Source organism: Stenella coeruleoalba (genome assembly GCF_951394435.1).
Source record: "Stenella coeruleoalba genome assembly, chromosome: 4".
Taxonomy (NCBI): Eukaryota; Metazoa; Chordata; class Mammalia; order Artiodactyla; family Delphinidae; genus Stenella; species Stenella coeruleoalba.
In genome coordinates, this window is record NC_137149.1 from 126,115,395 (window position 1) to 126,403,752 (window position 288,358).

The 288,358-nt window shown below is 38.9% G+C and overlaps 1 protein-coding gene and 1 long non-coding RNA gene across 3 annotated transcripts; one reads left to right on the forward strand and one right to left on the reverse strand.

Moving 5' to 3' along the window:
- Positions 1 to 29,056: 29,056 nt before the first annotated feature.
- Positions 29,057 to 117,536, reverse strand: HHIP (hedgehog interacting protein). Of its 2 annotated transcripts, XM_079920339.1 has the most exons (13): positions 117,244 to 117,536; positions 111,312 to 111,504; positions 105,165 to 105,321; positions 104,258 to 104,459; positions 60,037 to 60,188; positions 59,483 to 59,656; positions 58,716 to 58,859; positions 54,822 to 54,943; positions 52,419 to 52,542; positions 51,334 to 51,464; positions 47,357 to 47,438; positions 33,240 to 33,388; positions 29,057 to 29,665 (listed from the first exon to the last, which is right to left on the reverse strand). In XM_079920339.1, the coding sequence occupies exons 1-13, from the start codon at positions 117,520 to 117,522 to the stop codon at positions 29,472 to 29,474; spliced, it is 2,103 nt and encodes a 700-aa protein (XP_079776465.1). In that variant the 5' UTR covers positions 117,523 to 117,536; the 3' UTR covers positions 29,057 to 29,471. The 2 variants fall into 2 exon arrangements, with proteins under 2 accessions (XP_079776465.1, XP_079776466.1); XM_079920340.1 differs by lacking the exons at positions 29,057 to 29,665; positions 33,240 to 33,388 and adding an exon at positions 43,803 to 43,849.
- A 681-nt stretch (positions 117,537 to 118,217) lies between these two features.
- On the forward strand, positions 118,218 to 151,397 carry LOC307185904. Its single transcript, XR_013828203.1, has 5 exons — positions 118,218 to 118,458; positions 120,488 to 120,630; positions 121,492 to 121,667; positions 145,591 to 145,731; positions 150,582 to 151,397. It is a non-coding gene; the product is annotated as an uncharacterized lncRNA (long non-coding RNA).
- The last annotated feature ends 136,961 nt before the right edge of the window (positions 151,398 to 288,358 follow it).

Sequence of the window (288,358 nt, forward strand, 5' to 3'; positions counted from 1 at the left end):
GCCCCTGCTCGCCGCAACTGGAGAAAGCCCGCATGCAGCAACGAAGACTCAACGCAGCAAAAAAAGCCCAAAAAACAACAACAACCAAAATAAAACCCCCAAAACTGAACAAATAATGGAAAACTTGGATAAAGGCACAGAACATAATTCTTGAATATTGAGTGGTAGGATTATCTTTCATAACTCCTTTCAAAGTGTTTTATACATATTAATTTAAACCTCACAAGTGTTCACTGGTAGATCATTTACCTACAAGTGTTGGCCAGTAGATTATTTATCCCAGAGATAGGAGATGGAATCGAAGATACAACTAATGAAGTCTGGAGTCATAATTTTCTTACCAGAAGCAAATGTTGCTTCCCTCCAAATAGCCCTGGACGTTTAGAAAGAACTAGTAGGCATTTTCCTGATAGCATTTCCATTTAATCACAGACAAAGTAGAATCTAGAGTAGGCCTTGGCACGTGGAAAGTGCGTTTAGTGGCCTTACATCATAGAAACACATCTATCTGTAGTGTGCTGTAATCACACACTATTTCTGATCCTGTCCATCACAGCTCTCATGTTTCCTCGGCCAGGTAGGGAGAGGGCAAGTCTACCCCTTCAAGTCACTGAGGAATTGATTGCTGTCATACCACATCCTTTGCTATCGCTGGGGCCAAGCATGCATTGTAGATCTTACTTGAGAATAGTACTTTGCTCCAAGCCTTTCTGGAGTGTTCCTTCTTAGCATGACTCATCAGGAAGTTTTCTCAGAAACTTAGGGGCTATCTGGGAGGTCTGGCCACTAATGATCTACCTGCCTATTCAGACAGGATATTTTCCCTTAGCCAACTAAAGAAATCCCTTTTATAAAGAGTCCTCCTGCTGAGCTTTTGCAGGATTAAGTGCCTAGTTGAGTGCCCTCTACCAGGGAAAAGTGGAATGGATTTGGTTTATTTCTTAGTTCTGTGGAATCCATTTTGAAAACTGTCAACCAAAGCAGATTAACAGAGCGATTACCACAAGCTATTTTGTGGATTTCACCCATAGTTCTGAGGGCTTGAACTCAAGTCTTTCTTAGCTTGAATGTCATGCATTTGAACAGTGAGGAGTAAAATGACCCATTTTGGTGCATCTTGACACTTTATTAAAATCAGGTCTAATGCTAACATGGTATTTTTTTTTTTTTTAAGGGAAGACTTATTGATAGAGGAGTTATTTTTTTCCCAAGGTCTCTCCATGTAGCAGGTTACCTGAGGTCTGTTTTTTTTGTTGTTTTTTTTTTCCTGAGGTCTGTTTTATTTAATTCTTCCACTAAGTAGTGGTAGGACTTTTTTAAAAAATAAATAATTAACTAATTTTTGGCTGCGTTGGGTCTTCGCTGCTGCGTGTGGGCTTCCTCTAGTTGTGGCGAGCGGGGGCTGCTCTTTGTTGCGCTGCATGGGCTTCTGATTGTGGTGGCTTCTCTTGTTGCAGAGCATGGGCTCTAGGGGCACGAGCTTCAGTGGTTGCAGCATGCAGGCTTCAGTAGTTGTGGCGCATGGGCTTTGTTGCTCTGTGGCATGTGGGATCTTCCTGGACCAGGGCTCTAACCTGTGTCCCCTGCATTGGCAGGTGGATTCTCAACCACTGCACCACTAGGGAAGCCCTAAGTGGCAGGACTTTTAAGCACTGTTGCAAATGTGTCCCAGAAAGTTCTCTTGGAACAGAGAAATTAGAATTGTCAACATCCAATGCAGGTCAAGGGACCTAACTGGATTATGCCTCTGGGTTTCTATGATTACCTTGCTCTACATTTCTCCCTGTTATGCAGTTTATTTTTCCAGGCAAACAATGCGTTAAGAATGTGTTTTTCTTTTGGCATCATGTCTCAATTGCGGAATGATTTAGTCACAGATCATCGACTGAACCATCTGTGGTTTCCTGTTTTGGGGAAGAAAGAGGAATGCACTTTGGACTTTGAAATGACAAAGGATAGAATCTTTCATTGCCATCTAAAATGGCAAGGGTGGAGGACGCAGTGCTGGGACTGGTGGAAGAAAGTTGGAGTGTTGGAGCCTGAATAGAATGAAAATGCATGAAAAGAAATGAAAGGAATGATACTAGGATGTAGCAAACACTACAACTGTAAGAGAAAGTCCATTGCTTATATGAATTAGAACCTTGTGGAATATTGGGTTCAAATTATGTTTTGCTTTAATTTCATCACTGAACAAGGGCCTTTTGGGCCCATGATTCATTGTAAGTGGCATTTGGGGTGATCCTGGCTAATTAAGCTAGTCAACATGCTTTAGAGATCATGTCATCAAATAGAAGTGGAAAATATTTTCCCAGCTATCTGAAAAATAAACCAGTGAAAAATGAAAAGGTCAAATTGCTATAATTTGACCTTTGGCTTTTGTTATGGGCAGTTGCGAATAGCATCACTTACTCTCAGATAACTGGAGCTTGAGTTACATGCAATAAGCCTTTGGAATTAAGTTGATGGGTGGTCTTTAGTGTGTTACTCTAGCACTTGGGTACCAATACTTAATATTCATGATTACGTCCAAGGAGAAAAATTCTTGAAATTGCAACCTCCTTTGGTGTTTGGCGAAGAATCTAGTTTCAGCCAAACTTTTCATTTAACCAGCATGTTTTAACCTTCCTTAACAGAGAAGGGGTAGAGTTCCAAGTACTATGAAATGTTTACCTTTGGTTCACTTGCTGGAGAATGTGACAGGTTTGCAGATGTATTTCTAATACTAAGATAAGGAACCTGTTTCTCTCTTTCTCCTGTAACACAAAACCTCACAAAAGCCTCTGTAGTGCAGATCCAGCTGTTGGGAAAGTTCAGGCACAGAAACTCCCCAAACATGTAATCTATTGTCTCCTTGCTCTGCCTATGAATGTCTGGCTTTCACAGACAGGTGCCCTTATTTATAAACTCCTCCTGTGAAGACAGCCAAAGGTATGAGATGTGCCTGTCAGGGTGAGTGATGGGTGCAGTACTGAGGAGAAAATGGGTGGGACAGTCCTGAGTTGAAACCTGAGCTCTTCTAATCCCTCGGGGCAGGACACCTGGAAGCTCCTCCTGCCAGGTCCCCCTAATAGCCTTGGGTTTTGTCAGATATGGGAGGTGGTGAGAAGTAAACAAATAGAGGGGGGGATGGGATGAAGGATGTTTGGGGAGTTTAATCCCACCCAGTGAACTTCAAAATGCCTCTCACGGCTGAAAACAAAGCTCTCAGGGGTGGTTCTTTGATTTTCACTGGGGTGGCCCCTCCATGCTACAAGGCATGCCTTTGACCTACTACCCTGCCCGCCATGCTGCTCCTTCCTGCTTCTTTTGCCCCTTGAAACTCTCCGGGTTGAATGCAGGGTGAGGTAGGGAAATACTTGAAAGAACGGCCAGTGTGAAGTCTTCTCAGTCTGCTGGGTAATCCCTTGGGTGGCTTTTGAAACATCTGTTGGATCTTTCACAAGGGCGATCCATCACCCATTGGTTTTTGTGCTTGTAAAATACAAAATACTCTTTTTTGTTTTGAATTTATGTTAGTACTCCTCGAATCCAAGAAGTGGTGCTCGATGGTTTAAGCAAAGCATTATAATGACATGACTCTGTGTGCAGTTTGTCTTAAGAAAGGAAACTTAACTTAGGTACCGTTAATAAGCTAATCTTTTTAAAAATTTTTTCTTTAAAAATTTTTTTAAATTTTTAATTTTCAAATTAAAAAAATTGAAGTATAGTTGATATACAATGTTTCAGGTTTACAGCAAAACGATTCAGTTTTATATATATGTGCATATATATTCTTTTTCAGGTTCTTTTTTTTTCAGGTTCTTTTCTATTATAGATTATTATAAGATATTGAATATAGTTTCCTGTGCTGTACAGTAGGTCCTTGTAAGCTAATCTTTTCTAAGTGGCAAAGCACTGTGTAAACAAGCTCATATGTTGCAGAGGAAAGGTTTGATAATTAGACACAATTGGTTTAAATTTCTGTTCCAGCTTCTATTACATATAAATGACTTGGACAAGTTGTTATACTTTGTGCCTTAGTTTCCTACCTCTATAAGATGGGTTATACCCTACTGTCTCTCTTTAAGTGCTGTGATAGATGAGTCCATGAACACTACCCACGGAGCAGTCATTCTGACGCAGAGGGTGCCTTGGTGCGTGCTAGCTCCCTCCTCTAACAATTCATGATAGAACCTGTTTTAAAACAAGGATTAACTGTGAAGCAATGACTCCAAAAGGTTATCTCCTCGGTTGATTTTTTAATCACTGTAGAAAAAAACTTCCCTGGATGCACCTGAGTTTTCTGCTGTTTTCACTCTCTCCTGGAAGAAATGCTGAGTACAGAAAGCAACAGTTAAAGACAATGTTTGGTGAACGGGAAATGGATAGAAACAGGAGAAGTGTCCTAATCAGGAAGACTTTTTTTCCCTGTTCTCAGAACTTTGGTTTTCCTCATTAAACCCATCTCTAGAGATATAATCATGGCTTTTCTCCACCCATGTGTCAGCCATTTGTGAAGATATTTTTGCCTGTGTGATAGAAATCTAATTTCAGGGATAATAAAATAAGATTAGAGCTGGAAGAAATTATCCCTGTTATTAAAACAGAATGTCGATGGACCCGGAAGGGATTTGAGAACCTAGAGATGCCACACGGTGAGTTCGTGGTAGAGAAAGGATTAAAATCCAGATTATTGGATTTTTAATGCAAAGCCCTATATTTCCGGGCTTCATCATAACTGTTTTTTCTCTCAGTCGCTGCTCTTGGTTAACTGGAAAGAAGCAAGCCGATATTAAGAAGGTGGGCTTTTTTACTCACCTACAAATGATCTTCTAAGTGATTTGAGAGAGAAAAGGCAGGTGGATTCAAGTTGGAAAAAAGGAAAGAATCAAGAATGGCCTCTCCAGGTTGGAATCCCCACAGCAGTTTCTGTTTGGGGCAAATATTGGAATGTTGAACCTTGAGTTTATCATTGATTCTACTCATTAATGATCAGCACACTGATTTGAAGAGCAATGAATTTATATGATTTGTGGGAAATCAGAGGAGTGTTTCTTAAAGCTGTGGAAGGAACCCTCTTATACGGATTTGTGTTGATTGTTGTATGAAACTAAATCATAGTGAGATTTCTCAGGCTTTACAACCATGAATTAAAAATTAACAACCAGTCTCTCTGGCCAAAATCTTCTCCCTAACCTGTGTCCCGCATCTTGTTCCAAGCGCGGCACGCCCCCGCCAAGCATACCGGACGCAGCATCGGCAGCAAGGATTGGAAAGGAGCGTTTTGCCCTGAGTTTGAAGGTGTTATTTTTCCCATGGTTTGATTTGCCTGGCATTCTTTGCCTGCGTTTTTTTTTTTTTTTTTTTTTTTTTCCTTTCCTTAGTTGCTGACGAAGTTGAGAGGGCGCTGAGGCTGGCTGGGTTTATTACTTTTGGCAGATGAATGGTGTGATGTGGCTTTACTTCCTCTTTGCAGAGCCTTTCTAGAAACCTGGGCTCTGTTCTCCGGTGAGTCCTCCTCGTGGGCTTATAGATATTAAAAAAAGAGAATGAAAATGCGAAAGGAGGAAAGGAATTTTGAAAAGCAGATTCTTAAAGAGAATGGGACCCCGTGGGAAAGCAGGGGCAACAGAAGGGTTGGAGCAGAAGCCGATCGTCAGTATGTAGAAACTGCCTTTCTTTCCAGCACCTAATCTGTAGAATTTGCATGTGTCCAGTCTGTCTCGTAGCCCGTTGTAGCTAATAATGACAATAACAAAAGCATCAATTACAAAGGACACATGTGTGGTACGCCCCAGCTTACAGATGACTTTTTGCACACATTATTTCATTTAAACAAAGAAAGTCTGGAACACAAAGCAAAATTTTTGAAGATCCGTAGTAAAACCCCGAGAGCTTGGGCCCCAGGATGATGGGCCAGCGCGGCACAGGGGAGGAAACGGTGGACCTGGCACCCGGTGTATGGTTTTTGCTCAGCTGAGACGTTAAAGCCTTGGATAAGGCATGAGTCCCCAGGCCTGTTTTTCTCATCTTTAATACGATAAAATTATAGTAGATGATGTCTAGGAATCCTCCCAGCACTAATATTCTAATTCTACGAGCCATTTCTCTGGGTGGGGAGAAAATTTCATCTTAAACAAGGCACCGTTTGAATGTTCCAAGGCTCACTCTTCTCTTTGAGGAAGTCCCTTACTGCAGCCAGAAGTCTGTCCAAAGGTTTACACATGGTTTACAAAACCATGATCTTTTTAAGCATGCAGCTAGCTTAAAAAAAAATTAGAGCTTTCATCACCACCATTTCTATTCTGAAATGAAAAATTCTCCCTGAAAAAAATGTAAATGGGAGTGTGTCTGGTACATATTGTGTAATGACCTCACAGTGCCGCAAGTCTAACGAAAGCAAGAATCCCTTATTGGATGCCATAAGCCAGCTCTTTTTTAAAAGTATCTTAATACAGTTCTTTTTCTGTTTAATATTTTTACTGAAGTATAGTTGATTTACAATATTGTGTTAGTTTCAGGTGTATAGCACAGTGATTCAGTCATACATATATATTTATTCTTTCTCAGATTATTTTCCCCTATAAGTAGTTACAAAATATTGAGTAGAGTTCCCTGTGCTACACAGTAGGTCCTTGTTGGTTATCTATTTTATATATAGTAGTGTGTATATGTTAATCCGAAACTCCTAATTTACCCTCCCCCCCGTCTTTGCCCTTTAAGCCAACTCTTCCTGAATGTAATTCTAAGTCAGAAAGATCTTCAGTCTGCACATATGAATCCTTGTTGTGTTACTTAAAAAGAAGTTTCTATACAGCCAGGCAAATACAGGAAAATGAAGAGCGAGCATGCAGACAAGGAAAGGAAAGGACAAGTTAGCTGTTTTTCAGCAATGATCTGGAGTGTGTGTGTGTGTGTGTGTGTGTGTGTGTGTGTGAATTAGGGAAGGTGGTAATGATTGAAAGAATGAGTGTTATAAATTCAGAGGGTTTAAACTTAAAACGATAGGAAACTTGCCTCCTTAACTTGGGGCATATGATTCTTCTGCACACTTGTCCTTTTCACATACGCCTTCAAAGGAGATCTTAAAACCATTGAGAGCACACTCACTGTAGCATGAGAGAAAGAAGGGAAAATCCAATGAGAATATTGTCTTTAGTAGAATACCACTTTCTGAGTTGGGCGTTTCTAGATCTATTTCTCCTTAGTTTCAAGAAAAATTTGTAGCTTGTCATTGGGAGCTATATCTTTTTTTCCCACACCTACTATGTTTTTTTTTCAAAAATAGCTTTTTATTGTTCATTTTAAGGATTCTGTTTCATAAGCAAACATTTTTCAAGTAAACTTTTTATTTTGGAGTAGTTTTAGAATTATAGAAAAGATTTCTAAATATTTAGAAAACACAAAGATTTCCTAAACATCCCTCACCCTGTTTCCCTAGTGTTAATGTCTACATTGCCATAGTACATTAGACAAAACTAAGAAATAAATATTAGGTTATTAATATTAACTAAATTCTAGACTCTATAGATTTCACCTGTTTTTCCACTCATGTCCTATTTCTGTTTCAGAATCCAATCCAGAATCCCACAAGGAATTTAGCCCGCCATGTTTTATAGAGACAAACAGAAGGGTCTGGGGAAGACCCACAATGCGTTTAAGAGGTATTGCCTTTTATCCGGATTTTCCCCATTGTTCTGGAGGTGCTGTTGCACAGTGATTAGCTAGACTGTGCTTTTTTTTTTTAAATTTATTTTATTGAAGTAGAGTTGATTTACAATGTTGTGTTAATTTCTGCTGTACAGCAAAGTGATTCAGTTATACATACATATATACATTCTTTTTCATATTCTTTTCCATTATGGTTTATCACAGGCTATTGAATATAGTTCCCTGTGCTATACAATAGGACCCTGTTGTTTATCCATTCCGTATATAATGGTTTGCACCTGCTAATCTCAGACTCCCACTCCATCTTTCCCTCACCCCTCTCCCCCTTGGCAACCACAAGCCTGTCCTCTATGTCTCTGTAGATTCTGCTTTTCTGACCAAGCACTGATTGATCCCAAGGTGGCTTTGGTTGTTCTTCCTTGATAGTGCCATTTGCAAACCTCTATCGGAGCACTCATCAGGCTGGACTGCAATCTCACTGGCAGAGACTGGGAGTTATTTAGCATTAAAACTACACCTGAGGCTGAGAAGAAATGCTGCCTGTTCAGATAATGTAGTTTGTTTCACATGGCTTTGGTGGCATTGAGTAAAGGAGTCTTGAGACCTTTGCTTATGGCTAGAGCCTCAAACTATAAGCCCCATGAAGTAAGGGATTGTTTCTGTTTCGGTTACTACAGGCTTTCCAGGTCCATCTTGTGCCTGACCCAAAGTAAGCTCTTAATAAATACTTGTTGAATGAACAAATGCATGAGAAGGTAAGAAGCTGCAGAGCTGAAAGAACACCAGCAGAGACAGGGAACACCACAGTTGGCAAAGGAAGGGCATTTGGCCCTCTCGGTCCCCACCCAGGCGGCCTTGGCAGAGAGGAGGAAGGAATCCTCCCCTGTGGGGGGCAGCTCCGAGTTCTTCAGCGGTTCTGAGTTGGAAGGCTCACTTCACTACATCACACCTGGCTATATTTCAAAGATTAATGAACAGCGTCTTGTCAGGTTTAATATATTGCACTTGGGCAGTTTACTTTGACGACGTAATCATAAATTCCCTGAGCTGCGAATTACACCTTAAGGACTTAAATGAAGTTCTAGTGAGAACCAAAGAAACAGGAATCACCGTAAAATGTAAAAAGTGCCAGTTTTGAGAGAAGACTGTAAATTTTCTAGGACATTAGGTTTCAAAAGAAGGATTACACACAGACTAAACAAAGTAGAAGTCATAAAAATTTAAAGACACCACAAAACATAACAAAAATAAGATCCTTTTTAGTTATGACAGAATTCTAAAAGGAAACTTACACCAAATTATGCCACCCAAGCAGAGCCATTAATTAACCTAATGAGAAAATATCTTCCATTTCCATGGCCAAAGCATGTCAGGAAGACTTTGACATTTTAAAATAGGAAAAAAGAAAGAAAGAGAGAGAGAGAGACAGAGAGAGAGAGAAAGAAAAAGAAAGAAAGAAGGAAAGGAAGGAAGAAAGGAAGGAAGGAAGAAAGAAAAAAGGCAGTTGCACCATTCTAAAAAAGTTTTAAATATTCACTTAACGGTTCAGGAAATCTGAGATACTTTGATAATATTCTCAATGATCCCTTTGGGAAATTTTTGCAATTGTTGCATGAATACAATGTGGATTACAAAAACAGTATTGGGAAAAAGAAGTTGGAGTCAAGGGAACCATCAGGAAACTAAGGATCAGCATCTTAAGTGGAAGCTTAGCCACTGACCTTTGGGCAGAACCTCAGAAGATGAACTTGAGTAATGTGGAGAGAGATAGAGCAATGACCTCCCTTCAGCCCTGTCCCTCCCAAACCTACATTGACCCGAGGAAAGACTCAAGCAAAGCATGGAGATAGAAAAATATGTATTGTGAAACAAAACAATGACAAAATAAAATTCCCCAAGCCACCCCCCTTTCTGTTTCCTAGTACTTTTATTGATTCTGTGATTCATGTTGCTTACATTACAACCAAAGTTGTTTTCTCTCCGGATTGCCATATTCCACCCCCTTTCTTCCCGGACCCCTCAATGCCCCGAATCTCTCTACCGGCTCTCAGTCTTGAGCCCAGTTATGAGCTCAGAGTGAGACCTGGGGAATTCACTGATGCCCTCTTTTTTCCGCCTGAGAAATGGAGACAATAACATTTCCCATATATTTCTCAGACGTTATTTTAAGGATTAGCGAGGTCATATGGGTAGTGCTTTGAGGTCTTCAGATGAAAAGGGCTATAGGAGGCCAATATATTAGTAGTCAGCTTTCTTCAATTGCTGTACATTCTCGTACTAGCATAGTTACAGTCGAGAAGGTATTAGTCGGGGCTTTATGTATTTCTCCCCAAGATCACTCTTAAAACTGAAATTGCAAAGTGGTCCCAGTTGTGAAAGTTGAAACCAGAGCAGGTAACGAAGGCTCTAGGCCTGATTCACAGGCATCCGGGGCAGTGCTTTGTGGCCTGGACAGGCTCCAGGTTCTACCTTCTCTGGTGACCTGAGGGGCAGCCTGCCTGCCCTTTTGCCCTTTCAGAGGTGATAGACAGTTAACAGAGTCCTGGCAGCCCTGGAAATTTTGCCTCAAGGTCTGAGGTCATAGATGTTTTTCCAGCCTATTCTGGGAAGGTAGGCTAATTCTTACCAGCCTACTGATGCTGCCAATCATTTCAGGAGGTCCTCCGTTTGGCTGACTGCATTCAAATAGAAGAAATGAGTCTTGAGTCCACCCTTTTTCAGTCTGACATATTACCGAGTCATCCATCCTCCTCCCTTTAGGGATAACCCCAAGGCCACTGGAAATGTTCAAAGACGTGCCTAGGGCTTCCCTGGTGGCGCAGTGGTTGAGAGTCCACCTGCCGATGCAGGGGACACGGGTTCGTGCCCCGGTCTGGGAAGATCCCACATGCCGCGGAGCGGCTGGGCCCGTGAGTCATGGCCGCCGAGCCTGCGCGTCCGGAGCCTGCAACAACAACAACAACAAAAAACGTGCCTAGACTTCAGGAACTCCGGTGCTCCTGGGCCTGGTGTCCATACCAGGGTATTAAGAGCTTGACTTTCAGGGTTTTGAACTTGGCCAAGAATCATATCATTGAACCGGAAGATCTTTAAACGAAGGTTGAAAGGATTAATCTTTTTAAATGTGAAAAAAGGCTGAGGATTTTTATATGGCAGTTGCAACTTGATGATGAGCGTGAAACATTTTTGAAATGAATTTAAGTGCTAAAGTCTAGATTTGTGTTAAATACATCAAACGTATTGATTCTAGACTTGTTGATTGTTAGATCTAAGTTTGGAGACAGTGGCTGAAATTCTTTCGTTCACCTAAGTGAATCTTGAGAGTGCCTTCCTTCTCAGGCTTCAGGATGCGGCTGAATTTCCTGGAGGAAATTAAGACGTTCAGTGCTGAGCATCACTGCAGAAATTTCTGATCTAGTAGGTCTGGGGTGAGAGCTGAGAATTTGCATTTTTCACAAGTTCCCAGGTGATGCTGGGTGCCGCTGGTCTGGGGACCATGCTTTGGGCACGGGCTATAGAATCTGGAGTCTAAACTAGACTCTTACTACACTATGTATGGTCTTGGACCAGGGTGTCAACATCACATAGAAGCTTGTTAGAAATGCAGAGTCTCAGGCCCCACTCCAGACCTATTGTATCTGAATCTGCATTTTATAAGATGTCCAGGTAATTAGTATGGACATGAGAGTTTGAGAAGCGCCACTCTCAAGCTCCGCATATGTATTTGTTACTATCCAGTAACCTGTGAATTGTTCTGCATTCTCGGGACAGAAATCTCTCCGGGCCACGTAGCTTTCCATTTGAATACAGCTGTGCTTGAGCATGACCAAGGACTTTAGGAGAATCAGCTTAGCACAATAGAAAGAAAACTCATCTCACACTCATGTTACATCAAAGAATGGATTGGAACCTATAAAAATGGCCAATGAACAAATTCAAATGACTTCAGGACACAGACAACTTGCTTTTACTGCAGGTACCGAAGCCCAAGGAGAGATGTTGTACTTCTGAAATCATCAATGGGGTGACTCCTTTTGAGCCAGACTCCCCCGAACCAGACGGGAGCTCATGGGTGTTCACCTTTTAGCTCTGTCGCACAATTCTGTAGAGCAGAAATGTCAATGCCTCTCTTGGCAGGGCTAGCCGCAGCTCTCCCTGTGTGAAGACAGGTGTTCCACATCAAATAACACTGCCCCGGACCTGAGCAACCCAGAGAGAAATGTAAATGAAACTAAACAGTTATGATAAGAGCCAGTCGACCACCCGGTCCACCCTGCCCCCAACTCATCCCCTCCACCCCCCACCTCCCTTCTTTGCTCACAGAGCTGAAATGACAGGAGTGTCTTCATAATTTCAAATGCTGTTTGAAAAAACAAGTTTCACAAACCTCAGAAATCAGGGCAGATGAATTGAAAGTCCTGGGCACAAAGGACTTCAGGCAGAAGAACCCATCAGCCTATGCAGTGAAGGACACAGGTGGCAGATTACAGTTGACTAAATGGGCAGATTGGGCTACTCAGTCAGACATTTGGTGCATATGTCATGGGTTTGTTCTAGCAAGTCATTCATTCAAGAAGTATATACTCAGTGGTAGGGCCTATGGGGAAATACGAAAATGCAGCTCCTTATAGGGGAAATAGATGTGAAGATAAAAAAGTAGAATGCAAGGTTGAGAGGGTTCAGGAAACCCAGCAGAGAATCTCACGGGGTGGGAGAGAATCATAGGGTACAAATCTCTGAGATAAAGGAGACGTGGGTCATGGCAGTATGAGCAGAAACTGGTGACTTTGGTTGTGGATGTACTGTCTCTTGAGGTCACTCCATTTTGATTTCCAATGGAAACCAAATTTCCAGCCACCATGGAAGCAGTTGGACCACCCTGGTGCCAATATGCTGTGAAAAAGCTAAACCTAGCCTCTGTGGAGAGACCACGAGGAATACAGGAAGAAGAGTGATGTTTAGCCAGGCCTGCCGGGGAAGCTCTAGTCACCTCCTGACTGCAACTGCACAAGAGCCTCTGAGCAGAAACCACACAGCCAAGCCTTTCCTCAATTCCTGTCCTAAAGGAACTTAGAGATATAATAAAATGATTGCTTTTGCTTTATACCACTAAGCTTTGGAGTGATTTGTTGCCTAGTCATTGGTAAACAGAAGTTAAGAAGGAAATGAACAGGTTGATGGCCTAGAGAGTAACCGGGAACCAGAGCTACTTTAAACAGGGTGGGGAGGGGCACAGAAATTCCACCTCAGGAGGAAGATGTGAAGAGTTTGGAAGAGGGCATCACAGACAGAAGAAAACACCAAGACCTGAATGGGGGAAAGGTCTGGTCATGGTCACGGAGGCCAGATGGGCTGGAGTATTGGAAGCAAGGCGAGGAATGAGGTTGGAAATGTAGGCAGGAGACAGTTATGCAAGGTCTTGGAGGCACTGATAAGAAATTTGGGTTTTATGTTAAGTGCATTGGAAAGTCCTGGGGTGACTTAAGGCCACTAGCTAACCCCAATCCATACCCATTACTCCAGCTGCCTTGGTTCCAAGGCTCTCTCTCCACAGGCCACAACTCCCTTCATGCATGACCGTTAATCCAAATAATAAGCTTCCGCGTCCATTGGAAACCGAAATTAAGTGACATCTAGAGACCATACATCCACAACCCCCATCATGAGTTTCTGCTCATACTGCCACAGCCCACGCACCCTCTTCTCTACGGGGTTTGGTTATTCTTGCACCACTAGCCCAAAGTGGGTGTGCATTCATTGTTTAGCTGAAAGTTGAATGAATGCCCAAATGTCAGGATAAATGGATGCTTCAACTCAACTCTTTCATGAAACTAAAACACGTCCTTTGTGAAATGGTCTTTCCCCTTTGACCCACCCACTTTCTAAAGGATGTAGTAGTAACTACACAGCAGCAGTAAGAAGTCTCCCCTACCCCTTCTTCCTTTTAAGCTGACATTTCTCCCGTGCTATTCTGTGAAAGACACAGACATTCTGAGCTCTTCCTGTGCTCCCAACAGGGCCTGGACTAGTCTTCAGTAATTACTTATCAATGGATTGGAGGATTGTTGTGTTCTCAACGCTGTCCTTGACAAATCAGTGTCTCCTGGTCCTAATGTCAGGTTTTATTGTGTAAATGAAAAGAGAGAATATGTATGAAGGAAACCTCTCGATTTGCCCCTCCTCTCTCCCTTCCTCCCTCCCTCCATCTTCATTCTTTGATTTTTCTCTCATTATAGAAATGTAGGGCTAAGTTTATTTTGTTTTTGTTTTTTCTCAGACTCTGGTGATCAGACTTCCCTATCTCCCTTTCCACTTGCAGTCAGTATAGTACATTGATACGAATCTTTTTTTGAAATCTAATATTGTAGGGGAATCAATCAGGGGAACCACATCTCTATGAGCTCCTAAGTCAAAACAAGCAGAGGTGAACTACTACTTTAAAACAAACTTCTAAGAAACAAATCAAGTCATTTCTCACAGTAAGACAACGGACTATAGAGGCCAGTCTTCACATATATCCGTGCTGGGACAGAAAGCGGTAAAAAAAAAATGATACCACAATGCTTTTTATGAGGTAAAGGCATAGACCCTCCACACCTGCTGTGTTGAATATTCAGCACGCCTTTGAAAAACCCTGTGGACTTTCTTTTTACCAAAGTTGGTAACGTAGTGAGTCAAGCTAGATAATGAGCAAACTTACCAACAAAGCACGATTGCACTGTAGTGTATTAAACTCATCATCAGAAATAAATGTTTGAAAACAAGATGAAAATAAATATTATTATTAACTTGGTAGTCACATTGTGGGAGGCAACCCAAATACCTAGAAGTGTGGAGTGATTAGGTCACAGGAATCTTAGTTTTTTTTCCAAAAAAAGCGGATAGACAAATGGCAATTATCTCCATGTCCTCCTTCCCCTTTTCTCTTTACTAGAAACCACCGATGTGGTCCTGTTATTCCAAAGAGATACCAGGCCAGTGTGGTCTATCAGCTTGCTAATAAATTGTATTTACATCCAAGAAGCACCATTTTCAAAGCACTTTCGCTCTGTTATCTCTGACGTTTGCAAAAATGTGGCAGTTATCCCTATGTTCATTTTGTCAGATATGAAATATGTATAGATGATGATTTCTTCCAAATGTTAGCCTTCCGGTGTCTGTTGAATGTGACATCGGAAAGACCACTGATCAGTGACTGCTGGGTTTCGGACTCAGTTTTCACTGCTGGTCCTGCAACCCAACCAACATGCTATTATCCAGCCCAAATTATCTTGGGCCTCAAACTGTGAACACAGATTAATTTACATAGTCATTGTTAATTCATAGATGTCTAGTTAGAATAGCACACGACCTTGAGTTACATTATGAGGTCAAAGGGATATAAGAATGGCTGTGTTGGCCCATCTTTCCCATATTCTCTGGTTGAGGCTCTTCCTGGAAGAACGCTGCTGCTCTCTTTGAGGCCATCCTTCAAACTCAGGTATGTTTCAACCTCAGTATCCACTTAGGGCTTTTCCTCTTGCTCATGTCCACCGGAAAAAGAAGACAACATTTAGCTTATCCTGTAATTTCTTATTCTACCAATTTGGAGGTTACTTTGGGAGGAGTTGGAATGATAATAGAATTTCCTAAAATTTTGCTACTCAAAGAGGGGTCTGTGGGGGCAGTAACTTTGGAGTGACCTGGGAGCTGATTAGAAGTGCAGACTCTCAGGCTACACTTCATATTCAGTGAATCATAAACTGATTTTGCCAAGATTCCCCAGATACCTGGTAAGAAAAGACATTAAAGGTTTGAGAAGCACTGCCCTGAAAGACAGGGTACTACTTAACAGTGCTGGGGATTGGCGATCCGGGTCAGACACAGCATCTGAGGTAGAAGAAGTACGCACATCCTCCTTTCAGATGTTCGGTGTTCTGGTGGTTTCGGTTGGTGATGCCTGATGTTCAAGGTTTTGGGCACTAGAGGGTGACATTGGGCTGCATGGCTAAGTGAGCAGGGCCTCTCTCCAGGAAGTATCTTGAGATGGGTATCTTGAAATGATGTATAATTAAATTTTTTTTTGGTCTCTCGTATTAAATTTAGTCCAGTTACCAAATAATGATTGACATTTATTTAGCATGAACTATGTGCTAAGCACTGTGCCAGGGCGTTTACATGAATGGCCTCATTGAATCCTCAGAGGTACTATTGTTGACCTACTTTAAAGATGAAGAAATTAGGGTTTCAGGAGGTCACGTTCATGGTCACACAGCTGAGAAGTGAAAGGAAGTGATGGGGCATGGATCAGGCTGGGTCTGTCTGTCTGACCGTGAGCCTGAGGTCTGATCCTTCACCCTGCACTGCCTTCTCTTTACTCCTCTCAACAGCCCTCCACGGCAGGCATCACAGTAACCAATGGTGATGCCTTTAAACAACTGAAATAGAAGAACAAGGAATTAAATACAAATGCTGTACATTTTTAATGAACTTTCGCTGTGAGGCAGGAGAGCACAAAGGTTACTCCACAGGCTCTAAAGTTATTCAGTCTGTTATAAAAGCCACTGGCTAGGGATGGTTACTGAGCACTTGAAATGTGGCTGCTGTGATGGAAGAAACGAATATTTAATTTGCTTAATTTTCATTAGCTTACCTTTAAAATCCGATGCTTGATTTTACTGGAAAGCTTCTAAGTATGTTTGGAACAGCTTGGGTGTGTGAATCTACTTTTTCAACTGTCAAGTTTTTTCGTTAAAAATTTTGTACCTCAGATAAATTAGGAGGTTGATTAACACATACACACTACTATACATAAAACAGATAAGCAACCACTGTATAAGGACCTACTGTATAGCACAGGGAACTATATTCAGTATCTTGTAATAACCTTAATGGAAAAGAATCTGAAAAAGAATATACATATATAAAAAACGTATAACTGTACATTGCTGTACACCGGAAACTAACACAATGTTGTAAATTAACTATACTTCAATAAAAAGAGAAAAAAGATTAAAACAAATTTGTGTCCAAATGAAGATGTGCTGTAAGTGTGTCATACACACTGGTTTTCAAAGACAGTATACAAAAGGAATGTATTTATGAATATTTCATTAATAATTCATATACTGATTACACATTGAAATGATCATATTCTGGGTATGTGCAGTTATATAAAATATATTATTAAAGTTAGTTTCACCTGTTGCTTTTTACTTTTTTAACGTGGCTACTAGAACGTTTGAAACGATGCATGTGGCTCACGTAATCTTTCTGTTGGACACTGCTGCTCCAGAGCCAGATTATTGGGTTCAAACCCTTACTCTACTGCTTAACAGCTGTGGGAACTCTGTGGCTTCCCATTTCATTTGTAAAATGGTGTAAAAGTACCTACCTCACATGGTCGTTGAGATGGTTATGACTCAGTGTGTAAAGTGCTCCCTGGGTGACAATTCTCCATGGGCCTTTTGTGTTTCTGCACCCCTGGTAAGCAGAAGCCCTGAAGGCCTTTGTTCTAAACTATCTTATCAAGGATGCTTGCATAGCAAACGGCCTTGGAAAATAGATGGTAGCTCCTCCCTCTAACGCAAAGATCAGGTGCGTTTGCCTGCTGTCTATGATAAAAGATTTGGTCATCCTAAGCGCAAAGTTCCTCTTCTGAAACTCAACCCACTGCACGAGCAGGTACCATCTGGGTCTTTCTGCATCACCCTGTGGGAACTGGAGCTCAGAGAACCAGTTACCGATCGTGGCTATTGCTGTGAATGATAAACTGCCCATTGTCTCTGAACCAGGAGTCTCCAGTCTTCTGCTGGCATCCATGAAATTGTGGCAGTCTGACTTGTCTACATCACCAAGTAGAGTGAAATTGACACCTGAAACTAACATAACATTGTTAGTCACCTATACTCCACTAAGTAGAGTGAAACTAACACAACATTGTTAATCGACTATACTCCAATATGAAATAAAAATTAAAAAAGACAACCGAAACTCAGACCCTTCACAGTTTTGGACAGTACTTGGAATAGGTGCCGGGCACACAGCACCGTGTAAGTGTTAGATTTTATTACTATTTTACTATTACTATTTTATTACCCCCTCTTACTTCCATTTAGTTTAGTTGAATCACTACCATCTTCTGCCTTTTGTGTCTGCTTCCACTTAGGGAGAGAGATTTCCGCACTCTCTCTTTGGACCTCTGGCATTCCCATTGGCTGTACCTTATCACTTACCCCTCATGGTGATGTCACGTTGCATGTGGTCAAATTGTTAGAGCTGAATCTTATAGATCAGCCTAATGGATTTGATTTTCCCTCTCCAAATATTGTTTCTTATTGCTCCAAAATTCTTCTCTTCCAGGAGAACTTTCTAGAAATAAGTATTAAGACACAGAGTGGCAACTTATGCCTTCTGTTCCTCTGACTGTACTTCTTCTAATACAGAGGACAGTTTGGCACTTGACAAGTGTCAGCCACCACCACTTCTCTCTACCAACAATTCCATGTGTCTAGTGCTACTTCTTCACTTGTTTACACTCAGAGACGTGCAGACACACGATCACAGTGTGTAGTTTCCACATAGGCATAATAGATTTTGACTGTACTATAAAAATATACCTAGAGTTAACAATTTTATTGGTTTCCGTCAAAGGCCAATGTAAAAAATTTCAGAGCAGAGTATGTACGTTATGCTATTTGGAATAAGCTACAGGATCAAAACAGAACAAAGTTAAAGGGAATGTGAAACATTTCATTGTGAATTATGTATAAGGGATTATCACACAAACGCATTGCTAAAACGTTTTAACTGAACTCTCTGAATTGCCTTTAGCTCTGGTTTTTAAAGTAGATACCTACTTTGTATAATATAAAAAGACACCTTATTTTTATATTGGCAACAGAAATTTAAATTTAACTAAAATTAACTAAAATTAAACATTCAGTTCCTCAGCTTGATAGCTGTATGTGGCTCATGGCTACCATATTGGACAGCGCAGATCTAGTACATTTCTATCACAGAAAGTACCATTGAGGATTCCTGCTCTCAAATTACATGAATGTTGGAATCAGATGGTAAGTATTGTTCTTTAGCAAACAGCATTAAAAGTTGCGTCCAAGATATTTTGGACATAATTCTAGATATGTTTACAACTCTAAGTAATGTGATTATATCTTGGTTTTAAGATAAAGGCATGAAACTTTAGCTATGAAAAAATTCAACACAACACAGAATTCATTTGCTATTGTGTCGAGGGTTATATCTTCATGTAAATCTATTTGCTCATAGTGATATTTTCCTTTTTAAATGTTTTCTCTTGCCTGAAATCTTCCACAGTTTTGTTATGGCTACATACCATCTTGGCACAATTTACACAGCTTAAAACTAGCATGTATTTTATTTATGGTGCATACTGCTTTAGCAATCCAATTTAAGTTTACTCTGAACAGATACATGAACTGCAATGTACCTAAAAATATTGTGCTTGTTTGTGTGATTACGACGCTACTGCTGAAAATCACAGCAGCTGAGTAACAACAGAGAGCAGCCCCAGCATCACAAGAATAACTGACTGTCAGGAACAAGTATTTACCCTGTGTTGTGTACATTCTACTCAACTAAGCACAAGCCTGATATGAAGATATGGGACGTATCAGTTTTTCCTTTTTGGTGACAGAAAGCCATTATTTCCATCAAGTTTTTCCAATATTACTGATCTGTCCTTAAAGTGAGAACAGCCTAGAAACCATCCTTTAGATCTTTGCTCTTCAAAATGTGGCCCAGGAACCAGCATTAGCATCACTTGGGCGTTTGTTAGAGATATGGAATCTCAGGCACCCCCAGACCTACTGAATCAGATCCTGGGTTTTAGCAAATTACCCAGGTGATGGGAGGTACACTGAAGTTTGAGAAGCACTGCTTTAGACACCAAAAATGAGACCTCAGTACATTTGATGCCATTTCTGAGGCACAGTGTTATGGATTGAATTTTGTCTCCCCTCAAAATGCCTGTGTTGGAGCCCTAACCCCCTGTACCTCAGAATGTGTTCTTATTTGGAGACAAGGTCTTTATAGAGGTAATGGAGTTAAAATTAGGTCGTTAGGGCGAGTTCTAATCCAATATGACTGGTGTCCTTATATGAAGTAATTGAGTTAAAATGAGGTCATTAGGGTGAGTCCTAATCCAATATGACTGGTGTCCTTATATAAAAGGGGGAACTCGGGCACAGAAACATGTATGAAAAGAAGACTATGTGAAGACACAGGGAGAAGACGGCCGTCTACAAGCCAAGGAGAGAGGCCTTGGAAGGGGTCCTTCCCTTCCAGCCCTCGGAAGGAGCCAGCTCTGCCAACACCTTGATTTCAGACTTCTAGCCTCCAGGATTATGAGACAATAAATTTCTGTTGTTTAAGCCACCCAGTTTGTGGTAATTTCTGAGGGCAACCCTAGTGGACACATGGTTACTCCTTCTTTTGTATCATGAATTGTCTGCCTTTTAGATGACGTCTACCAGGCATTTGCCCTCTTGTATCTGCCCAGAATGTGATATCTATCAGTCAGGTAGGGTGCCTACAACAGTCCTCTTGGGAAAACAGATCATGGAAGAGACAATTATGTTTCTAACAGTTGCAAAACTAGATATTAAGGGCCCTGGAAGGAATGGCAGCCTCCCTTTAACCCTTTAACAGTGCGCTTCTTCAGCATGAAGAAAATAATGGCCATAGATCAGAGAGTGCTTTAGATATTTAGAGCAAGAGCTGCAGGAGACATGAAAGGATTATTCAAGAATGAACCATACTGGGATGGGAGGAACAGAAAAAGGTGATTTGGAGAATACATCAGAGAAAGCAACAAAGAACCACAGAGGGCAGGAGGAGAGGAGGCTGGGAGACTGGAAAAAAATGAGAGTGTCTTTTCTAATCATTTAGACACCTCAAATTCATGCAATGGAGTAGTTAATGGAGTCCTGTCTCAGATTTGCAATTTCCAGTCTGCAACTCACATGGATCCTGGGTTATGAATATCTAATAACAATACCTGTTACAGCTGGAAAGAACCTGTCTCTCATTTTACACATAAGGAAACTGAGTCCAGCTAATTAGCTGGAGAAACAAGCCCAGGATCCTCATCTCACAGCCGTAGCCCAGGGCTCCTGCCAGCACACCTGGTGTACGTGACTTTTGGTGGCTGTAGATCATAGAACAGGGCATCTATGATAATCTAAATTGCTTTACATGAAGCACATGGATTTTGCATCAAGTAGTTTTAATTATAAGGCTATGTCAAAGGGATCTGATGACATCTTATTAAATTACAAGAGTGAGCTCAAGTAGTTTCTGATGTGGGCATAGTCCCAAGAAGAATGAGTTTTATAGTCAAGGGCTACCCAGGCTTCTTTCCGCCTCTCCTGGCCCCCTCCTTTCCCCTTTTAAATTCTGTTTGTTTTAATCATAGAAAATGTTATAGAGAAATCAAGCATAAATCAAATTATGAAAATACATAAGAAGTATTGCATCCAAATTGTTTTTCTTTCTTTGATCCTTTCATTCCTTTGAATGATGGCAGAATTTAATCTCCGGAGAGAACTTTTCAGACCTCCATATAGAAAAAAATGTATTTTTTTCTGATGAGATACTCAATGTGGCTGCCATTTTAAGTTGTTCTTCCATTGGAAATAATACATTAGTCTACACAATTCTAAAAAAAGAAAAAAATGAGTGTAAAGAAGCAAGTTCATAGAATTCCCTCTCATATTAGCCGTCAGACTCCTGGACAAACTGGAAGCTGATAGGTTTAATAGTACAAATGTGCATTATGAAGATTCTTAGTGACAACTGTGGGAATAATGGCCTTTTCCATTGGTAGCTGCCTAAGTAACTGAAGGGTTATATATCAGGTTTGGCAATAGGATCCCTCTGACTACAACTTGCTGTAATCACGTTGGGATTCTAGGCAGTGGTTCCTTAAGGTGTTCTCCTAAAGGAGATCTCATCAAGTCCCTTTGTAATGCCACCCTGTTATCTCTCTTCTCATCTAAGTCACTCATTAACATATGTATCAATCAGAATCTAAAAAAAGAAAACAGAAACCACTTTCGTGTTTACAACAAAGGGAATTTAATGCAGGGGACTGATTGTACTGGTGATGGCAGAGCTGAGAAGCCAATCAAGGGACAGTGAAGAAACCCAGAGAGATTATTAGCATCAGGAAAAAAAACCATTTCCATCTCTAGGCTGTTATATACATATTATTATTTTCCTTATGGCAAGTAGGCAGGAGCTGCTCTAGACCTGTCAGGGATTCTAAGCAGAAGGTATGTCCTCAGGAGATTTATAATCTGGTCGGAGAGACTAGGCACGCACAGAAAACAGATTGTGATTAAACGCTAAACCACAGGGACAGAGTCTCAGAACTGGAAAGGCAGTCGCTGAGGGAGAGAGACCTTTGGTGCTTCCTGGGCCATTGAGGAATGTGCTAAGGGACACTTTTCATGGTGTCACTTTGCCTAACTTAACACTCCAGAGAGTAACCTGAGTTTAGGGACTCTGTGAATAAGCATCTGTAACACGTTTTATTGTCTTAGAACAATTATCTCTTCTAGGGAAACAGCTTTTCCTCTCAATGAGTCAAAGAGACGTATTTGTTCAGGAAGGGAGGCGATCTAGATGAAAGCATTTTGCTCTTCTAAAGAATGTTGGCAGATTTAAAATTCATGTTCAAAACAGCATAGTTGACCTTGTACAAATACTCTTGATACAGTTAACTGGAAGCAAAATGGCAAGGTCAACCAGGTTGTATGGTATCTGCAATCACTTTTTTCATGTCTCTCCCCTTCTACGTGCTTCTTTCCTTCAATGTGGGCACTTAGGACTCTCAACCGCTCTTTTGCATTCTTATTAATTCTTACTTACTTGAAAGGATCAGATTTAAGTCATTTACAACTTAGAATAAATTTAAGCCAATATTTGTACACAGTGAAACTGACCCTTAACATTGGCCTGTATTTTGGGGAGTAAATTTAAAAATTAGAACATGAAAAATGACAAAAGGCAAGAATATTTTGAACAAGTAGTTTGGGTACGGAATATTTAAAAATTAGTGTTTATATAGTCAGTATGGATACTTAGGGAAAACTTTAAAAAATTCCAAAATAAAAAAGAATCTTAAAATAGCACATGTACATCAGGTCATAAGATAAAGTTTAATACATTTGATCATGTTAAAGGACACAAAACACAGCCAATCTAACCAAATTTCAGGCATGCATTTACATAAATATATTAAATTAAGAAAAGAAATTATACACTTAAACATCCTTTTCACCTAAAAATCATTAAATCCACAGATCAACAATAAAAACCAATTCTCTGCATTTATCACTTCAAGATACAATTGTTCTATTTTAAAGATAACACAAATACACTTGTTAGAATTTATATGCATTATACATATATTATATATTACATAGATAGTGTGTATACATATGTAGTGTTTGTACAGATAGATAAATATATATACACGGGTGTGTGCACACATACAGATACACACAGATGTACTTTAGGCCATCTGTACTATTATTGCTGGATTTTGATGTTAAACTGAATCGGAGCTGGATGGGTGTGATTATTATCTTTTGCTTCAAATGTGTTCATCATACCCATGGGGCTCACAATCCCCCATTATAAACATCCTTGCCTTTTCCATAGTACATAACCGTGCTGGGCACTTCAATAAATCTTTGTTGAATTATTGAATGGATGGATGGCTGAATAATAGATCAAGCAAAGAGTACTGAATATTATAATAACTTGGTTAAGTAAGTCAGATTAATTCAAATTTAGAAGGATTATCTGAGCCAATGACTTTGCATGTTACTTTTCAGAAGAACATTTATAGAAATTCCAACTAGTACATATATTAACTCTGCTCCCTTAAACGTGTACCTGCTTTAATTACTTGTGCTTCTTATTAATAGAAATCCAAGCAAGGTATCCTCTGTGAATAAGGTTATGGACAAATTGCCCAAACTGTCAACAATCTAAAGGAAAATGAACAACTAGGAAAAGCAAAACGTGTTAGAAGAATGAAAAAGTTAACCATACTTTAAAACTGGATAAAATTAATCACAGATAAAGCCAGGAAAGACACAGGGGTTTCTGTGCTGATTTGTTTTCTGCTTCTTAATTATAATGAGTTGATAATTTTTTCATTTTAATTAGATGGGTTTCTTTTAAATAGTCTTCTTTAGCATGTCCTAGCGAATTAAGCTCCAAAAATTCCTTAGTACCTCAGTATCATTTATCTTGTTACCACATGGTTCTTGGTGAGATGCACGTCCAAAAATGTCCTATGAATATAATGAGATGTGGGAAATACCTGATATCTTATACGGTTGTCAATTCGATTTCTCAATAGTAGTATTATGAACAGAATGTATTAATGTGTTAATAGTATTGGGTTCTACAGTACATGAACTCCTAATTTATTCTATGAAAATCATGCTTCTGATCTTAAGAACATGAAGTAAAGAAATAGCCAACGTACATTTGGGGCACAGACTACCAAATCTGATCACATGGTGTTCACGTGAATGGAAACTTTTGGCTAGTTAATTTTTAGTGCAAAGGGAAACGTACAACAATTAGTTTCTAACTGTGAAGACGAAGCGTATTTTCTATTTAGCCATTATGAATTTCCCATCACTGTTAATGTTCCATTTTTTCTATCCTATGTGCTAAAAATGTTTTTTTTAACTTAAAAGCTTATAGTCAATTGAGATAACTCACCAAACATGTTTGTTAATTTGCTTACATATGTATACATGTATTTTAAGTAATACAGAATCTACATATGCAAAAACAAAATCCTGACTGAAATGTGAGGTCTGTGTTTGTGATATACATGAGATGTAACTTTAGAATTCATGTTGAGTTGGTACCTTTTTTTTTTTTTCCGGTATGTCTCTCTGTATTCTGGTTTAAAAAAGCAGTGATAAGATTTAGGCCTAAGGCTTTATGTTAATACAAGGGATCATTATTTATTTTTTATTTTTTTTTCAACCAACTTATAGATGACCTAAACAAAAGAAAGCAAGGTGAATGATGGGTGTATCTTGGGCTCTCACTTAATGAAGAATTGAAGAAAAGAGCTAACCTGATAAGTGAGTAAATCTCTTCATAGCCTCTAGGGAAACAACAACTATGATTGAGAAGAAAACAACACAGCACCTTCTTACACTCTCATGAGTACATCATACTCCCTGAAATATTTTAAGACAATTTTCAAAACTTATATATGAGTAGCTATTTAAGGGAAAGAAGTGTTGAAGTTGGCTAGGACTAGTGTTTGGCAGGTTTTACGGTTTTGTTTTTAATATCAAAATGCTTCTATTCTTAGGTTTCCCACTTTCTTTGTCATCATATTAATTATTAGGGGTATGACTGATTTGTGTTGGTGTGATGACGAGAAAGAAAGTAAGAGAGCAAACATCTATTTCTTTAGGATATTCTAATGGAGAACTTTCTAAACGTATTGCCAGCAGTCACAGTAACAGGCCCACTAACTTCCTGTGGGTAATAAAGAAATAGGTACGTTTTCTGGGCATGGAACTTTGGTCTGAGTTCTCTGCAAGTTCAAGGCTCAAGGGTGGGGAAAGAAGATTCTGAAGTTTCCATTGAGGAACTACTTATTTTTTCCTCATCAGTTTCGGATAATCTTATTTAAAATAGACTCCACTGAGATGGTGGTTGCTTGAATAGGAAATAGCTACTGACTTTCCCTACTGTTAACTTGCACTCTTGACTGGGGATACTCTTTTCAGCATCCAAGATGGAACCCCAGCTGAGCTGGGACATCCAGGCTGGGAGTCATTTACGCTTTTTGTTACTTCTTTCAACGATATGAATAGGTCAGTCTAGTATGTTCATATTTGTCTACTGTTCTTTATGATATAGCATCTGAGCAAATGTGGTACTAGGAGAAGGTGTTTTCAGAAAAATAAAGAAAAGATCATAGCCAGCAAAATCAATAGCAACCTGCCCCAGGGTATCTTTATTATGGGTGTACGGAAGACATGTCTGTTTAGTCAGAACCAATAGAAATAGAGAAGAGAGCTGTTAAGAGGAAGAGGGGTACATGGGGGTGGGGAGGCAAAAAGACAGAGAAACAGAGAAAAAGAAAGATATCTCAGATAACGTTCTATAGAGACATCCAGAAACTCTAACTTATTGATCAGGCAACTACAAATGCCTATGATGCACCTTAGTTTCCTCTTAAAAATGTAGGTTTGGTTTCTCTTTTATGTTTCCAAGCTAAAAAAGTTAGACTAATAAAAGTTTAAATTAATGTGTTCTTTAAAAGTCCCTAGATGTAGCATCTAATCTTAAATCCTAAACCTAGTCAGCTTCTTGTATAGTTTATGATTTGGAGATAAAAACAACATCACAAAAATGTTAAAAATTATTAGTACATTATCATGTAATTATTTGCAAAGAAATAAATAGAGAAGAAGTGACTGCTCTGAAGTATGTAAATGAAAAAGAGAATGATTTTCTATTTAGGTTGTATGTATATGTTGCATGTGTAGGTAGGTTTCTTTGCTCTTTCTTTACGAGATAGTCTGTTAACCTGAGAAAACTTCTGAGTGTTCTTTGTGATAAAATAAAAGATATATTTTACAATAGCCACATTGAAAGAAAATTCCAAGAAGAAAGGTATGAATGGAAGCACTTTTTATCATCACTCAAGTTTCTTAAATCTTCCCTTCTTTCCACTTTAATGATGTGCCTATTCAGTTATCTTCTCATTACCTTAAATAACTAGCAAGAAAACGAAGTTCTATTAATCAGAACAAGAGTTTGGCAGAAGCAGTGGCAGAAAGTTTTTTCCCAACTCTTTATAACTACCGTAACAGCCTTTCACATTAAATTGATACCCAAAGCTTAAGCTCTAGAATGGAAAAAGGGATAATAATCTACATTTTTCTGTTTCTTTATTTTATCTTTATCTCACACATTTGTATCCATACCAAGGACATTTTCTTCCATTTTGATTATGTGCTTTTTGAACCGAGTAGATGTTACCATTCGTGTGATGAAACAATCATTTTTCCCTAGCTCATACTTTTTAACCAGTTCTTACTTGCCTCTCATCATGAATTATTTAAGATCGTTCTCCAGTCACATATTTAAAAAATCTACTTGAAAGGAAAGGTCAAAAGATGTTTTGAAATGGCCACTGAGTTTTTAAAAGGTAGCTATTAATTAGCCATTGCTATTTACTTCTCTCCTAAGAACAGAGAGAAATGACTCCAATGACTGTCTTTGCTGGGGTCTAATATCCCTGGATCTTGTGATTTTCTTTTTCAAAGATTTTGATCTGTTATTCTAATGACTCACAATAGAAAAGGCAATGATACCTGGGGTACATATGTTTTTCTAAGTCATTTGAAACTCTTTCACTTGTGAAAGGGCTGTATAAAAAAAGCTGGGTCTGATCAATTTAATCAAGATATTTTTAAATAGAAGAACAAATGACAATAGAACACCATTTCTTTTGGAAAGACTCTTTTGGAAAAGATGGAAAGATTAAAGATGTAAGAAGAAATGCTGGGCGTTTTCAAATTTGGCTGAATATATAGCAGTATCCTTATTGTTTTCAGTGAAACTATGTACAGGAGAATGTGTAATAAAACTGCACAATTTGACAGATTTAGACAGCTGGCTCCCTCACAAGAAGTTCACATTTTGTGAATGTCACCCACGTTGAATAAGAGACGATGAGATGGTTAAGGTCCATTTACAAAAATGGTTGTCAGGACTTTTTTTTTTTTAATTGTAAAACTTTCTGTGATGGAATTCAGTAAAAGGGCTACGAAGAGAAAGCAAAGAGGACAAAAGACTGCTATTAACCTACAGATGTGGGCTAGTACAGGGTTCACTGCAAGATTTGTCACACTGTTGGGCCAATGAAGTGTTCGTGTGACTAGAAGGGACCACCCCTTTTCTGGGGTAAGAGGGCAATTTGGTCTCCATGCTCACTTAATCCTGAGACTTCTTTGAATAGACTGTTAATTGAAATCTAAATTGTGCAAAATTATGCATATGCACTTTTTAATGCAGGCTATTGTTCACTAAGCACTGCACCAAGATTTGTCAACCCATTTCCATTGGGCATGAGGTCACTTGAAACTTAAGTAATCATATATGGAAGACAAGAGCAGAGTACTTAACCAACCTTTCTGTGTTGTGGTTTCTCACTGTGCTTTATTTGCAGATCTCCACTTTAAAACAATAGACAAATATTAGTTACAAGATTTTGTTCCTTTTTGAAGTTGAGGCTCCGTTTCGTAGAGGTAAGGAGCGGGTTTGGGAAGTCAGTCTGTGCCGTATAATCTGTCCTACTCTACAATTTAGATTCTGGAGGAGCAGATGTTTAGAGAAGGGCAACCTATAGTAGGTGCCCACATGTCATGAGTCGATGTTTTCTCAGTGGGGCAAAGAGGCCTGATCATTTTGTTATAATCCAAACGTGGCAGGATTGTCTCAAAAACCATGAAGAAAAACGTGTACCAGACTTTTTGCAGTTTAAGTTAGAACGTGGCATTTCTTGAAAAACCCGAACAGAACATTTACAGGAAATTTATTCATAAATGAACCAGAGAGGATTTTCACTGAGTTCCGAAGGAACGTATACATTAAAAGTCATATTTGGCAAGAATGATCATATTAAAAATTTGTACAAGTGACAGCTTACACAGGCAAGATTTGTTAAAAATGAGTGAACTCTTTTCCAGTGAGGCGATTCAGTGTGAAACCTGCAACATTCTCATCACATATACTCTGACAGTCTTGCTATGGTGAAAAGCACTTTACAAATGTTTAATGCTGGAATTTTATAAGGAGTGGCTGTTTTCTTGCTTTTTCATCCGTCGGTAATGATTACATGTTGGCACAAGGATACATTGCTAGATTAGATCCTCAGCACATTAAAGACTGTTTGCTTTCTCACTCCCCTTCTTTCCAATTAAGTTGGTGAAAAATGTAACTTTAGTATTTTACAGGACAGGGTAAAGGTGTTTCATCTAGGTGATGTCTATATTATAAAAATAAAATAAAAAATATAAATATGTAACACAAACCCAGTGCCTATTGTTAAATAAACTATACAATAAAAGCAGACCTTTTAGGAAGATTGGTTTTAGACTTTGCCATTATGATTTAATTTGAAAACAATCTTGAAATTAAGCTAGAGTAACCAGATTTCTCTGCCAATAAAGAGGTAAGTGCGTTAACTTTCTGCAATTGGATACATTGATAAAACCGAAGATTACAATTTTATATCAAGTTGCCCTCTTATAAATTCATCAGGGAGCTCTGAAACATTCTCTCATATTATAGTCCTTTAATATAAAAATATGGCCTTTTAAAATTCAATCCATCAGATTGCACAGTAATGTTTTAAAACTCCATTGAAGTTGACTTTAGTGATTACAGACAGAAAATTCCTGGGAAGGCAAATAATCTCTTCTGGTGACATAAAAATTCTGTTATCAATTTACAATGGAATTTCTGGGGAAATTACTCCGCACAAGGAAATATATATTTAAAAAACCCATCTGTTACGCAACCACACTCACGGGGGTTGTGAGTGTGTGTGCATATGTGAACAAACGTGCCTATATACACACACAGGGTCTGCACAGTTCTGGAAATGACTTTTAAATTAATCAAAGAAAATGAAATCACAGGAGTGTGTAGCAGGATAACAGTCGTTCTTTTTAATGACAGGATAAAAAATAAATGCCCATTGGAAAGGAATAGTCAAACAGTCCCAGAAACTATACAATGTAACTTGTTAGATCCAGCAAATAAGATGTCATGTCAATGATCTGATCAAGAATACCTGCCCTGGTCTCTCTGCGGAGGTTTCTGTCCACTTGTTCACACTGAGGACCAAGATATCCTTTTTTACAGAGGCACTTGTTGGGTCTAACACAGACACCGCCGTGGCGACACACTGGCTCACATTTCGCTGGGAGAAGAAAAAAGAGCAATGAAATCACACTCCATTCTGGAAGTCGGAAACAGTACCGAGTGTGAGGCCAATAGATATCTGACGAGTAAGGGAACGGAGGGAAAGGAGGGGGAAGCCAGTCCCAAAATGATCCCAAAGTTAGTAAGTACAAAGGAAGAAGGCTTTCAGACTTCTAGTTATTTGGGGGCCAGAACGCAACAGACAGTGGGAGACATTTCGAGAGAAGCGGATCGTCCAGATCATGGGAAACAATTTCAACCCCTTGCAGAACTGACTTTATGTAAAACGAGGATTTCAGTTCTTTAAAACCTCTGCTTCCCTAGGGCATCTGCAACACAGGGCCTGCCAAGTACCGCTCTGTTTCCGTCCCTCTGGGGTAGGACCTCACAGTGGGAAGGGCGAGGCCAGAGAGAAAGGCCCAGTGGCTAGAGCATCACCAATGTAACATCAAGAAATGAGCAGTTTTTTGGACTTCCCTTGTGGTGCAGTGGTTAAGAATCCGCCTGCCAATGCAGGGGGCATGGGTTCGAGCCCTGGTCCGGGAGGATCCCACATGCTGCGGAGCAGCTGGGCCCGTGCGCCACGGCTGCTGAGCCTGCACTCTGGAGCCTGTGAGCCACAGCTGCTAAGCCCACGTGCCACAACTGCTGAGGCCTGCGTGCCTGGGGCCTGTGCTCCGCAACGGGAGAGGCCACCGAGATGGGAGGCCTGTGCACCGCGGCAGGGAGTGACCCCCACTTGCCGCAACTGGAGAGGGCCCGCCTGCAGCAGCGAAGATCCAATGCAGCCAAAAATAAATATGTAAATTAATTAATTAAAAAAAAAAAACGCTAGAGTTTAAAAAAAAAGAAAAGAAATGGTCAGTTTTTGATTTTGGTTGGAGGGAGGATCCGCCACGTGAATTCCCTTGGATTCCTCCCTTTCCTTGTTCCCAGGGGGTGTAGTGCATATGCCCCTTTCTGATTACACCCTGAAGCCCCTTCTTGGGGTCAGTGCAGTTGCCCAGAGAAAGACGTTCTGAGCAATCCTTTACAGGGCTGCTCTACAGAGCAGGATTGCTTCAGAAAAGAATGTTTACCACTATAATATAGGTAGGGAACGTAAAGATTTATTGCTAAAATGAGATGGAGCATAAAATCGGGTATATAACTTAATTGTCTCTTACTGATAGGATGAATCTGAGGTGTGCAGCCACTGTAGACAGAACCAAATTCCTTGAATACATGTCCTTATACTTTTAGGGGACAGAGTTATTTTAACCTTTTCCAGGGCGTTAATCAAAATCCAGGGGTCTGTGGCTGATACATGGGAAAGAAAGAACAGGGAGAAAATAGACCAAAATAGTCTTTTAAATTTGTGGGAGATGAGCAAACTCTGTGAGTATATGAATAAAGTTCTTACTTGGGTCAAAAGTTCTTACTTGGGTCAAAAATACCACAAATATATTACTTTAATAAAACGGTTCTGGTTTCTCTTATATATTCAAAGTATTTACTTGATTTAGTGGAAAGATTAAAGTACTTTATGACAGCCGTCCCAACCTTTTTGGCACCAGGGACCAGTTTCGTGGAAGGCAATTTCTCCACAGACCGGGGGTGGGGTGGGTGGGGGATGTTTTCGGGATGATTCAACTGCCTTACATTTATTGTGCACTTTATTTCTATTATTATTACATTGTAATATATAATGAAATAATTATACAACTCACCATCATGCAGAATCAGTGGGAGCCCTGAGCTTGTTGTCACTTGCCACTCACTGATAGGGTTTTGATATGAGTCTGCAAGCAATTGATTTATTATGGTCTCTGTGCAGTCGAACCTCTCTGCTGATGATAATCTGTATTTGCAGCCACTCACCAGCGCTAGCATCACCCCCTCAGCCCCACCTCAGATCATCAGGCATTAGATTCTCATAAGGAGCGTGCAACCTCAATCTCTCGCATGCACAGTTCACAGTAGGGTTCACGCTCCTATGAGAACCTAATGCTGCCGCTGACCTGACAGGAGGTGGAGCTCAGGCGGTAATACGAGCGATGGGGAGCGGCTGTAAATACAGATGAAGCGTCACTTGCTCACCCGCTGCTCACCTCCTACTGTGTGGCCTGGTTCCTAACAGGCCACAGACCGGTACCGGTACCAGTCTGTGGCCCGGAGGTTGGGGACCCCTGCTTATAAACTTTCATTTATATCATATATCATTATTAATATCTATTATGGTATGTATTAAGCTGCCTAGATTCAAAATTATGTTTACCCTCAGTTTAACATACTTTACTAGCAGGCACTCAATAAATATTTGTTATCTGATGACTTGAGGTGACTTAAAAGGTTAGGCAAAATATAAGTAAGGAATAGGACAGAATGGACACCCCGTAGAAGCAGAGAGAGTAGATATTGTCAAGCATAGAAGGAAGCAGAAGGAAGATCTATCATCAGGAATTAGAATATTATTGCATTTAAACACTGATTCTCATTTTTTGGCCAACTAATGAAAAACGAGACAGAATGGGTCAATAGAATGTAAGCATTTTTTAAAAATAATGTAATTACTTAATTTCTGTTGAGTTTCAGTTATGATAGCTTTTTCCTAGATATGTAACCATGATATCAATCAATCATGTAATATTATTAGTGATGAAGCAATTTAAGCTTAAAATGGATACTGTCTCTGTGACTTTAAATGTCTACTTTATTTGAGGTAAACGAGGTATGGTTATAATTTTTTGAAACAAATACATGTTTAGAATAAAGAAAGAAGGCATTTATGAGTTAAGGATACTGTTAAATATTAATATGGGACTTGAATTTTCTTTGGCAAGAGATACTTTAATATTTGAAATAGCAGAGATCAAAATCTTTTGCAAGTAATATGTATATGCCGGTTGTTGAAAACATACTTTCAGTATACACATCTTAAACTCTAGGTACCTAAATTAATCTAATTGTCTTACTTCACACCAAGTAGAATTTAAACGCGATTACACGTATCTGCGGAAGTCACAAGTTAAAGGATAGAATAACCTTGGAATGAATCTCATTTGCTCTCTGAGCAGCTGCACACCCACCTGATGGTCCACAAGGCAGTGGCAAAAAGAATGGAAAAATCTCATTATATGCCTCTAGATAACTGCATTTTCCCCTTTTCTATAAAAACACCCACTGAAAACCCCTGTTTTTAGCACGCTGCAGCAAGAAAGCAAGCAGCAAATTTAGGGAGGGTCTTTATGGAGTGTCTGGAAAATGCTGGCACTCAGAAAGGGGCTTTGCAAGCACCAGGTCACTGGCTGGTGTGAAAGCTCAAACCCAGGACTGAGAGTCCACAGGGATGATCTAGTTGGGCTGTTTTCATGTGTGACTTTGTGAAAGAACTCGATTATGTTTATGATGAACTCATATACGTGAACTGTTTCCATTAGGAAAATGGCAACGATTTCAGGTGCAAGTTCAGAAACAGACTGAGCATTACTATTGTAAACGGCTACAGTTTTGAACACTAGGTCATTCTAGAGGAAGTAACTAACGTTAAGTTCTTGCAGGCCCAATCTCCCCGGAACAGAAGGAAAACTAACCGACTCTACACCAGTCTCCTTCCCATCCTGGACTGCAGCAGCACTTTCCTGTGGGCGCGCAGTAGCCGTTCCGACAGAGCCGGCAGCACTCAGAGGTCAGGGTCTGGGCAGGCTGGACCGTGGCCCTGCATTCCTCAGGCATCAGAGGTCTGCATCAAAAGACAACCGTCAAAAGTGCATTTCGGTTGCAAATCAATATTGGAATGAAATCTAGTGATTTCGTAGCTTGCAGAGCACGTCTCTTGCTTTCCAAAGAGACCTTTCTTTTACGCCACTCAGACAGAAAGGTCGACAACTTTCTAAGAGGAGAAAATACACACCCATGAGGAAACAAACTAACCAGTTTTGAACCAAAGGGAACAAATCAAACATGGTAAGAAACTTTATCATGATCAAAATTCATTGATTAAAAATGTAATTACGTTACATCAGTATTTTGGTAGCTAAGAATTCCTAGCAATTACAATTTAAAAAATAAAGATGAATAGATATTTTGAAGCTTTTTTTCTTTTCCCCTCAAAACGCCAAAAGTTTTTAGGAATAGCACCTGAGACAGGTTTCACTTGTTATTGGCATATTTGGCAACATCACGAGGCTGAAGGCATTCATCAGAATGAACAGTTGTAGCCTAAAAAGCTTGGGAATCATTTTTTATTTCATTTTTACATTTCTTTTGAAATACTTTTTCCAGAATGACTGTTCTTAAAAGGACATCATAACACGTGTGTGTTTACTACTGACTCAAAGTTTAAACTCTTTATGCAAAGAATGATCTACATAGAGAGATTTTATATACATACATATATATTTTTATAATTAGATTTTGTCCCGCTGTGAAGAAAAAGAATGCTAATAGGAGCAAACAAAAACATCTTATCTGTCATGTTAAAAGTCATAGACTTTGTTTTAATTGCTCTACAGTTGCCATCATTTAGAGAGGGACCAAGATGCCTTCAGAAGATGGTTGTTACAGCTCTTAATGTTTTTGAATAAGAGGGTGTCTTTCAAGTTGTTTCACGCTGGAATCACGATCACACCTGCTCATTACCTAATCTTTGGGAAAAAATGTGCAGTGGTACTTTGCTATCAGTCACTGCAACCTGTGCCTCAGTGTGGTGAGAAAGCTCTTTTCAGTGAAGGAATGTAAGTAAACACTTCATCACCAGTCAGATCACCACCAGGAGGATGGGCAAATCAGTTGGGAGTCCTTAAGTACCATAACAAAGAAGGTGATAATTATAGGTCAGAACCACCACAGAGGTGAATGATATAGCTTTCCGAGAGAAGCAAATAATTAGGCCCTGCAGACTCAGTTTTCTTGTTATGCCCCTGTAGCAATATGAACAGTGATAATAATTTGGAGCTTGGCCTCAGGCTGTTTCTACAATGACTCAAAACCATATTTAAAATATCTAATGACTTCTTTAGTTCCTCTCTCCAATAAGATCCGATTCTCTGTTGAAAGCATTGTTTGGGATTGACATGTACACACTATGATATTTGACATAGATAACCAACAAGGACCTACTGTATAGCACAGGGAACTCTGCTCAATATTCTGTGATAACCTAAATGGGAAAAGAATTTGAAAAAAAATAGATACACGTATATGCATAACTGAATCACTTTGCTGTACACCTGAAACTAACGTAACATTGTTGATCAACCATACTCCAATATAAAATAAAAACTGAAAGAAATAAAAGTATTGTTCTGCAACTAACGTGACAATTCAGAAAACTCCCTTAAATCTATTCAACCTCTTATTTAAATCTAGAAATGGTCAGCTTATGTGAAAGGTACTTAAGGCATTCCATATTTTCACTCAGAACACACCATCAGGTATTTCCTATGTGCCCCCAAGGGAGTCTTTCTGAGAGTAATGGCAGAGTGTGATAAGGTGAAGATGTTAAACAGATACGCCAAGGAAAGTGAGGGCATTACCTTGGCCTTCTTATTGTTGAATAGCCCAAGTCTGCCTATTTCTTCCTCATATAAAATTCTTATTTTGTTTGTGAGACGATGGTGGCATTTGTGACCATCAGGAGAGCAGTTTCTCAGTAGCCATGATGCTCTTCTGAGTCACAGGCCACCACCATTTACTGAGTGATAATCGGTAAACAGGTATTGTTTCCATTTTACAGGTAACTGAGATTCTGTTTACCCAATTCTATTTGTTACTCATTCGTTCACGCTCTTTCTGATTCATTCAAGAAAAGAGGCCCAGAAGCAGAGTGTGTCAAGAATATGTTACGTGTTATATGCAATGCAAAAAAGGTAGGCACATAGCTCACATGCTACTTGATGATATGGTTCATGCCTGAGCAGATGAATATAAAGAGGAGAAGACACCATGTGGATTAAGAACGTAGGTGACTTCGATCAAACAACTACCACCGGAAGATGTTGCCTGTTTGAGGCAAAGTGTAGGGACATTGACTCATGTGCACTGGGAACAGATAAGGTGGGTGTGACGACACTGGGAACAGATAAGGGGGTATGACGAATAGAGATTCTCTGTGGAAGTTCAGTTCTTCAGGGCAGGGTATCTGATCCCTTTTTGCTGGATGATCCTCCAATTAGACACTTTGTCTGATTTTCACCAAACATTCAAATGTGTGGAAACTCAGGTTATGGAGGGAATTATAAGTTGTCGCCTTTTTTGCCTAGGCTTGAGCAAATGCTTATCTATCGGTGGATGTCACTGCTTCATGCTTGGGCTTGTTTAGCTTATATAAAACTGTGTGGCTGTCATATATAAACATTATGATGCCCTTAAATTTTTATTTAATTACCTAGGAAAATATTTATTTTTTCTTTTATGAAGTTGACAACCAACATTCCTCACTTAGCATGTTAAATAAATCCTCTCTCTGTCTCTGTTATTCTATTGGGGAGCCTTGAACATGAAAATGTACATAAAACATAGCCCATCACCTATAGGACTTCACTTCTCTTAAGGAGTGAGTAATCTCATTTCCCCTTTCCCTTCCCCATTGAAATAAAAGCTTTCTGAGGGCAAAAACTATAGATTCAATCCTCTTCAAGTCTAGTCATTGACTCTGCCAGGTACTGTGCTCTTCATGGGGATAAGACAGAAACAAAACGGGGTCCTAATCTTCTTGGAGACCACTGTGGAGAAGACAGACAAGCAAACACAAAAGTATAAGGCAGTATGATCTTTGCTATGATACAGGTGCATATGAAGTATCACAGGAATACAGATGAAGATGCAATTAACTTAGGATTGAGGGATGTTATAGAAAGATGATACTTAAGCTACCAAAGTATTTTATCTCCTCAACTACTTATAGTCATAGGAGGTAGGAAAATACCATAGGCATTCAATAAATGTTTATTGAATTGAATGCATATAGTAGAAACTTTTTTCAAATCTGGAATATAAATTCCATGAAGACAAATATTCCCCTCTCTTCTCTTGTGTCTTTCCAAGACCCAGAAGAGTGTACAGCACATGGAAGATCCTTCTTAAAAATCTGTTGAATGAATGAAACGAGTGGAATTTTAAAAGGGTGTTTGTTTCTTTAAAATGCTACTGAGTGACAATATTAGGAATATATGGACTATTTAGGGGAGGGATATCATTAAAATCGAATCACTATACTTTTATATCATAAGCATAAAACTAAAAACACTCACTGTATTTCTCTCTATTGGCTAAATTAACTTGTATTAATTACAAGTATTTGTAATTACAAATTTGTAATATTGTATTACAAAATTCTTCCAAGGCATAGTTAAATTCATTTTAAATAAAGCATTTTTACACTAATTATAATCATAATAAATAAACAACAGGCTAAGAAGTAAGCATGACATAAAGAGATGGGATTACTTTCTCCTCCAGCTGGGAATTAAGTCAACATATCAACATTCATTTTTCTAGTAATACATTTGTTAAAGTTTGACAAAGATTTTTGGTGATCCCAACCATCTCTTTCCTCTCCACTCATTCTTTGTTCTAGGGACATTTCTTCTTTCCATTGAAAAGAGTAAGGTTCCTTTACATGGAATGAGGAGAAAGAAAAGGGAATAAAACAAGTAAACTTGAACTTTATTATTATTGTCACCTTGAAATAAACCATCTTGTATGTTCCTAATTACTACATATACACACCTAGATGGGATCTAAACAAAAATCTAGGGTATATACTTGTGATAGATGAACTCATTTTTCATTCTTATTTTTATTACACTGGGAAATTGAGCATCTTAATGTAGGCCTAATAAAAATTACTTAAATGGTCTTGCTCTCCTTTTAAACAATTACTTTTTAAACTTTTGGACTCTTAGGTCTACTGAATGAAGTCTGAGATAGCTTTCAAAATAGAAAACTTACGCAAGAGGATATTCAGATTTTTAATAAAGAATATATGGTGCCCATTTGTTGACAGTTATCCCCATAGTTCTCAAACTTAATTTAAATTAGAAAAACACATTTTCTAACCCCTTTATATATGACAAATAATGAAGCACTAAAGGGATAGTGTAGAAAACTGCCCAACATTTTTTAACGTATAAGCATTGTTTTCAGAAACATAAGACATTCTCTTAGAAACCTACGTTGGCTGGTTCTGTGTAGTAGCATAAAGCTTTAGATACTTTCTTGAAATAAAGGAGGAAGTTGAGAAGCCTGAGTAATTTATAACACACATTATACTGTGATGACTTTTTGTGAATAGCTAAGGCCAACAGCGAATGTCTCTGGGTAGTGGGATTAAAGAATGGTTTTAATTTTATGATACTTCATAAGTGAATGAATCAGTCAATAAATGAGAAGTCTTCTGTGCATCTGCGTGGAAGCACAGGGATAAATTCTGTCTTAGCAGGCCTGATCTTTGGAGTGAGTGTTACAGAACTCGATCTATTGTGTCCTTTACGAAAAGTAAAGGGGTTCATTCTGAAATTTTTGTTAGGGGTTCAGACTTTAAATTCATGTTATTGTAAAACAAGGTACATCGATCATGAGTAATGCTCCTTTTTCTTTTTTTTTTTTTTTTTAGTAATACTCTTTTATAAAAATCCTGACTCATTGGAAATTTCAGAAGATGTGCTAATTCTATAGCTTCTCATAGACAACAGTCTGCTTGAGGTGATTAAGGACGTGATGTAAGAACTGTCTTATTCTTTTTTTTTTTTTTTTGTCTTGTGGGATCTTAGTTCCCTGACCAGGGATTGAACCCAGGCCCTCAGCAGTGAGAGCTTGGAGTCCTAACCACTGCACCACCAGGGAATTCCCTTATCCATAGTCACATTGGGACACATGGAAAAGTGTTCCCTTGCAACTGTAACCTTTGCAAAACGATTTTTCTTCCATGCTTTTTCCTATTGTCATGAGGTAAGAAAAACTGATAAATCTGAATCCTCATCACTCAGTGTGGTCCCAGAGCAGCAGCCCCAGCAGGAGGTCATCTGAAATGCAGACTCTCAGGCCCTCCCCAGACGTACAGAATCAGAATCTGCACTTCGGTCAGTTTGTCAAGTGACTCCCGTGCATGTTCAAGTCTGAGAGGCCCCTTTCTTAATTAGGGCCATGCCCAGCCAAAAGTGGTTAATGGGGCCATGAATAAGTGTGGTCAGGAGCTTCCAAGTACAGAATATTCTGGGATCTTGTGACTGGATGGAGTACGGCCTCTACACGAGGGGGCAGCCTTCCTGTGCCACCACCGATTCTGTGGTTTCATGGATTTCCTCACTCGGTAAGCATTCGATATACAAGCCATAACCCATAACCACTCATTGTTCCTAAAACCATTACTCAGCACTTTTGCCTCAAAAAAAGTAAGAAAATGGGAAATTTCTCCCATTTGTATAGCTTGAGGCATAGGAATGAGCACTCGTGTAGTAGTGCTACGTCATCTTTTAAATTATTCATTTTAGTGCCTTTCTCCAAGGTCAACATACAAACTACTTTTTCTTTCTTTTTTTTTTTTTTAGTCTGGATAATTTTCTTCAGTCTGGGTGTTCACTAAATGCTTCTTACTCATGTTGACAGTTCTCTTTTCAGGGTCAGTTTACCCATGAGGAGTAGAATTTTGGATTCCGACTACATATAACCATTTTGTAGTACCTGGTAAAACGATAATACATCATACAAATTCAATTTTGCTCTGAGGAATCTTATACATTCATAATACAATCCTATTCCAGGTTGGAGAACAGAGAAAATGGAATCTGCTTCTGTGTAACCACGCAATATCGGTCTCACAGGACTTCGTGGCTGTAGAGATCGCAACACACATTTCCTAAGAATATTTTTCAAGTACCATTTGAGATATACCAAAAAATTAATCGTTTTAAGAGCTACTTGCTTTCATTTCATTCTTAAGGAATGCCTTCTTTGACATTATATCATATGTAAGCTGCTTCGAAAAATCTTTTTACATATGTCCTCAGTAACATATATAAAGTGAAGGAAAAGAAAACAAGTTCAAGACTACCTCTGAACTTGTATACATTATGGGTCATATTAAGCATTTTAAATTTGTACTGTATATTTCTAGAATTCAAATTTAGAATGGGAAAGGCAGTGCTCTATCTTATTTCTCAAACCGCTGCATTTCTCTGTTCTGAAATGCACTGAACAGTGCGGCTGGGCCTCAGCTCTTTTCTCTGTGACCAAGGTTGCCTTCATTTTGAGGTCTGTGATTTAAATGCTGAGCACATGCTCACTCAGAAATAGTGTCGACTGGCTTTAATATGGCAGTTTGGGATTGAGTAGGTGCTAAACTCAAAGAGGACAAAGGTAGTGGCAACTTGGCGGAGCTGTGAGTTGGACCGCCTAGTGTTAATGAAATTATTAGAACTTTCACAAATACCTGCTCAATTTTGTTCTATGGTTAAAGATGCAACCAGAATGAAAGCAGATAATGAAGCCACTTACACTTTCCAGTAATTTCATATTAAACTTTATCCTCACGAGATGGGGCCAACCTTGCTATTCCCAAATTTAGAAGATCAGAGAACATGGATGAAGATATGAAATAGCTTTCATAGAGCTAATTCCAGATAATCTGGATGGAACTCTTTTCTAGCACAGCTTTCTACTCAACTGGTCCTTTTTTGGAAAAAGGGAGCTAGGCACCTGTGTTTCAGGCCTTATTAATCTCCCTATCCAAACATCACTACCACTGTACACAAGTATCTAAAAGGGTGTGTGGATCGCCTTCATTCAACTTTATCAGCTTACCTCAGTTTATATATTTCCAGGCGAAGATTAGGAAATGAAAAGTTATGTATTTCCTTAAAAGGAAAGCCTAGGAGAAATGACTAATGAAACTGGATGATGAGGTTGTCTGCTTTTAGGGAAAAAAGGACAAAATCCAATTTTATTAAATTGCCTTAGGTGTTTCTTGTATTATGTTTGCAATGTCCTTAATTCAGAAACTGGTCCACTACAATTATTAGAAAAATAGGCATTTGCACTTTAATTCAGTGGACTTGTTCCCGAAGAATCTTGTATTCTACAAAATCGCATACTAAAAATAAGGCTTATGGGAAAAATAGAGTTGGGGCAGACCCCTCGAGATCCATGCAACTTCGTAACTAAAGCACTAGCAAAAATAAAGCTTGGTACCTTGGGAGAGGGCAGCCCAGGGAGCAGGTCGGCAGTAGCTGGAGGAGAGATTTGCTCAGGGGAGATTGAAGCACACAAAACCAAAATGGTGATGGACGTGACGCTTTGAACTCAGGAGGGAGTGAAACCTGCAGAGAGCCACGCAAAGCTGGAGGAATGTCTCCTGGGGGAGGGAAACTCATTGCGGGCACTTATTTCTCATTTTAACAGTCAACTGAGAAGGCGCCTTCTGCCTGTACAGCAGCCGGGCTGAGGCCTTGTTCCCCCTGGTAGAACAGACTGGACCAAGAAGCCAACTCATGGTGAGTTTTACCCATCACCTTCTGGACCGTTATCTGGCAACTTGTAATGTACAATGTTCTGGCATAATTTTGTTGTCCCAAAGTGGCAATACTTATCTCAGATAATATTGTTCATGTTTTAGGTAATGTGTGCAATCTCCTGATTTAAGATAAAAATAAGCTCCTTAGAGGAAAGGACTAAATTCTCACGTATATTCTCCCTCCATAGCACATAATACAATATCTTGAACACAGGAGACAAGCCAAAGATACCTGCAGACTGATTCAATCTCATGTCTTAATCTTGTATAACTGTACTTTGATATGATAGAAAAATAAAAACTGAAAAATTAGGGTACAATAAAAAGCCAATGCCATTGCTTCCTAATATAAAGAAGGAACCACATTCTGTTCAGAATTTTACGTCTAAAACCAATTTTTTTTTAACTTAAAAACTTGATTCATAAGCCATAATTGATGAAAATGTTAGACACTTAATAAGAAATGTCTGCGACTGGGAAAATAGACATTTTAAGTAACACTTTGATTACAACATAATTCAAAAGTCTTAAAGCCTATATAGTATTTTTCTTTTAGAAGCCATCTAAAAAATAAATCTTTTTCCCACTTAAAAAACTGTAGACTACTAGTGTTTTAATTTTGTATTCTATGAAGGCAGAAATTTTAAATATCACTAAATGTTTTAAATGGGAAGTAAAATTTGAAATGATTTTCTGTCCCTTAAAATAGCACAAAAATGTCAGTTTAAATTCTCTTTGAAGACTATTAGGATGACACGTTCACAAATTTTGATGTTACACCTTTTGATTCACTTGTCAATGTTGACAAAAACGAGTCATTTAAGCAACAGATTTTTTTTTAGCTCAACTAAAATGAATTAGTAAAAAAATGATGCTAAGGTAGTTTTTTTTCTTTAAAAAGTATATCTTCCTCTAGAAACCATCTCTTTGCAAATTTGTGTGGCTGTTTTATGCAAGATTAAATCTGCCTTTATCTCGAGAGCTGTAACATCTGATGATCCACTGTCACAATAAAAGTAGAAGATATTCAGAAGGTCTAATAATATCAGATTTCCACCACTGTCCCAGGTGGGGGAGAAACATGGGTATTGAAAAGAAATGCTTTTAAGAGGCTCTTAACAAATGAGGCTCTTTTTGAAGAATATATTTTTAATTATTCATATTCTCCATTTTATGCCTTTTTAACAAATGCCATTTGTAAGTGGCAGATCAATCAAGTTTTCATAGCAATCTGTACAATTACTCTAGGAACTGATATTTCAACATTTAAAATTGATAATTTAAGAAGGACTATAATTAGTATAAAGCAGAAAAGTCCCTTGAATGCTGTGGTCATATGTCACATCTTCAGAAAATAGGATATAAACATAAGAAGCTTTATAGTACAGACTTTGAAAATAGCATGGGCGTTTAGAGAAAATTTTTTCATAAATTATGGTATAATATTTTGTGTATATTTTGAGATAGGCGATGGCTCTACATAGCCTTGTATGGAATACCTGAGTATGTTTAAGTGTGTTTGTGTGCGTATATACAGAAGCACACAAATCTTGGTAAAATATGAATAAAATTCCAGTTACACTTAGGCCATTACCATATATTATGTACGCACGCTCATCCGCTCATTAGAAGTTTTGACTTTGATCTTATCTCATTCTTCTGCAATATATCTTTAAAATTTCAGATGGTATCTGACAGCATAGGAAGGATCTGTTCACTAAAAATGTTGTGCACTACCACGTAAACTATAGCATATTAAGAATAAAATATAAGCTGGCACCTGAGTGTATACTCTTTTTAGTTATTGGAAATGTGGAAAAATTATAGCAAAAATGTGGACCATGCTTCCTTGTCTTTTAGACTTCACATCCACCATGCTGAATGAATTTTTATAGGGCATATACTTGTTCATGACCTCTAGTGTTAAGAAATTCTGTCATGTTTGAAAACTAGTCCCTCGTCGAGCCTGTGTCCCTGTTAATAGCTGAAAGGTCAATGGAGCTGCTAAACAGTTTGTATTACTGTCAGGGTGGCCATGAAAACACCGCCTGCAGCAAGAGGACTTGGCAGCTGGGTCAACAGGCACTGTGGGGATTTATCAACCTAGGGAGGCCACTTGCATAAAACTTTGACTGATGAATTGGGACTAGACTGGCTTATTGGGCTAAACCTTCTCCATTATGCATGGCTTTCTTTAGGATGGCAGAGCTGCCTGCCGGCTCCCTGAGACATATGTGAAGGATAAACAGAACCAATTTCCTCTCATGAAGTGATTTTTGAGAAGAAAAAAAAAAAAGCACACGTCAGCATCCAGTAGACTAAGGAGTAGGATGAAGATATTAAATAAACAAATAAATAAACAAAGAGCAGTAAGTGGGGTCATCACAGGAGGGGCAGGGAGGAGACAGGAGGGCAGTTTTTGATGTTGGTCACACAAGAGTCTGGGGACAGGACGTTTCTGCAAAATGACCTCTGAAGCCGGGAATTTGCACTGTTAATTTATAGACCTCTTAAGGGACTGGGTTGTGTGACTTAGGGGGTTAACAGATAAGCAACGTGTTAAAATAGTGTAAGACTGGGTACACAGGAATTCAATCGACATGTTTAAGAATGATTTTATTTTACGAACTCCTGGAGAAATAACCCTGGAAACATTTCCAGGTCAGAAAAGATCATTTAGTTTAAGTCCATCTGAAACAAAAATTAAAGAATCTTTTTCAATAGTGTGAAAATATTTGTGTTCTATAAAATAAAACTAAAGCTTGGAAAGTTCAAAACTCTGTTAGAATTCTTTCATCTCCATCCCTCAGGAGCGTTTGTGTGATTCTGAAAAGATTTAACAAAGACCAAGCCTCTAAGACATGACTTGGATATTCGAAAACTAGGTACTCAGGGCTCTTTAAAACTCCGTGGACACCTTGACCTCAATTTTGAAACTAACACTATCTCAAAAGTTGAGAGATCACCCGCAAATAATTCTTGAATGCATGGAATGAACACCAATGGTACTAAAGAATTGCATATGCTTTAAATACAATATTTAATTATCTTCACAGCGCTCTACAGAAAGGTAGCAGAGGCAGAATGATGACCTGTACTTTACTGACAGGCGAAGGAGCACAGTATCGTGCCACAATGCAGCGTCCACACTAAGGAAGATTCAGAGACAAGACCGTTTGACTGCCTATCCTGCCAGGATAGACTTCCTCATGTTGACAGGCTTCAGATGGCTCTACTAAGTGAGACTGAAATGAGTGTCCAGCTCTTGTCCTCAATGCCTTGACATCTGCTGGCTGAAGCAGCATCCCAGACCAGGGCATGCAGAACCCAGTACTTGAGGCTTTGGGGGACCCAGCAAAGTGGCCCAGCAAGCTGAATGATTGACTGTACTGATTCGCCTCTAACTCCACTCTGCCATGAAATGAGACTCTTCCACTTCTGAAGGTATCCCTGTTCTAACAGGGAGGCAAAATTCCTCCCTTTTCTGCTTTTCCTTTAAAAACTCCTGAGTTCTAGTGAAGCCATAGAGAAAGCTGGTTGTATTCTCATAGAATTTTTGTTTTTTTGATTGCAAACAATGGAATTTGTTTTTTTATAACAGGTTATCTTGCCATCCTTTTCTGAGAAGGATGCCCACCGTAAGTGATTTTAAACTTATGTAAATGATTATGTAACATATAGCCTGAGACCAGATTGCCCTTACAGACTGAGCTGGTAATGCCGGGACCTCGTCTACCTTTGTCAAAATGACCAAAGAATATTACATATCGTTTCAAAACTCCCTCATTTTTCTTATATGTGAGTGTGTGTGTGTAGGAAAAAAGAGAAAAAACATAAATCTTATGGTGTATAGGAATGTAACTTCCATGATACACAATACAGAATATAAAAATTTTATGATTTGTAGTTATTGTCTTTTAGAGTCATGAGTCAACTGCATGTTTGAAATTCATTCTGAAAACATTATTCTGACAAGTCTGGGGCTCTTCCACAAGAATACAGTTAATCTAAGATTTTAATTCGAGTTAGGTTTTTTAATGTAACAAGAAATGTCTGTGTATAATTTTTTTCCGTTGATGAGGCTCTTTCTTCAATTTCTCCCTCAAATATTTTAGGAAGACAGTTGTGCTCTGAAGCAGACATCCTGAACACAGCTAGGTTAGTAATTAGCTCGTGTTTCCAAAATAATCCCGTTCACATATACTAAAAAGTGTCTGCTTATATAGAACTTCCACTCATCTGGGGAGAACTACTATAATAACAAACGTTGGCTTCCAAATCGAAACAGCATGAGGCTCCCAACAAATGTTTATGAAAACATTTGTTTTCTTATAGTCAGTTTAATTTTGAAATGTATGCCTGGGCCTGTGTACAAGGACTGTGTCTCTGGGACTCTGTTAATCCCCCCACCTTCTGAAAACCAAACACACATCTTAACCCTGGCCGCACGCATGACACGACTCACCAGAAACAGACACCATAATGAGAAGTCAGGCCTTTCAGGTATGTCACTCTGAGACCACCCTACGAGAGGAGGCCCCATGATCACAAAGCCAAGGTCCCTCATGGCAGCCCTGGTAATTAGACACTAATAATGGACTGAAGGTGTAAAATTCACCTCAACTCACCACCAACAGACTAAACAATCCAGAGGAAGAGAGAAACATTTCTGTGAGAAGCAGTGAGAATTAATAACACTACCAGAAAGCTTGCAAAAGCACATCAACTTTGACAAATATAATGGAATAACAATGGCTATTTTGAAACTAATGGCAATAGATCTGAGTGAAATTGTAGACCTCATTCTGAATCGTTAGAATGCTATTTTATGAATTAACACTGGTTTGATTTTTGTTCTTAATATTGCCACCTTCAACAAGCACCGGAGTGTCTATTTTATTTTTCATTCATTACTTTGCTTCTCACAGAAGGACACTGGTTTCACACTCAAGGAAGAAAAGAACCCTTACAGTGTGTAGATGGGTACTTCTCTTACTGTGAAAGAAAATGTGTACTGTTAAATAGGGAAGGAAAGCTGTCATTATCACTGTGTGATAGATGGGTGTATGTGATGCCTTCTATCACAGAGAGATCGTTTTTGGTCTCTTTTTGTTCTGCAGCACCAATGTCAACCTATATTTTTCTCAGGAAAGATAGTGTTTTAGGGTATGGAAAAAGGACAAGAATCTCCATTTGTTAGTCAGTGAATTTTTCAGAAAAACATACACAATTTATAACCTACAAATATTTTAAAAGTGGAATTAAATGAATGCTCTTAGTAAACTTTGCAGATTTTTGGAATTTTTTCTCCTAAAAGGGACTTGAAATTTAAATTTCCAAATGGGCTCATGAAGCTAAGTTAGCATAGAAAGAATTGGAAATTCACAGCACGGCAAAGCTAGGGTCTGACCACTACTGGCGTTCCACAGTAGTCGTATTTGTGAAGATACCGAAGTCCTATAATAATTGTTTCTAAAATTATGGCTAATATCTATTTGACAGTATATAACTTTAGCAGCTTCTGAGAGTTCTGATTTTATCCATGAAATTAACAACTGACGACTCAAGATAATTTGAAAGTTGTGTGTGTGTTGAAGTTGGGTGGGTGGGTAGAGAAGAGCTGGAGACGGATAATTATATTCTCTAAAGGATTAAAACGTTCACATCTTCCTTTTGCTGAAATAAATAACAAAATATTTCTTCAGTTTTCATTTGTTTAGTCACAGAAGCTGTGAGCATCCAGTTATAAAATGAGGCTCCAATGTTGAGCTACCGAAATAACTTATCCCGATTACCTAACAAAAGTCATACTAAGGTCTGCCAGAATGCTCCTGGTTTTCTCGAAAGGAAAGGAGGGTTTATTGCTTCCAACAAGAGAGCGGAAGCCGCTGCCTCATACATCGGGGTCCTCCTCGGACATTTAAGTGAGGATCCTGATTCCACAGATATAATGCTGCTTTCAGAGGACAGCAAAGATGCCATGAACGTGATCGAAATAAAGTTTAAAGTTCAGGGTGTTCAAGTCTAGGCCTCAGAGACTGGAACTGAGGGTCTCTCAGGAGAGCACTTAGCAGATGGGCAGGGCGGAAATGTTCATCTTTGTTGAGGGCTAATTGCGATTCCATCACTAATTTGAATGCACTGGAATAACTGAGAGAATATTACTTGACTTAACGGAATATTAAAAAAAAACCTCACCTTTTGGGATCTACAATTTTGTAGAGTTTTCCATTGTGAGTCTGGGTCATACTTTTACTACTTGATAGAATGTAAACTTCACCTATGAAGAGAGAAATACAATGTTAATTCACAGTATTACAAAGCCTTACCTTCTTTTGCCTAGCAGATTATTATATATATATATAATACGTATGTATATATGTATGCGTATGTAGGTATGTGTACGTATATACATATATTATATATTCATACATCCTCAGAAGATCACTTGCCTGAGTGCATCTAAATTCCGGTCACTTCTCCCCACATCTCACTATTACTCCAGTGCGAGCAGATATTCGTCTCTCACCTGGAAGATGGCAACAGCCTCCTAACTGATCTCCCTGTTCCTACTCTTATTCTTCTATGTTTATTCTCAACATACCAGTCGCAGGGATTCCTTAAAAGGCAAGTTAGATCATATAAATTGGATCACACTCCTCTGTTTCAATACCCTCCAATGGCATCTAATCTCTCTCTCAGCAAAGGTAAGTCCTGACAGTGGCCTACAGTGTCCCCCCCTTACTGCTCTGACCCCATCTGCAATGTTTCTAGCCTCACCTCCTGACTTTGGACATGCAAGGCAGGTTCCTGTCCCAGCCTCCTGTCTCAGGCCCCTGGTGTCCCAGGCTCCTCCCACCTCAGCATCTGTCCCAGGTCCTATCTCAGGCTCCTGTCAGTAGACCACCACTAGATGCATTGTTCCCCTTTCATGTCTGTGCTTAGATATCATCTTTCTTGACTGTTCTATTTAAAAGTACATTTGTCCCAACTCCTAGCCATCTCTATCCCTCTTTACAACTAGATTTTCCTCCTAAGCACTTATTACCAACTAGTGTACAATATATTTTTTAAGAATTATTTTTATTGTCCTCCTTTAGGATGTAAATTTCATGAAAACAGTTTAGATTGTTATCTCTTTATCTGCTCCTGTATCCCCAACTCCTAGAACAGAGCTTTGCACAGAATAGGTGCTCAATAAATAGTTGTAGAATGAGTGTAGAATGGCAAGTTTTATCTTTATTTATTCCACCCAAGATTCAAAGGTTTGGTTACCAAGTTGTTACTGTTAATTGATAATTTGAGACCAGATGGCTTTGGGTACTCCTTTTTAATTTTTAGCTTTTTAAACAAAATACATTTAAATAAATAGCTGGGGAGAGAGAGAGAGAGACCCTTCTGCTCAATCCCAGCTCCATGTCTCTGATTCCTGACACCAGGCTGTGTTCCTGAAAATGAACTACAACAGATGGAGTACCCTCTTAGGAGAGAACCGCTCTCGTTTATTACCACTCCTTCCATATAATTCAATATATAGAACTGATCACATGAATAGGGAATTAGAAGCTATATTTATGATTATATGTTTACAAGGCTTTAAAATTTATATTTGGTTCTCATTCATGAAATAGGTCTTGATTTAGTCTATATATCTCTTTTCTACTTTATTATTGTGTATTAAGCACACCCTACTACTTTCTCACTTCTGGAAAGGATGTTATGGGATTTACATTAAAAACACAGACACAACAGAAAAAATTAAAATGACGTTAAAAGGCAAAGGAATGTAAGTAAAAAAAATCATATTTATTTCAAGTACTTTATGTAGTTTACTGCATTTACTCCTTACAACAAACCCATCCTAATTTTATAGTTAAAACCACACACACACATAGAAAAAAAGACTCTCAACACTTTTTGTTTCAAAAAATGAAAGCTCTCAGGGCTTCCCTGGTGGCGCAGTGGTTGAGAGTCCGCCTGCCGATGCAGGGGACACGGGTTCGTGCCCTGGTCTGGGAGGATCCCACATGCCGCAGAGCGGCTGGGCCCGTGAGCCATGGCCGCTGAGCCTGCGCGTCCGGAGCCTGTGCTCCGCAACGGGAGAGGCTACAACAGTGAGAGGCCCGTGTACCGCAAAAAAAAAAAAAAAAAAAAAAAAAGCTCGAACTCACTTTCATATATGGCTCTTAATTAAAAACCAAAGAGTTTTGCATTAAAGAGTGAAAGTATATTTATTTTTAATTATGAAATATACACTATGTTGTTGCTTTTGGACAGTAAGAACTGTATGTGCTTCATTTCTTGGTTCTCCTCCCAACACTGTATTAAGTGTGGACAGATATTTGGATATTTTAATGGGGGTGATGCTAATAGGATGAATGATGGTGAGTCACTGGCAGTAAGGTCTGGGGAAATCAAAATGATTCATCAAAATGATTCTAAATACTCATCTCTAACTCTGCCACAAACAATGTGATCCTAATTTATATTTTAAAATCAGAGTTTGCCAATAACATTTAAATTACAATTACAGAAGATTTAAGCGAGAAAAGGTATCTTTCTGGTTCATTTGAATGGGGTAGGAGAATTTCAAGGGAAAATTAAATGCAAGATGCTTTCAATGCTAGAACAAGAGAAAGATAGATTGGACTTCTTTTCTTTGAATCCTTATATTCCTGTGGCTTTGAAATCTGTGTGTTGTGTTTCAGGAAACTTGTCTGAGTCCCTTGGTAACCTAAGTGAATGGCATGGATGTATTTCTGATGAATCCTCTGTTTGATGTAGGAAAACCAAATCTGCATGTTTAGAGTAAATAATTCTGATTTAGGGACTTCCCTGGTGGTGCAGTGGTTAAGAATCTGCCTGCCAGTGCAGGGGACACGAGTTCGAGCCCTGGTCCAGGAAGATCCCACATGCCACGGAGCTACTAAACCTGTGCACCACAACTACTGAGCCTGCGCTCTAGAGCCCGCAAGCCACAACTACTGAGCCTGCGAGCCTAGAGCCCACGCTCCGCAACAAAAGAAGCCACTGCAATGAGAAGCCCGCACACTGCAACGAAGAGTAGCCCCTGCTCGCCACAACTAGAGAAAGCCCGCATGCAGTAACAAAGACCCAACACAGCCAAAAATATAAATAAATAAATAAATAAATTTATAAAAAAATATTTAAAAATTATTAATAATTCTGATTTAGATAGAAACACAACTTTTCTTTCTTAACACCTAGAAATTTATCTCCAAGGCTAAAGGAGCATGGTAGCCATAGTTTGTTTGGATATTATTCTTTAAAGGGAATCATTATGAAAACTACATTTATCTCTGAAATTTAAAATTGGTAGCATTTCACCCTTTGATTGGTAACATTCCAATATCAACTTCTTTTTGATTGTTAAGCTGCATACATTTTGATAACATACCAACAAATAAATTGTATGTTATCCTGGAGATTATCAATGAGAAGATAATTTCCATTCTGTTGGAAAGCAGATCTACAAAGCCAGATTATCTTGCACAAATTTCATGCCTCGATGGGCAAAAAAATAAGGGATAAAGTGAGATTCAGGGGCTTCCCTGGTGGCGCAGTGGTTGAAGAGTCCGCCTGCCGATGCAGGGGACGCGGGTTCGTGCCCCGGTCCGGGAAGATTCCACATGCCCCGGAGCGGCTGGGCCCGTGAGCCATGGCCGCTGAGCCTGCGCGTCCGGAGCCTGTGCTCTGCAACGGGAGAGGCCACAGCAGTGAGAGGCCCGCGTACCGCAAAAAAAAAAAAAAAAAAAAAATTGAGATTCAGATTACAACAAATTTTAATTTATTCCAAGAGACATGGATAAGTGCAAAGGTTCAGATAAAGAATATAAACAGATGACTTAGCTGCATCAAAAATATCAGTAGACATTTAAAATTTTCTGTCTTCAAGACTCAAAAATTCTCTTTTGTTCCCGAATCCCAGTTTTCTGCTTTATTACTTTCATATTTCTGGTGGCGTGGGTGGGAATAAGGTTTAAAGACCCCCAGAGAAAGTTTATTGGAAGAGAATACTGAGTTGGTCCTCTTTGCTGTAGGTTACATTTCCAACAAATGGAGGATGAGATTGTTATACTTATTTTTCAGAGCAGAACAGTGTCTCTTGGGCAAAGATTGAGAATGGAACTTAACAGAAATAGTTTGTACAGTACCTAATTCGTCTTCTCCAAATCCCAAAATGTGACCTGAAAAGTAACCTCTACAGGAACCGCCGTTGCCAAGACAGAGTGGTTTTTCTTGCCATTGCTTGGTCACAGGACTTTGCTGGAGGGTTAAGAAATTCCTACAACAAAACATACCAGAAACCTATGATGAAAATGTGCTTTTGCCTGAAAAACACAATAAAATGTTTAAAATAAAACTCATAATAAATAATTGTTGTGCCACAGACCTGGCTTCTAAAGGGAAAAATAATATAGCCCATAATGTGTGTGAATACGCCGAAATTCCCATGTGAAGAGAAAGTACTTAAGATAATATTTTGTTTGGAGGTGGGGTACTAAAAGTACCTGAGTCTGAGAAAAGCCCTCCCCTTCATCCAGAGAATGATACTTCCTCTCCAGGACTAGACTCCATGCTGTGCTATTAATCAGAGAGAGGGATGGGGGAAGATCATGGGGTCAGTACTCTTTTTTAGTTCCTTTCAGCGACCAAGCATATCAGCTCTGCCATATGGCCTGAATGCCAGTGACTTGGGGAACAAGATTCTTATTTTGGGTTTCATCACAGAGTTTCTTATAATTACCAACAATGTGACCTCTAAACTTTAGGCTAAAATTTAATTTTGTAGCATTCCTATGAATAGAGACAAATTAAGGTCTGTTGCCAAAAGTCCCAAAAGTTTGGCAAAAGCAAAAATTCTTAGCCTTCCAGATAATTTTTAAAATATTTATACAACTCATGTAAAACCACAGTTTTCAATTTACTCGTGATCATGGTAAATTTATGTTAAGGATGAAGGGAAGACTCTAAATAATATGAAATGTCTATCTGAAGACCTCTCTGCTCTTAAAAATTATTTTATGAATTTGATCAAGTCTGTTTAAAAAGCATCTTTTAGGAAGTCCTTGAATTATCCCACCAAACATGGTGGAACTAAAAGTAAATAATAATATTTATGTGTGTCCCACACCTGACTTCCAAAAGGAGGCAATCATTTAAATATTTTATGATGGTTTGCCCAATAATCAATGGATATGTCATTTGATCTATCAAACTGTGGTATCAGGAAACCTACCCATTACGATCTCCAAACACGTAGCTTCCATAGAGTCTTTCCGACTGGCAGCCTCGGTAAACAAATCCACCAACCAAAGGACCATTACTGAATGGCTTGAATTCTAAAAGTGATGGCTCACTTTCTGGAAATAAATAAACATAACATTAGATCAAATGAAACGTATTTTCATACAGGAAAAGTAATGTAGGCCACACCACAATTATTACAGTAATTTAACTCTGAAATGTGTTCCATGATGCGTAAGATGGGTCCTTGTTGTAGATATTTAGTGAAAATAATTAGCCCGTTTTCTTAAATATAATGTAATTAAATATAATGTAAAGGGCTTCCACGCATAGCGGAATGAAATAAAAATGCTCTGCAAATGCTTGTTGTTATTATAACTGCCAAGAGGTATAAAATTTTCAATGACATTAGAATCTGGTATTTTGCAAAATCATGGACTTTAGAACTAAAATACTTTAAAAAATACTTAATTTTTTGAATATTGAATTTTTTGTAGAAATGCTTTTGCATATGCCTACTAAACTGAGCCAGGCCTCTCAAATTTTATAAAATGTTTAAAAGTTCAAGCTTGGAAGAAAATAAAGGTATGGTACATAAAAGGTCTTCAAAACCACATTTGTTGCATATTTTAAAACACTGTCACTTAGTCAAGTAATATCTTCATTTAAAATGTCTTAAGAGTTCTGTTTATAGAGTTATGTGGTTAGCAAAGTCTATTTCAGTCATTCCTTCAGAATTACATGTGGATAGACATGTATCTCAGTCTTTCCAGGCATGTCGTTATGTACTTGAATACAGGGATGCCACTTGCAATGGAAAAGATACAAAGTCAGCTGCAAATTAATCTGAAAATTACTTATTACGTACTTAAATAAGTCACTATCAACAGGAAGTATTTTAGGCAAACGCTTCTGTGGAAAGACAGTCATTCTAAAGTCCTTCCCCCACCCCATGTGATTATGGTGAATACGATATTATAAAAAGTAGAACAGATATGTTTTAAATAACCAGGATACTGAGAGGCAGCATAACTGAAAGACTAAGGTCATGAACTCTGGAGTCAGGTTCAAATCCAGATCCTGTCACTTTACGTGGTATGACAGTCAACCTTTCTGTGTCTCAGTTCCCTCATTTGTACAATGTGGCCAATAAGAGTGCCTACCACATAGGGTTTCTCTGTAAATGAAATGAGTGAAGTTTGCAAAGTGCTTACTGTGGGAGCTGGCAGGTAGCAAGCGTTGTGGATGTGGCTATTTGCTTTTTTTTTTTCCTGATTTATCGAGGTATAATTAACAAATAAAATTATACATGTATGTGCATATATGTGTGTGTGTGTATATGTATCTATATATATACACATTGTTCAAGGATTCTGTGTCTGTGTGTTTAATACATAAATGTAAGGCCATCAATATTATAACCAGTTTCAGCTGACTCCCAATTAATGTGATTGCAGAATTTAATCTACAAATATAACCAAAATTCCCACAAGCTAGTGACTCATTAGATGTTTTTTCTAACCACATTATTCTTTGGTTTGGCTGTTATAAGATGCACACACACATACATGAATACCTGAAAAAAAAAAAGTAAAATAACTGAATACCACATGAACCAACACAGCTGCTTCATTCCTGGTACTAAGTAAATATCCGTATTGAATGAATAAATAGAAGAAGCCAACAATTTAATAATCTTCATCTACTATATTCCCTGAATCATAATCATATTTGATATATTGTTTCCTCTAAAAGGAGCATATACAAAAACACTGAAAAATATTAACCTTATATTTTAATATGTATCTCTAAATACTCTAGTAATCATGTTATTAAAAATAAGATCTAAACATTCCATCTTCATGACTTGGGTAAATAAGCCATGTTTTTATAAGTTTATTACTTTGTTTTCTCTAAAATAAACACCTTTAAAAAATACATTCTTATTTGAAACACTTATAATTTTCCTAATTGCTGAGACTAGTACGTTGGGTATTGAGAAATTTCTTACCTTCAACACTTGTTTTTTTCCCTCTGTATATAAGATGTTAAGACAAGTTCTCCCTTATATATTAAATAAATAGAAGGTATTCATCTCGATTCTCAGATGAGCAAAATATAAACTGCTAACTTTTGAAGGTCCATTAAATTTTTTGGACCTACAGAGCACCATTCAATCCATGGGAAAGGTAATTACCCACATGGAACCCCTAGAGCTTGTAAGAGTCACTGGACCTTTAAAAAGTGAGCAATTGACGCCCTCACCATGGTTAGGCCAGTATTTTGATGCTTTCCCAAATGCTCATTTTGCAGAAATCCTTTTCTCTTCAATTAATATATTAAAATAAAACAAAGCCCAAATGAAAGCCAAATCAACAAATTATGCTCTACTTACCATAATCTTTTCCCTTAATTATCTGTAGGATTCTGGCGGATGATCTGTTCTTTCCATTGGAGTCTGAGCAAAGTATTGTTAAATTGATGTTTATGTCAGTGGGGTGTCGATCCACAGCACATCTGCGACAAAATGGGGGTGATACCCATGAATTCCAACCGGGGTATCTTCTAAGCTCAGACCAGAGATTCCTGACATAGGAATCCTTTGTGGGCTGGCAAGGATCCTACGGGCGATTTAGTTTGGAACCTCTAAAAACCACCGAAGGAAACATCCTGTTTGCTTACTCTGCTGAAGTTTAATGATCTCTGGAGTGTATTTCTTAATTTCTCTTGGTATCTACCTCCATTATGAATGTGCACACTGACTCAGAACACTTGTTAGTCTGTTGTTAAGGAATAGCACATGTATAACACACTGGTAAAGTGTAAGGGTAAGAATGGCAGCACCATCAATTCACATCTGCAACACGTGCGACACCAAGAACACTTGGTCCCCAACTTAATGATGATTCAGCTTATGATGCTGTGAAAGTGGTACACATGCAGTAGACACTATACTTCCAATTGTGAATTTTCATCTTTTCCCGGGCTAATGACATGTGGTACAATACTCTCTCGTGATGCTGGGCAGCGGCAGCTGCAGCTCCCGGTCAGCCACTGCATCACGAGGGGAAACAACGATACACTGACACTGATTCCGCACCCCTGCAACCATTCTGCTTTCCGCTTTCAGTACAGTACTCAATAAATGACATGAGATATTCAACATCAGATAGGCTCTGTGTTAGAAGATTGTGCCCAACTGTAGGCCGGTATGAGTGTTCTGAGCACGTTTAAGGTGGGCTAGACTAAGCTATGATGTTCGGTAGGTGAGGACCATTAAGTGCATTTTCGACTTAACGGTATTTTCAACTGATGATGGCTTCATCGGGACTTAACCCCATCATAAGTCACGGATAACCTGTAATAGTTATCGTATTAGTTTTGTGTTTCTTACATAGAATCACTACGTTCTAAAGTGTGGGCTGCTCTGATGAAGGAAAGCATGCCCTCCAGTTCAAGGAATAAGATAAAGCTGATCCCCACAACCATTGAGTCTTTCACGTGGACTCTGACTTTGTATTCACCCCCCAATCTGGGGCCAGAATATTTCTGTGACTTAAGCCACTGACTGTAAAGTCCATGGGGACAGGAACCACTTCCGACCTCTTTATCACTGTATTTCTACTCCTTAGTTCAAACCCAGGAATATAAGAGGGGCTCAATATTTGTTGAATGTTGAAGTCAATGAGTGACTAGGTATGGGGAGTTTGGGTTGGGGGAAGAATGAAGTTGAATAACATTTTTGAAGTTCTCACAAATCTGGAAAACAGTCTTGCACTGTATTTAGGTTTCTCAAGCTTGGCATTATTGACCTTTGGGGCCAGATAGTTCTCTCTTTTGGGGGGGAAGAGGGGGTTGTTCTGAGCACTATAGGATATTTAGCGGCATCTCTGATCTCCATACACTCGATGTCAGTAGCATGATCTCCTCCTTCCAATTTGTGAAACCCAAAAATGCTTCTAGATGTTGCCAAATGTCCTCTGGGGGCAAAGTCATCCCATTGAGAATCACTGTTTTAGGCCAATAAAATACACTAATGACAAAAACAAATTCATTGGGGCTATTAAATAAATTACAAAATTAAAAAGAAAATCTGAGAGTAGATCCTGGGGCTTAAGAGACGTAAGAGTCACATGCAGCAATTATTTAAGCAACAACAACAGTGAAACAAAACCCGTTGACTCCAAATGATCCTATTCACATTAGCCTGACCTGCCGAAGATGGGTTAGTGGTTCTGTGGCCGCAGTCACTCTCTTGTCCTCATTAATTCAATGATTCGCAGAATACAACGTCTGGCAGGGATCCTGACACAGGCCTGCTGTGACTTAAGGTGGAACCAAGTCCATGCAGGGCGAGACATTTTTCCTGTACCGCTTTTCTTTTGAAAATGGAGAAACTCTGACCAAAAAAGCTTTGTGTTTCTAACAAAGAAAGAGCAAAGAGACCTTTGGCCAGGTCTCCCAAAGGTGGAGTTGCTGGAGACCATGAGGTCTAGCTCTGACTGAATATCAAATCCACCAAGAACCACTTGGCCTTTTTAACCTTTAGTCTCATATAAAAAAGAGCGCAGACAGTGAAACTTCTCAGTATGATACTGTAAGGGTGGATCCATGTCATTATACCTGTGTCCAAACCTATAGGATGTACAACCCTAGGAGGGAACCCTACGTAAACTATGGTCTTTGGGTGGTAATGAGGTGTCAGTGTAGGGTCATCAATTGTAACAAATGTACCACTTGGGTGGGGGAGGTTATGTAGGTGAGGAGGCAGGAAAATCTCTGTGCTTTCTGCTCCATTTTGCTGGGAACTGAAAACTGATCTAAAGATTAAAGTCTTTAAAAAAAGGCAGGGGGAGGTGCCTGATGCCAGCTACCTCAGAGTGGCGGCTGACAGTTACCGATCAGATGGTGGGCACATGACACGTGGTTTGCTACTCTGCACCAAGGTGCTTAATAAGAGCCAGCTTTACTTTTAGCCAATAATGATTTTAGCTCCCTTTCTGCTTTATTAAATCCTCCTTTGCTTGAAATACTCTTGGAGGGAGGCAGACTGTTCAGCCCTCTATCACGGGAAGAGGTGAGACTCCACAGCACAGGCGTCCTGCCACACGTAAGGTCTGTAAGGCACCTCGCCTTGTGTTTTCACACTGAGGGTCGGGACCCCCCCGGGAAGGTTGCATGAAGGCTCCAGTGGGATTGTGGTGACTCAGGCTGCTCGACTTCAAAGTGCTGCTTTGTGGTGGTCTCTGCCGGGTTCTGAGCTCTAGGAATGGAATGTGACAGTTTCATCCACTTCCTGAACCCACCTTAAGTAGTCCCTGTCGCCCAGATTTTAAGATCTGCTGAGATGCCAAAAAGGAAATGAACTGTAGACTTGGACTTTGATGGAAGGGAGATGAAGGGCAGGAGGGATTATAAAAAGAAGAAGTTCGAGAAATACTCACCTTGCATGTAGTGAACACTCAATAAATATTAAATAGCAATAATAACTAGTAAATGAATAAATGTGGCCAGATACCCCTTAGTATGAGTAACAGACCACAGATTAGATAAAGCTTTCATCATAGAATTGCTATATTACACTTCCTAGCATTTTTCAAGTATACCCCAAATGTCTCATTCTACATTCTTCTTAGTGGTCCTTTCTTTATGGTTCATTGTAGTAAACAGTCAGTCTGAATTCCTTCAGTATTTGTAATTTCTTGCAAGTAAAAAAATGTTAACATTTAGCTCAATTCCTTCCAAATGACACTGTGTCATCATCTGTTAAGTGAAGCTATGATAATAAGAACCATAATTTATTTAAAATCCATCACGTGTGTCAGATACTCTATTTGATTCTTCACTTATAGATCTGTATTTAATCATTACAGCATCCTTGCAAGGTGGCTATTACCATCCTCATTTAATGTATTTATAAGGAAATTAACATTTAGAGCAGTTTAAGGAGACCAAGTTTATTATCTGTCTGAACTGTTCAGATTAAAGTCTTCATCATGACACCTGTCCACCAGTGTTTATCCAATAATAACTCTCCAAAATGTTAAGGAGATATTTCTCTGTGAACTTGTCCTCTGCCTTGTCTAATCTGCCTTCTCCGTCTGCTTCACACATTAATAGAAGAAAGAGAGCAAAATACTGGGTAAGATAATGAACCAGTGTAATTTTAGAGGCATAACCTTGGATACCACTCTTAGCTGCTCCGCGCCCGGAAACCCTCCTTCTTTCCCCACTTTGCGAATCCCGGCCCTGCTGTAAGGCAGGAGAGAGGACGGGCTTGTGTTCTCACCTGCCTGGATCGTGGAGGCCGTGGGCAAACACTTCCGGGGGCTGGTTGGTGCTGTTGAAGTGCGGGTTGCTCCTGGGTATGGAATAAGGCACGTGGCACATGGCAGTATCCACGTCCAGACGGAGCACGGAACCTGTGAAGTCGCTGAGGAATCGGAGGACAACGTAAGTGCTTTCCGTTTTTGTTACGTATTGCGCCTACACTCAATTCAGGGAAGTTGCCCTATGGCTAAAAAACCACACCCCGTCCCCCGTTTGAGACAAAATTATTAAAGTTCCAAATTCCATATCGTGGGAAATGAAACCAGGGGCAGTTTGGCTTCAGACACGTGACAGCACTGAGACACAGCTCGACGGTGGCTGAAGGCTGCAGCCTTGGTGGTGCGCTGCTTTTGGTATCCGTCCTCTAAAATGTTTTTTTTTTTTTTTTTTTTTTTTTGCCAAACCACATATTTAACGTCCCCCAGGAAGCTCCGCTGGACAATGCTGGTCCATTAGGTAGAGTGTCGAAGGCAGCAGGGATGTGCAGGGCAGCTACTGCACAAACCCCACAGCAGGAACTCGTTTCAGGACATCTCAGTAGAGCGACTTTCAAAAATACTATAACAGCATATGTATTGGAATTCCTCTTCATGTTATAAAGGCAGATGCTGATAATAAAAGTTGAATATTTAACTGAGTGATATCATTCAAAGACATAAGTGATAGAACTCACTTAAAACATTTTACCATCAAGGGGCATCTGTTGTTTTGTTGGATTATTTTTACCTTAACCCATCCATTTCTTCCATGTCATCCAGCGTGATCATCCCATCACCGAGGATGATGTACAGAAAGCTGTCAGGACCGAAGAGCAGCTGTCCTCCCAGATGCTTTCTGTGGAGTTCTGCGACCTCAAGAAATACTCTGGCCGTTCTCAGATCAACTTGGTGGGGATTTTTTCTAGGTGGTGGGGAGGAAACAAACCATGATTGTGAAAGACGTAAGGTGAACCCACGGAAAGTAAATAGGGCACAAAGGGGGAAGCAAACACGTGGCACGTAAATAAGCAAACATACTGGAAAATGTAGCCAATAAAAATTACTGAAAAATTGTGTTAGTCTCCAGGTTTCCAAAGTGTAGCCTTTAAGTTGAAAGAGAATTGTGGAGAAGTGCAAAGCTACCATTTTTCGCAATTTTCCTTAAAGACACACACAGGATTTTAAGCCAGATGGAGATTGGGGTTTAATTATTGCCACCTGATGGTTAATTATTTGTAACTTTTAAACAAAAAATTATAAAGAGATAATGAGAAAATAAGATGAAATGTCTTTTAGTGGTACCTGGATACCGTGTATTCCACAACTCTGAGAATATGGTCATGAGGCCCCATAGCCCACCGTTCTTGGTTGGTGGTATAAGACACATAGAGCTTTCCATTTTTCTTGTAATTGGGATGGAATGCAAGGCTTAGCAGTCCTCTTTCATCTCCTCCCTGCAGTCAAATGAAAAACACAAAGAATTGTGAAGTTAATTATGTTCTTTATTGTGTTTCAACTGGAACCCCCAAAAGAGTCTCTTTCTTTCTCCTGGATAATCTTTGCCCAAACTCTTTTCTTTTCTTCCTTGCCTACTGCACAAAAAGGATTATAAAACATTTCACTTTGCGGAACTCTTTAAGGGTTAGAACAAGACAATTGTCTTGTGTGGTTATCTATACGCAAGACCCTTACACCACTTTTGTCAAGTGATTTGTGTATGTAATCTGGGGAAGCTAGGAAGACAAGTTTAAGTGCTGTGAAGAATTCTTTGCTGGGTTACTAGGTTGCTTGTAGTTCACAGAAGACAAATAAAAAGGTTTGTAATCAGCAGTGACTTCTAATCCAAGTCTCCAAAACCTAAAACACAGTGTGGGCTGCCAACTCCCACTGTCTTGGCAATCTGTTTAGAAAACAGTTAAATTGCTTGTGTAATATGTAAACCTTTGTTTTACCCTGGAGGCATCTACATCAGTTGTCACAACCGTGGTGGTCTGTTCATCATAGCTAGGTAATAAGCAGCCTTGGTCTCTCTACATCGAAATGAGGTATTTTTACATATATCCCTTTGCTGCCTAGAGTTTTTTTTCCTTATAGAAAAATGGAGAAATGAAAGGAGAGCTAAAAGCCAGGGCTGGGATGGGGGTGGGAGAAATCCTAGAGAGGAAAGGAGACACTAGGAAATAAAAGAAAAATCCCAAACAACCTTCTTTTGTTATTGTATGAATGTCAAGAATTGTATACATTAGGCATGCCAAATGCTGTAACAATTAAAACATCATCGTGTGCTTAAATAGAAAGGCATTTTATCTTTATTTTCTGCTAATTCAGCTCGATGAAACTCAATATGGTCTTAGCATTTGTTTTATCCCACAAGTAGTCTAGGAATTTCTATAATGAAATCAAAGTATCTAAAATTATCTAGATCAGAGACTTCAAGTTCAAATTCTGGTAAGCCAGGGAGCACTTCCTCTGTGCTCTGCTGAGTTATGCACAACGGCGAAAAACGTGGCAGAAACTGAACGTTGCGACTGCCGCTAGGACATCACCTTATACACGCTGTTTCATTCAACAGCACAACATTCTTATGGCAAAAAGCTGTAAGTTACTCCTTAGAAGTGTTAGAGGAAAAAAAGTCTCTAATGCCGCCATTTCTTCACAAGGCTGTGCTCAATCACGGAAGCGCTCTCCTGCCTCTGTCCCCCAGGATAGCATGTGTTACTAACAAAGCCCAGAACTGTTTGTAGTTTGTGTGCTACAAGGATTTGTGAATTTAAAGCTTTAGGCATAAAAGTTCACTTTTAATAAGCACCGTTTGTTTTATTTCCCAGATTAGAGAAAAACTGCTTTCAGAGCTATGCCATCCAAAGCGGAAAACATCCAAACTTTAAGAGTGTGTAAATAATAAAGTGGATGCAAATATCCCAGACCTACCACATTATTATTCAAATGTCAAAAAAGGGCAGCCTCTTCATTTGCATATCACAATATGATTAATTTTAAGAACAAGCTCGCAGAAGGGTAAGTCTCTATGACTAGGATTTATGAATGTGCCTTGTGTTTTTGGGTTATCTTGTTATGATGATTTTAATATTGACTCAACATTGCTGTTTTTCTTCTTATATCTTCAGTAAATAAACATGTCTTGCCTTTCGTATGAGATATTGAAAACAGGGATGTGTAACTAAGATTCGATTGTAGAAAAGCCACTGCACATGTAAACCTCCTTGATAGATGTATAAGGAGGCCTAGGGGTGGGATTTAGTTTGTGATTAATTCCTCTCCGCATATATTTCCCTCTAAAGCTGTGAATGCAGGGTAAGTACTGCAAACCCACTTCACAAATGTTTGCGTTCCACTATAAGAAGCTTTTGTTGAAAGTAGTTCTTTTGTAGTTTTTAATCAAATCATCTGAAAGACAACTTGAGCTGGCTAGCAACATAGTTTAAAACCGTGCTGGTTGCTTTTTGGGAATTAGGAACATAGAATTCATGCATTGTAGAGAGACAGATGGGAAAAGAGATTGAAATAAATCCACAATGACAGAAGACAGTCGTTTACGTTAAAGATTCACCTATTACACAAATGAATGTAGAGGGGCATCGCTGACTTTTATTAAAGGGCCAAATATGGAAACAGAATGAGACATCTGAATGACAAGAATATAAATCAAAAAAGTCATTTTAAAATGTCCTGAATTTTTCAGGTTATAGGATTTATATTTGTGTAATCATTACATGTGATTTCATTTTTTTAAAGTCAACTTCCAGGTGCGAAGTAGTGTTCTGGGTGGTTTAGAAACATGACTAATGACTCAAGTTATTTCAGAGAAATGCTCACTTTCATAACTATGTTGATGAAAAAATTTAACATTCTATGTAAATATCCTAGAGTGTCTCTCGAAACTAGCTTTTAAAATTATGTCGTATAGCACAACTCTTAAATGCTCAGAGATTGGGAAGGAAGGATATATGACTGCTGTCAGGAGGTTTAGCTTCAATTAGCCTGCAGAGTTATGTTGTCCATTTAAAGTATGTTACTGACAAATCATAAAGATGGAGAAGTATGTCCAAAATGTTGTCCTTAGTCATGTGAGAAGCAGCAATGTGTCCAAACATTCACATTATACTTTGTACTTTGTTACTAATACCAATAGCTTTGTGTACACATCACGCTTCTGGGAGTATACATCACTGCCTGAAACAAACAGGCAACAAGTAATTTACAAGCAATACTTTAGGGTTTCCTCTGTTTGGGTAATGCTTTTTTTTTTTTTTTTTTCCAAAGAAGGTTTAACTTTGGACCAGGGTCAGAGGCCATAATGCCAGAACCACCACTAGACATTTGAGGCTTCCAGACCCTCTGTGGTTGCTTCAACCATAGTCTTCACCGGCACATTGCCGCCTGACAGCCTGAGTGCTGCCCCTGCAGTCAGGATTGGACCAGCAGCCCAGCTCTCCCAGGCTCAGCAAAAAGCCCTTGTGTCAATGTTAGACTGTCTTCTTATTCCTTCCCATCCTTTCCCCTCGTTATGTGTAGCTTTATGGATTTGAAACCATGCCCTCCTTCCAGAAATGTCAAATGACTCAATTGTTTCTGCTGAGCATTTGGAGAGAATGAACCTCTAGTGAATTTAATTAGATCAGCCAAGCTGTCTTAAAAGGGAGACAGACACATTTGTAGAATGGCAAATGGAAGATCTGCGGGGTGGGGAGCCACACCTTTCAGAAAGACACTGACTTCTGACATCATACTTTTGAAAACTATTAACCCAATGTCCAAAATGTTGTCCTTAGTCATGTGAGAAGCAGCAATGCGACCAAATATTCACATTACAGTTTGTACTTCGTTACTAATACCGATAGCTTTGTGTGCACATCGTGCTTCTGGGAGCGCATATCGCTGCCTGAACTAAACGGGCAACAAGTAATTTACAAGCAATACTTTAGGGTTTCCTCTGTTTGCCTAATGCTTTTTTTCTTTTTTTTTTCAAGCTCACTGACTGAAGCCTCAACCAAGCATCATCGTAGGCTACCATGAGCCCCTGTCCTCCCCGTGCTCAGTCCTCTCAATACATGAACTTCTGGACAGCCCCTCACCAAGCACCAATGACTCCTCAAAATCAGGTAGCTGAATGATTTGAAAATAATGTCCCTATACACTTTGGAACCTTGAGATTAACCCATGTTTCAGAGTAAATCATAAAACCCTCCTTAGAGACTTTTAATAAGTAGTTAACTGCCATTCTAATTCTCATTCAGCTCTCAGGAACAATTTCACAGGGTCAGCAGAAAAGAGACAAAAACCCCAAACAAAGAGTATTGATGACTTTCACGTAAGTACAAGATCAGATCTAGTCCTATAGTTTTGAGATAAACTCTTCCCTGGTGAACATATGGAAGTTCTAACCAATTGACTATGAATATTCCTCTTTGAAGAAAATGAAGCATCTATTGAAAAACACAGAGAATCACAAGGTGATTCTAACAAGAAGTATGTTTTTCTTTTTTAAGAGCAATTGTGGGGCATGGCCTTTCATTATGATATTTTAAAGAAAACACTCCAGTGTGTTCATACTTTCAATGTGGTTAATTTTTTTCTGACTTCCAACTTCTTTAAAATTTGCCTTAATATATATACGTTTTTTCATTCCTGTGCCTTCATATTTCATATTTGGCAATCGACTTGTGTATTTTAGGAAACAGGACTGGGCAGCACTGAGCTGGGAGCATCATTTCTCATTTTTCCATAGTTTGCTTAGTGACCCTTTGGCAAGTGACTGGCTTCAAGTTCAGTGATCTATACAACAGCCTTATGGTATAGAGAAAGCAAGGAAACATAGATTAAAGTAAATAATGCACTGCTAAATTCAAGATATTCCTTGTTACCCCCTTGTCAAAACAATTGTGTATTTAACATTCATTCAACAAATATTTATTGAATACCGACTACGTGTTAGGCATTGTACTTGACACCAGGGATAAGACAATCAGTGAGAACCAATTCCTGCCCTCCGGGAACTTACCCATGGAAGCAGATAACAAAGTAAGTTTCAGTTGTTTCATTCCTCCCATAACTTCTTTATGATGCTGATTGGGGGTGAGGGTATTTAAACAGTGCTACACTCTTAGAAATATGTATGGCCCAAACACAAGTATTAAGGAGAGTAAATACCTACTCTGGGTAACTTCTGACACAGTATCACTGAGGTTTCTCCACTTTAAAACTTGGTAAGAAAAAGAAAAAACATCTTGGTTTTATAACAGATAAATTATTAATTGTCATTTGCACGTCTATGTTTCGCGGGCACAGTCTCAGGAAAGGAACAAGGGGACTTGGAGACCAATATGGGCCCCTCCTCGTGCAAACCTGTACTTCTTAGACTGGAACCTTTTGCTGTTTAGAAATGACAAATAGGTTTATCTGAGAATTATTAGCTCAGATACAATAGCAGCTGTATTGATTTTCTCTTGCTGCTATAAAAAATCACCATGAACTTAGTGGCTCGAAACGATCCAAATATATTATTTTAAAATTTGTAAGTCAGAATCAAACATGGGTCTTACTGGGCTAAAATAAATGTGTCTGCAGGGCTGTGTTTCTTTCTGGAGGCTCTAGGGGAGAATCCATTTCCTGTCCCTTCCAGCTTCTAGAAGCCATCAGGCATTCCTTGGTTGATGTCCTCCTCCCTCCATCTTCAAAGCCAATAACAGCAGGATGAATCCTTCTCATATCTCATCCCTTTGACCTCTGCTCCCCCTTCCACTTTTAAGGATTTGTGATGACATTGAACCCACCCAGATAATTCAGTATAATCTTAATTCCAGTGCCACCTCAATTCCCCTTTGCCATGTAAAGTAACATATGCACAGGTTCTGGAGGTTAGGATGAGGACATCTTTGGGGGAGGGGCATTTCCTGCCTACCACATGGCTATTTTAATCTATTTTTTGAAAGGATCCAAAGCATTGATGACTTGAGCCATCTTGGCCGTGCCCTGCTGTGAGCACCCTGAAACAGGAGGCTGGTGAAATTCACCTATACGTTCACAGAGAGATACCTAAGGAGAGCGCGTTCACAGCAAGCACTCTCCCTCAGCTGTGAGTACTGCAAGAACAACCAACACCCTTCAGCGTGAAGTGAAAGCACTTTTCAGAATGGAGGAGGAGAAGGCAGAGACCATCTGTTAACATGTGGGCATAGATGAATTCAGTCAAGAGCAAACTCCTGTGTTAATCACAGGATGCAAAGAAGGTAAAATTCAATGTGGGCAAACCATTTCCATGCAATGGAGGATTTTAAACTCACTAAAACTGTGTTATTTTGCTTTGTTCGTAAGTTTTGAAACACACTGTAGGGTATTCATTTCTCCAACAACTCCTGGAAAAGATGAGAAGCATTGCTTTTCAATAGCTCCAAAAGTCTAATTTGGTCTCAGAAAGGAGTCAATCCCCTGAGGCCCCGGACTTAGTTTATGGGAGGAACTGCAAGATGTGGTCTGTGCTATACCAAAAAATGTACTTGGTCTTTGGCCCTGGATCTTGGCACAGAGCTCCTAAAACCATTGGAATTTCCTGAGTGAAAGGAGTGTCTTTTGTACTTCATAATGAGCCCTGTCAACCTTACCTGAGTTTATGCTAATGAAGGGACTCTTGGTGGGCCCCCAGATAGCTTCAGAATGGGGGCTGGTAGCCAGAGGAACCAAAAAATGTGATTGAAGGATTGGAGCTTTCAGTTCTACCCACCAACCTCCAGGGAGGGGAGACGGACGGGAGGTTGAATTCAATCATCAATGAATGGCCATGATTTCATCAATCATAGCTGCCTAAGAAGCCGCCATAAAACCTTAAACAATGGAGTCCGGAGAGCTCCCAGGTTGGTCAACACATTGAGGTGCTGGAGGGCGTGGGAGTGCTGGAAGTGCCCAGAGAGGGCACAGAAGCTCCATGTCCCCCTAACTCCCCTACCTTGCCCTGTGCATCTCTTCCATCCAACTGCTCCAGAGTTATAGCTTTTATAACAAACCTGTAATAGTAAGTAAAGCAGTTTGCTGAGTTCTGTGAGTCTTTCTATGAGTTATGGAGGCTGACGGGGAGCTTGTGGGAAGCAGAAATGTGGGTAGCGTGGGCACCCCGTTTGTAGCTGGTACCTGTAAGGGAGACAGTCTTGTAGGACTGAGTCCATAATCTGTGGAGTCTGGGCTAACTCCAGATAGTGTCAGAACTGAACTGAGTTGTTGGACACCCAGTTGGTACTGCAGAATTGGTTGATGTGAGAAAAACAAAACAAAACAAAACACCTCTGTCATTTGGTGTCAGAAAACACTCCAGAAAAAAATCCAAGAGGTTCTTTAGCCCATCCTCCTTTCTAGGGAGAAGGAGGTCATGGTCAACTCTATCGAAGAAGTTGAAGTTAGACTTGGAATAATTTGGTAGTCTTCCTGCCGTACAAATTTTACTTTGGAAATGAACATTTTTATAAAATATCTTGTGCCATTTTATTACTCACTCTTTTGGCTTTTCTTACCTTCACTATTCTCTGAGCATGAAACCAGCCACAAAATACTGAGGACCTATCACTCATAGTACTAATTCTCCCCTTTTCTTTAATATTTCCTATATTTTTCCACATTTGGCTTTTCTTTTAAATAAGTCTGTAACTTATTCTAATTACTCTTTTGGTTTCCTGATAACTGAATGCTCTTCACAGCATTGTCTTGTCTCTTTTTTTTTTTGTTTTTTGCGGTACGCGGGCCTCTCACTGTTGTGGCCTCTCCCGTTGCGGAGCACAGGCTCCAGATGCACAGGCCCAGCAGCCATGGCTCACGGGCCTAGCTGCTCTGCGGTATGTGGGATCTTCCCAGACCAGAGCACGAACCCGTGTCCCCTGCATCGGCAGGCGGACACTCAACCACTGCGCCACCAGGGAAGCCCTGTCTTGTCTCTTTAAGGCCTATTCTCTGCCTAATTGTATTTATCCAATACAATTCTAGTTCTTTAGGAAAGTATTTATAATTTTCAAATACTGGCAGGACCCATGCTTACCTCGACCATACCCACCTGACAAAGAGGTCTGTCCTGCTTCAAATGAATTTGGAGAGCTGCTAGGAGATACCCAGCAATTCAGAGCTTTTAGGAAGTGTTTTATGGGGTGTATAACTTCTGGTATGCAGCAATTGGTCCATGTCAAATCTACATTTAGGATTGTACAATTTATCTTCTGCATGTAGCAAATGCAAAAACAGACTAGAAAAGTACAAATGAGAGGATAAAAGACATCCTAGATGGAGACCAGCTATCCCAAAGTCACAGTACCCTCTTCAACAATTCTCTACCCCACTCTTTTCAAGCATAAACAAAATAAATCAGTCACATAGGGTTTAAGTTATGACCTACACAGAGGGAAGATACTAGAAGCGGTTATTTTCTAGAATTTACAGCTTCCCAGCTGCTTCTTATTCCAGGTACTAATATTCTTTTGACATCTCATGCCTATGGGGAAAAAAGTATATACACATTCAGTTACATATGTAAAAACTGTTATGGTCACAATAATTTATGTATGGGTGTACATGATTTATTTTATACAAACTTTATATTTGTCAAATTGAATCAACTTTCGTGTTTCTATTTTTCCCTAGGCTTTTTACCATTTGAACTGTGATGTTTGATACAGGATGGCACATTAGAGAGTGGACTGTCCCTTTTACATTGTTCCAGGCAGCAATTAGCTGCTGTAGAACCTTTAATATATGCTGTCCAATGAATCCAATATAGTATCAGGGAATGGCTTGAGCACGAAGGACTATTTGGCTCACTATATGTCAAGTGTTAATAATATCTGTCATGTTCCAAAGTTCAGTTCTCCAAACCATCTTCTCTAAAAGAAAACAATGCTTCAATAAAACTAAATGTGTGGAACATCTATGTGAAATGATTACAAAATACTAAAGCTACAAAAAGTATAATAAACTCTTCCTGAAAACAAAATCCTAAACCAGTTTGCAAGGCAGAAATAGAGACACAGATGTAGAGAACAAACGTATGGACACCAAGGGGGGAAAGCGGGGTTGGGGGGTGGGGGTGGTGGGATGAATTGGGATTGACATAGATACACTAATATGCATAAAATGGATAACTAATAAGAACCTACTGTATAAAACAATAAATAAAATTCAAAGCAAAAACAAAACCAAAATCCTAGCACTAAACACTTTTCTGAAGAAGGAAATGTATAGAGACGTTGGCAACACGTAAAGAAAGCAAAGCTCTTATGCTGTATGTTTAGGTACCTGAAAACAAATGAGCAGAAGTTTGACAGAAACTACAAGAATCTTCATGGAATTAAAAATGAATAAAAATGATAATTAAAGAAGACTGTAGCTACCTTAAACTCTTCTATTGCAACCTACAGGTTTAATACTTGCTGGACCTTAGATTTTTAAAAGTACACATTTCCTGTATAAAACAGGGTATTCAAATATCTTGTAATAAACTAAAATGGAAAATATTCTGAAAAATATTATATATAGAGATATAAAAATTATATGTATATAACTGAATCACCTTGCTGTATACCTTAAGCTAACACTATATGTAAATCAACTACACTTCAAATAAATAAATATTTTTAAAACACACATTTTTAGACTGAATTATAAATGAGTAAAATATTGGGCAGCTACATTATTAGTCACAGCAAAATGTCAGATAGGTAAATTAGGAGCTAGACCAATTCTCCACTAGACTGTAAGCTTCTTAAAGGCAGGGACTTCCTCTTGGTATTTCTAGTGTCTTACAAAGTAAGACAAAGTGTCTTACAGTGGAAGCCTTGTCATAAAAGGTAACATGTATCGAGCTCTTACTATGTGCCAGAAACCACGCTAAGTAATTTGCAAGCATTATCTTGTTTAAACTTTATAACAATTCTAGAGTTTAATACTATTTTATTATTATCTTTATTTTCTGGATAGGGACACAGAGGCATGAGGATTTGAGTAACTTGCTCCAAATGTGCAACTAGAAGAGGCAAAGCAGAGATTATCTGATTGGAGAAGAAATAATGTAAACTGTTATGTTCTACCACTTCACCAAATATTTCCTAAATGAAAACATGAACAAATACAAAATAGATAGTATTCCCTCATCAGCACCCATTGTTCACAGACTGAGGCAGTGCTGAAACAGTCTTACTTAAGTTTACAAAGCTGTGCAGGAGAATAAAATGAAACGTATATCAGTTATGTTAACACAAAGGTTAATTTAGGCTTAAGGCAATGTGCTGATAAGCCAACTATCTGGGAAAAAAATCCTGACTTATGTACATTTCCATGGTGTAAATACTCTTGCCATGGCCAATTTCAAACTGGCAACTTGATGTCTGACTGTGGTGTGTGAAGAGGTGAGCACAATTAGCTCTGGTAAACCCTGGACCACCACTGTAGGACACTTCTATTCTCCTTCAAGCCTCTTTTATTCTTTTCCCCATTAGTATTGTGCTCTTATCTTTTATCTCCTGCTTTACAATTTTATCAAACCTATTCCTTTCAATGCGAAGCACTCAAATCTTTTTGTGAATTGAAACGGGGTTCAAAATATTAAATAAATCATTAATTTAAGATGAGGGGAGGAGGTACTTTTTTTTTTTACTGGATTTTAGATGAAACTGTACGTAAAAACTAGCATACCATCAAAAAATAGAGTAGAACGCTCAACAATCCTTTCAAGGAGTTTACTTGGTTGTTTCAGGGGCAAGAAAGGCAAAGGAAAACTCCTTGGTAAAAATCTCTCCTCCCTCTCATAAAGTTGCTCAGATAATCAAAGAAGACAATAAATGCAAAATCATTTTGTAAATTCCAATGTGCAATTTGAATGGAAGATACAGCTATTTACAATGGACAGAGAGGTAAGAGCCATCCTCAAACTCAATTGATCCATAAAACAATCAGATATTGGAAGGGAATGTGATTTTGAAGTAGAGAATGTGTAGCCCTACATTTGAATCAGATGAGGAATGCATTTAAATTATGTAGAGGGGTATTATCTTGCCAGCTACCATGTGAAGAACTTTTGGACTTCAGAAAATTGCAGGCATGGAAAGGCACAGTTATACTTATATTTAGCACCAGGCTTACCACATAGTTTTGATAAAGATCTGTCTATATCTCTTTAGAAGATTTAGATGGTATGTGTTACCAGTGGCTTATTAATGAATGATTTGCAAGACTCGGGGTAATCTGAATTTTTATCCTAGCATTGAAACATACACACTTGGCTACTGTAGGAATCCTACTTTTTTTTTTTTTTCAGTTAAAAATATATATAGTGTTTGTATATTCTGAAGTTAATTAGTAAACAAGCAAAAGGAATGGGAGAAACAAATTAACCCCAATATTTGTTCTCTAATAATACAGATGGCAAGTCACAATATTTTCTCCCCTCTAAAAACAAACTCTATGTAAAAATGCACTTTCAAGATTTATGATAGAAAAATATGCATTCTTGATATTGGCAAACAGCTGGGAAAATTACCTCAGAGCAATATTACAGATTAAAGACACTAAATTTAGACGCAAGTTTGAATATCCAGTTATGACCTAAGAATCTAAAATTATTCAAACAGTATGTGAGAGTATGTACATCCATTAAAAAAATACATATAAAAATATTAAAAATATACATATCCCCAAAGATTTGATTATGCTTCAAATAAAGGAAGTATTTGTTTATGTTTGGGGAGTTTCAATTTTTACTTATCTCACTCCCTCAAGGATTTCCTTCTTAACATTATTCTTAAAGAGTAAATATTTTTAAAAAATTATTAAGTTGACAAATATTGGGCAAGCCTTGTTAGAAAAGCAACTAATTCCTCTGGAACAAGGAAAATGATTTAGAAAATACCTTAACTCCTTCAAACCCCAAAGCTGTAACTTACTTAATGGGTAAGAAGAAGTGTCATTCTATCGTCTCACAGCTGGGAAATATCTTTCTTAGAATGACTTGGTCTGTCACAAAGAAAAATAATTTTTCATAGTTTATTTTTAAAATTTTTTTATTTTTTTTTGCGGTATGTGGGCCTCTCACGGTTGTGGCCTCTCCCGTTGTGGAGCACAGGCTCCGGATGCGCAGGCTCAGCGGCCATGGCTCACGGGCCCAGCCACTCCACGGCATGTGGGATCCTCCCGGACCAGGGCACGAACCCGTGTCCCCTGCATTGGCAGGCGGACTCTCAACCACTGCGCCACCAGGGAAGCCCTTTCATAGTTTATTAATAAAGGTCTAACTGAAGTAAGGATTATTAACTTTTATCAGAAAAAGAGTAAAAATTTTAATGAAATTATTAGAAATATTAAATTTTCATACTGAAAAGCTAAAGAAATAAAATGGATTCATATGATTTCATTTACCATCTTTAAAGCTAAAATCTTTGTGGCATAACGTCTGACCATTTTATTTTAAATATTAAACCCAAGACTATAAAGCATGTTTCCTTAATATTTTCATCTGATTTATACCTTCGTAGTCTGAAAAATCTTTTGTCTCCTGTCAGAAAATGGAAGATTCAGGGTCCTTTCAATGAAAGAAAAAAAAAAAATCACAATATTAAGGATAAATGCCTCACTCTAGGTAAGGGTACAAAATTGTTTTAAATTAATTTGACCCCTTGCTTTTATAAAGTTTGTTTTTTATGACGTGTGGCTAATATGATGGTCATGCAGCTAAAAGCATTATCTTCACATCATTATATAGAAATACAACACTAGGATACTTGAGTTTCCTAGTCATGTTTCACTGCTCTTTGCCATTATGTATTTCCTATTGTTACTCGAAAGAACTCAAATTGACTTATATGAGAACAAACATTAAACAATTAAGTAAGATTATTGCTTTGAAAAGAAACCTTGAAAAAACCCCCAAGAGTTTAGACCACCAAGGAGCACTAATAAATTTAAGAAAATATGAGGTTTCCTCTATGTGACTTCTCTTGAAAAGTTATGCAATAGATTGCTTCAACTTCAAGGTCATATAAAAATTATGGTACTTTTGAAATTACTTTCTGAGTAGAGTTTGCATTTACATGATTTAGATGTCAATTAAACTTGGAATTTACCAAAATAATAAAATGAAATTCTTTGAATCTGATATTTTCATTAATCACTATTTTACAAAATGATCAAATTCTAGCAACAGAGCAACATTAAAAGACGATCACTCCAAACTTTCATTTTTACATTAAAAAATCATTCTTACTCCAAAATATCATTAGTTACAAACCAACATTTAGTAAACAAACATTTGCTACGCCTCAGATATCCAAATTAAGCAACTCTTTTTGAAATTTGATATATTACATATTTATAGTAATTCTGAATAAAAGTAATTAATATATATTTCTGGAAAAATGCATCTTGAATATTAAATTAGGTAACAATTTAAAACATAAATTTTTGCTGTTCCATAATCAGGAAAGTATGATACTATATGGCATTAAGTGTGGGAACTGTATATTGCAGATATCTGAAAAATCTGAAGTCCAGATTAAAGATATGAAAGTAATTATAAAATCAGAATAGGATTTATGAAGAAAGACTAAAGGGAGGGCTGGTATTTCTTAAGTTCACAAAAGAAAAAAATCTGAGTGCACATAACTTGCTTCAAATACATGAAGATTTATTTTAAGGAGGACAGTGTGTAGCTGTTCACCTTTTCCAGGGAAGTTTCACCAGTAGGACAGTTTTCAGTGCAAAAGAAGCTCTGTTCCCTATAATTCTTAATATAATGGAAAAGTTGCTTTACATATTTAGGGATAATATAATTTTGGACCAAAAGGCAAAATTTGAGGAAACTTCTGTTATTTAAATTGCCTGAATTAGTGTTCTTAGTGAACTGAGGGAAAAGCCAAACAGGAAAAAGAGCAGAGTTTTCTAATATGTTTATAATTCAACATTTGTAGCAATGTGGACAAAACGGATGACACACTAATTGCCCCGTTTTCATTCACAGAATCACCATGCAGAGACTAGTTCCTGGTTCTCAAACATGGGGCAAATGAAGTGTTTGTTTATAAAGGTTCCACTTTCCCAACCGCCAGCGCCCCCCTTCCACCATCATCCATAGCGTGGTCACCATTTATCCTCACTCACTGCACAGCTTTGCTCTCAGATTCCAGCACTCCACTCAATCATCGGGGGGCAAATATGGTGAGCCAGTTGCTCCCAGGTCATTAGGCATCAAATTCCTATTCGTTGGTGTCGAGGATGGGCCCAGGGGTTTAGACAGCCTATGTTTGCAACTTGGCTCTTCCACTTGTTAGCTTTTTACGTGAGAAAGTTACTCAGTTGACTCACCTTCAAAACAGGGACATTTGCTATCTCAAAAGTTGTTGGGGGGCGGTAGTCAATTGAAAGAGTGTAGAGTGGGCCCTGACACAAGATGATGTTCATCAAAAGTCATCCAATGTTACTATATGCCACGGCCAGCTATTGTATGCTAGTTGGGGGAAGAGTCTTCAGACAAGTAAGCCTACAAACAAATGCATAATTAAATGTTGGAGAGGACTAAAAAGAAAAGAATAGGGTGTTATTGGAATGCATATCAGGGGGAATCCAATTTAGGCTAGGGGGGGTCAGGGAAGGCCTCTCTGAAGACATGTATTCAAGTTGAGACTTCAGGAGCCAGACAATGAAAGGGAAGAAAATTCCAAGGAAAGAAAGAATAGCATCTCCCAGAGAGACACTTCATTAATATTGGGTATAATTCTTTGGGAAAAGAGAAATGTAAGGAAAGAGTACAAAAGTACACACACTCTTCCATTCCTGCTCTCTGACCGTGAAGAGTTTTAGGGATCTGAGGTCACGGATGAATAGAGTGAAATAAAGGTGGGTCTTTAATATGAGAGCTGGGTTTGAATCCCTGCTTTGTGACTTACAAGCTGTTTGACTTTGGGGAAGTAATTTAACACACTTGAACTTCAGGTTTATTTTTGTGTGTTTTTTTTCTATTGTAAATGAATTATAACTTCTACTTCATCAGGTTTCCTTTTTTAATGAAAAATACAATAAAAATTTTAAGTTACTAACACTCAACTGGTCCATATTAGCTGCTCACTAATTAGCTCTTTTCTTCCTCATCGTGAGGGATGGAGCAATGGGCTTGTAGTTCATGTACATGACAGTAGGCAACAGAGTGTTATCCTTAAATGTAAGGAAGGATTGAGAGTTTAGGATTATATCCAGGGATGAATAATCATTTATTCATTCATCAATTATTCTAACAGAGCTATAACCTCAAACCAAAATGTACACTATAAGATCAGCTGTAAAAGAAATGATAATTCGATTATTCTTCCTAAGCACTCATAGTTTTTTTCATCTTGATAGGGAAAATACCTTTTCTGTCTTGATGGTTTCAAGTGGAAAACTACGGTTGGGTAAAATACTTGATTTGTTTCTCATTTGATGGCTTGTGTGACAAAGTGACTTTCAGGGTGAGGACCTTGGAAAGGGCATTGTTGATGGCCTTTGGTTTTCTCATGTGTGGCATCTGCAGTAAAGCTACTTGTTTTACTGTATATTTGTAATTATGTGAAATCAAATTAAGGAACCAATTTTAAAAGGCCATCTTTATATAGGAAATCTAAATCTACATACTTATTTAATTACATAAATAAAGATACTTAATGTTTGTATTTATACATAACGTGTGAATATAAAAAAAAGAAAATATAAACACAAACACATTAGCAAAAACTACATAGATATTTTAAGGATCATCATATGGTTAAAAAAGCAAATTTCCAGAAGCAGCAGTTCATCAGCCGAATTATGGACACAAATGTCAGCAATATCCACAAACTGCCTTGTTCTGCTCATTCTTAAATATTTCCAGACACAAAATATCTTGCCTTTCACGTTACACCTATGAGCCTGGAGAGTGGGAATCAGGAAATGTGAAATTACCAATCAAAATTAATATGCATAATATAAAACCTTTTAAGGATTTTTTTTCTTACACTTATAGCCAAAATGTAAGGCCATGTTGATGTATTAGAAATCCAAGTATCCAGAAACCCACATTTTATCACTGTAAAGATGATACAGGAAGTCATTTCTTTTATTGGAAAATGGGTAATCTTTTCATTGTGTGGTAAACAGAAGACTCTCACAGATACATGTGAGATTGTCCGGAGAACTCTCAAATATACAAGGAACATTCTTTGGTATAATACCACACATGATCCTAGAGTAGTCTAGAAGCAGGAAATGGCCCAAGACAGAACTGCCCTTACTGATGCTGGAGTGCCTTTGGCATCCATCCTTTGCTGTTGAGCTGCTGAAAACACAGATCAAGCTAAGTTTTCTTTGAATCAAGTAATTTCCTGATATAAATCTAAACGGAGGTAAGAAAACCATGGACAGGATAAAGGACAGCTCATTTTTCTTCTTTGGCTGTGAGAGGTTTTTGTTTCTGTTGGCTGTGTCTGATGATAAGAAGAGCCTTACCCCACTTCCTACACACAGGTTTGTAAAAAGCTCATCTGATCATTTAACTTTGCTTCCTTAAAACAATAAGAAAACAAAACTTTCTGACTCTCATTACCTAAAAAATAAGTTCAAGGGATTAGACAGGGAACACAAGACCCTTTTCAAGACAGCCCTAGCCTCTTTTTCCAGCCTCAGCTCTGCCATACTATCTCAATGCTACCTAGGTTTTCACATCCTGATGCCTTTGCACGTGGTTATTTCCTCTGCTTGGAAGACCATCCCCATCTAGTTGTTGGGGAAGAACTTATAGATCTTTTAGGACCCAGCTCCAGCTCTTCTGCAGTCTACTCTGATCCCAGAGCATGCCTCTCTCTTTTTCTTCCTAGCACTTTCTACATATTGCTAGGACACCATATCAATAGCCTATTATGTTGTGTTGATTGTACTTACCAGTCTCCCTACTCCATAAAGAAGAAATCTTGAATGGAAATCAAATCTGATTATTCTTTGACTGTATCCCAGCACTCAACCCAATGGCTGACACCTAATAGGCACTCAAATAGTTGGCTGTATGAATAAAAGACTATAAGACCTATAGCTCCATCTCATGTATTATATATATCTTTGCCCCATGTTCTTCTAAGGCTCAATTTTATCAAATAAATCATTTAAGAGGATTTATCTAGAAAAGGCATTAGAGTAAAGCCTCAGTAAAAATAGAAAGTTAACTTCCGCTTGGTATTAGTAGAACAAAGGAGCATGTTGCTAAAATTTACATTGGATGGTTATGAAAAGCCTTTCTCTAACTGCAACTAGTAATGGTCTATAAAATATTACTCCAAAATTGTTCTTCGAGTTGTAGACTTATCCAAGCAGTAGTTCAGCCAAAAGTACAAGGTAATTATTTCCCATTTTGAGTTTAAGAAACTGTGTGCTTTACTATCATGCTGGTTTTCATGATAAATGTGTAAAAGAGAACTGATGATAATATAGTGGTCCTAGAATTACTTCCTAGAATTAATGCCACTAGAAAACATCAGGTAAAGTATTAAGGGATAATGCCAGACAATTTGTTTTTCTTTATAACTACTGGTCTAGAGCTTTAGAGCTTCAGAGCAAAAACACTAATAAAAGTCAGTCATCATTATGATGTCATTCTCATAATTTCCTTAGAAATAAACCAGCAAGTACAAAAAATATTTATAATGTACGACATCATCTATGTGCCTTTCCACTGCTTAAACTTTGGGTTATATTTAGTGAGGTTTCCTGTTTGTTATAAAGAACATCTTCTAGATGCAACAAAATACATTACTAAAAGCCCTCTGAAGTCAACTATCTTTGTGAATTGCACATGTGCAGGAGTGGCTTAAACGCTATGGACTAAGCTTAAACTGTATGCCCTAATCCAACAATTTATAAAAATATTTTTTTCATTTTTGTGATCCTAACTCTCTGGAAGATATTTATCTGTCATTGAAATGGTTTAAGTATCTAAAAGAAGCTCCTAAATTATATCTGCCTACTGGTATGGCATGGGCTCTAGATGACATTTATAACATACCAAACTTGTTGGAGAAATAAGTGCGCCAATGACATTTATAGTTATAGTTTTTGGTGCTCTTACTTTAAACCCATAAAGTGTCTATGGCCTTTAACCACATCCAATTTACGAGTAAGGACAACTTATACAGAATAGGAGACACAGGAGAATTGAGAAGTTTCGTGTATATGAGAAAGAATTCCCAACTCTTCCACTTCTGCATACAGCTTCGTAGATGATGCATTTCCTCATTTCTCCCATTCTGCAACTGTTTCATCTGGCAGAGTTAATTAATGTCTACCCACTTGACACAGTCTCTTTGACATTTAACACGGGGACATGACATGTGTCTTTTGGTGTGCGAAACTGACTTGGAGAAACAACAGAACAAAAGAGCCTCAGGTTTCTTCAAATACATCAGGTGGGCATAACCCTTCTCCATAAGTTCTAATGTTTAGACTCCCAATTTGTTTTGGCAGAAGAATCAAACTTCCCATTCATCTAAGATAGGGAAAGCCTTATCTCACCACAGGTGAGCCTTTTCCCCAAGATTTGCATGAATAATGCATTTTCACCTGTTGGCTGCTTGGGACTTCAAAAAAAGAATCTCCAATTAATTCTACAGAAGGACATTCTGTCAGCCAACATCAAACGGACTCTTCTAGCAAGCCACACTTAACTTCCTTTACAATCATATTGCTCCAGGCCAAATCAAGCTTAGCTTCTTTTTCTGCTTCAACAAGATGTTCCAGGGTTGACCCATACTTGGGAACAGAGGCTGATGGGAGCAGGAATATGATCTGGGTTTTAGCTTTGTGTTAGTTTATTATGGAATGCTCAGTGGACGAGCAGAGCTGCAAATCAGTGCTGATTCTGGAGCAAAATTTCTTCAAATGTTCACAGGTTGGTTTTTGGATGGTTATTGCACAATTACTAGAGCCAGACAGACAGGAATTTGAATCTTAGTTCTGCCAGTTTCTAGATATATATCATTGAGAAGATTATTAACTTTTCTGAACATGAGTTTCTTACCTATAAAATAGGAATCGAAATACCCAGATTATAGGACTATTAATAACACCCAGAATTAAAGAAGGTGTACCTTAAAAAGTCTCCGAAATAGAGTGAAACTTCAAAACGGTACATCCCTTTGCCTATCAAGTTGAAAGGTGCATGTAAATAGAGTATAAGGTATCATATTCAACTTTGATAATGCTGAAGTGGCCTATAGACCAATAGCAAAAAGATTTCAAAAAGTTACTAGGCACCTGGAACACCAAAAGCACTCAGCAGATCAAATGACTTTTATAGCTTTATGGTCGGGAGATGATTCCCGATTGTGTGAAGAAGGAAGACATCAAAGCATCAGTTTAATCTAGGGCTACTCCACATCTAGAGCCAAAGAACTGGAAGATGCTCACTGATTCTTGAGCATATCTAATACACTTTCTTGATTCCTACTTGTAGGCGACTGAACTATCCTCCTTGAGGTTGGCAGAAATTAAGCATTAAGTTTGTACTTGTTTACAGTCAACGCACTAATGTTTACTCTAAACTCTTCTACTTCTAGGTAGAAGACTGGTTGTATAAGAGATGGATTTGCTCCACATTCAGGCCCTTGATTTGTCTGACCAGTACCATGTGTGGGATTGGACTTTATAGTGAGCAGCAGCCCTTCTCCTCCACCCCAAAGCACGCTACTTCTATGAAAGCAATGCTTATTACAAGGTAGCTTTCCTGGGCAGGACACATGAAGAGAATATTATTAGGCTATCCAAGGAGTTATTGCATGGATGGCTGATGCCTAGACAGACAGACACAAGCAGGATTACCCGCTACATTATTCAGTCAAAACCAATGAATGATAAAAGGACTGACTGAATATAACAATCTATAGAGTGACAAAGCTGTGGTATATTACCAAAGAATAAATCACCCTTGCCCTGAAGACTTGATCGCTTATCTTAAGCCAATCTGTCATGGAGCCTAAAAGATAAAGAGTGATGCCTTGAACAGGAATGATTTGGAAAGAAATCCAGGCTAAGTATCTTTCTTTTCAGTGTTTATGCTTTCATACGTATTCTGAGAAACTTTTTGTCCCTGTGACTGCTGAGGCCCGACTAAGGTCTTCTAGGGAAGCTCTGACAACTACATGAGCTGCTTTGCTGAGTGTTGTGGCCTTAGGGCGAGGCAGCAAATAGCCAAATAGCTCTACATTCTCATTTCTTTGTCCTCTTCTTTCCACTCAGAGTCACTCACATCTGTAATAAATTTTTAGTAGTCTATATTAAGTCTACACCTTAATAGTCTAAGTTGTTATTAAAAACTTTATTTCTAAATACAATTTATCATGGATAAGCAGAGAGCAAAAGTCTTCCCGATAATTCCTTCTAGAAACATTTCATATTTTCCCTTTGTTTTCAATATTTCAAACACATCTTTAATCCTCCATTTCTTCCCCATCCTAACTCCAATAGCATGTTTAATCCCCAAAACACTACTCTTTTGAAAGATAATGACTTAATATACTCAGGCTCACAAGACAACAAAATATTGTATTTTAACCAGCCCTTTTCCTTGAGTAACTTTTATGCTGTTTCTACTGATTTCTTTCAGTTTTTTTTTTGACTTTGCAACATTTCCCCAAGGACTGCTTCTCACTAATTTCCTGGCTCTGAAAAAATTCCTTTTCTTTAAGCTCGGTGTCATAATAATACTGCTCCGAGCCTCCAGGGAGGATACGGAACTTAATTATATTATGGCCACTGTACTTTGGTGGCTCAGCCACACTTATTTCTTAACCAATTCATATGCTACCGAAGGCAAAACCAAGAGTAACCTCTCTTTATGCTTCAGCAACAGGCTGTTCCAAGAAAGCCGTTGTTTATAGTATTGAGAAACTGTTCCTCCAAGCCACATCCCAGTGTAATGTTCAGTTGGCAAAAAAGAAGGTTGTATGTTGTTCAACAGGGAAATCTGCCTCATTCGACCACCCAAGAGGGCAGCAAAAATAAGTCACCTAGCAAAGGTGGTCTTTTATACAAAGGTCAAACAGAACTTTACTGGAAACTTTGGGTGGACTGGAAAGTCCTGGCTTAATATAGTGAACTGCATAATTTACCATGGGCTCAAATGTTACTGTTTAAGTAAAGCTTATTGTAAGATCAATGCATGCTCCGTTATGCTTTTTCTTTGAAAAAAAAAAGTGATTAAAAAGGAATAAAAATGAAACAAGATGGCTTGTGCAAGATATTGCTTCCAAATCCTGGACACAACCCTTGATCAGCCCCCTTCTTACTCCTGTTTTCATTTTTTTCTTCTTCTTCTTTTATTGGCCTTTGTCTATAGTGACAAAGTGACAATAAAAGAAGAGGACTGAATGGAGGAGAAGATACTATGGAAGTAGAAGAGAAAAAGAAGGAGGCTTGGTCATCATGTTGCTTATAACAGGCACAAAATATCAAGTTCAAGTTAACTGATATCCCTCAATTTTTAAAACATTGTGTTTTTAGTTATTTTGTTGCCATCATCAAGGTCATTTTTATGATAATGAGTGAGTTAATGATCAGCCATGGTATAATTAAGGAAATTTGGTAATTTTAAAATTTATAAAGCTTAGGGTGACTATATGTCCTAGTTTGCCTGGACACAGTTCTGTTCTGTGTTCTAATAAAACTCTCCTTTCACTCGCAGAGGTATCCCAGTTTGGATGATAAATTAAATGGTCACGCTTAATTTAATACGTACTTCAATTATTGAGCATGTGCAGACGAGGAAAATTTGGAAAGTATACTTTTAGATGAAAACATCAGCTCTTTGTCCTGCAAATGGTGTCCTGCAAATGGTAGGCGGGAAGATGTTATCAGTAGAGTCCCTGTCCCTCAGGAGAGACAATGTCAGTGAAAGGTAGCTAGTGCTACAGTAAAGGGCGTAACTTACGAAGAGTGCTCTTGGGCTATTCTGCATAGGGCAGAAGGCTGCAGTTATATACAGGCAGACCTCAGAGATACTGCAGGCTCGGTTCCAGACCACCACAATAAAGCAAAAATCACAATAAAGCCAGTTACACAACTTTTTTGGTTTCCTTGTGTGTATAAAAGTTATGTGCACACTATACTAGAATCTATTAAGTGTGCAATAGCATTCTGTCTTAAACAACAATGTACATACCTTAATTTTAAAATATTTTATTGCTAAAGAGTGCTAACCATCATCTTAGCCTTCAGTCAGTCATAGAAATAACATCAAAGATCACTAATCACAGATCACTATAACAAATATAATCAAAAAGAGAAAGTTGGAAGTATTATAAGCATTACCAAAATGTGACAGAGAGACACGAAGTGAGCAAATGCTATTGGAAAGATGCGGCCGAGAGAACTGCTCCACGCAGGGCTGCCACAAACCTTCAATTTGATAAAAACGCTGTTATTTGTTAAACGCAATAAAGCGAAGTGAAATAAAATGAGTTGTGCCTGTATAGGCAAGGTTGCACCGTTAATGGTAGGAAGCAGCAGGATACCCAGGGAGTCAAGATAATGGGTTGGGATTTGAGGTATATATACAAGCCCCAGGTGTGCCAATGACTAATGGGAATCCTGCCTAAGTCATTTAGAGTAGAAAGCTACAGAACGCAATCAAAAACACCTATACCATTTTCTTTTCACTAGTTCCAAATACAGAACTCTCAAAAATAGTTCTTTGTAATGACGTCCTAAAAAATCAAAGCCTGGAAATATAAACCACACAAAAAATTTAGGATTTGAGATAAGACTAAAATGTGCATTTAGAGAAACGTGGTTTTTCAAGATATCCCTAATTTTGTTAAAACATAATTGTGTAAATGAATGTAGTGTCTTCAAAGATTGAAAGCAGCTTAACTTATAAGAGAAGAGTGTATTGAGAATAACGAATTGACCACCTAAATCTGGGGTCAGCCAACTTTTTCTTAATGGGTCAGATAGTAAATATTTAAGCCTTTGAGAGCCGTCTAGTCTCTCTGTGGCAATTACTCAAGTCTGAAGTTGTAGCACAAAGGTAGCCATGGGCACTACATAAAGAAATGGTGTGGCTATTCCCATAAAACTTTATTTATAAAAGCAGGCAGCAGGCCAGATTTGGTCTGTAGTTTGCCGACCCCTAATCTAAGTCATTACCACACAGCATGTCTTAAGTACACTTTACTCTGGCCCGCCAGTGGTGTAATATCCACATATGTAGAGGAAGTTGGTATAATTTATTAATGCTTTAAATTCAATTTTTTAACTATAATCTTAATTTCCAAATGCCAACCATTACAACCACAGTGATCTTCTGTTAATTCTTTAACATTACTAAAACAAAAAGAAAATGATGTAATTAGCGCCTGTTCCTTTTAACCACGGATCAACTTTTATACTTAAACTCCTCATAAATATAATCACACTTATTCTTTATTTCTTCTACAAAAATTAAGACTAAAGTAAATGGCACTTGCTCTGGTCATTCTGATCCGAGGTTCTTGATTTTAAAAAGAAAGTGAGAAACATTGGATTGCCTATCAATCGTCTAAGCAAATTAAGAAGCTTTCGAAATTCTTGGACAGGAACATAAAATCCTATGATCTGACAATGGAGCTTGATTCTGGAAGTTACTACTTTAATGTGGGACAGATTACAAAATCAGAAATTTGTTTTCAGTGTCTAAACTCTCTCAGGTTCTCCCTTTCTTTTTCTCTCTTTAAAACTATTTTTTCTTCTCTGAACCCAAAGATTCCCAAGCTTTGTCATCACCAAAACCCGCATTTGAGAAAAGAGCTGAAATTTGTTCCCACTAAACCAAAAAGACTGGTAAGGATAACAGTCAGCTTTCTCAGGGACATCTGAATTCTAACAAAAATCAAGCTAGTAAAAATCTGACTGATAATCTTTAAAAAATATATTTCACACATCCTTGCTTTTGTAAATACAGTTTTAACATTTTCTTAACGTCTTAATGTTCTCTTTTTAAAAAATGATCTCCTCTGCATTCTGTTTTCACACATTGAGATTGTTTTCCTGAAGATAACTCTAATTATCAACAATGCTAATGCTGTCGTTCCACGTCTCTCTTTCCTTAGGAAACTCCATTTAATTGAAATATCATCGAGAAGACAATGCAATTCTCTTTTTACACTTTGATATTGGGGGATGTTTCGAAAGAGATAAATCTAACCCAAGGTGAATAGTTCGGCAACAAGAACTGCCATGTAGAACTTCACTTTGCATTCATGGAGAAACACCGCATTTCCTTTAAGAGCACCTGAACAAGAGACAGGTATCACCACCCTGACATGAATCTGCTGGTCGCGCTGTCTAGCCTTCAGGGAATGTAGAAAGTTTTTTTCTGCCCTGCAAATGTGCTGCTTTCCTATCCTGCTCTCAGTCTCCACTTCTCAGTAAATCAGCCTCTAGGGTGCCCTGTGTGTCCTTCGTATTTCTAATCCACTGTCCACTGTCACTCAGAAACTTGAACATTCTGGGAAAACTAACAGCAAAACACCAGCCTTTTTAACTAATGAAGATTAATTTTATATTATAATTCAATGTCAACATGGCTCCATGTAGCTAACCAAACTCAAACAAATGATTTTGTTTTTCCAGGCTCTCGTTTCCTCAACTGTGAAATGAAAGAGCTAGGTTGAATGATTCCAAAGGTTCCTTCGACTTCGAAAGTTTTATGATTTTATGACTAAAGCACATGACACTCAGTGACAGCTATTTTCTTGGAAGCTCAGAAGCCATTTTTGCTTAATTATGCTTTCCCAGCTCTGTCCCTAAAAGTCGATGTTGAACTCACCGCCAGACAAATGAGATGCTAAATCACAGTGCTGTGATCTAAGGGGTCCAGGATTTCTCCTAGGCAGTTCTGAAATCCAAAAAGCTTTGATAAACAAAAGCTCTTTTATAAGTTTTGTGTAAAATTTATTTGTCCGCAAAACTAGATCTGAACTGTTGGGAAGAAGTTTAGAGTCTTTCTTTAGTCCACTCAGTTTGAATATTCAGATTTTTCTGCATATATTAATATATTTTTTACATGGTGCTATTCCAGACCCCATCAGGGTTGTTAGATAAAATAGATCAAATGTAATATGTAAACCATATTGACTAAGTATAAATCTGGAAATCCCTGAATTCTGAAACTTATCTAGTTTCAAGGGTTTCATGTAAAGGGTTATGAGAGATGATGAGCCTGATGTACTTCTAATGATGACCTGAAATCCACAATATTTCAAATTTTGCATCTAAGAATAAATGGTCCTTGGCATTATTTACATGTTTTTTGTGATACGTTCATGTACATTCTTTGAAAACTGATCATTTTCACCATGTATCTTTTAAATTATTAGTCAAAATATTCAGGTAAGAAACTAATACAACATTGTAAATCAATGATACTTCAATAAAATAAAGTTAAAAGTATTCAGTTAATAAGAAGTCCTCATTCCCTGTTATAAATAGAAATTTTATGTATTTTAGTATTTTTCAGGTCAATATTCGGAATATCTCATAAGAAATAAGTGAACAAGTAAATGGGGAGATGTTTGAACTTGCTTCGAAAGTAACCCCGGAATGCAAATCCAAAGGCCCTCATTTCCTCCATCTTTCTCTCCTTCTAATTCTATAAATCTCTATCTTCATATTTACAATCAATTCATTGTATTCCATCAACATATAAAGACAGAATTTCTGGACCTTCCCCAGTTCCCCTGGCTCAAATAGAAGAAATCCAATAAACATTAACTCGATGAATGAATCGGTCAATGAATGGATGACACACCTACAGCCATCTCCCCCATGTGGAGCAGAGCCATGTTATTTTTGCAGATCCATAAAACACAGGGAAAACATTCAGTAAGTTCCTACACAGAGAACTTCGAAAAACAGATTATTCCTTTGAGCTGAATTCCACAACTCTGTCGCCCTTTGGATCAAACAGTAGGTAGCTTTATTACCATCTCTGGGTAACAGTCCTCTAGCTGGATTCCACCTGAACCTTCCATGGGTGAAAAGCCAGTTTCAAAGAAAAATACCTTCCCAATCATTTGACATAATCAAATGGCAGAATGAAAAGTCTGACAAGGGGTCAGGGTGATGAAATAAAGCAGAAGGGTCAAGTCATTGCCACTTTCTACATAAGCAAATTAAACACTGGTTTTAGAAAGAATGGATATGACAGACAATGGTATAATATATGCTAAGGAAAACAAGTTAATTTTTTTAGTGAGGGATAATGAGTGCATAGGCATGTTTTTAGGCAGAGAAAAGTCTGTCATATACTTATGTGATACTATTCCTATTTAAAATTCAGATATATAAGACATAAACTAGTTTTTTTCCATTAAAAAGAAATTAACTTTTAATTTTTGAATGCTTATTGCATGTAGTTAGCATTAATTTGAAGAACATGTTTAAATGTGACAAAGGCTTTCAATAAGAAAACAAATAACTAATTTAAAGATTTTCCTAATGTTAGAGATAAAATTATGCACGTTCTTGGGTAGTCAGGATTTGTGTTTTTCAAACTTTCTCTTGCTTTCATTTAAGTGAGTAAACAAGAACAGATTTTAATGTGCTTATTAAATACCTAGCAAAGGCATACTAACAGACTCATGAGAATATTCAGAGTATAAAAAAAGGAATGACAATATTACTCTTTAAGTAGTCTACAGCACATTAATCACACCATTATGACTAAAGACAAATTAAAACATGTCATACTTGTTTACCAAAATTAATTAAATTGCACAAAATGAGCTCAACATCATTGGAAAGAAAACGTGAACTTTAGAGCCATAGGGTGCAAAATATTCCAAAATTACATGTTGCCAAAATACAAAACATTATCATCAAATGTTTCATATTCTCTATTTAAGCATTTTGAAGGCAGTTCCCTACACGCTTCTGGAATTCTTGCAGGCTTGGATGCAAACTCTACAGTGACTCACTAATAAATATGATTAATGGATGAAACTGAAATAGAAATTTCACAAAAGCCTTTCAAACTAAGGACAGGACCGTGGGTTGTATAGATGTGTTTCTTATGGGGCCTCAGCTACCCTGTTTTGCAGATGGGTCATTTTCTGTGATTTAAAAGCTATTAAGTCAGTCTTTTTGGCCTCATTGTTTCTGCTGATTTAGCAATGCTTCCTGATGCATATTTTATTGGTATATCGAACCAAGGTATCTTGATCTACGTGTCTTAAAAATAATCATAGACATAAGCAAGAAACTAGTATTATGTGAACAAAAAGAAAATACCACCTACTTAGGTATCTTGTACCAACAGAACGCTTTAGTTGGGCTGCTTTACAACCCTTGAATGTCCTTGAAATATGACCCAGAGGAAAGCCCAGTAATCAGAAGCATGGGGAGGAAGGAAGGCAGGATTGAATATTAGAAGCCTGGACTCTGATTCACAGTAGCCTTCTCTGCCCAACGAGTAGTGGATGTCTGTTGTGTAGACAGCCCAGAATCCACTCCCTCCTCCTCTGGTAACAATACTCCGATTTTCCTTTGGGGTATTACCCCTTCCACACTTGGGGCGTAGTGCTTTGGACTGTCCTGATCTCTGCCCCTGGCTCCAGAGACGGGCACATGACCCCAGGCCAGGCCAACCATGGTAGCACATGACTCGCCCCAGGGTGGGTGTAGGTCCTAAGACTGGAGCATCATTTAGGGAACTTCTGATGGAACTCTTATGGGAAAGCAGCTCTTTTTCCCCTGGATTTGCTAAACTGGAAGCACATGAGCCTGGAACTACCACAATCTGTGCCACAGGAAGAAAGCCTGGCAAAGAATGAAGCTAACACAGGGGAAAGCAAAGCCAGGAGTTGTTTTGTTTTGCTTTGTGTTTTGATTAAGCCCATTTGAATTGAGTTTGTTTTCCCTAGAATCTTCTCCCTTTGCATTCATTTTTAAGTTCTTTCTAGATTCAGTTCTTGAGCTGCCTTGCCCTCCAGGAAAAGGAGAAGCTCCCAGATCCCCTACAAGGGGAAGTAGGGCAGTCACAGCAGCCTAAGGAAGGCAGCCGGTTACACGAGAGCCGAATACATCACTGGGGGCTGGCCAGAACTGTCCTTGCTGTCTACTCTAGGAAGAAACTCAGAATCCCTGAGTATACGAGACCCTTTAAGGGGGCTGGCCAGAACTGTCCTTGCTGTCTACTCTAGGAAGAAACTCAGAATCCCTGAGTATACGAGACCCTTTATGGGGGCTGTCTCTTGCCTCAGTTTACATGTCTAGCCCCATCTCAATCCTTTCACGATGTTTCCTGCATGAAAGCCTCAGCCCTCTTTCCTGCCCATACCCTTAAAGAGTCATTCCTTCCGTGAGGGGCCACCATCCTCAGATGGAGGGAGGATCTCCCATACTCAGCTCAGACTTTCGTTATAGCACGTACCAGGTAATTTTTTCTGTTTCCTCTCCCCTGTTAACTTGAGTTTCTCAGATCTCTATTGCTTTTCCCACCCACCATCCAGTCCTTTTGGTCAGAGCACTCTGATTTTCCTTGGCGGAATTACCTTCCACACACCAGGTCCTGTGTTTTTTGCTCGGGTTCCAGAGATGGGCCCTGTTCAGTACCTAACACATGAATGTGTCTTCTGGTCCATGTTCAATGGTAATCGAACAGCAAGTCTCCAGGCAATAATAAAGCAGACCAGGCTGTAACGGTCAAAACCGTCAAGATACTTCCGTGCAGAATTTTTGACAAAACAAAACAAAAACAAGCACACACACAAAGAAAATAACGCCCGGCCCTATCTCAGTAGGAGCATACATGATGACAAACAAATGCTTTTGGTAGGATTAAAACGAGCAAACAGCCTAAGATAGTTTGAATTTTAGTGTCATAATGTGCCATGTATTGTATTCTAACTATTGCTTCCAAATTCATTTCAAAATTGTGAGTTTGATGGTCATTTTCTCAGCTAAACTCTTCTTAGGGTTATCAACAAGTTACATCTACATCCTGCTTGACTGTTACTTTACTGTTGCTACTCCTTCCACATCCAAAGATAAACAACTGGGGTGGGGTAGGAGGAAGAGGACCTTCTGGGCTGAAGTGTTTGGAAGCACGTGCCTATGTATTCCTAAAGTATTGTCACCAGTTTAATATTTTCTTCACCATTTAAAGATTGCTCCCTGTCTCTTGACAACTTCTTTACCGCTGAATTTTTCTCCTGGGTGGCATTTAAACTATATTTAAAACTTACATCTTGTTTATATATGCTCTTGAGCCAGAACCTTTGGTTTACGGGAAAGAATTTGCTGATCTCTTTCCTTCCGCAAAAAAACTACTGAAGTTACACTAATTGCTTCTATGACTGCATATCGCTGAACTCCTCAAAGGGCTGACATCACATGCAAAGCTTAGACCACTTGGCTTTGCTTATGTTACAATCTGACATGTAAGTCAGAGAGATTATAGAAATATTCTACATTTAGTCTATGTATTTAAATACCTAAACATTGTCTGATTAAAAATTAGGTGTATAATTTTTTGGAAGAAGCTTATCTTTAGCAATATTTCATTCAGCCACACAGTGTTCTATTATATATGCGTGTATGTATATACATACATACTTACATGTATGTATAACACACTTATAAACAATAAAACTGAGCAATGAAGTACTTTGCTTTAGGAAAGAATTAAAAATACTGGTCTCTTCAATGTCATCCAAAACTAATGGGGAAAGAAGAAAAATTAGACATTCATGGAACTAAAACATAGACATCTGGGTCGACCTAACTTATGCCCTGATCATTAACAAGAAATTAATGATCACTTTGTATTTTATATCCTGTAAATGAGCATTATTTTCCAATGTTTTCAGTATAAGACAGCCAAAGAAGGGTATATATTTTTTCCTCTAAAACTGAATCTAAATTCCTACATTTTATAATTTTGATGTAATTATCCTCCCAAAGCACAATAAAAACTTTCTCATAATGGAGACAACACAAAAATCGACAAGACTTGTTTTCAATAACTAAATATATCGTGAAAAAAAAATGTATTCTGATGCAATATCTTCAATCATCCTTAATGGCTCTTATAAATTTTCAAGTGCCACGATAAATTCAAATTAGCAAAATTACAGGGATTAAATTTTCTGCAGTGTTTCCCAAATGTCACCCAAGGCAGTCATAATTTAACTATGAGTCCGTTTTGAACTCATTTATATTTCAACTCATTAAATGTTTGGTATTTAAAAGTCAATTGTAGAAATAAAAAAGCGTCCTGGCATGCTTCATTGGGAAGTTTAGCAACAAATGTGTGGTTAACACTATCTTATGGGCACAGGAGAGGCCTCCCTTTTCATAAGATATCCAACAATGTGACTAAATGCCTCCTAGAAATTTAGAATTAGAAATGCAAAGGTTAGATAAAGTTAAAGGTCATCCCCCTACAGGCAAGAGGGGGCCAGCTCCCTACCAAGTTTCTAGCAGACTTGCTTCCCTAGGGCACATCATAAAAGTAATTTACTGACAACTCACCTTACCAGGGGTCATTTGGGGCCTCAAGTCTTCTGGAATTCACTTTTAAGAAGCATGATTAAGTGGGGACAACTATTGGCCCTAAAGTATTTATGCTGAGAACAAATGTCTGTCGGAATTAAATCCTTTGTGTGTGGTGGTTTCAGACTTAAAAATGATGTGTGCCCTGATGAAAAGCACATATATTCTATTCACCAAATTAAATCTTTGAATGAATACTGGTTAATTGATTTATTAGGTTTAAAATAAATACTCCAGAAATCCAAATAGACAACACAGCCTAATAAAATGGAGAATGTATTTACCAAGTTAGTTAAATCCTTTTCAGTCTTTTCTAGTCCAGTTTTGTCTCACACTGGAGGAAAAATGTATTCACGTTATTTCAAAGAAAAATGAAGATGCTATTTAAACCAAGCCAGGAAAGTTGACTTATTGCAAAGTTTTTGCAAGAAAAAGCGATTTCCCGATTAAACCAAATCTCCTGCTTTGAGTGTTTTTGATAATTTTGACATGAAATATTTGGTTTAATATTAGGTAGAGAGGGCTTTTCCACATTAAAAAAATTACTAAAGGTGAAAATATGTGTGCATTGGACGAAATCAAAACAGATTATCTGACACTGTGTGTGGGATACAGCTCTAATCTATGCAGTGCGTGGAAGTGAAGCTGGTACTTTGAATCGCCCAGCACACATCTTGGTAATAACAGGGGATGAGGCATACGATTTCAAGGAACACCCACAATGAAAATTATTCTTTCTAAATAGAGAATTGTTTTTGAATACGTTAGGTTAATTGGCACCATGGGATTTCGTTCAAGGAAAACACAGAGCACTGAAATCCTTACACGTGCAAGTAAAATGATGGAGCGTACCCTCTTTCCCTTTTCAGTTTTTCACATCTAGTTACTCTGTGCACAACCAAATTAACTTTTGTAGATTCACACGCAGGTAGAAAAGGAGCCAGTTTGTTTTGTTTTTTGCCATCTTAATTTACAGCACGAAAGACTGATTAGTTAAATAAGGTTCCATTGGCATAAACAAAAAAGAAACTCACTGACTATATGTGGGAATATTCTACTTTGGAGAGTGAATTATGGATATTTTAGAAGTCAAGTCATTATTTTATTTTTATTTTTTAGGTAATTATTTTATAATTTAAATAGTTAGAAATTCCCTACAATAATATTTGTGTATCCTCCTTATTAGAAGGCCATAGTTTTGTATTCCATCATTATTTTAATATTCTCTGACTTAAGGATACCTGGATTTTGGCCTCTTATACACTAAATCCAATTATAATTACCCTTTTAAAAAATAATCACCTGACCCCCTTCCTCTATGTAAATGTACATTTCCCGAGGAGGAACGTGTGTGTGAGTACACAGATAGTCTTTAGTTGTGGTTACCATTTTCATGAATTAACATTTACGACTGGTATAGAGTGAGCCCTCTTCTTTATATAAAATACCATAACTGATATTTTCCTGTAATTCACAACCTTTCACCGGAACCAATTAAATGTCCTATGTTGTTAAGGTATTGAGTTTTAAAATCTGCACTTTAAAACTATGGGAAAGAAGGTATACATTCGGTAAACACCATGTGTAAAAATGCTTACCTTTAATAGGGTAAATGTCTAAATATTTCTCCAAGTGTTGATGCACTGAAAGTTGGAAATGAAAGGAAGCTCAGCTATTACTGATTCGCTCCTTTACAGAGAAAAATCGAGGCTCAAGTGGTCAATGACTTGCCCGTTGGCACAAGGCACTTTCAGAGCAGAACTAGTACCAGGAGTCGATATTCTTCCCTGTGTCCCTCCTTCCACTCCTGCCCTGCCTCGCCGGCTATCTCTACACCACTGCTATTGATCTTGTTTAAAAAGGCTTAAGCCATTGCGGCAGCTTCTCTTGTTGCGGAGCATGGGCTCTAGGCGCGCGGGCTTCAGTAGTTGTGGCTCACAGGCTCAGGAGTTGTGGCTCGTGGGCTCCAGAGCGCAGGCTCAGTAGTTGTGGCGCACGGGCTTAGTTGCTCCGCGGCAATGTGGGATTTTCCCGGACCAGGGCTTGAACCCGTGTCCCCTGCATTGGCAGGCGGATTCTTAACCACTGCACCACCAATGAGAGGTCCGCGCACCGCAACAAAGAATGGCCACTGCTCGTTGCAGCTAGAGAAAGACCGCGCACAGCAACGAAGACCCAACGCAGCCAAAAATAAATAAATTTATATATATATAAAAAAAGGCTTAAGTCAGACCGTGTCAGTCTTCTGTTCAAAATCCTCCAGTGATTCCCCCTTTCACTCACAGGAAAAGCCAAAGAACTTAGGAGAGCATGTGAGACCCTGCATTATCTGATGCACACCTTCCACCCTGCCAGCACTACATAGGTGCTCTGCAATCTTATCTCCTATGAGGACTCTCCTCTTCTGTCACTCAGCTCCATAGTGTGTCCTCCCCAGCACACCAAGTACTGCTCACTTCAAGGTCATGGTGTATCTTTACCTTCGAACCCAGGTTTGAAAACTTACCACCCTATTATTCCTACACATTAAAGACATCATGCTTCCATTAACTGAAACCTGAAGTCTCACTTCATGCTGAGTTATGCAGCTTTTAAAAATTAACTGGAGTGATGGTGACCTTCCGGAAAGGTGAGTGCACCTATCTGTCAGTGTGGTAGGGTGCCCGGTGGGCTCTGCACTGGGAGACACTGCCTGTGTTTCTATATCAGTGCAAAGGCAAAAAATCAGAATAAAGCAAAGTGAGCCCCATGCTCTCTGAGCCTGGGCAATGGTGGAGTTGCCAATGTCGGAGCCACACTGACCACTTCTCTTTACCATAATTTTCTTGGAAAATGTTGGAGACTTACACTGCTTTCTATTTCACAGAATTTTAGAGCTAGAAAAGACCTAAGGTATCATTTAGCCTAGTCCTCTGATTTCGAAGATGAGGACGTAGAGAATCACAGAAGGTTAAGCAGATTGTTCCAAATCACACAACCACTGGCAAACTCCGTGGATGAGCGCCATAGCCACTCAGAGATTAGTTCTCACATGTACCCAACTGAGGTGGGATATTATAGGAAAGAGACACAGGAGGGATCAAATGCATTGACAATTTGATGCTGTCGCCCAAAGTTTTAATAATTACAAGGGAGGAAGCTCACCTAGTTAGTCATGCCCATAAGCCTTTTTTGGTTTTCTTTCTTTGTTTCGTTTCTCTGCTTTTATGCAGAAGTTTTATATGTATTGACATTTAATCAAAGTCAAAGTCTTAAAATACACACACACACGCGCGCGCACACACACACAACCTTCCTTGGACAAGAAGACATTGTCTTTAGGTTGCAATTAAGGAACTTATGCAATTAAAGAACTATGCCAACTATTGGGTAAATCTTTTTGGAGCTGCCTACATTACTGCAAGTCACACAATCCTAACTAAGATCAGCCCCAGGGTGGTGTGCGTGGAAACCCTGGGCGTAAATACATTATGAATGTCACGGGGTCAACCTGGTCTTCCAAACCCCTGGAGATTTAAACAGAAGCTTTACCAGTGGTACAGGGTAAAACCACAGACTAGGTAAGAGACAGAATGAGCTACGTGGCTTTTTCAACCTCAGGTCACAGGCTTGAGTCCAGTCTAGGCTAGTAATTGATAACTTATGACAGATGTTTGGTGACCTGTGTGGGAAGGGAGTCAGTTCAAGTTTTGTTTCCCTTTTCCTGAACAGGTGTGTTCACATCCATCCACAAAGATGTTTGCACTGTGGGAATCTCATCACCAAATTTTTCATAGAAAGGCTAAGAATTTAATGGGAATTACATTGGGTTATCTTTTTATCCTCTTAAGGGTTAGTGCTGTCCTAATTTTTTCCAACCTCAAGCATCTTCTCTTTGCTCTCTGTACATAGTCTTTTCTTTTTTTAAGGAATTCTTCTGAACAGTTTCAAACTGTTGGCTAAGAGTTTTTAGAACAGATGTGTTTTCCCTATCTAGAAATAGCCTGAGGACAGATGTCATTTTATTTAACTGTGTGATCCATTTGCATCAAAGGTGCTTTAGGATAAGAGGTTGGTTTGGAAACAGCTTATTAGAATTTTTTTTTAAAAGTACAGAATTTAGTTACTCTTAAAGAGAAAGCCAGAATGTTCAATATTTGAATATTTGGAAGGAATATTCTTTTCTCAAGAATTTTGTGACAATATATAAACCTTTAAGGTCCTTTGTCATTATGCTTTATTTTCATATTAGTTTCAGCTTATTGGGTTCAGTTGTACAAGCAGATTAAATATAATGTCAACCGCAAGCAATCATGGTATTAGTTTAGATCAAATTTATTGATGTTTTTTTTTTCTGTTTTTGTGCTACTACATATATGTATGATAGAATAATTAGCTCATATTTTTTGTCTTAAACAAATAATTATTTTTTACAGATTTTCTGTGATTTGAAATTTAGGCCTGTGGAACTGCACAACATTTTAAAATGAGTAAATGGATGAATTTAAAGTTAGTTGTATACAACATGCCCAGATAGAGTAAAATGAAAATTCACTAGGAAAAAGAGTCAGATTTTACTCCTTTTGGATGGTAATTCCCAAAAGCCACTGTGGCCATACGTACTGTCACCTAGTATCACAAAGACAAGCTGGGATAGAAAATGACATGATTTAGAAAAAGATGTTCTCGAACTTTTCTCATTATAACACATTACAGAATGGTCTCAATAAATAGCTTTCCAAAGATGATTTTAATTTCTAGACAGTGACCCCGTTTTTCAAAATGTCCTCAGTTCTGGCCACTTTGATATTATGATAGTTCAACATAATTGCAGACTTTCAGACTTTAAAAACAAAACAAAACAAAACTAAACGTCAATTGGCGAATACTACCAACAAATAAATTAAAATGGATTATAGTAATTGATAACATATTTACGTACATATTTATTTTCCGTAAGTATTATATATTATATACATAAATCTCTCTATATATTTAGTATATAAATGTAAAGATGAAAGAAGTCTGTTAAAAGGCAAATGCTACGTAAACAAACTCCCCAAATCGGTCTTAGGTAAGAAGACAAATCAAGGAGCAAACGTGCTTACAGATTTAGGAAGCTTTCTGTAAACTACTGAGTTGATGTGATGGGAAAAGGGTCTACTGCAGCCTGGGGTCTGAGAGGGAGGTAGCTGAGATCATTTCATTTATATATTCTCACACCTGACCTCTAGCACATTTCATGATAAATTAACTGATGTCTGTTATGTTGTTTAATTCTGAAACCTTCCTTTAAACTTCTCTCTTCCCTGACCTCATCTGCTTCTTTTACAAAAATATTTTGTTGAGTAATACACTCTTTGTATCATGACATTACATGTTAATTTCAGAGCAACTTTGCCCAATTGCTCCCCTCCCAGATCCTGAGATTCTAAATCTGTGCTTTGAGCGATTGTTGCTGGTGGGCAAAAATATGTGCTTTCTTAGTTTTCAGTCTCAGTATATTTCCTTTGCAAATCCTACAATTTATTAGCTCTATGGCAGAGGGACACAAACCATGTTCCAAAATAAACACACAAAAAGACCTACATTACTATAATATCCAGGTTGAGAAAAACTACTCTGAAAGCAAGGAAATGCTGAGGAAGCTTTTGCTGCCGTACTCATGGGTCAGCTGCTTTGTGCTTAATCATCGTCAGGCATGTGCTCTGAGAAACTCCAGACCTGGGGCGTTTTGCATAATGAGGTAGGTGGCAATGCCCTACACCTAATGCCAAGAGGTGATGATCTAAAAATGAAGATGTTCTCTTCCTCCAGTTATACATTTTGATAAAAAATATATTCTAGGTTTATCTTTTTGAATGGAAGGAAACCCACAGACATACATCAGTATAACTTTGCTCCCATAAGACTGCCATATAATTTTGGTGCAAACACTAACACTATCATGGAATTCCCATAAATTGTTATCCAATCCCATACGAGGGGGGACTGTTAAATACTACAGAGTATAGTTAACTGTGGCCACAGGAGCTTGTAAGTCATTCTGAGGGCTGGGCACCTTTTCCTTTCCTTCCTCTTCTTTTCATGTTAGTGTAATAGATGATGATAACAGCTAATGCTTACAAAGTACTTCGGATTCCTGTGAGATTGTACACGTAAAGTCGTAGGTGCAACCTTTTGTCACCTCTATACTACAGATGAAGAAACCAAGCCTAGAGGTTAAATAACTTGTCCACAGTCAAACAACCAGCACGTGGTATGAATGCAGTGACTAGCACCCAAGTCTGTATGCTTGACATTAGATCTAGGCCCTCAGCCTCCCCACTGTCCTGCGAGCCAGGACGAGCAGCACTGAGCATGTCTACACCAACCGTCACCCATCTCTGCTTCTTAAACGTGCTACCCAATCTTTTCTCCTGTGCAGTGGCTGCTGATCAAAAGCACAGTGCAGCACAGCACCGTGGTTGACAGAATGGCGTCCGACAACTGCCTTGCAAATCTGGCTCTGCTACTGGCGCTGTGCTGTTCTCTTGGGCAGTTTCCTTAACTTCTGGGTCTCAGTCTCTTCATCTGTGAAATGGGATATGCATACCTGCCTCACAGGGTTACCAGAAGGATTACAGAGGTACTCTATGGAATGGCTTAGCAAAGTAAGTGCTTAAAAGAATGGTGGTTATGATTAGTAAGAGAGAAGACTAGAGTACAGTAAGTCCCCTACATATGAACCTTCAAGTTGCGAATTTTGAAAGATGCAAACATGCGTTCCATCAAGGTCAGGTGTGAGTGAAATTGCAGCTTGCCCTCCATCTCCTATTGCTGACGATGCTTCAGTTCTACCATCGCCCACCTCCTCTCCCTCCTCCAGTCAGTAACTCTTCTTGCCTGTTCACTCCACGCCAGCTCCTGTATGCCAGCTGTTGTACCGTACTACTGTACTTTTCAAGGTACTGTACTGTAAGATTAAAAATGTTTTCTTTATTTTTTGTGTTTGTTTTTTTACGTGTTGTTTGTGTGAAAAGTATTATAAACCAATTACAGTACAGTATATAGAGCCGATTGTGTTATTTGGGTACCTAGGCTAACTGTTGGACTTAAGAACAAATTGGACTTAATGAACGTGCTCTCGGAACAGGACTCGTTCGTACGCAGGGGACTTACTGTATTCTCGCTAACAACATGGCTGGCTTGAAGACTATCTCTAGTACGGGAAAGAAAAGCTATCGACTGTCTCTAAAAGGGAGTACTGTGCTACCTTCTACTACTTAGAGGCAGTTTTGGGACACCTGTGATTTCCTTTTCATTAGATAATAGAGCCACTGGAAAGTCGTGCCAACTGATATCACCAGCAGCCCTTCTCTGTTCTCTTTCTAGTCAGATACAGAGAGGTGGTGGCTGCCACGTCCAGACAGATGCTTTTGAAAGATGGCAGTGACCTTCTCTAGGGTGCAGATTTCTTGGTTTTTCACTTGTTTTAAATGATTACCATAGGACTTCTGAGATTTATAGGCTCTATTTCCTTTGCCCTTCAAGTCTTAGATAAATATAAAGACATTCATGTAAAAGCTTTCCTCACCTCAGCTGTGAGTTACAGGACCTAAAATGTAAGAGAAAGCAGGTCTTTCTTTACTCAACTGGAGGGACCCTGCATACTGCAGTTTCGACTTCAGTAAAAAAAACATGATGCATGCTGGAGAGTACTTTATAGATTAAACCCGTTTATACTGGCACGCACCATATCTATGTCCATTGACATTTATTAAAATGCTTTATCAGTAGAATTGCAAATGCCAAAATAAAAAAGTAAGAGCACCAGAAATGAAACTCACTTAACCAAATGAAATTACACGGAGATTATTTCACATGACCAAGGGACAAAAAAATTATTTCTCTGTGGACTTTTGTCTTAGATTTAAAATGAGATTAGACTTATGTAAAAATTGAAAACAACATTTATCTCAGAGTACAGGGCATTCTGATGTAGGGTCAGCAACACTCAATAAAATAAAGTTGGGTTTAATGCCACATCATTACTACCTTGATATATATATTAAAAAAAACACAGTAAAAAATTTTACTTGCGGATCTATATTTTAATGGTTTGGAACCAGAATTTTAAACTACCCCCAAAATAAGGCATTTAAAAGTTTTTATCTGAGGAAAGACTCTTCAATTAACTTTCTACCACTTTTAGAATGAATTTATCTAATGGTTATTTCTACCACTAGAGCAATTGTCTTTCAGATGAGATTTAATAAATTCTAATGCAGTAGTTTGATAGGTCACAAACTTTAAAAATGTCACATATACAAAAAATTCCAGAATGGTGACTCTTCTATTGTATTGCAATATTTATCAAATATACTAAATATATTGCTGTTTTCTTTCAACCGAACACACACTTTCTTTCAACCTGAAGCATGCTTTAAAGCAGAGTTCTAACAATTTTCCTGAGGAAGCATTTGATATGGGACCCAATCACTGCCACATACATGTGTACGTGTGTGCACACATGCGTGCTATGTTTCCAACAACAGTTTTGAAAAGTAAATTGCTTCTCATTTATGTTCTGACTCATTTCACTTGAAAAAAAAATACGCTAACATTGCATGGGCTGCCGTAAGATCACCAGTTAAAGACAGAGGAAGATGTAAAAGGAAGGGTCTCTGATAAACTTCAGAAAAGTAGGACATCAATCCCAATGGGATGATGAGCAATGGATTTCACTAAACTTTCGCTGCTCATTAAGTATGCATGTGATTTACAAGCATGTGAAATCAGAGGCTGCCCGGCCGGGTCCTGCCCCGGCACACACTGCGTCCTCCTCCGCATGCTCTTGTGGCTCCTGGGCACCTGGGTCACTGTCTCTCAAGAGCCCCAGTGTCAATGGGCTCAGCCACCCGGACAACAGCAGCTTTCAGCCTTACGTCCTCTCCTCCCGCGGTAAAAGGACTGCTTCGAAAAGCATCTTTTGAAATGAGGACCCAAGTAGATAGAGAGGGACAGGAGCCCAGGCACACTTGTTCCAATGATCGACAAGTCTTAGCTCTGTCTGCTGCGGGTGCGAGCCTCTTGGTCCTCTGACTGCCCCTGAGGACTGGGGTGCAGAGAACGGTGTGTATCGGCTTTCCTGGGGGTCCACCCTGTAGGTGACAGGCGCAGGCTTGTCTTAACTGCCACACACATGCAAAGCTAAGGCTGACTTTCAGATCCTTGGTGGTCAGGGGAAGTTTGGTAAGATTAGACTAGAGTAACTTCTGGCGTAACAAGGGTTTTCAGATATAATAGCAAACTACATACTTTAGGAACAGGAATGAGAACAATTTTGCCAACTAGCTGAATACCAAATTCCCAAAAGGAACAAAAATAGGAAAACGTAATAGGTAAAGCAATTGTCCAATTAGAATGAATTGTTGAGGTTTTTTTTTCTTTTCTTTTTTGCGGTATGCGGGCCTCTCACTGCTGTGGCCTCTCCCGTTGCGGAGCACAGGCTCCGGACGCGCAGGCTCAGCGGCCATGGCTCATGGGCCCAGCCACTCCGCGTCATGTGGGATCTTCCCGGACCGGGGCATGAACCCACGTCCCCTGCATCGGCAGGCGGACTCTCAACCACTGCGCCACCAGGGAAGCCCAACTGTTGAGATTTTTAAGTGTCATTTTCTGAAACTTTCTATCAAGAATCTTACAATGCTGACAGAGTTAACTACTCATCTCCTCACTCAGAGTGGACAAGTAATATGTGTAGGTCAGGTAAATGACAGAAGGTACAGGACAATGACAACTGGTGTCCAACCATTTGCTCTCAGTGGTCATTTCAGTAATATGACTTGGCCCTGGATGGGCAGAGAAAATGTGTCTCATTCCTTATTCAACTGATCCGGGGGTCTGGCTCAGTCTAGACCAGTGCTTCTGAAATTACCTGTAAACGCTTTAAAAATATATCAATGCCTGAGTCCTACCTCTAGATATTCTGATTTAATTTGGGCAGCAGAATTTTCTAAAGCTCCCAGGCGGTTCTACTCTGCAGCCATTTTTGGAAACCACTGGTCTGTCCTCCTCAAGGACTTCAAGTAGATGAGGCTGGTTCTAGTACTTCCAGAAGTTCTGACTAGTAATTCAGATAGAAGCTCAATTTAAAGATTTCAAATCACCAGGATCCTGGAATTTCCCTCTTTGGGAAAAACAATATCAACAACAGACAAGGTAGAAGCCCTCCCCCCGACACTAGACACACAAAATGAAGATTTTAAAGTTTGCTCACCAGTTGGACACTCGAGCCATTCTTCATAGCATCAGTATGAGTGGTCAGCTTGTACAGTGCACTAGCACCAAAGATCTAGCAAACCACTATCTAGTTTTCGAACCTATTTTTGACTTACTCTTGGCAATTTCACCAAGCTCAGTCTTCTAGGATTTGAGCTGTTGTGAAGGGAATCACCTCTTCCTAAATGGCAGTTTAAATTCATACGGCACGGAGTTTACTCCATTAATCCAACTCCATAATTTATTTCCTTTAGCAGAAAGAAGTCAATTCTTTAGCGGGTGCTTTGCACTTTTGCACCTAACTTTTGCTCGGTGAAACTTAGTTACACTCACAGGGTACTGAAATCTCCTACAATCAGGGTGTTAGATAAAAACCAGATGCCATATTTTTAGCTTCAGTCAGGACCCATTTAGGGAGGAGTTTTCCAAGTTCCCCAAATGACTGGCTCTTTGCTGGTGGTATCAGAATCAGGGCTGATAGAGATTGAAGGAGATCAACCAAGTCTAGCTTTTTGCCACAAAAAGGCCCGTCCTTAACCAGGTGACAGATATCCCTGTCAATTCTTAATTGACAATTAGCAGAAAAGGAATTCCAAATTCCCCATAGCCAGCGCTAGCTTTTAGAAACTCTTATAATCAAGAGTTCCTCTTTATGTCTGATTTAATATACTCATACTGGTCATTACTTAATATCATGGGGAGATCATCACTGTGGTTTGTCCTGTATTTATTTCAAACATACCAAGGTTGGGTTTCATATACATTATTAATTCTGTGATTTGAAAATTGCAATCAATACTTTGGTCTGTTAAAACAGCTTTATTCTCTCTCTTAGGATTTTTAAAACTAAAAGACTAGAGAAGTGATATGCATAATAATTTATGAAAATTCCTATTTGCATTATTAATGCAAAATGATCACTGACGAACACAGAATACACTAACTGTACACTAACATGAACAACTAACTATTCACATATCAAGAAGCCTGAAAAATGACTGTGAAGTAACTGTGATAATGTTTTCACTTCAGAAGTCTCTGAGGGGCATACCACAAAAGTCAATGGCATAATCCTAATCAACTCATGAATGTGTTGGCATCCGCCCCATCAAACCAACAGTAGCCACTTCTAACACTTCCAATCTGTGACTTGTGACAGGAGTTCCTTGGAGACTGAGATAAAGGCCAGTTGTTGTATAAGCTACTCGAAGCGATAAGGATGTGGTCTTGTTACCCCCTTATCAGTATACACTCAAATATCCATGTGATAGATTCCTATCTTATTGATATCACTAGTGCCAAATACTAAGGGAATCCAAAATATGCACTTTGAAATATGTCTTTAATGTAGAAATATGTATTCTATCAATACATATGGAGAAGAATGGATTTCGAAGTTTATTTTAAGCCCCAGGAGCCCTGCAGCTCTCCTAGGAAAGGAAGGCCACAAAGGGTTCTGCAGAATTCCTAGAGGCCTGCAGAACATACTGCAGAATCATGGCACTGTCATAATCGAGTTTGTATAATTTTCCTGCATGATGAGATGTCTCAAAGTCAGAGAAGATACACTTTCATTCATATCCCAACGAATGGGTGTAAATGAAGAGGGCGTCTGAAGTAACTCTATAATTAGAAGCAGGGCATTCTTTAGGCAGTTAAATTGAAGTAGAAACAAGAACATCAGTTTTTTCCTTCTTACAACAAAATTTTCAAGTATTCTGAGCCCATTTCTTTCACCTACATTTTATCATACACAGATTTTTCATACCAACATTTTAAGTAAAATAGTATTTGAAAACTATGTATTATTCTCTCAAATACCAAAGATATATTAAATTTTAGAGCAAATTGGCAATGTGTATTGTGGCATATGTCCTTCAACTCAGTAATGCTTTTTTTATCAGTGAATTTTAAAGAAATCATCCATGATCAGGTTAAATAATATATACAAGAATGATAGATAACATTATTTACAATGATAAAAGGAAAATACTGGGGGTCTTCCTAAATATCTCATAATAAGGAAATGGAACACTCAAAAAAACTAAGTTTTTGAGAAAAGTTTCCAAATCTGGTAACATATCCATGACATACTGTTAGGTGAAAAAAGAAGGCTAAAAAGATGTATATATGGTTTGATTTCAATTTTATTTTAACACTTCTTAGGAAAAAAGCTATAAGAAAACATGTTCTTCTGTTTCCACATTTATTAATATGGACCTGTGTTCCTTTTGTAGTCAGGAAAAATTCATTTAATTTTAATATAAAAACTGGAAGAAAGTATATCAAAATGTTCATAGTGATATTCTTTAACTGATGGGATTATAGGTGATGATTTTTAAAATACTTTACTTGCCCCAATTTTTTATTCTATAGAGAGCATGTTTAACTTTCAAGGTGAGTAAAACACTTGCAGTGAGTAATGCACTTGCTGCTGCATCTTTATTCCTTCCTCATGAGGTACCACTTGCAATGAGTTATCAGAACACATTTCAGAATGTATTTATTGAACTCTGATGTGCAAAACCCTAATGCTTTATTTTAAGAGACTTTGGAATATTTGCTGTGAAGTGTAATGAAAAATTTTATTGGGAGAAAGTGGAAACTACTGATTTAAACAGCTTTTCCAAATGATCTGTGTCTTGGTGCCAAAGTCCTTTTCCTTAAAGGACCACAAGTACCATAAAATACTTCTCTTACGCAGTATGTCTTGGTGATGCTGTCACAACATGGCCTGGAGGCTGGGTGGTCCAAACAATAGGTATTCTCTGTGATCTAACTGAGTCACCCTAATTATTTCATGTAGTAGATATTGAATAGATAGACATCGAATATATTTATACTTTTTTCTGATTTGTTTCTGCTGGTTTTGATGTTCTTACCTTTGAATAGAGCTTAACAAAGCAAAGAGGAGCTTATTTTGATATGAGTAGCAGAGTATAAATCCTCCTTTGATTTTTTTTCCAGTTTAGAAAAAGATAACCAGTTCTTCCCCCATCATACTTAATTCGTTTCATTCTAAAACGGTCATGAGCTGTTAAATGTCTTAATTTAGAATGCCACAATTTGCCTTATAGCTTAGTACTGCTAATACTGTACTGTGTTACTCTCTTGTGAAATAAACTTGACAATAATTTTATTTATATACCTACTAGATTACTTTAACATGAGAATTCAAATTGGAGAAGTGGGAAAGAAGGCAATAGATGGGCTTATATATTATAAAGGTGGCTAATTATAGATAAAAATATCTGACTTACCTGTAAAAATATTGTACAAGGAAATTACAGTATAAGTAGCATTTTTTATGACACAGACTCGAACACAGATGCGGTAAAAGAATGATTTGCAATTGCCAAAGTAACCCAAAGACCTCTTTGTTTCTGCTAGCAAATGCTGATATACAATTCTAATGCCTGTTAAACAATATTTAAACAAATACTTTATAAAACCAATAATTATTTTAAGTATGTAAATTACATAGGGAAACGATGTCAAAAATATCAATCTGATTGCACTGCTTAATAGTCACCAAATAACATTAAAAAATTAATGTCATTGTCCCGATTTAGTTGCCATAATTATTGTTCCCTTATGTTGTCTCCTTATTTTCTCCTATATTATTTCTTTTATTACAAAGAAATACCTTTAGTGAGGAGAACACTAAAATAAAATTAACATAGCCAGAGCAAAGATAAATAAAATTTAAAAAGCCAACCTTTATTCCACTTTGAACAAGTTTGTGAATGTCCAAATAAGGCTCCTTGAAAATTTCTCCTTCAGGGGTAAGTATCTTCACGTAACCTTCTTTTTCCAGAATGAAGAGACGGTGTGAGCCATCCCCACTATGCAGGGCGCTGACGGGCTGGCGCAGCCCACTCACAACCTCCTGAATACAGAAGCAGTTGTGTTTGTGCTTTCTAAACAAATTAAAGAAAACCAGTAAGCTTTTCTTGAGATGAAGGAGGTAAGGGATGCACTTAGCATCCTTTTCAAAATATATTTCCTCTAGGAATCAACGGTTTTGATAATCACGAAGGGCTGCTAACCCAAGGTCACACTCTGATTCTTTTAAATTCTTTTCAATGAAAAAAAAAAAAAGCCAACCAAAAAAGCCTTCTATTAGGAAGTAAAGGAGAGAATCAAAACACATATGTATTTTAAAATTTCACAAGCTCACTATCTCATCTTTCAGTGACTCTAATTAAAACTGACTTTACTCACAATAATTAAACCTTACAGAAAGGCACTCAGAGAGAAAGTTCTAAGATCTATTTATAAAACTCTGATTTGCTACTAATAATTGTACTGAATGTTTCCACAGTGCCATAAGCTAACAACTATCATAAAATTCAAGTTTAAAACTATACTCATAAAATTCCCATGAATCAGAGAGAAGCCAAGCTCATAACAGAAGATTAGTAGTCTCAGCATTAAAAGCATTTAAGCGAATACGATTTTAGAGAAGCAAACTACCAAAAAGAAAACAAAAAGCATCTGGAGGATATAGCTGCTGGACATGAGCATAGCCAGTTGACTCATTGTTAAAACCACAAGACTTGTCGGGTTTTTTCTTTTCTTTTTTTTTTTTTTTTTAAGATTAAAGAACATTTATCTTTATGAACCTGCTGATCTCTTCCACTTTGTCGTATTCTTCCATCTGGTCCAGGTAGTTAGATGCTGGTCCTCTGATTTGTTTTCTTGGAAAATCTGGAAAGCACAAGCCACCATCTTTTCTTGCATAGTAAAAGCAAAACTCATCAGCAGTAGTTTGAAGGAAACCTTTAAAAATGTAAAAGGACACCTTAGAAATATTTAGTGTCATGGTAAAAACAGAGCATTTGAAAGACAAAATATAGGTAAAGAATTTTTTAGGAACTATATGAATATTCTAGGGAAATATATAGACACAAACCAAAAGGTAAGAAGAACATATTTTTTGGCTTGGGATTTCCATTTCTTTTTTAACCAAAATTTAAAAATTGCAGTAAAAGTGAAATGATATTGTGTTGGATGCCTTAAAAGGCTCCTATGAAACAGAATTGATACGAACACAGCATTAATCTTGTTATTGCATTGACTCTGTTTTCAAGCCTCCCTGGTTACCATATGTTGTACTTTCAAGCTCATCTGATTACTATTCAGCACTTTTTGCCCACAGTACTATTCCTAAGAAGAACAATTTGCGATCAGGAAAGAGATAGACCATCGGGAGGCAGTTTGGGTCATTTTACAATTCTTATTGTATTGTCACTCATATATGATTAAATAATAAATCTAGTTACTATCCCAAGGTCATTCATTATATGCTACAGTAAATGACTGACTCCCTGGAATGATCAAGCAATGAATTGATGCCAGTAACAGAGGCTCTATATTCAAATGTGTTGGTGCCTTTTTTCTTGCTCACTTACTGGAGACAATGATTATTTTATAATACAAAAATTTTCTTTAAGATATCCTTTCAATATTCTCAAGCAGAATAGCTGACATACTACCCCTCAATGAAAAAAATATTAAAACAAGCCAAAACAAAACTGCAGAGTAGACTTAAAAGGATGTGAAAGACCTTTTTTTTTATTTCTTACATAGTAAGAATTTTTATCAAATAAAAAGTTGAATAAGAAAGAAGATCCTATTACAAAAGCAATTTTGACATTTCTTTTACAATTTGAATTAATAAGGTAGGTTTTTATTGGGGGGAGAGCATATTAATTAATCAGATTCACTTCCATATTCTGATGATTTTGCTATTAAAATATGATGTTGCTATTAGAGTTGACTTTATATGATGTCCCAAATTCCTGCTTCTGGTTTCATGTCTTTAATTATGCTCAAGGTCTTGATTTTTACCTAACAAATTAGATTATTGTACTACCAATCAGTTTTGTAACAAAGGCACCTGGTAACCCAGGTGAGGTTTAGAAGTTGTATAATGGATGCAAGTTTGCAAGGATTTGCAAGAACAAGGATTTGGGGACAACCAAGTGAGGCGCATCAATGGAACATGAAAGACCCTAAAAAGTTGATTTTCTGTGAGCTTGACCTAGGTCCCCTCAAACCTAAAGCTAATCTTGGAATCCGCGGGTCCCAAATGGTTAAAACATAATATACATTTTGACCTAACTTTTGGGTGAAATGGATCACCCCTAAATTTCTGAGACAGACTCTTCAAGGCCAATATCTGACTCAACTACTGGGAAACATCTTGCCTTTGGGAAATTGGCAAGTAAAAGCAGATGTCCTTGGGAGTGTGTGTGTGTGTTGTGGGGGAGGTGGGCAGAATAAGGAGGCAAGGAGGCTGTCAGCTGGGGAGGAGGTTATCTTTCTTTGAAAAAATCCAGGGATTAGAAATTGGGGAGAAGAATGACGGCTGCAACAGCTTTTACTCATCTTCAGCAATTCACTGTTTGCAAAAGATAACTTTTCTCCTCCATTCTTTAATGGCTAAGCATCAGATGAAAACTGCCTGGTAGTGTGAAATAATTCTGTTTGAGGTAAAAAGAAGAGAAGGAAAACTGAGTTGCTAAATCAGACTTTTCACAGTTTGGGGCTAGAAGTTTTGGGGGGCTAGGTGTTTTATATATAAATATATATAGATATGTAGATATATATCTCTCTATCTCTCTCTCTATATAGATATGTAGATATCTCTCTCTATATATCTCTCTCTAACATATCAATATATATTTACCTTCAGGCAGGGAGTTCTCCATGTCAGTCTGATGCATGCGGGAAGACTGTCATACTATGGATCTATTTATAACTGAATGTGTGAAGGAGACCTTTTGTTTTAATGTGATTATTTGCCTGCAGGGGTCACAGAAAAATTCCAAAGTGCAATTCAGAGGAAATTTTGAGCTTGCTTTTTAAAAACATATCTGTTTTCCAGCATTACAGTCTGCAAACCAATACCATCTTAAGGGGAAATTAATGAATGATGCCGGTGGCTAATTCCATTTTATAAGGAATTATTAGCTGGGGACAAACACGAGGAAATGAGAAATCATTTTCAAATGGAACATCTGAAGATGAATGAGTACAGATTCATAAACTCTGTCTCTCCAGAGATACTATGCTCTCTTAGCAAATTAAACAAAACAAAACAAAACAAAACCAGAATGTTAACAATCAATTATTCCGAGCTTTTTACAGTATTGAGACAAACTGAACAATCTAAGTGGGAAGAAGGGGGCCAACTCAGAAGGCTTTTACATAAAACTCCGGGCATTTTTCTGACAATTATGTTACTTTGAATTGAAACATCTAATACTTTTGTTAGTACTTTACCTTAAATGACCCGATTTTATAAGCAGGGATGAGTAAGATATATTTTCCTGTGAAGAACTAAAAGAGATCTGGTTTCAGGACACAGGGCTAACATTTATTGTCAGGGAGGATATAATTTACCGAATGGTACCCTTCTGTTTGGAAGGAAACACTGAAGAGCATGTTACTGAAGATGTGCAGCTCACCCTGGATCATCCTAATATGATGAAGTCCACTAACAATGGAAGTACACTGATGATTCCAGCAGCTGTAATTTTTTTATAACTCCTGATAATTTATCAAATGTTTTGGAACTGTAACTCTTCTCCTGGATCATTAACCCAGTCCTACTGTACCACAAAGCACCCTATAAAATACTGACATGTAAATAAATATTCTCTGTGCAGTTTTCTAAGCTCTAGCTTTTCTCTGAGCATGTATGCTACAGAAAAGTTATTTTTTCCTCATTATATATGCTGTTCATCATGATAAAGAAAAAATGAAAAAACCCTACCATCTGTAAGGCTTGCACTAGAGAGCATTTTCTAGCAGAGGGAGTAGACTTTGGTGTATTCATATATCCGCTCTGGTTTGCTCTCTTGGGCACTAATGAGACACACGTGTAAGATATCTGACTGGGTCAGGAGTGGCTGTGGACTCGAGAAACTCAGTGGAATCAAATTCTTGACCTCGGCCTCTGTAGCAATGGGATTAAACCAATTGAACTAATTGTGTACAGACAGATATTTCACACTACCATAACGTACAGCTGAGATATGATGGTCCAAGAGTGATAAAAATCACTATGATAACAAGTATAAAGGGAGAAGCAAGGCCCAGAGATGTCCTTTCCTATCCTTTCCACAGAAGGTATTTATTAGGCCATCATTTAGTGAACAGTAAAGCATCTCCTCTGTTCATCATAATTCAGGCAAAAGATGAGACCCATGGTATTGAGAAAAGAGTTCCTGTGGTTTTTTTTTAAATGAAATTTGGGTATGTTTTTAGAAGTTTTAAGAGTTTATCTCCCTAAGTCAAGTCACAACAGGAGAATATTTATGATTAATAAAACTCTAGTGTATCCTCACTGTAGTGATTTTTAACTTCTTTTTTTCATTTTTGTGGAAATAAGCAGACCATGAATGTTTCTGAATTAAAGTTTCTGGAGAGTAGCTGTCTTTCAGGTATACGTGTATCCCAAAGTGAGTGGCACTTCCTTAAAGCCAAGAGGGTGAAGCAAAGGGATAGACCGTTTATGTGTTTAATTCTTTATATATTGGGCAGTGGGGGAAGAAGTGAAGATGTGTCTAGAATTATTTTCACTCTTTCAACCCCTTTCAGCAGTTCCCTTCTCTTAGCAAACTACAACCCTTAAGGTCCCTTCCTCTTCATGTTTTTGATTTGCAGAAAGATGAGGCTAACAATGAGGATAGCAAAAAAAAAAAAAAAAAAAAAAAAAAAAAAGAAGAATCACAAAGTAGCTGTTTTTCACAATTTCAAACTTCGGAGAAAAGCAATCCATGTCATTAAATAGACTTAAGAAGGTGAAATTATTACAAATTTTGAGCAATTTCTGAAAAACGAGTGTTCTAGAATTCTAAAGAGCCTTCTGTGCTGGGGGCCAGGGCTGAGGGGAGGATTATCATCTGATTCATCATACTTTAGGAAATGGTAACCTACATGCCAAGGATCAGTCTGGCTAACAAATTGATCAACCTAAGTAACACAAAGAGTGTGTTATTACAGCTCACTTTTGGGACAAGTATTTAGAGCAATTATTAGCATTTGATGGATGCAGAGGAAGCCCCCTCTGCTCGTTGCTAAAGCCTGCTGGCCTGGCCCTGAAAAGTAGCCTTGCTGCTCCACCCACCACTGGAGTAGAGCTTTCATCTGGTTATCTTTCAAGGCAGCCTGGGTGGCCACCAAAAGCACTTGACATCTTGATGCACTTCAGCAGTTTTACATATATACAAACTTTGTAGAAAAATAAATTTGTCATTCGTCACCACATATGTTGATCTGGGGAGTGAGGTGCTTGCAGCTCTGGCTCCTGAGTTGTTTGCTGTGCTCTCTCTTTCAGTGGATATTGCTTTTTGTTGTTTGTTCTGGAAGCTAAAATACCTTCAAATATAGGAAGCACCCCACAGATGAGTCTCTAAATCCAGCCTAGTGGTATTTATCGCAAGTAGATAAAGGTAGATAAAAATGCCCACTGTCAATACCATTTTCAAGTTATAGTGGTAAAGGCAAACCTTGCAGACTGGAAATTTGCAGCAAAACTTTATGAGACCTAATCTGTTATCGCTTCTCGGCAGGCCATCTAGGCAACCGTGACCTATTCTACTTTGCTTTGGGGAATGTGATAAAGAGAAAGAAACAGCTGGTTGAAGGAAAGCCTTAGAAACATGGCTGTAGTTAAAAAAAACAATAATAATATTTTCACATTGAATGGGTTTAGATACTTGTTATGGTACACCAAAGGAGGCAAGCAACCCTAGTCAAAATGTTTTCTTAGGCTATTAGGAGAGCTCTATAAAAAATACAAAAATCTACACTTTTCTGGGTCAGAGAAAAAAGTAAAATGTCCATAGCAGTTAAAAAAAATTCTCCAAGTGCATCCTACAGTTCTTAAAGCTTGTCTTGTCCTTCAGTGCCATTGAGTTTTATAAACTGTTAGTTTCAGTAGATTTGTTTGTGGGTGACACTGCCTAACTAAACAGAATCGGACTCGTTAAATTCGTTTCTACCTCTGTGTTGATTCTTCCAACCTAAAGCAAAAACCACCAAGGTTTACAAGCTTCTGATGGTAAAATTAATCAATGCCCAAGAGCCTATATGTTTATTAGGGTCCAAAAGACGATAGTGACCAGGTATATCTGGGACATTATAAGCATAAGAACTTGAACTTCTTTTAGCCTATCACTTTCTCATAGTACAAGTTTGGTTACGGCATTTAACTTCTCCTGAGGCTCAGTTTTCCTCATCTGTCAAATGGAAATGACCAGACCTTTCCTATCTACCTCACAGGGTTTATGAGGAGCAAATTAGTCATTATATATGAAAATGCTTTGTAAGGTGTTACTTTTTGGGGCCTCTTGAATTATATTTTATTTAAGGAAATACCTTAAAAGTCGATGTACAATCTGCACTTATGTATCAGCTGTGTAGAAGGGGAAGCAGTCTTGATATCAACACTGATGACTAAAGACACCAACAAGAGATTTGTGCTGATAATCCAGCTGTATAAAGATTACCAACTGTATTATCCATTTAACGAGAAATGTTAAACACTTCAACAAAACAATGTATTGTTTGTAGGCTGAAATGACAGCAGCAATTTGAGCAGCAATAAAAGGTTCCAAGTTTGGAACAGTGAATTATGAGGTAAAAATAGATACTGTGAAAGGCAGATAAATTTTACACTTTCCTAAGCAAGCATTTAGGAACAGGTATCTTGGCAAGCTATTCTGCAGTAGTTGATTTAATGTATCTTTTTTTTTTACCTGGAACATGGCCTCGGCAAGTATAAAAGAATTCTTTGCAATAGTCTTTGCACAGCAGGGGAAGTGCCAGGTCTCTTTCCAAGGATTCTGTCTCAGGTGAGTAGAACAGGCTCTGAGAATGTGGAGAGCAAAGTGCACATTTGATTTCCTCCAGTAACTTCCCGCATTCTGTGTTGTTGGTAACAGAAAACATCTGAAAGCCATAAATCAGAAACAAACTTCTTTTTAGTTCCGTGAAGTTGGGTTTAGTTATGTTTTTTGGTCATCATGGAAAGAGAAAAGTGTCATTTAGCTGTTGTCTGCAAAGAATCACCAAGTCCCAATACAGTATGCCTTTATAAGGACACAAGTGCAGTCTCTTGGGTTGGGATGGGAGGGCAAAGGGTAGGGATGCACAGACATGCTTCTTACTCTTGCAAATCCAAGTCTGTTTATCTGTCCTTCAGGTGTGAAAAATTAAATGACAATTATATATAGATTCTTTAACCCTTTTTCTTACTCTGCCTCAAAGTATACACTGACTGATAATTTAACTTGAAAACTCCAAATACCTTTATCCCACTGTACGTAAAGCAACTTTTAAGACATGGCTTATTTGTGTCTTGGGTAAAAATCTATTTCACTCCTGAAATTCCTAACGACATTCTCAAAGATATTACTTGAATTACATTGTTCTCATTTTAATTAATTTTCAATACACAGATTGCATAGGGAAAGTTTTCTAAAGGGGGGGCGGAAATATCGCCCTTTCATGTTCTATAAAAATAATACCTGAAGCTGTGTCAAACAGGTTTAAGACCAATTTTTATTATTCATTGTATTTTAGCCAGGAACAATGTTCTAACTAGTTCCTCAGGTATGTCATATGCACGAAAAACACAAGAGTTTAATAAAAGTGATTTTGTATTGTATTTAGTGAGTTTCAGTGAAAAAGGGCATACTTTTATCTTTGTTTATACAGCATTGTTATGTCTTTTATATCAATAAGACTAACTTGAGAGTTATTGATTCATTGAGATTAGTACTTTGCAGATAAAATCGGTTTCAGTGTCTAGTACTAACTTTAAAAAACTGACTTCAGGACGTCCTCTAATAAATATAAATACAGACTATCAGCACAATATTTGAGACGTGAAATGCAGTGCTGTCTAAATTAAGCATTGATTTTTCATATTAAAAAACACCATATGGTATTAAAAAAACACCATCATGGGATTGAATTTTGTGTTTTCCCAGTTTATATAACTATGTTTATACTTAATTATTTCTTTAGAACTATGAACTGAAATTAACATTTTAAACTCTATAGATCACTGCTCAAAGCAAATATTTCATTCTGAAGTTGAGATTCTAATTTGAGTAAATTGAGTGAATCCCATGGCTTCTATTTTTTAGGATAAAGATATTCTAAGTGATCACAAAATTTGGACCTGAAAGAGCAAAGCAACTAAAAAAAATTGTTGAAGACAAGGCATGCTGAAATTTTAAACGTCCAATAGAAGCTACCCTGTTTTGGAAAAAAAAAAATGTGTATAAATATGATGAGTCGTAACTATCTACAATATTCAGAAAAGTGATTATTAATCACAATTCTGTTTGCATTTTGATTTTTACCAATTTATTTAAATGACAATAGCTTAAATGGTTAAAGTTTTCTAAGGGGAAACATACACCAGACACTTAGAATTTGCATTCCAAGAATGTTTTAAATGTCTTTTGTTGTCCATACTCTGGCAGACCTCACCAGATCTATTCAATATTAATACTGTTCAACTCGGTTCTGTTTGTTTATCATACGGCAGTCCACTAAGAACAAAACAACTGCAGGATGCTGAAGCCACCGCTTTTGCTGGCGGAAAAACTGGAATGTAATTACCTTTGGTTTTATGGAGAACATGCATGCTTCGATTTTTTTATAGCTGAAACAAAACGATCCCCATATACTCTCCCAGCTGCTATCCAGGAAGAGCTTGATTTTAGGGCCTCAAGAATTTTGTCTTTTACAATTTTTGGAATGTGTCCTGGCCACAAGATCTCTCATCAAAAGTGCAGAAATAGGATTCAATAAATTATCTGAAATCAAGTATAATATTATTCTTTGTAAAGTTTCATGCTGTTCCAACCCAGCAGGATGGTAACATTTTGCTCTGTGTGAGGTCTGCAGTGTAAATACCTATTTGAAGATAGATAGAGCCATCATTCTGGCTTTGGTTTCAATGAACCAATAGTCTTACTGAAGTCAATTAAACTGACTCAGCCCAAGCTGCAGCGCTGTTTTAGACAGATGAGTGCTGCTGTGGGTTGGGTATTTTTTTCTTCTTTTTTGCCTAAGTGTCTGTGTCTATACAGGTCCTTAACTTTATGTCTGACAATGTCATCAATCTTAAGAAGAAATTTAAGCTAATATCCTGTTTCAATTTTTAAAAGCCATCTACGAAGCCATCAAATTATAGCGGTTTAAACTAAATATACTTTGGAAATCATGTAAAACTTCGAATCATTATTACAGTGTGCCTAGTAATGATTGTGGCTGTTGCTGACTAATTTATAACATCTGGCAGGTCATCCTCTAATCTTCAGCCACATGAAAGTAAAACCCATACAAGGAAGGTAAGATAAATCCTGGAATACACAGTGAAGCGTGGCCTACAACTACAGTTTATCAACAAATAGTAAAATGGGTGACAGAGACCTTCTGTATTTCTCTTTATTTATCAAGTAACTAAAGAGAGAGGATAAAAAGGCACCCACATGGGTTCGATCAGGGGACAAAAGGAGAAAATACAGGACAGTATATTAAGATGACGCCTTAAGATCACTTGGTACACAAAAAGTTATTTCTAAAACTCATATGCCTACAAGGTTGTTCAGCTGTTGGGTAGAACACATGCGTCTCTGGACTGTAGTGCTGGATTATGTCATTAAAGAGTTCAGTTTCAATTTTAGGCTAATATGTAAATAGATCATTGTACTAAGGCAGCTGTTAAAGGGACCCCAGGATGAGTTATTTGTTTAGTTGGATGTGTTCAACAATAGCCTTTGTCCCTGAAAGAGCCAGAGCAAACAAATGATTGTAAAAGGGCACACTTGAAAACAATTACTTTTCACCCATTCCTTGACAGCTTTGGCTGTGAAACCACCCAAGGTAGAGAGAGCTTCTATGCCTCTGTGGCTACAAGTTAAGTTTTAGAAATGGGGGTATTTCAGTTGGTTGCAGATTCAATTTGGCTAATGGGAATTAGATCCTTTTAGCATCTTGTATTTAGGAGCTGCAAAAATATTGCTAAGACAATATAACTTGCTAGATATTGGCAGTACTTATTTGTAACAGTAGTTAACCATCTCGTTACAGTACACAAAACTATTAAAATATACAAAGAAATGAAAATATAGAATAACTTAGAAGAATAGTACCATAGCTAAAGAATTGAACTCAATTACATTCAATAGTTCATTACATATTAAAGAAAATGGGTTAGCCTGGAAACTGGACTTAATCGCACAGCTAAGTATGATCAATATTCTACTCAGTTTGCTACTATCTATCTGTCTATGAAGTTTCTTCACTTAGGAAAAAGCTACTCCTGTAGTTTCTTGAAAAGTTGCAGAAACCTTTCTGGGGAAATTTTTTTTTTTTCATGAACAAAAAAAGGGCCCTTTCAAATAGCCATCATCTCTCCTGCACACACATTATGAAATAAGACCCTAACATATATTATAAGCCAGGAAGGCTTAGGGGGAAAAAAGGGAAACACTGAAGTTTATTATAAAATAACATGTTTTAAAAACTATTAAAACTTGAGAACTAACATGGGTCAAGAATGCATATGCATAACTATATCAAATCCCTGATTGGAACAATTTGAGTATTGTTGGTTTATAAACCACTCGTAATGGAACCAGCAAAGTCTAGTGTACCAAATTTAATTCAGACACATTTTCCAAATGAGTAGGGGTTTGTTGGAGATTGGAAGCACATAAAATGGAAAGGAATGTGGATAGCTAACGTGGCAGAATGATTCCTAAAGAATGATTTCTTTAAAAAAATTTATATAATTTCTCTTAAGGGTTATAACTCCCCTCAGTCTCAGCGCCCCCCCCCCCCACCCAGCTCCCCACATTTAGTTAAGAAAAAGTTTTCACTCCTCCTGTACCTGGAAGAGTTCAGTATTGCAGGGGTCTGCGGATCATTGGTACATTCATAGCGTATATTGCACACGGGGAGGCTTAATGCCAAATATTTCGAATCCTTTCTCTCAATTTCCTGGTTCTGTCCTGCTCCTGGTAAAAACCCTGGAGCTGATGTGAATGTAGCGATTTTGTACTTTAATTCAATTACAACACAGGAGCTTAATGACATTGTTTGGAACAAAATGCGGGAATATCTGTTCCCTGAATCTCAGACTACTGCTGCATGTGGTAAGAATAAAGAGAGAGTTACAGCTGAAAACCTGCAGCAAGACAGTTCTCACTCAGCTGGGAATAGAGGGAGTTGGACAAATGCTCCCTCAAAAGGCATGAACATTTGGACAGAGCTGGGGACTGAAAGAGAATGATGTTCTCTAGTTTCACCCATTAGTGAACCAACTAACAAACACAATGGTGTTGTTGTTATTCTTTTGCCATAAGCAACAGGACTCTGTGTGTGGGCAGCAGTTTAGTGGGGAAGAGGATAAGTCGACCCCTTTTTGTCCTATTGATTTTTTCCTATTTGCATGACTTGAGCAAATTAAATGATGCAATATGGCTTTTTGTTACAAAACAAAGTGAGAGATACCACCCAGACACATATGTTGATTCGTAGGAGCTGTTTACATGAGAATAGAGTGAAATCTACCGTGAACTGAGCATAAAAATTAGATTCAGCCTGGGTTTTTTTTTTTTTTTTTTTTTTTAATGCCTGGGCCAGCAAGACTGAAGCAGAAGTTTTCCAAGAGTCTCTCAGACCTTGACAACTGCAGTGTTGTAACAGAGGAATTCTTAATTAAACCTAAAATGGGGGAAGGGTGGGGGGCAAAGACACCTGATTGTTTATTTCATGCGCAGGGATTGTTAATGACTGATCCCCGGAGTCTTTCCTTGGAATGCAGTAGAGAACACACATTACTGCAACCCAGGGCAAGAAAAAGGTTGCAAACTCAAATATAAGCATGTCTTCACACCCAACCAACACTATTTTCATATTTGTTTAAACTTATTAACATCGGGAAAATGTAAATGCCATTACCCCTAAAACAAGTTTCTGGAGAAGATCTTCCTAGACAACTAACTACCACTGAAAACCCGAATTTATAATGTTACAAAACGTGACAGGAGGAGAATCGCCTCGGTTTTACGTGATAAACATGCCCCAGCAAAATCTTTCGCCAATTTTGGGGTTCTAAACTGGAGTACCAGGAGTTCCTTTTCGCTATTTAACTATTGTAATGCAAGACACCCCCCCTCTGACGGGGCTGGGGATCATAAACCAACCGTGCTTCAACATCCTTTACGATTCAATCCTCTCTCTAACCGAGCACGTGGAGAAGCTGCACAAATCTTTTTACCCTAGAAAAATAAACCAGAAACCACAGCCACCTTCATTTACAGTTTTACCGCAACCAATGCCCGATTCGATCCAAAACACACTGTTAATCGCGATTCTTATAAAGTATTTACCCAGCCCAGAATGCGGGTACCACAGAAGCTTCTCTTTTCTGAGACAGGCAGTTTTGCACAGCATCCCGACCGGAGACTCTTGGGGGCGGGAGAGGTATCTGCGCACCCCAGAGGAACACACAAACGAATCACGCTAGCGCTTTAGAAAAGTTATCGAAAAGAACTCCCCAGAGAAGTTTCGCCCCTCTTCCCGTCACCAGCACTGCCGGAGCCACAAGGCACCCCACCCAGCCAGTATGCCAACCTCGCAGCTGCGAGGCGGGTGCGTGCCTACCTTGCTATCCAGGCGCCCCAGCCCGGGGCTGTCACTCCGCAGGCAGCAGGACAGCCGAGGGTAGAAGCCACCGCACAGCATCTCTCCCCCACTCAGCAGCTCCAGCTGGGACATCATCCGCCTATCTCTCCTTTTCAGGCGCTTCGGAGGGTTCCCATTCAGGCACCTTCTCCTCCTCGCTCCGCTCCCTTCGCTTCTTTCCCCAAACTTAGCATCTCCTTCAAAGAAGCCCAGAGCCACGGCTAACAGCAGCAGCTTAAAAGAGAGCATCTTCAGCATCGCCTGCCCCGCGCGGCAGGGGCTGGGCGCGGGAGGATGGGGGGGGAAGGCCACTGCCCAGCAGGGGCACTAGGGCGCAGCTCCAGGAGGAGGCTGCGGGGCGGCAGGACACTCGAGAGGCAGAGAGAGGTGGCGGGGGCGAGAAGATGTAGAGCGATGCAACTTTGCAAAAAATAAAAGACGAGGCGATGGGCCCAATGCCTCAGGGGAGCCCGAGGACCGAGATAAAGTGCGGTTGACACCGTTTGCGGTGGTGCCAGTGTCAGTTGGGTGGGGGGCTTTCTGCTGCGGCTGAGGAGTGGGAAGAGGGAAGGAGTTGGAAGAGGAGGTAGAAGAGGAGGAGAAGACGGCCACAGAGGTTCACTTGTCCGTGTAACGGGAGTTGTTTAGGTGAGACAGTAGTAGCAGGAACAGAAACGGCGGCGGCGGCGGCGGCGGCGGGGCAGGCGGAGGCAGGGCCAGCGCTGGGCTCTAGATGATGCTGAGGTCTCCTCTGCCGGCGGCTGCAGCTTCTCACACAGCCTTTCATGTTTCGTTCCCTCTTTTCTTCTTCTTTTTAACTAGCGCGCGGGGAGGTGCTGCCACCGCGCGCCCCTTGACGTCACCGCTGCTCGCGCGCCCCCGCCCGGGTTGGGGGGAGGGGAGGGGGCGGCTCCGGCGGCCTCCGGGGTGCGGTGGGGAGGGGCCGCGGGCCGTGGCGGCGGGCGGAGGGGGAGGGCCCGGCGGAGTCCTCGGAGCCAGCCTGGAGGGCGCGGGACGCCGCGCGCCCGCTTGGCCGCGCCGTCCGGGTGGGGGCGTGCACGGCCCTGGTCCCCCCGGCCGGCCCGCCTAGGACTGGGACGCGGCCCGGTGGCTCCCCGCCCGCTCCTCGCTCCTCGCGCAGCCCCTCCGTGCGACCCCGGCCGTGAGGCGGCCGCGCTGAGGCGCCGAGAGAAAGTGAGTAAGAGAGGGCTGTGGGAGGCGAGAAGGGAGGGGAGCCTTCCAGGGCCTCCCCTGCCCCGGTCCCTGTCCGCGCCTCTCCCGGGAGGGAGGATGAGCCGAGTGGGCTGGAGTTGGCGGGAGGGAGCTCTCCGGCCCCTTTCCCTCCCCTGGCCCGCTTGGACTCCCCCAGACCCCGGTGATTTCCAGAGTGAAGCTCGAGCCGCTAAAAATCGTCCTGGGGGTCTGATTGAGAGACGGGGGCAACAGCCCAGATGCTGCAAGCCGCTGAGTATGTGGAGGTGGTTTGAAGACTGTGCCGAGAAGATGTAGCCATCCTTGCCTAAGTCCTGCGCGCTCTTGGAGTGGCACAAGCGCGTGTGCGTGAGGTGGGGTGTCGGGGCCTCCTGGAAGGGTTGCTCTCGCCTGGGTCCTGGGCGGGCTGTCCCCGGACGCCCCGTTCGAGGGCCCCACCTGTGCCCTGGAACTTAGCCGGGCCCCGCTGGTGCCTCCCCGGGAACGCAGGAACGCAGGTTCCCCTGCCCCAGGTGGAGGAACGGAGAAGAAGCTGGCCATGGAATCAGCATTCATTTTAAATGGAAAAAAAAATCCTGGGGAGATTTCCGCAGGGGTGTAAACACAGAGACATCAGCTCTGGACGAAGAATTATTAGTAGGTTTGCAGGCGTCGATGAGCGGGATGCGCTACGTATCCCGGGAACCTAAATAAGTTAAATAGCTACCCCCACCCCCGCTAGACAAAGTCTGCGCAAAGAAGGTGTTTCTAAAGTGATTTGTGCCTTATCAAGAGTGGTGACTTGGCATTGATTGGATCCCCGCAAGTTGGCATCAAGAGGAGTCTCTGTGGGGTTGCATCACAAAATGTGCTTTCTGCCCACTTGAGTATTTAACAGGGGAGCTGACTTTCTGGTAGATGGGTTCTGAAGAGGAGATAAGGCCGTTTCCTCATTTTGGCAATGGAGGAACATTCACCATATTTGGATTTGCTTCGCTCTTCAGGCACAGATTTCACCAAGCGGATGTAAAAGTTGGTGACCGTGGGTGTGGATAGCTGATTAAACTACTTATTGTTAAAGTGGTCGCAGTGGCTAGATAAGGCTTCTGCCCCTTTCTCTTCCTGGGCCTGGATTTGCTAGTGGAGCTAGGTTTTTCCCAAAAGAGGTGACAGATTAGAATAGCTGAGAAGAATCTGCTGAGATATTCAGTCCAGACCTGAGCTCATTGTAGGGCCCCTATGACTTACTTAACATTTCTCCCAGGGGCCGTTGTATACACAAGACTTCTGTATGCTTGTGATCGCAAATGCTTCTTCTGATCCCACAGACTGCTTTATCTGACATTCTTCCTGCTTTGAAGACTTTTTAATATAAAGAAAATCATAGAGCTAGAAAGACTTTAAAACTTTAAACTCTCATTTAATAAACAAATCTATAAGTGAATCCCATCGAGATTATATGACTTGTACAATCTCATCTAATTAGGTAGTTTAAAAACCAGGGGCCCAATCTAGGTTGCTTTCCACCATCTAAAGCTTTATTCCCAAACACCAGTTTTACACTGTTTTTCCAAAATAAAAAAAATCCTTTAAAAATTCTATTTCAGTGCTATGAGCTCCCACCCCAAGTGATGAATTCATCTTAGTTTTGGAACAGGCCTTCCTTATGGTTCATACTTAAAGACTAAGGACATTTAAAGGTAAATTAATTTTGGTTTTAAAAAATTATGCAGATGTTATGAACTGTGACCCTAAGTTAAAGATATAGAGTTTATGAACGATTACTGAAATGAGACAGACTTGTTCCTTCTTGATCCATGGGAGCTAGAACTGATCCCATCTGCTCTTCATCACGCCAGTCCATAAATCGGGTCACTGATGAGTTAGCTGCATTTATTTTCAGCGTCACTGATAGAATTTCCAAATAGTCACTAAGCAGTGTTATACAAGTGAACTAACTTCCAATTCGTTTTTTGCAGAGGGAAATTGCAAAGCTCATCTACAGCCAGATTGACAGCATATTTCTTTTTAGGAATCAAGAATCAACACTGGGCTATTTCCTAAGATTAAACCATGAAAGCCCACTTGGAGGCTGCATGGCCATCTGCACACTTGAACCTGAAAAATGGACTTTTTCAATCGGGGAGATCTCCTTCAGCTAAATCATCAGAAGTGGTGAGAAGAAAAGACCCCTACCCAACCAACCTCCTCCAGACAAATTAAATCAGTCTAGCAAGGAATGGAGCTGTACAAGGGTGGCCAGAACACCATCTTCTGCTTGCACCATCACTGAGCTGTCCCTGTAGGACTGCCACCTACATGCCGGTTGCACCCAGGGCAAGGCATCCAGCTGTGTCAGGGAATGGGAGCTGAAGGCCTGCTCCACTCACCAAGCTGAGTTTATTGGTGCATGGCCGTGTCTGCCCAGATGATGTGGCTCCTTTTTCTAATCTGCACCAATGCACCCTGTATGGGCTCGTGGCATGTCTGACCACCCCGCTCCCATATCCCAGTCCTACCCGGGATTCTATTCCTTACCTCCATGGATTCAAGATTTTCATGAACACATTAGGTTTCTTGCAAAAGATGAAATATTTGACCCAAATTGAAATTAATTTCATAGGTAAAGCTCAAAGTATTCCATAGATGTGAATTACATATGTATATATGCATATATAAACAGTCATGTAGATATACATGGTCTGTGTATCAGAAGTTAGCAAAACTTAAATTTGGTAAATGTTTAAAATAAAACGAGTTTGGATATTCAAATTGGTTTTATATATGGATTTCTGGACTTCACAGAAATATGTGCTATTTAATTCTATTTCAACAAACATTAAGCACCAGCCACTGTGCTAAGCGATGTGTACCCAGAAATGAAAAGTAGTACAAACACCCTGCCTCTAGATAGCTAATAATCTAGTAAGGAAGACAATCTAGTAAGGTCACAAGTGAACTTATGATTGAATAATTACGGTAAAGGCTATGAAAGAAATGCTAAGATGGAGAATAACAAAGGCACATCCATTTCAGATTAAGTGACTGGAAAAAGCCTGTCTGTGAAAATGACATTTCAGCTGGGACCCAAGGATGCGCTGGAAGGAGTGTATGAAGTGACTCCTCCCTGCCATTTAAAGTACAGAAAAAAGAATGAAATCATGCCATGTGCAGCAACAGGGATGGACCTAGAGATGATCATACTAAGTGAAGTAAGTCAGAGAGAAAGATAAATATCATACGATATCACTTATATGTGGAATCTAGACAATAATACAAATGAACTTATTTACAAAACAGAAATAGACTCACAGACATAGAAAACAAATTTATGGTTACAGAGGGGAAAAGGGGGGAGGGATAAATTAGGAATTTGGGATTAACAGATACTACTATATATGAAATAGATAAACAACAAGAACCTACTATATAGCACAGGGAGCTATATTCAATATCTTGTAATAACCTCTAATGGAAAATAATATGAAAAAGAATATATATATACACATATATATTCATGTATAACTGAATCACTTTGCTGTACACCCAAACCTAACACAACACTGTAAATCAACTATACTTCAATTTAAAAAATTAAAGTACAGAAACAATTGAATTCAGAATAGAATATGATACATTTAAGGGAAAGCACAGATAACTAAGGAAGCACAGATAACTAAGAAAGGAGAGGCTACAGGCCAAACTCATAGGGTAGTTTATAGACTCTAGGAAATTAATGAAGTTATATTCATGCATTTGTCATTTCCTTTTGCAAGTACCTTATCCTCATTGATCTTTGTCTCTTTCTTTAAATCCTGGCTTTTCACTCAACTTCTAGGGATTTTAGTTCGAATGGCATTTCAGCCATTGATTCTCACCTAATCACTTATTTTCTTTGTTTTCATTTGTGCATTGTTAACGGGAATTGAGGTTTTTTCTTCATCCGTGGGAGCTGAATATCCATGCAGTTGTGAACTCCATGTGGGCAGGAATTGCATTTCCTTGGTCACTCCAGCACAATCTCGACAGTCTCATTCAGTCGCATGGTATAGCGCCGACCTCTCGATAAATGCTGCTGACTGTCCAATCCTGTTTGAATACTTTTTAAAGGTTTTAAATAGAGGAAACATTTGCATTATAAAAAATTTTAATTGTTAAACAGAAGAGAAGACGCACTTAAAGTGCAGTCTCACCAAGGAATTTCAGGAGACATTGTTACCGAAGTGTGAGTCCACCAAGGAAGGGCAGCCAATAAAGTTAAAGAATAAATACACATCCTTTAAAAACTAAAGACTGGGGGCTTCCCTGGTGGCGCAGTGGTTGAGAGTCCGCCTGCTGATGCAGGGAACACGGGTTCGTGCCCCGGTCCAGGAAGATCCCACATGCCGCGGAGCGGCTGGGCCCGTGAGCCATGGCCAATGAGCCTGCGCGTCCGGAGCCTGTGCTCCGCAACAGGAGAGGCCACAACAGTGAGAGGCCCGCGTACCGCAAAAAAAAAAAAACAAAAAAACTAAAGACTGGTTACAGTTCAGGTACGCTGATGACAGTGGTAGGGCTGCTTGTAGGGGTTTTTCTGTAGTTATTCAGTCTTTCTTTCAGAAGTTGACACTTGCTGGGTGCCAGATCCTGTTCTGGGTGCTGGGGACACATCAGAGAGCAAAATTTCTTTCATGGAGCTCGTGTTCCACTGGAGAGGCAGATAGCAAGTAGCTTGAGAGTATGCCAGAAGATGATGAGTGCTGTAGGGAAAGGGGGTCATGGGGAAAGTGTGCAGGGGTTGAGCGAAATAGTAATTTTATATATAGTTGGCCGTCTGTATCTCCAGGTTCTGCATCCGGGAATTCCACTAATTGCCATTGAAAATATTTTTAAGAAATTCCAGAAAGTTCCAAAAAGCAAAACTTGAAGTTGCCATGCCGGCAACTATTTATATAGCATTTACATTATACTGAGTGGTATAAGTAATCGAGATGATTTAAAGCCTGTGGGAGGATGTGCATGTGTTATATGCAAATACTATGCCATTTTGTATAAAGGACTTGAGAATCTATGGATTTTGGTATCCAGGCATCCTGGAACCAATCCCCTGTGGATACCAGGGGTGAGTGTACATTGTCAGGAAAGGAGTCTCCTGAGGTACGGGCAGAGACTGGGGCATAGATACTTGGACAGAGGCTTGAAGCAGTGAGCCTCTGCTCACTTACAAACATGCATGCGAATGTCTGTAAGCACAGGGAACAGCAAGTCAAAGGCCATAAAACAAGCATGCTTGGTATGTTTAAGGATTAGCAGAGAGACCAATGCAGCTGGAGCCGAGTGGGTGATAGAGGAAATGACAAGAAATGAGGGCAGACAAGTAGCCGGCGTCCCGCATTGCATAGGATTTTATAAACTATGTTACAGACTTCGGCTTTTCCTCTGAATGAAATGGTTATCACTCTGGAGTCTTGTCAGAAATAAAGAAATTCTATTTATTAATTAATTGTTAAATAAAGAGTAGCTATTTCCTATTTCCACAGAGCAAATTAAATATAAGGAATTAGTTAAATGGGTATTGGGAAACTGAAAAAGGGAAAAAAGATTATTGAAGTAAGATAGCGATTGCAGGAAGCAGCTCCCATCCCTGGGAATTGGGGGACAAGGGGAGTTGGGGTTACCAAAACCTAGAAGCTGACTAAAGAGCCCTGGTGGAACTGTGGAGACGCAGTCGTTGCCCAGCTGGTGTGGATACCTCCCAGATGGTGACATGAAGTTGATTATGGGCGTGCTGGGAGAAAACAAGACTGGAACCAACTGCTACTGACAGGATGCATTAGTTTCCTAGGGCTGCCATAGCAAAGTACCACAAACTAGGGGGCTTAAAGCAACAGAAATGTATTCTCTCACAGTTCTGGCGGCCAGAAGACTGAAATCAAAGCATGGGCAGGGTTGGCTCCTTCTGAGGGAGAATCTGTTCTGGGCTTCTCCCCTAGTTCTGGTAAGCTCGGGAGTTCTTTTCTTGGTTTGTAGATGGCGTTCTCCCTGTGTCTTCACATCATATTCCCTCCAAGCATGTCTGTCTCTGCGTCCATATTTCCCCCTTTCATAAGGACACCAGTCATGTTGGATTAGGGTCTACTTCATCTTAACTCACACAACTGCCAACACCTTATTTTCATTTAAGGCCCCATTCAGAGGTACTGGGGGTTAGGACTTTAACATCTATTAGGGGGACACAATTTAATTCATAACATAAGGGGTCATCACTGGGGGGATGCAGACAGGAATGGCAAGGAAGGTGCCTTCCAGCTTCCCTCCTGTGCCTTGTCTTAGGTCAGGCTGCCAATAAACAGAGCTCAAGGCAGAGATCCTTGGCCAATTAATTTATTGAAAGAGTACTCTTAGGGAAGGAGAGTGAGGGAAGCAGGATAAGGCAAGAGAACAAAGCTAAGTAAGGATGTAAGCTGGAGACTACCTTCAGTCTGATCCCACAGGGGCCTCTAGAGCATGAATTGCACCACAGAATTGGTCCCAACTTGAGGCGACGGTGAGGTGGGGTGGAATGATTTTTTTTAACCCACGTATCGGTTATTATTTGCAGGTTGCCCCCTAGGGAGACACAAGCCCCCAGGTAGACAGGTCCCATTCTGCCAAGAACAATGCTCTGGAGAAGCGACAGCTGTGAACTCTAGTAGCCTATGTTTTTCAAGGAATTTGTCCATTTCATCTGTTGACATAAAGTTGTTCATGATATTGCCTTGTTATCCTTTCATTCTATAGAATCTGTAGTATTGTTACTTCTCTTATTCCTAATATTGACAGTTTGTGCCTTCTGTCTTATTTCCTGATCAATGTGGCTGTAGGTTTATCAATTTTATTGGTTTTCTCAAAGAACCAGTTCTTCGTTTCATTAATTTTCTCAAATGTTTTTCTGTTTTTTATTTAGTTGATTTCCCTTCTGCTCTTTATTGTTTACTCTTTTCTGCTTACTTTCGGTTTAATTTGCTCTGATTTAGCCAGTTTCTTACAATGGAGCCCAAGGTCATTAATTTGGGACCTTCCTCTTTTTCTAATGTAGGCATTTAGCAATATACATTTCCCCCATAGTACTGCTTTTAGCCACATCCTACAAAATCTGAAACGTTGTGATTTCAATTTCATTCAGTTCAAAGTACTCTCTAATTTCCCCTTTGAGTTCTTCTTGACCAACAGGTTATTTAGAAGTGTCCAGTTGCTTGGGGATTTTTAAAAAGCCTTTCTGTTGATTCTAATTCAATTCCATTGTAGTCAGAGAGCATAATCTCTTAAAATTTTTTGAGAGTTCTTTATGGGTAGGAAAATGGTCTATCTTGGTAAACATTCTGTGTACAATTTTGCTGTTGTTGAGTGGAGTGTTCTATAAATGTTGATTAGGTTGATTTGTTATATAGTGTCATTCAGTCTTCCATCTTTACTGAGTTTCAGTCACTTGTTCTATCAGTTATTGAGAGAGGAATAAATATTGACAGTTCTGAATGTATTAGGGATTTTCCTGTTTCTTCTTGCAGTTCTTTCAGTCTTTGTTTCCCTTTCATTTTGAAGCTCTGTTACTGAGCACATAAGCATTTAGGACTGTTGTGTCTTCCTCATGAACTGTTCCTTTTGTCATTATGAAATGTCTTTCTTTATCCTTGGTGATAATCTTTGTTCCAAAATCTACTTTCTTATTAATATAACCACTCTCCCTTTCTTTTGATTAGTGTTAACATATTTTCTCCCATCCTTTTACTGTTGATTTATTTCTGTCTTTATATTTCAAGAGCATCAATTGTAGGTAGCATATAGTTGGGTTTTGCTTATTTTTGTCAATGTGATAACCTATGACTTTTTTTTTTGTACAATTAACAATTTACATATTTATTGGAGTATAATTGCTTTACAATGTGTGTTAGTTTCTGCTTTATAACAAAGTGAATCAGTTATACATATATATATGTTCCCATATCTCTTCCCTCTTGCGTCACCCTCCCTATCCCACCCCTCCAGGCGGTCACAAAGCACCGAGCTGATCTCCCTGTGCTATGCGGCTGCTTCCCACTAGCTATCTACCTTACATTTGGTAGTGTATATATGTCCATGCCTCTCTCTCGCTTTGTCACAGCTTACCCTTCCCCCTCCCCATATCCTCAAGTCCATTCTCTAGTAGGTCTGTGTCTTTATTCCTGTCTTACCCTTAGGTTCTTCATGACATTTTTTTTCTTACATTCTATATATATGTGTTAGCATACGGTATTTGTCTTTCTCTTTCTGACTTACTTCACTCTGTATGACAGACTCTAGGTCCATCCACCTCATTACAAATAGCTCAATTTCGTTTCTTTTTATGGCTGAGTAATATTCCATTGTATATATGTGCCACATCTTCTTTACCCATTCATCCGATGATGGACACTCAGGTTGTTTCCATCTCCGGGCTATTGTAAATAGAGCTGCAATGAACATTGTGGTACATGACTCTTTTTGAATTATGGTTTTCTCAGGGTATATGCCCAGTAGTGGGATTGCGGGGTCATATGGTAGTTCTATTTGTAGTTTTTTAAGGAAACTCCATACTGTTCTCCATAGTGGCTTTATCAATTTACATTCCCACCAACAGTGCAAGAGGGTTCCCTTTTCTCCACACCCTCTCCAGCATTCATTGTTTGTAGATTTTTTGATCATGGCCATTCTGACTGGTGTGAGATGATATCTCATTGTAGTTTTGATTTGCATTTCGCTAATGATTAATGAAGTTGAGCATTCGTTCATGTGTTTGTTGGCAGTCTGCATATCTTCTTGGAGAAATGTCTATTTAGGTCTTCTGCCCATTTTTGGATTGGGTTGTTTGTTTTTTTGATATTGAGCTGCATGAGCTGCTTGGATATTTTGGAGATTAATCCTTTGTCAGTTGCTTCATTTGCAAATATTTTCTCCCATTCTGAGGGCTGTTTTTTGGTCTTGTTTATGGTTTCCTTTGCTGTTCAAAAGCTTTGAAGTTTCATTAGGTCCCATTTGTTTATTTTTGTTTTTATTTCCATTTCTCTGGGAGGTGGGTCAGAAAGGATCTTGCTGTGATTTATGTCATAGAGTGTTCTGCCTATGTTTTCCTCTAAGAGTTTGATAGTTTCTGGCCTTACATTTAGGTCTTTAATCCATTTTGAGATTATTTTCGTGTATGGTGTTAGGAGTGATCTAATCTCATACTTTTACATATACCTGTCCAGTTTTCCCAGCACCACTTATTGAAGAGGCTGTGCTTTCTCCACTGTACACTCCTGCCTCCTTTATCAAAGATAAGGTGACCATATGTGTGTGGGTTTATCTGTGGGCTTTCTATCCTGTTCCATTGATCTATATTTCTGTTTTTGTGCCAGTACCATACTGTCTTGATTACTGTAGCTTTGTAGTATAGTCTGAAGTCAGGGAGCCTGATTCCTCCAGCTCTGTGTTTTGTTCTCAAGATTGCTTTGGCTATTCAGGGTCTTTTGTGTTTCCATACAAATTGTGAAATTTTTTGTTCTAGATCTGTGAAAAATGGCAGTGGTAGTTTGATAGGGATTGCATTGAATCTGTAGATTGCTTTGGGTAGTAGAGTCATTTTCACAATGTTGATTCTTCCAATCCAAGAACATGGTATATCTCTCCATCTATTTGTATCATCTTTAATTTCTTTCATCAGTGTCTTATAATTTTCTGCATACAGGTCTTTTGTCTCCTTAGGTAGGTTTATTCCTAGATATTTTATTCTTTTTGTTACAATAGTAAATGGAAGTGTTTTCTTGATTTCACTTTCAGATTTTTCATCATTAGTGTATAGGAATGCCAGAGATTTCTGTGCATTAATTTTGTACCCTGCTACTTTACCAAATTCATTGATTAGCTCTAGTAGTTTTCTGATAGCATCTTTAGGATTCTCTATGTATAGTATCATGTCATCTGCAAACAGTGTCAGCTTTACTTCTTCTTTTCCGATTTGGATTCCTTTTATTTCCTTTTCTTCTCTGATTGCTGTGGCTAAAACTTCCAAAACTATGTTGAATAAGAGTGGTGAGGGTGGGCAACCTTGTCTTGTTCCTGATCTTAGTGGAAATGGTTTCAGTTTTTCACCATTGAGGACGATGTTGGCTGTAGGTTTGTCATATATGGCCTTTATAATGTTGAGGAAAGTTCCCTCTATGCCTACTTTCTGCAGGGATTTTATCATAAATGGGTGTTGAATTTTGTCAAAAGATTTCTCTGCATCTATTGAGACGATCATATGGTTTTTCTCCTTCAATTTGTTAATATGGTGTATCACATTGATTGTTTTGTGTATATTGAAGAATCCTTGCATTCCTGGAATAAATTCCACTTGATCATGGTGTATGATCCTTTTAAAGTGCTGTTGGATTCTGTTTGCTAGTATTTTGTTGAGGATTTTTGCATCTATGTTCATCAGCGATATTGGCCTATAGTTTTCTTTCATTGTGACAGCCTTGTCTGGTTTTGGTATCAAGGTGATGGTGGCCTCGTAGAATGAGTTTGGGAGTGTTCCTCCCTCTGCTATATTTTGGAAGAATTTGAGAAGGATAGGTGTTAGCTCTTCTCTAAATGTTTGATAGAATTCGCCTGTGAAACCATCTGGTCCTTGGCTTTTGTTTCTTGGAAGAATTTTAATCAGAGTTTCAATTTCAGTGCTTGTGATTGGTCTGTTCATATTTTCTATTTCTTCCTGACTCAGTCTTGGCAGGCTGTGCATTTCTAAGAATTTGTCTATTTCTTCCAGGTTGTCCATTTTATTGGCATAGAGTTGCTTGTAGTAATCTCTCATGATCTTTAGTATTTCTGCAGTGTCAGTTGTTACTTCTCCTTTTTCATTTCTAATTCTATTGATTTGAGTCTTCTCCCTTTTTTTCCTGATGAGTCTGGCTAATGCTTTATCAATTTTGTTTATCTTCTCAAAGAACCACCTTTTAGTTTTATTGATCTTTGCTATCTTTTCCTTCATTTCTTTTTCATTTATTTCTGATCTGATCTTTATAATTTCTTTCCTTCTGCTAACTTTGGGGTTTTTTTGTTCTTCTTTCTCTAATTGCTTTAGGTGGAAGGTTAGGTTGTTTATTCGAGATGTTTCCTGTTTCTTAAGGTAGGATTGTATGGCTATAAACTTCCCTCTTAGAACTGCTTTTGCTGCATCCCATAGATTTTGGGTCGTCGTGTCTCCATTGTCATTTGTTTCTAGGTATTTTTAAATTTCCTGTTTGATTTATTCAGTGATCACTTCGTTATTAAGTAGTGTATTGTTTAGCCTCCATGTGTTTGTATTTTTTACAGATCTTATCCTGTAATTGATATCTAGTCTCATAGCGTTGTGGTCAGAAAAGATACTTGAAACAATTTCAATTTTCTTAAATTTACCAAGGCTTGACTTGTGACCCAAGATATGATCTATCCTGGTGAATATTCCATGAGCACTTGAGAAAAATGTGTATTCTTTTGTTTTTGGATGGAATGTCCTATAAATACCAATTAAGACCATCTTGTTTAATGTATCATTTAAAGCTTGTGTTTCCTTATTTATTTTCATTTTGGAAGATCTGTCCATTGGTGAAAGTGGGGTGTTAATGTCCCCTACTATGAATGTGTTACTGTCAATTTCCCCTTTTATGGCTGTTAGTATTTGCCTTATGTATTGAGGTGCTCCTATGTTGGGTGCATAAATATTTACAATTGTTATATCTTCTTCTTGGATCGATCCCTTGATCATTATGTAGTGTCCTTCTTTGTCTCTTGTAATACTCTTTATTTTAAAGTCTATTTTGTCTGATATGAGAATTGCTACTCCAGCTTTCTTTTGGTTTCCATTTGCATGAAATATCTTTTTCCATCCCCTTACTTTCAGTCTTTATGTGTCTCTAGGTCTGAAGTGGGTCTCTTGTAGACAGCAAATATATGGGTCTTCTTTTTGTATCCATTCAGCCAATCTGTGTCTTTTGGTGGGAGCATTTAGTCCATTTACATTTAAGGTAATTATCGATATGTATGTTCCTATTACCACTTTCTTAATTGTTTTGGGTTCGTTATTGTAGGTCTTTTCCTTCTCTTGTGTTTCTCGCCTAGAGAAGTTCCTTTAGCAGTTGCTGTAAAGCTGGTTTGGTGGTGCTGAGCTCTCTCAGCTTTTGCTTGTCTGTAAAGGTTTTAATTTCTTCATCAAATCTGAATGAGATCCTTGCTGGGTAGAGTAATGTTGGTTGCAGGTTTTTCTCCTTCATCACTTTAAATATGTCCTGCCAGTCCCTTCTGGCTTGCAGAGCTTCTGCTGAAAGATCAGCTGTTAACCTTATGGGGATTCCCTTGTGTGTTATTTGTTGTCTTTCCCTTGCTGCTTTTAATATGTTTTCTTTGTATTTAATTTTTGACAGTTTGATTAATATGTGTCTTGGCGTATTTCTCCTTGGATTTATCCTGTATGGGACTCTCTGTGCTTCCTGGACTTGATTAACTATTTCCTTTCCCATATTAGGGAAGTGTTCAACTATAATCTCTTCAAATATTTTCTCAGTCCCTTTCTTTTTCTTTTCTTCTTCTGGAACCCCTATAATTCGAATGTTGGTGCGTTTAATGTTGTCCCAGAGGTCTCTGAGGCTGTCCTCAGTTCTTTTCATTCTTTTCTCTTTATTCTGCTCTGCAGTAGTCATTTCCACTATTTTATCTTCCAGATCACTTATCTGTTCTTCTGCCTCAGTTATTCTGCTATTGATCCCATCTAGAGTATTTTTAATTTCACTTATTGTGTTGTTAATCGTTGGTTGTTTCATCTTTAGTTCTTCTAGGTCCTTGTTAAATGTTTCTTGCATTTTGTCCATTCAATTTCCAAGATTTTGGATCATCTTTACTCTCATTATTCTGAATTCTTTTTCAAGTAGACTGCCTATTTCCTCTTCATTCGTTAGGTCTGTTGGGTTTTTGTCTTGCTCCTTCATCTGCTGTGTGTTTTTCTGTCTTCTCATTTTGCTTATCTTACTGTCTTTGGGGTCTCCTTTTTGCAGGCTGCAGGTTCGTAGCTCCTGTTGTTTTTGGTGTCTGTCCCCAGTGGCTAAGGTTGGTTCAGTGGGTTGTGTAGGCTTCCTGGTGGAGGGAACTAGTGCCTGTGTTCTGGTGGGTGAGGCTGGAACTTGTCTTTCTGGTGGGCAGGTCCACGTCTGGTGGTGTGTTTTGGGGTGTCTGTGGACTTATTATGCTTTTAGGCAGCCTCTCTGCTAATGGGTGGGGTTGTGTTCCTGTCTTGCTAGTTGTTTGGCATAGGATGTCCACCACTGTAACTTGCTGGTCGTTGAGTGAAGCTGGGTGCTGGTGTTGAGATGGAGGTCTCTGGGAGATTTTCGCCATTTGATGTTATGTGGAGCTGGGAGGTCTCTTGTGGACCAGTGTCCTGAAGTTGGCTCTCCCACCTCAGAGGCACAGCACTGACTCCTGACTGCAGAACCAAGAGCCTTTCATCCACAGGGCCCAGAATAAAAGGGAGAAAAAGTAGAAAGAATTAGTCGAAGTAGAAAGAAAGAAAGGAGGGAGGGAGGGAGGGAGTGAGGAAGGAAGGAAGGAAGGAGGGAAGGAAGAAAAAAAGAAAGAAGATAAAGTAAAATAAAATAAAGATAAAATATAATAAAGTTATTAAAATTAAAAAAAATTATTAAGAAAAAAAGAAAAAGACGGATAGAACCCTAGGACAAATGGTGGAAGCAAAGCTATACAGACAAAATCTCACACAGAAGCATACACATACACACAAAAAGAGGAAAAGGGGAAAAAATCATAAATCTTGCTGTCAAAGTTGACCTCCTCAATTTGGGATGATTCGTTGTCTATTCATGTATTCCACAGATGCAGGGTACATCAAGTTGATTGTGGAGCTTTAATCCGCTGCTTCTGAGGCTGCTGGGAGAGATTTCCCTTTCTCTTCTTTGTTCTCACAGCTCCCAGGGGCTCAGTTTTGGATTTGGCCCCGCCTCTGCGTGTAGGTTGCCGGAGGGCGTCTGTTCATCACTCAGACAGGACAGGGTTAAAGGAGCCGCTGATTCGGGGGCTCTGGCTCACTCAGGCCAGGGGGAGGGAGGGGCACGGAGTGCGGGGCGAGCCTGCGGTGGCAGAGGCCGGCGTGACGTTGCACCAGCCTGAGGCGCGCCATGCGTTCTCCCGGGGAAGTTGTCCCTGGATCCCGGGACCCTGGCAGTGGCCGGCTGCACAGGCTCCGGGAGCGGAGGTGTGGAGAGTGACCTGTGCTCACACACAGGCTTCTTGGTGGCAGCAGCAATAGCCTTAGCATCTCATGCTCGTCTCTGGGGTCTGCGCTTCTAGCCACGGCTCGCACCCGTCTCTGGAGCTCCTTTAAGCAGAGCTCTTAATCCCGTCTCCTCGCGCACCAGGAAACAAAGAGGGAAGAAAAAGTCTGTTGCCTCTTCGTCAGGTCCAGACTTTTCCCCGGACTCCCTCCCGGCTAGCCGTGGCGCACTAACCCCCTGCAGGCTGTGTTCACGCCGCCAACCCCAGTCCTCTCCCGGCGCTCCTACCGAAGTCCGAGCCTCAGCTCCCAGCCCCGCCCGCCCTGGCGGGGGAGCAGACAAGCCTCTCGAGCTGGTGAGTGCTGGTCGGCCCTGATCCTCTGTGCGGGAATCTCTCTGCTTTGCCCTCCGCACCCCTGTTGCTGTGCTCTCCTCCGCGGCCCCGAAGCTTCCCCCTCTGCCACCTGCAGTCTCCGCCCGCGAAGGGGCTTCTAGTGCGTGGAAACCTTTCCTCCTTCACAGCTCCCTCCCACTGGTGCAGGTCCTGTCCCTATTCTTTTGTTTCTGTTGATTTTTTTTTCTTTTGCCCTACCCAGGTACGTGGGGGGTTTCTTGCCTTTTGGGAAGTCTGAGGTCTTCTGCCAGTGTTCAGTAGGTGTTTTGTAGGAGTTGTTCCATGTGTAGGTGTATTTCTGGTGTATCTGTGGGGAGGAAGGTGATCTCCGCGTCTTATTCTTCTACCATCTTCCTGGAAGCTCTAACCTATGACTTTTAATTGAGATGTTTAGACCCTTTCCATTTCATGTGATTACTGATCCAGTTGGGTTTAAGAGTCATCACCAGTTGTTTTAGCAATTGTCCCATCTATTTTTTGTTCTTTTTATTTGTTTGCTCTTCTTTTGGATTGAGTATTTAATTTCTTCCATTTTCTTTTCTTTGCTATTGGCTTATTAGGTATAACTTTTATCTCTTCTGGTGCTTACTTTAGAGTTGGAGTATTTTTAGCTTGCCATAGTGTATCTTCAGTTAATATTATACCACTTCATGTGTAGTATAAAAACCTTAACAATATACTTTTATTTTTCCCTCCCAGACTTTGTGCATACACTCCACATATATTATAAATCTCAGTATGTATTTCTGTTTTTTCTTTGGACAGATATTTCTTTTTTAACCTTAAAAATAGGAATACAAGCCTTTTATATTTACCCACATAATTACCATTCCTGGTGCTATTTTTTCCTTAGTATAGATCCAGATTTCTTTTTTTCTTTGATAGCTCTTTATTTTGTTTTTAAAAAATAAAATATTGGAGTATAATTTGTTTACATTGTTGTGTTAGTTTCTGCTGTAAAACAAAGTGAATCAGATATACATATACTTATATCCCCATATCTCCTCCCTCTTGCGTATCCCTCCCATCCTCCCTAACCCACCCCTCTAGGTGGTCACAAAGCATGGAGCTGATCTCCCTGTGCTATGTGACTGCTTCCCACTAGCTATCTGTTTTACATTTGGTAGTGTATATATGTCCATGCCACTCTCATTTCATCCCAGTTTACCCTTCCCCCTCCCCATGTCTTCAAGTCCACTCTCTACATCTGCATCTTTATTCCTGTCCTTCCCCTAGGTTCTTCAGAACCATTTTTTTCTTTTTTTAGATTCCATAAATATGTGTTAGAACAGTATTTGTTTTTCTGTTCCTGACTTAATTCACGTTGTATGACAGACTCTGTGTCCATCCACCTCACTACAAATAACTCAATTTTGTTTCTTTTTATGGCTGAGTAATATTCCATTATATATATGTGCCACATCTTCTTTATCCATTCATCTGTCAATGGACACTTAGGTTGCTTCCATGTCCTGGCTATTATAAATAGTGCTGCAATGAACATTGTGGTACATGCTTCCTTTTGAATTATGGTTTTCTCAAGATATATGCCCAGTAGTGGGATTGCTGGGTCATATGGTAGTTGTATTTTTAGTTTTTTAAGGAACCTCCATGCTGTTCTCCATGGTGGCTCTATCAATTTACACTCCCACCAACAGTGCAAGAGGGTTGCCTTTTCTCCACCCTCTCCAGCATTTATTGTTTGTAGATTTTTTGATGATGGCCAATCTGACCAGTGTGAGGTCATTGTAGTTTTCATTTGCCTTTCTCTAATGATTAGTGATGTTGATCATCATTTCATGTTTTTGTTGGCAATCAGGATATCTTCTTTGGAGAAATGTCTATTTAGATCTTCTGCCCATTTTTGGATTGGGTTGATTGTTATTTTGATACTGAGCTGCATGAGCTGCTTGTATATTTTGGAGACTAATCCTTTGTCAGTTGTTTTGTTTGCAAATAATTTCTCCCATTCTGAGTGTTGTCTTTTCTTCTTGTTTATGGTTTCTTTTGCTGTGCAAAACATTTTAAGTTTCATTATGACCCATTAGTTTATTTTTGGTTTTATTTCATTTCTCTAGGATGTGGGTCAAGAAGGATCTTGCTGTGATTTGTAATAGAGTGTTCTGCCTATCTTTTCCCCTAAGAGTGTAATAGTGTCTGGCCTTACACTTTGGTCTTTAATCCATTTTGAGTTTATTTTTGTATACGGTGTTAGGGAGTGCTCTAATTTCATTCTTTTACATGTAGCTGTCCAGTTTACACAGCATCACTTATTGAAGAGGCTGTCTTTTCTCCATTGTATATTCTTGCCTCCTTTGTCAAAGATAAGGTGACCGTATGTGGGTGGGTTTATCTCTGGGCATTCTATACTGTTGTATTGAGCTATATTTCTGTTTTTCTACCAGTACCATTCTGTCTTGATTACTGTAGCTTTGCAGTATAGTCTGAAGTCAGGGAGCCTGATTCCTCCAGCTCTGTTTTTCGTTCTCAGTATTGCTTTAGCTATTCGGGGTCTTTTGTGTTTCCATAAAAATTGTGAAATTTTTTGTTGTAGTTCTGTGAAAAATGCCATTGGTAGTTTGATTGGGATTGTGTTGAATCTGTAGATTGCTTTGCGTAGTATAGTCATTTTCACAATGTTGATTCTTCCAATCCAAGAACATGGTATATCTCTCCATCTGTTTGTATCATCTTTGTTTTCTTTCACCAGCATCTTATAATTTTCTGCATACAGGTATTTTGTCTCCATAGGCAGGTTTATTCCTAGGTATTTTATTCTTTTTGTTGTAGTGGTAAATGGGAGTCTTTCCTTAATTTCTCTTTCAGATTTTTCATCATTAATGTATAGGAATGCAAGATTTCTGTGCATTAATTTTGTATCCTGCTACTTTACCAAATTCATTGATTAGCTCTAGTAGTTTTCTGCTAGCATCTTTAGGATTCTCTATGTATAGTATCATGTCATCTGCAAACAGTGACAGCTTTACTTCTTCTTTTCCAATTTGGATTCCTTTTATTTCTTTTTCATCACTGATTGCTGTGGCTAAAACTTCCAAAACTATGTTGAATAAGAGTGGTGAGAGTGGGCAACCTGTTCTGGTTCCTGATCTTAGTGGAAATGGTTTCAGGTTTTCACCTTGAGAATGATGTTGGCTGTGGGTTTGTCATATATGACCTTTATTATGTTGAGGTACATCCCATCTATGCCTACTTTCCAGAGAGTTTTTATCATAAACGGGTGTTGAGTTTTTTCGAGCGCTTCTTCTGTATCTATTGAGATTATCATATAGTTTTTATTCTCCAATTTGTTAATATAGTGTATCACATTGATTGACCGGTATATATTGAAGAATCCTTGCCTTCCTGGGATAAACCCAACTTGATCATGGTGTATGATCCTTTAAATGTGCTGTTGGATTCTGTTTGCTAGTATTTTGTGATGATTATGCATCTATGTTCATCAGTGATATTGGTCTGTAGTTGTTTTTCTTTGTGATACCTTTGTCTGGTTTTGATATCAGGGTGATGGTGGTCTTGTAGAATGAGTTTGAGAATGTTCCTCCCTCGGCTACATTTTGGAAGAGTTTGAGAAGGATAGATGTTAGCTCTTCTCTAAATGTTTGATAGAATTTGCCTTTGAAGGCGTCTGGTACTGGGCTTCTGTTTATTGGAAGATTTTTAATCACAGTTTCCATTTCAGTGCTTGTGATTGGTCTCTTTATATTTTCTATTTCTTCCTGGTTCAGTCTCAGAAGGTTGTGCTTTTCTAAGAATTTGTCCATTTCTTCCAGGTTGTCAGTTTTTTCCGCATGTAGTTGCTTGTAGTAATCTCTCATGATCTTTTGTATTTCTGCAGTGTCATTGTTATTTCTCTTTTTTCATTTCTAATTCTGTTGATCTGAGTCTTCTCCCTTTTCTTTCTTGATGAGTCTGGCTAATGGTTTATCAATTTTGTTTATCTTCTCAAAGAACCACCTTTTAGTTTTATTGATCTTTGCTATCATTTCCTTCATTTCTTTTTCATTTATCTCTGATCTGATATTTATGATTTCTTTCCTTCTGCTAAATTTGGGGGGTTTTTTGTTCTTCTTTCTCTAATTGCTTTAGGTGTAAGGTTAGATTGTTTATTTGAGATGTTTCTTGTTTCTTGAAGTCAGATTGTATTGCTATAAACTCCCCTCTTAGAACTGCTTTTGCTGCATCCCATAGGTTTTTGGGCAGTCGTGTTTTCCTTGTCATTTGTTTCTAGGTATTTTTTGTTTTCCTCTGTGATTTCTTAAGTGATCTCTTGGTTATTTAGCAGCATATTGTTTAGCCTCCATGTGTTTGTATTTTTTACAGTTTTTTTCCCCTGTAATTGATATCTAGTCTTATAGTGTTGTGGTCGGAAAATAAACTTGATACAATTTTAGTTTTCTTAAATTTACCAAGGCTTGATTTGTGACCCAAGATATGATCTATCCTGGAGAATATTCCATGAGCACTGAGAAGAAGGTGTATTCTGTTGTTTTTAGATAGAGTGTCCTATAAATATCAATTAAGTCCATCTTGTTTAATGTGTCTTTTAAAGCTTATGTTTCCTTATTTATTTTTATTTTGGATGATCTGTCCATTGGTGAACGTGGAGTGTTAAAGTCCCCTACTATGATTATGTTACTGTCAATTTCCCCTTTTATGGCTGTTAGCCATAAGAATTCAGGTGCTCCTATGTTGGGTGCATAAATATTTACAATTGTTATATCTTCTTGGATTGATCTCTTGATCATTATATAGTGGCCTTCTTTGTCTCTTGTAGTAGTCTTTATTTTAAAGTGTATTTTGTCTGATATGAGAATTGCTACTCCAGCTTTCTTTTGATTTCCACTTGCATGGAATATCTTTTTCGATCCCCATTTTCAGTCTGTATTTGACTGTAGGTCTGAAGTGGGTCTCTTGTAGACAGCATATATATGTGTTTTGTTTTTGTATCCATTCAGCCAGTCTATGTTTTTTGGTTGGAGCCATTTACATTTAAGGTAATTATCGATATGTATGTTCCTGTTACCATTCCTTAATTGTTTTGGTTTTTTTTTTTTTGTAGGTCTTTTCCTTCTCTGTGTTTCCTGCCTAGAGAAGTTCCTTTAGCATTTGTTGTAAAGCTGGTTTGGTTATGCTGAACTCTCTCAGCTTTTGCTTGTCTTTAAAGGTTTTAATTTCTCCATCGAATCTGAATGAGATCCGTGCTGGGTCGAGTAATCTTGGTTGTAGGTTTTTCCCTTTCATCACTTTAAATATGTCCTGCCACTCCCTTCTGGCTTGCAGAGTTCATGCTGAAAGATCAGCTGTTAACCTTATGGGGATTCCTTGTATGTTATTTGTTGCTTTTTCCTTGTTCCTTTTAATATTTTTTCTTTGTATTTAATTTTTGACAGTTTGATTACTATGTGTCTTGGCATGTTTCTCCTTGGATTTATCCTGTATGGGATTCTCTGTGCTTCCTGGAGTTGACTGACTACTTCCTTTCCCATATTAGGGAAGTTTTCAACTATAATCTCTTCAAATATTTTCTCAGTCCCTTTCTTTGTCTCTTCTTCTTCTGGGATCCCTATAATTTGAATGTTGGTGTGTTCATTGTTGTCCCAGTGGTCTCTGAGACTGTCCTCAATTCTTTTCATTCTTTTTCCTTTATTTTGTTTTGCAGTAGTTATTTCCACTATTTTATCTTCCAGGTCACTTATCCTTTCTTCCGTCTCAATTATTCTGCTATGGATCCCTTCTAGAGAATTTTTAATTTCCTTTATTGTGTTGTTCATCATTGTTTGTTTGCTCTTTAGTTCTTCTAGGTCCTTGTTAAACGTTTCTTGTATTTTCTCCAATTCTATTTCCAAGATTTTACATATCTTTACTATCATTACTCTGAATTCTTTTTCAGATAGACTGTCTATTTTCTCTTCATTTGTTTGGTCTGGTGGGTTTTTACCTTGCTCCTTCACCTGCTGCATATTTCTCTGTCTTCTCATTTTGCTTAACTTACTGTGTTTGGGGTCTCCTTTTTCTAGGCCACAGGTTCGTAGTTCCTATTGTTTTTGGTGTCTGCCCCCAGTGGGTAAAGTTGGTTCAGTGGGTTGTGTAGGCTTCCTGCTGGAGGGGACTGGTTCCTGTTTTCTGGTGGATGAGGCTGGATCTTGTATTCCTGGTGGGCAGGACCGCATCCAGTGGTGTGTTTTGGGGTGTCTGTGAACTTATTATTATTTTAAGCAGCATCTCTGCTAGTGGGTGGAGTTGTGTTCCTGTCTTGCTTGTTTGGCATGGAGTGTCCAGCACTGGAGCTTGCCGGTTGTTGAGTGGAGTTGGGTCTTAGCATTGAGATGGAGATCTCTGGGCGAGCTCTTGCCAATTGATATTATGTGAGTGCTGGAGGTCTCTGGTGGTCCAATGTACTGAACTTGGCTCTCCTACCTCAGAGGCTTAGGCCTAACACCCAGCCAGAGCACCAAGACCCTGTCTTCCACATGGCTGCACTGTTCATAGGAATGCAATTTAATGCAGCCACTACTGAAAACAGTATGGAGGGTTCTGAGCCATTTCTTGGGAGTGTGTTTGTAATGAACAGCTGTGGGGAGAGAGGTAATGTTTCTCCTTCAGACAAACAGGAAGCTTGCTAACCTCTCATTTTAAAAGCAGTGGAGTCCTCAAACTCAGTATTCCTCAGTGTAATACAACCAAGTACATGTATAGCACCCAACTGAATCCCTCTGTGTCATCCCAGTGGGAACTCCAGATTTCTATCTGGTATGATTTTTCTTCTGACTGAAGAACATGTGTTAACAGTTCTTGTAGTCTTGTGTTAAGATTCTGAGTGTGATGATTCAGCTTTGATACGTCTGACAAAATCTTTTCTTTGCCTTTGTTTTTGAGAGACATTTTTGCTGGGTATGGAATTTTAGGTTGACAGGGTTGCTGCTGTTGTTGTTTCCCTAGTACTTTAAAGATGTTGCTCTACTGCCTTAACTGTATTTTTCCGAAGAGAACTTGGTCTCATTCTTATTTTGTTCCTTTGTGTATAATGTGCTTTATTTCTCTGATTGTTTGTCACATTTTCCCTTTATCGTTGTGTATGCATCTTTTAATTCTATTATGCTTTGGTATAATTTTCTTCATGTTTCTTGTGCTTGGGGTTTGTTGAGCTTCTTGGATTTGTAGGTTTACAGATTCATCAAATTTGGAACATTTCTGGCCATTATGTCTTTAATATTACCTCTTCCCACCTCCTTTGGGGACTCTAATTACATATCTATTAAGCAACTTGAAAGTTTCCCATAGCCCACTGAAGCTCTCTTAATTTTTTTCTTTTTTAGTCTTTATTTTCTCTGTATTTTATTTTAGTTACTATACCATCAAGTTCACTAATCTTTAATTCTGCAATGTCTAATCTGCTCTATTTTATCTGAGGTATTTTCTATTTCAAGCATTGCATTTTTCATCTTTAAAAGTTTGATTTGGGTCTTTTAAAAATCTTTCAAGTCTGTACCTTACATTCTTGAACATATGGAATATAGTTACCATAACTGTTTTAATGTCCTAATCCGACAATTCTCTACCATCCATGCTGATTCTGGAACTGTGTTTGTTCATTGATTTTTTTGCCTTATTATGGCTTACATTATCCTATTTCTTTGTAAGCCTTATAATTTTTTTATTAAATTCAAAACCTCATGATTTTTACTTTGTTAGATGCTTAATATTACATTCTTATAAATATTCTTGAACTTCGCTCTGAAGTTTGGTTAAATCACTTGGTAACAGTTTGATCTTTTCAAGCCTCCTGTTAAACCTTGTTAGGTGAAACCAGAACCACCTTTAATCTAAGACTAATTTCTTCCACCATGGAGGTAATACCATTGTAAATACTCTGCCTGATTTTCCTTGAATTATGATGTTTTCCCTCTGACTGTTTGGAACATGAACTATTATTGGACCTGTCTGAGCTCTGAGTATCTGCTCCTTTCAAGTGGTTCTTTCCCTTTCCTAAGATAATTTCTCCACAGGCCTATGCTACTAAATATGAAAACTTGAGGGGGTATTACCTGTGGATCTCCATAGCTCTTTCTCTGTACAGCTGTCTTCCCCCAGGACTCTGCTTTTTTAACTCCAGCTTTTGCCCTCACTAGACTCCATGTGTCTCTCCTCGATTCAAGGTTACTGCCTGGTTCTGTTTGGATTCCCTTTCTTTGCACTGCAGCCTGGAAAATATGTCTGGGCAGTAAGCTGGGACTGTCACGGTGCTCACCTTGTTTGTTTTCCCTCTCTCCGGGACAAATGTCCTCTGCTTACTGAGTTGATGTGCAATGCCTGAAAACTTTGTTTAGTTTTTTTGTCAGCTTTGTTAAAATAATATAATATTAACTGTTTAGCTGTTTCAGGAAGGGTGGTCTAAATGGTCCCTCTTACTCCATCTTGGCTAGAAGCCGAAGTCTTATCTTTTTTTTTTGGTGATATTTTGGATAACCAATTCAATTTCTTTAAGATTTTAGGCTATAACCTATACTTGGTGACTGTTTTTATTTCTTTTCAGTTTCTTCTTGTTAGCCAGTGATCATGTTGTTCTCCCTCCTTGGACCTACTGCTTCATATAATCTACACCCTCACAAAGTAGTTGGCAGGTTTTTTTTTTCCATTTTGCCCTTCATTATGAGTAGTGATCCTAATGAATTCTATTCACATTTCCTGTTGTTATATCAAGCCCTTTCCTCTCTGTCCACCCGCTTTTGTTTCTAGAGCTGTACTCAGGCCTTCTTCCCTCCTCTGCATTACTCTGGGGAACCCTGACTCTCAGAATGTTTTCCTTCTCCTGCTCGGACAGCAACAGTTACTTCTTTTGTTTATGCTAGACAGTGTGTTAAATTTATTTGGAAAACACACAAAAAACCTTCTTCTACTTTTTTTTTTTTTTTTGCCTAGAGGGTAACACCTGGCTGCCATGTATTCTGAATATATGGATGGGGAAATTGGCAGCAGGCTTTCAATAACTGCTCCTGTTTTCAGCCCTGTGTGGTACCCTGCTGCTTATCACACCTGGCGTCCTGAGTCTATCACCCTCCCACCTCTGAAAGGCAGGATGGCTCCCTCCTTAGCAGCAGCCCCTCCATATTTCTTCTGGGCTGTGCCTTTTCCTGGCTTGCTTTATTGAGCTGCACTCTTCCACTCACTTTCCACCCTCTAGAACTGTGTTGAAACAGTTCATCCATTGATAAACTACCTCTTGTTCTTTTCACTGCTCTGTGCTTACCCCTCTTCTTTCAACTAATGTATTCTTCTTTTAATGGGATCTGAGGAACGAGAGGAGATAAATTCATATGCTCAGTTTGTAATCTTGACCTGACACCAGTTGCTATTTAGTTACTAAAGCCGAGGATTTTTTTCTTCTAGAACTTACATTTAATTTTTAAATTCACACTGTTGACTAATTCCTTTTCCTGAAACCATGTCTTTCCATGTTTCAGTAACTCCAATCTGTACTGATTTTTCTCTTATTTCTCTGGATATTACTCCTCTGTCTTCACTTTCTCTCTACATCTCTTTACATGTTTTTATATCCCAGATTTATATGCTTGAGCTTCTTCTCTGCTTACTGTACCTATTGAACATTTGCACATGGATATCTACCTGTGTCTCAAACTCAGCACACCCCAAACCAAACCTGCCATCTTCACTCCGGTATCTGCTCCTCCACCCACCTGTACCTCCTTGATGAACAGAACTTCTGTGCCTCTAACCACCAAGATAGAAATTTAGACACCATCTCTACTCCCTTTTCAGATTCAATTGGCCATCATACCTTGCCTGTAACATCTCCTAAATAGTGTTCAGATTTACTCACTTCTTTCTATTTTCTCAACTATTGCTTCTTTTATTCCTATTATTTATAATTTTTATTATAGAAATTTTAAACACAGTAAAATGTACCTGTCACTCAGGGTCAGCAATTACCAACATTTGGCTAATTTTGTTTTATCATCCCCTTGCTCCCCATTTTCTCCTCCATTGTTTTAAAACACATTCCAGATGTCATATCATTTCATCTGTAAAAATTTCAGTGTGTCTTTCTAAAAGGAAAAGATATTTGAAAACATAGGCACAAAATCTTTATCATCATAAAATAATAATTCCTTAAAATATATTCATATATCCAGTAAGTATGTTTCCTTGTTGTCTCATAATTTTTTGTTTTTACAGTAGATTGGTTCAGATCTGGAACTAAGCAGGAACCACATGATGTATTTGGTTGCTATGATGTAACTGAGTCTACTTTAGTTTAGAGGTTCCTCCTCCCTTTTTGTTTTCTCTTCCCCTTTATTTATTGACTAAATCAGGTCATTTGTCCTGTAGAATCTCCCACATTGTAGATTTTTCTGGTTACGTCCTCATGGTGTCATTAAAGATGCTTCTCTATTTCTGTATTTTCTGGAAACTCATATTTAGATCTAGAAGCTTCATTAGAATTTTTGTAAAAATCGGGATTCCCTGGCAGTCCAGTGGTTAGGACTACGTGCTTTCACTGCCGGGGCCCTGGTTCAACCCCTAGTCAGAGAACTAAGATCCCACAAGCTGTGTGGCATGGGGGAGAAAACAAAACAAAAGAAGAATTTTTGTAAGAAAGATCCAGAGATGGCTCCTATGTCATCATATCAGGGGGCATATAATGTATAATGTATGGTTGTCTCTTTTCTTGTAATGATATGATTTTTCAGTGGCTTAGTGTGTTATTATTCTAATCCATTCATTTAAAAAAATCCCTATAACCTCTCACTTAGTGGTTTTAACAGCTATTGACTATCATTGCCTAGGCCTGTTATTATTAGGGACCTATATTTCTTACCAGCTTTACTGCAACAACTTCTTAAGATTGCCACTATAATTTTTTCCCCTAACTTGACCCCATTATGCACACTGCCACCAAATGGATTTTTGCATACCACAAACCATTTCATATGATTTCCCTGCATAAAATTCTTCAGTGGATTCTTAGTGAATTCAGAACAAAATCCAAATTCTATAGCAAAGATAGACGAGAGTCTTTATCATTTGGTCCCTGCTTACCTGCTGTTATTTGCTTTATATTTATAAATGCTTGAAACTTTCTAAAATAGAATTCTTCTTGAGGTAGACAAAGTTACAAGATGTTGGTTTAACACATATGGGAAATGAGGGATGAGCTGCTGCACTGCTGATATACAGGCAGACGGCAGGATTATTTTCATAACAGAAAATAAGCTTTGATGAACCAGAGCATCTTAATATTTCACAATATATGTAAATCAAATCATTATTCTGTATACCTTAAACTTATAAAGTGCTGTCAATTATCTCTCAATAAAGCCGGGAAGAGTACTTATAAATAAAGAAAAAAAAAAACCCGGGTCGTTGACCACATCAACAATGGTAACGTGGCATCTCAAGGCTGTGCCCAAGGGTGTTGACTTTAGGGCAAGAAACCCAGGGAAGGGGTATAGGAGAAGGGGGCAATGGCTTTTGGAAGAAAGAATAGTTATATTTTTTCCCAGCTTTACTGAGGTAAAAATTAACAAAAATTCTGTATGTATTAAGGTGTACCATGTGATGGTTTCATATACATAATATTTGCACTGTGAAATGATTACCATGATCAAGTTAATTAACACATTCATCACCTCACAGTTACCGGTTTTTGCCTTTTTTTTTTTTTTTTTGGTGTAGTGAGTAAAGGTACATTTTAAAATGTATTGTTTATAAATTTGCCAGAAAAGTATATTGTTTGCCTCGGTTGTGTTACCATTTCAAGCTTCCTTCCCATGATATTTCTCTTCAAGTTATTACGTAGATGTAAATAACTATGATTTAATTAATTAACTCGTGAAATCAAATTATAATTTTATAATGAATTTTTTATCCTCATCTACATGTTTTATTTAGGTTCATGTTTAATAAAAATCTCCCAAGAAATATATATTGTAACATCATAATGTTTACTCATCATGATAAATTTACTAGCATCCATACATTTATTCTCTACATCTGTGTCTCCATTTCTGCTTTGTAAATAAGATCGTCTATACCAATTTTTTCAGACTCCACATATATTTGTTAATATACGATACTTATTTTTCTCTTTCTGACTTACTTCACTCTGTATGACAGTCTCTAGGTCCATCCACGTCTCTACAAATGACCCAATTTAATTCTTTTTTTTATGGCTGAGTAATATTCCATTGTATACATGTACCACATCTTCTTTATCCATTCCTCTGTTGAGGGGCATTTAGGTTGTTTCCATGTCCTGGATATTGTAAGTAGTGCTGCAATGAACATTGGGGTGCATGTGTCTTTTTGAATTATGGTTTTCTCTGGTCTCATGCCCAGTAATGGGATTGCTGAGTCACATGGTAGTTCTATTTTTAGTTTTTTAGTTTTTTTTTTTTTTTTTTGTGGTACGCGGGCCTCTCACTGTTGTGGCCTCTCCCGTTGCAGAGCACAGGCTCCAGACGTGCAGGCTCAGCAGCCATATCTCACAGGCCCAGCTGCTCCGCAGCATGTGGGATCCTCCTGGACCAGGGCATGAACCCATGTCCCCTGCATCGGCAGGTGGACTCTCAACTGCTGTGCCACCAGGTAAGCCCTATTTTAGTTTTTAAAGGAACCTCCATACTGTTTTGCATAGTGGCTGTATCAATTTACATTCCCACCAACAGTGCAAAGGGTTCCCTTTCTCCATGCCCTCTCCAGCTTTTGTTGTTTGTATATTTTGTGATGGTGGCCATTCTGACCTGTGTGAGGTGATCTCATTGTAGTTTTAATATGCATTTCTCTAATAATTAGATATGTTGAGCATTTTTTCATGTGTTTGTTGGCCATCCGTATGTCTTCTTTAGAGAAATGTCTATTTAGGTCTTCCACCCATTTCTTGATTGGATTGTTTGATTTTTTGATATTGAGCTACATGAGCAGTCTGTATATTTTGGAGATTAATCTTTTGTCAGTTGCTTCATTTGCAAATATTTTCTCCCATTCTGAGGGTTGTCTTTTCATCTTGTTTATGGTTTCCTTTGCTGTGCAAAAGCTTTTAAGTTTCATTAGGTCCCATTTGTTTATTTTTGTTTTTATTGTCATTACTCTAAGAGGTGGGTCAAAAAAGATCTTGCTGCGATTTGTGTCAAAGTGTGTTCTGATATGTATATGTATATATATGTATAGCTGATTCTGTTTGCTGTAGAGTAGAAACTAACACAGCATTGTAAAGCAACCATATTCCAATAAAAATTTAAAAACAAGTAAATATAAAGCAACAACAGAAAAATAAACCTATATCAAACATTCAAGGAAGAAATAATAATTCTACACAAACTCTTCCAGAACATAGGAGTATGAACACTTTTTGATTCATTTTATGAAGTCAGAATTACCCTTTTTTTTAACAAAACCAAAAACATTACAAGAAAAGAAAACTATAGGCTGATATTTCTCATGAACATAGATGCAAAAATCCTCAACAACATATCAAATTAAATTTAACAACTTAAAAAAATATTATGATACCAAATTGAGTGGGATTTATCCTGGGAATGCAAGTCTGGTTCAACATTCAAAATCAGTGTTATAAATATATCAGTAAACTAAAGAAGAAAATCCATATGATTGTATTTATACAGAAGAGGTATTTGACAAAATTCAACATCCATTTGTGTTAAAACCCCTGATGAACTAGGAATAATTTATTGTTTTCAACCCAATAGAGAATCAACCAAGAGAATAGGGCTAACATAATATTTAATTGTGAAAGACTGAATTCTTTCCATCTGAGGTTAGGAAAGAGGAAAGTATGCTTACTCTCACCATCACTCTTATTTAACATCATACTGGAGGTTCTAATTAGTGCAGTAAGGCAAATGAAGAAGGAAGTAAATAATAAACAAATACCATACAGAATGGAGAGAAAGGAATAGACCTCTATCTATTCACAGTTGACATTACTGTCTATGAAGAATCTACAAAGAATCAACAATAAGGTGTTAGAACTAAAATGTGAGTTTAGCAAGGCACCGGATGCAAAGTCAAAATACAAAAATCAGTTGCATTGGTACATACTAATAATGAACAATTTGAAAATGAACTGAAAACCTAGAAGAGTTTATCTAATGACTGGCCACTCATTAATTTAGTAAAGTTAACTTATTTTCCCTTGTACATGAAGTCATTAAGAAGTTTGGTCAGGATTTGGCATGAATTTTCATAGCCTCCCAAAGAAAATCACTTATTCATTGGGTTGGGCTTCTCACGTTTCAACATACCCTTAGTCTTATTTCAAATCTCTGATGACACAGGGACAACTCAGCTGTTGTTATATGTGACACAGATTGACAGGAACTATTATTTTCAACAATAGATCTGAAACAGCTTTGGTTGAATTCAAATAAATTGTAGACAGAAAAGACTTGTGTTCTGCATCGTGGCATCTCATCACCCCAAAGCATACGTTTAATAAGTTATGAGGAAGGGACATAAAATGAAAGATTTCCTGAACAGGACTGTTGAAGGTGACAGTTAAAGAGAAATTTAGATTTCTTGGAACTGAACATGCCACTATGCATTTCATTAAAACTGTCTGTCTTTTTGAATTTCTTATAGGGTGAACCTATTATGCAAGTAAAATATAGATGTGGTCTGGATATGGTTCAACTTTTGTTTACTTTTAACTTAAATGTTAAATTTTCTTTAAATCACTGACTTGAAACATGGCGAGTTCCTGTCTCCTTATATAGATTTTTCAGCCTATGTTTTGCAAGGTGCATTAAAAAAAATTTACTAGCATCTTACATAAAACATTTTAATTTTTAAAAAAACAAATTAAAATATACATATGACTTTTTAAATGAAACAATACAGGAAGGCTAATAAGAACACAAACCCTTCCATCCATACTTCCTGTTCTAATTTCCTCTTCTCAGAGGCAACAATGTTTAACCCTTTGGGGTTTCAATTCCTCTCATGATTATAATTAATTTGAATTCTATTCCTTTTATATTTAATTTATTCATAATTAATTATAATATTTGGCTAAATATAATTCTTTATAAAACAACTTTTAAAGACATCTTAATTATACCTTATTCCTTATACTTTACACTTTATATTTACTTATTCAATTCAACTGAGTAAAGTTTTATTGCTAGATATAAATTCCCTAAATGTAACAGCATCAATTAGCAGGCGGCATTTACGTGAGTTTCCTTATAGATAGTTGGCCTTTGCTAAATATCTGCAATTGGTCCTTAATCATGTCTGACTCATAAATGGAATGATGGAATCATGTCTGAATCAGACGGATTCTATCTGCAACGTTCCCTGCACCAGCCACAGTTACAGGGGCTATGACCAGCCACTATCGCCTAGCCTCTTTTATGTGGCCAGCCCCACAACTCACATGTGTCCTTGAGTCTCCAAGACTCTGCTGATGCACCATTGAACATCCCTGACACTGATTTTCAATCTGCATAATGACTGGAGTTGGTGTCAGTGAGAGGGGCTGAACTGGGATGGAGATCCCTTGGGCCCCTGCTGTAGGGGTCACTCTTGTAGATTTCTCATGAAGGCGGGGAGATGTGTCTCATGAAACTGAGTCTTGTCAATTCAGATTTATTTTGAAAAAATAGTCTTATTTAATGGTAGTGACTTAAACTGTTATTTTTATAGTCCATGCTAGATTTTTTTTTCTTTGGTAATTGCCAATTTCTTATAATACCTGAATCAGTTGCAGTGGTGTAATTTGCTAATACGTTTCCCTTCGATGGAATTGGAAGGGTGAGCTAATGGGGCCAGAGGGTGTGCAGAAATGGTACCTAATTATAAAATAATGGAACACAGTCTGCATAATGAAATTACCTCATAAACAGAACGATCACAACCGAGATGATTCAGTAATTAATGATTACATCAAGTAAATTAACTCGTTTGTATCTCAACCCTACATAAATGATGTGAGAAAGTATAATACCTTAACTATGTAAACAATTAATAAATATGGAAGACATTATAAATTCACAGAATTGAAAGCCCACACAGCTATAGAATTAATTACTTTTGTGTGCGTTAGGTGTTTTGGAAACTAAGCATTAATTTTCTGGCTTTGACTCAAATCAAGACCACCCTGTAGGAAAGTTTAATTCCTCAGTGAGTACCTATTTATCATTTAGTGGAATGTTTGGCAACTAAGCCACCAAAACAACATATGCAAATGAATGTTTACTAATGATTGAATAAAAGCATGCTCTATTTCTGAATGTGCTTAATTCAAGAGTAATGTAAAAATACAAAGACTTTTTTATTTAAAACAGTCTACCTTAATTAAGATGCAGAATTAATCTTCAAAATACTAAGCTGTTTACAATTTTGGCAATTTGACAATCTGGCAAACATTTCTTTGAAAATGTGAGCGACAAGTAAAATATGAGTCTAGTTAGATCAAACCTAAATATATGATTATTTAAACATTTTCAAATAAACATTTAAAACTTTATTTATCTTATAAATAATTGTCCTGGAGAAAGTGCTATGTTATAAAACCTTTATCATGTAATTTAAAATGTGAATTTGCAGTAGTCTTGTGGTTATTTGGTCTGGAAGGGGACAGATATTTGTGAAAGAATGTTCTGACAGACTAAAACAAAACCTTAGCATTTAAATTTTAGGACCAGAGAAATCATTACATCTAAGGCGACAATATATCTGATTTGATAGAATGTGATATAGTTAAAAAATTATTTGTGTGGTGTGGTTTGAGACTACAAATTCTTCCTTATTCAAAAATCCATGAACTGCATGTATCATTTTATTTTCAAAATGGATAGTTTACTTGTAAAGAAATTCTTCAGTTCTTTATTAGAAATATATCTAAATTTTATTTCTTGCCCAAGGGCATGAAATTCTGCAAACATTTTCATTTATTAATAGTTGTGAACACCTGGGCATTTATAGACATTACTGATATTTTTACATGTAAAAATTTAGAATAAATGTTGGATATAAGAGAAGGATTTTTAACTTTAAAATTTATTTGTATTTCTTAAGACCATAGTTTCCACAAAAGTCAATGTTTTGCTGTTTTGGTTTGTTTACCTTAAACAAAATATGATTTTTCTATTTAAAACATCTGAAAAATATATTCTCAAATATCAACTAGTTCTTGAAATATATCTGGATAGTTATAAGTGTAAATTAACCCAAATATCAGGATTCCATTTCCTTTAAAACAGATGATTTTTTTTTTCCTTTTTGGTAAAGGGATGGAAAATTGTGGGTTTATTCTTGGGAGCATGAATCCAAAACATATTAAACCAGACTTTATTTTCCCTTGAAAAATAATTCTGTCCTAATTACCATGTATGCATTGTTTATTGCCTTTAAAGAATGACTTAACATGATTAATAAGCAAGCACCTGAGAAAGAATACTCTTATTTTCTTCCAGAAAAGAGAGGTTCTGTGTGTGAGACCACCCCAAAGGCCAGCACTACACTGGACGATAGTCCTAAAATAAAGTCTTCACTCACAGTTAGGGAAAGAAACTTTCAAAAATGTATTGAGGTAGAGCTTCAAGATGGCAGAAGAGTAAGACGTGGAGATCACCTTCCTTCCCACAAACACATCAGAAATACATCTACATGTGGAACAACTCCTACAGAACACCTACCGAACGCTGGCAGAAGGCCTCAGACCTCCCAAAAGGCAAGAAACTCCCCAGTACCTGGGTAGGGTAAAAGAAAAAAGAAAAAACAGAGACAAAGAATAGGGACGGGACCTGCGCCAGTGGGAGGGAGCTGTGAAGGAGGAAAGGTTTCCACACACTAGAAGCCCCTTCCCGGGCGGACACTGCGGGTGGTGGAGGGAGTAAGCTTCAGAGCTGTGGAGGAGAGTGCAGCCACAGGGATGCGGAGGGCAAAGCAGAGAGATTCCCGCACAGAGGGTCGGTGTGGACCAGCACTCACCAGCCCGAGAGGCTTTTCTGCTCACCCGCCGGGGCGGGCAGGGCTGGGAGCTGAGGCTCAGGCTTCGGAGATTGGATCACAGGGACAGGACTGGGGTTGGCGGCGTGAACACAGCCTGAAGGGGCTAGTGCGCCACGGCTAGCCGGGAGGGAGAGGAAAAGTCTGGAGCTGCCTAAGAGGCAACAGACTTTTTCTTGCCTCTTTGTTTCCTGGTGCACGAGGAGAGGGGATTCAGAGCGCCGCTTAAAGGAGCTCCAGAGATGGACGTGAGCCACAGCTATCAGCGCAGACCCCAGAGACGGGCATGAGATGCTAAGGCTGCTGCTGCAGCCACCAAGAAGCCTGTGTGCAAGCACAGGTCACCACCCACACCTCCCCTCCCGGGAGCCTGTGCAGCCAGCCACTGCCAGCGTCCTGTGATCCAGGGACAAGCTCCCCGGGAGAATGCACGGCGCACCTCAGGCTGGTGCAACGTCACGCTGGCCTCTGCTGCTGCAGGCTCGCCCCACATCCGTACCCCTCCCTCCCTCCGGCCTGAGTGAGCCAGAGCCCCCTAATCAGCTGCTACTTTAACCCCCTCCTGTCGGGGCAAAGAAGAGACGCCAGAGGGTGACCTACATGCAGAGACAGGGCCAAATCCAAAGCTGAATCCCAGGAACTGTGCAAACAAAGAAGAGAAAGGGAAATTTCTTCATACAGCCTCAGGAGCAGCGGATTAAATCCCCACAAACAACTTGATGTACCCTGCATCTGTGGAATACATGAATAGACAATGAATCATCCCAAATTGAGGAGGTGGACTTTGGGAGCAATGATATATATATATATTTCCCTTTTTCTCTTTTTGTGAGTGTGTATGCGAATGCTTCTGTGTGTGATTTTGTCTGTATAGCTTTGCTTTTACCATTTGTCCTAGGGTTCTTTCTGTCCATTGTTGTTGTTTTTTTTTTTTAGTATAGTTTTCAGCACTTGTTATCATTGGTGGATTTGTTTTTTGGTTTGGTTGTTAATTCTTTCTTTCGTTTTTTAAATCACTTAAAATTTTTTTTAATTATTTTTTGTTTTTTATTTTAATAACTTTTAAATCTTATTTTATTTAATCTTTTTCTTTCTTTCTTTATTTCTTTTTTCTCCCTTTTATTCTGAGCTGCATGGATGACAGGATCTTGGTACTCCAGCCAGGCATCAGGGCTGGGCCTCTGAGGTGGGAGAGCCAAGTTCAGGACATTGGTCCACAAGAGACCTCCCAGCTCCACGGAATACAAAACGGTGAAAATCTCTCAGAGATCTCCAACTCAATGCCAAGACCCAGCTCCACTCAACAACCAGCAAGCTACAGAGCTGAACACCCTATGCCAAACAACTAGCAAGACAGGAACACAAACCCACCCATTAGCAGAGAGCCTGCCTAAAATCATAATAAGGTCACAGACACCTCAAAACACACCACCAGACGTGGATCTGCCCAACAGAAAGACAAGATCCAGCCTCATCCACCAGAAAACAGGCACTAGTCCTTTCCACCAGGAAGCCTACACAACCCACTGAACCAACCTTAGCCACTGGAGGCAGACACCAAAAACAATGGGAACTACGAACCTGCAGCCTGTGAAAAGGAGACCCCAAAACACAGTGAGTTAAGCAAAATGAGAAGACAGACAAACACACAGCAGATGAAGGAGCAAGGTAAAAATCCACTAGACCTAACAAATGAAGAGAAAATAGGCAGTCTACCTGAAAAAGAATTCAGAATAATGAGAGTAAAGATGATCCAAAATCTTAGATATAGAATTGGAGAAAATACAAGAAACATTTAACAAGGACCTAGAAGAACTAAAGAGCAAACAAACAATGATGAACAATACAATAAAGGAAATTAAAAATTCTCTAGAAGGGATCAATAGCAGAATAACTGAGGCAGAAGAACTGATAAGTGACCTGGAAGATAAAATAGTGGAAATAACTACTGCACAGCAGAATAAAGGAAAAAGAATGAAAAGGATTGAGGACAGTCTCAGAGACCTCTGGGACAATATTAAATGCACCAACATTAGAAATATAGGGGTCCCAGAAGAAGAAGAGAAAAAGAAAGGGACTGAGAAAATATTTGAAGAGATTATAGTTGAAAACTTCCCTAATGTGGGAATGGAAATAGTTAATCAAGTCTGCGAAGCACAGAGAATCCCATACAGGGTAAATCCAAGGAGAAACACACCAAGACACATCAAACTATCAAAAATTAAATACAAAGAAAAAATATTAAAAGCTGCAAGGGAAAAACAACAAATAACATAAAAAGCAATCCCCATAATGTTAAAAGCTGATCTTTCAGCAGAAACTCTGTAAGCCAGAAGGGAGTGGCAGGACATATTTAAAGTGATGAAAGGGAAAAACCTACAACCAAGATTACTTGACCCAGCAAGGATCTCATTCAGATTAGATGGAGAAATTAAAACCTTTACAGACAAGCAAAAGCTAAGAGAATTCAGCACCACCAAACCAGCTTTACAACAAATGCTAAAGGAACTTCTCTAGGCAGGAAACACAAGAGAAGGAAAAGACCTACAATAACAAACCCCAAACAATTAAGAAAATGGTAATAGGAACATACATATCGATAATTACCTTAAATGTAAAAGAATTAAATGCTCCAACAAAAAGACATAGACTAGCTGAATGGATACAAAAACAAGACCTGTATATATGCTACAACAGACCCACTTCAGACCTAGGGACACATACAGACTGAAAGTGAGGGGATGGAAAAAGATATTTCATGCAAATGGAAATCAAAAGAAAGCTGCAGTAGCAATTCTCATATCAGACAAAATAGAGTTTAAAACAAAGACTATTACAAAAGACAAAGAAGGCCACTACATAATGATCAAGGGATCAATCCAAGAAGAAGATATAACAATTGTAAATATTTATGCACCCAACATAGGAGCACCTCACTATGAAAGGCAAACATTAACAGCCGTAAAAGGGGAAATCAACAGTAACACAATCATAACAGGGGACTTTAACACCCCACTTTCATCAATGGACAGATCACCCAAAACGAAAATAAATAAGGAAACACAAGCCTTAAATGATACATTAAACAAGATGGACTTAATTGATATTTATAGGATATTCCATCCAAAAACAACACAATACACTTTATTCTCAGTGCTCATGGAACATTCTCCAGGATAGAGCGTATCTTGGGTCACAAATCAAGCCTTGATAGATTTAAGAAAATTGAAATCATATCAAGTGTCTTTTCAGGCCACAACGCTATGAGACTAGATATCAGTTACAGGAAAAAAATCTGTAAAAAATACAAACACATGGAGGCTAAACAATACACTACTTAATAACCAAGAGATCACTGGAGAAATCAAAGAGGAAATCAAAAAATATCAAGAAACAAATGACAATGAAAACACGACAACCCAAAACCTATGGGATGCAGCAAAAGCAGTTCTAAGAGGGAATTTTATAGCAATACAATCCTACCTTAAGAAGCAAGAAACATCTCAAGTAAACGAACTAACCTTACACCTAAAGCAATTAGAGAAAGAAGAACAAAAAAACCCAAAGTTAGCAGAAGGGAAGAAATCAGAAAGATCAGATCAGAAATAAATGAAAAAGAAATGAAGGAAATGATAGCAAAGATCAATAAAACTAACAGCTGGTTCTTTGAGAAGATAAAATTGATAAACCATTAGCCAGACTCATCAAGAAAAAAGGGAGAAGACTCAAATCAATAGAATTAGAAATGAAAAAGGAGAAGTAACAACTGACACTGCAGAAATACAAAGGATCATGAGAGATTACTACAAGCAACTCTATGCCAATAAAATGGGCAAACTGGAAGAAATGGACAAATTCTTAGAAATGCACATCCTGCCAAGACTGAATCAGGAAGAAATAGAAAATATGAACAGACCAGTCACAAGCACTGAAATTGAAACTGTGATTAAAATTCTTCCAAGAAACAAAAGCCCAGGACCAGATTGCTTCACAGGCAAATTCTATGAAACATTTAAAGAAGAGCTGAAACATATCCTTCTCAAACTCTTCCAAAATATACAGAGGGAGGAACACTCCCAATCTCATTTTATGAGGCCACCATCACCCTGATACCAAAACCAGACAAAGATGTCACAAAGAATGAAAACTACAGACCAATATCACTGATGAACATAGATGCAAAAATCCTCAAAATACTAGCAAAGAGAATCCAACACCACATTAAAAGGATCATACATCATGATCAAGTGGGTTTTATCTCAGGAATGCAGGGATTCTTCAATATATGCAAATCAATCAATGTGATACACCATATTAACAAACTGAAAGATAAAAACCATATGATCATCTCAATAGATGCAGAGAAATCTTTTGACAAAATTCAACAACCATTTATGATAAAATCCTCTACAAAGTAGGCATAGAGGGAACTTACCTCAACATAATAAAGGCCATATATGACAAACCCACAGGCAACATCATTGTCAATGGTGAAAAACTGAAAGCATTTCCACTAAGGTCAGGAGCAAGACAAGGTTGCCTACTCTCACCACTATTATTCAACATAGTTTTGGAAGTTTTAACCATAGCATTCAGAGAAGAAAAGGAAATAAAAGGAATCCAAATGGGAAAAGAAGAAATAAAGCTGTCACAGCTTGCAAATGACATGATACTATAGATAAAGAATCCTAAAGATGCTACCAGAAAACTGCTAGAACTAATCAATGAATTTGGTAAAGTTGCAGGATATAAAATTAATGCACAGAAATCTCTTGTATTCCTATACACTAATGATGAAAAATCTGAAAATTAAATTAAGAAAATACTCCCATTTACCATTGCAACAGAAAGAATAATATACCTAGGAATAAACCTACCGAAGGAGAGAAAAGACCTGTATGCAGAAAATTATATGACACTGATGAAAGAAATTAAAGATGATACAAATAGATGGAGAGATATACTATGTTCTTGGAATGGAAGAATCAACATTGTGAAAATGAGTATACTACCTGAAGCAGTCTACAGATTCAATGTAATCCCTATCAAACTACCAGTGGCATTATTCACAGAATTAGAACAAAAACTTTCACAATTTTTATAGAAAAACAAAAGATTCTGAATAGCCAAAGCAATCTTGAGAAAGAAAAACGGAGCTGGAGGAATCAGGCTCCTGGACTTCAGACTATACTACAAAGCTACAGTAATCAAGACAGTATGGTACTGGTGGAAAAATAGAAATATACATCAATGGAACAGGATAGAAAGCCCAGAGATAAACCCATGCACATATAGTCACCTTATCTTTGATAAAGGAGGCAAGAATATACAATGGAGAAAAGACAGCTCTTCAATAAGTGGTGCTGGGAAAACTGGAGTGCTACATGTAAAAGAATGAAATTAGAACATTCCCTAACACTATACACAAAAATAAACTCAAAATGGATTAAAGACCTAAAAATAAGGCCAGACATTATCAAACTCTTAGAGGAAAACGTAGGCAGAAGAATCTATGATATAAATCACAGCAAGATACTTTTTGACCCACCTCCTAGAGAAATGGAAATAAAAACAAAAATAAACAAATGGGACCTAATGAAACTTAAAAGCTTTTGCACAGCAAAGGAAACCATAAACAAGACGAAAAGACAACCCTCAGAATGGGAGAAAATATTTGCAAATGATGCAACTGACAGAGGATTTATGTACAAAATTTACAAGCAGCTCATGCAGCTCAATATCAAAAAAACAGACAACCCAATCCAAAAATGGGCAGAAGACCTAAATATTTCTCCAAAGAAGATATACAGATTGACAACAAAGACATGAAAGAATGCTCAATATGATTAATCATTAGAGAAATGCAATTCAATCCTACTATCTGATATCATCTCACACCGGTCAGAATGGCCATCATCAAAAAATCTACAAACAATAAGCTGGAGAGGGTGTGGAGAAAATGGAACCCTCATACACTGTTCGTGAGAATGTAAATTGTTACAGCCACTATGGAGAACAGTATGGAGGTTCCTTAGAAAACTAAAAATAGAACTACCATATAACCCAGCAATCCCACTACTGGGCATATACCCTGAGAAAACCATAATTCAAAAAGAGTCATGTACCACAATGTTCATTGTAGTTCCATTTACAATAGCCAGGACATGGAAGCAACCTAAGTGTCCATTGACAGATGAATGGATAAAGAAGATGTGGCACATACATACAATGGAATATTACTCAGCCATAAAAAGAAACGAAATTGAGTTATTTGTAGTGAGGTGGATGGACCTGGAGTCTGTCATACAACGTGAAGTAAGTCAGGAAGAGAAAAACAAATACTGTATGCTAACACCTATATATGGAATGTAAAAAAGAATAAAAAAGGTCATGAAGAAACTAGGGGCAAGATGGGAATAAAGACGCAGACCCACTAGAGAATGGACTTGAAGACACGGGGAGGGGGAAGGGTAGCTGGGACAAAGTGAGAGAGTGGTAGTATATATATGGTCATATATACACTACCAAATGTAAAATAGATAGCTAGTGGGAAGCAGTCGCATAGCACAGGGAGATCAGCTCGGTGCTTTGTGACCAGCTAGAAGGGTGGGACAGGGAGGGTGGGAGGGAGGGAGACGCAAGAGGGAAGAGATATGGGGATATATGTATATGTATATCTGATTCACTTTGTTATAAAGCAGAAACTAACACACCATTGTAAAGCAATTATACTCCAATAAAAATGTAAAAAAAATATATTGATCTTGTGGGGTATGGATATTGGTTTATTATCTCCTAGTGGGAGAATGAGATAATATTTCTGAAATTCAGTGTTACATCCTATAAGTTTGTAATTCAGCCTTATCTCATTTCTTTTAAAACTACGATTTTCCTCTTTCTTCATCTCTGCTGGAACATAGTGGATTTCTCAATTCCTTTTGTGCTCTTCTATTCATATAGATGAATGTCTATTTTTATTTTTTGTATAGTTTCTTCTAAGTACTTCCTCTCTTTGACTGCCTATGTGACATTTTCCTCCAGTCTTTGAACCCATTTGATCAATTATTTTTGTGAAAAGGAAGTTTCTTCTGTGAAACATAAGAAAGAGCTATATTTGAGCCCTTACTTTATGCCAGGTGCAGCAATCAGTGTTTTGCATCTATAGTCTCATTTCATCGTTGTAGCAACCCTACAATGAAATAAATACATTTTATATATAAGAAACAGAAACTCAGAGAGGTGAAGAAATTTCCCATGGCTACATAGCTAGTCAATCACAGAGCTGTAGTCCAAACCCAGATGCGTCCAAAGACCATGCTCTATCAGTTCACTGTGGTGCTTCCAAAAGAACTGGGCTGTGATGGTTGTCTTATCTTAAACACAGATGTCTCAGTACTGTGCTCATCTTCGCATGGACAGTCTGAGACTGTATTTTTCTGTATATGCACTGCTAAGAGTTCTCAGCATCTGCTGTTATCATATTTCTTTAAAATCTGAAGTTCAACGCATATGTAACTTTTTGGTCCTTGTGGAACAGACAACACAACCTGTTTCTGTAAATCGTTCTCATTTCCACTAACCCCTTCCTTCATGCCACCCCTTTCACTTCCTCCTGAGATAACTTCCTGTGCTTGTCATCACCTCTGGTCTGACGTTCCTCTTTGACCGCCTCCTCTCTATTAATTATTTATGCTTTGTAATAATATCATCACAAATTTAGCAGCTTAGAACAGAGCACATTTATTATCTCAGTTTCTATGAGTTAAGACATCAGGCTAAACTTCAGGGTGTCTCATTGCTGCTATGAAGGTGTAGACCAGGCTCCAGTCTCAACTAAGGCAAAACTGAGGAAGGAGCCACTTTCTAGCTCAAGTGGTTGCTGGCAGCTTTCAGTTTCTTACAACTTGTTGGACTGAAATCCTCAGTTTCTTGTTGACTGCTGGCCAGAGGTCCTCTTCATTTGCTTATCCATGACCCTTGACATAGGTCATCTCACTACATGGCAACTGTTTCTTCAGAGCCATCAAGGGAAAGAGAATGCCTTCTCAAGATGGCCATTACAATCTTGTGTACTGTAATCACATACATGTAATCAGGTACATCCCATCACCTGTGCTGTATTCTGTTGGTTAGAAGCAAGTCACAGGTCCTGCCTGCACTCAAGGAAGAGGATCACATGAAGGTATGAACACCAGGAGGTAGGCATCCTGGCGACCACCCTAAAGTCTGTCTGTCTCCTCATCCTACCTATCAACACTTCCTGCTTTGCTATCTAGGCCATGACTGTTCTTCTACCTCATTTGATCTCCAGGCCATTGATCTCTTTTCTTGGTCCTGATATGCATCTCTTCTAGTTTTCACGCCTTCCACTGCCCTCCTTAGATTAGATTCCTTGCTTCCATATTTCAATTACTGTCCTGCTAATATCCTAACTCCCTTGATCCTTCGCCTGTTGGCTGCATTTACCTGGAAAGCCTCCAACTCCAGATAAACCCAGTGATTCTTCCCACCGAGTCTAAACTCAAATGGCACTACTGTAAATTCATGCTCACACATGTCACTTGGCTCTCCACAATGCTCAGCAATCTTACCATGTTTTTCAACTCAGCTTGCTTTCCTACTTACCACAAAAGCTGTTCTAAACTTTCTTCACTCTCCTTAAATCTTCAGGGCCCTCCTCCTCTACCTCTTTATTATCAGCATATGAACTTACCCCCTGTGTTATACACATGAAAAGAGAAACCATCATGTGGGATTTCCCTCAACCTCCACCAAATTTACAAATCTTCCTGCATCTGCATCCATCCTTTCCTTTCTCCCCCACTGTCACCAGACAAAACATCTGACTCCTATAAAATGTCATATCCTCCACCTGAATTTCATCCCTCTTTTATTTAACCTGTAGTTTCAACGTCTTCATCTTTACCAGCTCCTTCTTATTAATATTCAAGTATGCAAATGTTTAAGCTATTCCTTAGTCCCATGTTCCCCTATGTAGTCATGTGCTTATTTTTCTCATCTTTACCGCCTGACTTCTTGACAGAGTTGTGCACACTAGCTGTCACTTTGACCTTACTTTCCACTAGCTTCTCAACCCGTTCCATTCTGGCTTCCAAATCCAGTTCTCCTCAGGGGTTCTTCTCATCTCACCAGTGGTCTCCCAGTTACTATATCCGAATAATGCTTTTCCATCTTCAGCAACATTCAATAGAGTTGACCATTCTTTTCTTAAAATATTCTTTTCCCAGTGTACCCTCCTACACTACTGGTGGGAATGTAAATTGGTGAAGCCACTCTGGAAAACAGTATGGAGGCTCATTAAAAAACTAAAAATAGAATTACTATATAATCCAGCAATTCCACTCCTGGGCATATATCTGGAGAAAACTTTAATTCAAAAAGATACATGCACCCCAATGTTCATAGCAACATTCTTTTTACAATAGCCAAGACATGGAAGCAACCTAAATGTTCATCAACAGATGAACGGATAAAGAAGATGTGGTATATATATACAATATATATGGAATATCACTCAGCCATAAAAAGGAAAAAATAATGCCATTTGCAACAACATGGATGGACCTAGAGATTATCATACTAAGTGAAGTAAGTCTGACAGAGAAAGACAAATATCATATGGTATCACTTATATGTGGAATCTAAAACATGATATAAATAAACTTATTTACAAGATAGAAACAGACTCACAGACATAGAGAACAGACTTATGGTTCCTGAAGGGGAAAGCATGTGGGGGAGGGATAAATTAGGGACTTGGGATTAGCAGATACAAACTACTATTTATAAAATAGGTAAACAACAAGGTTCTACTGTATAGCACTGGGAACTATATTCAATATCTTGTAATAACTATAATGGAAAAGAATACAAAAAATATATTTATATATGCCTAACCTAATCTTTTCTCTACACCTGAAACTAACACAGTATTGTAAATCAACTATACTTCAATAAAAACTTCTTTTTCCCCTTTTTTCATGTGAAGACACATCCCAGGTTCCCATTTTCCTTGGTGTTTCTTCTTCTTTTTTTAAATTGAAGTATAGTTGATTTAAAATGTTGTGTTAATTACTGCTTTACAGCAAAGTGATTTTGTTACATATATATATATATATATATATATATATATATATATATATATTCTTTTTTATATTCTTTTCCATTATGGTTTGTCAAAGGATATTGAATATAGTTCCCTGTGCTGTACAGTAGAACCAGGTTATTTATCCATTCTATATATAAAAGTTTTCTTGCTGTTTCTTCTTAATCTTTTTAGCTAGATTCTCCTTCTCTAATAAACCATTAAGTGTTATCATTCCTCCAAATTCTGTCCAAGGTCCTCCTTTCTCTTCATTTACACTGTTCCTTCTCTAGGCAATGTCCTCTGCTTCTATGTGGTTTTAACAGAAATTAAAATAATTCCAAATTTATATATGCAGACCAGAATTTCATGGAGCTCCAGAATCATATATCTACCTTTTTGATATTTCTACTTTAATATTTCATGAGCATTTCAAATTCTACTTCTTTAAATCTTATGTCACAATCTTTATTCCATAAACCTTCTCTGCTTTCCATGTTCTGTACCTCAGTAAATGGCACTTTTATTTATTGATGACTTGCTCAAGTTAGAAAATGAGTTATCCTTGATCCTCCTTTTTCCTCACTCCATAGTTTTAATCAGTTAGCAAACCGTGTGCTTTCTAAATCTTAATTAACTAATCTCTATTCTATGTCCACCAATACGACCTTAGTCTATGTCACAATTATTCCTCACCTGGACTGTTGCATCAACCTCCTATCTTATCTTTCAGTCTTCATACTTACCCCTTCCAACCCACCCTCCACATTGTAACTAGAACAATCTTTTAAAAATGCAAATAGCATAAATTGATCCCTTGCTTTAAAGACTTTTAATAGTTTTTTAAATTGTCCGTATGGTGAATCAAATTTCTTAGTATGGCCAATAAGAAGGTAAGCTCCATGAGGGCAGAGACCTTATGTCTTGTCCACAGCTGCATCTCCAGTGCCTACTTAGCACACTGCCTGGTACATAGTGCTCAATAAATATTGGATGAATGAATAATAACCATAAAATCCCATGTAATCTGTGCTGTCTACTTTTATCAGTTAGCTTTTGCTGTGTAACAAGTTATCTCAAAATGTAGCTGCTTACAACAATCATTTATTTACTTATAATTCTGTAGGTCTGCTAGGCATTTCTCAAATGGGCTGTTCTGATAGATTGCGGAGGTCATCTGGCAGCTTTGCTGGGGCTAGTTAGTCTGGGACAGCTTCACTTGTATGTCCAACCATTGCAGGCTGGTTGGTCTCAGGGGGCTCAGCTGGGACAGCACATATCTGCTCCACGTGGTCTCATCCTCCAGTAGGCTAGCCCAGGCTTGGCCCAAGTGGTGGTCTCAGGGTTCAAAAGAGCAACATGAGAGCAAAACCCAGCACATAGGCACTTTGCTAACAGTGTCCAATTTGAGACTGTTCAATTGTCCAAAGCAAATCACATGGTCAGGCTGAGAGTGAGTACCCAGAGGCACAAACACACTGAGGGTCATTCTTACAACAATCTACTGTAGCACCTCTGCAGCTTCATCTTGACAAATCCACCCCTTCCTCTTTCTATACCAGTCATATTGAGCAATTTCAGTTCCTTGAATGGGTTGTGCACAATTATCCACTTGTCTAGAAGGCTGTCCTCCTCTTCTACCTCTGGATTACTTAGCCTCTTTTTTCAAGAAAGTATTAAGATATATGTCCAACTGTATGTCACAGAGAACAAAAGTAACAGTAATTTAAACAAAATTGAATTTTATATCTAAGTTCGTATGGCTGCTATGCTGTGAATATCATCAGAGGCCCATACTCTTTTCTTTTTACTCTCCTATCCCCATAGTTTGTTTTACTCACATTCTCCAAGATGTCTTATCATCATGATCATATTCCCCCAGCAGAAAGTGATTAAAAATGAGGTCATGTACTTTCCCTCTAAGGGTACAAACCCCAAAACATTGTTCTATTCATATTTCATTTGCCAGAAATTAGTCATTTTACTTCATTTAGCTGTGAAGAAAGCAAGGAATCTTCATTCTGAGTCTCTATATATCCAGGTAAAGTTCTATTACATGGAATAAGGAGAAAATAAATATTGGAAGACAACTGCCATTTGGTCTTAGTTTACTATAATTTTCTCCAGAGAACCTGTCTTAGTTTAATATAATTTTCTCCAGAGAACCTTTCCTAAAACCCCAGTTGATATTAATTCTCCCTCATGGGATACCATAGTATTATGCATTTCTTCATAGAACTCATTATTTTTGGTTCTTATTGGTTGAATAGCAGTTATTTTTGTTAGAGCACAGGTAGACTAGAGATAATATTCTTCTTAGTCATACGATTAGTTCCTCAGGACCTAGCATAGTGCTTGACACATTGTAGGCATTTGATGTATTTTGGTTATAGAATAATTGTGGCCTGGGCCAAACCAATTACAAATGTGTCCAGGAGAAAGGAAGGCTGGTTGCTTTTATAACTTTATTGTCCACATTAATTTTCTGAAATTGTAATGTACTGAAAATAACATTAAAATGTGAACCAAAAAAGAATCAAGATTTAGTTAATAGCAAATAAGAAGCTGTTGCAAATAATTGGTACAGCATCCTCATTAGCTGAAATTAAAAGTAGTTTTTGGTGGGACAGAATAGAGAGGTTTTGACTGCGTATTCTGCAAAACAAAACAAAACAAAAAACATTATCAAACAATTTTCATAAGAATATGTGAAGTAGAGATAACCCCTAAATTGCAGAGTAAATCTGTATAAATCCAATCTCTTTTGGAAAGCAATTTCATAATTAATGAATTTCTTCTGGAAGCAATTTCATAACATAATAGATCTTCTTATCCACAGAAAATAAAAGCAAATTCTTAACATTGTAGATGTTCTCAATAAAGTGATTATTGTACCACTCATTCTGTTATAAATTTCTTCAAGAACTAAAAATGCTTTTGGAAATTTTCTTTCCTTTTTTAAAAAAAAGTCTTCTTATTTGAAGAACTAAGAGATATGAATCCATGTACATTTCTTCCTTTTTGTTATACCTACAAAGTAGTAGTATAATAATGATAAACTACTTTAAAAATATATGAACAGAAAGAGAGCAATATTTTGGATCCCTTGATAAAGAGCCAGAGAAGAGAGAACATAAAAATATAGTTTTTAAAAAACTTAGTTTTTGAAGTATAGTTGATTTACAATGTTGTGTTAATTTCTGCTGTACAGCAAAATGACTCAGCTATACATATATATACATTCTTTTTCATATTCTTTTCCATTACAGTTTATCACAGCATATTGAACATAGTTCCCTGTGCTATACAGTAGGACCTTGTTGTTTATCTATCCTATATATACTAGTTTCCATCTGCTAATCTCAAACTCCCAATCCTTCCCTCCCCCACTCCTACTCCCCCTTGGCAACCACAAGTCTGTTCTCTATGTCTGTGAGTCTGTTTCTGTTTCATAAACAGGTTCATTTGTGTCATATTTTAGATTCCACATATAAGTGATATCATATGGTATTTGTCTTTCTCCTTCTGACTTAACTTTGCTTAGTATGATAATCTCTAAGTCCATCCATGTTGCTGCAAATGACATTGTTTTATTCTTTTTTATGGCTGAGTAATATTCCATTGTATGTATATACCACATCTTCTTTATTCATTCATCTGTCGATGGACATTTAGGTTGTCTCCATGTCTTGGTTATTGTAAATAATGCTGCTATGAACATAGGGGTGCATGTATCTTTTCAAATTATACTTTTGTCTGGGTATATGCCCAGGAGTGGGATTGCTGGATCACATGGCAACTCTATTTTTAGTTTTTTGAGGAACCTCCATACTGTTTCCCATAGTGGCTGTACCAATTTACCTTCCCACCAACAGCATAGGAGGGTTCCCTTTTCTCCACGCTCCAGCAAAAAATACAGTTTTTAATGTATGTTGTGAAACTGCAGTAGTTTCCTATTGCTTGATGCCTTGCTGTTCAGTTGGCTCTAGTGTGCCCATGTGTAACATCATCTGCTTGACAGGGTCCCTATAACTCCAAGGACAGGACTTCCTGTAAAGCAGAGAGGTAGATTGAGGGTGTGGAAGGTAGGTTACAAACCCCTAGAATGTTAACATGCTTTCTGCTAGTCCTTTCTCAAACAGATGGGTCTGAACTTAGTAACTGGCTAATCTCTTCAGGGCCAACTGGGGCATCTTCTGTTTCTGGGTTGGCCTGGAGGACAAGACAGGGCCCTTCTCATAGACTCTGACCACAAGGTGGTTCTGCTGTCAGTGTGAGTATATCTCACCCAGAGAAGCACAAGGCTCCTAGCAAGTGGCTTGGTTAGGTCTTTTGGCCCCTCTTCTCCTAGTGACTAGGAAATTGTTTCTAAAACCAGTGATGCTATGAATTAAGAAAACAAAAACAAAAACATCAGAACCTTGAGCACTCCAACTAAGGCAAAGGAATGATTTCTAGGAATTCTGTCTTCTTAAATTTTATGAACACTTTCATAAGAAAATGGTACCACAGTGGATGTATATTTCTTATATTTTCCTCATTTATTTGCATACAGATATTTACATCTAGATAACAATATCCATGAATAGAAATCTAGTGAAGTGAGATGAGCTTGACATTTTCACATAATGAAAGACGTTCCAGGCTGCTAATACTTTCTTAACTGATACCATCTCACACTTGCTGTTTAGATGGAGGTTGATGTCTATGTACAGAACAAAAATAAAATGGAAGTGATTTATTCTTAAAACATATTGTCAGGTAAAACTCAGTAGCTGTTGTCTAATAAAGAACCACATGGAAAAATACGTATTTTACTTTTGCTTTGTTACTAAATTAATATCCACTGGCAAAATCAGATTTTCATGTCTAGTCTAGTGTCCTACTGATAATACAATGTATGTTAGAGGGTAAAATATTGAATCATATATTTAGAGAAATAGCGCACGTTGATTCCCTGATAATAGTTCCTTATGGAGCTGGAGGAAAACTATGAAAATCAGAATAATTTAACTTTCATTCATCAATATATGACATTTATGTCAGGTTTTATATTGTTATCTAAACCAGCAGAGCGAATGTTAAGAGGAATAAAGAGGAAAGTCTTCAAGGTAGTGGAAAAGTTGGGTTTGTAATCACATTAAAAACATATAGAATGATTTTTAATGGATACCCATTTGAAAAGAACCTTAAAAAACAACAACAAAGAAAAGGCTTGCTCATGTCCCAAGTTGGGCAAATAACATTGCTCTGAATGAGAGAAGTAAATGGATGGATAAAACCTTTCTGACTGTTTTCTCAAATGCTTTGTGTTATGAAACCCCCTGTGTGCTTTTTCTTGAAATGAGGTCCTCCTTCATTTAAACCCAGGAACTTCTTATGGGAAATTTAATAAACAAGTGCTTTCCTGGCTAAAAAGAATTCTATGCTAGGCAAATGATGAAGAGAACCATGACACAATGCTGAGTCCTGATGGGCCAGGTTTAATTCCATTCCCTGGATAGTTGGTCCACACACAGAACACTCTGGAAGTCAATGAGAGGAAAGTAATGTGCCACCCAGAGCAGATAAAATTGAAATATGCTGAATTAATGTTTTGAATCATAAAAGACACTCAAAATTCTTTCAACAGGGTGTCAGCCAGGGTCTGGTTTTATAATTTTTATAGAAACCTTATTTTTTCCTTCTGAGAGGACATTTTGGTTTTCTCAGAAAGAATGATGGTACTGCTTTACATCCCTAGAATACAATATGAATAAGCTTATTTCAAAAACAATTCTTATTTTTTTCTGATTATGAGAGAAATACATGCTCAATGTAGAAATGTGGACAATACGTAAAGCCACGAAGGAAACAGAAATCACAATAATTTCACTCTATCCTACACCCCAAGATAAAAATTGATAACCTTTTGGTACATATTCTAAAATTGTATTGCTTTGAAGCTAATAAAGCTAATCTTTTAGTGTTGAAACGTTTGACTATATTCTATCTGAATGATGGGTATGTATAACTTTTAAATAGCAAAATTAATGTTTTAAACAGACCTTTCAAAACCTATAAAAACAAGCTGGTAAATAGTCACCTTGGAAAACTAGACGCTTCCTGTACTGATGCTTCTTTTGCTCACAGAATTTAAAGTCACTTTCTTGGAATTTCCCTTAGAACCAGTTTATGAAGCACAAGAAAAAAATCATCTTGTAATTTCAAAACCTAAATTCTTCTTTCAAAATAGGTCATTTAATCTTATTTTTTTATTTGTTTTTTGTTTTATTTTTCAGTCTTTTTTATCTGGAGAAACAAAGCAGAGCTACTTATGGATCAGTTGTGGGAAACAAACGTCTTTGAGTAAACTACTGTGGTTTTTATTAGTGTATTTAAGGTAGGTTCAACCTCAAATATTTCTGCTACTGTGAAGTGACACCTTGCATACCAAAATTTCATATTAGTCATTGGTTTCAAACTGTGCAATATGTCTGTTCCTGTCACATTTGTTAAAGAGCAAATCAACTGCTACGACCCTGACAAATTTAAAACTGAATTTTCAGTGCTATATTGATAGAGGCAAACCTTTCTCTTTTCGTCTTTAAAGATTAGTCTTTTCAAGCACAGAAGTTGCAAGACTTCTTGAAAGGACTGAGGACACAGGGGACTGCATTAGCATTCTTAGTTTAAAACGATGAATGGTATATAGCTGTGGCTGTGAAGTAAAGACTTGATGTGTGCAGGCAACTTGTAGAATGTCTCTATTTATAATCACACCATATACCAAGTGACAAATGGATGTAGTGGTCGAGTGGTGGGGAGTTTTCGTCTCCAGGGTCTTCTTCTAATTGAAGAGATAAGAATGAGAGACACAAAAGAGACTTAAAAAGACACTGAAAATAGGAGCCATGGGTAAATTCATCAATCAACACTTCTGACTCCTGCCATCTTGAAATTCACCTTCTTGGGTGTCTTATGGCTTCTCAACATTGTAATTTTTTTCTTGCTACATCCACACAGATTTTATTCTATGGATCAAAATTCTCTACTGGTTTTCATGAGGAGTGTTAACTAACTAGTTATGTCCCTACCTCATGAAAAGCACTGTTACCTGCTGTTCCTCTCTGTATTCAGTTGGGTGTGGCAGCACAAAGAACAGAGTTGTTAAACAGCAGAAGACTAAGGAATGATATTCTTACCTTGTTACTTGCTAACCTATCTGGCAGTGAGGAAACAACTGCCTTCCCTAAGAAAATTACCTCAACAACTCCACAGTTATAGACAGAGAAAGAGATTTTCACTTTGAGAACAGTAGGTAGATTTGGCTAAAACCCACCTTCACCTGATCCCACCACCACCTTTATCACCATGAATGACTCAAGGATACAGGTGCGAATATGTGACACCTTTGTTCTCTGTAATTCCACTGAAAGAGGAACAACATACAGGTTGGGATTGGGGAAAGGTGAAAAGTGGAAAACAAACAAACCCAGAGAATAGCATGAACTGAGATGGTAAGGCTTATAAAATGTTGACTCTCTCAGTCTAGCTGACTGTGTCCTATCTGAGCTCCTGTCCAGCCACTTTGTGGTGGGCATGTTCTATACCAGTTATCAGGAGTCTCCATCATCCTTGAAGAATAAGATGAAGCCAGTGAGGCCCAAAGGAATAAAAGTTCTTACTTCTGTGGGCCAAAAGCTAGAGTTCTGGGCTCTTGTCTGGGGTCCTGCTTCTTTTCCAGTTGCTTTACTCTGGCAGTGCCCTTACCCATCAAGAGAGATAGGCCAACCCATGGCCTCATCTGGTCTTCAGTATCAGTATCTGGTTTTTGGTATCTAGCTCTATCTAAACATAGTGTGATAACTTTGTAAGAGCAAAAATATTGGGGGGGGGGTTGTCTTATTATTGTGACTGTGAGAAAGTAACATTTGAATTTGCTGAGCTGTTGGATACTCACCTGTAAAACAGAGATAACAAGACCAGTTTTTCAAATTGATTGTCAGGATTAAATGAACTATGTAAACAAAAATTCTGTATACTGATGTATCATACTAATTTAAATCTCTATTATCCCTTCAATAAATTCTTTCCTTACTACCCACTGGTGGACCTAACCAAGGTTTTAGTTTGTAAATTTTTATATGTCTATGGCTTGTCTTTGGAACTGGTTTGCCAATATCTTGAAGACAGGAATATATTTTGTAACCCTGTACTGTGTATCACATACCGTAAACACTTGGTACACAGCTGTCCATTGATTTTCTCTGTTTAACCTTGCCATTGCTGTTAAGAAAGTGTCTGCCCCTATAATTTATTACCCCTGCTTCTTTAACTCCACTGTGGCATCTGGAAAAATGATAATCAGGGACAGCTTTTTTCCTCTCTTGACTGTATGACTCAATACTGTGTTGTCATCATTCCCACATGACTCAAAGGAAAAGATGGAAATGAGTCTCACCCAAGACAACATAAAAGCAAAGATAATACAATAAATTAAGACTTCGGTTAGACCTACAAAGGAGAAGTGGTGATTCTGAGAAACATAAATGTTCAGTCTTTTGCAATTTGTTCCAACTACCCCCTCAACCCCATCACTCCTTCTTTTTTTCCTTCCAGAGGCTATTTTCTGAATGAAATGGTGGGGGTACCAGGATGGTCTTGGTGAGTGATGGCTGTGGAGCTTGTTATGATAATGTCAGTACTCTGTGTGTGTTTTCTGGACTATCCTTTGGAAATTATGATGCTGTTAGCCAAGAATCTCCTTGCAGTGCAAGAATGTCTTGTGCAAAGTAGGTCATCTTGTTTAAATTAGCAATACCCTGACAAAACTAAATTATTTTATGAACAAAATTATTGCAAAACATGAGTTAATTTACACTTAACTCATTCAAAAGATGTATCCTTAAACTTCTTTGTTAAATGAACCCAAAATCATCTATCAGTTTAAAATGGGAAAGGATACTAACACTCATGTGCTTTACAAGGCTAAGTCTTAATTGTTTTCTTTTCCACAGGGTTCTTTAATATGCAAAGAGAAAATTCAATCTTGTAGTCAGAAGTCACATTCTAAAGAAGCCATTTTATTTAATTACATTTAATTTTGCTCGTTTGAACCTTTTTATATTTTATCTACAAAATACCAACAACTGCTGCTTTCCTTTTGCTGCTTTCTAAGGATAATGGCTTTTTAAAATAAGAGTTTTAGCATGATTTGGTGCTTCCCTCTTTTGTGCTGTCAGGTTTCCCACCATGATCGTGCTTTTTACATTGTTTTGCAATTTTTTGGTTCTTATTTTCTTCCCTCTCCTAATGAAGGGGAGTGACCATATTTTAGTCCTTTTGTATACTCTGTGGCTGGTATAGTCCCTGTCTTTTTTACTTGAAATTTTCTCTACAAGCTAGAGAAAAGGGAAATAGTGCCAGCCTCCTTCAATGCCACAACTTGAGGCAAGAGGTTCAGGGTATGAATAAGACCCAGCTATAATATGGGCAGAGTGTAGCTAAGAATTTGGAAGAAGGAGCTGTGGAAATCCTAACTCAGGACTTGAAAACAGCCATCCTTCCTTCCCACGATGAGGCCTTCAAGAGAGCTCATGGGGAAAGAGTTCAAAGGACCACAGAGTCCTTCAGGTTTGGGGTGAGGATGGAGGAGTAGAAAACTTCTGAATAATTGTATGGCTTCCAGTAGCCCTAATCTCTCAGAAGTCAACACCATTACATACCGTCAGAAGTATGCTGACATCCTCCTCAAATCAGCCAGGTTTGATTGGGCCATGGTGGATTGGAAGAGGCAGATGAGGGGAAGGGAGGGAAGATTAATACACTGAACCCAGGCTGGGACACTTCAATTCTCTGTCACAGGAGTTTGACCCCTGGATTCATAGGCAGCGTGTTAGTTTCTGCAGTAGCTGAAAGTGAGATGATGTAAACCAGGAAGCTCAGGGCAGCCATCTTTGCCTACTGAGAAGTAGGGGCAGCTAGGAGGCACAGAGGAAATAATAACATGGGTGTAAAGAGAGATGAGAGACTGAGAGAACAAACACTTTCTTGGCTTCTGAAAGCTTTCCAGTTATTGGTTTCAGCCCTTTAAGAGGCCCCATTACCCTTGGCTTCCATAAGATATGTCTGTCTCATTTCAATACATTGTCTCTTTCAGATGAATCTATTTTGTGTTAGTGTCTTGACTAAAAAAGGGGGAGAATTCAAGGGCCCACAACTACCTCTGCAGAACTAAAGGACAGGGGGCTAATCCTTCCTTATAGTTCATGTTTTCTTTTGGTTCTTTATCCTGCATTCCTTTAGCATTCCTATAGTCAATTCAGAGCATGCTATTTTTACATTTATTGTTTCTATAACTGTTTTCAAATTATGTTCTATTGCATTAGTGTTTTTTAGAGCACTGCATGTCTAGGACATGATTCAAGTTCTTAGAGTGCTTTACAAGCTCATTAACTACCCCAGGGGGCCAAAGTCTACTGGTATGTTATTCTGAGGTCCCCTGTTATCTATAGGAAGCTCAGGCTTATAAAGGGTGAAGCAGAAATGAGTTTGAAATCTTGTCCCAAACTGCCTCTTTCCCTAGAAAGGCCAGAAGTTAGGGACAGTCCTTAGCAGGACTGAATTCCAAGATTGTCTGTCTGTGAACTGAACAAGAAAAAGTAATAAATGATTACTTTTCTATAAGGATAAGTGAAAATAATCAAACTCTAGGAATTAGTGTTGGGATGGCTTATTTAAGATTTTTTTCCTTTTAATGATCTGGAAGAAAAATAAATGAATGATGAGATCTCCAAGTTTGCAGATGACACAAAATTCTTTCAGAGAAGAAATGGTAAGTTAGAACATTGTAAAATTCAGGTCTATAAGTTGTAGCATGGTAATACCTTTGGGAAAAAATGTCTTGCACAATTTGGAGGCTCTGAGCTCTCAGTTACAACTCAGGAGAGAGATCTGGAAATGTTTTGTCCCGGATGGAATTTGGCACTCTTTTACATTAGGATTCAAATTTGCTTATTTTTTTATGTTTGTGGCTAACAGTGCATTTTTATTCTATGCCAGACAGTGTGCTCTATGCCTTAAATACATAATCCCATTTAATTCATGAAACTGTCCAGTGAATCGGGTGCAAAGCTAATGAATGAAACTACATTCATCTCTTCATCATTCAGTAAATTTGAGTGCTCACTATGTAGTAGACGTAATCTAGAGGCTTGAAATACACTAATGAACAAAACGAAACAGAAAAGATTCCTGTCCTTATGTAGCTTATATCATAATGAGAGGAGACAGAAAGCCAACAATACATACATTAAAATAATAAATTATATGGCATATTAGAAGGTGATAAGTGCTATGGAAAAAGAAAGAAAAAATTGGGAGTTTGGAATTGACATATACACATTACTATATTTAAAATAAATAACCAGGGACTTCCCTGGTGGTACAGTGGTTAAGAATCTGCCTGCCAATGCAGGGGACATGGGTTTGAGCCCAGATCTGGGAATATCCCACATGCTGCGGAGCAACTAAGCCCGTGTGCCAAAACTACCGAGCCTGCGCTCTAGAGCCCACGAGCCACAACTACTGAGCCTGTGTGCCACAACTACTGAAGCTTGCATGCCTAGAGCCCGTGCTCTACTACAAGAGAAGCCACTGCAATGAGAAGCCCGCGCACCGCAACAAAGAGTAGTCCCCAGTCACCACAACGAGAGCAAGCCCACACACAGTAATGAAGACCCAACGCAGCCAAAAATAAATAAATAAATTTTAAAAAATAAAATAAAATAGATAACCAACAAGGACATACTGTATAGCACAGGGAACTCTGCTCAATACATTGTAATAATCTAAATGGGAAAAGAATTTGAAAAAGAACAGATATATGTATATGTATAACTAAATCACTTTGCTGTACACCTGAAACTAACACAATATTTTAAATCAACTATAGTCCAATATAAAATAAAAATTAAAAAAAAAAGAAAAACATATAGCCAGTAAAGAGGAGCAAGAGTGTGAGGGTGGGAGGAAACTGAATAGCGATTAAATTGGGTGGTGAGAGTGGGTCTCAAAAAAAAAAAAGAGTGGGTCTCAACCAGAAAGTAACATTTGCTCAAAGATTTACAGAAGTGGGGGCTGCCTGTGTAGATGTCTGGGGGAACAGCAATTCAGGCGTAAGTAAAAATAGCGCCAAGGCTATAAGGCAAGAATATGACTTGTGTTTTCAAGGAAAAGCAAAGATGTCACTGGGGCTGGGCTGGAATGAAGCCGGAGAGGTAGGGGATGGGTAGATGCAGATCATGGTGCTTCCTTAAGGTAATTGTAAGACTTTTTGGTTATAATTTTAGTAAAATGGAGAGGTCACCCCAAAGCCTGACAACTGTGTTTCTCTGTGTCAACCATTTTTTTCTAATATTCTGGTGATATAAGCAGAGAGAGAAGTCCAGGTTAAAAGAAAGACTATGGGCTTCCCTGGTGGCGCAGTGGTTGAGAATCTGCCTGCTAATGCAGGGGACATGGGTTCGATCCCTAGTCTGGGAGGATCCCACATGCCGCGGAGCAACTAGGCCCGTGAGCCACAACTACTGAGCTTGCGCGTCTGGAGCCTGTGCTCTGCAACAAGAGAGGCCGCGATAGTGAGAGGCCCGCACACCACGATGAAGAGTGGCCCCCGCTTGCCACAACTAGCGAAAGCCCTCGCACAGAAACGAAGACCCAACAGAGCAAAAATAAATTGATTAATTAATAAATTCCTACCCACAACATCAAAAAAAAAAAAAAAGAAAGACTATGACAGAGAGCAATAGAAATCCTCCCTCCCATCTTTGCCCACCCCTATGCTTCTACCTTAGAAATATTCTTTTTTTCTCACAGTTTCAACAACTGGAATTTTATTGGGGTTTATATATCATCTTGATAGTCAAATAGTGTCTAGGCACTATCAGTGTTCATGTCTTTTTTGGAATCACTTCACTTACATAATAAAATTGGTCTCCTTTCAATATCTAGTAGAGAGATGCTCTTTTTTAGAAAAAATCCCATCCTTCATTATCTGTTAATCTGTTATAGGAGTGATATGTCCTTTTTTTTTTCCTTTTTTTTTTAACATCTTTATTGGAGTATAATTGCTTTACATGTTGTGTTAGTTTCTGCTGTAGAGCAAAGTGAATAAGATATACATATACATATATCCCCATATCCCCTCCCTCTTGCTTCTCCCTCCCACCCTCCCTATCGCACCCCAAAGGTGGTCACAAAGCACCAAGCTGATCTCCCTGTGCTATGCGGTTGCTTCCCACTAGCTCTCTGTTTTACATTTGGTAGTGTATATATGTCCACGCCACTCTCTCACTTCGTCCCAGTTTACCCTTCTCCCTCCCTGTGCCCTCAAGTCCATTCTCTACATCTGCGTCTTTATTCCTGTCCTGCCTGTAGGTTCTTCAGAACCATTTTTTTTTGTTAAGATTCCATATATATGTGTTAGCATACAGTATTTGTTTTTCTCTATCTGACTTACTTCACTCTATATGACAGACTCTAGGTCCATCCACCTCGCTACAAACAACTCAATTTTGTTTCTTTTTATGGCTGAGTAATATTCAATGGTATATTTGTGCCACATCTTCTTTACCCATTCATCTGTCACTGGACAATTAGGTTGCTTCCATGTCCTGGCTATCGTAAATAGTGCTGCAATAAACATTGTGGTACATGACTTTTTTGAATTATGGTTTTCTCAGGGTATATGCCCAGTAGTGGGATTGCTGGGTCGTATGGTAGTTCTACTTTTAGTTTTTTAAGGAACCTTCATACTGTTCTCCATAGTGGCTGTATCAATTTACATTCCCACCAGCAGTTCAGGAGGCTTCCCTTTTCTCCACACCCTCTCCAGCATTTATAGTTTGTAGATTTCTTGATGATAGCCATTCTGGCTGGTGTGAGGTGATACCTCATTGTAGTTTTGATTGCATTTCTCTAATGATTAGTGATGTTGAGCATCCTTTCATGTGTTTGTTGGCAGTCTGTATATCTTCTTTGGAGAAATGTCTATTTAGGTCTTCTGCCCACTTTTGGCCTGGGTTGTCTGTTTTTTTTGATATTGAGCTGCATGAGCTGCTTGGATATTTTGGAGATTACTCCTTTGTCAGTTGCTTTGTTTGCAAATATTTTCTCCCATTCTGAGGGTTGTCTCTTCATCTTGTTTATGGTTTCCTTTGCTGTGCAAAAGCTTTTAAGTTTCACTAGGTCCCATTTGCTTATTTTTGTTTTTATTTCCATTTCTCTGGGAGGTGGGTCAGAAAGGATCTTGCTGTGATTTATGTCATAGAGTGTTCTGCCTATGTTTTCCACTAAGAGTTTGATAGTGCCTGGCCATACATTTAGGTTTTTAATCCATTTTGAGTTTACATTTGTGTATGGTGTTAGGAAGTGTTCTAATTTCATTCTTTTACATGTAGCTTTCCAGTTTTCACATCATCACTTATTGAAGAGGCTGTCTTTTCTCCATTGTATATTCTTGCCTACTTTATCAATGATAAGGTGACCATATGTGCATAGTTTTATCTCTGGGCTTTCTATCCTGTTCCATTGATCTATATTTCTGTTTTTGTGCTGGTACCATACTGTCTTGATTACTGTAGCTTTGTAGTATAATCTGAAGTCAGGGAGCTTGGTTCCTCCAACTCCATTTTTCTTTCTCAAGCTTGCTTTTGCTATTCGGGGTCTTTTGTGTTTCCATACAAATTGTGAAAATTTTTTTCTAGCTCTGTGAAAAATGCCATTTGTAGTTTGATAGGGATTGCATTGAATCTGTAGATTGCTTTGGGTAGTATAGACATTTTCACAATGTTGAGTCTTCCAATCCAAGAACATGGTATATCTCTCCATCTGTTTGTATCATCTTTGATTTCTTTCATCAGTGTCTTATAGTTTTCTGCATACAGGTCTTTTGTCTCTTTAGGTAGGTTTAATCCTAGGTATTTTATTCTTTTTGTTGCAGTGGTAAATGGGAGTGTTTCCATAATTTCTCTTTCAGATTCTTCATCATTATTGTGTAGGAATGCAAGAGATTTCTGTGCATTAATTTTGTATCCTGCTACTTTACCAAATTCATTGATTAGATGTAGTAGTTTTCTGGTAGCATCTTTAGGATTCTCTATGTATAGTATCATGTCATCTGCAAACAATGACAGTTTTACTTCTTCTCCAATTTGGATTCCTTTTATTTCTTTTTCATCTCTGATTGCTGTGGCTAAAACTTCCAAAATTGTGTTGAGTAATAGCAGTGAGAGTGGGCAACCTTGTCTTGTTCCTGATCTTAGTGGAAATGGTTTCAGTTTTTTACCATTGAGAATGATGTTGCCTGTGGATTTGTCATATGTGGCCTTTATTATGTTGAGGTAAGTTCCCTCTATGCCTACTTTCTGGAGGGTTTTTATCGTAAATTGGTGTTGAATTTTGTCAAAAGCTTTTTCTGCGTCTATTGAGATTATCATATAGTTTTTATCTTTCAATTTGTTAATATGGTGTATCACATGGATTGATTTGCATAAATTGAAGAATCCTGGCATTCCCGGGATAAACCCCACTTGATCATGGTGTGTGATCCTTTTAATGTGCTGTTGGATCCTGTTTGCTAGTGTTTTGTTGAGGATTTTTGCATCTATTTTCATCAGTGATATTGGCCTGTAGTTTTCTTTCTTTGTGACATCTTTGTCTGGTTTTGGTATCAGGGTGATGTTGACCTCATAGAATGAGTTTGGGAGTGTTCCTCCCTCTGTTATATATTGGAGGAGGTTGAGAAGGAGAGGTGTTAGCTCTTCTTTAAATGTTTGATAGAAGTCGCCTGTGAAGCCATCTGGTCCTGGGCTTTTGTTTGTTGGAAGAATTTTAATCACAGTTTCAATTTCAGTGCTTGTGATTGGTCTGTTCATATTTTCTATTTCTTTCTGGTTCAGTCTCAGAAGGTTGTACATTTCTAAGAATTTGTCCATTTCTCCAGGTTGTCCATTTTATTGGCATATAGCTGCTTGTAGTACTCTCTCATGATCCTTTGTATTTCTGCAGTGTCAGTTGTTAATTCTCCTTTTTCATTTTTAATTCTATTGATTTGAGTCTTCTCCCTTTTTTTCTTGATGAGTCTGGCTAATGGTTTATCAATTTTGTTTATCTTCTCAAAGAACGCACTGTTAGTTTTATTGATCTTTGCTATTGTTTCCTTCATTTCCTTTTCATTCATTTCTGATCTGATCATTATGATTTCTTTCCTTCTGCTAACTCTGGTTTTTTTTGTTGTTCTTCTTTCTCTAATTGCTCTAGGTGTAAGGTTCGGTTGTTTATTTGAGATTTTTCTTGTTTTTTGAGGTAGGATTGTATTGCTGTAAACTTCTCTTTTAGAACTGCTTTTGCTGCATCCCATAGGTTTGGGGTTGTCATGTTTTCATTGTCATTTGTTTCTAGGTATTTTTTGATTTCCTCTTTGATTTCTTCAGTGATCTCTTGGTTATTTACTAGCGTATCATTTAGCCTCCATGTGTGTACTTTTTACAGTTTTTTTTTTCTGTAATTGATATCTAGTCTTATAGTGTTGTGGTCGGAAAAGATACCTGATACAATTTCAATTTTCTTAAATTTACCTAGGCTTGATTTGTGACCCAAGATATGATCTATCCTGGAAAATGTTCCATGAGCAGTTGAGAAGAAAGTGTATTGTGCTGTTTTTGTATGGAATGTTGTATAAATATCCATTAAGTCCACCTTGTTTAATGTGTCATTTAAAGCTTGTGTTTCCTTATTTATTTTCATTTTCGATTATCTGTCCTTTGGTGAAAGTGGGGTGTTAAAGTCCCCTTCTATGATTGTGTTACTGTCTGTTTCCCCTTTTGTGGCTGTTAGCATTTGCCTTTTGTATTGAGGTGCTCCTATGTTGGGTGCATAAATGTTTATAATTGTTATATCTTCTTCTTGGATTGATCCCTTGATCATTATGTAGTGTCCTTCTTTGTCTCTTGTAATAGTCTTTATTTTAAAGTCTGTTTGTCTTATATGAGAATTGCTACTCCAGCTTTCTTTTGCTTTCCTTTTGCATCGAATATCTTTATCCATCCCCTCACTTTCAGTCTGTATGTGTCCCTGGGTCTGAAGTGGGTCTCTTGTAGGCAACATATATATTGGTCTTATTTTTGTATCCATTCTATGTTTTTTGGTTGGAGCATTTAATCAATTTACATTTAAGGTAATTATCAATATGTATGTTCCTACTACCATTTTCTTAATTGTTTTGTTATTGTAGGTCTTTTCCTTCTCTTGTGTTTCCTGCCTAGAGACCTTCCTTTAGCATTTTTGGTAAAGCTGGTTTGGTGGTGCTGAATTCTCTTAGCTTTTGTTTTTCTGTAAAGTTTTAATTTCTCTGTTGAATCTGAATGAGATCCTTCCTAGGTAATCTTGGTTGTAGGTTTTTCCCTTTCATCACTTTAATAATGTCCTTCCACTCCTTTCTGGTTTGCAGAGTTTCTGCTGAAAGATCAGCTGTTAAACTTATGGGGATTCCCTTATATGTTATTTATTGTTTTTTCCTTGCTGCTTTTAATATTTTTTCATTGTATTAAATTTTGATAGTTTGAGTAATATGTGTCTTGGCATATTTCTCCTTGGATTTATCCTGTATGGACTCTCTGTGCTTCCTGGACTTGATTGACTATTTCCTTTCCCAAATTAGGGAAGTTTTCAACTATAACCTGTTCAAATATTTTCTCAGTCCCTTTCTTTTTCTCTTCTTCTTCTGGGACCCCTATAATTCGAATGTTTTTGCATTTAATGTTATCCCGGAGGTCTCTGAGATGATCCTCAATTCTTTTCAATCTTTTTTCTTTATTCTGCTCTGTGGTAGTTATATCCACTCTTTTATCTTCGAGGTCACTTATCAGTTCTTCTGTCTCAGTTATTCTGCTATTAATTCCTTCTAGAGAATTTTTAATTTCCTTTATTGTGTCGTTCATCATTGTTTGTTTGGTCTCTAGTTCTTGTAGGTCCTTGTTGAATGTTTCTTGTATTTTCTCCATTCTATTTCCAAGATTTTGGATCATCTTTACTCTCATTACTCTGAATTCTTTTTCAGGTATACTATCTATTTCCTCTTTATTTGTTTGGTCTGGTGCGTTTTTACCTTATTCCTTCATCTGCTGTGCGTTTCTCTGTCTTCCCATTTTCCTTAACTTACTGTGTTTGGGGTCTTCTTTTTGCAGGCTGTGAGTCCATAGTTCCCGTTATTTTTTTGTGTCTGCCTACAGTGGGTAAGGTTACTTCAGTGGGCTGTGTAGGCTTCCTGGTGGAGACAACTGGTGCCTGTATTCTGGTGGATGAGGCTGGTGGACAGCCTTGTCTTTCTGGTGGGCAGGATCATGTCTGGTGTTGTGTTTTGGGGTGCCTGTGAACTTTTTATGATTTTAGACAGCCTCTCTGCTAGTGGGTGGGGTTATGTTCCTGTTTTGCTAGTTGTTTGGCATTGGGTGTCCAGCACTAGAGCTTGCTGGGCGTTGAGTGGAGCTGGGTCTTAGCATTGAGATGGAGATCTGTGGGAGAGCTCTAACTGATTGATATTACATGGGGCTAGGAGGTCTCTTGTAGTCCAATGTCATAAACTCGGGGCTCCCATCTCAGAGGCTCAGGCCTGACACCTGGCCAGAGCACCAAGACCCTGTTAGCCACACGGCTAGGTACGTGGGGAGTTTCTTGCCTTTTGGGAAGTCTGAGATCTTCTGCCAGTTTTCAGTAGGTGTGTAGGAATTGTTCCATAGTTAGGTGTATATTTGATGTATTTGTGGGGAGGAAAGTGATCTCCATGTCTTACTCCTCCACCATCTTGAGGGTCAGGAGTGATATGTCCTTGAAGGACAATATTCTATTTGTGCTCTGGAAATACAAGTGCTCATGATTACATGAACTCTATTCTTTAATAATCAATCTTAAAAATAAAACAATCCTGTGTTTTACAATAGCTCTAAATACTGAACCTATGATAAGTTTAGAAGGGCAATGTAAGAGTCTTCATAGTAGGAAAAAGTTAACCACTCAATAAATATTTGAATACTTCTTTCTCTATTGATTACTGAGCCACAATTCTCCATGGGTCTCTTGCATTTCTGCAGGTCTTGGGAGTAGAGGCACTGAGTACCTTTCTTTCAGAGTATCTTGTCAAGGATGTTTGTAGGGACCAGCCTTGGAAGATAGAGTATCTCCTTATGGAGGAAAGGGTGAGTTTGTTTAGTATCTGATAAAAGAAAATGATGTCTCTTTCTGGGACCAAAGGTCTGGCAGGCTTACTGCCCATTATAAGATTTTGGGTTCCCTTCTCTCCTGTAGCACAACCAGTATACATGTCAGTGTCAATTGACTCTGTGGGAACTGGGGCTTGGGGAACTTTAAAAAAATGCTGATATTCCAGATACTGTTATGGATGTGAGTAATGAACTGTCCTTTGTTTCTGATCCGGGAGTGTCATGTCTCTGCCAGCAACCATGGCAGGATAATTTGTTAGCTTGCAGGTTGGGTAAAATTGCACACCCTTCACATTTTTGGACATTGATTTTGCACGAAGATCACAACAATATAAATCTTACTTCATTTTTGATGTCTTATACATGTGCTTCCTTTATTATATTCTTAAAAGAAGGTCAAAAGGTCCACCTGTGAGGGTAAGCAGTTTCTTTTTTAGACCAATTTCTCCCTCAGACCAGATGAATTAGTTAGTTGCAACTCTTGGTTTTAAGTGGCAGAAACTAACGTTTTTTTCTTTATTTAAAACAATTTTTATTTTATATTGGAGCTTAGTTGATTAGAATCTAACTCAGTCAAAGAAAAATGTATTTATTTATATATCTAGGAAACATATATCTAGGAAGGGTATTGGAATAGCTCCTGTAGGAACCAGCACTTGAAGGATGAGAACTGAACCCTTAGCATGTGTCCCTCCTCTGCTTTACTCCGGTTCTGTTTCTGTGTTGGTGCAAGTGTTGGTGCAATGCTCTCCTCCTTTTCATGGCAGGAGGAACATTTTCAATGGCGACCTTAGCTAGTGATGTAAGATAATTCAACAACCAGTGTACACTGAATGTCAACTAGGTGCCAGGTACTATTCTAAGTTCTCTGGATACAGTGAGGAACAAACAAAATCCCAACTCTTTTTTGTTTTGTTTTGTTTTTGTTTTTTGCAGTACGCAGGCCTCTCACTGTTGTGGCCTCTCCCGTTGCGGAGCACAGGCTCCGGACGTGCAGGCTCAGTGGCCATGGCTCACGGGCCCAGCCGCTCCATGACATGTGGGATCTTCCTGGACCGGGGCACGAACCCGTGTCCCCTGCATCGGCAGGCAGACTCTCAACCACTGCGCCACCAGGGAAGCCCTGATCCCAACTCTTAAAGAGCTTACATTCTAATGGGAGAGAGACACAGTAAGGAGTAAGCCTGATAAATTGTATGCTTTGAAGGTAATAGAGTCCTGGGACAGAAGGAAAAATATGAGGATAAAGGGTGATTTAGAGTGCTGAGAGGGAGGGTGATTTGAGTGGCAAACTGAAATAGGGGTGTCTGGGTAGGCTCCATTGAGATGATGACACTTGAGTGATAATGTGAAGAAGGTGAGGGAATCAGTCCTGTGGACAACTGTGAGAAAGTGCCCCAGGGGGAGGTTCCATTCAGTGCACTGGTCCTAAGGTGGGAGTGTTCATCGTTTAATTATCCTATTAATTAAATTGAGTGGAAAATATTTTTCCATATATATTTTACATCTTCAAAATTTCCATTTGGTTCTATTTTATATCTTTCATATATCTCATCATTGTGTTTATATTTTTGTTTAACTCTTTGGGCAAATTCAGCACATTTACAAAATCTGTTTTAAAATCTTTGTCTGTTAATTCCATCATTTTTGTCATTTCTGGATCTATGTCTATTGTATGATATTTTTCTTATTATTATGGGTCACATTTTCTTGCATCTTCACCTGTTTAATAATTGTGAGCTTTACTTTGTTGAGTGCTGGATTTTGTTATCTTCCTTTAAGGACTCTTGGATTTTGTTATGGGTGGTAGTTACGTTACATCCAGATCAGATTGATCCCTTTAAGGTTTTTTATTTTTTTTTTAAAGACTTTTAAAGCACAAATCTAGACTAGCCTTTACCCTAGGAAAAATTTAGCGCTACTGCTGGGTTGTGAACCTTCTATAGTTTGTGTTCAAGTGAGGTTTCTCCATTCTAAGTGGAGGGAATTTGAACAATTCCAAGCCATATGTGCACTCTGAGAATTGTTTGGCTTACAATTCTCTAGTAATTTGTTCTTTACTTAGAACTTGTTTTTGCCTGGCCTTGTGTAGTTTCACCCTCCACATGCACATATTTAACTAAAGACTTGTGGGGCTCCTTCTCTATGGAGTCTCTCCTTTTTTCCCCCCAATTCTATCTGTCTCTGCTGTTCTGAACACCTATCTCTGCCACCTCAACTCAGCAATACTACCAGTTTGGCTTGTCCTCCTTGTGCCATGGTCCAGAAATTGCCTCCAATTGGAAGGAAAGAGGACTAAAGAGAAGAGATTCCACAGGGAGTTTTTCTCCAGCTTTATTAAGATATTATTGACATATAACATATGTAAGTTTAAGGTGTACACCGTAATGATTTGATACATGTATATATTGTGAAATAATTACCACAATAAAGTTAGTTAGTACTTCTATCCCCTCACATGATTACCACTTTTTTTGTTGATAACATTTAAGATCTATTATCTTAACAACTTTCAAGTATTTAATGTAATATTGTTAATTATGATCACCATGCTGTACTTTAGATTCCCCAGAACTTATTTATCTTGTAGCTGGAAATTTGCATTATTTGAGAAATGTGTCTCCATTTTCCCCACCCCCAAGTCCCTGGTGACCATCATTCTACTCTCAATGTCTGAATTCAATTCAGACATTTTCAGATTCCACATATAACTGACAACATACAGTATCTATCTTTCTCTGTCTGACTTATTTCACCTAGTATAATGTCTGCGAATTCCATCCATGTTGTCACAAAAGGCAGGATTTCCTTCTTTTTTATGGCTGAATCATACTCTATTTTACCAAGGTAAGGAAGTTCTCTTTTTTGTTAGTTTTGTAGCATTAAAGAAAAACACAAAACAATAAGCAGTGTTGAAATGTATAAAGCTTTTTAAGCACCCTAACCCTAACCCTTACTACTTTGTTCAGGTTGAGTGGTGGAGGGCAGTAGGAAGAAGCTTGTTAAGAATTAGAATCACTGAGAAGCTGTCTTGATCTTTTCATTAAATATTATGTCATTACTTCCCCCCATGTCTTTCAATACTCTACAAAAGTAAGATTTTTAACACAATTATGCAAAGTATCAAACAAAAGTTAGAGTATATACCTATTTTCTGTATTTGATAATTCTAAATGTTTCTCTGTATTAAAAAGCATATTAGTGACTTTATAATTTAGAGCACTTAGTAAGTGTGCCCCCAAATCTTGCCTTTTTCATATTGAAAAAATTAAAATAATGGAGCCATAACTATTACTATAAAAACAGCATCTCAAAATTAAGAATTAGGGCTTCCCTGGTGGTGCAGTGGTTGAGAGTCCGCCTGCTGATGCAGGGGCCACGGGTTTGTGCCCTGGTCCAGGAAGATCCCACATGCCACGGAGCGGCTGGGCCCATGAGCCATGGCTGCTGAGCCTGCGCGTCCGGTGCCTGTGCTCCGCAACGGGAGAGGCCACAACAGCGAGAGGCCCGCGTACTAAAAAAAAAAAAAAAAAAAAAAAATAAGAATTATATGTGTTTTAGGACTATAAACTAGTATAAAAAGTGTATTTAGAGGGAGAGTGAAAGCTAGGCCTCCATAAGGCTCTAACCTGAAAAGTAATTGCTGTCAAATGTTGACAATTCAAATCACTGAAAAAAAATTCATCTATAAAGATCATTTGTCTACACTAAAATTTCAAATTTAATTAAAAAACATTTCAGGAGGCCTTGGTATCAGACTAGATCTAGGCAGACAGAAGTTTTGTGTGGGGGTGTGTGTGTTCAAAATAATGAATGTTCTGAAAAATAACTTTTATTTTTGAAAGAATTTCAAAACCAATTTCAAAAGCAGACAGATCCAAGAATTTTCTGGATTTTCACAGTCTTCAGTTTTCAGCTCTATGGGTAGAAAAGGAAGGCTATAAGACCATAATCAAAAAAGGTCACAGGCAGGTTAACTTTAGGATTTCAGGCACAATAAAACTGCAGTTCCGCCGTTTTCATGCTGCTTTGCAATTTTCTGGTTTGAGTATTGGGTGCCTGTGAACCTTTGACAGGATAGCTTTTTTGCTTCCACCTGCTCACATGAAGTGTTTACTCAACTGTCACTTCTCCACAGGAGGTTTTTTTTGGGTTTTTTCTGCGAGAAATTATTTTCAAAAGTACCTCAAGAAATACTCCTTACTTAAGAATGGCAACTTTACAACTGTTAGATGTGTCTTCTTATGGTGTATACACATTTCCTTTTAAAAAATAGTGGACTAAAGAGCTTGGAAGACTCTAAAACAAAGTTTAGAGTAATTCTAACTGTGTTCTCTTCAAATGGGGCCACTTGTTCTCACCTCCAAACGTTTGATTTGGGGGCAAGGACATGGTGGTTGGGAGTGGGGAGAGTTTTCAAATTAGAAAAAGATTTTAAGGTAAACATAAAATGGAAAATAGAGAAGTAAGACCATCTTGCTCTTAGGAGTGGGGACCAGAATTAAGCCACAATGAAGAACAAAGCACAGATGACCAGGAGGTAGAATTTCCTCTTAACAACATTTAGTATGTATCAACTTGAAACACATTTTAGAGCCATTCTTTCTTTCCCACCCCAAACGTCCAGCCTGTGCCAGCACCCTGCCCCCAAATTTACACTTCCTCCCCCCACCACCAGAGGGTAGTGGGGAGTAGAGGGGGAAGCACAGTGCAGCGAGACACAGTGGGAAGGTCATTGCCCTGATTGTCCCAACACTGGGACTCTGATACCAGCTCAGCTCTGAGCTCATTCTGGAATGAAGTTTAAGCCACTTTGCTTCTCTGAGATTCATTCTCATCACTTGTCAGGTGAGAACTAGATGGCTTCCATAGTTTCTTTTAGTTCAGGAGTTTGGTGACTGTATGTCTGAACCCCTCACTCCCCAGTTAATTCTGGCCACTGTTAGGGTTTGGCTCTGGTTCTCTTTCACCTAAATTATTTCCCTCCACACACTCTGTCAGGCTTTAACATCACCAGTGCCTCCTTCCTGAACATATCATTTCCTGTGTGGATGCTGGTAGGCGGCAGAGACACCATCAATGACAAGAGAGAAGTTCTGAACCTATAATCATTGGGAGGAACTTAAAAACACTTCCCTAAGGGTTATCAGAGGAAGGGGAAGACAAATTACCAGGCTTCAACCCCTGTCTTTTCTCTATTAACTGGATGATCTAGGAAGATTCTTGACCACTTTCAGTCTTAGTTTTCCCATCCGTAAAATGGAATAATCACTTGCTACATCCTCACAGTGTCTTTTTACATTGCATAATTAATGCTTATAAGCATTGAGGTTTTGATGAGAGACACCATAGAAGTGTAGCATATCATTATAAATAATTACAGAACATCTGTGTGTAAAATATACACAAAATGACAATATCCTTACCTGGAGACATTGAAAGAGGAGGTTGGAGATGAATAGAGAGAAAATGAATAAGGAAGAAGAAGTAAAGGGAAAAAGAAACATCAAAGAAGTGTTACAGAATGGAGCAAGGCAAAAGGAAAACAATTTTAAAAGGTCAAGTAGAAGAAAAGAGATGAGCGTAGTATCTTTGGAGAAAAACTAAAGGGACAATTTGTTCAGAATTTATTAGGATTTATAATAACTGTGATGTTATTACAAACAAAAATAATAAATAAAATATAACAGTATGTGCAGCAGGTAGAATTCTACGACGGCCCCACAATCTCTGCCTCCTAGTGTTATTCCTGTGATTATGTTATCTTACTTGGCAAAGGGATTTTGGAGATGTAACCGATCAGTTGATATTAAGATAGTGAGATTATCTGAGTGGGCCTATCCTAATCACAGGTGTTCTTTAAAGGCAAAGGGTTTTCTCTGGATGGTAAGAAAAGACAGAGTCCTAGAGATGTTCACTGGTTGGCGGGGAAGAAAGCAAAGGTCATGTGAACTGCCTATGGGGGCCACATGAAAAGCACCCGAAAATAACACATAGAGAGTAGCCAGTGAGGAAATGGAGACTTCAGTCCTACAACTGCAAGGAGCTGAATTCTACCAACAACAAACACAAGCTTCGAAGTGGATTTTTCTTAGAACTTCCAAATTCAGATGGCTGACAACTTGATTTCAGCCTTGTGATATCCTGAGCAGAGAACTCAGTCACACCATGCTGGATTTATGACTTACAGAACTGTGAGCCAGTAAGTGGGCATTGTTTTAAGCTGCTAAGAGAACACCAGGATAGCATCTATGGTAATATAAAATAGAAATAACTACATTATAACATTGTTCAATCAGCTAAGACTCTCATGATTGGCTTCTGAGCCTCAGGTAAGGTTAAAATTTATGAGTAGCAGTAGTAAAATTGTGGGTGTTCTAACATTGATCACAATAGTCAAGTAGAAAAAGGATAAATGAAATCTTAACATAAACCCAGCTGAAATCTTATTTGGTGCAGTTTTAACATAGAAAGTAAGAAAAGTGTTGCTATTCACGTACAGGTAACATTTTTGGATGTGTTATTTGTAAATTAAGCCAGATTGAGGAAGTATTCAAAAGGGCTTTTGGGGCCAACTGTTTTGAAAGGAGGAAATCTTTTTGCTTAATCATATGACCTGTGCAAGTTAATTTTTGTGAATTCCAATTTTTTTAAATTAGGTTTCTTTATGGCGAACTCCTCCTGTAGTCAAAACTTTTGTTGACAAGTAGCAAAATGGGCTTATTTGAATTATACCATCCCTGTGTGTGTTATTCCATCCTCTAATGGAGCAATTGCCAAACAATGAAGGGATTGAGGAAAGATCAAAGGCAGACTTGGAGAGGTGGAAAAACTAATTAGCATGTTTCTTCTCAGTCTCTAGCACTGATCTTTCCTGTTTTGTTGTCTCATCTTGTGCTAAATATCAAGGCTCTGCTTAAGGACAATTTTAAGAAGTTAGTAGTAAAGTCTTGCCCTTCCTCCCACCAGCTAAATCATTCCTCTTGGTGTTTCTTCTAATGTGAATAATGCCACCATTTATCCAGTTTCCAAGACTTCAAAGCTCTGAGCCATCTTTCACCTCACCTTCTTCCTAATCCCTCATATCCTACAATTAGTTGTCAAATGCCTACAGAATTCTTTTTCTCTTTCTCCTTCTCCTTCTTCTTCTTCTTCTCCTTCTTCGTCATCTTCTTTTTTCCTTAGCCCCAATGCCATTAACTTGAAGTCAAATCTTTTCTATGATTTGCCAAATTATTCTCATCACCTTTTAGGTCATTCAGTAGTCAGATTTCCTATCATAATCCATTCTACAAGTCACAGACAGGATATTCTGTCTAAAATACAGTTCTAATCTTGACTTCTTTTTTTTTAACACAAAGATTTTCAATATCTCCTTTCACCCACAGAATAAAATCCAAACTCCTTATTTTGGTATTAAATTCTTCCACAACACAGACCCAATTATATCTGGCTTTTTTTCAGTGCCCTCTATACATGTACTCTATTCTTTAGCTAAATTAGATTCCTCTGTCCTCTGAAATATGAATTTTGGAATTAAATGGATCTTCAATTAAATCTTGATTCCACCACCTATTACCTATGTGAAATTGGACACTCTCTTAATCTCTGTCAGCCTCAATTTTGGCATCTGAAATGTGGGGTAATAATATCCCTTACAAAACAGTCATTGTGAGAACTGAATATGATGATGTATGTAAATTTTGGGGCATAACGTCTGACACACAGTACCTAATAAATGATACTTTTCATTGTTTTCTTTGCTTCTCTTCCTTCCCTTCATCCTCTTGCTATATCTTATGTATCTTATTCACATTTGTATTCTGATTCTCATACCTGATATTTTCTGACTCTTTGCTGTTGTTTGTGATGTTTCCTCCACAAGGAATGCCCAGACCTTCATTTCTGTCTGTTTCATTGTATACTATCCATTGTGATGACTCCCCCTCAGATACTTTTCACTGCAGAGGATGGGCAGTCTAATCCAACCCTGGGAATTCCCTGTCTTTTGCAGGGATTGATTGAGGGAACTTTATATGGCCAACAAGATGTAAAGGAAATCTGCTGGTAAAGGCTTTACCCTTCCAGTGAAGGAGACCATTCCTCTTCTTCATTTGAACATGGCTGTGTCTGGATGTGATGCCTGAACTACTGCCACCCAATCAGAGATGAAGGTGAAGATGAAGGTTGTAAAATAGTGGAGGAGATAGAGAGAAACTGACCGATATCATGAAGTTACTCATGATGAGCCCAGAGCCCTCTCTACCTTGGTCTTCTGTTAAGTGAAACAAAAATCTTTCTTTATTGAAACCAGTCTGAGTTGGAGCTTTGTCTTGCAATCAAAAAGATTAAAACTTTTTTGGTAACTATGCGTGGGGATGGATGTTAACTAGACATATTGTGGTGATCATTTCACAATTTATTCAGATATCGAATCATTATGTTGTACAACTGAAAGTCATATGTCAATTATACCTCAGTTAAAAAAGAATATCTTTGGTTGTTGGCATTCTCCACTACATAATTCAGGAATGCATTCTCTCACAAACAGCAAAAAATCTGACTGAAGTGGCTTAAATAAATGAAGACTTATTATTTTTTTAAAATGATACCAAAATATTCACTATCCTTCAAGGCTAAGTTCCAATGCCACTTTCTTAGTGAAACTGTTCATGGTTTCTCTGGCAGATGTAAGCGTGTTCTCTCTCATCTGTACTCCTATTTGTGCATTACTGGGTCTCTACCTTGCACCTGTCACATGCTGCCGTGTCTGCAGGTATCTCCAGGTCACACTGGAGAGGTGTTCTGCTGAAGGTAGTCACTGCATCTTAGGCCTCTTTGCATCCTCCACAGGGTATACCATGATGCCTTGTACAAGCCATGGTGACTTGCTCAATCATACTTGTTCAACCAGGTTATTTGTTCCTTGTTGGACCTTTGTATATTGATTTTTATAGTTTGGATAGCATTCAGTGATTTTTTTTTTTTAAAAAGGACAGTGGTCTTGGTATATGCGTGTGTAGATCCCTTCCAAATTGTCTTGTACAAGAGTATTTTTTAAAAATCAACTCATTATAGGAGAAATTCAAATATACTACAACCAGTAGCTCTCTGATAGAAGAGAACCTGAAAGGTTAAGAGTTTAGGAAAAGAGACTTCCCTGGTGGCGCAGTGGTTAAGAATCCGCCTGCCAATACAGGGGACATGGGTTCAATCGCTGGTCTGGGAAGATCCCACATGCCACGGAGCAACTAAGCCCAGGTACCACAACTACTGAGAATGTGCTCTAGAGCCCACGTGCCACAACTGCTGAAGCCCACACGCTAGAGCCTGTGCTCTGCAACAAGAGAAGCCACCGCAATGAGAAGTCCGCGCACCGCAACGAAGAGTAGCCCCCGCTCGCCACAACTAGAGAAAGCCTGCGGGCAGCAACGAAGACCCAACACAGCCAAAAATAAATAAATAAATTTATTTTTTAAAAAAGAGTTTAGGAAAAGAAGAGAGGTGAAATCTAGGTACTCTGCTTAATGGAACCTGTTAGCAACGTTAGTGGACGTAACTGGGCAAACCCCTGGGCATTAATGTTTTCCAGATGTAGTGATGACCTAATTTGTAATAGAGGCAAATAGCTGTTCTTTTGCTGTTATAGTTTCAATGAGGGAGGATAGAAAATTCACAGAAGTGTTTTTCTGAAACCAAAACAGTCAATAAAAGCTACACTCTCCTTTATTTGAGTCATCTCCGTATTTTGTTTTGCCTCCAAACATCCATCATCTTGACCCTCACATGCAAGAACACAAAATATTTACAGATTTTGACTTTACTGCCATCTAGCATTAATTTCTTAATATTAGCCTCTGATAAGTTTAAACTTTTAATGTTATTAGTTCTAATTAAAGACCATGTCTTGGTCTTCACTGGGATGAGAAGTAAATCCCGTCCCTCCCCCCACAGTCAATGACTTGAGTTGTTATGAAAGATCATGGAATTTCTGCCTCCTGGGCTTAAAATAATATAGGTGGTAGATTCTTCTCTTCTAAAGTTTGTTTAAGTGTGTCTGAGTCTGAAAATGGAGAAGATGTGACTCAAATTACCTCTCAATGTCTCTTTCAGCCTCTGTTTTTATGATTGATGTGTCTGTCATACCATGGGTTGCAGAAGAGACTTGAAGTTATTGGAGTTTGAGGACACATTGCAGGGGAACACAGAGGAGGAAGTAAGGAGTAGCTCTGGAGTGCCTCTAGGAGGGATTTACTTTACAGAGACTCTTCTCTGATGTAAGGTTTGGCATAAAGAATTACGCTTTGAAGGAGCCATGCAGTGTCTCCCCACTGTTGGGCAGGCTGGGTGGATTCAGTGCCTTGACCCAAAAGAAGGGCCCACCAGGCCGGGAGAGAGAGAGGGTTGTGGGCCAGAGCTGGGGGGAGGGTGCCTTTATAACTGAGCATGACTGTTCCTTATGACTGCATCTCAGCAGCTGCTTTGCTTTTAGCAAACACTTCTTATTGCCCCGCTGGCAAACATCCCAGAACGAGGCCTTTCTTCCCTCAGTGTCTGCTGGTGGAGAGGCGCTGCTGGTGATCACGTGAGCTACTAATGGCTCCCAAATTTAGTGGACAAAGCAAAATGGTAGAAGTTGGAGACCTGTTAGTGTCAATTTCACCAGCTTCCTCTGTGTTTTTTAAGATCTTGGTCTTCCTGTGTGCCATATTGATCTCCTCTGACCTAACCCTTTGATAATAAGCTACTTCATTTTATTTTGTTAATCAATCATTTTCATTGCTTCAACAAATGTTTTTTGAGCAACTCCTCTGTGCCAGGCACCTTTGTCCACACTGGGAGCACAGTGCCACAGTGAACCAGAGAAACATGATCTCTAGGGTTAGTGAGTTTATGACCCAAAGTAGGAGGCAGAAAAGTAAAGAATTAATTAAACCAAGCTTCAGCCTTTGGGTCATTGTTTGAGGGGCTCCTCCAGGCTGGCACGCTCTTCCCTCAGACTTTTACATGTGAGGCTTCTACACACCTTTCCTGTCTCAGCTCCAACATCATCTCCCAAGAGAGGCCTTCTCGGATCACACAATCTCAAGCCCTTCTCCCCTCCCAAGCATCTCTCCATCCCATCCTCTTCATCCACAGTTCCCAGATCCAAACACCTCTGAAAACCGAAAGAATTTCCCTCTTAACTTGAGTGCAAACGTATTAGTACTATCATCTTTATTTCATTTACTATGAATATTTATATAGTTTATTGCAATGACATTAATGTGTTTGATTTATGGGGAGCCAACTCAGACCCTGTTGGTTTAACAAATAGTATGAGCACTGTATTACATTTCTAAATTGAAAAATCCTGAATTTTGGAATACTTGTAATCCCAGTGGCTTTGGATAGAGGATTATGAACCTGTCCTACCTAAATTTCTCCTTAGTACTAATTAGTTGAGTTCTTTATTTTCTTGTTCCCCAACTAAAATGAGAGCAGAGGCCTTGTCCCTCTTGTTCACTCTATCCAGAATATAGAGCAGAAACTGAGTGCTTCATAAATATTTTTAAGTGAGTGAGTGATGGCTTTCACATGTAAAGTACCTAGTGTTCTAGTGGAGAGTTGGCTGGGGGAGGGGAGAGGTGATGTCAGGGAAAGCTTCTTGGAAGAACTGATGTGGAATCTAAGACTTAAATAATTATCCAAGCAAAGTCCAGGATGGGGAGGGGGGAGAGGAAGAGTTTGTGCAAAAGAGAGAGGTATGTTTAAGGAAGGGAAAGAAGTTCGACGTGACTGATGCACAGACTTTTAAGGAGGGAGAATGGCAAAGGACGAGACTGGAGGGCAACTAAAGGGGTTTTAGATCATGTAAAGGGATTAGGATTTTATCCTTTGGGCAAAGGGGAGTGAGGATGGTATAAAGGTGTCAACTGTTTAATCCTGCCAACAACCTGGAGAGCAGGTACTATTATTCCATTTTACACATAAGAAATTGGAGAGTCAGGGAAGTTTAAGGGACTTGCCCAGCTTGGTATGTTTAATTTGTGGCAGAGATATGACTAATCCAGGTTGTCTGGCTCTGGCCTCCATACTTCCTTTTAGAAAAATGGTGAAAACTCTATGAGAAGTGAAAGATCTGGATGATGAAAAGTCACCACCACCAGCACAAAATAACAAGCCCCAAGTGTCCTGGTGGCTAGAACACTAAGCTTCAGCATCGTGGGCTTGGTCTCTGAGCGTGCTAGTTAGGTTGGATGGTGCCACAGGCAGAGCCTGTGCGTCTGCTTCTGTCAGCGGTGGCTGATGGGTACAAATGCACTAGTAGCAGAAGGGGCGGCTAGGTGAGGCAGAGCAAATGAACGTAGATCAAACATCACTGCATTCGTTGCAAACCATGGTGAGATATCACCTCACACCTGTCAGAATGACTGTCATCAAAAAGAACACAAATAAGAAATGCTGGTGAGGATATGGGGAAGAGGGAACCCTCGTGCACTGTGGGTGGGAAAGTAAATGGGTGCAGCCACTGTGGAAAACAGTACAGATTTTCCTTAAAAAACTAAAAATAGAACTACTATGTGATCCAGCAATTCCACTCCTGGGTGTATATCAGAAAAAAATGAAAACACTAATTCAAAAAGGTACATGCAACATAATGTTCATAGCAGCACTATTTACAATAACAAAGATATAAAAGCAACCCAAGTGTCCATCAACAGATGAATGCATAAAGAATATGTGGCATAAATGAAATATTACTCAGCCATAAAAAAGAATGAAATTCTGCCATTTGCAGCAATGTGGATGGACCTAGAGAATATTATGCTTAGTGAAATAAGTCAGATAAAGAAAGACAAATACTGTGCGATATCACTTATATGTGGAATCTAAAAAATACAACAAACTAGTGAACATAACAAAAAAGAAGCAGACTCACAGATATAGATAACAAACTGGTGGTTACCAGTGGGGAGAGGGAAGGGGGGAGGGTCAAGATAGGGGCAGGAGATTAAGAGGTACAAACTATTAGGTATAAAATAAGCTACAAGGATACGTTGTACAACTATAGCCAATATTTTATAATAACTATAAATGGAGTATAACCTTTAAAAATCGTGAATCACCATATTGTACACCTGCCACTTACATAATATTGTAGAGCAACTATACTTCAGTGAAAACAAAGTACCACTGCATTAGAAAAAGCAGCACAGAAACCCGACCTACTGTGGGGTCAGCAGCACCGTTCAAGTGCATAGAGGACAGTGCATATTAACTACCGTGCTCAGGTATAGTGAAAGGTATGAGACACTTGCCGGTCACTCCTGGAGGTGGTATATAACTAGGAAACTGTTAGAAGAGTTTAAAAATCATATCCAGAAACTTGTATTCCTTCTTCTTCTTTATGAGAATCTACTGGCCTTTACTTTCTGTCTTTCAAGCTTTAAGACTCCATCCTGTAGAGGTACATGTTGTTCAAGACCTACCTTATGGAAGCATGGAAATGCGTTATTTCAAAATGCCAAATGGCTAAGGCATACATATTTATCATAGTTTACAATATCTATTGTTGCTAACAACTTAAAATTTTCATATCCGCTTCTGTGAGTGGCGTATTTCCTGGACCACTAGCTCCAACAAAGGCCCAGACTTGAACTTTATAGGTGATTGGGTCAGCAGAATCACTGCCCTCCAAAAAAGAAAGAAAACCACCAGAAGTTGGTAATGGCTCAGCTCTGTAACGTTTTCTAAGACATTTGCTATGCCTTTAAGTTTTCTTTGTCTCTTTTTGCTCATCTGGGAGCCCTTCCTTCAGGGAAAAGAGAAAGGACATATTTTGACATGTGCTAGAGGTCCTTATAAATATCTACCAATTAGCAGAAAGGAAAGGAAATATCTGAAAGGAAGTGTCTGCCAGTTAGGCACCAAGAATGTGGTGCAGGAGTAGGAGCATTGGTTTTGGAGTCAAATGACCTCACCTGATTACCAATCTTATCAGGTTATCTAAGCTCTCTGAGCTCAGTTTTCCCATCTGTAAAATGAGACAATAATATCCACCCCTAGGGGTGTTGTGAGAATTAAGTGAGATTACACATGTGAAATGTGCATTAAAAATGTACAAATGTCTACTGTTTTAATAATACTGATGGGAATAGGAAAACTCAAAGTCTTTTAAATATCAGGATAAATTCAGATTTGCTTAGATGGTTTCTGTGTGGCAATTGAGGGGCTTCTCTGGAGTGAGAGAAAGGAGTTTCATTTGTACAGTTTTATGAAAGTTGTTTCCTAAGAGGTCTGGTTGAAGTAATGTGGAATTTGACCAAAAGCTAAAGTGTCTTAGAAGAATACCCCTAGAGCAATACCGTGGTTAACATTCAGCATGTCAGGTAGCATGTCTGAAATATTTTAGTGATGTGTTTGAGAGAGTGTGCAACTGTCAGGCTGTTGTTCTACTGGGAAGGGTCATTACACTGCTACATGACAGGCCACAGGAATCAGAAGGTGACCTGAATTCAGTACGGAGACCTTACCTAGTTAAGGAGGGGCAGAAGCATGTTCAATTATCCTGGGAGTCAATAGCCCTGATTTTTTAAAAAATGTAGGTAGAGGGCTAGCAAAACCAAAACATAAAACCCCACAAATGCTGGCGGCTATGGTGCCTTAAACTCTAAATTATCTTTATGAGAGCTTGGATAATAATATAAGTTTATCTGTAAGGGAGGCTCCTTGGCAGGGCAGCTAGTAACACAGGTTTTGGATTCAGTAAAATCTATACTAATACTTCTGCTTTGTTATGTTCTCGTTTGAGACCTTCAGCAGGTTAGTTAGTCTGAACCTATTTATAAATCTTAAAATGCAGATAGTAATAGTACCCTTACAATATTATTGAATTCATATAGCCCAGTGCCTGAAGTACGCACTCAATAAATGATTACCATATTCATAGATTATTTCAAAACTTAAAAAAAACCTGATCTTTCAATCTATTTCTGCAAATCCTTTCCCCGAAGAAGAGAATTAACCAATGAGGAGCAAAATCTAATGCTATGATTTTGATTCCATGTTCATTTCCTTCCTAATGAAAGAGTAAATAAAAAGAAAGGACTTAGATATGCAATCTCTGAATAACTGGGTCCACGGCCTGGTGAGAACTCAGGCAGGTGATGGGGCTTATGTGCCCAAGGTTTTACAAGTGCTTGTACTCAAAATGAAATAAAAAAAAATATTTTTGGCATTGTATGCCACCCAATAGCACTTGTGGTGTAGTGCTTTTTGGAAAGAGCTCCTAGGTGGGGAAAAGAAATATGAAAGCAATGGAGTTTTACCAAACCTATGAGAGCTCAGAGGAAATCCTTTATTTGTTGAAGAAACGACATTCTTACTTTTGCAGAAATGGGCCAGGGGCCAGAGGAAAAGAAGAAGAAACAAACCAGGTAAGATATGCCGTGATAATAAGCAGAGCCTGATGTGAACCACACACAGGAAGCTGCTTGCCACCTGCAGTGAGAAGCAAAAGCAACAACTAGAACTTTCTGGTCACAATCGACCTACTTAAGGCCCAGAGGGCCCAGCCAGAGACAACTGCAGTGTTGACTGAGCAGAGAGACGTCTCAGTGGGGCCTGTAAAAGGGAAGAAATCCAAAAGGACTCTGGGATGGGGGATGTTGGCCTTAGAAAGACAGTAAAACACTTATGTTCAGAGATGGATCAACTATAGTTCTAGGCTCTGTTCCCTGGGGAGGCCTGGAGGAGAGACCACAGGCTTAGCTGCTGTGGGGAGCAGTACCTCTGCTCCCTTACTTGGCTCTGGACACGGAACATGGTGTATGGATGGGCAGAAGGAGAACACCGTTTTGTACTTCCTGGCTCGGCTCTGCAATGCCCTGTGGTCCAAAAGAGACACATGCTCCCTCTAGAGAGGAATGGGTGTGAAACTGTGAAGGTAAATAGGACTTGCCTTACCCCTCTCTATTTCCAATACTCAATTGAAAAACAATCTTATAAAGAGAGCTTTATTGTATAACAACACTGAAAAAAATTGAGTGCCTCCGGGGATCAAGTATACACAGACATTATTTGGACACGCCTGTAAGCAATGCTGTTATTAAGCATCTAGAGAATAAACAGCTTTTCTCTAAGCGCGGTTATTAATCGAAGGGATCAAAGCAGCAGTGGCAATGAAAAGGTGGATAAAAACGATACGGCATTTGGATCTTCAGGAGCTCTCGGCAACTTGAAAAGCACTTCTGAAATGGACAAAAAAGGCAGCGTGATGTTGGGAGTCTGGGTTTTGAAATTATGGGGACTACCACCGTTGGGACCAGTGTTGAGAAAGCCACCACCTGCAAGCGAGTGGCTGGGGAGTTGGGGGGATGGGTGAACAAAGGAGCTGGCAGGCAGGTGCAGGAGGTGTGAAGGAGCCGACTGTGTTTCTCCCCTTCCACCACTGTCACAATTTAGCCCTTTGTCCCCACCTTTGGAGTCGCTACATGGTGGGCTCTAGAAAGGGAGCCATAGGAGATAAGGGAAGGAAAAAATGAAGGTCAGATGAAGGAAAGATAAGAAAAGTTGTGGAAATCTTTCCAAACACAGATGTGTAGCAACATTCAAGGATCCGCTGTGTTGTTCCTCTCCTCACCCCACTTCACGCTTTGATATTGCTGTTCTGCGTTGCAACTTCAAGTCACGTGACAGCTTTGGGAGTGAATGATTGACAACGTTGGTTCGCATCCAACTACTGCCCACAGCAGAGAGCAGTGGCCACCCTAGTGAGTTTCCAGATGGTCTTCGGGGACCATTTTCTGTCTTTTTTCTCTTTCCTTCATCTTCGTCTTCTTCCCTCTCCTCTCTCTGTCTCTGTCTCTCTTTCTCTTGTTGCTGTTGGTTTTGCATTTAAGTTTACTTTTTACCCACCACCCAGGGTGGTAGTTATTTATTTTCAGAACTGTTACACACGGGGGGAGAAGTGGGCACTCTGACTTTTGGAGGATGAAGCAGCAACTCAGGGGCAGAGAACTTACCTGATCTAACCCCCTGGACCTCTTGTTCCTTAGCCTCCGTGAAAGTAAAGCCATCATTTAACACATAGTTGTGAGAAACAAGAGGCCAAACACTAAACTCTTTGGCAAGTGCTGTACTGAGGAACAACGCAATTTTTCTTCACTTACCGTCATGACTGCTAAAGAAAGGAATACAGGGCACTTGAATTGCAGGGCACTGGGGAAATGAAGACCGTTAAGCAAATATTAGTTCATACGTGGTGATCCTCTCCTTTGTGTACACTTTGAACTAAAACAACAGGCTCTTAGCAGAATGGTTGAAGTTAAAGTGTTCTGACACACATTTAAAAAAAAAAAGAACGTTTTAAACAGCAGTCTGCCTCTGTGCTCTACAAAGCCTCTCAAAGGTTCAGTAGGACGAAATTAATGTGCTCTTAAGACGTCTGCTTCTTGCACCGGTACAAAAGTAAGTAGAATATAGTTAGTTATTCGGTGACATTGGAATTCTAAAGGTGATAAAAGAAAAGGAAATATTCTGGAGTTAGAGTGCCCTATTTGACTACTGCCAGGGAGTTAATACATTAACGAGGAAATTCTGGACCTAAAAGGACAAAATTCATTATTTTTTCTGCTGCTAAAATTTTGTTTGGATAACTACAAAAGATGAAGTGGAAAAAGGAGACATTCATGTCTCATATGGAAGGAAAGGCCTAGTTGTGTCTGATATTGGAGAACAAATTTTTCTAGGACTATTCATTCTAGTGAAAATATTACCTTTGTGTCTCTGCCAATGGGAGTGTTTTAATTTGTGATTCAGGGTTATTTGTCTTGTTGTGGTTGTTTCATTCTCCTTTAAAATTCTTCCTTTTTTCTTTTACTACTTGTTTTGCTTTCAAACTCCAGCTAATGTACATGGCTGAATAGTCTTCCAGAAGATGAAGCTAAAATCTCAGTTGGCCTTCAGCTATGGAACCATTGAAATTATTTCAAAGCTACACACCACCTCCCATTTGGAAAGAGATTTGTGCATTTCTAACTTGGAAATTAGGCAGTCAGTTAATAAGGTCTCTTTCTTGGAATGGAGCCTTAACCCAAAGTCTTTTGTTGTACGTCAAGCTGAGGCATGAAAATGACATCTAGCCATACAGAAAGGATATTTTGCTCCTGAATTAGTCAGTGGGCGTGCCCCAGGGTCTGAAAGTTAGAGGATAGACAACTGGGTTCTCTGTGTAGTGGGTCCAAGTTGCTCAGCTCCGTGTCACTTATGGAATCTCTATGGAGATTCCAGGGAAGCACAGCTACTTTGGGGGCTTTTTTTTTTTTTTAACATCTTTATTGGAGTATAATTGCTTAACAATGGTGTGTTAGTTTCTGCTGTATAAAAAAGTGAATCAGCTATACATATACATATATCCCCATATCCGCTCCCTCTTGCATCTCCCTCCCATCATCCCTATCCCACCCCTCTAGGTGGTCACAAAGCACCGAGCTGATCTCCCTGTGCTATGCGACTGCTTCCCACTAGCTATTTTACATTTGGTAGTATATATAAGTCCATGCCATTCTCTCACTTTGTCCCAGCTTACCCTTACCCTTCCCCTTGTCCTCATGTCCATTCTCTACGTCTGCATCTTTATTCCTGTCCTGCCACTAAGTTCTTCAGAACCTTTTTTTTTAATTTCATATATATGTGTTAGCATACAGTATGTATTTTTCCCTTTCTGACTTACTTCACTCTGACAGTCTCTAGATCCATCCACATCACTACAAATAACTCAATTTCGTTTCTTTATACAGCTGAGTAATATTCCATCGTACATATGTGCCACAGCTTCTTTACCCATTCATCTGTCGATGGACACTTAGGTTGCTTCCATGTCCTGGCTATTGTAAATAGAGCTGCAATGAACATTGTGGTACATGACTCTTTTTGAATTATGGTTTTCTCAGGGTATGTGCCCAGTAGTGGGATTACTAGGTCATATGGTAGTTCTATTTTTAGTTTTGTAAGGAACCTCCATACTGTTCTCCATAGCGGCTGTATCAATTTATATTCCCACCAACAGTGCAAGAGGGTTCCCTTTTCTCCACACCCTCTCCAGCATTTACTGTTTGTAGATCTCTTGGCGACGGCCATTCTGCCGGTGTGAGGAGATACCTCACTGAAGCTTTGATTTGCATTTCTCTAATTAGTGACGTTGAGCATCCTTTCATGTGTTTGTTGTCAATCTGTATATCTTCTTCGGAGAAATGTCTATTTAGGTCTTCTGCCCATTTTTGGCTTTGGTTGTTTCCTTTTTGATATTGAGTTGCATGAGCTGCTTGAAAATTTTGGAGATTAATCCTTTGTCAGTTGCTTCATTTGCAAATATTTTCTCCTATTCTGAGAGTTGTCTTTTAGTCTTGTTTATGGTTTCCTTTGCTGTGCAAAAACTTTTAAGTTTCATTAGGTCCCATTTGCTTATTTTTGTTTTTATTTCCATTTCTCTAGGAGGTGGGTCAAAATGGATCTTGCTGTGATTTATGTCAGAGAGTGTTCTGCTTATGCTTTCCTCTAAGAGTTTTATAGTGTCTGGTCTTACATTTAGGTCTTTAATCCATTTTGAGTTTATTTTTGTGTATGGTGTTAGGGAGTGTTCTAATTTCATTCTTTTACTTGTAGCTGTCCACTTTTCCCAGCACCACTTATTGAAGAGGCTGTCTTTTCTCCATTGTGTATTCTTGCCCCTTTATCAAAGATAAGGTGGCCATATGTGCATAGATTTATCTCTGGACTTTCTATCCTGTCCCCTTGATGTATATTTCTGCTTTTGTGCTGGTACCATACTGTCTTGATTACTGTAGCTTTGTAGTATAGTCTAAAGTCTGGGAGCCTGATTCCTCAAGCTCCGTTTTTCTTTCTCAAGCTTGCTTTTGCTATTCGGGGTCTTTTGTGTTTCCATACAACTTGTGAAAATTTTTTTCTAGCTCTGTGAAAAATGCCATTCATAGTTTGATAGGGATTGCACTGAATCTGTAGATTGCTTTGGGTACTATAGTTATTTTCACAATGTTGATTCTTCCAATCCAAGAACATGGTATATCTCTCCATCTGTTTGTATCATCTTTAATTTCTTTCATCAGTGTCTTATCGTTTTCTGCATACAGGTCTTTTGTCTCCTTAGGTAGGTTTATTCCTAGGTATTTTATTCTTTTTGTTGCAATGGTAAATGGGAGTGTTTACTTAATTTCTCTTTCAGATTTTCTTCATTAGTGTATAGGAGTGCAAGAGATTTCATGCATTAATTTTTTATCCTGCTACTTTACCAAATTCATTGATTAGCTCTAATATTTCTCTGGTAGCGTCTTTAGGATTCTCTATGTATAGTATCATGTCATCTGCAAAAGTGACAGATTTACTTCTTCTTTTCCAATTTGGATTCCTTTTATTTCTTTTTCTTCTCTGATTGCTGTGGCTAAAACTTCCAAAACTATGTTGAATAATAGTTGTGAGAGTGGGCAATCTTGTCTTGTTCCTGATCTTAGTGGAAATGCTTTCAGTTTTTCACCATTGAGAAAGATCTTGGCTGTGGGTTTGTTGTATATGGCCTTTATTATGTTGAGTTAAGTTCCCTCTTGCCTACTTTCTGGAGGGTTTTTATCATAAATGGGTGTTGAATTTTGTCGAAAGCTTTCTCTGCATCTATTGACATGATCATATGATTTTTCTCCTTCAATTTGTTAATATGGTGTATCACATTGATTGATTTGCATATATTGAAGAATCCTTGCATTCCTGGGATAAACCCCACTTGATCATGGTGTATGATCTGTTTAATGTGCTGTTGGATTCTGTTTGCTAGTATTTTGTTGAGGATTTTTGCATCTATGTTCATCAGGGATATTGACCTGTAGTTTTCTTTCTTTGTGACATCTCTGTCTGGTTTTGGTATCAGGGTGTTGTTGGCCTCATAGAATGAGTTTGGGAGTGTTCCTCCCTCTGTTATATTTTGGAGGAGGTTGAGAAGGAGTGGTGTTAGCTCTTCTCTAAATGTTTCATAGAATTTGCCTGTGAAGCCATCTGGTCCTGGGCTTTTGTTTCTTGGAAGAATTTTAATCACAGTCTCAATTTCAGTGCTGTGATTGGTCTGTTTATATTTTCTATTTCTTCCTGGTTCAGTCTTGGAAGGTTGTGCTTTTCTACGAATTTGTCCATTTCTTCTAGATTGTTCATTTTATTGGCAATTAGTTGCTCGTAGTAATCTCTCTTGATCCTTTGTATTTCTGCAGTATCGGTTGTTCTCCTTTTTCATTTCTAATTCTATTGATTTGAGTCTTCTCTCTTTTTTTTCTTGATGAGTCTGGCTAATGGTTTGTCAATTTTCTTTAACTTCAAAAAGGACCAGCTTTTAGTTGTATTGATATTTGCTATTGTTTCCTTCATTTCCTTTTCATTCATTTCTGATCTGATCATTATGATTTCTTTCCTTCTGCTAACTTTGGGGTTTTTTTGTTCTTCTTTCTCTAATTGTTTTAGGTGTAAGGTTAGGTCGTTTATTTGAGATGTTTTTTGTTTCTTAAAGTAGGATTGTATTGCTATAAACCTCCCTGTTAGAACTGCTTTGGCTGCATCCCATAGGTTTTGGGTCATCGTGTTTTCATTGTCATTTGTTTCTAGGTATATTTTGATTTCCTCTTTGATTTCTTCAGTGATCTCTTGGTTATTAAGTAGTGTATTGTTTTGCCTCTTTGTGCTTGTGTTTTTTACAGTTTTTTTACCTGTAATTGACGTCTAGTCTCATAGCATTGTGGTCTGAAAAGATACTTGATACAGTTTCAGTTTCCTTAAATTTAGCAACGCATGATTTGTGACCCAAGATATGATCTATCCTGGAAAATGTTCCAGGAACACTTGAGAAGAAAGTGTATTGTGTTGTTTTTGGATGGAATGTCCTATAAATATCAATCAAGTCCATCTTGTGTAATGTATCATTTAAAGCTTGTTTCTTTATTTATTTTCATTTTGGGTGATCTGTCCATTGGTGAAAATGGGGTGTTAAAGTCCTCTTCTATGATTGTGTTACTGCCGATTTCCTCTTTTATGGATGTTAGCATTTGCCTTATTGAGGTGCTCCTATATTGGGTGCATAAATATTTACATTGTTATGTCTTCTTCTTGGATTGATCCCTTGATCATTATGTAGTGTTCATCTTTGTCTCTTGCAATAGTCTTTATTTTAAAGTCTATTTTTTCTGTTATGAGAATTGCTACTACAGATTTCTTTCTTTTTTTTTTTTTTTTTTTTTTGCTGTACGCGGGCCTCTCACTGTTGTGGCCTCTTCCGTTGTGGAGCACAGGCTCTGGAAGCGCAGGCTCATTTGCCATGGCTCGTGGGCCTATCCGCTCTGCGGCATGTGGGATCTTCCCAGACTGGGGCACGAACCCGTGTCCCCTGCATTGGCAGGTGGACTCTCAACCACTGCACCACCAGGGAAGCCCCTCCAGCTTTCTTTTGATTTCATTTGCATGGAATATCTATTTCCATCCCCTCACTTTCAGTCTGTATTTGTCCCTAGGTCTGAAGTAGGTCTCTTGTAGACAGCATATATACGGGTCTTGTTTTTGTATCTATTCAGCCAGTCTATGTCTTTTGGTGGGAGCATTTAATCCATTTACATTTAAGGTAATTATCGATATGTATGTTCCTATTACCATTTTCTTAATTGCTTTGGGTTTGTTATTGTAGGTCTTTTCCTTCTCTTGTGTTTCCTGCCTAGAGAAGTTCCTTTAGCATTTGTTGTAATGTTGGTTTGGGGGTGCTGAATTCTCCTAGCTTTTGCTTGTCTGTAAAGGTTTTAATTTCTCTGTCAAATCTGAATGAGATCCTTCCTGGGTAGAGTAATCTTGGTTATAGGTTTTGTCCTTTCATCACTTTAAATATGTCTGGCCACGCTCTTTTGGTTTGCAGAGTTTCTGCTGAAAGATCAGCTTTTAACCTTATGGGGCTTGCTTTTTGTGTTATTTGTTGTTTTTCCCTTGCTGCTTTTAATATTTTTTCTTTGTGTTTAAGTTTTGATAGTTTGAGTAATATGTGTCTTGGCATGTTTCTCCTTGGATTTATCCTGTATGGGACTCTCTGCACTTCTTGGACTTGATTGACTATTTCCTTTCCCATATTAGGGAAATTTTCAACTATAATCTCCTCAAATATTTTCTCAGGCCCTTTCTTTTTCTCTTCTTCTTCCGAAACACCTATAATTCGAATGTTGGTGTGTTTTATGTTGTCCCAGAGGTCTCTAAGACTTACCTCAATTCTTTTCATTCTTTTTTCTTTATTCTGCTCTGCGGTAGTTATTTCCACTATTTTACCTTCCAGGTCGCTTATCCATTCTTCTGCCTCAGTTATTCTGCTATTGATTCCTTCTAGAGAACTTTTAATTTTCTTTATTGTGTTGTTCATCATTGTTTGTTTGCTCTTTAGTTCTTCTAGGTCCTTGTTAAACATTTCTTGTATTTTCTCCATTCTATTTTCAAGATTTTGGATCACCTTTACTATCATTACTCTGAATTTGTGTTCAGGTTGACTGCCTATTTCCTCTTCATTTGTTTGGTATGGTGGGTTTTTACCTTGATCCTTCATCTGCTGTGTGTTTCTCTGTCTTCTCATTTTGCTTATCTTACTGTCTTTGGGGTCTCCTTTTTGCAGGCTGCAGGTTTGTAGTTCTCATTGTTTTTGGTGTCTGCCCCCAGTGGCTAAGGTTGGTTCAGTGGGTTGTGTAGGCTTCCTGGTAGGGTGGACTAGTGCCTGTGTTCAGGTGGATGAGGCTGGATCCTGTCTTACTGGTGGGCAGGTCTGGTGGTGTGTTTTGGGGTTGTCTGTGACCTTTTTATGATTTTAGGCAGCCTCTCTGCTATCGGGTAGGGTTGTGTTCCTGTCTTGCTTGTTGTTTGGCATAGGGTATCCAGCACTGTAGCTTGCTGGGTGTTGAGTGGAGCTGGGTCTTAGCGTTGAGATAGAGATCTCTTGGGGAGCTTTCACTGTTTGATATTATGTGGAGCCAGGAGGTCTCTGGTGGACCAATGTCCTGAATTGAGCTCTCCCACCTCAGAGGCCCAGGCCTGACACCCAGCTGGAGCACCAAGACCCTGTCAGCCACATGGCTCAGAAGAAAAGGGAGAAAAAAAGAAAGAAAGAAAGAAAAAATAAATAAAAATAAGTAAATTATTAAAATAAAAAAATTATAAAGTAATAAAAAAAAAGAAGAAAGAAGAGAGCAACCAAACCATAAAACAAATCCACCAATGATAACAAGCTCTAAAAGCTATGCTGAAAAAAAAAAGAGGACATACAGAATCCTAGGACAAATGGTAAAACAAAGTTATACAGACAAGATCACACAAAGAAACATACATATACACACTCAGAAAAGAGAGAAAGGAAAGAAAAATATATTAAAAAATGGAAGAGAGCAACAAAATCAATAAACAAATATACCAATGATAATAAACTCTAAATACTAAACTAAGATTAGCATAAAACCAGAAACAAATTAGATGCAGAAAGCAAACCCCAACTCTACATTTGTTCCCAAAGTCCACTGCCTCAATTTTGGTATGATTCGTTGTCTATTCAGTTATTTCATAGATTCAGGGTATATCAAGTTGATTGTGGAGATTTAATCCACTGCTCCTGAGGCCTCTGGGAGAAATTTCCCTTTTTCTTCTTTGTTTGCACAGCTCCTGCGGTTCAGCTTTGGATTTGCCCCACCTCTGCGTGTAGGTCACCTGAGGGCGTCTGTTCTTCGCTCAGGTAGGACAGGGTTAAAGGAGCAGCTGATTAGGGGGCTCTGGCTCACTTAGGCTGGGGGGAGGGAGGGGTACAGAATGCAGAGCGAGACTGCGGTGGCAGAGGCTGGTGTGATGTTGCAACAGACTTAAGTGTCATGTGTTCTCCCGGGGAAGTTGTCCCTGCATCACAGGACCCTGGCAGTGGCGTGATGCATAGGCTCTTGGGAGGGGAGGTGTGGATAGTGACCTGTGCTTGCACACAGGCTTCTTGGTGGCTGCAGCAGCAGCCTTAGCGTCTCATGCCGGTCTCTGGGGTCCGCACTGACAGCCGCGGCTCATGCCCATCTCTGGAGCTTGTTTATGCGATGCTCTGAATCCCCTCTCCTCGCGCACCTGGAAACAATGGGCTCTTGCCTCTTATGCAGTTCCAGACTTTTTCCAGGACTCCTTCCCAGCTAGCTGTGGTGCACTAGCCCCCTTCAGGCTGTGTTCATGCAGCCAACCCCAGTCCTCTCCCGGGGATCTGACCTCTGAAGCCCAAGCCTCAGCTCCCAACCCCTACCTGCCCCGACAGGTGAGTGGACAATCCTCTTGGGCTGGTGAGTGCTGGTCGGCACCGATCCTCTGTGCGGGAATCTCTCCGCTTTGCCCTACGCACCGCTGTGGCTGCGCTCTCCTCCGTGGCTCCGAAGCTTACCCCCTCCACCACCCGTAGTCTCTGCCCGCGAAGTGGCTTCCTAGTGTGTGGAAACCTTTCTTCCTTCACAGCTCCCTCCCACTGGTGCAGGTGCCGTCCCTATCCTTTTGTCTCTGCTTTTTCTTTTGCCCTACCCAGGTATGTGGGGAGTTTCTTGCCTTGTGAGAGGTCTGAGGTCTTCTGCCAGCGTTCAGTAGGTGTTCTGTAGGAGTTGTTCCACATGTAGATGTATTTCTGATGTATTTGTGGGGAGGAAGGTGATCTCCATGTATTATTCCTCCACCATCTTGAAGGTCTCCTGGCGGGGCAGCTTGTTTTGACCTTGGCTTTCTCCTCTTCCAAAAGAACATCTACTCCAGGTGTTTTGAAATGCACAGGAGAAAATACTAGCCTCTAGATGATTGTAGTCATTCAGAGAGTCACACTGGTCACTGACGATAATTTAGTTTTATGCAATTCTGGAAGTGCTTGCCCTGCTCTGCTCACATTAGCATAGATGATCTTATTTAAAAAGCAGAAATAGAGACACAGATATAAAGAACAAACGTGTAGATACCAAGGGGGAGGGGGAGAGGATGAATTGGGAGATTGGGATTGACATATATACACTATTATACTATGTATAAAATAGGTAACTAATGAGAACCTACTGTATAGCACGGGGAACTCTACTCAGTGCTCTGTGGTGACCTAAATGAGAAGGAAGTCCAAAAAAGAGGGGATATATGTATACATATGGCTGATTCACTTTGCCGTACAGTATAAACTAACACGATATTGTGAAGCAACTGTACTGCAATAAAATTAAAAACAAAAAACATGGGTTCCTACATCTTTAGGAATTCTCCCCTCCGTGGTGGTTGCAAAGCAGAATGAATTTCTGGAAACTTCTCTGATCCAAAGTTACATTCTCCAGAGATCTCCCAAATTCCCAGAGCCTCAGCTCACCCATGTATTATAAAAACTGAGTATTTATTTGGTTCATACCCATCTGTATCTGGCTTTTGTCTCATAGTCAGAGATCCTCTGTAGGTTCCTATCACTCCCCCTGCTCTAGAATCTTAATTTGGAGGCAGTAATGATTTGGAAAGCTAAAGGTGATTTATATCTGGGAAGAAAAGTGTGTGTCACCAAAGTACCTTTTCCTTAAAATAATAAACCACTCACTTTTTACTCTCCTAGAAGGTAGCATAGCTCAGTAGATTGTTAGTTTCACTCTATTATTAACAAGGAATTTGAGATCTCACTCTTGTAGTCAAATCAAATCCTGTGTTTATGGCTCTACACTGCTTACATTTCCCTTGATAATAACCTGTAAATTCGCTCAATTAAGAGTCTTTTTTTTTTTTACATCTTTATTGGAGTATAATTGCTTTACAATGGTGTGTTAGTTTCTGCTTTATAACAAAGTGAATCAGTTATACATATATATATGTTCCCATATCTCTTCCCTCTTGCACAATTGTCTTGATACAGATCTGACATCTGAAGTGAGAAACTCCTGTTTCTTTGATGCACATAATGTCAAGACTCTTAACTGCTGTTACATTCCTCTAACATGTAGTTTTGAATTTCTGTATTAAATAGCTATGATATTGTGATTTATACGAAATACATATTTGGTCATTCAGATGACCAAAATATATTTCTCACATATATTTTGTCTTTGTCCACAGTTCCTGGCTCCCAAAACCCTTGGAATTTCCTAAGTGTGTAGAGTGATAAAGGTGTCTTTTGTTACATTAATGAGGTAACTTTCAGAAAGCACCTACGGATGGGGGCTGGTTGCCCGGAGAATCAATCACATGATTAGAGGGTTGGAGCTTTCCGTCCCACCCCCTGACCTCTGGGCAGGGGAGAGGGGTTGGAGGTTGAATTAATCACCAGTGGCCAATGATTTAATTTATCATGCCTATGTAGTGAAACCTCAGTAAAAACCCCAAAGGACAGGCTTCTGAGAGCTTCTGGGTTGGTGAGCAAGTGGAGATTCAGGGAGAATTGTGTGCCTTCAGAGAGCACGGGAGCTCAACACTCTTTCGCCATGCTTTGCCCTGTATGTCTCTTCCATCTGGCTGTTCCTGAGTTACATTCTTTCATAATAAACTGGTGGTCTAGTAAGTAAAATGTTTTTCTGAATTATGTGAGCCACTCTAGCAAATTACTTGAACCCAAGAAGAGGGTCTTAGGAACTTCCAATCTATATCCAGTTGGTGAGAGGCACGGGTGACAACCTGGGCTTGCGATTGGCATCTGAAGTGGCGGTGGAGTGGGAGCCTTGTAGGATGGAGCCTTAACCTGTCGAATCTGATGCTTTCTTTGGGTAGATAGTGTCAGAATGGAGTTGAATTGTAGGACATTCATCTGGTGTCCAAAGAATTGCTTGTTGGTATGAGGAACACCTCCTCTCCCCACATTGGAATTGGTACCAGAAACGATTTAATAGCCTTCTATATTTCCAAAGAATATTTGAATAGTATAGGGATTTGAAAAACTACATAAGGTTTGGTTGTGGGAACAGAAATAATTCATAATCAGATTCATGTTCTTATTTTTGCTGGTGAGTTTGAAAACTCAAGGACGACAGGAAGGCAAGTCACACCTTTCTGAATTAGGGATAAGTGTGGTGGAACCACTTATAATACCCAAGTGATTTTTTAAAAAAATATATTTATTTATTTATTTTTGGCTGCGTTGGATCTTTGTTGCTGCGTGTGGGCTTTCTCTAGTTGCGGTGAGCAGGGGCTACTCTTTGTTGAGGTGCATGGGCTTCTCACTGTGGTGGCTTCTCTTGTTGTGGAGCACGGGCTCTAGGCGCACGAGCTTCAGTAGTTGTGGCTCGTTGGCTCTAGAGCACAGGCTCAGTAGTTGTGACTCATGGGCTTAGTTGCTCCACGGCATGTGGGATCTTCCCAGACCAGGGCTTGAGCCCATGTCCCCTGCATTGGCAGGTGGATTCCCAACCACTGCGCCATCAGGGAAGCCCAAGTGGTCTTTTTTCAAAAAGGAATTTATGAAGGAAGAATACATGAGAAAGAAAAAAGTATGTATCAAAGTGGTGTTTTTTTTTCTTAAAAATTTTATTTATTTACTTTTTTTATTGAAGTATAGTTGATTTACAATGTTTCACGTGTACAGCATATATATATATATATATTCAGTTATATATATATGTATATATTGTGAGTATATATGTATATATATGTTCTTTTTCAGATTCTTTTCATTATAGGCTATTACAAGATATTGAATATAGTTCCCTGTGCTATACAGTAGGTCCTTGTGGTTTATTTTATATATAGTAATGTGTATCTGTTAATCCCAAATTCCTAATTTATCTCTCCCCCCACACAAAGTGGTATTTTCATTTTTATTAAGATCAGATATGGATTATACCTAGTAAATTACTTTGAGTTTATTGGTTGAAAAGAGATAATACAGAAATTGTGGTATAATTTATTTTTCTAAACTGATAGCAATTTAAGTTCTCTCAGCATCTAAAGACTGAAAGTAAAAGTCCACAGACAGGATCACTTGTTTCATTTTGAAGTAAAACAAGTACTGTATTTAAAATCGTCTTTGAACAAGGTTCTTCATCTTTCTGAGTCTCAATTCTTATCTCTAATAGGATGATATTATTTGCCTCACATACTCGTGAGAAATAAATATATTATCATATATAAAGCAGGTGGTACACTGCCCAGACCATATGAGGTTGCAACAGAAGATAATAATTGCTTTTACTACTTTTATGGTCATTATTATTTAAAGCTAGATGATCCACCCAAGCATTCCACCCTAGCTCTTATCTAAGTGTTTCTTCTCACGTACTCTCATGTCCTGGGTTCTGAACTCTTGGTTCTGTAACCCAGCCTCCTAAGTTTCCCATCTGCCATGCTTCCACATAGGAAATCTCTCTGAAACTTCTTATGACTCTTCTTTAGCTATCTGGACCTTTGTTTTCCTGAAGGCTTTCTAGAGTCACTAAGTCTCCTGAAACACCAGCTGTCCTGGGGGGGGGGGGGCTGACCATGTGGATGACTCTTGGTTTTGAATATATTTGATAAGAACCAAGGACTTCAGGATAGTAGAAGATCAGAATTGGTAAAAACCTGTTTTGGACATTTGGTTGGTTGTCTACTTGACATCCATTTTTTCCAACCATGTCTCTTCCTGAAAGGTGAGAGGAGAACTCCTTTGCAAATATTTGGTGATTCTGTCTCAGAACTATTTCTCAAAATTGGCCTCATCGGCTGGTGTCTTGGTTTAGCGCTCAAGGACTCTTCCAACAGTCTAGTAGTCTCTGAATCACTGTCCCCTCTGGTCTCCAGTCCACCCCCTACACTGTTCACATGTATCCAGTGAGTAACACCAAGATCTTTGATGTGCCAGGCACTGGACTGAAGCTAAGTGGTGAATTAGTCTGTGCAAGCGCCAGAGGCTGGCACCCATATGCTGGGGGTGTGTAACCTCTCTCTCCCTGAGCCTCCATCTGCGCCTTGGTGTGGATGAAGACTTTGTTGCTGGAGGACAGTGGACATGGTCAAGGAGAAGCCAGAGCAAAGGAGGAGAACATGTCTTGACGCCACTTGATAGTGACTACAGCTGACAATCTGATTTTCAATGTTGGGAGCCCAGAAAACACTGGAGAGGCTTTGAAGTGTGTATATATGTCGAGGACAGAGGCATTGAGATAGTGAAGTAGGGGCCATTGTAATTTGGCTATATATGTGTATATGTACACACGAATATGTATATATATTTAAATATGCATTAAGTACATTTAATTAATATTGAATAATATTAAATTAAATATTAAAAACTATATATTTAAACCACCCTATTGGAGTATGATTGATGTACAAAAAGCTGTACTTATTTAATATATACAATGTGATGAGTTTGGAGATAAGTATACACCTGTGAAACCATCATCACAATCTATCCATAGACATGTCTGTCACTTCCAAGAGTTTCTTCCTGCCCCGTTTATTTATTAATTTTTTGTGTGATAGGAACATTACCCATAAGGTCTACTCTCTTAGCAAATTTTAAGTATTATACAGTATGGTATTATTAACTATAGGCACAGTGCTATATAGTAGATCTCTTAAGACTTATTCATCTTGCACAACTGAAACTTTGTGCCCTTTGGCATTTTGTTTCCCCCTTCCACCAGCCCTGGCAACCATCATTCTACTCTCTTCTCCTGTGAGTTTGACTATTTTAGATCCATCACATAAGTGATGTCTTGTAGTATTTGTCCTCCTGTGGCTGACATATCATTTAGCCTAAGTGATAGGTGCATTTATGTTGATGCAAATGGCAGGAATCCTTTCTTAAAAAAGAATAATATTCCATTGTGTGTGTGTGTGTGTGTGTGTGTGTGTATGTGTATCTATCTATCTATCAATCTATCTATCTATCTCACTTTTTTTTTTTTTTTTTGCGTTACGCGGGCCTCTCACTGCTGTGGCCTCTCCCGTCGCTGAGCACAGGCTCCGGACGCGCAGGCTCAGCAGCCATGGCTCACGGGCCCAGCCGCTCCGTGGCATGTGGGATTTTCCCGGACCGGGGCACGAACCCTCGTCCCCTGCATCGGCAGGCGGACTCTCAACCACTGCGCCACCGGGGAAGCCCTATCTCACATTTTTAAAATCCATTCACCCATGACAGACACTTAGGTTGTTTGCATGTCTTGGCTATTGTGAATAATGTTGCAATGAAGTGCAAGTATCTCTCTGAGATACAGATTTCAATTCCTTTGGATATATACCGAGGACTGGGATTATTAGATGGATTGCATGGTACTTCTATTTTTAGTTTTTGGGTAACTGCCATACTGTTTTCCATAATGACTGCACCGCTGCATAGTCTCACCAACAGCGTACAAGGGTTTCCTTTTTTCCACATCCTCCGCAACACTTATCTTTGGTTTTTTGGATAATATCCATCTCGACAGGTGTGAGGTGATATTGTGGCTTTGATTTGCATTTTTCTGATGTTAAGCATATATAAACACAATGGAATATTATTCAGTAATGTTTTATAGTCAAACATGTATCATATATGTATAATTACATATTACAAATAAATACGTGTATTATATATATTTATATACCTAAGCCCCTCTATGGTCCTTTGATAACATGGCTTTGAATGCCTGTCAACATTTTGATTAGTGTTGACTACATGGCAAATTATCTGAAACATTTTTTATTTGCTTGTAATATATTTGGAATCAGCCTCCAGCTTTGTTCTTTTTGCTAAAAATTGCTTTGGCTACCTGGGATCTTTTATGTTTCCATATGAATTTTAGGATTGTTTTTCTATTTCTGCAAAAAATGCCATTGAGATCTTGACTGGGATTGTATTGAATCTGTAGATCACTTTGGAGAAAAAATTTACAAACAACATATCTATATAAATTTAAATAATTGTTTAGTCATCTTGCCTACATACTCAAATTTATTATTAAATAGTAAACCATGAACTGTTAAGAGACTTTTTAAATGATCACATCTCTGATTAGAAGTGGAAATGGCAGCATTGAAAGTATAGGATAGAGTATGATTTATCAAAAAGGGGTTTGGACTAGGTGTACAGAGACCTGGGTTCTAGTCTCCACTTAGTCACAAGTATACTGTGTGATCCGGGCCTCAGTCTCCTATTCTCAGATTATTATAGGAAGGGAAGATTCATAATGTCCTGTATTAGCTAGAATAATTTATGCTGCAAGGACAGAAAAACCCAGCACAAATTAGCTTAAAGGAGAAGGGATTTTCTGATATGTATAGATGAGCCTTATGAAGATAATACGCAAACTTATGCAATACGGTTTTCAAAGGAGGCATTTAAGACTCAACTTTTTTTTTCTTTAAAGCAGAACTATAATATTAGCATTTCTGGCCTTATTTATTCCCTCAAATTACTGAGACCAATTATAGGAATATTGTAGTAAGTTTACAATACTGGGTAGGAAGTGTCTAGTTCTATAATATCTGATGGGAACAAAATATTACCCGTTATATCAATAATAATGTGTTTAAGATGAAACACTTATCATTGAGCGTTTATAAAAAGTGCTTCAGATAATTTGCCATGTAGTCAACTTTAATCAGAATGTTGACAGGCATGCAAAGCCATGATGTCAAAGGACTATAGAGGGCCTTTGGCATATATATATATATATATATATATATATATATATATATACACACACACACATACATACATATGTATAATATGTAATACATATACTTATAATATGTAATTTTATATAGAGAGATACATGTTTGGCTATAAAACATAACATAGAATTTTAAATTTTCTCTAGTGTTGATGCATCCCACTCGTATTACATTATTTAGCAATATGACTGCACACTGGCCAGTGATCCCCTGATGAACTGTGTATGGCAAGCCATGCTTCCCATGATAAGCTGTGTTAAGTGTCTCACAGTCTAAATAAACTCCCCACAATGGTTTGGGAGCCAGTATGAGGCAAAGTTTATCATTTTTGGTTCCTTGTGAAGAATGTGAAGAACATTCTGTTTACTTATGCAAAGAAGTGCTTTTGATGGTTCTGGGTTCCTGAAGGCAGTGGGGAGATCCAATGGCTTAATATTAAGAGATTGTGAATGTCCTTCTCTTACTTATGCTTTCTTTCAAAGAATCTATTCTTTCCTGTTCTTCACCTCTCCGTGAACAACAGCTGCATACACATCCCTTACCCTGACACTTGGAAATCAGACAAGTAGCCTTTTCTTACTGCCATAAATGCCACTCAGTGAACCCGCCACTAGGTCATGCTCATGTGCAGTGCAATCTGTTTCCTTCCTCTTGGGCTCCAGCCTCACCTCTGTAATGACTGGAGCCGGAGCGTCCCTCGGGGAGTCTGTTGTTCTACACTTAGGCTTTTGTCGGATAGTAAACATAAAGCCATTATTTTCCAAGTAAGCGGGTTATACAAACATGAAATTTCCAAGTTGGAAAATTTTCTCATCTAGGATCAAACTCAGTCAGTGCAATTAACTTCTTATACTTTATAAGAGAATATTTAATGATGGAAAATATCCTGATTTTGTTTGCTCATATAGAATACAATGCTTTTAAGAACACCTCCACCCCATGCAATCCCTCTCTTCCATGTGCTGATAAGGAAAACCGATGCTCTCTTCCCAGGCTCTATAGAGGGCAGATTACAGTAATCCCAAAGTCGACATCATGAGAGAGAGGATGGAGAAACTTGAAGATAAAGATTAGGAAGCATTGCTAATATAAAATAAATCATAGGAAAAAATAAACCAGCTCTAAAATTATTTTGTTAGTCACTGGGAATATAGGAATAAATATGTAATGAATCTCAGCAGATTTCACATTTAAGAAGTAGGCTGCATCTTACCACTCCAAAATTACGACCTAGTGCTATTTTCTTCAAGTGTTCAGAAAACCATACCCAGAGTCCAAAAGTTCTACCTCTCAAAACACTCATGGGTTAAATTTAGACAGAAGGACACGGGTCAGAGTTTGTGGTTTATCGTGTTTACTATGCCAGTGCAAGTGAAGGCTTCTCTTTTTAAAGCATGCTTGCCTGCCACGAGTTCAGTCGAAGAAAGCTGAGAATGCCCACCCCAAGCATTCCTTTCTGCCTCTGAAATCAATTCTGAATTTACCTTTCAGTGCCTGGAGCATAGTGGGGCCTCAAAAACTATTTGTTGCCAGGGTGAAGAAATGGATGAATAATTGCCTCTTTGAATACGCTGTGTTTCATCCTTCTCTGCCTCTCAGGGAAGGAAATTCCACTGGTGCTACCATGGATCAGACTACTTGACCTTGGGTTTTCCTCTTTGAAATTTCAAGGAGTGTCTCCTAGGTCTAATATGCGTAGACAAGTCCATGTTGCTTGTTTCCACAGCCGAAAGATGCTGACAGCTAAGAGCATGTGTTCTGGAGTCAGACAGGCCCACCTTGGCAGTCCCAGCTGTGTGATCTCAAGCTCAGAGAACCGTTTCCTCCCTTGTAACATGGGCTGGGACAATGCCTCCCTCGTAAGCTGGTTGGGAAGACCAAATGGGAAAACATATTGAACGAACTTAACACACTGCCTGGCTCACAGTAAACACATAGGACATTTATTATTATTGTTTTAATTTTGCATCTGTGAGAAAGAATCTTGCTTTCTAAAGTTTATTTTCATAAGCCTCCCAAACCCCAAGATCATCCTCTTTCCCTTTTTTCTGGAGGGTCAGTGACCATTAGTACTGCATATAGTATATAGGGACTGTCCGCTCTTGTTTTGAATGACATTTTCACCTTTGATGTCTTTGGTATTTTATTGCTCCTTTTGCCCACAGCAATATATTAGGATCTTAATTCAGGGAGCAGCATACAATGATTGTTATAACCCTTTCTTAGTTTTAACTGATGGATCAGAGTCCTTCACTTATAAATATTACTTGGATATTTCTTCCCAAATGCAATTCTTCCCATACGTGTAAGCTACGGCCCACCCAACAACGGAACGTTCTGTGATCACATTTAGTTAACCATTTCAGTTTTACATTTCAAAACTGCCTTCTAACTGGAAACAATGAGTGGCATTTTCAATGCTGAAGATTTTAAGAAAAGACTAACTCTGACCAGCACCAGTATTGGTTACAGGAAGAAACGTTAGTAGCATTACCCCAGTGAGCTTCCCTTTCTGTTTGTGGTCTTTAAACTAGTTCCCTGTCATGGTTGTTAGGGTTTGTTTTATTGATTTTTTTTTTTTTTTGCGGTACGCGGCCCTCTCACTGTTGTGGCCTCTCCCGCTGCAGAGCACAGGCTCCAGACGCGCAGGCTCAGTGGCCATGGCTCACGGGCCCAGCCGCTCTGCGGCATGTGGGATCTTCCCAGACCGGGGCACGAACCCGCGTCCCCTGCATCGGCAGGCAAACTCTCAACCACTGCGCCACCAGGGAAGCCCTGTTTTATTGATTTTTTGAATAAATTTGTATATTATAAGAACATTGACTATTGTCATATTTATGGTAAGATTCTTTTAGTTTGGTTTTAATTTTGTTTATACATTTTTGAAGTTCTGTGTTTTTATCTAATTAACTCTAGTATATATTTTTTGCTTTGTGATTTCTTTCGTTGCAGTTAAACTTAGAAGTTCTGAGTACTGAATTCAGATAAAAGTTCATCAAAAATTTCTTCTTGGGGAAGGGTAAACTGGGACGAAGTGAGAGAGTAGCATTGACATATATACACTAGCAAATGTAAAATAGATAGCTAGTAGGAAGCAGCTGCATTGCACAGGGAAATCAGCTTTGTGACCACCTAGATGGGTGGGATAGGGAGGGTGCGAGGGACACTCAAGAGGGAGGGGATATGGGGATATATGTATACATATAGCTGATTCACTTTGTTATACAGCAGAAACTGACACAACATTGTAAAGCAACTATACTCCAATGAAGATGTTAAATAAATAAAGTGCCTGGTACGCAGGAAAAAAAAATTTCTTCTTGATATTAATGATTGCCTTTAAAAATTTTTGACACATCAAATTTATCATTCCATCTACCATTTCTGTGGCATATGTAATAGCTAGGAACTTGACTTAAACAGAGGTAACAAATTTTCTTAGCACCATTTATTGAATAAATCTTCTCTACAGATTTGACTTGTAAAGGCAAGCTTATCATATGCTCAATTTAAAAAATAGTATCTAATATTTTTAGTATTCTAGTATCTGTTAACAGGTTGATACTAGGAAAAGAATGAAACTTTATATAACGACAGGGTTATTTTTTGGTGTGGAAGAGTGGATATAGTCCCAGTGTCTAGAGTTGTTCCTGGCATACAGTAAGTGCTCAGTTTTACTGAATGAAAGGGTTTGGGAATTTGAGTTAATTCTTTGATAGAATAAAATATTCTCTTCCCACCACTCCCCCCATGGTTATTGCTCTTTTCAGGCTTTCTATTTCTTAAGGCAAGTAATATATTTCTACACAATTTGTGTATTCATCAAATACCACTGAACATCTCCCTGTGGAACCAGCACTAAATATTAAGATTTAAATTTTATTACCATAGCGTTTTCTACAATCTAAAAGTTTTTAAAAAATTAAAATAATTCATCCCTATATGTTCCTATATCTTCTTTCTCACAATAAATTTGTTATTCCATTTAATTTTTCCTTGATTGAATTTTTATAGTTTTTTCTGTTTTCATTTTTTAATTTTTTTTGCTTCTTCTTAGTTTTTTTTTAAATAAGCAGAAATGGAAATGATATAATTTATAGTTCTAAGAATTTACCCTTTTAAATAGCATTACATTTTTCTAATATTTTGTGTGTGACTTTTTAAATTAACTAATTATTTTTTTTTTATTGAGGTACAATTGATTTACAATGTTGTGTTAGTTTCAGGTGTATAGCAAAGTGATTCAGCTATATATATTCTTTTTCAGATCCTTTTCCCTTATAGGTTATTACAGAATATTGAGTATAGTCCTCTGTGCTATACAGTAGGTCCTAGTTGGTTATCTATTTAATATATAGTAGTGTGTATCTGTTAATCCCAAACTCCTAATTGATCCCTCCCCACCTTTCCTCTTTGGTTTTACCATAAGTTTGTTTTCTATGTTTGTGGGTCTATTTCTGTTTTGTATATAAGTTCATCGGTATCTTTTTTTCTTAGAATCCACATATAAGCAATATTGTATGATATTTGTCTTTCTCTGTCTGGCTTACTTCATTTATTATAATAATCTCTAGGTCCATCCAAGTAGCTGCAAATGGCATTATTTCATTCTTTTTTATGACTAAGTAATATTCCATTCCAATATCTATGTATCTATATATCTATCTACACCACATCTTCTTTATCCATTCATCTGTCGATGGACATTTAGGTTGCTTCCATGCCTTGGCTATTGTAAATATTGCTGCAATGAACATTGGGGTGCATGTATCTTTTTGAATTGCAATTTTCTTTGGATTTATGCCCAGGAGTGGAATTGCAGTGTCATATGTTAGTTCTATTTTTAGTTCTTTAAGGAACCTCCATACAGTTCTCCATAGTGGTTGTACCAATTTCCATTCCCATCAACAGTTAGGAGGGTTCCCTTTTCTCCAGCATTTATTTTTTGTAGACTTTTTGATGGTGGTCATTCTGACCAGTGTGAGTTGGTACCTCACGGTAGTTTTGACTTGCATACCTCTAATAATTAACGATGTTGAGCATCTTTTCATGTGCTTTTTGGCCATTTGTATGTCTTCTTCAAAGAAACGTCTATTTAGATCTTCTGCCCATTTTAAAATTTATTTATAGTCTTTATTTTTAATAAAAGTATTTACAACTATGGCCTTATTATTTTTAATTTAATTTTTTTTTTGTTTTTTGCATTACACGGGCCTCTCACTGTTGTGGCCTCTCCCGTTGCGGAGCACAGGCTCTGGACATGCAGGCTCAGCGGCCATGGCTCATGGGCCCAGCCGCTCTGTGGCATGTGGGATCTGCCCGGACCGGGGCACGAACCTGTGTCCCCTGCATCGGCAGGCGGACTCTCAACCCCTGCGCCAGCAGGGAAGCCCTATGGACTTATTTTTTATAGACTTTTGGTGACAGTTGACAAATTTTGCCCTTGTTTGAATAATTTTTTTGTCTTTCAGGTTTTTTTGAAATATAATTGAGATATAGCACTGTATAAATTTAAGGTGTACAGCATAATGATTTGACTTACATCATGAAATGATTATTACAATAAGCTTAGTGAACTTTCCTCATCTCACATAAGATATAAAATACAAGAAATGAACAAAATATTTTTCCTTGTGATGAGAACTCTTAGGATTTACTCGTTTAACAACTTTCATATATAACATAAAACAGTGTTAATTGTATTAATCATGTTGTACATTGTATCCTTAGTACTTATTTTTCTTATAACTGGAAGCTTGTACCTTTTGACCACCTTCATCTAATTCCCCCTCCTCCACCCCCCACCTCTGGTAACCACAAATTTGATCTCTTTTTCTATGAGTTTTTTGTTTGTTGAAGTATAATTGACCTACAACACTATATTAGTTCCCCATGGTACACAACATAGTGATTCAATATTTCTATGCATGTTAAAATGATCATCACATTAAGTATAGTAATGATCTGTCACCATCAAAGCGTTACATTATTGTTGACTATATTCTCCACATTGTACATTTCATCCCCATGGCTCATTTATTTTGTAACTAGAAGTTTGTACCTCTTAATTTCCCTCAACTATTTCACTCATCTTGTTTTATTAATATTGTAATTATCCTATAACTTTCTATCCAGTTAGACCCAACATTTATTCCAACTGTCCAGTAGTAACTGGAGTGTAGAGAGGTACACATGTTGATGCAAATGTGTTCATTATATTATTTCAATATTTCGTGAAGTCTTGGAAACTGAAGATGGCAAAGGCTGACAGGGGCACACTAAATTCAGGGTAAGGTGGGAGCAGTAGGCGGGGACCAGAACATGCAGGGCTTCTTAGGACACAAAAAGGAGTCAGAATTCTGTTCCAAGAGCAGTGGGTAGCAATTGGAGAATTTTAAGGATGGTGCCATGTCTTATGGTTGCTGCATGAAGGGTCTATCAAAGGAGGCAAAGACAAAAGTTAGGGAGATCAATTAGGAAGTTATAGAAGCAGTCAGAGGTGGGAAGAATGATGGATACTTGGGCTAAGGATGTGATGGTAGAAATGAGCAAATTGGATGAAGAAGAGACATTTTGAAAGTAGAGTTGATGGAACTTTTGTTAGGTTAAATATGGATTATGCAGGAAAGGAAATAATTGAAATAATTCCTAGTTTCTGACTTGAGTATTGGATGAACAGTTGGCCACTTAGGGGAATGGTGAGAGCTGGGAAAATAATGTTTTGGGGGGAAAGAAGGAAAGAGTGAGATTCTAGCCACCTTCATTTAAGCTATGTATAATACATGTAAGGGATTTTACTACCCACTTCTCCCAATTTCTAAGTTTAAAAAATCTTATATTTGTAAATTCAGGCTATTGTATACAGTTTCTAGTTATGTAACCTAGGGCAATTTACTGAACCTCTTTTTGCCTCCATTTTCTCATCTGGAAAATAGGGATAATAATGGTACCCATCTTGTAAGTTTTATTGTTGAGATTAAATGAGTTCTCACAGTAAGAGTGTCTAGCACATTCGAACAATCAATAGAAGTTACTACTATTACAGTTAGCTTATATGTTTGATCTTTGAAATTTGCTTGGGAAATTTGCATTTCATTTTTCTACTTATTTATATTATTACTTAGAAAACTGTGTTTAATAGATTCAGGGTATTCTACCATAATTCTTTTAAAGCATTTTTTTATTGAAGTATGATTGACATGTAACATTCCATTAGTTTCAGGTATACAACATCATGATTTAACATTTGCATACGTTGTGAAATGATCATCAGAATAAGTCTAGTTTGTATGGTCACCATCTATCACCATACAAAGTTACAAAATTTTTTTCTTGTGATGAGAGCAACTTTCAAACTTGCAATATGATATTATAGACTATAGTCACCATTACATCCCCATGACTTATTTATTTTACAGCTGGAAGTTTGTACCTCTTGATCCCCTCCATCCATTTCATCCACTCTCCAACCATCCTCCCCTTTGGTAATCACCAGTCTGTTCTCTGTATCTATGAGTTTTGTTTGTTTTTTAGACTCCACATATAAGTGAAATCATACAGTATTTGTCTTTCTTTGTCTGACTTATTTCACTTAACATAATACTCTCAACTTCATCCATGTTGTTTCAAATGGCAAGATTTTATTCTTTTTTATGACTAAGTAATATTTCATTGTGTATACATATACCACATCTTCTGTATTCACTCATTTGTCAATGGACACTTAGGTTGCTTCCATATGCTGGTTATTGTGAGCAATCCTGCCCTGAACATAGGGGTGCATATATTTTTCCAAATTAGTGTTTTTGTTTTCTTCAGGTAAGTACCCAGAAGTGGGATTGCTGGATCATATGGTAGTTTTATTTTTAGTTTTTGAGAAAGCTCCATACTGTTCTCCACAGTGGCTGCACCAATTTACATTCCCACCAACAGTGCACAAGTGTTCCCTTTTCCCCACATCCTTGCCAACACTTGTTTTTTGGGTCCTTTTTTGATAATAGCCATTCTGACAGATGTGGGGTGATATCTCATTGTGGTTCTACCACCATTCTTTTCTTTTTTTCTTTTTTTAAAATTTATTTTTGGCTGTGTTGGGTCTTAGTTGCTGCACACGGGCTTTCTCTAGTTGCGGTGAGCGGGGGCTACTCTTCATTGCGGTGCACGGGCCTCTCATTGCGGTGGCTTCTCTTGTTGCAGAGCATGGCCTCTAGGCACGTGGGCTTCAGTAGTTGCAGCATGTGGGTTCAGCAGTTGTGGCAAATGGGCCCTAGAGTGCATAGGCTCCAGTAGTTGTGGTGCATGGGCTCAGTAGTTGTGGCTCGTGGGCTCTAGAGCACAGGCTCAGTAGTTGTGGTGCACGGGCTTAGTTGGTCGGCAGCATGTGGGATCTTCCTGCACCAGGGATCGAACCCATGTCCCCTGCATTGGCAGGCAGATTGTTAATCACTGTGCCACCAGGGAAGTCGTGCCACCATTCTTTTATAGAATACTTTCCAATAGTTAGGTTTTTATCTTTGAATTAAATCTTGACCACTATGCCTTCTAATATTTTCCAGAAGGACATGTGACTCTTGTTTGTTTGTTTTTAGACCTGACATATGAAGAAATATTCTGTTGCCTTCTCACACTGGAAGCATCTTAGCTGGGATATCAAACTTTTAGTTCACAGACCACACTTTTTCCTGAAAAATGTGTGTGGCTATGGTTCTATTACCTCGGACCTTTCTCGTTTAAAAAAAAACCAACCGGATTTCATCCTTCTTGTAGCTAACCTGTGTTTTCTGTTTAGATATTTAATAGGATGTTTTTCCTTTGTCCTTATATTTCAACACTTTTTGCTAATGCACATGTCTCTGTGTGGATCTTCTTTCATTAATTTTCTCTCAACAACATAAGACCTTGAAGGGTAGCAAAGCTAGTGAAAACCGTCAGGTTCCCACACCAACAGATGTTCTTTCACACATTAAACCAATGGCATTCATGACACCATCCCTCCAGCAAATACTGCCATTTACTTCTCCCTATCTCTGTTCACCCAGGAAGCAACGTGCAATCGCCAGTACATCTTTATTGCTCCTTTATTTTTCTGGGATATATAGCTTCAAAACAAACATGTGGTTGGGGATATAGTACTCTGCTGGTCTCAGAGAAGACACCATCTGCCTAGGAGAAGGGAAATGGCCTCTTTTCTAATTAGTAAAGGGCGTTGGGTCACTGACCTGGATGGCCATAAAAGGGTCTTCTCCTCTCCTTCTAGGTAAATAAGGCTTCTCTTTTTCAAGAGGTAAAAATATGGCTAGGCTCTGAATTTTTGTGTTTTTTTCAGATTCGCTCCATTTATGAAAATTGTCCCTAACTCTAGCAATAGATAATTGCCTTTGTTTTCATTTTGCATGTGTCCGTGGGAATTAAATGGGAGCTTGGGACAAGTCATTAGGAGTGGTTTCCTTGACACACCATTTTAAACTGCAAAGTCTCTTTGATTTTAATTTATACGTCAGTGTTTCCATATTGCCCAGTCTCAGAAAAATGTTTCTCAGAATTTACATGCCATTTTAGGTCTCTATATTTTTTTAGACTAAACATGTTTTCTGTATTTTTTAGGCCTCAAACTGCAATTTACATTATCTGAATTGTTTGCCTACTTAGATCACATTCTCTAGACAGTGCTCAACTCTTTACTAGGCGGCAGATAAATAGGCTTATACACAAAATCTTCTATTTATAAAATCTCTCTTTGGGATAACAGCGTGCTTTTTGCAATTCATAGATCTCTTCTAACTTTGGATGCCCAACTTTGAATATTCTTAATTACAAACATGAATGTTCTCCTAAAGGAATACCTAATTTACAGTGATGTACAACATATATATTGGACATCATATATATATGGTATATATATTACACAATGTTTATTTTTATTTGTTTTGTTTGAAAGAAATTTGCTCTCATATGTCTATAAATCTGATGCCAGAGAAGTCTTTTATGCTATAATAATATCTGTGAATCCTACCAATTGTTCATTTCATCTCTGTGTCCATTTCTCTGAGTATATGAAATGGAGGGAAGGAAAACATTTTATTTCAACCAGTAGAATTCAAAGTAGGCAAATATGGTGCACTCAAGTGTTTAGCCCTTTACAAAAAACACAAGGTTTTCCATTAGCAAAAGTGTGATAAAATAAGGGAAAGTTGCAGCCCACAGCAGAAGGTCTAACGTGAAGAAGGAGGACCCTAGAAAGGGGTTTCTCTCTTATTCTGAGAACAGACTCTAGGGTGGCCCAGACTCAGCTGTCTTCTCCCCATTACCACCACACCTCATGTCCCCATCTTATAAAAAACATGTGCAGGTCTTCCCTGGTGGCACAGTGGTTGAGAGTCTGCCTGCCGATGCAGGGGGCACGGGTTTGTGCCCCGGTCCGGGAAGATGCCACATGCCGTGGAACGGCTGGGCCCGTGAGCCATGGCCACTGAGCCTGCGCGTCCGGAGCCTGTGCTCCGCAACGAGAGAGGCCACAACAGTGAGAGGCCCGCGTACCGCAGAAAACAAAACAAAACAAAACAAAAAACGAAATAAAACATGTGCATTGTTTGCTTCTCAAAAAGGGAGTTTCTTTAGAAAGTATACATATAAGGCCAAGAAATTATTTTTCTCCTTTCAAAATTCTGTACCCAAAGTGCCTTCCTTTATCTTTTTGATGTCTTTTAAAGCATATATATAATTTATTTTAAAAACTATATTGTATATAATTTAAATTATACATATAATTTAATATATACATATAATTTATTTTAAAAAATATAAATATTTTGGGGTCTTTACGTCAGTTTTGGGTTCCATTCATTCATTCTTTCTTGCAACAAACACTTATCAATCATCTGTAAGTTCTAGATGTGACCTTGACCCTGGAAGTTCCACAGCAATTGAGGCATCATTACGGAACTTAAGGGCTTTATATTTTCAAATGGAAGACAAACATGTACCAAACCAATATAATGATCTATACAATAAAATGTTATAAGAAATTTAACTGAACCATAGACACAGATATTGGGTACCATGGGGCACAAGGAAAACTGGTCAATGGTATTAGAATGGGGGTGGAAGGTGGCTTTGAAATGTTGTAAGAGAATCCAGACCCCAGTAGTTTTTCATATCACAGTGCTTTTACGGATGGGTGTGAGTGTTCAATTTTAGCGATTTCATACTTAGAAAAAATAGCCTGAACGCTTCTCATACTGATTATTGAAGAAGAAATTATACTCAGCTCATAATATGCTAGATGCAAATGCTGAGATTCACGCCTCTCCCTTCAGCATGCTTCGGGGAAACACTCTAAATAGTTGAGATTCTTAAAAAGCTGGGCTATCTAGTTGATCTATATTTTTCTATAAATATTACAAAACACAAAAGACGGTGTCTATTTTGAAGAAGAAATAGGAAAGCCTGTGATCCTTTTCTGCCTCTCTGAGAATACGGATACTCTGAGTTGCATAGAATGTATTTCCATTTCCTCACCGAAAAAGATAATCTAACATTTTGAGAAGCCCTTGGAAGTAAAAAATTTTTCTTTTGGATACTTTTTTATTAGGTTAAAAAAAAAAAAAACAGAAAAACACCCTTTCAACTTTGTTGAAAATTTCCCCTGAAAATATACCTTTGAACACTGATTACATTTTTGTTACACCGGAAAATAGCATGACTTCATTCCCTCTACCCCATGGCTTGCCAGTGCAAAAGCAAGAATTACTCTGTGGGCCACCACCATGGGGAGAAAATGGCTTCTCTTGCAAGGCATAACACAGCTTCAATCATTGCAGCTCTCTCTCACCCTTGCTTAAGTATAGCTCAGGAGCTAGGTGGAGTTGTTGCTAAATGGGAAACACTGTTTTCCACAGAGAGCTTGTGGGACACCCAAGTAGGCCACCAGGGTGTTAGGGAGAACCAGAAAAACAAAGGTATGAGGCCTCTTCTCCCACCGCACCCTCCAATTGCAGGGCTATCAAACCAGAGCCCTGAATGGGCCAGTGGCTGAAGGCTTTGGGGTTTGGATAAGAGAAGGAACAGGAGGGCGGAAAGCAACATTACAGAAAACGGATCCAATTAAATACCCAAAGCAAGTTCAAGATGTTTCAAAAGATCTCCTGGTGAAAAAAAAGAAAATCCTGTTTTGCTTTCCATGAAAAATTCATGAAACAAAACCTAGGAATTTCTCACAGTGCACGCAGGCGGATGGGTGTTTCCACTTCAGAGCCAGCTGAATGAGAGACAAGTGATGTGAAATACTGTTTCTGTGAATAGGAATATAGGGTACGCTTAGATGCTCAGGAACCCTTTGTCCTTACGGCCTTCTTTTAACATGCAGCAAGCTCTCCTGAGGCAAAGGCAATTCTCAGAAACTCAGCCTGGAAAATGAAGACAGGATATCAAGGGGCAGATTAAAATTTTGCCTTATCTTTAAGCAGAGCATCTGGCTGATGATTTCACTGCTCAGAAAAACATCACTTCAGTTTAATAAACATGTTTGGCTACAGAATTCCCTTGAAGGAGTTCCCTGAGCATTTCTTGGGTATACATGGATTGTTGAGTTAGAGCCCCTTCCTAAGAAGATGCAAGAGCTGCATCCTCTTGTGATGGCCAGTCTCTCTACCAGCATCCCTGAAGGAGACTAAGTCGATCGTTTCAAACACACCGGAAAGAACTCTCAGTACAATGTAGTTGCTTGTTGCATGGGGGCTGATGGGAAGTGCACAGATGGGTAGTCAGAAATTGCACAAAGAGGATGTTTCCAAAACGTCCAAACAGGCTCCCATCTCCTTCATTCCTTGCCTAAGTGTAAGTGAGTACAGGCAGCTTCCCAGAGGTTTCAGATAATCAAGACATCATTGGTAGGAACAAGAAGTTATGAAAATAGTTTCTGCTTTTCATGTTGCGGTCTGATTCCTCTCATTCTTAAGTTAAGGGTCATTCTGCTTTTTTTTCCTCCCTTTTGTGCTTCTCTGCCCAACCACTTTTCACCCATTCAACTTCCTGCTCCTCTCTTGCATCCAGGTCTTTGTATGACTTGGCACCTCGGGCCTTCACATGTACGGAATACTTTTTGAGCAAATATTTTATTGAATTTCCTAAAAATACACAGGTAGAATGAAAATAGGGCCATGTAAATAAAGGCAGTGGAGTGCTTATGTTTACTAGAAAACGTGCAGAAATATGCTGGTGTAGGACTCTCTGATTCTGTCTCCACTCTGATTCTTTTCAGTGTTAAAAATGCCATTGGACAGAAATAAACTCACAGCCATTTTTACTTGATTTTCTGAACACCAATTTCTGTAGTAATATATTTTCTGAAGTTCAGAACAGTCTGTTCTTCCATAAGGTGATGGTTGCCTTCCTCATAAATTCCCTGTTATCAACAACAACAACAAAATCACATGATGAAAGAGTTGCTTCAGTGGAAAAGATACGGTTCAGAGTTAGAGAAATCAAGTTAATTTTTCTAGTGGTAATGTAAATAAATGGGTGCATGCTTTAAAAAATACCTATATCGGGCTTCCCTGGTGGCGCAGTGGTTGAGAGTCCGCCTGCCGATGCAGGGGACACGGGTTCGTGTCCCGGTTCGGGAAGATCCCACATTGCCGCGGAGCGGCTGGGCCCGTGGGCCATGGCTGCTGAGCCTGTGTGTCCGGAGCCTGTGCTCCGCAATGGGAGAGGCCACAACAGTGAGAGGCCTGCGTACCGCAAAAAAAAAAAAAAGCCTATATCATGCTTAGATATATAATCTAAAATTTATTCAGCAAGTCAGCATCTGATTACATCTAACTTTTCCTATTGTCACCAATACTTAACCCAGCATCTTCATACATTTAATCATTAGTACTTTTGTCATTCATCAGTAGGATAAACCAAGTGAAAAGCCACTAGCCAAAATATCTGTGTCATTAGGGCAGTGGCTTTCTTCTCACCCAGGTGCTAATACCTGTTCACAATTGTCCTGTTACATAAAGCAGTCTCGTAGAAGCAAATCGTGCTTTCTCATTAGTCAGGTTCATCATATCGCCTCGGTTTTGTGAAAGTTGGACAGCATTTGTAGATGCAAAGTGGAAGCCCTGAGTTAAAGTTAAATATAAGTTGATCGTGGATCAAAACAAGCGGGCTTTTTGAAGTTGAAATGTTACCTAACTGTTGACATTCACTGAGGATCTTTTATTCCTTTTCATGCTATAAACCATTGAGACAGGAGCCAAAAATGGTCTTTCCTAAGGAACCCTCCATCTTTCTCCTGGGACGTTTATTTCTGTTTTATTTTCATCTTTTCTTTTTAATGGGATTCAAACGCTAACTTTATATTTGCCTATTTATAATTGTTTAGAACAGCACATTAAAAAATAATGGGGCAATGACTGTGTTTCAGATTCTTTTTTTAAAATTTATTTTATTGAGGTATAGTTGATTTACAACATTGTGTTAATTTCTACTGTAGAGCAAAGAGATTCAGTTATACATGTACATTCTCTTCATATTCTTTCCCATTATGGTTTATCACGTGTCTCAAATTCTGGTGGATATACTTTTAAAGTATATTTGCAAGTAAGTTTGTAGTACTGTGAAGAAGCTGCATAGATTTAATGAGGGTGAACCAGGTATTCTAAACAGCTTTTCCAAAAAAGGGAGCTCTAAGTTAAAGGCAAGCAAGCAAAATTCCTTTTTTCCCTCCTAACTAAAAAGACAAGTTAACTTGCCAAGTGAAAACTCGAAGTCCCAAGAAATACCCTAAACACAGAAAAATAAGCACATAGATGAATGCCTCCCCTTTTCCTCCTTGGTTTGAGGCCGACTGACAGCACCAGGTGGCAGCCCTCGGGAGCTGCCCGCTGCAGATGCCCTACCTCACAGCCAAAAGCTGGCAGGAATTAAGCAGAAACATGTACTTCCTGTGGAGGGCAACGGTCAGCAGGTGGGATGAGCAGGCAGACTGCGTTCGGAGCCCGTCCTCCTGTGTGGTCATCTGGGCTGCCTTCCACGTGGGCACCCAAGGCCCGGAACAGGACATTTGCTCAGCGTTCTGTTGGACGCCGTTCAAATGCAATTATGCTGTATGTCGTTGCGGAATAGATGACTTAGAGGTTCCACACAAATTGAATTTTGAGGCCAGCTTGAAATTACATTAGATCTGGGGGCTTTGACTAAAGCCTGTCTGAATCCCCCCTGCATTCCCCTTAGGGTCATCTTTCTTTAATCATTCACTAATGTTTTTCTGGTTAGGTCACTGATGAATAGATGACATTAAGTCTCCTCCCCCCCCCCTTCCTTTTTAGTATTGTACATAACGTTTTATTAATTTGTCCTTTTTGGCAGCTGTCAAGACAGCAAATATGAAACTGATTTCCGAACCCCAAGAAATTGACTTTTCTCATTCTGCTTTGTACCGTTAAGTCTCAAAGGCAAAGAACAATGACCAGAATGTGATAAAAGTGAGGTGCTGTGACACTTAGCTGTTGTCTGTCAGAACACTTTTATCAACAGAGACACACCAAAAGAATTAAACAGATTCGACTCATGAGAAAGATAAGAACTTGCCCCTCAGGCTGGGAAGCACAAATGCCCATTCTTAGATTAACAGCACCCTGTGTCTCTGATGATTACTTCATTTTTCTTGATATCCTATTAAAGCAATAAACGACGAATCTCAGAAAATTGTTAAAGGTACAGCAAAGTTAGAAAGCTTCCTCCATCCTTACATTGTCTCTGCAAACCTTAGCAGGTAGTGTAAGTATATTACCAATGTATTTGTTAGGTTGTAAAATTTCTCTGATAAATTATAGAGTCGGCTAAGCTATGCACAATAGCTTTATTTTCATCATTCAATCAAGAATTATTAGGAAACTTTCATGAGGAAGGTACAGCTCATGATGTCCTCTACATCCTATCATCAGAAGAGCTTAGTTAATAATATTCTAAAGCTGGGGAAAAGTGATGAATGGTTTGCGGGAAATTTGTTGGGGGGAGAACTCAGAAGACACTTGACAAAGATTGCTGGGTAGCCCGCTTGGCAAAAACTGATGTTTCAGCAAACTTGGCCTCAAATCATATTTCTATAAAATATAAAGTAAGTTGTATCTCATTTCCCACTAGTTTATTTATTTATTTTAGCTTCTTTTTTAATTAAAAATTTTTTTATTGGAGTATAGTTGATTTATAATGTTTCAGGTGCACAGCAAAGTGATTCAGTTACAATATATATGTATATATACACATATATATCTATTCTTTTTCAGATTCTTTTCCATTATGTTATTCTTTTCCATTATAGGTTATTATCCCATTAGTTTTATATTGTATTCATTCAAGAAACATTTATTAGAGGGCTACTATGTGCCAGGCTCTGGGTTGAACACTGGAGAGAGGATGATAAATAAGACACAGTCTCTGGCCTTAAGCAGATTATGGCTGAGTAGGGGAGACAGACACATAAATAAGTCATTTCAGAGCATTGTAGGAGGCACCAGGGTACAGGGTTCACTGGTGGCATAAAGAAGGGACTTCTCAGCAGTACCTGGGGAGGTAGCTCCCTCAAATATCTCAACTGTTTCTGTTACAGCTGTTAAAATGATCAAGACTCCTACTTGCATTGAGATATTTTTGAAGTTCAACACGCACACACATACACACATTGTGTACATATGTATCCGTGTATGTGTACATACTGGCAGATGTTCACTAAGTGAACACGTGTCATTTGCCCCCAGATCCACAAGCAGAGTACGAGAGGATTCTGGAAGCTCCCTTGTTCCCTCTCCCATTGCCACTCTCTCCAAAGACAGTGACTCTTCTGTCTTCTAACACCAGAGTTTACTCTTGCCTGCTTTTCAATTTTATATGAAGAGAATCATCCAGCAGGCCTTCTTTGATATATGGCTACTTTTCTCAATATTATATTTGTGGGATTCATCCCTGTTGAACAAACTGGTTGTAAAAATGGTCTGTTCCTTCTCTATGATATACAGCATTCTATTTTGTGAATATATCACAATTTATTTACCCATGCTTGTGTGATGGAATCTGGGTTGTTTCCTGTTTGGGCTGTTATAAATATTGTCTCTGTGAACATTCCTGCACACGCCTTTTGGTGAACACATGCATTCATATCTATCGGGTATATACCTAGGAATAGAATTTCTGGATCATAAGGAATGCATATGTTCAGCTCTCATAGATGCTGCCAACCAATATTCCAAAGGGATTTTTAGCAGTTTACATGACCACCGTCTACATCCTCGAGTTCCATTTGCTCCACATCCTCCCCAATGCTTGGCATTGTCTGTTTTTTCCACTTTAGCCATTCTCTTGGCTATATAGTGGTCTCTCATTGTGGTTTTATTTATGAAACCTGGGAGTTTTTAAATTATAAAATCAGAGATGTGTTCCCACAGACAACTGCTCTGAATAGAGAGCTGGAAAATTTTTGGAAAGGAAGAGGTTCAGTAATTTAATCTGCTGTCTGTGGGACTTTGAGTGCTGTGGTATTATTGCAATACTCAGAATTGTGAAGCATCTCCTCAATTCATGCCTCTTCCATAGTTTCTTTCATTTCATCATTCTGCTTTTTACCTTCCCGCTGGCTTCCTCAAACTTTGGGAATAAGAATAAAAATGATGGCAATAGCTGACAATTTTGTGGGCTACTATTTGCCAGGCACTGTTCCACAGTGGCTTACAGGTACCCTCACGACAATTTCGTGAGTTAGATAGTGTGATTCCCTCCATTTTACAGGTGGATGAATAAGGCACAGAGACGGTGAGTAACTCATCCAGGTTACACAGGAAGTCTTGGAGCCTGGATTTGAACTGGGGTGGAGAGACTCTGAACCCAGGCTCTTATACCACCCTATGCTGGTGGAGCTTGAAGCCTGCCCCTTTTCTTTCCCGTGTGTATTTGTATTTTCCAATAGAAAGAGATTAGAGAATCATAGCTTCTCAATAGATATTCTCATCTAAAACAAATCCTCCATCAGTTACGGGAGACTTATTGGCAGTGTCCCCTGAGCTGTTGTTAGATGCTATGGTGCATGTAAGGTGAGAAGTTTAATAAGACCCTGCCCCTTGCATAGAACCCATAAACTTCCAAGTTCTTTTCCATCTATATTCTCACTTGATCTTCATGAAAGTCAACTGAGGAGAGAATTAAGACTGAGAAGTGAGTTGCCAAAGGTCAAATGGCAAGTGAATGGCAGAAGCAGGATCTGAGCCTAGATTCAGATCCTGGGTTTTCCTGATGAACTTTAGAATGTGATGCGCAGAGTCAAATTTGAATACTAGGTAAAAAAAATGCAAAGGGTAAAATTCTGTATAATCCAGGCCAAAAGTTTCTCCAGATTCTACGCATGAGTGTATCTCTTAACTCTGTGAGTGAAAACCATCTACGCTGGTTTTAATTTGCATTTGCATATTTTAATTCGTTTTCTCCCCAAGTTTCTTGTCTAGTTTTTGGAGGGTAGGGGTTGTGTTTTTAGTAGTACTGATATCCAAATGGCTTCATAAGGACTAAATTCAGTGATTGAATTACTAATGAACAGAAAAAATATGTATATAAAAGTTTGACTTAACAGTGAATAATAACCAATAACCAAAAAATTAGTACAGTCCTTTTGTGTTTTTGGAGTCATAAAAGTCTACTCTTTTAGATTAATTACTACAGAAATCTAAAGAAGAATCTCTTATTAGTGACTTTTATGCCATCCAGTGGACAACTCTGTAATTTTCCTAACACTTATTCACTAAAGAAAACAAACTTAATTTCCATGTGCCACCATGTTGATAAATGTTGCCTCTAAAAAGGGCATTAAGTATTTCAGTGCCACCCACCATGTAAACACCTATGTCATATGTAACTTCCAGACTTACATCTATAATGTTGACAGAAAAGGCAGGATCAAAATTAAAATGTGAATCTTGTGGGCTCCACCACAATGATATTCCTTGTTTCCTTGCAAGAACTTCTCTGAAATCAGAAAAACAAATCTTCCCATCCTTTCCCCACATTTTCCAAGTGGCTCATAGAATTTTGTTGGAATTTGATAGGAGTCCCTCTTCTCAACTGTGTACACTTTGCGCCCATGGAACCCCAGGAATCACCCACTTCTTTTTCATATTTGAGACTCTTCTAGGACTTTAATGAAACCAATTGAGGGTGGTGTAAGTAGCATTTAAAGAATAGAATAGAATAGACTATGTAGTGCCTACCATTGTGGCATGAAGCTTGTTTCAGTTGGACGTGCACGGAAGTGTCGTGATACTGAGTCCTGATGTGAATATATTTCTTACCGTGGTTGTGTCTGTGCCAGTTATTTACTTTTGTCTCTCAACTCCAAATCCACCCTCTCTACACTGCTCTGTAATGTTGGCATTTGGATTCTTCTATGTTGTCTGGCTCTTGTTAGGTTCTGCAAGTAGAAGGTGCTAGAGAGAGAGGAGAAGGTGGGAGGAGGGGAGAAGGGGCTTCCTTTCTGTTCTTCTGTTTCCCTCAGCATCGCTCCAGCAACAGCATCAGCTCCAGCCTCCAGCTTCTCTCATCTTCTTTCAGGTCTCCAGCCGTAGAGGTACCAGCCAAAATCGGAGGGTGCACCTCCTCAAATGTATGGACGTCAGCTTCTCAGAACCCTTCCTGCACGATCCCGGTTCTAACCACCCCACCTCTTATTCTTTGTTCCCCCTCCCAAGACTAGGTAGCTGATTGCTACGGTTATTATCTCTAGATATTATTTTAGTGCTCCCTTTCTGCTCTTTCAACATGGTTAACCAATTCCTTGTGTTTTTTTTTTTTAGAAAATGAAGGTGGAGGTTTGATAGAGGTTTTGTTATTTTTAAAATTAATTCATTAATTTTTATTTTTGGCTGTGTTGGGTCTTCGTTTCTGTGCGAGGGCTTTCTCTAGTTGTGGCAAGCGGGGGCCACTCTTCATCACGGTGCGCGGGCCTCTCACTATCGTGGCCTCTCTTGTTGCGGAGCACAGGCTCCAGACGCGCAGGCTCAGCAGTTGTGGCTCACGGGCCTAGTTGCTCCGCGGCATGTGGGATCTTCCTAGACAAGGGCTTGAACCCGGTCCCCTGCATTAGCAGGCAGATTCTCAACCACTGCGCCACCAGGGAAGCCCCAATTCCTTGTTTTAAATCCCTCTGTTTGAAATACCCACAGGGATTTTCATTTTCTTGACTAAATCCTGAATGAGACATAGTCAAGAAAAAAAAGTTGAAAAGCCATTGCTTTGGGCATTGACTCTTCAGTCTTTTGTCACTCGTATAGTGTGTATCACAGCAACTTGAGCACCTTGGTAAGATGCTTGGCTCACTTTGCTTTTTTTCCAAAAGGAAAAAAAGCATAAAAAATGCGTGCAGTGTAGCTCATTTAATTTTAGAGTTGAAGGCATTTATCTTGGCATTATGACATGGGATATAAGATATATCTAGGAAGGCGCTAAAGAGGAACTGGTACCAGCTTTCCTAACACTTAGGTTATCCCAGCTACAAGATGCAGTGCTGTGTTGGAAAGTTTTGGTGTGTATAACTGTATTACTCCCCACTCTCTGACACACAGATGAAGTGATGAGTCATTTACATTCACCCTGGGCGTGGCTAGTGTTTGATTATATGAATCCAGGACACCAAGAGAAGGCTACCATCTTTCACTTAGGAAGAGGAACCGAGAGACCCAGCCTGTAGCCATGGTTTTCATCTGTCTGGCAAATACATTTTGTTTGGCCCACAGAGTACTTTGTTAAAATGTGGATTAGTTGCCAAGATGTAAAAAAGATCAGATTTCCAGGGTCTCCAGGAACTTAGGGAATACTGGATCTTCATTCCCACAGGGTACCAAGTACTTTATGGGGCTTTTTTTTTTTTTTTTGTCTAGTTGCCATAATCCCCCCTAGTCCTTTATACTTGGATTTTTATTCTTTCCTTTATGTTGCCTGCCTGGCTCCTGGGGGCATTTGTGTTTTGACTCTTGACCTGGAAGAAGCAAACTAGGCTGATGGGGGCTGGAGACAATGTGGCTTGGGAAGGAGGGAGGAGGAGAAGTAAGATAGATAAAATAGATGCAGACTTCTTGGACGAGTGAGTTAGGAGGTATCAGACAACTGCCAAGGGAAAGGGTACTTGGGAACGTGTGAAGGAGAGTAAATGTGCTGTTTATAAAGTTGTGCTATATCATCTACCCTGACTCTCCATCTGCCCACAAGAATATCAGTACAACTACCTTACTGGAGTTTGTGTGTGTGTGTGTGTGTGTTGCTTTCTTCTGTGGCCAGATCGTTGACAATGGGCTAAGACAGTCGTAGAGACAGGTGGAACTAGAGGAGAAATGGCTGAGGAAAGCCCAGGCACAGGCCAGTTACATATTTTCTGAGTGATTTTTTTTTAATGAGGTTTTTGAAGTCCATATGTACGGCTACCTAAATATTTGGTAATAGAAAATTAATTTTAATTGGTAAGCCTCATTAACTTTAGTCAGTCAAAAACAGTACTGCAAAAATAACATTCCTCAACTGTTGCTTCATGGCATCACTGCTTTTTCACTTAACTTTCCCATGATTTTAAACACTTATTAAAACCATTCACCACTAGGTGTCAAACTTTTCAATGTGCATTAATTTATAAATAAATGAAGTATAAGTATAATCTATCTACATATAAACATAAACCATAAGGCGGCTTTGAAATGCATGGGTCCACTTACATGCAGATATCTTTCCATAGTAAATACTATAGTGCTACACAGTCCATAGTTGTTTGAATCCACAGATGCAGAGGAACCGCAGATATGGGGGTTCGACTATAAATTGTACTAACCCCACCTTGTTTAAGGGTCAACTGTATGTAGAGAATTATAAAACTATATGTATAAAATAATATAGAACTATATATAATTATATAGAACTATATAAAACTATCTATAAATAATCTGGCTTTAGTGACATAGATAGGAATGTGTACCTTTGCCCTCACGAAGTTTTGTACTTTCTTAGATTATACATACATATTGAAGTTGTCTTAAAAAAAAATAAGTAACAATGTAAAGTCATTTAAGATCATCTATAATCCAGTTCCAGAGGTAATCAATGCTAAAATTTGGGTATCTTCAACTAACGTTATAATCAATAGGGAAAAACTGAGAGCTTTTCCCTTAAGAGCTGGCACAAAGCAAGGATGCCCACTCTCACAAGTTCTAGTCAACATAGTGCTGTAAGTCCCAGACAGAACAATTAGACAAGAAAAACTAGACAACTCCACAAAAAACTGTTAGAAATAATACATGGATTCAGTAAAATTGCAAGATACAAAATCAATATACAAAAGTCAGATGTGTTTCTATACACTAACAATGTACTATCCAAAAACGAAACCAAATAAGCAATTTCATTTACAATAGCATTGGAAAGAATAAAATGCTTAGGAATAAATTTAACCAAGGAGGTGAAATATCTAAACACTGAAAACTATAAAATACTGATTAAAGGAATTGAGGAAAACATAAATAAATGGAAAGATATCTTTTGTGCATGGAATGGAAGAATTAATATTGTTAAAATGTCCGTAGTACTCAGAGTGGTCCACAGATACAATGGAAAATTCCAATGGCATTTTTCACAGAAATAGAAAAAACAGTGCTAAAATTCATATGGAACCATAAAAGACCCTTAATAGCCAGGGCTATCTTGAGAAAGAAGAGCAAAGTTGAAGACATTATACTTCCTGATTTCAGATTACTGACATTACAAAGCTAGTAATCAAAACAGTTTGGTACTGGCAAAAAACAGACTCACAGACCAGTGGAATAGAAAAGTGAGCCTAGAAATAAACCCGTACATTTATGGTAAACTAATCTTCAACAAGGGCCCCAAGAATGAGGAAAATATAGTCTTTTCAATAAATACTATTGGGAAAACTGGCTAGCCACATGCAAAATAATGAAATTGGACCCTTACTCTGCACAATACACAAACAGTAACTCAAAATTGGTCAAAGACTTAAATGTTAAGTCTGAAAACTGTAAGACTAGAAGAAAGTATAAGGAAAAACCTCCTTGACATTGGTCTTGGCAATTATTTTTGAATATGGAACAAGGAACAAAAGCAAACATGAACAAGTGAAACTACACCAAACTAAATAGCTTCTGGAAAGCAAAGGAAACAATCAATAAAATGAAGAGGAAACCCATAGAATGGGAGAAAATATTTGCAAACCAAATATCTGATGAGTTAAAATCCAAAATATATAAGGAGCTCATAAAACTCAATAGCAAAAAACCCAATAACTTGTTTTAAAAAATGGACAAAGGACCTGAATAGACATTTTTCTGAAGAAAATATACAAACGGGCAACAGGTATATGAAAAGGTGCTCAGCATCACTAATCATCTGGGAAATACAAATCAAAACCACAATGAGATATCACCTTACACCTGTCAGGATGGCTATTATCAAAAAGACAAAAGAGAACAAGTGTTGGTGAGACTGTGGAGAAAAGGGACCCTCTGTGCACCACTGGTGGCTCAGCCATTATGGAAAACAGTGTGGAAGTTCCCCCCAAATTAAAACTAGAACTACCATATGATCCAACAATCACACCTCTGGGTATATATCCTGTGATATTGTGACATGATAAGAAATATATACTTGGTATTCATCTCCGTTCCTGATATAGAGTTCCTAAAACCCTTGGAATTTCCTGTGATGAAACCTATAAAGATGTCTTTCATTATGTTAATAAGGTGACTTTTGGAGAGCACCTAAAGATGGGGGCTAGTTGCCAGTGGAGCCAATCATGTGATTAGAGGGTTGGAACTTTCAGTGCTACCCTCCAACCTCCTGGGAGAGGAGAGGGGCTGGAGGTTCAATCAATCACCAATGGTCAATGATTTGATCAATCATGTTTAAGTAATGAAAACCCATAAAACCCCAAAAGGACAGAGTTTGGAGAGATTCTAAGTTGGTGAACCAGAAAGCATCCATGTACCACTGTGCTGAGTGCTAAACTCCATGGGTACAGAGCTCCTTTGTTTGGGATCTAACCCGATGTATCTCTTCATCTGGCTGTTGATTTGTGTCCTATAATATGCTTTGTAATAAACCAGTAATCTAGTGAGTTCACTGGTTTCCTGAGATCTGTGAGCTGCTCTAGCAAGTTAGTAGAACCCAAGGAGGAGGTCGTGGGAACCTCCAAAATGTAGCCAGTGGTCAGAAGCACAGGTAACTGGTAGCTAGACTTGCAACTGGCAAGTGGGGGAAAGTCTTGGGATACTAAGCCCTTAACCTGTGGAATCTAATGCTATCTCCAGAGAGTATTGGAATTGAATTGAATTGTAGGACACTTAGCTGGTGTCAGAGAATTGCTTAGTGTGGGGAAAAAAACCACATATTAGAGTTGGTGTCAGAACCACATATCCAAAGGAAATGAAATCAGTATCTGGAAGAGATTTTTTTTTTTTAACATCTTTATTGGAGTATAATTGCTTTACAATGGTGTGTTAGTTTCTGCTTTATAACAAAGTGAATCAGCTATACATATACATATATCCCCATATCCCCTCCCTCTTGCGTCTCCCTCCCACCCTCCCTATCCCACCCCTCTAGGTGGTCACAAAGCACCCAGCTGATCTCCCTGTGCTATGTGGCTGCTTCCCACTAGCTATCTATTTTACATTTGGTAGTGTATTTATGTCCATGCCACTCTCTCACTTTGTCACAGCTTACCCTTCCCCCTCCCCATAGCCTCAAGTCCATTCTCTAGTAGGTCTGTGTCTTTATTCCTGTCTTACCCCTAGGTTCTTCAAGACTTTTTTTTTTCCTTAAATTCCATATATATGTGTTAGCATATGGTATTTGTTTTTCTCTTTCTGACTTACTTCACTCTGTATGACAGACTCTAGGTCCATCCACCTCACTACAAATAGCTCAGTTTCGTTTCTTTTTATGGCTGAGTAATATTCCATTGTATATATGTGCCACATCTTCTTTACCCATTCATCGGATGATGGACACTCAGGTTGTTTCCATCTCCGGGCTATTGTAAATAGAGCTGCAATGAACATTTTGGTACATGACTCTTTTTGAATTATGGTTTTCTCAGGGTATATGCCCAGTAGTGGGATTGCTGGGTCATATGGTAGTTTTATTTTTAGTTTTTTAAGGAAACTCCATACTGTTCTCCACAGTGGCTGTATCAATTTACATTCCCACCAACAGTGCAAGAGGGTTCCCTTTTCTCCACACCCTCTCCAGCATTCATTGTTTGTAGATTTTTTGTTGATGGCCATTCTGACTGGTGTGAGATGATATCTCACTGTAGTTTTGATTTGCATTTTGCTAATGATTAATGAAGTTGAGCATTCTTTCATGTGTTTGTCGGCAATCTGTATATCTTCTTTGGAGAAATGTCTGTTTAGGTCTTCTGCCCATTTTTGGATTGGGTTGTTTGTTTTTTTGATATTGAGCTGCATGAGCTGCTTGTAAATTTTGGAGATTAGTCCTTTGTCAGTTGCTTCATTTGCAAATATTTTCTCCCATTCTGAGGGTTGTCTTTTGGCCTTGTTTATGGTTTCCTTTGCTGTGCAAAAGCTTTTAAGTTTCATTAGGTCCCATTTGTTTATTTTTGTTTTTATTTCCATTTCTCTAGGAGGAGGAAGAGATATTGTACTCATGTTCACTGCAGTATTATTTACAATAACCAAGCTATGGAAGCAATCTAAATGTTTGTCCACAGATGAATGGATAAAGAAATTCTGGTATATCTATACAATGGAATATTATTCAGTCTTAAAAAAGAAGGAACTCCTGCCATTTGCAACAACATGGATGGGATTTACCTCACCTCCAATTGTGGGAGGTTTGAGGGGGGATAAGAGATGTCTCATTCTCTTGGTTACAGGAATTGGTTCAGGGCTGGGAAATAAGAAATAAGTCAAACAAACCAGGACCCCAAGCTGGTTTTTGTTCAGATTTCTCTTCCCATATAACTTGAATAAGGGTACATGTAGCCCAGGAAGATCTCTAGGGTAGGACCTACCTGAGACTACCAGGTAGGAACAGGAGTAGATTGGAGAAATGTAGAGAGAGAAACTAGGTCATGGCACAGTATTGGAACTTTGGGTCAAGACTTTATCTGAAGCTACTTCTATCCCTGAATTGTCAGTTATGTTATCAATCATTCCCTATCCTATTCAAGCCAGATGGCTTTAATCTTTCATTTCTACATTTGTAACTTGAAGAGTCCTTCTGACACAGTGTGTATATATGTGCATGGTGTGTGTGTGGGTGTGTATAACAAAACTGCTGTTATCCTGAATATGAAGTTTTTATACTGTCTTCTCTTCAAGTAATATTACATCAGGAATAATTTCTGATGCCGTTAAATAATCCTCAAAAACATGACTTTAATAGTGTATGCTATTGCACAGAAGGGATGTGACATCTTTTATTGAAATAGTTCCTACTGTTGAATATTTAGGTGCTCTCATAAGCTTTCAAGTATTTATGTCAATTTACTCAATCTCCGTCTACAATGTTATATCATTCTGTTGTCAAAATGGCCTTCTTCTTGTTTCTGTCTGCTTTTATGAGCCTTATGGTTTTTCACAGACAACAAGGTAAATCTATCATGTTCCATCCATCAAGTAATCCTTCATTGTTTGCTTAAAATTTTCTTCAAGTGTCACTTTCTTCAAGAAGCCTAACCTTAAAAACATGGCTCAAAACCACTCATTACAATATTACTGACACATGATCAGTCTTTGCCAAATCACCCAAAGAAAACAATTTCTTGCTTAAAAAGAAGAAAAGTATATGTATCCGGTGAAAACATTCTTCTTGCATTTCCTCACAGTGCTAGTACCTAGTAGGTATCCCATCAATATAGGACAACAGCAAGTCTGTGATGACTTGTGATAATTTCTAGGTTGAAGACTTCTTCCTTCTAAACTCTCACCATTAGTCCATTCTTCAAGATCCCTTATTAATTCCAGAGGCAGTTTATTGAAAGTAACAAAGGACCAATTTGTTACTTTGGATCAATTCATTCTCTTCACAGAGCAGACATAGAAGACTCCAGAAACCAACTCAGAGCCCTGGAATGTTGCAAATTGGTGCTGTTGCCTTTGCAACCACAGGTTTGAACTGAAAGATTTGCAGCATTGAACGGAGTGGGTTTCTTTATTTTGGCAGGCAGTTCCACAGCCTTTGGTAGTGGTGAAGGTGATCATCTGGGCTGCATTTTCTTTCTTTTTACCTTAGAAGTTGAGCTCCAGAGGAAAGGAGCTGGTGCCGTTGGTCTCTATGAAGCCCCTCTCCTCTCTTCATCAAGTTTTTAATTTTAATGTAGGCTGCTAAATGTCCTATTTTAGTCATTCATCACTTTTCAACTGTGTCATTTCTGATCTGTAAAATGGAGGTAAAATGCTTCACAGAATGTGAAAATCAAAGGACACCACATATGTGTAGATGCTTAGAACGGATGAACCATTAAAATTTTGTGGGTTAACTTAGAGAACAGAAATCTACAGTGGTTCTGAAGGTTTTCTAAAATGTGTACTTTATTAAGACAAAATGATCTAGAATGGGCAAATTCATAAAATGAAATGTAAACTACTTACACTTTATTAAATAATTAACTTAGGATTAATTATACATGCAACAAAGTGCAAATACTCTTAAATGTAATCATGATTCCACCTTACCATTACTCTTATTCAGGTATCAACTAAATGAAATTGCTGTATGGACTAGAGCACATTCTTTATTTATCAAATGAGTGAAAATAAAATAATCCTCTTCATGTAGCCTATTTTTGTTGTTGTGGCTATAACATTATCACTTACTTGTATTAGTGCCTTAACAAAAACTATTACAGAGACTTCTCAAATTCTTTGTCCATAATTGCTCACCATTCCTCACGTGTATTTCTGAAGAGGTTTGCTTTCTTAGATAATACATTCTAAAAGTACTTACAGCTAGTGTCAGCATCTTCCTGTTCCTTGTTCTAGCTCTGGTTGTGTTCCACTAAGAAGTAAGCTCTGTGAAGGCAGGGTCCTTGCTAGTTTGTTTCTTCTGGGATCAGAGTACTTAAAGCAGTGTCTGTCACCTAATAGGCCCTCAGTAAATATCTTGAAAGGTTGAATGAATGATCACAATTGTAATAATAACAATTGCATCAGTGGTATATGAGTTTTAATTTTCTATTGCTGCTGTAAAGAATTACTGCAAACTTGATGGCTTAAAACAGTATACGTTTATTATCTTATGGTTCTTTTTTTTAAAAATTTATTTTATTTATTTATTTTTGGCTGTGTCGGGTCTTCATTGCTGCGTGCAGGCTTTCTCTAGTTGCGGCGAGTGGGGGCTACTCTTTGTTGTGGTGTGCAGGCTCCTCATTGCAGTGGCTTCGCTTGTTGTGGAGCACAGGCTCTAGGCACGTGGGCTTCGGTAGTTGTGGCATGTGGGCTCAGTAGTTGTGGCTCACGGGTTTAGTTGCTCTGCGGCACGTGGGATCTTCCCGGACCAGGGCTTGAACCGTGTCCCCTGCATTGGCAGGTGGATTCTCAACCACCGCGCCACCAGGGAAGCCCTTATAGTTCTTTAGATCAGAAGTCCAAAAACGGTCTCCCTAGGCTAAAGCCAAGGCGCTGGCAGATTGCATTCCTTTCTGGAGGCTCTGGGGAAGAATCTGTTTCCTTGTTCAACCAAGCAGTCAGTAGAATTCTATCCCTTGCCTTTATAAGACTGAGGTCCCTGTTTCTTTGCTGGCTTTCAGCTGAGGGAAGTTCTCAGCTTCTAGAGGCTGCCTGCAATTTTTGGCTCATGGCCTCTTCCTCCATCTTCGGAGAACAATGGAAATTTGAGTCTATCTGAGGTTGCAAATCCCTCTCTCTCTCTTTTTTTCTTTCCTGTCATTACGTCTCTCTCTGACCTACTCTTCTGCCTTCCTTTTCTCTTATTAAGGGCTCATATGATTACACTGGGCCCATCCAGATAATCCAGAACAATATTCTTACCTTCAGGTCAGCTCTTTTGTTACCTTGATTCCCTCCGCAACTTTAATTGCCTTTTGTCATGTAACATAGCATCCCACAGGTTCTGGGGGTTAGGATGTGGACATCTTTGGGGACCATTATTCTTCCTACCATGCTGGATTAAGAACTTTTTACTATTATTCCATTTAATATTCATAACTAGCTTATGATGGAAATTACTATTATTTTTGTTGATAGATGATAAAATAGAGGCCCATAGAGGTTAAACAACTTGCTCATGACTATAACACTAACAGGAGGCAGGCTAAGATTCCGAAATAGTCTGTTTGAGTCAATAACATACATATGAACCATTACCTAGGCATATGGCATTCATATGATTATGATGGGAATGATTCCCCTAAGAGTTGTTCAGTGCACAGTATGTATAACAGTACATGGCTTTTCTGACTACTGATATATACTGTCTTTGGTTTTCCCAGTATTGTGGTGGTAGAAATTATGAGATCCCTCTTTATCTTCTGGAGGAACTCCAGGCTGAGATTAACCTGAAAAGGGCTTCCCATTTCCTAAAAAAATAAAACTCCATTACTGACAAACATTCCTTTTAAGTGACTGTTTTACCAAATCACAGCAGCTATTATATAGGCTATACTTGCTGATGGTTTAGCCCAGTACTCTAGTCAATGGTTCAGTCAAAACCTGGGTACGTTTTTTTCTGTGGGAACTGCCTAACTGACCTGTAAAACAGCTCTGACTGTAGTAGGGGGTATCACTAACTTATTTTAAACATGGGTTTTTCCATGGTAAAATAAGCAGTGATTAACTGAATAGATATAAAGCCCTAACACAAGCAGTCTCAGACTCCTGTAGCATACTTATAGATGGATGACTTCTATAAACCTGCTCAGTTAGCTAGGTAGGAACTGGCTACCATGGAGAAATCCCATCCCCATTTATTGCCCCTCATACCTGCTCCTTCCTTTCTATTCAAATTGTCTTTAGGAATTCCTCCTCAAGTTCCTTATTACCAGAATTGGCCATCAATGAGAAATTGGTTGATATCTCAGAAATGTGGCAGTCGTGGTTAGCACCAATCAGCCAGAGATCAGGAATATCCCAGGGCACAATACTGTAGCCCTGCCCAAAGAAGTTAGTGTCTCTGCTCCAGCAATGAGGGTATCAAGGCTGCTTTTCTTTCCTTGCACCCCATGCCCCACTGGGCCAGCTCCTTAGATCTGACTATGCTGTAGTAGGGAGGAATCAGATGTATTGAGGAGGAGTCCAGCCACGTGTTGGAGCAGGTCCCATGCTCAAGTGGGACTTTGTCTCTTAAAAACCATGATACTACAGGAGATTTCAGTTTGCTTTATAAAAGCTTCCTACTCTCAGAATTCAACAAATATACTGTGGGAAAAACCAACCATGTGTTAGGAGGCCTGAAGTTTCCAATTGTCCCGCCAACTCCATATGACCGCTAAAAGCTTTGCTGATTTCTCATTCTCCCAGTGAAGATCCCCTGTGCGGGCCAAACCCAGTCATCAGCCCATGTCTAGAATTGGCAAATCTTCCACAGAAAATTGTCAGGGACAGACTGCTCATCTCAGAAAGACTTTCTCTTCTACGGATTGTTGAATTCTCCTGATTCCCCCACTTTCCAATGCCTTTTAAAATAGGATTTTATTTTTTGCAATGTAACTTTTAAAAAAAGTTATGGTAGTAGAAACAGTAGAAATATTGTCAACTACTATTTCCTACTTGGAAACAGAAGACTAAATAAATATATTTGAACGAATGAATAAATTTCTCAAAAGGATGTTGTGAGAATGCAATGCTATAATACATGTAAATTACATAGCATAATATTTAACATTTATTGATATGCTAAATTTATGTAAGTTATTGCTAAAATTGGCTTACAGTTTTCAACTTTCCAGTCTGTTGGTCCTAATTTTCATTTTGAGTATGGCCACATTTTTCTCCTTAGGCCTATAAGAACATCTAACTCTGCTTATATCTCATGTTTCTGTGGATCAGGGTAATTTTGTCCCCTTGCATAATTTGGAAATGTCTTGCTTCCTTAAATGTTCTTTTTTCTTTTTCTCTTTGCAACGTGCCATAGAGTTAAAATAATATCTGCCATGATGTGGTTTCCACACGAGATGGTGAGTCACGTGTCACAGCGATCATGGCAAAGTTTTCTGCCTGGTACCCTTCAACACCGTTGGTAAAGGGAAGGATCTGTTGTACGGCTCTATTCATTTTCCAGGAGTAAACATACTTTAGAAACATTGAAACTACTACAGCACTAGATGCAGTTTGAGAGAACAGAAGTGGGGTCACGCTCTTGACTTACAGAACACAGTGGAACCTGGAATCCAAGATAACAGAAGCCAATGTCAATATTCATACAGCATTCAAATATTCTTGTTGTACTATTGATACTAATTATTTTTTGGTTCTGTGACTAGTTTGCCGTAGTCATAGAAGGTCCTTATTGGCTTGGTATCATTAATGACTCTAACCTCTCACCATGAAAAAAAAAAGAACAAAAGCCAGGAGATCAATGACTGTATTACTCAGTGGACTTAGTTGCTACATTTTCAAACAGTTTTCAGTAGCATATAGAAGTTGCAGGCAGGTTTAGACAGGAATTAACTATCTAAGATAATTCTTGGAACTTATTTAGTGTTATGTTAGGATTCTTCCCCCTTTGCTTGTCAATAGGTAGAGCAACGACATAAAGAAAGTGAGCTAGGGTTTGCTTTCTATCGTCTTTAACATTGAATGTGATATGAAAATCTCACTGCACTTCAATTTCCTTCTACATGAAAGTGGTTTAATATGGCCTTCCTACTCTGTAACATGTCATTATATTTATGAGCATTTGTCTAGAACACTGTACTTTCAATGTACTTTGTAATCATGAATCAGCTATTCAACACAACAGCCCTGTGAACTAGGTCAGCTGAATTATCTCCACCCTATAGGTGTGCAAAGAGAGGCGCTAAGTGATTTAGAGAACATGCCTAAGGGTATACAGCAAGCCAGAATCGAGAAGAAAGTCAGAACTCACGCGTTCTTCACGCTCAGCCCTTGCATGACCCTAAATGTGTTAGGTGTATCTTAAGATTTTGAAACAAAAAGAATTTCTTACTATCGCAATGCCAGAGCAATGCCAGAATTTTTTTTTTTTTTTTTTTTTAAAGAGCATTTATTTATTTATTTATTTTGGCCGCATAGCTCACGGGCCTCCGCGGCATGTGGGATCTTCCCAGACCGGGGCACAAACCCGTGTCCCCTGCATCGGCAGGCGGAGTCTCAACCACTGCGCCACCAGGGAAGCCCGCGATGCCAGAAATTTGAGAGGTGGTGGCATCTTATCTGCACTTGGATTTTAAGTCTGCCTGCACTTTAAGGCAAATGCAATCTGAAAGTTTCTCAAAGTATGATTTTGAGGAATTTCACTGATTTTTAAAATGTGAATTGAGCTTCTTCTGAATTTTCTCATTATCATTAGCAGGTCACAGTAGCCCAACCAGGAAGGAGAACAGACAGCCCTCACAATTTCAAGTTCAGTGATGAGTGTAGAACGTCTCCAACTCCAGCTCTCATTTTGATTTGCCCAAGCAAAAGCCTGTTATCGCTCTGGTCAACCTCTCAAGGGAAAAGCCAGTAACCCATTCTCTCATGAATAAATGTGCCAGGTCTAGTGGTGGATCCTAGAGAAACAATTCTTAAGTAAAGGACAGTTAAAAACAAATAAAATAATGTTCAAAGTGTTTTCAACAATTCATGTCGTGTAAGCACGTTAGCTTCTTGGCCTATAGTCGGTGGTTTCCTTACTTGTTGCTTGTGCTATGCCTGTTCTGACCTCAATGTGGAAAAGAATCCTGTGATTAACTGGCTACAGGAAAGGCAGCAACAGCAACCAGCCTAACTTTAAACCCTTGAAATGGCAGCTCTACACTGAAGCACAGCAAATACGACCTGATCAGAGGGGTTTTCATTAACCACACTTGATGGGAGGAAAAGGTAACTCTTAGGAAAAAAATAGAAACCCTTTGGGCCTCAAGCAGTTATTCTGCTGTAGATCTGCAGGCCTAGAGGGATGACCACACAGGAGGAGGACAAGCAATTCAAAACGGGACTCTCCGTGGAAGTGAATCATGCTCAGAGTAACAAGTATTTTTTTCTGAATTACTGGATGGGTGCTCTTGAGCCAAATAGCAGAGGGGAAGGAGCGAGCAAAGAGGCTGGGGTGGGAGTCAAAGGCAGTTGTCCAAGATGGTGCCAGTGAGGACTTGGGGGAATTTCAGAAAGGGTAATACTGTGGCTGGTTTTTCCGACTAGCTGCCTCGACTCAATTTTGCTAAGAGACATTATTGGCAATTTTGTGCCTGCATATCCAAAAGAATGTGAAAACCAACTACAAAACAAGCCAGTTGTCCCATTACCTTTCCTTTTCTGAGTAATAATAGCTTTCTATCTTTTGATGCGCTGATTAAAAAAAAATCCTTTTTTTATAACACTTTGCTGCTAGCAGCAATTGATGGTTTGAAAGACCAGATCCATTCAAACACACACACACAAGCTTAAACACAGCCATTTTGAAACGTTTGGTCATTCTGATGTTAATTTTTCAAATTATGGAGAATTTTACCTACTTCTTCTCAACCACACTCAACATTCAAATGGTGTCTCTTATGTCTTGAATTATCTGTAAGGAAATATGGTTAGAGAATTGGGTCAATAGGGTTAAACTTTATTTCTTGCTACCTTATGCTATTTAGTCCCTGCCCTGAAACTAACACCAGCCCAGAGGTTTGCACTAAATAACTAATTACCTGCAGGTTTCCTCATTTCTTTCAGAAACCCAGAAAAAAGAGAGAAGAAGATAAAAGGCCAATAACCTTTATGCTGTTAGTCTGCTTAAGCTGACCAACGCTCTTAGGCAGAGCTATTAAACACGTTCTTATGTCTTATGTCAATGTCTCAGGACAGAGCTATTCAACACTTTCTTCCTTTTTGGGGGGGAGGAAGGGGGGAAGAGGAAGGGTGGTGGAACTAAGCCTCCCATTTGGTCCTCTTCTCCGGGAGTCTCCCTCTAGAAATAGGAAATTTCTATCCTGTGGAGCCAACTAGCACAGCCTATTGGTTCATCTTACTCTCTTCTTCCCTGCCTTATTAAGATCAAGTATCCAACACTCATCACTTTCCACTTGACTTCTGAGTTGGTAACACTGTCTCGCCAACCCCTTTCTCCATCAGGCTCCTGGGAAAGGGATCCCTGACATTTGTCTAAAAGCTGCAGTAGGTTATCAGAGCCATGTTTGGACCTTCTCTCTGATGGATGGTGTGACAGCTTTAAAGTAGAATGCATTGTAGATATTAAAAATTTGCTGTATACTTATATCTATTGACATAACCAAGTTTCATGGTATGTTAAGTGGAGAAGGTAGATTACAAAACAGTATATACTGTAGAGAGTTTGATTTTGTTTTATAACTGTATATGAATTTTTAAAAGCCTGAAAGCATATGTAACTGTTTCAGTGAAAAATCTTTGAGGAATTGATTTTGCCTTCCTTCTTCTCTTATCATTTTTTAAATGTTTTTTTAATACTCATATATAATAGTGTAATAAAATTAAATCAATTTTTAGATATTTTCAAAGTATGTTGTAGTGATAGACGAAGAAAGACATTTATCAAGAAAGTGTGTGTATGTTCTTGTAGCCTAGAGGAAAATGCAGTGTCAATGTAACAACATTTTTCAGAGGAATGAAAATAACAATAATAGATAGCACTGTACTAGGTGATCTATTAATATTATCATAACCTTCACAATAATTGGGCAAAACAGATATTACTCTAATTATCTCCCCCCGCATTTTACAAAAAACTGAGACTCATAGAGTCTATGTAACTTGTCCAAGTTATAGTAAGAAGTTGGGAAGTTGAATCTAACTTGCCAATTGGTAGAAATGCCTGATCATACTTATGATGAGGAGATTGTAATGCCATCTGTTTCACAGATAGGTTTATCTTTATTAATGGGGAGGGATTGGGTGTGAATGGCTAATAAGGTTTATTGCTGTATTAGAGCTAATCCACTGTATTATTTATATTATAGTCTCTTCCCTGCAAGACATTTCCTAGATGAGAAAGATGACAAAATGTGGATGCATATACAAAATCAAGCAAACAGAAGTACACCCTTTCATTCACTTGGAATTCTTCAAATATTTTATAGGTAGTGGCTATGTGCATGAAAATCAAAAGGACTTGAAGTGTGTTTCATTTGGGTATTTGGGTATTTTTGGTGCAATAGTTTGGGGGGAAAGGCTCAGGGGGTAGGAGATCCTGCATGGATAATAATGTATAAAATGGGGAAAGGGAGGTTATTATGACAGTTGAGAAAAAAACTGGAAATACAAAGAGGAGTTAGAAGAAAGACAGAAGATTTATGGAAAGCAAAAATGAGTCACTTTGTTTCTAGACCAACTTTTTGAACTCAATCAATTTATGAAATAGAAATCTTCAAGTTATTTTGGTGAGGAAAATGGCTGTGGAAGATGGAATTGTGGACGTAGAAAAATCAAACAAGTAGATATGAGGAAAATTATAAAACAGTGGTGTGCTGGTAAAGGTGTAACAACTGGCTCTCAGGGGGTAAAAAAAAAGCTCTGCTTTGTTACCTTGCCCATTTCTATGGTGTAAATACTCCCACCAAGGCTGACTTCAAATGACCAATGTTGATGAAAATGAAATTGAGATGATACATACAACATTGGCCCTTGTGAGTGAGTGCTAGCTGGCTCAAGCACACCACTGAATGATGCTATTGAAGAATGAAGTTAGTAGAACAAGACAGCTAATTTCATGCTGCAGGTTAAGAATTAATTATTTTTTGAGAGAGGTGATAAGCTTAAAATTTCCCTTAGCACATCCTCTCTTCATAGGAAGTATACAAGAACAACTTAAATCAAATTGTTGAGGGCAAATATATAAAATATGTACAAAAATAGTGTTTTAAAAGTAACATCAAGAATCCTTAAGTTAGAAGTGGTTTGTTTATTTGTTTGTTTGTTTTTATTGAGCTAGAATACACTACCCTGAAAGACTGAGATCATTTTCCCCGTTCTGATGGCCTCTGTGGTTGTTCTGGGTCTGAGGTTTTACTGAAGAGGCATTCTGGACAGGGAACAGAGATGGGATTCAGCAAATGACCAGGATTAGTTTTTGGAGAGTATATTCACATTGGCTAATTGTAGCATACAGTAAGTGCTCAATAAATGATGGTGCCTTTCCTTCCCATTCCCCTGACAAACACACACACACACACACACACACACACACACACACACACACAGCTTCTTCTCCCCACTTGGTCTATATCTTCTTTGAACAGCTCTGTTGGGATTATGACCCAGACTAGGCACACTTATGCCTGCTCTGGTAGAAGCTGTCCTGCCATCCTTCTAAGAACATGCTTTAATTGTAAAGTTCATTACTTTTGCGTAGAGGTTTATAGTGTTCCGGCTCTTTTGCATGTCTTATCTCATCCTCACTTGCAGTGAACTCTTAAGGTATATATTTGATGCAAGGCTGATTTATCTCCATTTTACAAATGAGAAAAAATGAGACTGACAAAGATAATGTGATTGATATAAGTGTTCATGTGGTGGCTGTAGCTAACATCTGAGTCTTCGGATTCCTTCTTCTCAGGCTCTTTCTACCACACCTTTATTTTTACAATAAAGTTGAAAAGTGGAGCATTTATGGCTGCACAGGTAACTGCCCGCAAGAGAATAGCTGGGCACTGGAAATGGTGCTTTCCACAAACTAGTTGAGATGTTTTCCTTTCTTTGTGGTGGTTTAAGTTTGCCTTACTGTTTTATTTTTGAAATAAGAAGAGTCAGGAATAGAATAAACAGAATTTTTAAAGGCCTTATTGTCGATCTTTCACCATGTTGGAGGGGGTGGGTATTGGTGATGCATTCGTTTCGCTTATTTCATTCATTCTAATATTTCTTAAAAGCCCATTCTGCGCCAAGCTCTGAGCTAGGAGCTAGGATACAAGTTTGTACAGGAGGGACCTAGTTCCTGCCATCATGGAACAAACTTGGGGATGACTAAATGTACTACCCATGTAGAGCCACTAAAATTCAAACTGTTAGAGAAACTAAATTCTTAGGGAGTTAAAACACTAGTCCATGGAAGTGATAAATGTGTAATGGGAGGTACCTGGGAAGATTCTTGGGCAAAGTGTTCCTCTGCTAGGAGATGACCAATTTAGATTTCTTAATAAGCTTTGTTTAGTAAGAGAAAGGAGAGACAAACATTCATTGAGTACCCACCAAGTACAACTATCCCACTCAGTCCCTACAAAGACCCCAGGAAGTAGGTATCATCGTCTCTATATGCAGGAAGAGGAAAATGATTTGCTTACGTCTACATGTCTATTAAGTGGTAAAAGTCAAACCTGAGTCTACCTTCCTTTTCCACTGTACCATGCTGTCTTCTTTGCCCAGCTCTTATTCTTCTGGTGTTTCACTACTATGGAGCATTTAGCATTCTTTAGTCAGACAGAGCTCAGCATGTGCATCACCTCTAACACCCTCCCCGCTCCCTTCCACACACATGCCAGGTTAATGGGTGGGATATACGAAAGTAAAAATCATCCTGTTGTTGGAACTCCCACTAGAAGCTTGCCCATTCTTTCTATTTTAATCATCAAAACAGGGGGCGACTGAATTTGCCCGGCACACTGTTATGAATACCAGCTTCTTCTTTGTATATACTGCAGGCCTTAATTGTTTCTGGCTTGAGTTGGCATCAATGGCAAGATACACTTTATCAGAAACAAGAAAGAAGGATTGATTTCAGAATAAAGCAAACATTTGCAAGAAATAAAGCCTCTTTACTCAGGGTAGTAGCTAGTAGAATTAAAACTGTCTTTCTCCTACTCATCTGCCATGGGTTGGAGACTTAAGGAAATTATAGTTCTGACCTCTTTATGAATGCTGTCGCCCATAGAGTCCCTATCTTATTTCTCTTGGATATGGTTCACCCAAGTAGCATGACCACTCTGTCACAGGGGAAATTGTTCCCCACAGTACTGCCCTGTATTCCATAAATACTCTGCTGACCCCACCTGAATATGTACACAAAGGTTATCCATGAATGTTAAGTGTAGAGAATGCCTCTGTAATTGGTGATATTTAAATACATGTTTTGGACACTCATGGGCGTTCTCTCTCCCTCTCTGTCAAGTAGACACACACACACACACACACACACACACACACACACACACACACACACACGTCCCTGCTTCTTAAATTCGCAAGGCTTCTTTCAAAAATAAAATAAGAAAGAATATCTGTTTTCTGGGTAAAACTTAACTTTTTTTTTTCTACTAAGGAGTCTTTCACAAATTATTAATGAGTTTTAATATTTAATCAGCATTCTCAAAAATATAAGGCAACTCCAAAATTAAAAATGCAATCCAGTTGTAAGCCAAGAGCAGAGTCATTTCTTGTTATTTATACATACAATTAAAACATAACTTGATGTGAGAAATGTTCCTAACTCAACTTTGAATATGCTATTTGTCTGAAGGGTTAGATTTTGGGTTGTTTTGGAAAGTTTTCTTTTTTAACACAGAATTTTGTTTGTTTCTTATCCAGTTAGAAAAGAACTATTAAAAACAAATAATTTGATTCATTGTTATTTGGAGTCCTTCAAGAGAAATATATGAAACTTGTATATTAACCAGATTGGATAAAAATTCTAAGTGGCTGATGCTTTTAGGTAACTAGATTGAAATGGCCCAAAGGTTAATTTTAAATTAAAAGGTATCTCCCCAAACAGAGTGCAGCCACATAGGTGAGATATGTAGCCTACAAGATGTTTCTAAAGCCAGTCATTTAACTATGTGATGGTAAATGTCATCATCTAGACCGAATTAAAAGAGTGCCCAGCCCAGATCATCTCAAATTCTACAAAACTACCAGCACAGCAATTGTTAAGTCCCATGGGGAAAAAGTATGTGTGGGCTCAAAGTTTGGACTTAAAAAAAATTAAGTATCTGATAAAAATGGTTTACTAGAATCATTTGTTAATTAAAATTATTTTATTATTTATCTAAAAAAGCTTTGGGCAGTTGCATAAAGCAGAGTTTATGTTCATTTTTCTCTTTTCAAAATAAGAGAATGTTTTGTTTCATGTGCTTTGTGTCTCAGCGTTAGGATATTGGGGTTATATAAATTAATTGTATCTTTACAGCACTGACACGAATAGACTCTTTAGGGATAACATGTTGAAGTAGGGATAGTTTTTTCCTTTTACCACCCACATTATGTTATGAGTAGCACAGGGTATTTAAATGCTTTGGCACAGAACATGAATAAAGAGCTGATCTTGAAAATACCATTATCATTATTTGTTTTGAAATTGACACTCTGCTCTATTTTAAGGCTTATACCCAGTTTTATCTGTGTATTGCAGATAATCCAACACACACATTAGAAACAGCCCCAAATGTCTTTCTTTCTTCACCCCATCCATGGGTCTTTCCACTTAATTTTTGCAGGAAAAAATGAAAGGTGAAGAAAACATGGGTCCATAAAAAGACATCAACTGAGGAATTTTGTTTGTTATGATTGGACAGCTGCTGTTGGCCTAGTAAGGATCATTTTATGTTTTATTTTGATTGAAGAGATATCACTTTGCCAACCATAATTTTTACAATTCAGCTTTTCAGTTGAAATGAGATGACCTTTAGATTTTCTTTTTCTATTTTTTTTCCAGCAGATGGTTGTTCCCTACAAGTAACGTTGTCTGACAGATGATTATGCTATTACCTTAAAAGTGACTAATTTGATGTCATATCAAAAACATTCTTCTTACTCCACCTTGGCTGAAACCCAGATATTGGCTAAATATGTTTCATCTAGTAGTATGAAAAAGTTCCATGGGGATTCTGAGGGAAGGAATCTGGCCCTCAGTCTTGGAGAGGAAGCTATTTATGTCTTTATTTGACAAAGATTTTACTTTTGAATTAAGGAGGACTTCGAAAATATACTCTACAAAGTGATGAACATGAAGCAGGACTATTGACCTACCTCAAACTTTTGTATTGGGCTAACGTGGGCTGGGCTCATGGCAGGCATCTTTGTGTTCCCATCACCTGGCCCATTATAAAAATGCATCACATTTGGACTTAAACCCAAATGCTTTTCCTTTCACCTGCCTCTGTGACTGTTGACTTCTTTGGAAAGTCAATATGGATATTTAAATATTGTGGAGTGGGTTTGCTATGGACAGAATATTATTGTTCTCCCTTAAATTGATATGTTGAAATCCCAACCCCCAGCATGTTGGTGGTAGGAGGTGAAGCCTTTAGGAGGTGATTGGGTCATGAGGATGGAGTCTGCAGGAAGGGTCGGTGTCCTTATAAAAGAGACCACAGAGAGCTGCCTTGCCCCTTCTTCCATGTGAGGACATGGGAGGAAGATGGCCATCTATGAACCAGGAAGTAGGCACACCACAGACATAGAGTCTCTCACTGGCACCTTGATCTCGGACCTCCCAGCCTCCAGAGCTGTGAAAAATAAATTTCTGTTATTTAGAAGCCAACCTATCTGTGCCATTTTTTTAAATAGCAGCTTGAATGGATTGAGACAGAGTTAATATAGTGAACTTTTAAAAGTTCTGAGTTGTATAGCCGAGTTTTACCTTGATACACCTTATTGAGCTTAGAACAAAAGCTGACTTTGAGAAAGAACTCATAACCACATCGGGATGGATGTCTTTCCTGGGTAACTTGGTCTGAAGTCATGGGGATTCCATTTTTATTGGCCATATCCTCTTAATTCCTGAAGTGCTAGAGGACACACGTGGCACCTTATGCAGGACTATTCTGGGATGAGGTCTGGTATAAGGATGATGAATAGGAATAGCACAACAAGTGCATTTTGCCAATGACATGCCAACCTCTTTGCAAAATGAATGTTTGTGTCTAGAGTAGAGGAAAGCGAAAATGGAGATTCCATTTATTGGCAGGATTTCTAAAAAAGAGAAGGGCTGAGATTTAAGTCAGTTGGTCACTCTTCCAGGACTACTTATTTTAGGGGCTGCAGGTAAAAAGCTTGCTCAGTGGACAGCTTCATTCCATTAAATAAAATGCTGCAATATTTTCTCTCAGGATCGTAAACTGTTTCTTATAGGGGTAAAGTATTAAATGGTAATCAGTCTCCTGAAATTAGGTAAATTTTAAAACACCCAGTTTAGTACAATTGAGAGATTAGAGCTCATTAATTTATATACTTTTAATTTGGATGGATGAAGAAGGTGTTTCATTTAGTCATATGTATGCTAATATGGAGCTCCAAAAAAATGGAATAAATTTTATCCAGCCCCCCCACCATACACATTTCCATAATACTTGTGAACTCAACCCTGGTACTTGTGGTTTTTCTTTATTCATCCCTGCATTTATGCTCCCATAGCACTACACTGCATTTTAATTATTTTTTACATTTCTGTTTCCACCATTAGAATGTGTCCTTTATTTATTTTTTTAGTCTAGTTTATGGAGTGAAGAGCAGAGCTCTGAAGCCAGACTACCTGGGTTCAAATCTCAGCTTCTTTAGGGACAGAGTCTATGTGAGCTTGAATGAGTGACTTCATTTCTGTGACCCAGGGCCCAGTTCTGTAAAATTTGAAAGACAATGAACCCAACTCATGAGGATTAAGTGAGTTAATTTATGAAAGTAGACCAGTGGCTGGGACATTGTAAATACTAAATAAATATTAGCTGTTCCTGGTACATAGCGCTCATTCAACAAATGTTGATTGAATGAATAATTATTAGAAATGTTTGAAAAGGCTTCTCTTACTGTTGAGGTGATCCAAACTTTTTACATGGGTAGGTGCTTATGGGGATGAGAAAGTTCCCTTGCAGATGTTTTGAAGTTGTGGCTATTTTCTTATTTAATAGTGGGAGTCACTGCTTTTACATATGAAGCAAAAATACTCCCTTGGGGGGTCAGCTGGCTTCTTCTTTTGGCATCACCTATAAAGATACAGCTCATGCAGCTCAATATCAAAAAAACAAACAACCCAATCAAAAAATGAGCAGAGGATCTAAATAGACATTTTTCTAAAGAAGACATACAGATGGCCAAGAGGCACATGAAAAGATGCTCAACATCGCTAATTACTAGAGAAATGCAAATCAAAACTACAATGAGGTATCACCCCACACTGGTCAGAATGATCATCATCAAAAATTTACAAACAATAAATGCTGGAGAGGGTGTGGAGAAAAGGGAACCTTCCTACACTGTCCGTGGGAATGTAAATTGATACAGCCACTATGGAGAACTGTATGGAGGTTCCTTAAAAAACTAAAATAAAACTACTATACGACCCAGCAAGCCCACTACTGGGCATATATCTGGAAAAAAACATAATTCAAAAAGATATATGCACCCTATCATTTGTTGAGACGTGGATGGATCTAGAGACTGTCATACAGAGTGAAGTAAGTCAGAAAGAAAAAAACAAATATCGTATATTAATGCATATATGTGGAACCTAGAAAAATGGTACAGATGAACCGGTTTGCAGGGCAGAAATTGAGACACAGATGTAGAGAACAAACGTATGGACACCAAAGGGGGAAAGCTGCGGGGGGGGGTAGTGGTGGTGGTGTGATGAATTGGGCTATTTGTATTGACAGGTATACACTGATGTGTATAAAATTGATGACTAACAAGAAGCTACTGTATATAAAAAAAAAAAAAGAACCAAAACAGCCAAGACAACTTTGAAGAGGAAGAAGAAGATGTGGTAGTTATTTATGCAATAGCAAGACTTTTAAAATAAAACTAGTGTAACGTTGGCATGGGAGTGGGCAAGTACTGTTATGTCAATGTAACAGTTCAGAGTGCTCAAGAAATGACCCACATATAATGAGAACTTGGTGTTATTAGAAATTGGCCTTATATTGATTAATCAGTATATTGTGCTAGATAATTTTGTATGAAAAAAATCAACTTAATTCTATATCTAGGACTCTTCTTGGAGTTTCAGACTCATACTGAAACAACGTATCCCAAACTGAACTGATTGTAACTTGCAAACTATTCCTTTTGTATTCTGTGTATAACTAGCAAAGAAATTTGAGAGCCAGTGTTTATTCTTCTGCCTCCTAAATTTATTTCACACATCCAAGCAATAAAATATTTTGTAGAGTTTTAAAAAAAAGAAAAAAAAAGATATATGCATCCTAAATGTTCATTGCAGCACTATTTACAATAGCCAAGACATGGAAGCAACCTAAATGTCCATCAACAGATGAATGGATAAAGATGTGGTACATATATACAATGAAATATTACTCAGCCATAAAAATGAATGAAATAATGCCATTTACAGCAACATGGATGGACCTAGAGAGCATCATACTGAGAGAAGTCAGACAGAGAAAGACAAATATCATATGATATCACTTACATGTAGAATCTAAAAAATGGTACAAATGAACCTATTTACAAAACAGAAATAGAGTTACAGATGTAGAAAACAAACTTATGGTTACCAAGGGGGAAACAGGGAGAAGGGATAAATTAGGAGTTTGGGATTAGCAGATACAAACTGCTATATATAAAATAGATAACTAAGAAGAACTTACTGTATAGCACGGGGAATTACTCGGTACTCTGTAATGACCTATATAGGAATAGAATCTAAAAAAGAGTGGATATATGTCTTGGTATAACTGATTCACTTTGCTGTACAACAGAAACTAACACAACATTGTAAATTAGCTATACTCCAATAAAAATTAATTTAAAAAATATACTAGATCCTGTTTGGGAGATAGGGTATCAGCATTGTTAATTAAGTGGCCATAATCTAATTCTGTGCCAAGCATATCAGCCGAGCTCATAATTTTATCCTCTGCTACATCATTATGACGCCTCTAGTTGGGCCAAGTGTGTACAGTTTGGGCCTGGATTTCAGACCCATAAGATTCCTTTGATATTGAAGTGCTATCAGTGGCGGAAGAAGCTATTCCTAGGTTTGATTCAAGACAAGGCAGTTAATCTCGCAGTTAATGGAGAATGTGCACTGGGGATTAAGACAAAGAACAATTAGCACATATATTAGTTTGGATCATGTTTAGACTTTGTGGTCAGCTGTCATCATTTGTTTAAAATAAGATATCCTACATTTATTTGACTCACAGAGCTTGGCAGAGTATGATAAAGTATTTAAATTTCTCCAATTATGTTGAAATCTGGGTCTCTTACAGTTCACAGCAGGAATCTACTTTCCAGTCAGGGTTTTGCAAAATGATTCTTAGAATCATCATGGATCTTAAATGATCCATCTTCGCTACTGAATCATAACCTTCAATGAATGGAAGGTCTTCATTTTATGTCTTAGTTCCTGATTCTTCAAGAAATTATATATGCTTTGAGAATGTATGAGGTCCCATCTAGAGCTAAATTAACATGCATTTTTTTAACTTAAATAAAAAATCTTTAAAGGTAGTAGGTGCCTGCTAAATCAAATAAAATGTTTAAAAAAGATTTTAAAGTGAAAAAAAGGAAGAGTCTTTCCTCATTCTAAATTCATTACATAGAAATTGTTACCACTAGCATTAGCAATCTCTTTATGTGCTCATATTAACACATGTACACATACACAGAAATAGGGTGTTTTTTTTAAACAAATGAGATATCTCACATATCATTCCGAATTTTGCCCTTTTCACTTCACAATATTCATAGGATCTTTCCAAGTCAGCACGTAAAGATGTACATATTCTTTTTAATGTTTACCTAGAATTTTATCGGTATTATCGGGTTTTTTCCCCCATTTTATCAGTTTCCTATGATTTATTTAACCATCCGGTATCTTGGTGGAAATTTAAATTATCTCTAATTTTTCTCTATTACAATCAATGTTATGGTAATCCTCTCTATATCTTTTTACGTATTTGTAGGATTTTATTTCTATAAGAGAGTAGCAGATTGTTAGCTCATAAATTGGATGTTTTGGAAATATTAGCAATGTTTTCTCTCTCTCCCTCCTGCTTCTACCATATTCAAGCAGCTAGGGCCTTCGATGTTCATTGTCACTGAGGAGGGATGTTCCAATTCTGAAATCAGAGGGGGGACAAAAGTCTTCAAAGGCTTTGGTTTCCAAAAGCCCAAATCCTTAGGGGAATGAAGAAAACTGTCAAAGATAGAATGTGTGGGAGACACATCATAAAAGACCGCAGAATTTCTATTTTAGGTTAGAGAAAATTTCTCTGGCCTGGTGGAGGTGAGGGATGGAGGGGAAGTGAGGACAGCAGAGGCATTTGTAGGTCCCAGCGGCAGGCCAGGCCCTAAGTTTCCCAGGTTATAATCTCAGAGAGGAAGCCAGCCTCAGGGGATGGTGGCAGCAGGGGCCCAGAGAAAAAATGCTGTGCGTGGCACCGAAGCAAATGATTCCATGGCTCCAGCTGAGGAGGGAAGGAGCAGAGAAAGTTGCCGGACATCTAGGGACCTTGCCACCGGGAACAAGGGACATCTCCTCAGTGACCTTCTGGGATAACAGCTGAGGACTGGGTGAGCCAATGACTTCCTTGGAGGATGCCGGTGTGGAAATGATGACTTCCTTGGAGGATGCGGTGTGGAAACGATGACTTCCTTGGAGGATGCGGTGTGGAAACGATGACTTCCTTGGAGGATGCGGTGTGGAAACGATGACTTCCTTGGAGGATGCGGTGTGGAAATGATGACTTCCTTGGAGGATGCCGGTGAGGAAATGATGACTTCCTTGGAGGATGCAGTGTGGAAATGATGACTTCCTTGGAGGATGCCGGTGTGGAAAGGATGACTTCCTTGGAGGATTCCGGTGTGGAAAGGATGACTTCCTTGGAGGATGCCGGTGTGGAAAGGATGACTTCCTTGGAGGATGCCGGTGAGGAAACGATGACTTCCTTGGAGGATGCGGTGTGGAAACGATGACTTCCTTGGAGGATGCGGTGTGGAAACGATGACTTCCTTGGAGGATGCAGTGTGGAAATGATGACTTCCTTGGAGGATGCGGTGTGGAAACGATGACTTCCTTGGAGGGTGCGGTGTGGAAACGATGACTTGCTTGGAGGATGCCGTGTGGAAATGATGACTTCCTTGGAGGATGCCAGTGTGGAAATGATGACTTCCTTGGAGGATGCAGAGTGGAAATGATGACTTCAAGGATTGTGTCCCTCTCTGCCTCCTTCCCCACATCTTGACATGACGTCAAGACTTAGAAATGCTCGAAGGGAAAGAGGGGAAGCCTGACTTGGTTGGAATTGAGTTTCTGTGATTCAGCAAAACATTTGAGTTTGGTTACTGAGCCTCTTATATATTCTATAGATTTGTGCATTGAAAATGTTTTATAGCCACTACAATTTTTTCCTTTTCCTCCCCACCCCTCAGCAAAAAGGTGATTCTAATTCACACTCCCACGAATAATATTTAAGTGCCTGTTTCTTGCATCCTTGTCAACACTAGAAGCCATGGCTCTTTTGAATTTTTTGTTAATTTACTGGGAGAAAATTGCAATCTTATTGTTTTAATTTGTGTTCTCCTGGCCATTGGTGAGCAGTTTTTATGTTTATTCATTATATTTCTTCTTATGTGAAGTGCCAGTGTAGTCTATTTTATTCTTTTGTATTGTTCGATGATGTATTTTATCTTCTACTTAAAGACTAACTACTGGCTAGTGACACTGAGGCAATGTTTAGTCTTTAGACATTACCCCTCAACCCAGAGAGAATATATCCTGTGCTCCAAAGATAATTATAGAATCAGTCTTTTTAGCAATTCCCATCTTATTAGTTTTGATTGTTTTAATGTCTCAATGAAAGACATTATGATTTTCATACAGAAAACAATTTGGGTGAGGAGGGGGTGGAAGGGACATAGAGAAATGATTTCAGTTATTTTCCAATTTTCTGTGTCACTAATAAAACATAAGGTTGCGAAAATACATCCTTGATTTCTTAAGTAAGAAGAGCAAGATGATAAAGGACTATGGTGATTTGCTAAATTAGCTTTCCTTAAGTTCCTTTCCAGTGGATTTAAATTCGGTTCCAAAACTCGTTTACTTGTGTTATGTTCTTTATTTTTTTTAAATTTTTATTGGAGTCTAGTTGATTTACAATGTTGTGTTAGTTTCAGGAGTACAGCAGCGTGAATCAGTTATACATACACATATATCCACTCTTTTGTAGATTCTTTTCTGTTACGTTCTTTAAATTCTTCTCCAAGGTTGTCCTTTCTCGCCGTGTTCTGACAAATCGCTGCTTGATATTTTGGTGATTCTTTTAAACTTTAATTTGCATCATTGGCCAAATCATGGTTCTGTCGAATTGTGTTCTGCGATGGCGTAACACTTAGCAATGGTTTATTTCAAGGTAGGGAAACTGCTGTTTTGATGATGCCGACCAGTGGCACAGAAGCACCCGCAGTTCGGCTGCCTTATTCTCCCTTCTGCTTCTGTCCAGTACTCAACCTACTCTCTATTTCTTAGCTCTCTTTCTGTGTAATCGGCTCTGAGAATTAGACAGTCTGAAGAGCTGCTAGCTGTTAAATAGAGGCCAGGTTGTTCGTCTTTACCATCTGAAAGCAGCTTTGATGGTCTCTGTAAAATGAACTCGCGGACACCCACCTCACCGTTGGCATCCCCGGAGCAGTCTCAGCAGAGATCAAAGCCTGCCCGTTGCGTGGAGGCCATCCCCTGAGGACAGTGTCGAGGCTTCCCGGCAGGCTCTCTCTGCTGGCTTCACAGTGCCACTACCTGTGCTGGAGAACACCACTACCTGTCCGGGCTCCACGACGGATTAAAGAGGGCTTTCAGTGTTCAAACCCATTCTCTGGCAGCTGGAATTCCAAGTGTACTTAGAAACTATAACCGACTCTATTAATTTTAAAATGCAGCAAGAATACCACTGCTTTTCTTTCTCCAACACTGTCCCTTTGTCTCTTCTGGGCTGAAGCTCTTCCTTGGGCCATCATTTGCCACAGCTGAAATGATTTAAAATCTTATGCAGTGGGGCACCGGGAGGCATGGCCAGGAACAAAGCGCTCCCTGGTTATCAGAATTCATGGCAGCCAAACTCTCCTCCTGAGATGGTCAGCAGGAGGCTTGAGGACACACACTGTATATTTATTGTCCTAAAACCACATTTCTTCTTCTTGCTTGCAAGATCCCACATTCTTACCTAACCTGGTAAATAAATGCCTGGCATTTGGCATGAGCAAAAAGCAGTTTTATTGACCTGGCTGTCCCTGCATGGGTTCCCAAGCACTTTATAAAAGTGCTTTTCATATTTTTGAAAATATCCAATGTAAAGTAAGGATTATTAGACATTGTCCTTATCATTCTTAGCTCAGACGGCAGGGAGCCTGGAAGGTTCCAACAAGGCAGATATTCCACTTGGTAACTTGGTTTGTCATTTTCTAGTGGGAATAAAAGACTCTTTTGGGGCCATCAGACAACAGCATCCTCCTTCCCGGCTACCTGAGAAAACTTGTTTCCTTCACGTTAAGTCCAAGTGCTTTTCTGCAGGCTTGAAAGCCAAGAAACGTGACTTGAAAACTAATAGTGTGTGGGCTTCCCTGGTGGCGCAGTGGTTGAGAGTCTGCCTGCCAATGCAGGGGACACGGGTTCGAGCCCTGGTCTGGGAAGATCCCACATGCCGCGGAGCGACTAGGCCCGTGAGCCACAATTACTGAGCCTGCGCGCCTGGAGCCTGTGCTCTGCAACAAGAGAGGCCGCGACAGTGAGAGGCCCACGCACTGCAATGAAGAGTGGCCCCCACTTGCTGCAACTAGAGAAAGCCCTCGCACAGAAACAAAGACCCAACACAGCCATAAATAAATAAAATCAAAAACAAAACAAAACAAAAAAAACTAATAGTGTGGGCCCCTACAGGTTGGGCAAGTAAATCTTCAGACATAACAAACTCTGTCTTAGACTTTCATTTTTTATCAGTCTGGGGACAGGAGCTAGATAAGCAGGGGGAAATCCAAAGATAAAGGAACTCTCCCAAGTTGAGGCTGTGGAAGGGGTATATTCCAGAGTGCCGACTCAGAGTATTGTGGATTTGTGAAGTAAGACCTCTCCGTCATGTGGCTATTGTGATATTCGTGTGGAAAAACAAAAACAGAGCACACTGTGTCTACCATGGCATATTTAACATCAACAAATAAGGGCTTCAAAGTGCAGTGGAATTGTCTGAGGCAATACACCCTGCAGGTGTGTAGTTAGCAGCAGGCAAACTGGGTTACTGGAAATGAATGTAGGAAAACACATAGCTGGCTCTTTGGCTCTGCACACATCTGCTAGTACTGAATTCAGGAACAGAAGCGGAGAAGCAGGCTGCCTGCTGAAACTGGTGGGCAGGATTCCTTGTTAGGACCGTAGGGAGGCTGGAGCAGGTCAGGATGGATAGGAGTAGGAAGGTACCTCAGCTAGTTGGACCAGCCTGTGATTTGCTGTTTGTATTGTCTGCTGATTCCTGGTTCTTCTATTCACTGGACGGGCTTAACTTTTCCCAGCCTTTCGCTTGTATTATCTTACCTGATGCCCATAATCCTGGGAGATTATGTTATCCTATAGAGGAACAGGGCTGTTCTCAGCTAAAGGTGGTGAAACCGAGACTCAGAAAAGTAAAAGGATTTGCTGATTTGCACTGAGACTGGGTGGGCAGAGCTGAGCCTGGATTTCAGGCCTGAAGCCAAGTCCAAAATTCCTTCTATGACCGGTCTCTCCTACGCATGCAGGCGAGCTCTACCAGTCCACTGACTTTCAAGCTTCATTTGACTTCATTTACCTGAGAAGCAAAATAAAGCAACTCCCTCCCTTAAAAAAACCCAAACTTAAAAAAAAAATTTATTACTACGCAAGTATATGTTGTTATGGTAAAAAAAATAAAGTTAGAAAATATAAGAAAACAAACAAAGAAAATAAATATCATCCATTATCCTGCCACATAACTATTCATATTTTAGGGAGCGTCTTCCTGCTTTGATTGTGCAAATGTACACATTTAGGCAGGTTTTACTTTAAACCTGCCGACTTAAAAAAATTTTTTGTTTCACAAAAATGAGGTTGTTTGGCATAGAATGGGACTATTTTTTTATTTTTATGTTTTGCGGTACGCGGGCCTCTCACTGTTGTGGCCTCTCCCGTTGCGGAGCACAGGCTCCGGACGCGCAGGCTCAGCGGCCATGGCTCACGGGCCCAGCCGCTCCGCGGCATGTGGGATCTTCCCGGACCGGGGCACGAACCCGCGTCCCCTGCATCGACAGGCGGACTCTCAACCACTGCGCCACCAGGGAAGCCCTATATTTTTTTAAATTCACCAACACGTTGGGATAGTCTGTCAAAGTCAATATTATAGACACTTTTACAATATATGCAGTTCCACGGCACCTACTTTTTCATTCTATAGGCATACAGATATATTTTGTTTTACCCTTGTGTGTTTTCAAGTTTGCTATACCATAAACAATGCTGCAGTGACTATGCTAGTTATTAAATTTTTGCCCACATCCTTATTATTTCCTTAGGATTAATTTCTAGAATTGGAACTGCTAGGTCAAAGAGCATGTATACTTTTATAGTTCCCACCAGGAAGCAATGTATGAGAAGGACTATTTCTCCACCCTTCAGCAGCACTGGGTTTTAAAATTAAAAATAGGGCTCCAGATACTTTATATAGTTGCAGACGAGTAGGTCCCCAGAACGTTAGGAAGGAAACTCCTCTCCTCCTTGCAAACGTATACCATTTATAAGCAAAATAAGCCCAACGCATTCTCCATTCTCCTAACCCCAGAAGATCAGCTACTGTAACAAAACAAGATCCATAAGAGGGAATATTAAGGAAGACCGTACTCAAGCCACAGTTCAAAGGCTCTAAGAAAACACAACCAAGGCAAAGTCTAATCCATCAGTGGCCCGTGGCCATCTACATTCTTCATTTTTTACAAGTTAAGTAGGGTTAAGCCAGGTCAGCACTTGGATAAAAGTTCTCAAAAGAAATCCTAAGTACCACATAAAGTGTTGTTCATGATTATGTAAATGTCAATCCTGTGCAAACAAGCTGGTAGAACTTTCCAAGATACCTATTTCATAGTGGAAAATATCTTCTGGAATATTGCTGATGAAGAGAGAGTAGGAACTAATTGGGCATGAGCTCTGTTCGGTTTGTTAGATTTCTTGGAAAGCTTGTGAAGCAATTGGTACGGCGCCACCAGATGGTTCGGGTGGTGGATTAACTACCAGAGTTCCTGATCCAAAGGGAAGACCACCCATTTTTACTGTAACAAGATGGTTCGAGAAAGTTCCGGATAATTGCAGCCTGGGACGAGCACATCGCACTTTTAGGCTGTCAACACAAGCAAAAGGAAGAGCTGCTGCAATTATCTAAGTACTTTAAGGAAAAAAAAAAGTAGAGAAAGAGACATTTTAACACAGGTTTGAAATCTTTATGGGCTCTCTGTTCATAAACTCCATCATTTAATACCCATAGTTCTTTTTCCTGAATCCCTCAGGCTTATATAGAAAAATGCAAAGTGAAAGGGAATGGGAGAAAACTGCACGGAAGCAAACTTTTGCTTCTAAAGGGTCAATTATGATGGAGTAAATTAGGAGGGCTGTTTCGAGATCTGAGGTAGGAGTGTGAATCTTTTGTGTTTTAAAGGCACTGGTGTATTTTTACAGCACTGTTATATTATGCAAATCCAATTTGCAATTCCAGTGTTGTTGATAAGAATGGTGGTTCTCCAAAGCATTATGAATTAAACCTAAAGTAAATTTTTAAAAACTCCACTTCAAGGATTGGGTTATACTGTAAGTTAAGAAGATTTTCTAATAGTTTCCATTCTTCAGTAGGAAAGTTTCAGGGGCTCTTAATAAAAGTAGATGAATTATAGCGCTTGTTGATAACGGATGGGTTCAAAAAATACTTGAAAACAAAATGCAGCAAATGAGTGGAGAGCCAGTATATATAGAGAGAGTTGCTGTTTTTTTCTTTAACTTTTAAAGACCAATATTATTCATTTAATGATTCTGTTGACTTTATACCAACTAAAACTTCCGGGATGAATTAATAGTCAAAGCAAATAAAATCAATGTATATTATATATGGTATTTTTAAAGATGGGAGAGTATTTTATAGTACTTAATTTAGACCATGGTGTATAATATTGTTTAATAAGTTTCCACTGAATTAATTAATAAATGAATGAATGGCAGGTACGAAAGAACTCCTGACTTTATTAACATGGATTAAAGGTGAAATATTCACAATGCATACTTAACTTCCAATAGACAAAAGAAATGTTTTAAAGGAGGGACCTTCTGGAAGAAATGCCATGAATGCATTCACTTTTTTCATCCAGCATTTCTTGAACATCTACTATGTGTCACATACTATTAGTTACAGGTGCCAACTAAAACGTTGTCCCTTGCCATCTGCCTCTACAAGGATGAGGTCAATAGCCACTGCAGGCGCTGACCTTCAACCCACCCTGAAAGGAGTTCAGGGTGGAGATCAGGAATGAAGCACTCAGTGCTCTGGGAAAAACTGGCAGAAGAGGCCTTCAGAGAGAAAATATTTTATGAACCCAATTCTTGACTCTTGTCATTTCTAGAAAAGCAACAAAATCATTAATGGTGGCATCTGCTCCTTGTGACGAGCGGCAAACCTCTGCCAAAATGTGTGTTTCTTGCATGTCCCTCCTTCACTAAAATCATAAGTAATACTGACCTTCCTTCCTACCTCTTTGGAACCAGTACCTCAGAGCTATCTGAGATGCTGTCTCCAGGGCTACAGCCCTCATTTTGCCCCAAATAAAAGTTAACTCGCAACTCTCACATTGTGCATTTTTATTTAGTTGACGCAAGAAACAGGAAGTTGAATGGCTGGATTTCTCTGTCCTCAGGGAGTTTGCGTATCGTCCTTGAGAAAGTTTGTAACTTTGACAAGTATCTTCCCCGACGGAGAACTGCTCCATCCTCAGAGTGATTTCACATTTTCTAGTTTAATCTTTTTGCTGTTGTAGTAAATGAGTCCCAGAAGATTAGGGAATCTGGTTTTAAAGGTTGAAAGACTGAAATAATGAAATAACTACCTTTAATGCGTTAATGGTATTCTTATTCTCAACTTCCTTGTGCAATGGCTTTAGGAATGGATATTAGAGAAGTGGATGGTCAACCAGCTTTGGATAGCTTCTCAGACACAAGTTTTGAGGTGCACCGTCTAACCTCAAGCTCGTGTTATTTGGATCCCATCTAAAATAACTCGGCAACAGTAATCAAACAATCTGGCAGTGTCTCTTAGAGATGCTAATCCTTGTTTCCCAGCAAAATTCCAAAATGGCTCTGCTGGCTTTCTCAACTCCTCTTAGGAGGATTAAGCAGGAAAAAGTCTTATTTTCTTTACTTCCTGTCCTCAACAGCTGGCGGGAGTTGAGTGGGCTTTTAAGGCATGTTAGAAATACTGTCTATGACTTATACAGAATTTCAAAGTCTAGACTAGAAAGCCATTAAATAAATGGGATATATTTTGTGACACCATGATTTATCTCGTTGGGAGTCACCATTTGTATTCCCTAGGAGGAAACAACATGTTGTGGAGAAATAAACTTCTCACAATCAGGGAGAAACTATTAGCCTAATGTAAATCGCCCTCTCGGCAGCTCTCCACTTCGCCATGGATAAGGTGTGCTGGAATAAGTCATTTGACACCAGCAAGCAGGCCTGGCCTTGTCCAGGTCACCTTCACCATATATTCAGGGGTGGGTGGCTCTACAGACGGTGATTTCAGAGCCAGTGCCCCTCTGGAGGGTCCCACTGATGCTATTACACTTTGGGTGTCTTGCTGGAATGGTAGATTAGACATGTGAAACTTTGGCCTGTTTTCTTTTTGAAAAATATATTTTTTTTAATGCTGAAAATATCAAATTTATTTTCACAAGCAAAATCCTAGGGGAAATGAGGAAATGGGCCATAAATTCCTTTTTTAAGTATCCACTAGTGCCTCTGTTCTGTTTATTTTAGGTTTTAGCTTGCAGTAGGCCCTCCCGCCTCTTGCTGCCCCCCAGTTAAGTTGTTGCTGTGCGCTCTGCAAAGCAGACATGCCAATTCCTCAGGAATAAGGTTGAGCATTCAACCGTCCAGGCCCAAAAGACAACAAATCTAAGATAACAGGAAGAGGCTAGTCAGACAGTGAAATAAGTCAGGTTCATTTCAGTTGACAGAGAGAGAAATTTTATGCATTAAAGAGAATCTAAATAGCTTTATTAGACCACTAATGTTTAAAAACCTCCTTTTACTTCTGTAATGACCTTTTCTCCTTGTTCTCTCTGATAGTCTACAATTCGATTTATTTCTCTGCAATACACAATTAACTTTTGATCATAAGCCTTTATTTTCCAAGACATGTTGTTTCAGCTTGGCTGTCATTTTTACTCTATATCTTTTTCTTTTCACCTTAAAGAACTTTAATTTTATTTTTGGGGGTCATTCCTCTAACTTCAAATAGACTTAATTCCCTTTCTTGAAAAATATAATTGATGCTTGTCTTCTGTATTTTTTTCTCCCCTATTCTCTCTACTCAAAAACATTATCAACTGCCTTAAGAAGACTGCTTTAAGGGTTGATACTGGAACTCTGAGGAAGGCATTACATTTTAGAATGACAGCACATTTTTCATTTAAGTCACTATGGAACAAGTGGAGTCCATTTTACATAGAAATTTCATACTGTTGACACTGAAGTACCTTATGACTATCTCAGAATACTCTTTATAGGTGTTCGGCCCAGAGCTGTTAGTACAGTTAATTTGGTAACAATCCCCCCTCTAAACGTTCCCAAATGTTCTTTGCCCACTGGTCCACCTGCTGCCCTCACACTACTCATTGAGAGCAAGGATGGACCGTTTGCCTCCTTTGAACAGAGGCCTGCATTTTATCTGTAGGATAAAACGTAGCACATGCTCAGGGTATTGACAACTATTCTTGGCTATTAGATCACACTGGAGGTTCTGCCTCAGTTCATCAGAAAGAGTTGTTGTTATGGTAGATATTTGTTGGCTGACTGTTTTTACATCATTCTCTTCATCCTTTTCCATAAGAGCATCCAATATCTATGTGATTCTGAGAAAAATGATTATACCTCTGGGTCTAAGGCAGAGCACATGACTTAGGCCAATCTAATCGGTGTATTTTATTCATAGGTTATAATAAGTAGTTAAGGTTTGGGCATATATCTTAAGCCTTCTAATTTAAGCCATGCAAACAGATTAAATGTCCTTCGTTTTCCTAAAAATGTTGGGACATTGATGCTGTTGTTGAAGAAATTAACAAGGGAGTGTGTTACTCTCGGTGCAGTTGCAGCTATTTTGGGACCATGAGGTAAGCCAGTCTTAAGATGAATCCTATGCAGAAAAACAGAAAGAAAAAGATCTTGAATACATAATTGAGTAGTTCAATCAAGGTTTGCCTGTAGCTTACCCTCCCTCTGGTATTTTTAATTACATGAGTCTGTAAATCCTCCCTTGTAGTTTAAACACATTGAGACTAGTTTTCTCTACTTTTTACTGAAAGTATTCTCACTAGCAAAGATGTATACTGACCAACATCCCCAATAACATTCTTAACGCAGTGTAAAAGTGTTCCACTCCCTTAAACAGATAAGAAAAATTGCCATGATATCATGGAATTAGACAAAATTGATAAAGATGACTGGGCCTTCCCTCTGGAAGGGACCATAACTACAGGAAACCCCATAAACCATATTCATTTGCATTTTAGGCTACTCCATTCCAGACTCTAAGCAACAAGGGAGTAGAGAAGATGCCTACTTATTTTGCTTTAAGTTGTACTGAACATACTATTATTTCTAAAAAACATTTAATGGTGTTGGTGACATTTCATTTAACGTTTAATCTCTTTTGCTAACTATAATAAAGTAACTGGTACTTGACATAATACAATCTTCTAGGAAAATAAAATAAGGGAAAGAAGTTCTGTAGTTTAGGAAACTCTTAGAATTAATGGCAGGGTCAGAAAGTTCAGTAGCATTCAATAAATGTTTTCTGAGGCCAGCTAAGCGCCAGATACCAAGATCGGTGCCAGAGACACAAAATGACTAATTGTGGTTTCTGTTCTTATCGTGCTCACATTTTAGGCCCGAGAAAGCCAGTGAGTTTTGTTGTGTCACGCGTTAGCTTTGAGAAATCCGTCATGGTTACCTGCAGACTGGTGCTGAGAAGAAGGCTCAGCTTGTGTTTTGAGTCACTCAGAAAGGGCTACTGGGTCAAGATTCGCATGAAGCTTGTATGACTTCTGTAACCCATTAATAATATCTGCTATGGGCACAAGAATGGCTGGTGATGGAATAAGCTTTTATATTTGCTACCCCCTGGCTAAGGGCACAGAATTTAGATGTCAGTTTCCAATCCCATATGCCTTCGACTAAGTCATTCCAATAATATATGTTCAAATCTCATGTGATAATGGTCCAATGCTCAAAAACATAGTATGTTTGCACCCAAGACCTAAAGATGCCAAGAAGGGTTTTGAAGAAAATCTTGAAACCAACTGCAAGAATATAAGAAAATTCTCCTGCAAACAAAACAAAACAACGCTAGACGTAGTCTTTCTCTTTGCTTAGTTTTATAGTGAAACTATTGGAATGAATGAGTAGGATACTTGTGTTGTCTAATGACCTCTGACCATGCTGAGCCTGGCTAGATATGATACACGTGAGCCAAGCGAACACAAATTTTGGTGGCCCTGATAATTTTGTCCACTGCAGCTTTTGCAAGGCAGTTGGCTGAAGCCAAATTTCCTGAAGAAGATCACATTTTCTCTAGTGGGACGTGGCCCAAGAAAGCAGTTCAAAATGGTTAGCGTGGATCTAGAAAAGAAAGGGTATTTTAGTATTCTCATGTCTCTAATTTAATTCTAAAATGTAAGTGTCCTACCCCCGGCACCGTTAAATGCTTTTTGTAGTATGTGGAAGGAGAGTAGGAGGGAATTCAACCTGCCAGTGCCACACAGATTTATACCTCATAATAGCTACCAATGCGCCACAGTAAAATTTTATGTTTCAGCTAAATTACTAATGACTTTCAGGCCCGTGCCAGAAATTCTAGGGTAGGCTTATAAAGGGAGAGGAGAGAATGTGCAGTGAAGCCTTCTTAGGAGTGGTGTGTGTGTGTCCGTGTGTGCAGACGTGTGTGTTTCTCATCTGGGACTACGGGACACGTGCTCATCATTTTCTGCCATCTTGATGAAATGTAATTAGCTTCTGGCAAGCCACCCTTCCCTCTCTCAGATGCTGGGGCTCTGTTGCATTTTCACATGGGTTATGCACAGGAGGTTAGAGCAGGGGGTTATTTTGTGGCCTTATGCCTTTACTCCAGGGGTGGTCACTTTTTTTAATTTGTTTTTTTTGATGTTTTGGGCTTCACAGTGATTTACAGATTAAGGCTCTGGCCTGTGCCGGGGCCAGCAGGGCTGCTGTTCGCGGACACATCTTGCTGCTGGGAAGCAGCGGCTCTTTGCTTACCCTTTCATTATAGTTCTTAGCCCACATTTCCTTTTGGCACAGAGCACTTGGTTATTTTGACTATGTGCTGGATTTCCCTCCCCCCTGTACCCCCTGCTGACTTGTGAAAATGACCACAGAAGGGGGAAGCAGGTGATGGGAGGGAGTTGCTAGACTGCACCCACCTGGGGCCCTTGAAATTTCTCCTTAAGCAGGAGGGTTTCTCTAGAAGAAGCCTCAGAGTGGCAGGTTTGCTTTGCTCGTGTTCATCTAGTCCACCCCCCCGGCCCCTGATTCTGTCTTCATTGTTTCTTTCTTTTCTTTTCTTTTTTCCTTTCCTTTCCTTCCTTTCCTTTCCTTTCCTTTCCTTTCCTTCTTTCCTTCCTTTCCTTCCCTTCCCTTCCCTTCCCTTTCCTTTCCTTTCCTTCCCTTCCCTTCCCTTCCCTTTCCTTTCCTTTCCTTTCCTTTCCTTCCTTTCCTTTCCTTTCCTTCCTTTCCTTTCCTTCCCTTCCCTTTCCTTCCTTTCCTTTCCTTCCTTTCCTTTCCTTTCCTTCCTTTCCTTCCTTTCCTTTCCTTCCTTTCCTTCCTTTCCTTTCCTTCCTTTCCTTCCTTTCCTTTCCTTCCTTTCCTTTCCTTTCCTTTCCTTCTTTCCTTTCCTTTCCTTTCCATCCTTTCCTTCCTTTCCTTTCCTTCCTTTCCTTTCCTTTCCTTCCCTTCCCTTTCTTTTCCTTTCCTTTCCTTTCCTTTCCTTTCCTTCCTTTCCTTTCCTTCCTTTCCTTTCCTTCCTTTCCGTTCCTTTCCTTTCCGTTCCTTTCCTTTCCTTCCTTTCCTTTCCTTTCCTTTCCGTCCTTTCCTTCCTTTCCTTTCCTTCCTTTCCTTCCTTTCCTTTCCTTTCCTTTCCTTCCTTTCCTTTCCTTTCCTTCCCTTCCCTTTCCTTCCTTTCCTTTCCTTCCCCTCCCTTTCCTTCCTTTACTTTCCTTCCTTTCCTTCCTTTCCTTCCCTTCCCTTCCCTTTCCTTCCCTTCCTTTCCTTCCCTTTCCTTTCCTTCCTTTCCTTTCCTTCCCTTCCCTTCCCTTCCCTTCCTTTCCTTTCCTTCCCTTCCCTTCCCTTTCCTTTCCTTCCCTTCCCTTTCCTTTCCTTTCCTTTCCTTTCCTTTCCTTTCCTTTCCTTTTCTTTCCATCTCTTTTTTTCACTGTAGGGTCTTTAGGGAACACAAGTAGCTCACAGTGCTCTGGATAGGAAAGGGAGTCCTCCTTGGCTTGTTCTGCTGCTAAGGACACTGACCACTTCCCTCATGATCTCAGGGCTCTTTGACAATGTGCCTCTGTGGGTGAGCTTTACAAATGTGCAAAAGGCAAAAATGAAAATATAGCTAAAATGATCGATGCTAAGATTAAGAGCAAAAGCCATCAAGGCTTCTGTGTAATGATAAAAAGCCACAAACCAAGCGTTCATAGAGATGGATTTATCCTTTGATCTTTTTTCCTCTGGTTTTTACTCAAAACTGCCGACATACAATGCTGTTTTGATTTTATTCTGTCCTATCTCTTTTATGATGTACATTTTCTACATTAGCCTAAAAAGAATCCTTTTTGCCAACATATAATGCTATTTTGATTTTATTCTTTCCCACTTCTTCTACAACGTAAATTTTTTATATTAGCCTAGTAAGAATCCTTTCTTGCAGTCTTGCCAACTCTCCTCCTTTATGCTTTACATTTATTTGTTTGTTTTGCAGAGTCATTTTCACTTATTTCCATTGCATCTTTATACTTTGAAGATTAAGTCCCACCTTAATTTATTCCTGTGCAAAACGTTACCACAGTAAAGGACACATTTATAGTGTGTATGAGAGCCCAGTGATATGTATAAACTTCAGTAGGACTGATTTCTATGGGAGTTTGCATTATTGGAGGTAGATTTGAAAGTTGTTAAAACCTGAGTAACGTATTAACGTATTTGAGTAATCATTGTTCTTTTGATGATTTGAGTTTTCTCCAAATAGGCATTTAAGAAGGGGCCTCGTATCCTTCTGTGCCCCCCATGTTTTACAAATGAGGAACCTGAGGCTTGGACAAGACGATGTACCTCTTAATCAGCTCGTTCTGGTGACCCTGTTTAGGGCCGGCCTTATGTAAGTGCAGTATTCTCTCCACTTCACCATAGTTGGCCATAATTAAGTCATACAGCTAGGTCACATAAATCATGAATGTCAAGAAGATATTTTCATTTAAAATATAATTTAATTTTAATAGCAGGCAAGAAGAAGATGGAGAATCAACTCCTCCCTAACACATTTTGGGCTCATGTTAAAGCTTTTATTTGGAAACTTGGGTCCATCTCAAGTCTATGTTCTCCTTTCTTTAGTGTTCCCTTCCTAACTCCTTTTCTGTCTGTTCTGGGCCTGGAGGCACAAGAAGACTGTAGCATCTTCCATTAAGTCTGTTGAACAATCTCTGGGTTTACCCCACTGCGATGGAACTGGGGCCCTCTCTTGTCAGGGCTGATGTCTTAGTGGGGCTAACTAACTGAGCTGTGGGTCTGCTCATGAAGTTTACTCAGCTGGTTTTGCTTTGGTAGGGGGCCTCTGAGACCTTCCTCAAAACCGCCCCCTCAGCTGCTCTGGGTTTCTTTTGAAACATCCACGGGCTTGGCCCACAAGGTAGGACTGAGTGGTACCAGGGTGTTCAGAGGTCTTCCAAAGACTCCCAGAAAATACCAGTTTATGGAGCCGATGGCCAGGAGTGGTGTTTAATTCTGAGTTTGGTGCTTGAGAGGAGGCTATCACCTCTCTGAATATTAAATCCCCCCAAAGGTACCTAGCATGACATACTTTTCACATCAGTTTTCTGTGAGGAAGAAGGAATAGTGGCGGACCTGTGTCATCAGTGTGACTTGGCAGCATTGGAAATTGTGGGCTATGCTGAGGGCACCCAGCCCCATTTGGAATGAGGGTTCTTCTTCCTTATTCGGGTGCAATGATGTCTACGGGACAGGAATTCATACAAATCTTCTATCTTTTCCTTTCTTCTCTAATTCTATGAGCCTTTTTTTTCATGGAGGATTATTACCTGCAGCTCATTTTTACAGCTATTATTTGATTTCATCATTACCATTTCAAGATGGTACCACCATGGGTTTCACAGAGGCAAGATAGAAACTCAAGACCCAGAGTCTACGATCAGAGACAACAATAACCACAGCTTCCGATTCCCAGTTCAGCTGTCCTTCTATGATATTATGCTGGCCTCTGCGGAGTGGAACACAGGGAATGACCAGGTCTGAGATGTATCTCTGCTCTGAGAACACAGTCTTAGGTAGAGCCATGGTGGAGCCTGCTGGTGATAGTTTGTGCAACGTGTAATGTACTCGTGTTAAGCTATTTCACCCCTTGTCAATTGCTTTCTTCATTAAAATAAAGTAAAATACATGAAAATAAAGGCAAACTATAACTTTTTAACCTTTAAAGATCAGCTAGTCTTCAGGTGATGTATTCATTTCCTACAGCCCCTGTAACAAATGACCACAAACTTAAAATGACAGAAATTGATTCTCTCACAGTTCTGGAGGCCAGAAATATGAATTGAGGTGTTGGCAGGGCCATAATCCCTCCAAAGGCTCTAGGGGAGAATCTTCCTTTGCCTCTTCCAGCTTCCAAAGGCACCTGGCATTCCTTGGTTTATGGCAGCATCACTCCAATCCCTATCTGTCATCATATGGCTTCTTCCTTGTGTGTCTGTGATTATTCCCCCTTCTCTTCTCCTATAGAGACTTGTCCTTAGGGTGGGATTTAAGGCCCACCCTAATCCAGCATGATTTCATCCTGGATCCTTAACTGCATGACACCTGCAAAGACTCCTTTCCCCAATAATGTCACATTTAGTGGTTTTGTGAGTTAGGACATGTACATATCATTTGGGGATTCTTCATTCAACCCATTACAGACGATTAAGGAAAATGCTCTGTATTTATATGGCGTGGAGGTGAAAAGTATTGAGTCAGTATAATTAGATGCAGGGAGTAGAATATGATGAGATTATGCAGTTCAGATTGCACTGACGTTTTACTGAGAAAATTCCTTTTAAGGAAAGCAATTCCTTCTACAGCATGAATGGATACAATGAAGAGTGAAGGAAGTACGGCAAAGGGGCAGTGAGGACCAACCAATATGCTCAGGTGTGTATTGCCCTGGAAGATTTCTGTCTCCATATTCCTGAGTGGCAGGAAGGATCCTTCAGTCTTGGAGTTTCTTGGAGATCCTGTTCCAATAGAGAAATCACTTCAAGGAATTTTAGGTCTGAGGCCAATTGTACTTGTCCCAGAGTTTCAAGGGAAGACACTTTCTCCTTGTGGTTCCGGTTGATTGTCATGGGGGAACCATGAGGATGATGAAGACTCTTCCAGCTGAAAGCTGCCAGACAGTAAGACAGAATCTACCTGTATAGATAATATACACTGATATGAACTTCAGCAAAACCAGAGAACAGAGTCAGGATTTTTAGGGACAGTCTTAACTACAGTGTTCCTATGGCTGGTTCCTCATCCCTTCACAGCCCACCCCCTCAATGACTCCTTCCCCAACAACCTTTCCGAAGGAAAAACCAGCCAATTTTCCTCTCTGCTCCTCAGCTGATTTCCTTTATGACACTTACCACGACTTGTAGTACAGTAAGTCCCCTACATATGAACGAGTTCCATTCTGAGAGCATGTTCGTAAGTCCAATTTGTTCGTAAGTCCAACCAAGTTAGCCTAGGTACCCAACTAACACAATCGGCTATATAGTACTGCACTGTAATAGGTTCATAATACTTTTCACACAAATAATACATAAAAAGCAAACACAAAAGATAAAGAAAACATTTTTAATCTTACAGTACAGTACCTTGAAAAGTACAGCAGTACCAGCTACATCACCACTGCTTTTACACTTGCTTCCAGACATTCCGGGTTTGAAATAAAGATACTGTACCACTGTACTCTATATAGTGACGTACAGTAAAGTACACAAAAGCACAACCACTTGTAGAGGATGCACGCACACGACAATGTATGCCAGACGCGTGAACTAACATGTGATTGGACATGCAAACATTCACATTCGCATCTTTGAAAGTTCGCAACTTGAAGTTTCGTATGTAGGGGACTTACTGTAGTTTCTTTTCTTGTTTTGGATCTGTCCCCAGTGAGCTCCATGATGACAGAGATTGGTTCTGCCTTGTTCATCACTGAATCCTCCCAGGGCCTTTGTAAATGTCTGGCTAGTAGGACCTCATGAATAAATATTTGTGGAATAATGAGCAAGTGAGAAAATGAAGGAAGTAGCCTGCCTATTGGTGTGCTGAGACAGAGGCAGGAAAATACCCTGGGCTGAAATCAAGACAATGTTCGATGTAAAGGAAGTGGTGGGTTCAACGATCCAAGGAAGAGAATAGTGACAAAAATCTTTCATCAATTTCTCCCTTCTTACTACTACCGATATCCCTGCTACAATTTCCCATAAATAATAGTAGAATATTAAAATTAAAAGACACTTGGAGAGTTTTAAATTTAAGAGAAATACCAGAAGCACAATAAATAAAACCAAAAGTAATTAATGGGTTATGAGTTAAAGCTACTGAAAATATTATATATATTCACTGGAGTCAAATTTCCTGTTAGGAATGATAATAGGAGAAAGAACAGACTTTGATGTCCTGCCAAAAGCCACCAGTATGGTGATCCTAGTTACTGTAATGTGGGCACCTGGTCTACAGATTTCAGAATTCTGTGTGGTTTCCCTCAACCAAATTTCTGAAGGAGCCAGCAGAAAGGGGTAGGGGTGGGAAATGTGTTATCTATAAAAGTCAACCACAAAAATAATTTCCAAGTGCCACTAAAGGCCTCAATTTAGGCTGTAAAAGCCAAAACATTTAGAATAAACTATTGTAACTTCTCCCAAGTGTGGCAACACACATGGCCAACAGCATGCTGGATGGGGGAAATGCAGAATATGTCAACATGGGTGGGGAAGTGCGAGAGGCAGTGGGGTGGGACAGGGAAGTGAACTTCATGGGTTTTAAGATTTGCTCTGCCCTTTTGGGAATTTCACTTCTGACTTAAAATTGATCTCACTCAATCATTTGACATTTATTGTGATATGCCCCTTGTATTTTTCAAAAGTATCTGTGGATGAAAGGATACATATACCACTGAGTAGAATATTTAGAAACTGTGATCAATGACGTCAAAATCTAATTTCCTTTCTGGACTCAACTAAAACCATCTATTACTAACAGTTAAGTAGATTCAGTCTTTCTTGATGACCATTCTTCTAAATCAAGAATTAGTCATAAAAACTGCACCCAGGGAGTCAAGATGGCAGTGTGGGAGCACACAGAGTTCATGTCTCCCCACAACAAGGGCACCTGCCAGATTCTGGTGGGGGACCTCAACACTCAAGGAGATGGGAGGAACCCCCGAACGACCAGGTAGGATGTTAGGGTGAGTGAAGGAGGAGGAGAAGTGGAGACCAGACAGGACCAGTGCCCCTGAGGGGTGGCTGGGAGAGGGGAGGGGTTCCCACGCCTGGAGGAACCTCAGATCCTCGGGGGCTCAGAGGATCAGGGGGAGCGTGCCTAGCATTTCCCCTGCCCAGTCGGGCCCCAGGAAGCCTGCTGGTTTCCCAGGCCTGGTCCTTGGTTCTCTGGGGCTCCCTCCCGGGGCTGCGTGGGTCCTAGGGGCATGGGAGGGAGGGTGAAGGGGGGAAGAGGAGGAGAGGCGGATGGTCAGGGGGGACCCTCCAGGACTGGAGGATCAGGGGATGCTTGGCGGGCATTTTCCCTGCCCACTTGGGGCCCGGGAAGTCTGTTGGGCTTCCAGGTCTGGTCCCCTGCCTTCCAGGGCCCCCTCCGGCCCTGTGGGTCCTAGGGTCATGGTGGGGGGAGTAGAAGATAGGCCAGCGGGGAGGGACCCACCAGGATTGGAGGATTGGGGGAATGCTCCTAGTGTTTCCCAACCCCCCTCTGGCCCAGGGAGCCTCCTAGGGTCCTGGACCTGGTCCTCTGCCCTCCCAGGCCAGAGGCACTCCTGGGCCCTTCCTACTGTGCTGAGCCTAAGCCTCACCCCCATCCCCCCAGGACCTTTTTCTGCCCTGTGAATCCTAAGCATGGGTCCCACCCAATGCCTAAACCCCGCCCCTGCCTAAGCCCCGCCCCCCCACAGCCAAGGCCCTTTCTGGCTTTTTTTTTCCTCCTTTCTTTTGCCATTGTGGTTCTCTTTTACCTTCCGGTTGTTGTTTCATCTATATTTTTATTTTTTAATTTTTTCTAACATACCTGTTATTTTTCTATCTTATTTTATTTTTTACTCTTTGTTATTGTTCTGCTTCTCTTTTTCTTTTCTTTCCTTTTCTTTTTTCTTGCTGCCCCACATGGCTTGCAGGATCTTGGTTCACAAGCTGGTGGTCAGGCCTGAGCTCCTACTGTCAGAGCTCTGAGTCTGAGCCACTGGACTAACAGAGAACCTCAGATCCCAGGGAATATTCATTGGCATGAGGTCTCCCGGAGGTCCTCATGTTGGCACCAAGACCCAGCTCTACCCAACAGCCTACAAACTCCAGTGCTGGAAGCCTCAGGCCAAAACAACCAGTAAGACAGGAACAAAATCCCACCCATCAAAAAAAAAAAAAAGTGAGATGACATAAAAATATGTCACAGATGAAGGAGCAAGATGAAACCTACAAGACCAAATAAATGAAGAGGAAATAGGCAACCTACCTGAAAAAGAATTCAGAGTAATGGTAGTCAAGATGACGCAGAATCTTGGAAATAGAATGGAGGCATGGATTGTGAAAATACAAGAAATGTTTAACAAAGATCTAGAAGAACTAGTCACCTCCTGGACTTCAGACCATACTACAAAGCTACAGTAATCAAGATGGTACGGTACTGGCACAAAAACAGAAATATAGATCAATGGTACAGGATAAAAAGCCCAGAGATAAACCCACGCACATATGGTCACCTAATTTATGACAAAGGAGGCAAGAAAATACAATGGAGCAAAGACAGCCTCTTCAATAAGTGGTGCTGGGAAAACTGGACAACTACATGTAAAAGAATGAAATTAGAACACTACCTAACACCATACACAAGAATAAACTCGAGGGCTTCCTTGGTGGCGCAGTGGTTGAGAATCCGCCTGCCGATGCAGGGGACACGGATTCGTGTCCCAGTCCGGGAAGATCCCACATGCCATGGAGCAGCTGGGCCCGTGAGCCATGGCCGCTGAGCCTGCGCGTCCAGAGCCTGCGCGTCCAGAGCCTGTGCTTTGCAATGGGAGAGGCCACAACAGTGAGAGGCCCGTGTACCGCAAAAAATAAAAAAATAAAATAAAATAAACTCGAAATGGATTAAAGATCTAAAAGTAAGACTGGACAGTATAAAACTCTTCAAGGAAAACATAGGAAAAACACTCTTTGACATAAACTACAGCAAGATCTTTTTTGACCCACCTCCTAGAGTAATGAAAATAAAAACAAAACTAAACAAATGGGACCCAATGAAACTTAAAAGCTTTTGCACAGCAAAGGAAATCATTAACAAGACAAAAAGACAATCCTCAGAATGGGAGAAAATATTTGTAAATGAAGCAAAGGACAAAAGATTCATCTCCAAAATATACAAACAGCCCATGGAGCTCAATATCAAAAAAAACAAACAACCCAATTAAAAAATGGGCAGAAGAACTAAATAGACATTTCACCAAAGAAGACATACAGGTGGCCAAGAGACACATGAAAAGTGCTCAACATCACTAATTATTAGAGAAATGCAAATCAAAGCTACAATGAGGTATCATCTCACACCAGTTAGAATGGGCATCATCAGAAAATCTACAAACAACAAATGCTGGAGAGGGTGTGGAGAAAAGGGAACCCTCTTGCACTGTTGGTGGGAATGTAAATTGATACAGCCACTATGGAGAACTGCATGGAGGTTCCTTAAAAAACTAAAAATAGAAATACCATATGACCCAGCAATCTCACTACTGGGCATATACCCTGAGAAATCCATAATTCAAAAAGACACATGCACCCCAATGTTCATTGCAGCTCTATTTACAATAGCCAGGACATGGAAGCAACCTAAGTGTCCATCGACAGATGAATGGATAAAGAAGATGTGGTACATATATACAATAGAATATTACTCAGCCATAAAAAGGAACAAAATAGGGTCATTTGTAGAGTATGGATGGACCTAGAGTCTGTCATACAGAGTGAAGTAAGAGAAAAAAAAATATCATGTATTAACACATATATGTGGAATCTAGAAAAATAGTACAGATGAACCTATTTGTAGGACAGGAATAGAGACATAGATGTAGAGAACGGACATGTGGACACAGGGTGGGGGAGGGGAGGGTGGGAAGAATTGGAGATTAGGCTTGACATAAATACATCATCATGTGTAAAATAGCTAGCTAGTGGGAACCTGCTGTATAGCACAGGGAGCTCAGCTTGGTGCCCTGTGATGACCTAGATGGGTGGGATACTGGTGTGTGAGGGAGGTCCAAGAGGGAGGGGATATAGGTATACATATAGCTGGTTCACTTCATTGTACAGCAGAAACTAACACAACATTGAAGAGCAATTGTACTCCAATAAATAAAAACTGCACCCAGAGATGTAGTTACCTCAGATTCAAAAGTGGTATCTCTGAAGGGATGGATTAATAAATAGATTGCCCCCATTTCTTTAGGACAATATCAGCATTTTAGTTTTTTAAAAATCTTCTATTGTGCAATGATAAAAGTAGGCTAGAAGTTTATCCTACAAGCTGTTGCCTATACAGGGTATATAGGGATGCTTCCAGAATGAAGGGGGTGGGGCAGGGAAAAAACAACTAAAGTGGGTTCAACAATATAGAAACTGCATAACCTTACATGCTAAATTCCCAGGTAGATGGCTTGTGAGTTGTTTTGTCGCTGGGTTTTTTTGGTTTTGTTTTTTGTTTTTACCAATTTTCCACTCTGCCTATGGTCCTCAGCCTGGGGGTTACAAGATGGCTACAGTAATTCTGAACATCATGTCTTCGTCCAGCAATGTCCAAAGGTGATGGGGAAGAAGAAGACATGTTCCTCCCTTGGCTTCCCTTTTCAAAGAAAAACTGTTTTCATGCATCCCACAACTGACTTACCCTGATGTTTTATTGGTGGCCAGATTTACAGATTGTAAACCCCAAACCAATCACTGCCAAAGGGGATGGAACGACATTGCCTGGATTCATCCAAACTTATGTCCCTGAGGATGTAGAGGGCCCAGGTCCCCTGAAGCACATAGCTCCCTGATTTTTTTATCAAAATGGAGAGAGGATGTCTGCTGGGGAGTCAACCAACAGTGTTTGCCACACAAGAAAAAAATATTTAGAAAAGGCTTTATTCAAGGGTTCCTTTGTATCAGGGTCAGATTTGGCCAGATTTGTCTTTTGAAGTTTCCTTATGTCCTTGATCTAGATGATCTAAAAAAGAAATCATATGCCATGAGTGAGACTGACCTTCTTTCTAGACCAAGGGTCTGCAGAATTTTCCTGAAAAGCGTTTTCGGCTTTGCAAGCCACCTGTGGCCTCTGCCACTGCAGCCATTGTTACCTTCTCCTCCTCCTTCTCTTCCTGCTCTTCTTCTCCTTCTTCCTCCAACCCTTTAAAAGTATAAACAAGATTCTTACCTTATGGCCTGCGCAAAAAAAGGCTGGGACCATCTTGCCCAAGAGCTTCACTTTGTAGACCTCCACTCTAGACAGAAGATGCAAAACAGGGAACACAGCCGACATATCAAAAGCCAGCATATTGACCTAGTTGAATGAAATCTGTGAGATCACCTAGACCCAGAACATAGAGAGAGAGAAAAGAGTAGAGGAAGACACCACACAATGGTAGTTTTGTTGGCTTCAGAGAGAGCAGAGGGCTTTAAAGTCCAGGCAGAACAGTTGGGGAAGAAAAAAGTAGAGGCCATGTTGAGGCCAAGGGACATTTGGCTCCAATGACTGTGTTTTCCTAGGTTGGAAAAGCCTGGGAAACCTGGAATATACATTAGCTTTGGAAATCTCCTATTCCCCCCACCAACAAATTGCACATTTTCATTTTGTTGCTAACAGTAAGTGTAACAGAGAATTCAAGTTCTTGAAAGAAGCAGGTCTTATTTGCATCACTGCTTTCAATTTCACATTAAGTTTGCAGCTACTTTCTAATAAAGATGAATCACTTAGTCAATTTTTTTTCAATTTTGTTTTGATTTTTTAATTGGGAAGGTAACAAATGCACAAAGCTGTCTTAATAAATAGTATATGGGACCACAAATATATATGATCTAAATCTAGCAGTTAAAAGTAATTAACATATTTCAATAAAACACTTTAAATTATCATGTTCAAAAAATTAATGAATACATCTTATATAAATGAGAAAGGTCTTTGTTTTGAATACTATCTCTTCCCTTGTGTAGTCCTTTTGTTGTAACCAAAAATAGTAAGATGTTACATCTAATAATGCTGGCAAGCCATTGTCAGGTTCAATTTGACCTAATTTCTTCTCTTATCTAATATTATGCTAGACAAGTAGGGAGCAAAATCAGTCTTAAAAAGGACCTGAGACTTGCTTACTGAATTGTGACTAAAGATCTGAAATGTGCCATAAAATATAGCTTCAGGGAATGACATGGAAACTGGAGAGAAGCTGGCTTATGATTTGGCAGGCAGGAGAAGCAGGATGGAGAAAACTGGAGGGAGGTTTTTTTTTTAATATTTATTTATTATTTTATTTTATTTTGGCTGTGCCAGATCTTAGTTGTTGCATGCGGACTCTTAGTTGCAGCATGAGGACCCTTAGTTGCAGCATGAGGACCCTTAGTTGCAGCATGCGGGATCTAGTTCCCCAACCAGGGATCAAACCTGGGCCCTCTGCGTTGGGAGTGCAAGAGTCTTAACCACTGGAGCACCAGGGAAGTCCCTGGAGGAAGTTCATACAGGCTGTCCCTAAGTCAATGGGAACATTGCAGGGAAAACTTGGAATTTTTTTTTTTCAGTATACAAACGTTTTTATTATCAAATTCTCCAAATTAATCCATCAAAATTATTTTTTCCATTGCTCCATCCCACCTTTGTTCAATTGTTGTCTTTTTTTTGATGATTATTTTTTTTAATATGCCTCAGTTTACCTTTTTAAAAAAATTTTTATTGGAATATAGTTGATTTACAATGTTGTGTTAGTTTCAGGTGTACAGCAAAGTGAATCTGCTATACATATACATATATCCACTCATTCTTTTTTTTTTTTTTTAGATTCTTTTCCCATAGAGGTCATTGCAGAGTACTGAGTAGAGTTCCCTGTGCTATACAGCAGGTCCTCATTAGTTATCTATTTTATATACAGTAGTGTGTATATGTCAGTCCCAATCTTAGAATATAGAATTCTTTAACCACTGTACTTCTTCAGCCATGATTGGGGAAGAAAATTGAAAAATTCCCATGAAACGTCCTTATTTGAATGGCACAAATCATACCTAATGAGTTGTAATAAATTCCAGATACTGAGTAGTGATCATTAAAATTATAGCCTCTTAAAATGAGGAAAACTTGTTTCAGGACTTCCATAAACAGCTGAAGTTTTTATAGGAATCTCTACTGTGATGACGATGATAATGATGATTATAGTGACAGTGATAGATTTTGTGTGGCCTGATTGCCAACAGCTCACAAGTCCATGCCAACCTGGGGAGGATCTGAGGGGGCTAAGGATTTTTCTCGCTTATTTGTTTGAGGTTTATGGAGAATTTACTTGAAGGAAGAGAAATCATTATAAATTCTACTATTTATAAATTCTCATTATTCTTGCCTTTCGGGGTCATTATCTTTGGAAATCAAATTGCATTCAAAGAATTACTGAGCTCAGAAATGCTAGTAAGCATGCTAGGAAACATGGTCCAAAGTCAGTTACCTAGAAGAATAAGAACAATATGCTTCCTGAAAAGATCAAAGAAAATGAAATTTGGGGATCAAAGGTAAATCTATGTGATGTGCTGAATTCCGCATTACACAGATCCTATGGCGACAGATCCCCAGTATTCTAGGTCACCACCTCTGCTTCTCCATAGGCACTGGCTGGATTCAAACAGTTGGTAGATAACGCACTGGGCTTAGGTACTGTTTACACATGAAGACTCCTTTGCGGTTTCAGGCTGTCGCCTCTCTTTGCGTCACTGTTTATGGTGCTATGTCTTTGCTTTTGTTTATGCTCTGTGCTTTACCCCTCCCCACACCATCCAATTGATGGGCTCTTTGCTCTGTTTCTTTGGTCCACGGTACCTAACGTGCAGGGCTAATAAGGAGGTTTGGTCTTCCTGTTTCTCTCGCTCGTACACCTCAGAAGGCTTCTCTGGTCCTTGGACTTTCTCCCTGACCTCTCCTGGCTAGGCAGAAGTTCCGGAGCATCCTGGACTTCATGCTGTCACGTACTCAGCAGGCTGAGGTCCCCCTTTGCTGGTACCCAGACAGAGTGGGGAGGCACCAAACTTCCTGCTGTCCTGTTCAGTCTCCCAAAGACAAGCACACGGACTGTTTAAGTATATGCAACTATATTTCATCCTAAATTGTCAGGGCAACTTTCTAAAGGTTATAATAAAGGAGAAAAGAGATTAAAGTTGTGGCTCACTTGATGAGCTTCAAAAAGAACAAATTCCTAAAGACTGAGACACATGCAAGGAGGGGACCCTGTAGATAACTTTCCCACCGTTTTCTAACTTGACCTTGGATTCTGGCACCCTTCCCCCAACTTCTGTCACCTTCTTTGTTTTCTCCATCCTATAACCTCTGTTCTCTTCTCCCTGAAACACCACCCATGGAAGCTTCTCCATGAGAAGAACTCCTGGGTTGGAAGTGGGCAGTCTCAGGTAGCATCCTAGGCTTCAGTGGCAGTGGAGGGGGAACAATGATGGTTGCAGCCACTCAAGCTTGCTGGCAACAGCGGCAAGGATTAACTTCTGTCCCATGAGTGTCCCAGGATCCTCCAATTTGTTTCCTCTTTATAGTTCTGCCAGAGTGAGCTGTGGGCCTGCTGGTTCTTTGTCAAAGAGGTATGTCACGGGCAAATGCAGAATAAGGCCCAGAGAGGTTTAGTAACTTGCCTGAGGTCACATGGCTAAGAAATGACTGTGCCATACGCTGACTCAGGAGAAGGCTCCAGAGCCCATGGCCCCCCCTTTACTTCGCACCAGCTGCTTGTCGCTGTACCAGAGTGTCACTGGTTCATGAATCACCTTAGGAATAATTCACTTAGGGTAGAATTTTCTTCTGTTTTGATAGAGGAAAGGTTTGTGGGCAAAATGGTGGTAACAAACTAGTGTTATCTTGCATTATCACATGAGACTACACAAATGATACATTAAAACTGTCAACATAACATAGCATTAGTCCAGTGAAAAGAAGCAGTTTGTATTTATTTCCTAAATTTTTGTTTTCACTATGTTTGGATTGATTTATTTTTTTTAGAAAAAGTAAATTTGTCTCATTTTCTTGGACTTACCTATCAACCAAAGTTAACTAGTTACGTATAATAAACAATTGTGAATAAGTGTTGGCATTCTTCGGGGTCCTTCGGTTATCTATACCCAAATTTCTACAAGCAAGTAGTTCCAACACACCCAGAAGATAAGGCACAGGAGAAATGGCATATCTCCAAGGAGGAACCAGGGCCTTTTGGCCTTCCCACAATCTATACTGACAGCTTCTCCCAGGAGTCAGGATTTCATGTGCCTGCTGACCTCTTTGTACAGATATATTAACTGGTCACTCAGCATTTTGTAGGAAGCATGTTTCCTGGTCTAAAACCTAGAGTTCTTATTGAGGAGGGTAAATTATTAGTCTTCCCATGATTAGCACACACCTGCCGCACTATAGGAGTTCCCAATATTTTATTTTTTATGCATGTCTTCTGGCTTGAGAGTGTGTGTGTGTGCATGTGTGTGTGTATGTGAGACAAAGAGAGAGAATATGTGTGAGAGTGTGAGCATGTGTGACTATATGATGGGTATGTGAGTGTGTCTTTAAGTGTAAGTGTGTGGGTATATGAGTGTGTATGTGTAAATGTATATGTCTGTGTGTGTATCAGCCTGAATCAACATAATCTAGCCATACCTAGACCACTGTCTCAAGGACCTGAGATAAATATAGTTAGAAGATGCTGAAATATTTTTCATAAAAGTTTAAGTCCTTTTTAGTATCTTTTTATAAGTTGAGGAAATGAAACTCTACTGGGAAAACATCACAGAATTGGACAGCTTCTCCCATATGTAACCAACTGTCCCGTGATGTTGTAGCTCAAAGAAGCCGTGTATTTAATGCCTGTCACAGGCCAGGCAGTGGGTATAGAATGATGAATAAGACATGGTTCCTGCCTATGAGAACTACAGTCTACTGGGGGCAACAGATACATGAATAAATAATTATAATACGATGCCATAAGTGAAATGATATCAATGTAATCAAGAGATTATGAGATCACAGAGAAACCACTCCTAACCTCTCCTAAGAATGAAGCCTATGTCTCTGGAACTTCCTAAGCAAGCTTTATGCCAGAGTTGTTTTAATGGAGAAGTGGTAAATTTCCATGGACATTTAGTCCTCTTTGGAGCTTTGCTCTTAACAATATAATTTGGAAGAATGAGCATTACCAGCTTCTTTTTCAGCTGCCATGTGCTGAAGAGTTTATCCCACTTTTTCCCTGCATTCCAATCTTGCTATCTTTGGATGTTACAACCATATAGCTAAGACTTTCAATATATGTGGCATGATAGTGCCCCTTTTTTAAAAAAAAAATCAGCTTTAAACATGAGAATCCTTAGTAAATGCAAATAAGGTCATCTTTATAATGCAAGTCAAGATTCTTCCTCTATGATTAAGATTGAGAAAGTTGCTAAGTGACTTGTCCAAGGCCACACAGTAGGTGGGTGGCCAAGCCAGCTTTAGAAATGAGGGATTCCTAATTCCTGGTGGGGTATGTTACCAGGCCACAAATGAGTAGAAGAGCTAAGTGATATTTATGGCTGTTGCTGAGGGAAACCTCAGGAGGGCTGGATGAGCATTCAAAAGAGTGGATATTTCTCTGTACTTATTTATACCTCCTAGGACTGAAAATTGGGCTGGCTATTCCACAATAACCATCCACCGCCTTCACTTTTGCAAAAAGCAGTTTTTCCAACGTCACTAAACATCTCTGTGAAAACCAGGTCAGAAAGTTCTGTAGTGTGTGACATTCTCAAAACTTCAGGAAATGTTTAGGTTATTTCCAGCTTGTAATTATAGCAGAAGAGTCTGTCTGGGGAGATCTGAAACAGTAACTCAGAAAGAGCCCAGGGTTTGAGATGAGATCCGGGTTTGTGTTCTGACCCAGATGCTCAGGAACCGTGCGTGTCACATACCTTCCAAAGAGCCTCAGTTTCTTCTTCTGTAAAATGTAGGGATTAGACCACAAAGTGTCCGATTTCAGTGCTATAAATTCTTTGCTTTCTTTTATTGGATCACTGCTGATCACTTCTAGACAAGTGGTAAATGGCTCCCCCTAGCCTGGACACAACAATAGACCTTGCTTGTGTCAATGTTATAATGTTAATTTAGAAAGTTATCCTCTGCTACTTTTTGATTAGAAATAACTTGTGTCTGTGACTACTCTTACTATTAGGAAGTGATTCCTTAAATTGTAAGCACATATTAGAGTCGTAACGAGTGTGCTTAATGTTAATTCTTCTTTATAGTACTTTTATGTTGTGCTTTGGCCGGGATGCACTAATTCAGGGTATATAGTATAAGTAGAAATTAAGATAGAGTCATTGACTTCCCCAGGGAAGTACTTGTCAAGTGGAATAAAAAATAAAATAATTACAAGGCCTGCCCCACACCACACAATGATGGAGAATAAAACGGATAACTTTAAAATACACTATCCAGTTTTCAATGTTTAAGCCAGAAATTGTGACAAAGTGGCACCTAGTAAGATAAAGTTGCTCTGTATCACAGGCACAATAAAAAGTTACAGCGTCAACTGATCTTTCACTGTTCTTATTTTAAGAGAATGGCCGAGGACGAACCAGGCACTGTGTAAACCTACCTCTTTGCTATCCCATTTAATCCTTACAACACTGTTGAGGGGTACAGGTTCCCTCCTTTGACGCTTAAAACAATGCTGAGAGGTATATATAATTGTACCCACTCAACAGAGAGGAGGCTGAGACACAGGGAGGCTAAGAGATTTACCCAGGATCCTACAGTTCGTAGGTAATAAAGAAAGAATCCAAACTTTGGTCTGACTTCAAAGCTCTGGCCCCTTCTAGTAACTTCCTTGCCTCACTGCAAGTCCCCTGCCCATCAATTTTAGGAGGCTGTGGTGAATGTGAATTAAAATCCAGATTTGGTTATTTGAGCCCATCTTCTCCTCCTGTTTCGAAGCCTGCCTTTTCTGCTGCTTCTTGGGTCAAGGCTCAGTGTCGCTCAGATTGCTAGGCTGCGAAAGGACCACCCCTGATATGTTGACAAGAAATAAGCTTCTAATCTGCAACACTTCTTTATATGGCCTGTC

Bases quoted from the DNA above. Each gene is read 5' to 3' on its own strand.
- HHIP (XM_079920339.1), bottom strand. From the start codon at position 117,522: ATGCTGAAGATGCTCTCTTTTAAGCTGCTGCTGTTAGCCGTGGCTCTG. The intron at 105,322-111,311 runs GTAAAAAAAAAA...ACATTTTTAAAG, and splicing joins TTGCCGAGGCCATGTTCCAG to GTTTCCTTCAAACTACTGCT. The intron at 60,189-104,257 runs GTTGGCTTTTTA...ATTTGACTGCAG, and splicing joins TTGTTCAAAGTGGAATAAAG to GGAGGAGATGAAAGAGGACT.